Source organism: Lynx canadensis, chromosome B2 (assembly GCF_007474595.2).
Source record: "Lynx canadensis isolate LIC74 chromosome B2, mLynCan4.pri.v2, whole genome shotgun sequence".
In the NCBI taxonomy this organism is placed as follows: domain Eukaryota; kingdom Metazoa; phylum Chordata; class Mammalia; order Carnivora; family Felidae; genus Lynx; species Lynx canadensis.
In genome coordinates, this window is record NC_044307.1 from 92,907,160 (window position 1) to 93,195,517 (window position 288,358).

Genomic DNA, 288,358 nt, shown 5'->3' on the forward strand with positions numbered 1-288,358 from the left:
TTTTAAAACTATTTGTATTTCTTTTTTAACGTTTATTTATTTTCGAGACAGAGAGAGACAGAGCATGAACAGGGGGAGGTCCAGAGAGAGAGGGAGACACAGAATATGAAGCAGGCTCCAGGCTCTGAGCTCTCAGCACAGAGCCTGATGTGGGGCTCGAACTCACGGAGCGCGGGATCATGACCTGAGCTGAAGTCAGACGCTTAAGTGACTGAGCTACGCAGGCACCCCTCTACCAAACATTTAAAGAAGAGTTTATACCTATTCTTTTCAAACTGCTCTAAAAAATAGAAATGGAAAGAAAATTTCCAAACTCCTTCTATGAGGCCAGCATTACCTTGAGTACCAAACCAGACAAAAACCACACTCAAAAGGAGAATTATAGGATAATTCTGATAAATATGGATGCAAAGGTTCTCAGCAAGATACTAGCAAATCAAATCCAACAGTATATTAAAAGAATTATTCACCATGATCAAGTGGGATTTATTCCTGGCAGCAAGGATGGTTCGATATTCACAAATCAATCAACCTGACACACCACATTAATAAAAGAAAGGATAAGTACCATCTGATATTCTCAATAGATTCAGAAAAAGCATTTGACAAGGTACAACACCCATTCTTGATAAAAACCCTCAACAAAGTAGAGATAGAAGAAACATACCTCAAATCATAAAGTTCACATATGAAAGACACACAGGTGATATCATCCTCAATGGGGAAGAACTGAGAGCTTTTTCTCTATGGTCAGGAACAAGACAGGGATGTCCACTCTCACCATTGTTATTTAACATAGTACAGGAAGTCCTATCGTCAGCTATCAGACAACACAAAGAAATAAAAGGCATCCAAAATGGCAAAGAAGTCAAACTTTTACTATTTGTAGATGACATGATGCTCTATGTAGACACTCAAAATAGTCCCCCCAAAGTTTGATAGAACTGATACATCAATTCAGTAAAGTTGTGGGATATAGAATTATCATGCATAATCTGTTGCACTTCTAAACACCAATAATGAAGTAGCATAAAGAGAAATCAAGGAGTCTACCCCATTTACAACTGCACCGAAAACCATAAGATAGCTAGGAAATAAACCTAATCAAAAGCGGGGGGGGGGGGGGTAAAAGACCTGTACTCTGAAGCTAGCTAACTAACTAACCAACTAACTATAGAACACTTATGAAAGAAATTAAAGATGACAAAAAGAAATGGAAAAACATTCTATGCTGATGGATTGGAAGAACAAATATTATTAAAATGTTGATACTACCCAAAGCAATATACACATTTAATACAATCCCTTTAAAAGCACCACCAGCATTTTTCATAGAACTAGAGCAAACAATCCTAAAATTTGTATGGAACCACAAAAGACTTCAAATAGTCAAAGCAATCTTGAAAAAGAAAGCAAAGCTGAAGGCATAACAATTCTGGGCTTCAAGCTAGATTGCAAAGCTGTAATCATCAAGACAGTATGGTCTTAGCACAAAAACAGACACATAGATCAATGGAAAAGGATACAAAACCCAGAAATGAACCCACAACTCTATGGTCAACTAAACTTCGACAAAGAGGAAAGAATATCCAATGGGAAAAAAGTCTTTCAACAAATGGTGTTGGGAAAACTGGACAGCAACAGGTAGATGAATGAAACTGGACCATTTTTTACATCATACACAAAAATAAATTCAAAATTGATTAAAGACCTAAATGTAAGACAAGAAACCATCAATCCTAAAGAAGAACACAGGCAGCAATTTCTTTTACCTTAGTCATAGCAATGTCTTACTAGACATGTCTCTGGAGGCAAGGGAAATAAAAAAAAAAATGAACTATTGGGACTTCAAGATAAAAAGCTTCTGCATAGCAAAGTAATCAATCAACAAAACTAAAAGGGAGCTTATAGAATGGGAGAAGATATTCGCAAATGAGATATCTTATAGTTAGTACCAAAATCTGTAAATAATTTATCACACTGAACACGTAATAAACAAATAATCCAGTTAGGAAATGGGCAGAAGACATGAATTGACATTTTTCCAAAGAAGACATCAAGATGGCTAACAGACACATGGGAAGATGTTAAACATCATTCATAATTAGGGAAATATAAATGAAAACCACAATGAGATATCACGTCACATCTGTCTGTCAGAATGGCTAAAATTAACACCAGAAACAACAGTTATTGGTGAAGGTGCAGAGAAAGGGGTACCTTCTTATTCTGTTGGAAAGGGTAACTTCTTAGTCTGAAAAACGTATGGAGTTTCCTTAAATAGTTAAAAATAGAACCACCCTCCGGTCAAGCAATGACACTACTATTTACCCAAAGGATACAAAGATACTGATCCAAAGGGGCATTTGCTCTCCAGTGTTTATAGCAGCATTATCAACAATAGCCAAATTATGGAAAGAGCCCAAATGTCCGTTGACTGCTGAATGGATAAAAAAAGATGTGGTATATATAAATGGATAAAGAAGATGTGGTGTGTGTGTGTGTGTAATGGAATATTGCTCAGATATAAAAATAATGATATCTTGCTATTTGCAATGATGTGAATGGAGCTAGAGTGTATATATACGTGAAATAAGTCTGTTGAAGAAAGACAAATACCATATAATTCACTCATATGTGGAATTAAGAAACAAAACAGGTGGACATACAAGAAGGAAGGAAAAAAAAGAGATGAAGGCAAACCATAAGAGACTATTAACTATAGAAAACAAAGTGAGGATTGCTGGAGGGGAATTGGCTGGGGGATGGGCTAAATGGGCAAGGGGTATTAAGGAGGGCACTTGTAATGAGCACTGGGTGTTATATGTAAGAATGAATCCCTAAATTCTACTCCTGAAACCAATATTACACTATATGTTAACTAACCAGAACTAAAATAAAAACTTGAAAATAGATAATTTCATCAGGGATTTTATGTTAAAAATTTAATAATGTGTTCAATTACCTTGACAGACAGTAGAATATGTAGATTTTCAATTTTCTTTCTGTCAGTTTTGGAACATTATAGTTTGGAGAAACTTTCCATTTTAACGTCATTGACAAATTTGTTGCCAAAATCAAGTTCGTAATATTATTAACTTTTTAATGTCTATAGATTGTGTGGTGACTGTCTTTTATATTCTTGATTATAAAAATTGTTTTATTATTGCTTTCATTCTAGAGTAATATATTTAGGCAATTTTATTAATCTTTTTAAGGAAGTAACTATTTGATTTTATGTATAGAAATATTTTTGTTTCACTGATTCTGTTTATATTTTATATTTCCCTTATACTAACCATTATATTTTATTTATTATATTTCTTCCTATAGTGTTTTATTTTCAACCAAAATCACAGATCTAGCCTCTTTTTATTTTTACTTACACACACACACACATATATATATATGTGTGTGTGTGTGTATAAGTATACATGCATATATATATGGCTGTACTTTTAACTAATAAACAGGATATAAAAAGACTCAGAGAGGTGGTTAACTTTGCTACAAGCAAACATTTCTACTAGTAATTAAATAAACTGATAATATGTTCAAATTCATTAAAATCAAACACAATTGGAGAGGAGGCATTGCTATTTATTAAAAACAAAGGAGGATAAAGTTATCACATTTCTTGAAAAGACTTGTCTCTATTTTCCTTTATGATTTTATCTTGTCTTTATTTTTCAAGATTAATAATGCTTGACCTCCATGTTATGGACTCAGAGAATATGTTTAAGAAACTATATGGTAAATTTTATCATTTTAAGAAGCTCATATGTCTAAAGCATTCCACTGTACTATGATATATTAAAACTCTCTGGTGATATATAAAAAGAATTATGCCATCTGTGATTTAACTTTTCTCTATACTAATGCTAAAATCTAAAAGTAGTAACCTTTTAGACTTTTTTTAAAAGATAAGCTCCAGATGTTGCAGTAGGTTATGACCATCAGCGATTTGAGATTTTCACTATAATTAACACCTGTGATTCTTCTCTCTTGATGTACTTTATATACTCCAGAACACTCCCACAGGAAGCATCACTGATGGTCACTAGATTGATTTACAGAGGACAAAAGTACAATGAGCAGAGGAGGAAATAATACTTGTAAGAAAACAGTGACTATAAAAAAGGCACATGAAAAGACATTGTTGAGAAAAATATTTCTGTGAACAAACTTTAGATACAGAATTACGAAGAATGTATCTTTACAATAACAGTGTTTTAAATTCTAGATTGTCAACATGAATATCCTTCCAATATTCCATTATATTTTATGAGTTTCACAGTCCACTTTATTTGTGCCTTCTCATTCTACTAACTTTTAGTAATTGGTAGGAAGGATGTCAGACTTAGGGGTGCCTGGGTGGCTCAATAGGTTAAGTGTCTGACTCTTGGTTTTCTGCTCAGGTCATATCTCATGCTTTGTGGTTTCAAACCTCTAATCAGGCTCTGTGCTGACAGTGAAGAGCCTGCTTGGGATTCTCTCTCTCCCTCTCTCTCTACTCCTCTCCTGCTCACACTGTCTCTGTCTCTCTCAAAATAAACAAATAACTTTAAAACATTTTTAAAAAGAAAGAATGCCAGCCTTAGAGAAAAATTTTTGCTGAGCGAATATTCATTCATATATAGTCTATTTACATAGGCTCTGAGAATCAATATTTTTACTACAGCTTTATGCTATTTTAATAATTTTCTTACTAATTAGATTTATCTCATTAATAATTCCAAAAATGGTACCTATGGATCACAGTATGATATACCTATAGCCCCTTCTCCCTCCCAATTTTACATTTTGTAGCACTTTACCTGTCAGGACAGTAGTGATATCTATTCTTTCATCAGAAAAAGTGTGTGTTGGGGAGGGATGTGTGTATGCATATACAACATGTATAAAGATTTATGTACTTAATTCTCATTAAGGCCTACTTCTCCAGTGGGTGTCCTCTTCAAGTTGGACTCCTATTCTTTATATTCAACACACTTCAAACATACTTTTGTTTTCTGACACGACAAAATTGTGAGATTCGTGTTGCTTTTCTGTCCTTGTTTGTGGTGTTATGCCAATACTTCACCAAAGCTCAGATTTCTATCAGGATATAAAAGTGAGTTGGTCAGAGTCTGGATGCTGCGCATATATTGATAAAATAACTAGAGGAATTTCCAGCAACTGTTTCATTGTGTCACTGATGGAGTGGTCTCACAAATTCTTAGTCATTAGATCATGTTGATGGTCTCAATTGACTTTAATGTCTACACACACACACACACACACACACACACTATAAAATTTGGTATTTTGCATTATATACTATTGTAAAAATGTAATTAAGTTACAACATAAAGGACTCAAACTACTTGATTTAGAGATATATTACAAAGCTTATATAATCAAGACAGTTTGGTATTGGCAAAAGAGTAGACACATATATCAACGGATGAGAGTAAGGAATCCAAAAGTAGACCTCTGCACACAATTGATTTTATACACTGTGCCAAAGTTATTAAATGAAGAAAAGGCAATCTCAACAAATGGAAATGGGACTGGAACAATTGGGCATCAATATACAGAAAAATATCTTAACTAAAATTTAACTCAAAATGAAAAATAGATATGAATCTAAAACATAAAGCTGTAATAATCCTAAAGGAAAACATACACAAATGTTTTTAGTTAGGAAGTAACAACTATGGTTATCTTTTTAAAATTTTTTTAACATTTATTTATTTTTGAGAGACAGAGAGAGATAGAGCATGAGCAGGGGAGGGGCAGAGAGAGAGGGAAACACAGAACCTGACGCATGCTCCAGGCTCCAAGCTATCAGCACAGAGCCTGATGTGGGGCTCGAACTCACAAACCGCAAGATCATTACCTGAGCCGAAGTCGGATGCTTAACTGACTGAGCCGCCCAGGGGCCCCACAACTATGGTTATCTTAACTGATTCATAAACAATCTTGAAAATAGAAAACTTTATTTTTACCCTGATAAAAGATGTCTATAAACCCCCCACAGCAGAGTACTTAATAATAAAACATTGAAAGTATTACCATTGTGGTCAAGAATAAACAAGTGTTCCAACTATTATCATTTCTATTCAGCTTTGTACTGGTTAGGGAGCTATAAAGAATATATAAAAATTAGGAATATTAGCAATGTGGATAAAAAAGTAATGCTGGGGATTCCCTATTAGTCCCAAACAATTCTACAGAACAGCAATGCCATATAGAATCAGTCTTTATTCATGATTGAGTGAGACAAAAAAGTAATCAGTCTGTAGTAATATTTATGAAGATAAAATCAGAGGACTAGCTCTATCATATATATTGATACATTAGAAATGTATAGTATAAAAAAAGAAATGCCATTTATAATACAAAGAGAACAATTAAATAAAATATCAAGCCCAGAAGAAAATCACTTACATATGGACACGTGTTACATGACAGATGGAGTGGCAGATCAATCAGGAAACATGAACTTTCAAATAAGTGAGGGAACAATGGCTACCCATGTGGAAAAATAAAATATACAGCCCTACCTCTCATCATTCAAAATAAATACATTCCATAAATAACATGACTATTAAAAAATAAAAGCTTAGAATACAGGACAATATATTGGTGCGTGAAATAATTTTTTTTATATAAAATCCAAAAGTGTAAACAATAGGGGTGCTTGGGTGGCTCAGTCAGTTAAGCGTCCAACTCTTGGTTTCGGCTCAGGTCATGATCTTGTGGTTTGTGAGTTTGAGCCTCATGTTGGGCTCCACGCTGACAGTGTGGATCTTGCTTAGGATTATTTGTCTCCCTCTCTCTCTGCCCCTCCCCTGCTCTCTCTCTAACTCTTTCTCTCTCAAAATAAATAGACATTTTAAAAAAGTGTAAGCAATAATGGAAAGTACTGATGATTTTGACAATATTAATTATGAAATTCTGTTCATCAAAATACAAGTTGAAACAGTAAAAAAATTTTGTGATACAAATTACCAAAAAATGATGAATGTCTGTAGTCTACGGAAATATGAAAGACATGAGTCAAGAAAGATATGATGTAATAGAAAGTGAACCAATGAAACACACAGACTTTTTAAAAAAGATAAGCAAACTACCAATAAGTATTTGAGAAGGGAAATTCAAAATGAAGTCACAATATAACAAAATTTTACAAGCAAGTGACAGGCAAAAGCCAGATAATTCTAAATGATGATAAGAATGATCACAAGTGCTCTCTTGCCCTGCTGGCCTAAGTGTAAATTGATATATTCATTTTACAAAATAATTAGTCGTTCCCTAGTATAGTTAAATATTTGCATTCCCTAAAAGCTGTAGTGACACATGGACATAAGAAGAAATGTACAAAAGGATTTATATCACCATGGTGTCAAATGGCAAAAACTGGAAATGATAAACACCAATAATAGACTGGAAGGATAATTTGGAGTATCTATAGGAGAGAGTAGTCTACAGTAGTAAAAATAAATGTAGACTACTACAGTAGTCTACAGTAGTCAAAATAAATGTAAGTCAAAAATATGTGAATTAGATTTCATTTATATGAACTTCAGAAAGAGATAAAATAAACAATATACTTGGGGAAAATACATACAATGATGATAAATGCTATAAAGGAAAGCAGGGGAATAATTCATAGAAAATTCAAGATAGTCATTATTTGAGGGAGGAAAAAGGCTATTATGATGGGGAGGAGGCCTCAGGGTCTTCTGAGGTATGGTAAATTCTTGTTCGTAGGCCTGAGTATAAGCAGTAAGAGTCCAAGATATTATTATTCCTTAAATTGCATAAAGTTTTTATATTTCTTGTGTGTACGCTATGTTTTATTTCAGATTCTCAAGAGAGTATTAAGCAAAATACTGGTAGACGCAGAGATCTGGAACTAATTTTATATATTTGGTATAAATATCTTGGGCATAGGTTATAAGAAACTACATTTTGGAGATTGCTTCTTGGAGCTAGGGTAGTTATTAAAATAACTATGTAATATGACAATTCTTTCAATTATGCAGTTTTAGGACAACCAGATATTGACATGAATGTTACATTATAAGTCAGTGACATAAAAATCACTAATTTCTTCCCAGTTTTTTGCTGGAAAAATCAGCAGCAAGAATAGAAAAGCTGAAAAAAGACATGTTTTTAGGGGAAACTTAAAGACTCTAATAAAAGATGATTTGACAGATTATGGCAAATATGATAAAATATGTAGGAGGCTTTGAAAACATCATGTAATATTGCATCATCTCTCCATACTTTTTTCTTATTGCTCACATTCCTTTCTTATTGCTCACATTCCTTATTGCTCATATTCCTTTCCTTTCAATTGGGCCAAATATTAGCATGATAAATTCGTAATCTTTTTTCCTAGTAATTTAATGAGGAGACTTGGACCCTGCTATCAAGGGATTAAATATTACTGAATTACTCTCAATCATTGTAAGATACTATTAACAATTCTTGGTTTTCATTGAAAGACACTATGTGTGATAGAATATGTTTGATTATGTGATAATTCATAATATTCATTTTATATTTATACATTATTATTCTCAGACATTTATAATATATACCCAAAATGTTTTACATAGACAGAGAAAATTTGTCATATTTGTTTTCACAAGGTCTCCAAAATTTTTACATGCTATAATGTAGCATTCTTTAGTAATAGTAGTGTCACCCTGAGATAAAACAATATATTTACTTACACAACATTAACCCCCCCCCCCCACACACACACACACACACATATGGGAAGCTTGGGAGGCTTAGTGAAGCATCAGACTCTTGATTTTGGCTCAGGTCATGATTCCAGGGTCATAGGATCAAGCCCCACATTGAGCTCCATGCTGAGTGGGGAGCCTGCATAAAATTTTCTCTTTCTCAAAAGGAACGCTTTTGCACTGCTGGTGGGAATGCAAACTGATGCAGCCACTCTGGAAAATAGTATGGAGGTTCCTAAAAAAATTAAAAATAAAACTATGCTCTGTGATCCAGCAATTACCCTACTGGGTATTTATCCAAAGGATACAGGAATGTTGATTTGAAGGCGCACATGCATCCTAATGTTTATAGCACCACTACCGACAGTAGCCAAAGTATGGAAAGAGCCCCAATGTCCATTGACTGATGAATGGATAAAGAAGTGGTATATATATATATATATATGGTATATATATATATATATATATGGTATATATATATATGGTATATACATATATACATATATGGTGGTATACATATATGGGGTATACATATATACATATATGTATATGTATATGTGTGTATATGTGTATATACATATACACATAAACACACAATGGAATATTACTCAGTGATCAAAAAGAATGAAATCTTGCCATTTGCAACAACATGGATGGAACTAGAGTGTATTATGCTAAGGAAAATAAGTCAGTCAGAAAAGAGACAAATATCATATGATTTCACTCATATGTGGAATTTAAGAAACAGAACAGATGAACATAAGGGAAGGGAAGCAACAATAAGATAAAAACAGAGAGGGAGACAAACCAAAAAAGACTCTTAAATACAAAGAACAAACTGAGGGTTACTAGTGGGGTCTTGGGTCAGGGGATGGGCTAAATGGACAATGGGCTTTAAAGAGGGTACTTTGGGATGAGCACTGGGTGTTATATGTAAGTGATGAATCACTAAAATTCTACTTCTGAAATCATTATTGTGCTATATGTTAACTAACTTGGATTTAAAGTCAAATAAAATTAATTAATTAGAAAAATTCTCTCCCTCCTCTCTCAGTTTCTCTCTCTCTGTCCCTCTCCCCGACTCACACACTTTCTCTCTCTTTCAAAAAGAAGACTCCCCACATACAGACACAAACACAAGTCTATTTACCAAATGTAAAATTATGTAATTGAGATATTCAGATAAAGAAATTCCAGAGGTTAAAAAATAACAATTTTCTTGGTTAAAAATGTGTTGCATTATTTTCACCTTTTATATTTAACTTAAAAATAAAATTACTCATTGAGGTTATTATTTTTAAATAAGGGAGGAAGTTGTTTAGTCTCCTACCCTTTACTACTTGAGCTGCTATGCAAGATTCTAAAAAGGTATAAAAGTATTTACCTAACTACTAAGAGATAGCAGTTAGATGGCAGATAGAATGTGTTTAACATTTCCTGCTCGTTATCTGTGGTTGATTTCCTACTCTGCAGATCAATGAATTCTGCTTTTAAAATGAAAAAAAAAATCCTCACAGGCAAATCATTCTTGAAACACAAAACCAACCATAATAATGATAATACTTATAATAGCAGCAGCAACAAATCAGCTCAAAAATAAAAAACAAATATGTGTGAAATGCAAAAAGAAATTACCACCAAAGGGAAAAATTATGATAGAATGAGAAAATAAATTAATGATTAAGCATATTTAATTGATAAGAAAATTTTGGTATAATTAAAGTCCATTTTTACTCCAGTTAAATTAATCCTCTAATTATAATCATATTAGTGTGTATGAAGTTTTACTGAATAAGTCATAGTCCCATCTTATCCCAGAGAGGAAAGTGAGAAATTGTAAATGCACACAAACAGCTGAGAAGAACTTGCAGAAGATTCTGAGCAGGAAACCCATGAGCCAAACACATGCACAATTCATGGATTCATGGAGAGAAAACATAATTTTAACAATGATATTTTTCTTTTTCCAGTTAAGCAGTGTTCATCATTCATTTGTAGGTAACTTCCTTAAATTAACACTTATGTTTTTAAATTTGCCATCTCTGAATACTGGATTTTGTGAACAAATTTAGATTTTTTCAAAGTTAGGGTTTATCTAAGAGAAACATATTTTGCCTTTAAGGCAAAAAAAAATTAAATTCACAGTCTTAAGCAGATTCTTTCAGAATCAAGGAAAATATATTTCTGGCGACTAGTCCAAGTACCACATGAGAACATTTTTTAAAATACTCCTCTGTGTTCTTCTCTTTGTCAGTTAACTACATCAAAAAGGTCAGTGAAACATTCCCTTCTCTAATACACTTTCCACTTTTTTGCCCTTGATCTTTTGATCCAAGATTGGCAGATGTGAGACCCTGAGGCAAAGTCATTGACTTGGAGAATCCAACAGAGCTTAAGACTCGTATATTTTATTTTTGGAATGTTAAACTTCCCACCTGGGGCATTTGGTTTGGTGACTGACCTGTGACACAGAGTTCACCCTGGCATAACAGGAGGGGGATTTTCTCCTCAATATCCACCAGGGAATCCCAATTCTTCCTCTATCTTGTCCTCTCTCCTGGTTTGCTTTCTTTGCTTACTCTCAGCACTGGTTACCTTCTATAGCCCCTTTCTAGCAGTCATTAGTACCATCTTTTTTTTTTTCCCAGTGTCTTGGACAGCATCTATCTGTCATAGTATTTTCCTAGTTCATTTTCAGTAATAATTTCTCACATAGCTGTGATTGGGTCTCAATGGGATGTCTGGCCCCACCCCAGGAAGAGTTATGTTCTTTGCCTAAATAGAGTAAACCCTTGGTTTGCTGGTATAATTCATTCAGGAAACATGCTTGTAATCCAAAGCTTTTGTACATCAAAATGAATTTCAAGAACCATTGGCTTAGTTGTGATCATGTGTTGCTAGGCATCACGTCCTACTCGTAATGCAAGACATCACTTGTTTACCAAGTTAAAATGTATTAGAAATATTTTTTCATTCTTGCAGAACACTCACAGAACAAGTTACTTACAATCCAAAGTTTTACTGTATACACAAACTAGTTACCCTTTCAGAAAACTCCCACACAACTTCATTCCCAGTCTCCCTAATTGCCTATTACATATTTTTTTTTCAGTGGAGGAAGTAAATTCTTTATTTTTTCTAACCCTCTCCTGTTTATATTGTTTAGTGTCTTCTTGTCTTTCCCAGTATATTTTAATTCTTCAAATAAACAGGCCACAAACAAGGCTAATCCTCTTAAAACCCTAAGGTCATTAACCTTTGTTCTCTGGGTCCCAATTTCCTGACAGTTCCTCTTGGAAAAATTTCTGTCAGTCATGGCTAGGATTTCTTCTCAGTTATTCCTGACAAAGTATTAAATACAGAATGCATTTTCAAGAAATTCCAATATGTACTAATGATTTGCTTCAGGAATAATACTATCTGAAGTGATAAAGATAGTTGCTCACAGCTCCAGAAAAAAACAAACAAAAAGTATTAGCATATGCTTTTCAAGGTTCAAGGGTTTCTCTCATGTCCCTACTCAAACAAAACATTAGAGGCTTTGAAGAACATTCCTGGGTTAATTTCAGCAAGTGCCAACTACACACCATTCCTGCCCAGTGCAGCCAGTCATGGCAACATAAGCTTGGATCACAGCATGCACCTCTGAAGATCAGGCTAAGAAGCCTGAGAAATTTCAAATATTGCCAAGTTCCAAACTTTCTTTATTTCAACCTATGTTTGGCCAACTCACTCCAAAGCTTAAAGGACTTTAAGATTCTGTAGCTACCAAATATCAAATTCAGAAAGTCTTACTTAAATACACTTCTTGAATTCTACCTACATGACAGAGACCATCCCATGTAGGACATAACCCATCAGGGAGCTTAGCCAAAGTACTGAAAACTTGCTCTAAGAGCCATATTCCATTTCATCGCCTGTTCTTTCACTATGATGGGTGTCTAAATGACTATCACAAACCCATATCCCTGCTTGCAGTATTTTATTATTGGAGGACAATGGCAAGACTTGGGACAGTGACAGGACTGGCTGAGGTTTAGACCATGATGCAATTATGAAAAGTTAAGAGCTGTCTGCTTGGCCAGATTTTTCAAGCCTTGTGTAAAATGTTTTCAAACAATTATGAATAATTGTTAAAATTTGAGCATGTTCAGTTTCAGATGGGTAATGTTGGCATAGCAACTTTATGATTCATGCTTATGTTATTGTTTTGTTTTACCCCAAGCCAGAGATGATCCTTGCTTATTGCTTCTTAGACATTTATATAGAAAATATTTATTGAGCTCATTCTAAGTGTAAGGCACCATAGGTGACATTAATTTGCATTAGATGTGGACTCCCTATACAAGGAGCATGCAGTCTAAGAAAGATCAGATTGGCACATTCTTATAATAGAAGGTAAAATAATAAAGAGTTGCAAGCATAGTACTGTGGATTTCAAGTCAGAAAACAATTCCTTCTAGTGTCACTAATAATAAAATCTCACTTCTTAGTTTTCTTGATAGAAATCACTAATCTGTCCATAAGCTGTCTAAATTACAATACTCAGTATAATTTTGTGATTCAGAATTTCAAAAAAATGTTAGCAATTTTAATATAAATGGTATCAATTTCATATGAATTTTAACTTGACTATTTCTCCTGTCCTTTAAAATAATGACATCCATGGAGGTGCCTGGGTGGCTCAGTTGGTTAAGTATTCAACTTTAGCTCAGGTCATGATCTCATGGTTGTGAGTTAAAGCACTGCATCAGGGTCTGAGCTAATAGCCTGGAGCTTGCTTCAGATTCTGTGTCTCCCTTTTTCTCTGCCCCTTCCCTGCTCATACTATGTCTCTCTCTCTCTCAAAAATAAATAAATATTACAAAAATTAAAAAAAAAGTAATGACATCCAACTATTTCTAAATAAGAATCTACGAACCGAGCAACCTTAAGAGTTCATTATAAGAATGTATTTGTTTATGTGTATCTAGTATAGTTTTGTTCATTGCATTTGTTTGTTTATCTGTTTCTTTTTTGAGGAGAGTGTAAGAGAATCAATATAGTCCACTGGCAAAAATGTGAAACTGAATATAACAAAGGCAAAGATTAAAAAAAAAAAGATACTGCCATCATTGCATGATCTGTAAGTTAAACATCTCCCTAGAATTTATCCCAAGTTTTTCTCCTTTTAAAAACTTCAAAAAATCTTTGTGTGTTTCTTAAAAATCATTGTTTCCTTTGCAGCTACTAAATGAGATGGCTGCAGACAGGTGCTATTATCCTTACTGTAGGAAACACAGTGTGGAATATTATCCTAAACTCCTTTCCTTACTGGGTGAAAAATTACTCAGATAACGTGCATCTGTATACAGCATTTTTATCTTTTATCTAGAGTTCATAATGCTCCTTTACCTAGGTGAGGAAGGGGACAAATGCCAACCAAACATATATGAGTTTCAAAAGAGCTATCACACTTGTACTTCATAAAGAAAATCTAGACAATCGTCAAGGTCAAAGAAATGAATGCACTGAGAGAAATTTCTCCATGGCAGGAGATAATTTCTAGGCATGGCATGCTAAGGCTGTAGAAAAGAGATGATGTCTGGAAAGCATATAGATATTGTCCTTGGTGTCAAAGATATCCTCACCCTTTAAAGCATTAATAAAAAAGATGAGCCCAAGATCAAATCATGTGTACAAATACTTCTGTTGTCTAAGAGAACCCAAGTCAGCAGTTCAATAAGATAAAGGAGATTTGCTTGGTCAAAGAAAATAGAGAGTAATCAAAGTTGGTAAGATTAATTAAACACATGTTCATGGTTAGCCCATAGATATTAACAGTAAAGCCAGCAAATGGTTTTTAGAAATCGTTTAGAAACAAAAACTGCAGGTGTCTAATGTGCCTACTTTACTATAGTACAAGAGGGTGGATGGGAAGCTGATATAGAAAAAGTAGGATATAAAAGATGAAATTTATAATATATATATGGTAACAAGGATGAGACACCCCTGTCTCAAGGGATTAATCTGAGATTCAGACTTGTAGACAAAACAAGGAGTATATTTGACCCAATTTTCAAAATTTGATGTTTTTGATCTGCAGGGTTTTAGCCAGGCTATTAGCCTCCTGCAGTGAACTAGCCAGAAAGCATGGAACTTAGAGAAGTTAAAAGCCTTTAATGATTCATGGCACTGAATTGCAGACACGAAGAGGTAGTACTGAACTAAAAATTTATGCTGAAAGCTCAACCCCAGTTAGGTGGCACAGTAGCAAGTTACACACATTAAAAATATCCTTCCACATGGCTAAGTAATTTTCATCAATAAAGGTCTCCTAAACCAAACACTTGGAGAGGGGGGTGATTTCCTTTTGAGAGATAAACAAAATATGCATTGTTAGAAGACACAGGTCCCTAACCTAAGAGTTGATAGTACTCTAAGCAAAATTACTAACATATCTAAAATAGAGTGTCCATCAGAAGCAATGCTGGGACAGAAGATAAGGGAGGGTTAGAAAAGAAAAAATAAGATTAAATAAACAAGTAAATAATGAAAAAAAAGGTCGTGCTCCTTCAAGCCCTTACTAGGGTAGAAGGTACTCTAAATTTGAGGCCCTTTAAGCAGCTCTATATCCTCTCTAGGATCTGCAAATATAATACACTTTGTTTTCTTGTGCCTCTTCTGGGTCCCCTTTTGTGGCTGCACCTGCCTGACCATCACTTAAAAGAACACAGGAAACTATTCTTTTGCCTCCAAGTTCACTGAGAAATCTTCTGATTAGAACTAGATTTCCTTTGTAAATATGCCCAAAGGAGAAAATAAATAAATTGGTAACATGGCTATCCAGTCCACTCAATTATCATGTTTAACTATATAAAATTCACAGTCATTATTAAATTTTTATGAGTCTCTTCAAGTTTTGTTAATGTAGATGATCTTTTAATAATCTCTTCCCATAATGATAGTAGAAATCCTGAGATTACAGAGGTGACGCCCAGCTCCTGGACTCTAATAACATAATTCAGCACGCAAGTAATGTCACTGGGTTGAGCTAGACCAGTGGGCAGCCAGCTTCCTGGAGGCAATGCTCTCTTGTCTTAGTTAGACATCATCTTCAAATAAAACTATAATTCTAAAACTCAGCATAACAAAATTTGACTAGGCAAAATGTCATGCAATAAGCTTTTGTAAAAATACCTAAATCCAAGAAGGAAAATTTGAGCACTAAAGATCCTAGAAATTCACAGAAAGAATGAGTTCGTCGTGGAACTGTAGTCAAGAGCTCAACTTAGCTAGTCTACATTTGTCTAATTTTATTGGTCATTCTCTTTTTCTAAATTTCCAGTATGTGTTAAATTGACACTAATAGAATTATTTAATTGCCACTTATGGAATTATTTTAAATGATGTTTGGAGAAAAATAATAAAAATATTTATTTTAAAAAATAATATTAACAACCTTAAAGTATAAGCTGTATTTATAAATATGCTAGAAAGAGTCTACAAAAGGTGTGAAGAAGGAAGAACCAGAAGCCTCTTAAGAACTCCTTGAATGACTATAGGAAACATTTAAGCTCTCTGAGATTTACTAATATACCTATGAAATAACATGCTACCTTAATTTCTTAAAAGTGCTGGATTGAATGGTCATGTAAATTCCTTTCTAACCTCATGATGAAACTTTATAGAAGTATAGTGGAAATCCAAGTTGATAGCTGGGAAAGTTTAGGACAATAAAACATTTCCCGCATATATCAAGCTATCCCAAAGCAATGATTTAATAAAAATGTGTTTGGTTCCAAATTGTCTAATTGACTTAGTTTTCTATTTTAACCTATATTGGGTAAACCTAGTCAAATTGCAAAGCCCTTAAATCCTTCTACCCTCAGAAAAAAAATATGATTATTTTGGAAGAATATAGTCACATTTAGAGACATTATCACTTTCAAATATTAATCCACCCACATTTTGGAAACATTTTTGTTAATATTGTCATTAAGCACAAGAAATATGTAAACCTGAGATTTCTTCACAAGAATAATAATAAGTACAAAACCAAAAAAGGGAAAATAAAAATGAGGTAAATGAAAGTTGGCCAAGCACTGAATCAAGGTACATCATAGTTAAAAGGGGAAGTTAATGCCACAAACTACTACTAATAATTATTAATAATGATGATGATGATGATGTAATAAATACAATAAATTAAAATACGTACAATTAGATTGATAACAAAGAGTCAAAGTTTTTAGAGTTTGGAGTAATGACAAGGAATAAAATTACACTGGAAGGGAAAATATGAAAGAAACAGGTAGTAAAGAATAAGTAAATAATTAAGAGTATAATAGATCAGTAGCTAGAATAAGCACAGTATCCAAGGACTAAAACAGAAAACTGACTTGTAACTGAGACAAGGTGTTTGAGAAGAAGTTAAGTAAGAAATTAGCTGACCTTGGTAGTTTGTGTTTCATCTAAGAGAAGGTGCCTTTAATACCCTTTGTAATTCTAAGGACCCTGAAGATACAGAGTCTGGCCTCAATTTCATTTAACTGGTATCTGGACAGACACAAACACAGGTGTAAATATGAGGTGTGAAGTATCTTTAATTTTCACATATACTTGAAAAAAAGTATTTAAAAATTTATATAAGCTTAAAATGGTAGATGCTTTCTAATATTTTTTAATATACACATACTTGGTGTGGATCATTATTTCAATATTTGAGGATGGAAATCTATCCCATAATATTTAAACCTGGTTGTCATTCAGATCATCTGGCATGCATGTCCTTAGGCCCATCTGTTAGGTTGTCATGGTGCCATGCTGAGGAAGTGGCAAGCTAGTTTCAAGTACACATAAATGCCAACCAAAGATTAATTTAGCAGGAGAGCTTGTTGAGTGCAAAAAGTGACATCTCCTATAAGAGGAAACTCTTGACTAGCAGTGCCAAATTGGGGCCTTGTGCATGTGAGTGCATCTGCTGCCACTTGCAGGCCTAATGCCATAAAAGAGAATGATTTTCACTGTGAAAGCAACTTTGGAAAAAATAGAAGCATAGGTAATTGTATTGTTTATGAAAGATAGACCTAACTGTTGCACAGCTAATCAAGGTGCTGTGATGGACACTTCTGAAAAGCTGATAAAATAAATGAATTTACAATATTTCCTTACAGTTTAAGACATCTGATCGAGAATTTAAAGGCACTGGGGTGCTTGGATGGCTTAGTTGGTTAAGCATCTGACTTTTATTTTGCCCAGCCCCACATCAAGTTCTATACTATGTTTATACTATACTATGGCTATATTATGACAGTACGGAGCCCACTTGAGATTCTCTCTCTCTCTCTTCTCTCTGCCCCTCCCCTTCTTTCTGTTTCCTCAAAATAAATAAACATTAAAAAAAGAATAATTTAAAGGCACTATTAGAAAAAATTTACATAGGAAGGCATAGTTATTAATGCTATGTTAGAATTAGAAAAATGAGTAATATATGAGAGAAGGATAAAACCAACAGTATAACTTAGCACATGGCCATGTGTGAAATTTGTGTGATTTAGAAACTGATACAAATCATTTAAGATTCAAAGTGAGTGAAGAAAAAGGGTTAGTTGGAAAATTATACCCAAGAAATATATAAATGCAGTAGATGTCTATTTTATTTTGTAAAATGTAAAAATAGCAAAGTATTTAGAATGAAATTAAGTTAACAGAATAAATATTCAGAATGTCATAGACTTTATGAATATGGCAAAGTTCAGAAAAGTGTCTTCGATTCACTGATGACAATTTATTGACAGATTCCTTTAGAAATGTTTAATGAATACCTAGAATGTGTAAAATTCAGTGACTGAGTTACCTTAATGGCTGACCTAAAGTATATTTAAGTTAAAAGATTTCTCTTTACTTCTAGATGACAAGTGTCCATAAGCTTAGACTTTTGTAAATGCATCAAGATAAGCAGCTATTGTTAAACGACAAAATAAGTCATAACCAAATGGAAAATAGTTAACTTTTTTCTTCCTTTTGTTTCTATAAACTGATGCTTTAGAGATTTGCATTTTACATTATTATTCTCTTAAAATTACCTGAACTATGACCTTGAATTGAATTATCAAAATAGATAACTAGAGAGATCTATTGGTTCCATATCATTATACTGCTATATTAACAAACATGTAACATGTGACAACTTTCCAGATAAGAGCATGCATTCTAACCCTGGCATCAAATTTTCAAAACTGCTTTTTTTTCTGAAGAAAAGTGATCTTCAGGAAATATGAAATGCCATAGAAATTGAGGCTACATTGCATAAAAACATGGGCTACTTTAATTATTTTGAGAAAAAAAACCAAGAACTCTGATTCCAAACTTTCTAAAGTCATAAGCAACTTAATACTTATTTAACACTGGAAAGCTTCATCTCATCTCTTTGAAGTTAAAAATCATATTTCTTTGTATGATGTCTTTAAAGGTATTTGGGGACAGGGGCGCCTGGGTGGCTCAGTTGGTAAGCATCGGACTTCAGCTGGGGTCATGATCTCACAGTTCATGAGATCCAGCCCCCTGTCGGGCTCTGTGCTAAGAGCTCAGAGCATGGAGCCTGCTTCAGATTCTGGGTCTCCCTCTCTCTGCCCCTCCCCCACTCACACTTTGTGTCTCTCTCACAAATAAACAAACATTAAAAAAAAATTTAAGGTATTTGAGGGCAGAATTACTTCCTTTAGTAACATGGCAATTCTCCCCCATACTTGTTGATTAAAATGAACGTGTTTCTCTGAAATCAAGGCAACTCTACATAATGGACCAATTTGAAATCATTCTTATCCTGATCTCAGGAGAATTGTTTCTACTTCTTAAAAACCTCATGTTGGATTCAAATGGTTTATTTTCTAATTTTGATTCTTAAATCTGTTCATTTTATTACATTGAAAAAATAACTGAATCTTTCCATTTCTAGCAATATTAAATACCAAGTACACTAAAACCTTGGATTGCAAGTCACTTTGTTCTGTGAGTGTTCTGCAAGACTACCAAATATGTCTAATAAATTTTAACTTCACAAATGAGTGATGTCATGCAATATAAATAGTATGTGATGACAAATGTCACATGTTCACAATTGAGCCAATGGGGTTCTTCTCTCTCTCGCTCTCTCTCGCTCTCTCTCTCTCTCTCTCCCTCTCTCTCTCTCACTGTGGCATTGTGGGTGACCATCTCCATCTCAGATGTTCATTCTTTTTTTTTTTTTTTTAATTTTTTTTTTCAACGTTTATTTATTTTTGGGACAGAGAGAGACAGAGCATGAACGGGGAAGGGGCAGAGAGAGAGGGAGACACAGAATCGGAAACAGGCTCCAGGCTCTGAGCCATCAGGCCAGAGCCTGACGCAGGGCTCGAACTCACGGACCGCGAGATCGTGACCTGGCTGAAGTCGGACGCTTAACCGACTGCGCCACCCAGGCGCCCCTCAGATGTTCATTCTTAGGCCATCGTGTTTCTCAGAAATCAGTGACTTTTCAGAATGTTGGAAGGTGCCTTCAACTGGCACTAGTGTATTTTTGTCACTTCAAAGCACCTATGGACAGTCCTTTGCTTTCCCATACAAGAGTAAGCTTAGGAATGCTTTGCTTCTTTCTCGATCAGGCTGTCTGCAGATATAGACCCTTTCCTCTTCTGCCTTATTACCAGTTACATTAGTACAGTATATGACAAGAGTTTATTAATACTGTACTGTAGTCAACACCAATGAGAGTGTATAAAATGGCCCCCATGCAGAAAAAGATTTCATTGAGCCAATAAATAGTGATTCCATTAGTGATAGTGAAAGTCATTCTACACAATAACCCTCCTCTGTATTGTCTCCCTCACACCAGCCATGAAGGTTTTCAAAGGTAAGTGCAGGTTAATTTGTTTATTTTTCTTTGTATTTTGTATTTTCTTTATAATTTTGTATTCTATTACAGTATTGTAATCATTTTTATATGAATATTTTTGGGTTATGGAACAAATAGTCTGAGTTTCCATTATTTCTTAGGGGGAAATTCAATTTAATATGCAAGTGCTTTGGATTACAAGCATGTTTCTAGAACAAATTATGCTTGCAAACCAAGGTTTTACTGTATTCCAAAATATCAAAGATTAAGTATTTTAAATAAGATAGATTATGCATTTTTCAGAGTTAAACCATGATGTAATTATATTATTTTCCCCCAATATATACATATGAAGAAACTGAGAACCTTGGAAGTTTTATAGTTTGTTCAGGGTCTTATAGCTGATAATGGAAGAGATAGGATTCAAACCTAAGCAATCTGGATCCATACTATTCAGCTAAATTAAATCTTAAATTATGTGCTGAAAAACCTCTACAAACACATTGGATGAAGTACGGGAATCATGATTTTAAATGTATTACTGTGTTGGAAAGAATGCATAAGGAAATCAGAGCCCCAAAGCCACACTAAACCAGAAACATAGGGAAAGGAACTTGCAAAGATTCTGGCAGTTGCCCTGGGGGCAACTTCTGGTGACCATCCTAGACCATTGTTTTCACTGGGAGCAGAAGACAAAGCCTAGGGCCAAAACAAAGGCTGAACTTTATTCTAAGGTCACCAAATCATAATTCACCTTGGTGTGTAAATCCACCACCACCAACACACTCACACACACACACACACACACACACACACACACACTCACACACACACACACATCCCTACTTTGCAGAGAGAAATACCTGTCTCACACTGGGATCTAGGTAAAGATGAAAAATAAGTCTCTCTTTACAATTTCTAAGAAAAAGCCTACTCTTTCAAGGATTTCAGACCAGAAAATATAATACCTTATGGTTCTAATATAAATAACTGATGATTAAAAGTTGGTAATAGATTTTTAGTTCCCTTCTAGTACCTGGCAGAAGCAAAACCACATCCTCTCTGAAGTATTATAGCTTCTAAGTGGGGCTCAAAAAACACGCAATGCTAAAACTGCAAGTAATGTGAGTTCATGATAAAATATGAATCTCATGAGAAAACAAGCCACTATTTACAGTTGAAAAAAAACAATGACTCTATAATTATACTTGCCAAGACTCTAGTCACTAGCATTATCAGCTACAGAATATTAAATATATGTTATACATCACAACATTATTAAGCACCAGGATACCATGAAAATGAATTAAGGAGCTACAAATGCAGTTAATTTTATGCATATCATGTTAAAATATGATAAAAAAAATTATAGCCTAAATAAGCACCATAAGACATACATTAGAAATATCAGGTAAGAGAATTAGTGGACCAAAAGATAAATGCTAACAAAGTACAGATAATTCAGTATAGCGAGGAAAAAAGAGGAAATATATGTGAGAAGTTAAGGGATATAGAGGAGAGAATGAAATGGTCTAACACATACCTAAATACATTTTCATAAGGGAATAATAAAGAAAAGAAGAGAAGCAACAATTGAGATTATGATGAATGTGAATATTTTGGAAATTCTCAGGTTCAGAAATGTCAGTGAATACCCAGAAGCAGTAATTTAAGAAATCCACATTTAGATATATATGAAAACATCAAATTCCAAAAACAAGACAGAAAAAGAACAAAAAAAAATTGATTTCTCAGAGAAAAATAGAGTTCTTAAAGATAATAGACTTCTTAAAGATAAGTTATAATCACATTGATATTTAAGTTCTCATTATCAATATGGAAGCTGGAGGAAAGTAAAAATATATTCAAGTACTGAGAAAAAAGAAACACCAACCTAGAATTTCATATTTCGAAAAAATGTCTTTTTAAGAATGGAAGCAAAATAGACATTGCCAGATAAATAAAATCAAGTAAGTTTCTACCAACAGACCTTTATATATATATTTATAAACAAACAAATCAAAAGAGTCTACCCTAAGAAGGAAACTGATGTCATAAGATGATATAAAATGCAATATATGTTTTTCCAATGGGCTTTAATGGCTCACTACATTTAAAAGAAAAAGAAAAATTATTTGTAAACAATTGGCAAACTGGACTCTGGAAACTATTTTATCAATCTTTGCATTTTATTTTATATAATCAATCAATAATATGCAAGGATATCTGATTATGAAAATGGAAGGCTAGATAATCTTGCAGCCCACCCTTTAAGTAATAGAGTAGGCAGTTAGCCAGATATGAGTAGGAGATAGGACTTTGTGACTTGAAAAAAACAGAAACTGCCAACCACCTCCTAAACATGAACAGCCAGGGAAAATGCCAGGGAATGTTCATGTGCTCTTCCTTATAACTGCTGCCCTAAAGTAACCTATAGCTTCACACTGATATGGTGGTTTTGACCCTTGTTGTGAAGGATGGCTACCATAACAGTTCAGACAAGGACCATATAGGGCCAAAAACTCCCTCTCCTCACCAGTAGGAAGAGTCCTTTAGATGATTGGAGGCAACCTCAGTCAGAGACTGCCCTAACTTTGACTCATAACCCATTCAAGTATTCAAAGCAAGACAACCCTGACCCTCACAGAGTTGTCATCTCTGGGCCTGCCAGCTCTCCCACCTTGAGAAGGCACTTTCACATTGACCACTATTAAACGTTGGCTAGCTTAAGAGGTTTGCTCTGAATTCTTTCTTGGTGGAACTCAAGAACCCAGGCTGGGGAAAGGGACCTGCCACTAGCATAAAGACAAATGGAAAATATAAGAATTAAAAAAGAAATGTATGAAGGTATTAGATACCTAAGAGGTAGAAGAATTACAGAACCAAGAGCCAAGAGAAGATGAGAGTTAAGTTGGCTAACGTGGGCTATTTTTCCTCTAGAGCTATTTTTAAATCTGGGTGAATTAAAGAATCCAAATCACACTCTTAACAGCGTTTCAATGATAGATAGGCAAACACTGGAGCTTGAGGTCTTTTGAGATTAGGAGGTACACCCACAAAGCCTGTTTTTGAGTTGGAATCCCTTAAGGGGAAACATGCTGGAACTGAGAGTGAACAGAATCCCTAGCTTCCCTTGAGGCTTGCTGGATGCAAGTAGCAACCTCTGAAGAGAGAGAGAATATAATTCTAGGCCTCTAATTATATTTACAGTTTTTCATAAGCCATATCCAAGACACAATAAAATTAAAAGGCACAAAAGGTGGAAAGAACATACAAATGAAACAAAGGAAAATTAAGGACAATAGAAAGAAAACTAAGAGATTCCAGGTGATGGGATTATCAGATGCTATAGACTTTAAAGTGTTCTTCTTACTTAAGGAGGGCACTTGTTCTGATGAGCACTGGGTGTTGTATGCAAGTGATGAATCACTGAATTCTACTCCTGAAATCAATATCGCACTGTATGTTAACTAATGAGAATTTAAATAAAAATTTAAAGAAATATTCTTCTTACCTAGGTTACTTACCTAGATAATATTTTTAAATGTTCTCAACTGCATGGATATCCTACTTCTACCTAAATTATTCCTTAACATGTTAAACCGTGTACTGCAATACTAGTGTGAACTGAAAGCATGGATTATACAGGTCCTTGGTCCCTTATTTAAAAACTTTGGGGCATGCTGTGTTTTACTATTCAATAATTCAGAGTTGAAGAAAGATAATAGAGTATAGATTATGTAACACTGCCGGGGGCAGTACTCTATAAGCAAACACTTTAATATTTCTGGAACAAACTGATGAATATTCACAGTTGATGAGATTTTCAAAATGCTACAATAGTCTAAGTCAGTGTAAGTCATATTTTACCACCAAATAAATGTACTTCACACCTTTGGAACAAAACTTCTAGTTTGCAGACCACTATGAAAAGAACGAAGCAACTTGAAAAAGTTCTGTTTTGTGAATTTCTTTGTTCTTAAAATGTATACTCTAAGAGAAAAAAACAAACTTAATTACATATATGTTTATAAGTTCATAAAATTTACAATTTTGAATTAGAAAGACTTTGCACAATTTAAAATTTTATGTTATATATATATATATATATATATACATATACATATATATTTAAAAAATTAAATTTAAAAAGCTCAAATCCAATTCTGGTTTTAGGCCATAACAGTTTTACAACCTTAAGGGATATTTGGGATTCATTGTAAACATGTGGAGTTAGAGTAAGGAATTTATATTTGCATTATTTATATTTATATTTATATTATCCTACAGAGATAATGCTGAGTATTTATTTTGAATGCTGGAATATAACCTTAGGATATTACAATAGCATTTCAGCATGGAAACTTGATTTTCAAAATCTTTTTTGACTGGGGATTATAACAAAATGCATTTTATTGTTTTGTTGACAAGTGCATACATCCCAGTATATTTTATTTTGCTATTCGACATGAAGCATCAATGGAATATGTGTGTAGGCTTTGTTTCATTTATCCCCTTAATGAAATCTGACTGTCTCTTTTAATTTACATATTTAATATATTGAAAAAATTTCAAGTTTTTTGTATAAAACCTTTTTAGATATGAAGATTTTCCTTTCCCATTGAATGATTCTTGCATGAAGAATCTGTAATGTGCTCACAAGAAAAACAAAAAACATCAAAGAATCAAACACTTAGACCATAACTCTCTACTAATAAATGCTTTTCTTTGGACTCTTATTATCCTTTTACATTATTTGTAATAAAACAAAGTGTTTCCCCTGAGATATAATTTCTAATGGTACATATTATTAAAGACTTTGGAAAAGGGGTGAAACCTTGTTGGATGACAAAGAAGTTTTATCAGGGCCTTGAAGTAGGGCTGAAATAAGACAGGATCACATGGCCATAAAGAGAGCTTCTTAACAACTTTGACAAACTGTGAGGGAGATATGCTAGATACGATTTTTTTTTTGTATACATATTTAGCAACGACAAATGTTGGTGATAAAGTGATTTTCCCAATACTGCAAGGCATTTCAAAGTGTCAGAACCAAGACTAAACCCAAGCCTTCTTACTCCACGTTCTCTATTTTTAGCCAGACTGCCAGAAAGTTAACTTTGGACAGGACTTTTCAATCTTTTATTCTTATAATAAGACTCCTTCTAAAAAGGTGCTGGACAATTGTATAATGCAATGAAGATTTACCTGTTGCTTTTAAGTTTGAATATGTATAATTAATTGTTTGGTGTGAAGTAGAAGACTGAACCACCTGAGCACATGTGACTGTTAGAAAACAGAGCTGTTGCATGTTAATATCAATAATAATAAAGGAAGTGTTGATATTTAAGTTTCAGGTGCTGATATTTCAGTTATATTGATTATTGCCACTGCTAGGACCCATTGCTAAAAATACTGCTGATCCCCTGACCAGAGGATTAAACATTACAAAGTGTAAGCTGATATAATCACAATTTTAATACTTATGCATGGGGGTACCTAGGTGGCTCAGTCCGTTGAATATCCAACTCTTGATTTCGGCTCAGGTCATGATCCCAGGGTTGTGGGATTGAGCCCCATGTTGAGCTCCACACTGGGTGTGGAGCTTGCTTAAGATTCTCTCTCTCTTTCTGCCCCTCTCCTGTTCTTGTGCTCTCTGTCTCTAAAATAAAAAATAACAAAAAATAAAACAAATTAAAAAAATAAAAAAACTTACCCTGTTGGCCAGTGGAGCCATTTCAAACTGGTTCTCTGACCTTCTGACTTGCCCTTATTATTTTATTTAGCAGCTACTTAGTTTCTGTAATAGAAAGATGTTGCTGATTTATAAAATGTTTTCTAATGTCCCAGCTCTGGAGTCATCCAAATCTTTAATGAGTCAGATTCCTTATTCTAGAGAATACTATAAACCATAATTCTCATGCTAGAGTACTCATTGCTACTTCTATACCATTGCTTCTAGATCTTCTCAGCAGGCAGAGTAATTCACGAATATATGTATATCATGTCAACTGTTTATCTAATTCTAATCTTGCTCTCTCTCTCTCTCTCTCTCTATATATATATATATACATATATATATACACATATATATATATGGTATATAGTATATGTTTATATATGTATATATTTACATATTTACTTATAAGTTATCAAAATATTTAACTATCCACATTTAAAGCCATGAATTCACATAATTCCAATTCAACATCCAGAGTTTATTCTAATGTTTCTTGTGTTATTTGTAGCTCCTGTCCCCAACAATGAGAAACTTGCATCTCATTTTCTTCTATATACTTACTCATTTGCTCAAATTTATAATATAAAAAAGTTTCAAGATTGCTAACCCATACCACAGAGATTACCAAACTAAATAACTGGAGAGCAATATTTATTTACAATTATTTTGCATTTCAGTATTTGTTTATTACTTAGTACTTACTTATATATTGTGAATTACACTTTATTTATTATTAGGTATTTATATGCATTATGTATAATGTGCAAAACTTAAGTGTGCTATTAGGTGAAATTTAGAATATTCATTTGCCAGTGTAATCAATGCCCTTAGTAAGATTTAGAGCATTTATAAAATCACAGAAAGTTCCTTTGTGTCTTTCCCTGTCAACCCATGCTTTTGCTTATTCTTAAGAAGTATACAATATGGAATCTTCTGGTTTCTTTCATTCATCCTAATGTCTTTAATTTTTCCCTGTTTGTGGAGCATATCAAGAATTTATGTCTTTTTATTGAAGGAAAACAGTCCATTGTCTGAATAGACTACACATTTTTTATTTCTTCTTGTGTTGCAAAATGTGATACTTATTGGGATAAACTATACTCAAAAATGTATGTTGAGGGGCACCTGGGTGGCTCAGTCAGTTAAGCGTCCGACTTCAGCTTAGGTTACGATCTCACGGTGCGTGAGTTCGAACCCCGCATCGGGCTCTGGGCTGATGGCTCAGAGCCTGGAGCCTGCTTCCGATTCTGTGTCTCCCTCTCTCTCTGTCCCTCCTCCATTCATGCTCTGTCTCTCTCTGTCTCAAAAATAAATAAACGTTAAAAAAAATTAAAGAAACGTATCTTGAGATCACTACATTTTACTTTTAAGTAAGCTCCAAATAAACACTTTGAATGAACACAGCTAAGTTGTGTATAGGTTCTCTTAGGATAATAGTAATATGTAAAAATTCTGAAAGTAATAGATTATTTGATCCATGAAACATATAAGCTCCTCCACTTAATACTGTATTCTATAGTGTTATGTTTCATTCACAATGTGACTTAGGATCAAGAGTTTCTCTACTTAAATAGATAAGAAAATTAATTTATGTAAATCTTAAAATGTATCATATTTTTATTCTGTTGAGGGAAATTTACTGGAATTAAAGCTCAAAGCAGGTGAACTATCACATGATTGAAATAGTTTTCTGCTAATCAGGTTATCATTGGCTCACTCAGAACCTCTCATTTTCAAAGTGCCTATATACCTATATAAAGGCACCTGAGGGATCTCAGGTCATGATTATTTTAGGAGAGTTTTATAAGAATGAATTTAAAAAGCATGTGTACTCTTATTTGCTTTCTATTTTAACTCATTTGCTTATCAATTCTCTGCATATTGCTTGACACATTTTTATGCAATATGCAAGAGTGGTAGATTGTGCTCCCATGTCTTTAAAGTCAATTTAAATCCTTTTACAGGGATTAGGTTATTATCTTTGCTGAATTATTTCTGCTAAAATCATTCTTTCAGGTTGCCAGATAGAACTTTTTCTACTTGTATCTTTTTTAAGGCAAAAATATCACCACCAACTTGTATTTACTCTTTCTATTATATGCTTACTTATGTTTTCTTTTTTAACTCTTCCTATAAAAGACAAAAAACTCAAATGAGCTGTGTCCATTTAAGTACTAGAGGGTCCATTCTCTATCAAAGCCCTGTGATTTTATGTTTCACTTCTGCCTTCTCTTTAAATAGTCTACATGATTTTGAATTATAACCTTATTAATTATGGTTATAATTAACTATATTATCATCCATTTATCTAAACTCTTAAGAGGATTTGGCAGCTATAGAGATTATTTTCTAAATTTTTTTTCTAAATTCTAAATTTTTTTCTAAATTTTCTAAATTATTTTTCTAAATTTTAATTTAGAAATTTAAAATTTAATGGCTGCTTGTGATAGATTGGCTTCAAACTCCAATTCTCCACATTTCCATTAATCAAACCCTTTGTAATGTGATATTGCAGTTCCTCACATCAAGAGATCAAGTCTACTCTTAGAATCTGGGTTGGGCTTATAACTTGCTTTTACCAAAAGAATGTGGCAGACACAATAGTGTTCCCATTCACAGCCTAAATCTAACGAGGTCTTATAAACTTCTAAAAAAGTTATGGAGCACCTGGGTGGCTCAGTTGGTTAAGCTTCTAACTTTGGTTCAGGTCATGATCTTGCAGTTCATAAATTCAAGCCCTGCGTCTCAGAGCCTGGAGCTGCTTGGATTCTGTGTCTCCCTCTCTCTCTGCTCCACCCTTGCTTGCACTCTGTCTCTCTCTCTCTCAAAGATAAATAGATTTTTTTTGTAAATCTTCTGGATAATAAGAGATATATTGCCAAATTACTCAAATCTCCCAATTAGGAGACATATATACAAGGTCATCATAAACCATCTGTCCCCCAAGCCAACTGATAAGTTAGCAGTTGACATATGAGTAACCCTGGCCAAAATCAACTGAAAATGGCCCACATCCTCAAAACTTCCCGGATAAGTTGTAGCTTCATGAACATTAATAATGCTTATTCTTTTAAGCCACAGAATTTGGGGTGATAGGTTATGGCGGGGTAGCTAGCTAACCAATACACTGGTTCTTCCTAAAAACATGCTTTTAAAAATGTTGTTAATGTAAATATTTGAAATCTGATGGGTAATGTATGAAAATAAAATGTAATTCCATATATAGAAAATTTAACAAATAAAACACTTTCAATAAATTAATATATTTCATCATATTTTAAAGAATAATGATACTGCAAGGACTTTAGTATCCTTTACATTCAAGGATCAGATAATATATATCTACCATGGCACTATTAAATTTTATGGAGACATTGACTCTATTAAAGAGTAGGACAAGTGTATGTTGATAGTTGGGAGTCCTTCCTGGATTAGTTACTTGCAGTCATAAACTGTGATTTTTGTAATAATTAATATCAATGTTTTCTGGAATAAATGAGATACTTAGTTTTGAGCATTGTAAAGTGTACTAACTATGCCCTTTGATTGACACTTCTGTATTTTTACTCTAATCCACATAATCTTCTCCATTAATTGTCTCCTGTGGTGTTACAGTCACAATAAAGGTGTATAACTCTGATAAACATTTTACTTAAAAGGGAAGTCATTTATGTTAAGAGAAGAAAATGAAATTGAGACCTAAAATTGGAGACTGGGAAATTGTGTTACAATCATAAGCTCTGAGAGCAATGCTCAAGGATAATTTTCGAATGCATTGGTTTTACTGTAATTTTTTTTTTCTTAGTTGACAGTTTCCTTTAGAAAAAAGTTATATTTCTCTGGAAGCATATCCAGACTCCTTTTACTCAAATGATTGTTCCATGATTAGCAAAATTGTGCTAAATAATTAGTGTGAATTACCTTTCTGGGGGTTTTATAACAATGTATATTATTGTATCATAAAGATAGCAGTTTGTTCAAATATATGTAATATACTTTCTTATTTTAAATACAAACGAATAGGTAATACATCTATTCAAAGAAACTGAGTTCACCCTATTTACAGATTTTTACTGAATTTGTGCAAATGAAGTTATGATGAGTTGAAAATATCTTAAAGGTCAGAAAGTAGAGAGTGAAATAGAAATTATGTAAATATGCACAATATATTTACCTTAATACAATGGAATGAGAACACCAAAGTTATGTGGTGAGTTGAACTAATCCATTAAAATATTTAAAAATGAATCATGTGTATTTGATTCCAAGAGAATTTAGTATATAACAATGTAAATCATTTGCATGTTTGATTAAAAAAGATTGAGGTGAGCCATGACATGGTTTTATCTATCTTTATGATTGTTTTATCAGAGCGATATATACATAATACACTCCTATCAAATAACTGTGTGAAGCTTTCCGTCTTTTGTTTTTCCTTTTTCTTTTCTTTTTCTTTTTCTCTCCCTCCCTCTCTCTTTTTCTCTCTTCCTCCCTCTCCTCTTCCATCCTTTCATATGGGTAAAATACTAAAATGTTCTATTACTATTTAGAGTTCACTTAAGTATGCTGCTTATCTTGGCTGAATTCTCTTTCATGCAGAATTTGTGATATGACTCACCACTGACAGTGCTACTAAGTACCTGAAGCAATGACAATAAAACATACTTAACAATACTTAACAAAGATACTTAACAATGACAATAATTAGATACTTAATTATTCAAACTCCACAGAACCACTGAAATTTAAATAATCTAGGAATTAAAGGTGGCATAATTACATATATATGTATTCCCTAAGTGGAAGCGAAAAAGAATGTTTAATTATTTCTTCATGTTAATAATTTTACAGGTGTTTTGCTATAAAAAAAATCTCCAACTGTTCATTGGAGTAAATGTTAAATCTCTGAAGAGTATTTTGATGGTTTCTCCTTCTACCTTTCTCTTTCATTGCCTCTTTCTTTTCACTCTATATTCTTATATGGAAATATTGAAAATTTCTAAGGTGGCTAACATTTGTATTGGAATAGATAGTAATTGTAAATCAATATTACAAAAGCAATTATATGCTTCTTTATTAATTACTACAATTATTTATGCTTTACACTTTTGGGTCCAGAATAATCTGGTCACTTTTGAGAACAAAATTTGACTAGTATCAATGAGTTTTAATTGAAAGACTGATCATTAAATATCAGAAAAGAATAGTAATGAATTGATGATGATGGCCAACAGAGAAAAAATTAATTACATGTTACAACTGACTGTAAAAGAAGTGTTTAAAAAGGCTTTCAATGACTTCATCAAGAGCTTTTCTTTGTGAGGTGAGAGAAAATTTTGGGAGAAACAGTGCAGTTGCTTTTTTTTTTTTATTTTTTAAACATTTATTTATTTTTGAGAGAGAGAGAGAGACAGAGCGCGAGCAAGGCAGAGGCAGGAAAGAGGGAGACACAGAATCGGAAGCAGGCTCCAGGCTCCGAGCTGTCAGCACAGAGCCCGACACGGGGCTCGAACCCACGAACCATGAGATCATGACCTGAGCTGAAGTCGGACGCTCAACCGAGTGAGCCACTGAGGCGCCCCTAGTGCAGTTCTTAAACTATCTATTGGGGAAAATCTGTGTTTATTCTTTGATTGAAATCCATTGAAGATGGATACTTTTATAAACTGCAGTTAGATGAATTTTTAGAAAAGTGTAATAAAATTCCTATTTATGTTAATTTAATGCTATGCAGTTGAATTGCTCATTTCAATTTAATTCTTTGTTTTTTACTGACAAGTAACAAGAAGCCCGTGGACTGTCATCATTTGTTGTACGTATCTGTTTTTGTTTGTATATTGTCCCTTCTTCTTTTTATGATATCCAAAGTACTCCAGTTACTTAGGATATTGACTCTCTCCCAACTTGCACTACTCTTATCTCAATCTAGGGAGGAGTATCTGAATCAAATTGACCAATCCAAATACCCAAATCCTTTACAAAATGACTCATCCAAGGTAACGCCATCTGAGTCAAGTGGGACAAATAATATCATTCTTAAAGAGGTTTATGGATGTTGAGAGAGAGAGAGAGATGATATATATTTTCTCTGAAATCTTGGGTATTAATGGATCGTGTATGTTTGGGTTTTCCAGGGCCATCACTGCCATCAATACGCCTTCCGTATGACTATGATAGTCATTGAAGTGGTAGACGCCTAGAGGGTGGAGAAATAAACTATGGATAAGTTCTAGTATTAGTCTGTATATGGTAACTTTTGTAAAATCAATCCTTAAATTTCAGTGGTTTTACAAAATAGATATTTGTTATTTGTTATTTGAGTCTCAGTGCAATGTAGTTTGGAGACTCTCCACCACACAGTCATTTAGTGATCTGGACTCCTTTCTTCATATCATTGTGCCACTTAGAACCTCTTCCACCTTTGTATTTAGCTTGCAGATTGTGAGAAATTATGGAGAAGAACACTGGAGAGTTATTTGAGTCCCAGAAATGTCATATATCACTTCTGCCTGAATTTAACTGGTCAGAACTCAATCACATGGCACCTGCTAATTACAAAGAAGAGTTAAAAATGATGTCTACCTGTGTGGTTAGGAGGAAATGGAAATATGATTTCTGATCACTGAGGTTCTGCCTCAGTGCCTAAGAAGTATACAAATGAACAGCAAGCAACATTTAAATGCAAGTGAAAAAAACGAGATGTTGAGATATCCAGATAGTATGAAAATAAAAAGAATATATACTTTATAATCTACTCCTGAGATTCATGGTCTGCAAAAAAGCAATTTACTCTTCCTTGATTAAACAACCATGAAAACCGTGTCTTCAGAATGGAGACAGTTTTCAGTTAAGTTCTGGTAAAGTGAAGCCTTCAACAAAATGACTGAGGATCCCAGTTGTTGGTTTATAAAATAATTGGGGGTTGACCTAGCATAGTAGACAGGGATGGATGAGTCAGCAAGGGAAGGCTGGGTTCTTAGAAAAGTGGTAAAAAATATGGTGATGAATACCTGAGGGGATATATACCCAGGTGGCTTCTGTCTTGTGTATTGGCCGTAGATAACAGAGAGATGGTACACTTAGCTTAATGACATGAAATATCCGAATTGTTGAGTGAAAAAACAAATGATAAAATATTACATGATGGTTAAGTGATGTCTTCTAAGGTTATGTAGATACTTAGGTAATCAATAAGTGAGAGAAAACACACTTTCATGACTATATCAAAAGCATTAATTTTTTTTTCTAGAAATTTTATTTTATTTTTTTAAAATTTTTTTCAATATATGAAATTTATTGTCAAATTGGTTTCCATACAACACCCAGTGCTCATCCCAAAAGGTGCCCTCCTCAATACCCATCACCCACCCTCCCCGCCCTCCCACCCCCCATCAACCCTCAGTTTGTTCTCAGTTTTTAACAGTCTCTTAAAAAGCATTAATTTCAAGAGCACCTGGCTGGCTCAGTAGGTAGAGCATGCAGCTCTTGATCTTGGGGTCATGAGTTCGAGCCCCACATTGGGTGTAGAGGCTGCTTAAATAAACTTAAAAAAACATTAATTTCAAAAGTGATATCTATGTATGTATACATAGATATACATATATCTATATCTATCTATATATAGATATATAAACATACACACACACATATGTATATATAATAAATGAAAGTTTATCAAGGATAAAATTAAGCCAGATACATGAAGTAATAGCAAAACATATTTGAATGACACAAGCTAGAATATATCATGTGCAACTGTGCAAAGAATTAACGGAGTAAGTGAATGAAAGCAGAGAGTGATAGTATCAGTAAGAAGAGAACTTAGCAAAAGTTTAACAGATAAAGTGCACACTCCTCCAGATGGGTGTAAGTGGCAGCACCAGGCTTTGAAATTGAAAAGACTGAGAGAGTAATCCCCTCCCTTCAAATTCTGCTGAGTTCTGTTAAGTGTCCACTTAAATAGACCTTCAACATTTGTGTGCAGGTGTTTAGACTGTATAAGACAGAAAAAGAGTTAAAGAAAGCCATTGGGAAAAAAATGCGCCAGGGAACAAGGTGAAAACACTGCTGTGGATCTGTGTCAGTTCTCCTCAAATTGCCAGGCTAGAGGACATACTTAGAAAGCTTTGATTTCACAAAAGTTGAATGATTAAATATATTCAATTGATTGAATTTTTGTCCTAAAGAGACAGGGCTGCAGACGTTTAGTCTCGGAGAAGTGAAAGTGAGGAATAAATTGTACACAAGTCATTGGACTAGTCCTTGGCAAAACTGGCATGTGTACGTGGTCTCTTCTGTGTTGAAATATTTTGGTCTAAAAAAATCACTAAATCTTGTATCTCCCCACATCTCCAAATTTCCAGCTACCCACTGACAACTCCCTTCCTTATGCAACCTAGATTTGATGTTCCCATCCTGACCAAGATCAGTCAATTAGTTTCACTTCCTTTTCATTATAAAAATGTCTGGGAGAACACTGAACTTGGATTAATTTATCGATCCTATACGATGGTTGCTGGGAGCTGATGGGGGAAAATATTACAAGTTTTCAAACCAGTGCAAAGAAAATACATTCTCCTCTAACTAAAACTAGGCTTCAAATCTTTGTGGAAGTTTCACTTTATATCTTTGGGCAATTATTTCTCATATGTTGTAAATTGATTTGTTCACACCTTCTATAGTCAAACATCCCACATCTGCGTACACTTGGGAAATTTGCCTCTTGTTAAAAGCTAAACTCTCCATTGCTGCTTAACCCTTTCTTACCTTTCTAGATTCTTACTCTACAGCTATCAGCTCGCTCGCCCATTTCTTCAAATTCTTTCTCTACTGATTTCTTCTCATTTGAAATGCTCAAGTGTCTCCTACCATAGTAAAAACCACATCTTACCTGAAATATTTCTTCTTGGTTTCCTGAACTGGGATTGTCTACCAAGTTTCTAGCTACTCATATACAGTTTTTAGATAATCTCTAAGCTCCTAAATGCACGTTTGTAAAGTGGATGTACCAGAATTGCCTAATTTTAGTATAAGGAAATATAGATTCTGAGGCCCCATGTCATATTTACTGTGTCTGGAGGTATAGGGATTTGTTCATTAAAACTCCTCAGGGTTCTGCTGTACTGCCAGGCTTATGACCACTGTTAAAAGGCTTTTCCGCCTTTGCTTATCTCGTATGTTGGTATTCTTCAGGATTCTGTTCTGAGCCCCCAGTTTAATTTTCTCTATGGACCATTTCACACATTTCTATGCCATCAGTTATGATTCAAAGGTGAAATCCCACTTTTCTATAATTACAGCCAGGTTACATCAATTATTTCTTTTGTGACTTTGAGCATGTCTCTAATGTGTATGTTCAGTTTCCATTGCTCTAAATAAGAATAATAATAAAAATTGCTATGTAAGAGTTTTCAGGAAGAATTATAATCATTGTAAAGCTCTCAGAGTACTCAGCATATAGTAAAAATAGATAGATCATAGAAACATAGATGAACAAGCACTTAGCTGAAGTTAGCCTACACTGCTGACCATGAACACATAAGATGCTTAATGTTTTAAAACATTACATCTTGGAGTAGTTTGCTACACAAAAAAAGATAACATACAAAGGTGAATGATTAGTTTGATTTTTTCTTTTTAACTAATGTGTTATGTGATCAAAAGTTTTGTGATCTTTAACCCACCGAATAACACCATGCTCTTAGAATTGAATGCCCTCCACCATCTGGAGGTGATATTAACATATGTCACTCACTTGTTGATAGGTCCAAGATATCAAGCTACTTCTCTAACATATTTTGTTTCTCATATATTCCATCTTTTGCCACCCCCATGTTTTATACACTATCCTTTCTATAATATTTTAATATCTCATATTATTTTCCCATTTAGATCAGCCTTCCACATCCTTTTCTACCTAACTGAATTCTATAGTCCTTTAGGAATCCTGTTCACAGTTCATCTCCTTTGAGAACACTTCCCTTCAAGGCACAAAAATATTTTTTCTGTGATCTGTTATAACGAGGATAATTGTCAGTTGAATCTACCCTGAGGCTTACTTTTCCAGAATCTTCCAGAAAGTATTTGCCTTAAGAACTCTCTCTGCTGCCTTTGCCCCAGGCTCAGACCATGACCCAACACTTGCAAAACAGCAGAGGAGAGATTTCTGATCACTTCACAAGAGAAAAATAAATCATGTAGCTGGAAAAAAAATTATGACTACTGATTTATTTTGCCCCTAGTAGTTGGTGAGATTCTATGGTTTTAAAATCCTTACAGTAAGTAGAATATAACCCTAGCACCTGTAACTATAGGTAATAGTTGAAATTTACTTAAAAAAAACATTAAAACTCTTAAAATAAGAAAAAGTTACAAAAGTGTTCTGCTTCAAACACACCTAAAAATAAAAAATTTCAGAATCTTATTATTAAGAAAAGAGGCAACATGGATATCTTTAGATTTTTCTAGGGTTAACCTAAAACTACATAAAAGCTAGTCTATTAATATATCAGAAATGGATATTTATCAATGACTGTCTAGTAACATGAAAATTAAAGTTTATTTGTATCATTTTGCATGGCTGTATGTTTCAATTGATATTTGGCAGATAATTTTTTTTAAGTTAGATAATTAAGTTATTCATTAACATAGACCCCCCGCTATAAAGTGAGTTTTAGTGTTTAGACCAGTTTAGCACTTTTGAAGACGGTTTTCTCCTAATTGTGCCACTAAGCAGTATCTCACTTTTCTAAGTGCATACAATTCAAATAACATAAAAAAGGAAATTTTTCACTTTTTAAAATTGAGTTTTTTAATAAAAACAATATTTATTAAGTATAGGCAATATTCAGTGTTATTCTTCTTAACAGTTGAAAATCTTGTAATATTGTAAATCATAAAATATTGTTAATTTCAGTTGATTCCTGATTTGCTGATGTTGTTTTGGTGATTTTTTTTTTAATAGATAATTTAAAGTACTTTTTAGGGAAAGAATTAACCATGATCATGTAAAGAAGTAACTCACTAAATGACATAAACCAAACTATTTAATATTGTTTTTGATATTGCCTAGAGTTCAGAGTTCTATAAATTATGACCTTTAGAACTAGTACTAATGATACATTTTTTAGCTCTTTCTTGTAAGTTTTACAGAATTACAGGTTGGAATGAGCATTGGATGTGCCATTCATATAAATGTGTCTTGAGCCAAAAGCCCTGGAGACACTGGTTATCTACCTTGCATATATTTTTAATATGGAAAAATCTTTTTTGCAGAGGTTTTAATAACAACTTCCTCTCTTGCCATCTTTTCCACTCCTTAACTTCACAGATTTAAAATATTTTCACATCAACTTCTGCTAAGTATTATATAGTTATTTATTTAGATTTCATCTAGGATTTATTTCATTGGTGTTTTATAAATGATTAACTGCTTTATCAAAAATCTCTATGTTCTTTTATATTTTAAGAATCTCATTTCAGGTAAGATCTATGTTCTAAAGTGGACTAAAATAATTTTTTTCTTCTGGATAAAAAGATTTTTTTCTTTAATTTTAACCCTATGTATGTAAGTTTGACAAGCCACTATTGTCTTTGCAATTTCCAGGGTAAAAGCTATAATTTTATACTGCAGGTCACATTGAAGGGGACACCTTGACATGCATTTGACAGTAATAGAGTCATATTCCTCAGGAAATTTAATTAACAATTTGGGGTTATAAAGTACTTAATGGCATTTCTCATCAAAATATTTCAAATTGCTTTTTTTAAACATTAACTCATTAATTCTCATAGCACTCATGGGAAGCAATTATGTACTCAAGAATACTTTTTAATTTGAGATCTATTCATGGTCATTTGTAAAACTCCTTTCTTATATCCTAAAATAAATATTTGTGATTATGTGATTACACAATCAATTACTTTAAATCTTCTTATTATTTTTCCTGATATATTCAAGATGCCAAGTTAAATGGAAGAAAGGACCTTGGCATAAAAATAAATAAATTGTGGCATTTCGGCTCTCTAGGTTTAGACCTTGTACTGATTCAGTCTCTCCCTAGGTGATATCTTTGTTTTACTGTGCTTTGAAGGAATAGAAAAGATAATGAATTTGGCATTTAGAAAGATGATAAAATGTCTGGGTTCTGGAAGATAACTGGATAGGACTGAAAATGTGTCAATTTCAAAGCCCAAGATGATTTATGTTCAAATACATCTCGTGTATTTCACCAATAGAGATCCTATTAGATTAAAACAGTGAAAAGCAACTATACCATGTGTAACAGTTTGAACATTCATAATGTAATATAAATTATTTTAGTATAATTACTTTATTAAATTTTAAGATAACATGTCCATGGGCTGAGGTAGAATGGGTTAATAAATATTTATTTAATGATTGACTGATATCAGTAATAACTAATTGGTAAGTTCAAGTGAGACACAGGCCCATTTTGAAGTGGAGGAGGAGCAGTCTGTTGAGGAGTAAAAGAGTGGAAAAATACAGGGTAGGAGAGGGAAATCAAAAGAACTGAAGGTATCAAAAGTCTTTGCCTCATATCTTGGTTAAGGTTAGCAAGCTATTAAAATCTTGGTAAAGGTTAGCAAGCTATTAAAACCCATGAAATGTATAGTCAACTCAAATTAAATTAGTTTAGAATGCTACAAACCTTAAACTTCGATAGTTCTAATAAGCCTATAATCCACGCTGCTCACTTGAACACCTTTAGTACTATCTGTAGTCTTCCTGGCCAGTCCTCATTCTTTCCTCTCAGACATGAGGATATAGAGAGGTTAGTAATATAATAGCTAACATTTTAAGTGCCTAATTATTGCAAGGGATTGTGATGAACACTTTGATCCTCCTTGGTAGACAGTGCTATTTTTTCTACCCACTATACACATAAACAAAACAAATCTTAGGTTAAGTAATTTGCTCAAGATCATGTTACCAGAGAGTTCTAGATCCAGGATTTGAACATTTGTCCAATTCTAGATCCTACTTCTTCAGTGATTGTCCAGTTGGGTTCCGTGAATCCAGCAGGAACATCAGTAGACATATCTTTAGGGAATTTGTAAGTTCTTTATGAAGTTTTAAACATTTGTGGGACTTTCACATAATTATAGAAATGCATATGTAAATATTGGATTATCTGGATAATCACTCAAGAAGAGAAAGCTATCTTCCATGTCAGTACGAATTTCCATTTATATTTATAATCCTATTGGTGCCAGGTACTATTTTAATTGTCAGGGACTATAGTTGAAGTAGGAAAATAAAGTGAACTTAGTCCACAAGTGTACATTAAAATGTATGAATCACTGCACTTTGTGTAATAATGAAATTAAAGAACTGTTAATGCAGAATTGAAAATGGTATTATAACATGACAAACTAAGAAGAATATGTTTGCTGCAGTCAATATCATATTCAGTTTGAGAGGTGTAAAACATCATCTGTCACATTATACTAATACTGATAATTTTAATGTGATTGTTTTAATTTATATTGTATATATTATGTTTATATATTTATTATGTATTTGTGTACTATATTTATATACTATATATTACATATAATGTATATTATATGTATATACTATATATTATATATATTTATTTTATATTATATATAATAACGCTACTTATGTTAAATTATTGAATAAAAGATGAAAGAAAAGTGGCATTATATCTAATTTTATTTAATATAACAAAATAATCAACTTTTAAAAATATTTTATTGAATTTTATTGAAAAATAAATTATTGAATAAAAGATGAAAGAAAAGTGGCATTATATCTAATTTTATTTAATATAATCAAAATAATCAACTTTTTAAAATATTTTTTCTTAAAAAATTATCCAAACATTACATTATTATTAATTTTTAGAAGCACTCCTACCTGTAAACCACTCCTACTTTAGACACATCCTTCATCCTTCTACTTATGACTTATTCATATTATTTTTTTGTTCAGGAATAATTTAACTGCAAAGTAATTTATCTAAAATTTAACTCAATAGCTGATGTGAAATGAAAATATACAAATACAGCAAAAAGTTAAGTGTCCAGTAGATAATGAAGAGAACAATGACACTGAGTATCTTTTGGTCGACATACTCCTTTAGAATAAGACCTCTGGCAATGGTTTTAAAAAGATGACAGTTTCTGAGTGTGTATGGCTTATTACATTTGTCTTCAGGAAATTCAGCTTAACTATAGTTGTTTCCACTGACAATGTATACATTCAAATAAGTCAGTATAATGTGATGAATAAGCTCTCATAGTTCATATATATGATTCAGACAATGTTTTTGAGAGCATACTCTACAATCATTGTTCCGTATTCACACATGTACCTCTCTTCCTCATTCATTAGCCTATCTTTTCTATCAACATTCTAGTAAAATAGCGCTCATTAATATATTCAAAAGTTCATCCTTAATATGCTCTTTTCTGTACTTATTGACTTCTCTATTTCAGTGCTTTCGCTTGACCATACCTACTGCCAGTTTCTGTGACACTAAACCCTACATGTATTCTTAAAATGTCTGGTAGAGGGCTATCTATTCTTAGTTATGTTCATGGTCCCATCGTTCTTTACACAGCCCTTGAATATTGATATTTCTCCCAAGATCTTATTGTGCCTCTCTCCATAAATTTACAGTAAACTTCATCTATAATCAGCATTCCAACTACTACCTATATTCTAAAATTATTGTTCTTGTCCTGTGTGCCTACATTTGAATGCCCAGAGACACTTAACACTCAATAAATACAAAAAGGAATTTTATCTCCGTCTCACAGTGTTTGTTCTACTTTTTGTATTTCTTGTATTATAGGTGGATTGAGTCTCATTCATTTATCAACCCACAGTCATGACAAACATCTTAGGTTTCTTATTATCTTCTTATCTACTACTTATTATCTGGTCATTTTATATATTCTATAGATGTAATATCCTTAATATGTCTTAACTATATTTCACTGACTCCATCATATTTCACTATTCCTAATTATGTCTTTTGTGACTTCTCACCTAGCATCTGTCTGGCATCCCTTTACTTCATCCTCCATGTTCTATAAGAATAAGCTTTATACAATGCAAATAAGACCATGTAACATTGTTGTTAAGGATATTTTAATGCTTTGCTGTATTTTTAGTTTAAAATTAAAATTCCTTAACTTTTTCTAGAATACCTCTCATGGCATAATTCTTACTTACCATTCTAGCCTCAAGTTATACCACTCCAACACCTCCTCTTTGTTCACGTACATAGAATTAGTTATAACTTTATGCAGGACTCATGTTTTTTCCTAAAAAATGGTTTTCCCCCCTTGGAATGCTGTTCTCTCCCTCCATTCCCTGCATACACTTAGGCTACACCCTGCTTGTCACTAAAAATGAAACTCAAACAATACCTTCTATTGGATTTTTTTCCTTATGCAGTAGAGAATGAAGATGGCTCATACATGTCAATTCCCAATACCTTTCCTTTGTCTTCCTCTGTTATAAAGGATAAAAATCAAAGTGTTAACTAATCAAGCAATGCTGCTGTTAGAGTGAGCATGTGGTAATCCTGGACAATGAGCTATTATCAGAAGTCATATAGAGAGGGTTTTTCCTCAGAAATATCAAGATAAAGGTGTGGAAAGTGTTTTCTTTTTTTTAGAATGTGGAAGTACATGATGCCTGGAGCAGCAGCAACAATCAACCTATGACTACAGGCCAGAAGCAAGAAAAAATGGAAAAATACTCACAGGATCTAACATTGTTGAGTTCCAAAATCATTGCCAAAATCACTATTAGTCAACATTTAGTTTAAATCACTGTTTAGTTAAATTTCTCTTATTTTCAGGGTAATGCATTCCCAATATACCCTTAGGTTTGAAGTATTTATCTTACTTCATAAAACACTCTACTCATGCCTCCTTTCACACAGCAGCAAGCCATGGTATAACGTTTTATAGCAATTGATTTACTTGTCTATGTCCTCCACTTGATTTGTTAATGTACAGAACAATGTTTTGCCTCTCAAGTACTTGGTCTTACATATGGAAGATCACAGCTACCCTATAAAAATTTATTAAGAAAAAGAAATAATTATATTAATTAAATATGCAAGTGAGTAAATAACAGTGTTGTATGTCTTCATTGACCAAAGTAATAATTCCTCAGAGAGAATCACAAACTATACAGAGCAACTCTTAATTTTAAACGGACTATGTCTGGCTTTTATTCCTTTAGTGGTGTATCTTCTCCAGAATTAGCTAAACGTACTTAATGTTCTTTCTGCACAATAAATACCAGGACTCATCTTCATGGATTGGGTAGTACACCTACTAAATGTCCCCAGTAACATTGATAACTACAATACAAAAATTTCCACTATATAGGATATCAAATGCAAGGCAGACAGTACTAATTCTTAATTTGTGGCATGCTCTTATATTAGGTACTCCCTTCACTACCCATATTTTTAGTCCTATTTCTCACCAATAGCTATCCTTTCTGATTTTTTCAATACAGGCACTTAGATATCTATGTTGAAAAATATGAAACACATATTTTTTTACATAAAGTGAACTTTACATACATTGAAAAATATGTAATCATGTTTTATAAATGCATGTGCTTAAAATTTACACGAAGTTTATAAAACCTGTCCTGGGGCGCCTGGGTGGCGCAGTCGGTTAAGCGTCTGACTTCAGCCAGGTCACGATCTCGCGGTCCGGGAGTTCGAGCCCCGCGTCAGGCTCTGGGCTGATGGCTCAGAGCCTGGAGCCTGTTTCCCATTCTGTGTCTCCCTGTCTCTCTGCCCCTCCCCCGTTCATGCTCTGTCTCTCTCTGTCCCAAAAATAAATAAACGTTGAAAAAAAAATTAAAAAAACAAACAAACAAAAAACCTGTCTTATGATTATAAATGGCTCTTTTTCTAATTTTTTTCATTGAAAGCTTTTTTCTCTTAGAAACAATTAGAAAATATTTTTGTTGTGTTTATATCAAATGATTTCAATGTATGGTTTCTTTTGTTCAATATTACATTTGGAAATTCTTTCACGTAGTTGCACATATTAATAGTTCATTCTTTTTCATTGCAAATTGTTTTCCATAGTGAGCATTCCAGAAATTTTTATTGACTATTTTTCATAGACATTTTGCTTAATTCCAATTTTAGTTAACACGAATAAGGCTCTTATAAATTTTTTTGTGAATTTCTCTTGTAGATCGATGGATACATTTCTGATAAATATATTACAAAGAGTAGAATTGCCGGGTCACAGTTTCTATGTTTAGTTTTCATACAGGTTTCTGACTTTCTAAGCAGTCATGCCAAATGCCAGCAGTAATGAGTGGTCCTAGTTTTCTGTATCTCTAGCAAAACATTTTTTTTTGTTTGTTTTTGCATGATGGTTATCTGGTATCTTGTTTTGGTTAAAATTTCATTTTCTTAATGGCTAATTATGATCAGCAGCTTATATGATTTTTGGTGTTTTGAATACGTGATTTGTGAAGTCCCTGGTCAAGTAATTTTCCAATTTTTAAATATTAAATTTTCATTCTTTATTCCACTGCAAAACAAGCTTTTTGAAATTCATATCTGAGTATGTCACTTCTGACATGGTTCCTCATTTATCTTAGGATAAAGTCCAAACTTTCAAATGTGGTTTCTTAGGCAACATATAAACTGGCACTTGCTTTACTCTCCAAGTATATCTCTTACTCTGTCCCACTTGTACTTAACCTTACATCATATTGAACTTCCTCCAATTACTGGAATGCTCTGTGAATCACTGAATCCTATATGACACATCTTAATAACTGCTATGTATAAAGAATTGATTGAATTAGACACAAAGTTTATGAACCTACACAAGTTCAGCAACAATCTTTTCTTCCAGAGGCATAGCCCGAGTCTCACCTTGGCTAAGCTACTGCAGCTAGCTGAAGTTTCCCCAGCTAATATGCCCTGCATGACCCACAAATTGTGTGGAGTCAGTTCACTACTGCCAATGAACAAAAAGCATAACACAAGGTGGTATATGGTGGACAGTGCAATGAGTCACTCATATACCCCTCCAAAGACAAGGAACTTATTTCTTTAGTGGCTGGAATTATTGCCTGCTGACAACACAGATAAAGCTTTTCTAGGTGTTGCCCTTAGCAGAAAGACAATGGAGGTGCCTGGGTGAGACAGAGCCTTATCTTGTGCTCTGCCCCCCACCCCCCACCAGGTGTGGAGCCTGCTTAAGATTCTCTCTCTCCCTCTCCCTCTGCCCCTTCCCCACTTATGCTCCCTCTCTCACTCACACACACACACACACACACACACACACACACACGCACATATATATACATATACCTTTAAAAAGAAAGACAATGGCTCCTGTAAGATTGCACATTCAATCTGGACGCAGCCTGACTATAATGACCAGCTAATAGGGGAATAAAAGTCTAGTCTCCTCTCATGGTTTCTGGATGACTAAAGGGCTCTGTATTTGGGCTGAGCCTTTTGTTGTAATTGCATCAATGTTCTGCTTCCAAGGAGCACTACCCACTAAACTTTCTGCATTCAGATTACCATCTCTGAGGGGCACCTGGATGGCTCAGTTGGTTAAGCGTCTGACTTGGGCTCAGGTCATGAACTCACAGTTCATGAGTTTGAGCCCCACATCGGCCCCACACTGGTAGTGTGGATCCAGCTTGGGATTCTTATTCTCTCCTCTCTGCCCCTTCCCTGCTCCTGCTTTCTTTCTCAAAATAAAAAATAAATAAATAAATGTGAAAACAATTTCCATCTCTGAGTCTTACCTATATTCCTGAGCAGTGCCTGGGGGTCAGAATGAGGTGATAGGGAATGTCTGGGAGTTCACTCCCTTTTAGGGTTATAACTTTGAAATGGGAAATTTAGAACAGGAAAGAGCTGAGAAAGTGAAGTGCTCTTCAGTCATCCTTATATCTGTTGCCCCTTGAAATCTGCTTTATCAAACTTGACGTGAGGAAGAGGCAAACATCTCTTTCCATTGGGAGATGAGAGTACATTCCAAAATATCCAAAAATGTCTTCCATGTAAATTTCTCAGCTTCTTTCAACACGAGCCTTTCTAGAGTAGGGTGAACTAATGGCCACAAAATTTACTTTAGGGCATTTCCTTACAGATTCTGCATGAGCAATCTAGATTAATTTGTGGATAAAATTGCCATTGTAACCTCAGCTAACAATGAGGAGAGTCTCACACACAAACACCTTCACACACGCACACCCCTACACAAATAGCTAGGTAGGTAAGTAAATGGATCTCTCCCCGCTCAAGTCCTTAAATATGCTATTATGCTTGTCTCAAAAACTTGCCACATATAATTAGTATTCATTATCTTCCTTCAAAACTTCCTCAGGGAGGACATTCCTGACCTTACAGAATAGACAAATGCCTCTGTTCTGTGTCTCAGAACACCTTTTCTTTTCTAATATAACACTCATAACAATTTATTGCTGTATCTAGTGCCTAAGGTTTTCTTAGGGGATATGAAGAAGAAAGGAAGTGAAGAAAAGCATAGAAAACACTGTAGCAAGTCTCCAATACATTTAGAACACTACACACATATTCCCAGAAGTATTACTTCTCTGGAGATTTCTTGAAATTGAGGTTTGTTGTATGATTCTTCAGAATTCCAACTGAATTCCTACCAAATCTAGGGGTGTTCATTAGGATGAAAAAAGGAGTTTACAGGATCCTTGGGCTACATTTACTAATTTATTTCATAAATCAGATATAAAGAATCAATTTAGTTGCTTGTTGGTAGTGATTTACATATTAAGAATACATGTGGCTCAGAATATAACACTGTAAAACTGAAACTTTGTCATATATCCAAAGAAAAAGTGATGACCCACTGTGTGAATAATAAAATAATTTTGCTTGACTCTCCATTAATCTTAATATTGGAATTTACTATTTCTCTACTACTTAATGTTTTAAGACAAATGATAAAATAAATTGTAAATATTAAATATGATTCACATTTTTAAGTTACAAACAACATCAACTCTTTAACATACCTGGGTTTTAAATTCTTCAATAATATAAACAGATCCCATGGTTTAAACAGGACTCATTAATGCTATAACTGGCATAGAGTTTACTAATTTGACTTCTGGAGAGATTAAATTAAAGACAAAACTTTATAGTATAACAAAATAAGCACATACCCTTAAGGAAAGTGAACCTGAATACTAATACAGGATTTCTTCAGGAATTTTGAAACTCTTAAAAAGAAAGATAACTTATCTCAATTATTTTTATCTAGAGCACAAAGTGAATCTTCCGCTTGGAATTTATTATTTTTGTGCTAAACACTTTTGGTTCATTAACTTGGATCTTTGTAAATAAATATTTATGGAACTCCAAACATTTGGCATTAAACCAGCCTTTTGAAACATGAAAATGAATAAAATATTTATCTAAATTTCAATGAACTCATGATCTTTGATGGGAAGGTAGAAGGGTAAAGAAACTGAGTCATTATGTGATTTTGATATTTTTATGCATATATATATATATGCATATATATATATATATATATATATATATTTGTTTCAAATGTATATTTAAATTCTAGTAAGTTAGGGGCGCATGGGTGGCTCAGTCGGTTAAGCGTCCGAATTCAGCTCAGGTCACGATCTCGCGGTTCATGAGTTCGAGCCCCAAGTCGGGCTCTGGGCTGATGGCTCAGAGCCTGGAGCCTGCTTCCGATTCTGTGTCTCCCTCTGTCTCTGCCCCTCCCCTGTTCATGCTCTCTCTATGTCCCAAAAATAAATAAACGTTAAAAAAAATTAAATTCTAGTAAGTTAACATATAGCATAATATGAGATACCCAGCATCCATCACAAATGCCCCCCTTAATACCCATCACCCATTTAGCCCATCCCCCACCTACCTCCCTTCTAACAGCACTCAATTTGTCCTCTTATACTTAAAAGTTTCTTATGGTATTCCTCCCTTTTTTTTCCTTCCTCTATGTTCATCTGTTTGTTTCTTAATTCCATGAGTGAAAAATGAGTGAAATCCTATAGTATTTGTCTTTCTCTGACATTTCATTTAGCATAATACATTCTAGCTCCATTCACATCACTGTAAATAGCAAGACTTCATTCTTTTTGATGGCTGAGTAATATTCCTATGTATATATGTATGTATACATGTGTATATATATAATATATATAGTATATATATATAAATCCAAGATATATATACATATATGCATATATATATATATATACACACACATATATATATACACGTGTGTGTGTGTGTGTGTGTGTTTATACATTCATCAGTCAATGGACATGAAGGCTCTTTCCACAATTTGGCTATTGTTGATAATGCTGCTATAAACATTAGGGAGCATGTGCCCCTTTGAATTAGTATTTTTGTATCCTTTGGGTAAATACCTAGTAGTGCAATTGCTGGTTCATAGGGTAGTTCTATTCTTAACTGTCTGAGGAACATTCACACTGTTTTCCCAAGTGGCTACAACAATTTGCATTCCCGCCAAAAATGTAAGAGGGTTCCCCTTTGTCCACATCCTTGCCAACATCTGTTGTTTACTGTGTTGTTAACTGTAGCCATTCTGACAGGTGTGAGGTGGTATCTCACCATAGTTTTGATTTGTATTTCCCTGATGATGAGAGATGTTGAGCATCTCTTCATGTGTGTGTTAGCCATCTGGATGTCTTCTTTTGAAAAATGTCTATTTATGTCTTCTCATTTCTTAACTGGATTATTTGTATTTTGGATTTGAGTTTGATAAGTTATTTTTTAAGTTTATTTATTTTGAGAGAGAGAGACAGAGACAGAGAGAGAGAGAGAGAGCAGGGGAGGTCAGGGAGAGAGGGAGAGAGGGAATCCAAGTGAACTCCATGCTCTCAGTGGAGAGATGGATGCAAGGCTTGATCCCATGAAACCTGAGATCATGACCAAGCAGAAATCAAGAGTTGGACACTCAACAGACTGAGTCACCCAGGCACCCCAATAATTTCCTTATAGACTTTGGATACTATCCTTTTATCAGATATCACATTTGCAAATATCTTTTCCCATTCTGTAGGTTGCCTTTTAGTTTTATTGATTGTTTCCTTCACTGTGCAGAAGCTTTTTTATCTTGATGAAGCCTCAACAGTTCAGTTTTGTTTTTGTTTCCCTTGCCTCTAGTGATGAAATATTCTGAAATGTTCTGCTAAGTCCACTTGTTCCCATTTGTCAAAGACATTATTTCTTTGTTGATTTTCTGCTTAGATGATCTGTTCTTTGCTGTAAGTGGAGTGTTAAAGTCCCTTACTATTATTGTATTGTATCAATGAGTTTATTTATGTTTGTTATTGTTTTTTATATTTGGCTTCTTCAAGTTAGGGGCATAAATATTTATAATTGTTACATCTTATTGGATTGACCCCTTTATTATGATATAGTGCCCTTCATCTCTTGTTTAAAATCAGTCTTTGGTTTAAAATCTAGTTTGTCTGATAGAAGTATGGCTACTCTAGCTTTCTTTTGATGTCCATTAGCATAATAGATGGTTCTTCATTCCCTCACTTTTAGTCTGTAGTGTCTTTCAGTCTAAAGTGAGCCTCTTGTAAGCAGCATGAATATATGTTTATTTATGCATTCTGATACCCTTTGTCTTTAGATTGGAACATTTAGTCTATTTAAATTCAAAATGATTTTTGATAGATATGAATTTAAAAAATTTTTTTTTCAACGTTTTTATTTATTTTTGGGACAGAGAGAGACAGAGCATGAACGGGGGAGGGGCAGAGAGAGAGGGAGACACAGAATCGGAAACAGGCTCCAGGCTCTGAGCCATCAGCCCAGAGCCTGATGCGGGGCTCGAACTCACGGACCGCGAGATCGTGACCTGGCTGAAGTCGGACGCTTAACCGACTGCGCCACCCAGGCGCCCCGATAGATATGAATTTAGTGCCATTGTACTTCTTGTGAAGACATTGTTTTTGGAGATTTCTTCTGTTCCTTTCCATTATTTGTTGCTTTTGGTCTTACCTTTCCAAAGAGTCCCCTTTAATATTTCTTGTAGGGCTACTTAGTGGTCATGAACACCTTTAGTGTTTATTTGCCTGGGAAACTCTTTATCTCTCCTTCTATTCTAAATGACAACCTTGCTGAATAACATATTCTTGGCTGCATATATTTCCCATTCATCACATTGAATGTATCACGGCATTTCCTTCTGGCCTGCCTAGTTTCTGTAGATAAGTCTGCTGTTAACCTTATTTGTTTTCCCTTATAAGTTAGGGATTTGTTTTCCCTTCTTTTCCATTTTTTTCCCTCAGGATTTTTTTCTTATCTCTGTATTTAGCAAATTTTACTATGATATGTCTTGTGTTGCCTGCTTTTGTTGATATTGATGGTAGTTCTTGTGCCTCAAAAACTTGGATGTCTGTTTTCTTCTGAAGTTTAGGGAAGTTATCAGCTATAGTTTGCTCAAATAAATTTTTGCCCATTTTTACCCTTTCCTCTTCTTCTTCTTGGACTCCTGTGATATGAATGTTATTATGCTTTATGGAGTCAATAAGTGCCCTAAGTCTTCATTCATGATCCAATATTTTTCGTTCCTCCTCTTTACAACTTTGTTATTTTCCACAATTTTATCTTCTAAAATTCCAATTTGTTCTTCTGCTTCTTCCATCCTTGTGGTCATTAAATCCAATTAGATTCATATCTTGATTGTAGCATTTTTTATTTTGATCTGATAGTTTTTAGGTCTTTTATCGCTGCAGTAAGGAATTCCCTGATGTCTTGTATACTTTTCTTAAGCCTAGCTAGTATCCCTTTATGATTTTTGTTTTAACTTCTGGTTCAGGTATATTACTTATGTCTGTTTCAATTAGGTGCCCAGCAGTGATCTTTTCTTGTTCTTTCTTTTGGAATGAATTCCTCCTTCTTGGCATTTTTTTTTCAGTCTCTGTCTTCTCTGTGTTAGGGAGGCCTGTTATATTTCCCGTTCCTGAGACTAATTGATGTGTTAAGAAGACATTATACACTGCCCAGGGTCTGGCACTTCAGGAAATGATTCTTGTGTATGCTGTGTGAACTCTGCTGTTGTGCTTGGCTGCTCTTTCCCTCAGGTCAGTTCTCTGCAGTATTTATCCTTGCCTGTAGTGAGGAGTGTTTGGACCATGCTTAGTGTGTGGCAAGTTTTAACTGGGTGTGTTTTGGTCTGCTCATTAAAAGAGGCTAGATCCAGTCTCCACTAGAGCTGAAGGTTTGCAGGACTCTATTGTCAGTAAACTTGGTGCCTGTGGGGAGTTTCTGCTGGTCTTCTGGAGAAAAAGCCTGCTGCTTCTCTGGCTCTCAGACACACTTTCCCTAGTGAAAAAGCACTTGCATAGGGCAGATGGGTGGGCTTGGTGTAAGCAGCTCAAGCCTCCACTGTGGGCACTGTGCTGCTCACTGAAGTCTGCCTATGCTTCCACGATGTGGCATCTTTTCTTTCTGTAGTTGTGCAATGTGTTCTCTCAGTCTTCTGATAGATTTCTTGGGTGTTTAGAATGATTTGTTATTTATTTAGCCAGGCAAGCATTGGGACCCCCACACTCCACCATCTTAACCCCTAAGTGATTTTGATTAAAGAAAGTGTTTTGTCAGTATAGACAGAACTTTATTTAGACTGGGGAGGTGTAAGGAAAAGGCTTCTCAGAGATAGTGGTATCAGTGGAATCTTGAATTATGAGTAGAAATTAGATAGGAAGCCTAGGGGATGAGATGAAAGTCAAGAAGGCTAGCATAGAATATAGTAGTAGAGAGAACATAGCACATTTGGGAGTGATTCAAACTTAAATCCGTGAGGCTGAGAAGTTAGGAAAGATCAAAAGCCTAACAATCCATCTGCCATGCTACAGAATTTGGATCTTTCATTGACACAGGGTGATTCGTAAATGGGTAATACTTCTGAAAATGGTCATAATAAAAGTTACCAGTTTCCCTTAGATTTTATAAGCTATTTGACTACTAAACTGATAAAATAAATGAAACTTCCAGTATGTCTCCTCATTGAGAAAATCTATTTTAAACAACTTTGGAATTAACATGCTTACAAATTATGATTTCTATTTGATGTGATTTTAGAAAGTATCCCCTTTATTTTTTAAAATGGATTCCACATAAATATATACAATAATTTTAGATTATTAACTTATGTGAAAATGATGAATGCAAGTAATTTCAAAGTAGTCTAAAATTAGGGTGTTCTCTACATAGATAATTGAATTCTATAATGATCTCCGTTTCAGGATAAAGAATATTTAACTGTCACCAAAATGATGAATCTCCAAAACATAACAGTTCTTATTTAATTTTTATAAAATAATTTTTATAATAAAATTGTTAAATGTGCCTCATGAATGTGTAATTTGCCAATAATTAATACTTTTATTGATATTAAAAATATTAATGGTCTAACTACAGGGTTCGTTTGAGTGGGATATACCTGAAGGTACAAGATAAACAAGAACAATGTACGCATTTAAATCAAGAACAATAATCAGTAATAGTCCTTTAACAATGGTCTGCAGGTAGGTTTTGCTGGTAAAAAGATTCTTGGTTCTTTAGCTCACATTTTATGGACATTTATTTCTAAAAAGTAATAATAAAACGTAAACTGGATGATTCTGGCTATTGCTATAAGAAAAAGTATACGTATTTTCCCTAATTTAGTACATTTTTTTAAATTTTTTTTCAACGTTTTTTATTTATTTTTGGGACAGAGAGAGACAGAGCATGAACGGGGGAGGGGCAGAGAGAGAGGGAGACACAGAATCGGAAACAGGCTCCAGGCTCCGAGCCATCAGCCCAGAGCCTGACGCGGGGCTCGAACTCACGGACCGCGAGATCGTGACCTGAGCTGAAGTCGGATGCTTAACCGACTGCGCCACCCAGGCGCCCCCCTAATTTAGTACATTTTAAACAAAATTATGACCAAGACAATTTTCAAGGGTCACACTTAAAACTGATGTTAACATTCCAAAAGACCACTAGCATGTCTAGCAAATGAATGTGCTTCTTGGATTTGGCTAGTGGTAAGACAGGCACCATAGAGTAGTGGACTACATAGACTTAATGATATCCATTCTCAGTGTCAAAATCAGTGTTAGTCAAGGTTTTTAAGAGAAACTATATATATATATATATATATATATATGCTTACACATATGAATCAAAATATGAATCTAATTGGATATATATACATACACATACATATAGATGTATATGTGTATGTACATATGTGTTTGTGTGTGTGTATATGTGTGTATTGGATAGATGTATACATGCATACAATATATATAAAGAGATTATTATGAGGAATTGGGTCATGTGATTATGGTGTCTATAAGCCAGAGCCCAGGAAAGTTGGTAGTATAATACTAGTACAAGTCCAAAGGCCTGAGAACTCAAGAGAACCTAAGGTACAAATCCAAATTTCAGGGCAGGAGAAGATCCATGGAAAGCTAAATCAGCCAGGCAAAGGGATTAAATTCTGCCTTCCTCTGCCTTTTTGTTTCATTCAGGCCCACAACAGATTGGAGGATGCCCACTCACTTTGGAGGGAAGTCTGCCTTACTTTGTCTATCAATTCAAATGCTAATCTCATCTGCAAACATCCTTACAGACATACCCAGAAATAATCTTTAATCAAATACTTGGGCACCTCATGACCCAGTCAAGTTGACACACATATAATTAATAATCACAAACATGAAAGTGATATGTTAAGATCACTTTTGTTTAAAATAGATCTTTCATCAGGTAAGAAACTTACAAATATAAGCACAAGTGCACAAAGGATAATTTTGAATTTTTTCACCCTAAATGGTACTCCACCTTCCCAGAAGATTTTTCATAGCCTTCCTTTTAACAACATCAAAACAACAAAGAATATTTACTAATTCCTCTGATTATGGGAGTTTGCTTGAAATTACTCCTTCATTGCATGCTCCATGCAACATCACCTTCCATACCCGTGGCAATCACTGCTTCTGTTCTTATCCCTTCTTCCTTCAACTTACTGCAGGTTTATCCTCCCACTGACTTGGTGAGGAACAATAAATTGCATTGCTTTTTACTTAAATATTACACATTTTCTTTTCTAACAAATTTATGTATTTATGTATTTCTCTGTGTGATGATGCTTATGACACAGTGTGCAAACTGTGTGTGTTAAACTACAAGTTTAACAACCCGTTTTAATCAGTGATCAGGAAACAAAGTTTTAAGTATTGTATGTAATAAATTGCTACGTAGGTGCTTTGTTGTATTTAATTACATTTTAGGCAATTAGTTAGGGATTTTAGGTTAATGTGGAATTCATAATAAATGTCCCATTTAGAAGAATGGGAAATGGTTTGATAGCTTTTGTGGCATAATTATTGCTTTTCAGTAATGGATTACTGAAATTATGTGGGAGATGCTTCTATATTTATGCCAGGAAGCTTGTTATTTTTATTGACACACTAATAATTTTTTATTACATATAAGATTTTGAGCAAGAAAACAACATGATCCAATTTTCATTTTGAAAAGACATGTGTCCCTTTGAGACCTTTTAAGAAACCAGATTTTATACGTATATTTTACAGTGGTAGTGGAACACTATTAGTGCACTTTTAATCGATATTCTATATGTAAAGGATAAAACGGTTCATATTCAAACACTGTAATTCAGCAGCAATAATAATATAAATGTTTAAATTTAAAAGTTGATCATGACAAAAATATTTTTGTCACTTACCACTGACCATTGCATTGTCCTTTTTTATTACTGATAATAATTACCCTATAAATTTATTTCAGAAATACAATAGAAAATATCTGTCTCTGAAGTGTCTTGGAATTTTTCATTTACATATTTATTCCTCCTTTCCTTCTGTAACTTGAAAACTAATGCTCTTGCAATATGTAACTCATAAATTTTGTCAGATATTTGTGTTATATAATGAGACGTCTGAAATGTATTCTCCTCTGTCTTCAAATCATTCTACATGCAATTATCATTTCAATATCTGTTTATCATATATTTGCTTTGTTTTCTAAACCCAAATATATCCATATTGTAAACAAAAGTTTCATACTGAACCTTACTCCAGGTTTTCTATCCCCCAAAAAACTTTCTCTACTGTTGGCTGTACATCAAACATCATTCTCCAATGTTTGGTTTCTATTTACACTTACATTATCATTAATTCATGTATTCTATGCATGTTTATTAATTAATTTTTTTCAAGATTCAAATAGTCTAAGTGTAGAAGAATAATAATCAAATTACTTATTAGCAAAATGGAAGGAGTTTCTATCTACCTATCATGTATCTAATATATAGGTATATATATATATATATATATATATATAGGCATCAAAAACACCTCTAGAGAAAAAAGCAAAACAATACAAAACAATATAAGACAGAAAGTAAAAAGAAAAAGCCAAACTTGTTCAGGTAGGGTGAGTATGCAGACCCCAGGAAGGATGCCTAAAGAAGAATAGATGACTATTTGGCTAATATTTGGACTTTTGTTTTTCCAAGTCACATATGCAAGATGTTGATAACTGAATTAATGGAACAATAGAGGATACCATTTCAAATGCATTATAGGAATAGAAAATGTCTGAGCTGTCTGTAGGAGCATCATTAGGGAACAGACCGGGTATTATGTTTTGTATATCCTGCTTCATATATCCATGGCACATTTCTTAAAATATCCACTTGGTGGTTATTCTTTGGGCTCTGAATCTTTGCTTCTTTCATTTTTGTTTCGTACTTTTTAGATGTGGGTCAAAATTCTAAGTCCTGTTTCAAGGGAGTTGCAAAGCAAATACTGCCCCAAGTATCAATTCAAGTTTTTGTTTGTAGTTCTATTGATAGATATGAAATGCCAGAGGAGAGAATATAATAAGTGTTGAGGTATAATGGTGATGTTCACCAAGAGTGGGATGTAAGAAGTGTCCACTGAACATAATGGAAGGGATGTTTGCATTATCAGAAAGTTCTTTTGACCCTTTTGAAAATTTGATTTAAAAATATTATACCTCCTTGGTCTGTTTTACTGTTTTAATGTATTTTGGTGTGTCATAATTCCAAATGTACATATTGTACAACTATTTTACAGACTGTTTTATTATATTTTAATATGTAGTATATAATATAATGCATTGTATTATATAATATTATATAGATTGTTAAGGATCATCTTCTCATGTGTTTTTTGAAGAAATCTTTAGGAACAGGCATAAGTGTAGGTTCATACAGAGTGGTCTGGGGATTCCCAAAGATTTGACAGTTTTGGAACCTATCTTATGCTAAGACAACCTTAACATTCCCCTCAGATTCACTAAACTTTAGAAAGGTTTTTTCCTAACTATAGTCTCCTGACCTCCTTTAGACTATTTACTTCAGAAAACTCACAGGTGTAAGTTCTTTCTATGCTTCTTCAAGATGTAAATACTCTGCAAGACTTTTTCCAGTTTCATTACTCAGAAATATCTTTCTCCAGGAACTAAGAGCCACGTCTTAGAAATGTAATCACCAGGAAAGACAATAATCTTATTTCCCTGTCTCTGTTTGAAAGTTCGAGCCTAACTTCAATAAGCACCAATTAACAAGCTAGATGGCAATTCACATTGTCCAACCTTCCCACGAAGGTCCTCTAGTACTTTGACACTAGCTCATCCCAGTGCTTAAAATCTCTGTCATGGCTTTGAGTTCAATCTCCCTTATTTCCATTAGCCTTGCATAAAGCCTTCCTTGCCTGTTTAACTTGCCCAGTTTTCTTTGGCAATGTTGACTTTTTGAGTTACAAGAGTTATACAAGTTTGGGAACAAACCTGGTTAAGCTACAGTTAAGGATTTTTGGATACTGGGTGTAGGGGGAGGACTTGTTCTCCCAGTTAAAGACTATTGCCAATAGGTAGATTTTTCTTATTTACATGTTCAGTGAGTATCACTTCTTGAGGATGTTAGCTTTGTTAAGGAGTATCGTAACAGAAATATATAAGGATTTTCTATTTTCACTGTCACTGCATTTGTTACCTCTGATTGCTCTCAGCCAGATTTTCTTTTTCTCTCTCTCATTGGCTTTTGAATTAAAATATATTTCAAATCTACAACTAATCTGAAATAAAAATCTGCTAATAATATCTCTGTGTATGCCTGAGGTTAATTTACTTAGAGAAAATTGTTGCATGTATTTCCACTTCAGATAGAAAAATTATGAAAATGTATCTCTTCATAAATTCAAAAAATTCATAAATATATATGTTTTAAAGCCATATTTATTAAAGTATAGTTTAAACACAAAAAAATAACACTTTTTTTAGCTGCAAAGTTCTATAATTCATAACAAATGTACATAGTCACATACCCAACCAGAAAAATCAAGAATTAGAATATTGCCATCATGGGGGAGGGAGCCAAGATGGTGGAACAGCATGGAAGTTTTTTGTGTGTCTTGCATCCATGAAATACAGCCAGACCAACACTAAACCATCCTACACACCTAGAAAACTGATTGGAGGATTAACACAGCAATCTGCACAACCTGAACCACAGAATTCAGCAGGTACGCAGCAGGGAGCTGCTTTTCCCGCAGAGAGAGGAAGGAGACGGGAGGGGGAGAAAACGGGAAAAGCACCCCTCCCCAAAAGCAGCTGGAGAGAAAGTGGAAAATTGGAAACAGACACAGGGACTAAACTAAAAAGGGAGAAAGGAGAAAGGAGAGGCTTTAAATTCCATTAGGACAATAAACAAGGGGAGAGCAAAGGCTGCAACTCCACAGCTCCATACCTGGCAGTGCTCTGGTGGGAAGGGCAAATCCTCAGGAGCACAGTGGGGTTGGGGAGGTTCTCGGGCCACACGGGAAGAAGTGGTTCCACTGCTGGAAAGACATTTGGTAGAGGCCGTGAGACTACCTGGGCCCAGAAGCCCCCAGAGAATGGCCACATTCACTGGTGCTGGAACAAGGTCACTGGGGGTGAGGCCTGGTGCCGGATGTGTGTTGTGATTTTCCATAATCCCTGAGGTGCTGCTGCTACACTGTCTCAAGAACTTTTTTGGGGGACGGGCTGGCACCTGGCCGCAGTCTCGGGGCACCATCAGCAGCAGGGTCCACCAAACGTTCCTGGGTGCAGCCAACATTTGGCCATTGCTTGGTGAGTCCCTCCTGCAGAGGGGTGGAAGGGGTCAAAGTCACAGTCCTTCATAAGTAAGACGCCGGGGAAAACAGCCACATCTGAGACAAAAATCAGGGAGAGGTACTGCCTGGGGCTCGGTCACAGACAGTGAAGAAGTGGGGAGCGGACAAAAGCTGAAGACAGAGGACAGGTGCATGAATGCTGATCGGGGAGAACAGAGTTCCGATATTAGAGACTGGGTAGCTGGGTGGCGCCATTTTCACCGCTCCCGGGCATGCACATATGCACCTAGGAGCACCACAACAATCCACTACAGTAGGCTAGCAGCGCCATCTAGTGGAGAATGGAGCCATTACACTAAGACCGCCCCAACTGGGCCATCCTTGCTCTTCAAGAACACAAGTCTCACCTCCTGCTTACTTTATGGACTATAAAGCACTTCTGACTAAAGCATAGTCTGACTTCTAGGGGAAAAGGAAGTAATTTCAGTTGTATTTCAATCTGTTATCAGGTCCATCTATTCAGTTTACTGTTTTTCTCCCCGCTTTTTCACTTCTTTTCTTTTTCTTGAATACAAAAAAGAAAAAATTCATTTTACTTTCAATTTTTATTAAAAATATTTTTCCTTAATTTCTTTACCATATTTTTTATTTTGTGTAAACTTTTTTCAAATTCTATGTTACTTCTATCATTTTATGTTAGTATACTTCAGTGTATTCACTGTTTCAAAATTTCAAATGATTTTGTTTTTTTCTGTTTCTTTTTTCTCTTTTTCATTTCTTTTCTTTTTCTTGAATACATAAAGAGAAAAATTCATTTTTATTTTTTATTAAAAATATTTTTATTTAATTTTTTCTACTATATTACTTTGTGTAAATTTTTTCAAATTCTATTTTATTTCCATCATTTGATTATAGTCCACTTCAGTGTATTCATTTTTCCAAATTTTCAAACAATTTCCTTTTTTCCCCCCTTTTTTATCTAATCTGTCAAACCACTTTCAACACGGAGACCAAAACACACCTAGGATCTAGCATCATTTATTCAATTGTGTGTGTGTGTGCGCTTATAATTTCAATATTTTAATATTTTTTAATTTTATTTTTTTTAATTTTAATTTTTCTATATCATTAATTCCTTTTCTCCCTTCAAAATTATGAAATGAAGGAATTCACCCCAAAAGAAAAAGCAAGAAGAAATGACATCCAGGGATTTAACCAATTCAGACACAAGCAAGATGTCTGAACCAGAATTTAGAATCATGATAATTCTGAACCAGAATTTAGAATCACGACATATCATAGTCAAATTCACAAACTACTCAGGCAAGGAGAGAATCATGAAAGCAGCAAGGGAAAAAAAGTCCTTCACCTACAAGGGAAGACAAATCAGGTTTGCAGCAGACATATCCACAGAAACTTGGTGCCAAGGTCCAGCCCCAGCAGGTCCAGGGGTTCCTGAAGGATGAATGGTGTTGGCAGAAATAACAAATGGACACAGACAACAGCAGTGTGTTAGACTGGCCACTTTATTGTGGCAAACGTGGCATTATATATGTTAGCAATTTCCTTGTAGCATGTGTCATTTATGTTTCTCGGCATTACCTAATTCTAAAAATGTTCCTTTGTGTAATCACCCATTAAGGAATGATATAGTTATTTTCTTGTAACGTTCCCTCCTGCCCTTTTGCTTATTGATTAATTTCTTCATATTATTTTCATAATGTATCTGTGTTTGTTTATAAAGCATTTGCTATTTTCATGAAAAGTCATCTATCTCTCAACACATCAAGTGGAACGTTTACAGGGATATGACTTCTTAATTGTTCCTTTGAACCATTTGCAGTACAAGAAACAAAGGTATTCGCTTTGGTCTGGGGTGCCAGGAGGGAGCCAAGAGGGCCCTGGGAACCCACACTTTATGCGTTCCCAGAGAGACAATGTATACCTAGGAACTAATGAACCATTCTGTACCTTAACCTACCAGGTCCAATAATTATCTGGAATGCCTCCTGGGGCCAAGTGGGCTTAGGGGTTGGAGTAACTTGTATCCATAGATACATTTGGCAACACTTTGTTGCCAGAGTGGGGCTTTAGAACCCGTTTGTCCCCTCCTTGGCTGGGAAATATATGGGGCTATCCTTCCTTTACGTAGAGGAGTCTTTATAGGGGGTGGCAAGGGCTGGATGTAGGGCCGCATAATTTCCCTGTGGAATCTTATTTATTTCCCCAGTGGTTCTTTTCCCGGGGGGCCTGTTGTGGGCAATTCTCCAACCGACAAATCCCCAGGTACTTTCATTGGTAGGGGGGCTGCCCTGACCAATGCTAAGGCCAAATTACATAAAAGCAGGAATACAAGAAGCTTCACTTTCGGTGGGCTGCCATGCAGTGCCGATCCATCCACCGCCGGGCCCTGCCATCAGGCTGGTTGGAAAGCTTGGCTTCTGGCAACTTGGCAGGCTGGAAAGGAGTGGCAGGATATATTCAATGTGCTGAACCAGAAAAATATGCAGCCAAGAATTCTTTATCCAGCAAGTCTGTCTTTCAAAATAGAAGGAGAGATAAAGTTTCCCAAAGAAAAATTAAAGCAGTCTGTGACCACTAAACCAGCCCTGCAAGAAATTTTAAGGGGGACTATCTGAGGGGAGAAAAGATGAAAATATAAATAAATACATACATACATACCAAAAGCAGCAAAGATTAGAAAGGACCAGAGGACGTCACCAGAATCTTAACTCTACAAACAACATAATGGCAATAAATTCATATCTTTCAGTATTCACTCTAAATGTCAATGGACTCAATGCTTCAATCAAAAGACATAGGGTAACAGAATGGATAAGAAAACACGATCCATCTATATGCTGTTTACAACAGACCCACTTTAGACCTAAAAACACCTTCAGATTGAAAGTAAGGGGATGGAGAACCATCTATCATACTAATGGTCAACAAAAGAAAGCCAGAGTAGCCATACTTATATCAGACAATCTAGACTTTAAAATAAAGACAGTACCAAGAGATGCAGAAGGGCATTATATCATAATCAAGGGGTCTATCCACCAAGAAGACTTAACAATTATAAACATTTATGTGCCAAATGGAGAATCACCCAAATATATAAATCAATTAATCACAAATATAAAGAAAGTCATTGATAGCAATACCATAATAGTAGGAGACTTCAACACCCCACTCACAGCAATAGACAGATAATGTGATAAAAATATCAACAAGGAAACAATGGCTTTGAATGACACACTGGACCAGATGGACTTTAATAAATATATTCAGAGCATTTCATCCTAAAGCAGCAGAATATACATTCTTCTCCAGTGCACATGGGACGTTCTTCAGAATAGACCACATACTGGGACACAAATCAGCCCTCAGCAAGTACAAAGAGATCGAGATCATACCATGCATATTTTCAGATCACAGCGCTATGAAACTCGAAATCAACCACAAGAAAAACTTTGGAAAAGTAGCAAATCCTTGGAGACTGAAGAACATCCTACTAAAGAATGAATGGGCTAACCAAGAAGTTAAAGAGGAAATTAAACAGTATATGGAAGCCAATGAAAATGATAGCACCACAACCCAAAACCTCTGGGATGCAACAAAGGCAGTCATAAGAGGAAAGTATATAGCAATCCAGGCCTTCCTAAATAAGGAAGAAAGATCTCAGATACACAACCTAATCTTATGCCTTAAGGAGCTGGATAAATAACAGCAAATAAAACCCCAAACCAGCAGAAGACAGGTAATAATAAAGATTAGAAATTAATCTATCTAAATTAATCTATCTAAAAATCTAGAAATTAATGCTATCTAAACCAAAAAAAGAGTAGAACAGATCAATGAAACCAGAAGCTGTTTCTTTGGAAGAATTAACAAAATTGATAAACCAGTAGCCATTTTCATCAAAAAGAAAAAGGAAAGGACCAAATAAATAAAATCAAGAATGGAAGAGGAGAAATCACAACCAACACAACAGAAATAAAAACAATAAGAGAATATTATGAGCAATTATATGCCAATAAAATGGGAAATCTGGAAGAAATGGAAAAATTCCTAGAAACATATACACTGCCAAAACTGAAACAGGAAGAAGTAGAAAATTTGAACAGACCCATAACCAGTAAGGAAATTGAATTAGTAATCAAAAATCTGCCAAAAAAATAAGAGTCTAGGACAGATGGCTTTCCAGGGGAATTCTACCAGACATTTAAGGAAGAGTTAACACCTATTCTCTTGAAAGTGTTCCAAAAAATAGAAATGGAAAGAAAACTTCCAAACTCTTTCTATGAAGCCAGCATTACCTTGATTCCAAAACCTGACTAGACCCCATTAAAAAGGAGAACTATAGACCAATTTCCCTGATGAACATGGATGCAAAAATCCTCAACAAGATATTAGCCAACTGTATCCAACAATACATTAAAAAAATTATTCACCACAACCGAGTGGGATTTATACCTGGGATGCAGGGCTGGTTCAATATCTGCAAAACAATTAACGTGATTCATCACATCAATAAAAGAAAGGACAAGAACCATATAATCCTCTCCATAGATGCTGAAGAAGAATTTGACAAAATACAGCATCCTTTCTTGATAAAAACCCTGAAGAAAGTAGGGATAGAAGGAGCATCCTTGAGATAATAAAAGTCATATATGAATGACCTAATGCTAATATCATCCTTAATGGGGAAAAACTGAGAGCTTTCCCCCTAAGGTCAGGAGCAAGACAAGGATGTCCACTCTCGCCACTGTTATTAAACATATTATTGGAAGTCTTATCCTCTGCAACCAGACAACACAAAGAAATAAAAGGCATCCAAATCGGCCAGGAGGAGGTCAAACTTTCACTCTTTGAAATGACATGATACTCTATATGGAAAACCCAAAAGATTCCACCAAAAACCTGCTAGAACTGATTCATGAATTCAGCAAAGTCGCAGAATATAAAATCAATGCACAGAAATCGGTTGCATTCTTATCTATCAACAATGAAGCGACAGAGAAATCGTGGAATCCATCCCATTTACAACTGAACCAAAAACTATAAAATATCTAGGAATAAATCTAATCAAAGAGGTGAAAAATCTATACACTGAAAACTATAGAAAGCTTATGAAAGAAATTGAAGAAGACAGAAAAAAAATGGAAAAAGATTCCATGCTCCTGAATAGGATAAACAAATATTGTTAAAATGTCAATACTACCCAAAGCAATCTATATATTCAATGCAATCCCTATCAAAATAGCACCAGCATTCTTCACACAGCTACAACAAATAATCCTAAAATTTTTATGGAACCAGAAAAGACCCTGAAAGGCCAAAGCAATCCTGAAAGAGAAAACCAAAGCAGAATGCATCACAGTCCCAGACTTTAAGCTATACTACAAAGCTGTAATCATTAAGACAGTATGGTACTGGCACAAGAACAGACACTCAGATCAATGGAACAGAATAGAGAACCCAGAAATGGACCCACAAACATATGGCCAACTAATCTTTGACAAAGAAGGAAAGAATATCCAATGGAATCAAGACAGTCTCTTCAGCAAGTGGTGCTGGGAAAAGTGGACAGCGACATGCAGAAGAATGGACCTGGACCACTTTCTAACCCCATACACAAAATTGAACTCAAAATGGATGAAAGACCTCAACGTAAGACAGGAAGCCTCAAAATCCTCGAGGAGAAAGCAGGCAAAACCTGTTTGATTTTGCCTGCAGCAACTTCTTACTCAACACATCTCCAGAGGCAAAGGAAACAAAAGCAAAAATGAACTACTTGGACCTCATCAAAATAAAAAGCTTCTGCACAGTGTAGGAAACAATCAGCAAAACTAAAAGGCAACTGACAGAATAGGAGAAGATATTTGCAAATGACATATCAGATAAAGGGTTAGTATCCAAAATCTATAAACAACTAATCCAACTCAACACCCAAAACACAAATAATCCAGTAAAGAAATGGGAAAAAGACATGAATAGACACTTCTCCAAAGAAGACATCCAGATGGCCAACTGACACATGAAAAAATGCTCATCATCACTCATCATCAGGGAAATACAAATCAAAGCCACAATGAGATACTACCTTACATGGGTCAGAATGACTAACATTAATAACTCAGGCAATAACAGATGTTGGCGAGGATGCAGAGAAAGAGGATCTCTTTGCATTTTTGGTGGGAATGCAAGCTGGTGCAGCCACTCTGGAAAACAGTATGGATGTTCCTCAAAAAACTAAAAATAGAGCTACCCTATGATCCAGCAATTTTACTACTAGGTATTTATCCAAGGGATACAGGTGTGCAGTTTCAAAGGGACATGTGCACCCCAATGTTTATAGCAGCACTATCAACAATAGGCAAAGTATGAAAAGAGGCCAATTGTCCATCGATGGATGAATGGATAAAGAAGATGTGTATATGTATATATGTATATATATATATGTATATATGTATATATATACATATATATATATGTATATATATACATATATATATATAAATGGAGTATTACTTGGCAATCAAAAAGAATGAAATCTTGCCACTTGCAACTACATGGATGGAACTGGAAGGTATTATGCTAAGTGAAATTAGAGAAAGACAAATATCATATGACTTCACTCATATGAGGACTTTAAGAGACAAAACAGATGAACATAAGGGAAGGGAAACAAAAATAATGTAAAAACAGGGAGGGGGACAAAACAGGAGAGACTCGTAAATATGGAGAACAAGCTGAGGTTTACTGGAGGGGTTGCGGGAGGGGGGATGGGCTAAATGGGTAAGTTGCACTATATGGTAACTAATTTGAATGTAAATTTAACAAAAAAATTAAAAGAAGAGAAAAAAAGAAAAGAATATTGCCTTCATGGCAAAAACATCCCCTTCTGCCTCTTTATAGTTCATTTGTTTCTCCCACACCAACTTGTGAACTCTACTGATTTGTTTTCTGTCCCTGTAATTTTGCCTTTTTCTAAAATGTCATAAACTTAGAACATATACTATTTAGACTTTGCACTTGGCTTTTGAGTCTGATTTGAATTTGATTTATTTATCTTATTGAGTCTGTCAGTAGTTAGTTCTTTTTTTATTGCTGAGTAGCATTCCACTTGATGAATATACTATAATTTCTTAACCATTCACCAGTTGATAGCTCTTTGTTTTTTTGTTTTTGTTTTTGTTTTTGTTTTTAGTATTTGGTGATAACAAATAAAGCTATTATAAATATTCACATAGAGGTCTCTGTTGAGCAAATAATAATATAAATAATAATTTTAATTCAATGTACCTTATTTTCTGCTGTTAAAACATATAAACACAAATAAGATTCCAAAATAAAGTTAGTTAATGGTGTTTCAGTCTTACATCTAATGGCTTAATCTTAGATTTCTCACGTTTAAGTTAAACACATTTGGATAGTTCTTTAAATTTTATGAGCTTCAGTCTTCTAACTGTTTTTAAACTAGATTAAAACAAAATATTCCTAAGAGATATTGAGAAAACTGAGGTAATTTTTATAAATATGCTTTGTAATCTCTCTTGTTTAGGAAACAGATCTTTTCTGAATGTGGAGTAACTACCATGTTTAAGTCCATAAAATAATCATCTGGAAAGTTAACCCACAAGGATTATCTCAGATTTTAGGCAGATAAACACTTCAACCACTGTGTAGATTAGTGATAGCCCTTAAACATTTTGCCTAGACTATAAGACTAAACCCAACTACACTGTCACTATAATGTAGGATTTCAATAAAACTACCTCATCCTATGACTAGTAGAGTAGGTTAGAAATTATTTTGTTTATTAAATATTAAGCCAGGTTACCATATACTGTAGAAAACAGCTTTTAACATTTTCTAAACTTTAGATTGGAAGTAAGTCTGTGACCTCATCATGTTCAATGTTAGTCATCCACATAACAGATTTTTGGTTGTAACGTTATTTCAGCTTTGCTGAAATATCCTGCTAAACCAGATGGTAGGAGAAAGGAAATTACCTTCCCAAATAATAATTCTTGGAATATCAGTGCAAACTGTCTAGTTAATGACCAGGTATTAAGCCAAACCAGTCAGGCACAAGGTCATTTATATTCTCTCCAGCTCAACTTGTTTTGGTCGACTAGTTTAAACACAATTCTATAAAGCAAAAGTCCTATGAAAGTGAGCAGAAATTAAACTAGTAACTAAAGGGCAATCAATCTGAAAGTATAGCCACTATCCAGATTGAATCTCTTTCCTACAAATTTTCTGAAGATGATAAGATGCTGTTAACATACCAAAAAAGAACAAAGTCTACATGGTTAAAATAATGGATGGAACAGAATTTAATCAACTGCTGCCAAATGGGCTTTTTAAAAATGGCTTTTACTTTGCTCCCAGAAAATTGCAATCCAAATATAACATTTAGACTCTTTTAATGTTTATTTCTACTGTGATGAAGACTGTGAAAATAGCAGTAAGTGGACATTAAGTGAGAGAAAACTTGTTTTTTGTGAAGCAGTGCCATGGTCTTAATCATACTGGTAGTAGATTCTCAAGAATATACTGAGTATGTGATCTTTATCTTTTGACCACAGTAGGTCTTATCTGCCAAGTAGTAGTCTTCTACCAGTCATAACATACAAAAATCAGTAGACACTAATTGGAATCTAATTTTTAATCTATGAGAAACCTTTTTTGTCAGCCAATATGCTTAAATGGAATGTCAATCTTGAGTATTGCAGGAAGCCTACCAATAGATATTTTATCTAAACTTTTTATGTTTCTGGGAGTAGAATATGCATGCAAATTAACTTACTTATTTTAATTCCTACTGGTTTGATAGATTTAATTGATGTGAACAATTTTTTCTTGCTGTGTTATTGATAATTGCCCTTTTATTGCCATCTGGTATCTGCTGGGTTTTTTTGTTTTTTTTTTTAGGCCATTGTGCCTACATAATATAATTAGTTAGCTCTGCTCCAGATTGTTCGTGGGTAACAAAATAGTTTTTCAATAGTAATCCAACAAAATCTTTTATGTCTTTAGACTACAATGTAGGTTTCAGCAAATATTTGGGTTTTTTAGTAAAATTTTAAAAGTAAGCTTAGCAATCTATTGGAATAACTTTAGGGGGAGTATGACTAATCTACAAATTTTAGAGGTATAGTTTAATTCATTTATTTGTCATCCAAATTATAAACAGATTACATGTATGTTTATATTGCCTAAGTTGTTGGTTTATTTCTCCTCTACCTTTTAGGACCATTATTTGTAGCTCCCTTTTGCATAATCTGATATAAAAACAATGACTATAACCTTTGAATTTGGATAGATAGATACATAGATACATAGGTAAATAGAGATTATAGATAGATATAGATATAGATATTTATTTATTTGTCATAGAAACAATAAGAATAAAATAATTATTTAAGAAAAGGAAGTACTAGATCTAAACACATAATAATAAAAGAAAAAAGTATTTGGGGAATGATATTACAAATAACAGGATATATCTTCTTTCTTTAATAACAGAATTGAGACAAGTTAGGCTTTATGTACTTGAGATATTTTGACTACATGAGGTTCTTGTTAAATATGGAAAGGAAGGAACACAATGGGCAGAGCAGACTTAAATGAAAAGAAAGAAGGCAAACATACACACACAAGAAAATACACTTAATTTATAAGGGCTGTAAGGACTAGAGAAAGAATTATACTCTTTAAGGGGATAAAACCATGCAGTAGCAATGTGTAGTATTTGCATATCACAGAAGATTGAGACTTTTTTAAAAGATGTTCTGGTAAATAGTTACCTTAGTAATACAGATATCTGATGAACTGAAGAATATGACCAGAATTCCAAATGACTATGAGAAATTATGTAGTAGAAAATGACCAAGTTTAATATTACATGTATATGACTGGTGAAGATTTATAATGTTCCTATACTTTTCCTCTAAGACAAAGGAAAAATAAATACTAAAATCAATTTCTATTTATTAAGTTCTCTAGAAATCATTTCGAGCTCACATAAGAACTAAAAAATTGAAAAATATATTATTATATACTTAAAATTTCATTAAGAAATAATTTACTTTTATTTTCATCTAGGAAAAATGAAAATTTTCTTTGCTTGGAAGTAAGCTTCATTTCTTTAACTTTTGTAATTTTAAACTAGTTTCTTTCTTAAAATTTTTAAATTAGAAAGAAATCTAATGGGTGATGGGTATTAGGAGGGCACATGTTATGATGATCACTGGGTGTTATATGTAAGTGATTAATCACTGAATTTTATTCCTGAAACCAATATTACACTACATGTTAGCAAAATAGAATTTAAATTAGAATTTGAATAGAAAAGAAAAAGAAAAAAAGATAATAAATCCAGTCATTATAAATATAGTTTAAGCACTATGTAAACAGTTAAATAACAAAAACAAAAGTGCTCTCTCATTGAATCCCCAGTGTTTACTCCAACACCTTGTGTATAACACTGGCAAAATTTGATGTATAGCTTTCCAAATCTTTTTCAATATATATTGAACATGATGTTTAATACAGATATTTCTGTGTGCGCGAGCGCACACACACACACACACACACACACACATACATGCTGCAAAAATACATATTAAATGTTATGTTAAAAGTAATAATTTTGGGGCGCCTGGGTGGCGCAGTCGGTTAAGCGTCCGACTTCAGCCAGGTCACGATCTCGCGGTCCGGGAGTTCGAGCCCCGCGTCAGGCTCTGGGCTGATGGCTCAGAGCCTGGAGCCTGTTTCCGATTCTGTGTCTCCCTCTCTCTCTGCTCCTCCCCCGTTCATGCTCTGTCTCTCTCTGTCCCAAAAATAAATAAACGTTGAAAAAAAAATTAAAAAAAAAAAGTAATAATTTTTCTGTTCTTGAAATCAAACTCAGAAATAACATCTTTATATAAGTGTATGTATAATATATATATGCTCAGATTAAAGAACACAAATGCATTGAGCATCTATGTACCCAACACCAACTTAAGCAATAGAACATACCAATACTTGCCTGCCTAATCTTATCACTAGAAGAAACCTTTCCTATATTTTTAAATTTTTTTGCTTAAAAAATAGTTTAACATACATTGCTTTCAAACATAAATGAAATTGAACCATATGCATTGCTCTATTTATTATTTTTTTCATAATAGTGTATGTAGGTTTTATTCATGCTGATTTAAATAATGTTAATTAACTTTTCACTAGTATTAAATGAGCTGTAAAATTTCTCTTATTCTATGACACAGCACAATTTGGGGGCAACATGTTCTTTTGAAGCAAACATGGCCGATCAATCCTATAAAATTTTCTAAAAATGTAGGACTTTGTCAGAAGTGGGATAGGGGTGTATTTTTTATTACCATTATTTTTATTCGGTATTAGGCAAATTAAATCTTTCATTTCTTCTTTTACTTTGTATTTTACATTTTTTCAAGGCATTATTTTACAATTTGTTACACTGGAAATTTAAATACATGTAACTTCATAGTATTATTATTTAAAAACTCTTGTCCAAAATTATTCTAATATTTCATTTTAATTTGATTTGTACCTTATATTTATATTTTGCTTATTTTAATGGGTCTTAAAATAAGTTCTGCAATAATCAGTGCTTATGATATTGTGCATGTATCACACTATTTGCAAAATTTAATCACAAATCTAAAACTAAATAATAAGGTGCTATTGTATGGCATAAAACTGTACTTTGTGAACAAAAATAGAACTTTAAATATGGGGAAAAGTCAGGAATGTGAGTAAATATATCATAATTTTTAATGTGTACTTATTATACTATGCCTGCAGTTTGTACTGAAATCATTCAAATTCTTAATCATAGTATATTAATAGGGAATTAATATTTTTTCAAGTGGGAACATACATAGTTTTCTAACTCCTTATTCTTCTTTTAAATTAAGTCTGATACCCAGTTATTATTCTTTTTTAAAATTTTTTAAAATTTATTTACTTAGAGAGTGAGCATGAGCAGGGGAGGGGCAGAGAGAGAGGCAGAGAAAGAGAGTCTCAAGCAGGATCCACGCTGTCAGTGCAGAGCCTGAAGTGAGGCTGGAACTCACCAACCGTGAGATCAAGATCAGATCAGATACTTAACTGACTAAGCCACCCAGGCATCTACCCCACAGTTATTATTCTTGATTATCTTTTTGTATCTCTTTTTATGGCTCTCCTAAATCAATTCTTCTGTTTCTTGAATCTCAAGTCTTTTTATTTTTCGGATACTGTTTTTATTGTATGAAAGGATCGGAAGTATTTGTTCACGTAATCCCTTGACCATATAATCGACTGATATTTTGGCTGAGCACTCTATTTTGAGTATTATAATCTATGTTTAAATTTGACTCAAGCATTTATCGTAATTGGGATGAAAGGTTTGAAAGTTAAATTAGCATATGTGCTAGAACAGATTGTTGTCAGTTTTAAAATTTTGCATTTAAAACTCTGGAAGGAGTGAGATTTCCAATTACAGAAAGATAGAATAGACATACTTTCCTTATCCTCTCATCATGTGAAAAAAAAAAAAAAACAACCAAAAAAACACATATATATATATATATATATATATATATATATATATATATATATACATACACACACACACACACACACATACATATTTTCAAAAATGTAAGGAAAGAGCTGGCTAGGGACACGAGGACCTAAGGAACAGAACAGTGATGAGTCTCCCATGTTTTCTTTTTGCCTCATGTATATCAAACTTGGAGTTGAAGAAGCTGGCAAGCAGGAAACACCAACAGATACAGACAAAAAAAAAAAAAAAAAAAACACAACCCTAAGACTGTTTCTTTTAGCGAAAGGATCAGTAAAAGAGCAGCCTATCAAAGGTAGAGCAGCTTAGCTGTTGTGCTAGAAAAGGCCAAGTCAATTGCTGGGATTCCATCCCCACTGAGTGGAGAACACTACCAAACTCTTAAAGAGAATCAGCATTTATTCTACACAATCTTCTTGAGAAGAAGAGGGAAAGCTTCCTATTTCATTTAATGAAGCTAGCATTACCCTGACACCAAAACCAAAGACACTACAAACAAACCAACCAACCCTGCAGACCATTATCCTCCATGGATAGAATCACAAAAATTCTTCACAAAATATTAGCAGATAGAATTCAGTAAGGTACAAAAAGTATACACCATGAACAGGTGGGATTTATTCCTGGAATAAATCAATCCATGTAGTAGAATACTAATAAGCTAAAGAAGAAAAATTTTATGATCATATCAACCAATAAAGAAAAAAGGTAAGAAAAAATTCAGTATCAATTAATGATTGATACTGATAATGACTGATACTGATAATGATTGATACTGACTGTTTCCTACTTACTGTCAGGTAAATAGGAAGAGAAAGAGACCTTCTAAATTTGATAAACGACCCCCATCATCAACCTATAGCCAACATCTCACTTATTGATGATAGACTGAATGCTTTCTCCCTAAGTTTAGGAACACAAAAAGGATGCTCACTCTCACCCCTCTTACTCAACATATTACTAAAAGTTCCAGCTAGAGCGATAATGCAAAGCAAGGAATATAAGGCATACATATCAGAAATAAAAAAAAAAAAACATGCTCCTAGTTGTAGAATGACATTATTGTTGGTATGGTAAATTCCAAATTATTACAAAAAAAGAAAAACTGGAATTAATAAGTGAGTTAGGCAAGGTTGTGAAATAAAAATACACATTAAAAAATAAATGATATTTACATATAGTAGGAACAAAAACATAAACACCAAAATTAAAAATATAATATCATCTACAATCTTTCAAAAATTACTTTTTTGCAAATCTAACAAAGCATGTACAGAACTTTTATGCTAAAAAAATAAAAAATACTGATGATTAGAAGACTTAACAATAACGGAAATTGTTGATCAACATATATTTTGTTTGTTATATGTATTATATAAATACATTCTTACAATAAAGTGAGGGAAAAGAAATATCATTAATAAAATCATAAGGAAGAAAAAGTACATTTATAGTATCACACCATATTTATTGAAAAAATCTGCACATAAGTGGACCTACACAGTTGAAATTCATGTTGTTCAAGGATCAACTGTATTTACCAGAAGTTATGAAAATAAAATCTTCCTTTTCCATAGTTTATTCAACAATTCAAAGAATGGGCATTTGGTTTATCTCCAGCATTTTATAATTACAAGCAATGTTGTAATGATGATGTGGTACATAGGCATTTTTATATTGTTGCATATATACCTTCAGGATAAATTCCCAAAAGCAGGATGCCTGAATCAAAAATTAAATACATATTAGTTTTGTTAGATATTCCTAAATTTATTTCCAAAATAGTTGCACCTGTTTGCATGCCTATCAGCAATATAGGAGTCCCTGTTGCCCCAAACCCTCTCAAAATAATATGCTATAAAACATCTTAATTTTTGCCAATCTGTTAAGGAAGATGTGGTGTCTCACTGTGTTATACATTTGTATTTTTCTAACTGTCAGTGAGACTGAACATTTTTAATATGTTTAAGGGAGATTTTAATACATATTTGCATAATTATAAATGAGATTTTTGGTCATTGTCACCATATATGTACATATGTATAGTATATATATATTGCATGCACATGTATGTATCCATGTATACCATATATATTGCATGCATATCCGTATATTTTATATATATAAGTATTTAAATATAAATATTTTCTCCCATATATTTTGTTGTTTATGCACTGCACATTAACTTTTGAGTTGCATATTTTAAAAACCTTTATGTAATTAACTTTATCAACTTTCAATTTTTATCTATTTTATCAAAAAAAAGTTTAATTGCAGAGGAGGAATAGCATTTGGAGAAGACCAATTAAAAGATTGGGTAGAGGGGCGCCTGGGTGGCTCAGTAGGTTAAGCGTCCAACTTCGGCTCAGGTCATGATTTCACGGCAGTGAGTTCGAGCCCCACTTTGGGCTCTGTGCTGACAGCTCGGAGCCTGGAGCCTGCTTCGGATTCTGTGTCTCCCTCTCTCTCTGACCCTCCCCCGTTCATGCTCTGTCTCTCTCTGTCTCAAAAATAAATAAACATTAAAAAAATTAAAAAATAACTAAAAGATTGGGTAGAGAGCAAAGAAGATTTTCCTACACATAAGAATGTCTGGCACCTGCCACACTTCATAGAATTAGTCTAAAAGTTTTCAATCGAAAGGGCGAAAATATTGATACCTATCTCTTAGGGCAGTGGTATAAATTAAATTAGAATTAAATATGAATTAAATTAGAATATTGAGGCAAATATACTTATATGTAAAGGAATATTATAAGCACTAAATTAGGGTTAGCTGTTTTTATTCATAGTGCTCTCCAATAATTATAGCAGCCAAATGACTCCAAATATGTTTTAACCTTAGTGAAGGTCACCTAACCACACTCAAAAGCAGAACCTTCTAGCCAATGAGGCAAATCCTTTTTACCTAATGTTTATAGAAGAATTTCTATTGCCCCATCATTGAATATGTTTCAGTAATCCAGAATGATAGATACTTAAGGAGACCTTACATTGTGAAAGAAAAAGATCAAAATACAAAAATAGACAAGATGGTCACACAGAAAACCTAAAATAACAAGAACAATAACAACAACAAATAGGACAAAGGGGGAAAAAAAAAACAAGGGAATATCAGGTAATTATATTAGGGTAATACATGTTAATTAAAGATGTATATAGCAAATCTAGAAAACCACAAAAAATTAAAAAAAATTAAAGAGTTATATTGCTTGACTCAAAATAGGAGAACTGCATAATGAAAAATGAGCAGTTAATTAAAACAGCAATAAATAGGAAAAAATGAACATGAAAATAAAATAAATAGTGCAATTGTAGTCTTAAAATCAAACATATTGTTAATGACATTGAAAGAAAATGTACTAAATACTATAATTATAATTATAAAATCAAGGATTTTCAGAAAAGATAGAACCAAACTATTGCCTAAAAGAAACCATTATGAAATACAAATGTACAGAATGATATACTTTTTAAAAGTAAAAAGATGGGAACTAATCTACCATATAGACCTAATCATGAGAAGCTGAATTAATTCTATTAATATGAGATAAGAGCAAGAATAATATCAGAATTAACTCTCAAAAGAAATATTTAGAAATACATCATGTAGAACATGAGAGTTTGGAAAATGGTAAGGCAGATTTCTGTTCCTTTATTATGAGCTTTTGTTAATCTTTGATTCTTTCTGATTATGTATATGTATTACATATTAATAAAAATAAATTTATAAATAAAATGTATTAATAAAAATAAATAAACTAATGCATAGATTAGAGTTTATAAGAAGAGATTTCCAGAGTAAGTGTAATTTTTAGAGATCTCAAGTCAATGCATTCAGGAAATAGTTGAGTTAAACTTAGATTTAGTGATGAGAGAGAATTTTATTTTTGTTTGTATTAGCCTTTGTGTAATATCTATTTTTTTTTATTTTAGAGAGAAAGAGAATGTGTCAGAGGGGAAGAAGGGCAGAGGGAAAGAGAATCTCAAGCACACTCTACATATAGAGTAGAACCCAATGTGGGGTTCAGTCCCATGACCCTAGGATCATGACCTGAGCTGAAATCAAGAGTCAGACACTCAACTGACTGAGCCACTCAGGGGCTCCAATATTTTTAAAAACATATATATATTGTATTGATAATTAAAAATGGTTAAAACCATTTTCTTTCAGGGGTGCCAGGGTGGCTCATTTGGTTAAGCATTTGATTCTTGATTTTGTCTCAGGTCATGATCTCACAGTTCATGAGATCCAGCCCAGTCAGCCTCTCTGATGACAGCACAGAATCTGTTTGGGATTCTCTCTCTCTCTCTCTCTCTGCCCCTCCCCTCAAAATATATAAATAAACATTAACAAGTCCTATGTTCTTTCAGGTAGAGATAGGATAAAAAAAAACTCCTGGAAATTACCCCAAGAGGACTTCAGCAATATCCATCAATTTTTGTAGAGACATGTAGGTTAATCACGCAGTCATGAAAAACTTCCTAGATGTGAGTTTCTATTGTAAATAAAATTCTATGAATTTATAGTTTATTCAAAATATTGCTTAAATTGGTTTGTTTGCAATTGAATTAATAATTTACATATGTTTTTGAAATAGAAATGATCTTTAGACCATGGTCCAGAGCTTGGAGAGCATAATGTCTCAATAGCTTTCAATGAAAAATGTTTATTTGATTAGTAAGTGACTGCAAATGTAGCAAGTCAATCATGTTATTATATGCAAAGGTAAATTTTTTATACATCTTCAAATTTTGTCTATTTTATATAATTTATTACAACTATTGAGGAAAGGGAAAATAGATATTACAGGGATATTTCTGGATTTCTTCTTTCTGTTTTTAGATTTATAGGTAAATTGGATAGTTGCAGTCTATTCAATGTGAAAATACATCTGTGGGTCTTCTATTCACCCCTTCTGTCAGTGAGCCTTAGATGAATCAGGTAGAACCCATTTACTTATTCCAGTAACAATTTGGTTAGTAAATACTCAATACTCGGTTGGCTACTATATAGAAAACAAATGAGTCAGTAGTGTCCCAGTAGAAGACTTTAATCAAGTAAACAAATGTGATCATGGGAAATTTCTAGAAAATGTTTCATTATGTCATTGTTAATATATTAAATCAGAGAAATGAAAAAAAGTTGCATGAATCATCTGTTAACTGGCTTTATTTTCATATAAATTATGAGATAAACTATCAAAAATGTGTGATTGTATATTTTCTCCTGGAGAAATCTGGGGATAATTAACTTTAAATCCTCAGAGATATTTTCCAGAATTTTGTTTCAGCTTTGTAGACATTTTTCTTCTAAGTTATAATGTATTCCTTTCCTGTGTTAATGGAAACTGTTAATTTTTCTCATTTTTCTTCCATGAATTTGCGTAATGCCTTAGATATATTTCTTATATTAATTCCCCAAATAGTTGAAGGTCTTTCCTGGTTTTATTTTTTGTTTTCTGAATATTCTAACCTAAATTTCTGAAATTTTCTCCTTAACCATATTTTCTCCATCCTCTATATTTTTCTTATATGATAAACTTGGAAAACTGATAAATGTTATTTTTTTTCTCTCTAAAACCAACCTAAACAATATATGCTTTAATTAAATATAGTAAAACAGTATCTTGTCTTGAACTTGTTTCTATCTTCCACTTGGAAAAAAAAATCCCATCCTTTGGCATTTCACATTACACTAGGGCATAGTCAAAGGACTATAATGAAACCATCACATATGGTGAACAGACTGTAAAGGGAACAGGTATCCAATCTCTTCCAACCTATACGAGCTATTATTTAGATTGATCACATTCCCGAGGTTGTTACATATTTAACATCAACATAGAATAAAAATAGAGGATAAGTGTAGTGTTCCTAAGGCCAGGATCCAAAAGATCAGTTCACTTGAAGAGCTGGCACTTGAAGGGTTCATTCCCACATCTGGGTCTTTAACACTGTAATATGTTCAGAGAATTAGCGAAGTTAGCCCTTGCTTTGAACCTGTTATTGTGTTTTTATCATTTAAAGTGCTCCAGAAAAAGAGCACAGCAGTACCCTTGAGAAATAGCTAACATCTTCCACTGCCAAGAAAAAGCAGTGTGGAAGTATTTGGAATTAAAAGAAAAATCTATAATTATCAAATTGCAAAGGGGAAAAATCCCTCTTAAAAACTTAACAGCTTTCCTTTACACTTTGTCCTGGTTTGCAGCCAAATAATTCAAATAGTATTATAGAAAGATTTATCAAAGTAAGAATGGATTCCAATCCATTCTTGCATACATATTAACAGTAATCATTTGGTTCCAGGTGAGTTCATGGTTTCTTTCTTTAATTGACACAAGAGAAAAATCCATCTAAATATACATGGTGATGGACTTGTGGACTACCAGCCAAGTTAAAAGCCTTTAGGGTTGGCTGAAAAATTCTTATGTTAATATAAATGAAAAACAAATCTCATAATTTGAAGGGATTAGTCCTTGGCTAGTTCCATAAGAATTTGACAAAAACATTCACTAAAAATATCTGGAATTTGATGTGTCTGTCGAACAAAGCAGACTTTTCTTAACTCTCTTTTGCATTTTCTTTCTTTCCCTATACCCTGTTATGCAGAATATTGGGTAAAATAGAAAGGAGACAATCATCAAAAGCCTTGTAAACTGATGTCTACTCCTATTCCTTCTTATTTCATACATGAATTCATAATGTTCACAAATTTTCTTTTGTTTTCTTTTCTTCCTTGAAAGTGTGGTACCCAAGTGATAGTCTCCTCAAAATCTGCTCTTAAGCATGGTCAGCAGCTATCCATTCACAGTACTGGGAAGATCTCTCTAGACCCAAAGCAGTAAAATCTCTGTCTTCATCTCTAATAACGATTGATTTTCCCTTAATGAAGCAATGTTATTTAAAGATAAAAAAGTTCTCATTGCGAAAGAATGAAATATGGTCTTTTGTAGCAACGTGGATAGAACTGGAGAGTGTTGTGCTAAGTGAAATGAGTCATATAGAGAAAGACAGATACTATATGTGTTCACTCTTATATGGATCCTGAGAAACTTAACAGAAGACCTTGGGGGAGGGGAAGGAAAAGAAAAAGAAGTTAGAGAGGGAGGGAGCCAAACCATAAGAGACCCTTAAAAACTGAGAACAAACTGAGGGTTGATGGGGGGTGGGAGGGAGGGGAGGGTGGGTGATGGGCATTGAAGAGGGCACTTGTTGGGATGAGCACTGGGTGTTGTATGGAAACAAATTTGACAATAAATTTGATATTAAAAATAAAAAATATATAAAAAAGTTAAAAACTGGAAGATATATTTTCTCTCTTTCCTCACTACTCTTATCCTGGTTCATGCCTTTATCATCTTTTTTCCTTTGACCACTGCAGCCAGATTTGTTAAGTGGCCCCAGGTGCTGCATCATATCTGCCTCATCGATTCTTCCTGCCTACATGCTCAACATCTTTCTAAAACAAAAGGTAGTATCTGTTGCTTTTCTATTCAAAAGTTTTCTCATTTTCCAACTGCCTCTAGAGTAAAACCCAAACTTTTTGATCTAATATGGAAGACCTTTCAATGATTAATTCTCATTCATCTGTTCATATTCATAATACAGTCTTGTTTCAAAATGACATTTATAATATCCACACTCAGAAACTCAGTAGTTTCCAGGTCATTCAATCTAAATCACAGTTCTGTCCTCTGGACCAAATTGCTTATTTTGTTGAAATATCTTTTTCCTTTCATTTTGCTTAATTAATTATTGTACATTCTTTCAAATCTATTCATTTAGTAGTTGCTTTGTGAAGCAATGATGCTTTCTGTATATAACTGGTCTCTTTGTGTACTCACAAGCACACAAAGGTTATTTTTTTTTCTCTGTGAGACTTTCAAGTCCTTAAGAACAAGAACTGTGCCTTATTCTTCTTTGTATATTTAATTATAGTGCTTAATATATAGGCTGTGGTATATGGTAGAGTTTCTCCTCTACCTACATATTCATATTCATATTCATATCTCCTACATATTCAGATTGGCCAACCTTAAAGCATTTTGAAACTGTTGATACAGATCTTTTATAATGAGGGACACATGAAACCATTGAAAATCAATGGTAGTAGTATAGGTTTAGAAAGGGGAAGAATGGGAAAAGGTAGCATTTAGGGACACCCTAAATAGCCTGTGGGTTTTTTTTTTCCTTAGTTGAAAATTTGCTTAAGTATAGTGGCTTTCACAAGAGAATAGTTAATTTCTAGAGAACTATTTTGACAGAGAATGAGGTAAACAAAATGTGAAATCCTTTGTTCTTTAATTTTTTAAGTATTTATTTAGATTTTTAAGGAGACACAGAGAGCAAGACGGGGAAGGGCAGAGAGAGAGGGAGACACAGAGTCCAAAGCAGTTTCCAGGTTCTGAGCCACCAGCACAGAACCTGATGTGGGGCTTGAACTCATGGACTGCAAGATCATGACCTGAGCCAAAGTCAGACGTTTAACCCAGATGCCCCTGTGTGTGGCATTTTAAACCGAAGAGAATGAGGGATGACTGCGTGGCTCAGTCTGTTAAGCGTCTGACTTTGGCTCAGGTTATGATCTCATGGTTCATCGGAGAGCCTGCATCAGGCTCTGTGTTGACAGTTCAGAGCCTGGAGCCTGCTTCAGATTCTGTGTTTCCATCTCTCTCTGACCTTCCCCCATTCATACTCTGTCTCTCTCTGTCTCTTAAAAACAATTAAAACATTAAAAAAATTGAACCAAAGAGAATAGGAAAATATTATTTTCCTAAACAGGACTGGGATAAAAATAGAATTGATGTCAAGAAGAATTGATGTCAAACATTGAGAACACAATGTGTGTGTGTGTTTGTGTGTGTGTTTGCATGTGTTGGGGTATTTTTGGTGTTAAATAGTGTAAGTGAGAAAATAACACATAAAATAACTAGATGGTTAAGGGAACATTCCCATAAATATTTATCTCATATCTTCCAAGTTAATAATCAAATCATAGTAATTAATAACTGTAATTAAAATGTTATACAAAATTATAACATTTGAGATACTCTCAGAATTAAGAACATAAAGGCCTACCTAATATGTATTTAAATACTTTCGGAGGCTTATATACTTGATTCAGCATTTCTGCTGCTAAGCATTTATTCTGATGGACAATTAAAATTTTCACAAAGTTTTATATAGAATAATTTATTTGAATCATTATAAAACTGTTCAGATAGAATATCAAATCTAATAATAGAAGATTGATTAAATAAAATATGTACTATTTAGTACAGTTGGTTATTTTATAGCCAAATATTTTTTAAAATTGATATTCTATAAGAATATTTGATGACATGGAGAATGTATATATTTTTTATCGCTTATAAACTCTAAATCAGAGACTGAGAAAACAGTCATCTAAACACAGGTCTGCCAGCTCAAACATCATAAAATGAGAAAACATATTTTTTATAAATGTTAAGTCAACAAGTTTGGGAAACAGCATAATGTATACCAATTGTCCAGAGAATTGGGAAAATCCTTGAGAGATAGAAAAAAGAGAAAATCTATAAACAAGTGAAGGAAACCACACAGCAATATGCACACAGAACACTGTTATGGGATTGGAGGTAGATAAGACTAGTGTTGTGCCAGTGATAGACGCAAAATCAACTCAAGGGTTCAAAACTAAAAAGTGGGAGTAATCTCTTCGGGGAAAAATGTATATTTTACAGTAGCTTTAGCAGAACAAGTACCATTCCACCTCACACACAGAGAGAATGCCATGTGTAACGAACAGTTACAAGTAACAACAGTTGCTTTTGTTCATAGGTTACAGCACTGAGTAAGGACTCCAGAGATTGAATGTGTCTGAATGTCCATCATTGAGTTACTGACCTCAGGGACTAGAAAGTACCAGGAGAACCTAGCAAAAATTAAGGTAGAAAATCTTTAAATTGCAATAAACCTTTGAACTGGTACTCAATTCATTGATATAAACAAGGATATCTATAAAATTCTGGCAGATATAGTAGTGAGAAACCACCAAAAAAATGCCCATGGGAAAAAAGCAAAAAACAAATACAATTACAGAGTCATAGAGTTAGAAACGTAGGCGAGATTAAAAACTTAAAAATTACTGTGTTCACTTACTCAGATAATTTTACAATTATGTTGAAATGACTGTTCCTTGATGCTTCATATTTCATTTTCTTATTTCAAGTGCTTGTGTTATTGATCGAATGTTTGTGTTCCCCCCAAATTAATATTGAAATCCTAATTGACAATGTGATAGCATAAGGAGGTGTGGCCTTTAGGAGGTACTTTGGTCATGAAAGTGTAGCCCTCTCCCCTTCTACCATACATGAAAACACATTGAGAAGATGGCCATCTATGAGCCGGGAAACTGGCTCTCGCCACACACAGAATCTGCTATACCTCTTTTACTTTTATAGATATTCTATTTAATTCTGTGTTCACATTATAAAAAGTTGGTGTGTAAATAATAGAGTAAGTCATGTGTATGTGTTAACTTCTGGTAGAAAGGTAATAATAAAAATAAATCTGTCATTTCAGTGTACATAAAGCTGGATAACTGTAGTTTTTAAAAAATTCTATATCAATTTAATTAAATTCACCCATTAAATGTTGATTAAAGTACAGTCCTTGAGTATCCCTCACTGAAGAGTTGTAATTTTATTGGAAAGAGGAGAAAACTGTAGACAAATATGTAATAGCCATTCATAAGACAGATGTACATTATCTGATGAGTAGATATTAGAGAAAACCGATGTGTTTAGGTTTTTAAATTTTCTCATCAGGGATCTGGGTGGCTCAGTCGGTTAAGCTAATGACTCTAGATTTGGCTCAGGTCATGACATCACAGTTTGTGAGATCGAGCCCTGCATTGGACTTCTTGCTGACAGCACAGAAGCTGCTTGGGATTCTCTCTCTCCCTCTCTCCGTGCTCTTCCCCTTGCTCTCTCTCTCACACACACACACTCTCTCTCTGTCTCTGTCTCTGTCTCTCTCTCTCTCTCTATTTCTCCTCTTAAAATAAACTTAAAAAAATAGAAGTAACCTTTAAAAATTAAAAAAAAATTCTCATCACGAGGAGAATTCTTTTCTTTTTATTGTATCTATATGAGATAACGGATATTAACTAAACGTATTGTGGAAATAATTTCATAGTATATGTAAATCAAACCATCATGCTGTACACCTTAAACTTATATATTGATGTATGTTAGTTATTTTTCAATAAAATTTGGGAAAAAGATTCAAGAGGGCGTTAATAATTTTAATATACAGTATTGTTTTATAATTAACAGTACTGTTATTTATTTCAAAATTTACATAAATGATCTTTACACTGGTTACCCTTTGAAACTTCTCTTCTTTAGTCAGGATTTTTGTGATTCTCTGTATTCATGAACAAAAAATGGGCGCATTTATTTCTAATTGTTTTTATTAGTCTTTGTATTATATCATATTTTAAATATCCTTTAATTTTCTTTTCAGTTCTTTTGCTACAGCAAACAACTTTGCAATGGACATTCTTGTTCATGTCTTTTTGCATACATATGAAGCCTCCATGGCAGCGTTTTGATTGATTAACTGATTGTTTTTGTTGTCTTGACACAAACATAAAAATAGACTTGATATTTATATCATATTTGCCAATGTTTTCAGGAGTTCTTTAAGATTCACATACTCAGAAGTGGGAAATATGAGCCTTAAGATGCTAGTTACACCCTGCTTATAATAATCTACACCATATTCGTATATATTCACTGAATATTTTATATTTACCAAACTTTTATATTGTTGGATGTCAAAGAATAAATTATATTTTATTTTTTTCCATCCTGGCTTATTTAGCTAATATTATTTACTTTAGTGGGAGAGGTTATAGTTTTAATGTGGCTAAATGTGCTATTATTATGACATATTTTGTGTTTCTTATAGTTCAAGAAGGCTTCTCCTATTTGAATGTGATGACAAATATATTATCACATTTTACTTGGTATAGTGGACATAGATTTTTGATGACTGTATACTTAGGAGTGACTTACTTGATTATAGATTGTGGTAGATGGTATTTTCAAAACATGACATTGACCAATCCCACTTGAGAATATAGATTCCCTTCCCTTGAGTATGAGTAGACTTTCGAAAATTTCTCAACAAATAGAATGTCTTAGAAATTCTGCTGTGACTTCTGAGGTTAGATCATAAAAGGCAATATGATATCTACCTAGTTCTTTCTTTTGGAGTATGCATGTGAGAACTATGAACTGACATGTAAGAATTCTGTTTGCTCTAAATCTTCATGCTAGAGAGATTATAGAGAGAGGCTTAATTAAGATAAAGAGGAATGGGGGTGCCAGGGTGGCTCAGGCGGTCAAGGGTCCGACTTCATCTCAGGGCATGATCTCATGGTTGGTGAGTTCAGGTCCTGCACAGGTCTCTGTGCTGACAGTGTGGAAACAGCTTGGGATTTTCTCTCCTTCTTTCACTGCCCCTCCCTCCTTTCTCTCTCTCTCTCTCTCAAAATAAATAAAACTTTATATATATATATATATATATATATATATATATATATATATATTCACTTCACTTCTAGTTCCTATTCACTTCACTTTCTAGTTCCTAGCACTTTCAGTCCAGGCACGAAACATGAGTGAAAAAAACCTTGAGATTATCCAGACACTATGTCTGCAAAATCTTGCCAAATCACACTTGAATCCAAAAGATAATAAATGAGTATTTTTGTTTTAAGACAGAGTTTGGGGAGACTTACTATGTAGTAATAGGTAACTGATATGCAGAGTGTGTAAAGTCCAACTGTTTTCTAAAAATGCTTATAAATACATATTCTAACCAGAAATGTTAAAGGTTCTGTTTCTCTACATCATCACCAACACTTTTAATCTTCGTGTATGTACCCATGTATAACTGTCAATTTACTTCGGATATCTTTAATCACTATTGAGGCTATGCCTTTCACTGTGTGTGTGGTAGATACTATCACTGACTCTGCATCACTTTGTCTCCATAGATTTCTATTATTGTGCTACATAGTCTATACTTATTAAAATATTTTTCTGCATTTTATTTTTTCCATTTAAAAAATTATTTATTTATTTATCTATTTATGTATTTTAATTTGAGTATAGGTGACACATAATGTTACATTAGTTTCACAACTGCTGTAGAAGATAATTCTCTATAATAAATATCTCTTCATGTCCATCTCCCTGGTTCTTTCTGTCTCTTCTATTTTTCATATATATATATGTGTGTGTGTATAGATGTATACATATATAAGATATACGTGATATATATGAGGTGAAATATATATGACATATATGATATACCTACATATATGAGATGAGAGATATATGAAAGGATATATATATATATATATATATATATATATGAGAGAGAGAGATGAAAGCCATAATGTGAACTATGAGGTAGGCAGAATAATGGCCCTCCAAAGATCTTTGTCCAAATTCGAACTCTCAAAACTTATGAATATTATGAATATGTCATCTTATATGGAAAAGGAAGGTAGTAGTTATAGAAAAAATCCAGGTTATTAATTAGCTGGCCTCAGGATAAACAAGTTATCCTGAGTTATCTGGTATGTCCAATGCAATCACAGGGACTTTATAAAACTTTGAGATGTAAGCAAGGCTCAACCGTTCATTGTTGGCTATGAAGATAGAAGAGGGCCAGGAGCCAAGAAACGCAAGTAAGTTCTAAAAGCTGAAACACACACGCACGCGCGCACACACACACACACACACACATGGATTTTCACCTACAGCCTCCAATAGAGAAGAGTCCAAATACCACCTTCATTTTACTCAGGTGGGCCATTTTATTTTTCTTTTTATTTATTTATTTATTTTTTTATATATGAAATTTATTGACAAATTGGTTTCCATACAACACCCAGTGCTCATCCCAAAAGGTGCCCTCCTCAATACCCATCACCCACCCTCCCCTCCCTCCCACCCCCCATCAACCCTCAGTTTGTTCTCAGTTTTTAACAGTCTCTTATGCTTTGGCTCTCTCCCACTCTAACGTCCTTTTTTTTTTTTTTTTTTTTTTTCCTTCCCCTCCCCCATGGGTTCCTGTTAAGTTTCTCAGGATCCACATAAGAGTGAAACCATATGGTATCTGTCTTTCTCTGTATGGCTTATTTCACTTAGCATCACACTCTCCAGTTCCATCCACGTTGCTACAAAAGGCCATATTTCATTTTTTCTCATTGCCACGTAGTATTCCATTGTGTATATAAACCACAATTTCTTAAATTTTTTTTTTCAACGTTTATTTATTTTTTGGGACAGAGAGAGACAGAGCATGAACGGGGGAGGGGCAGAGAGAGAGGGAGACACAGAATCGGAAACAGGCTCCAGGCTCTGAGCCATCAGCCCAGAGCCTGACGCGGGGCTCGAACTCACGGACCGTGAGATCGTGACCTGGCTGAAGTCGGACGCTTAACCGACTGCGCTACCCAGGCGCCCCAAACCACAATTTCTTTATCCATTCATCAGTTGATGGACATTTAGGCTCTTTCCATAATTTGGCTATTGTTGAGAGTGCTGCTATGAACATTGGGGTACAAGTGCCCCTATGCATCAGTACTCCTGTATCCCTTGGGTAAATTCCTAGCAGTGCTATTGCTGGGTCATAGGGTAGGTCTATTTTTAATTTTCTGAGGAACCTCCACACTGCTTTCCAGAGCGGCTGCACCAATTTGCATTCCCACCAACAGTGCAAGAGGGTTCCCGTTTCTCCACATCCTCTCCAGCATCTATAGTCTCCTGATTTGTTCATTTTGGCCACTCTGACTGGCGTGAGGTGATACCTGAGTGTGGTTTTGATTTGTATTTCCCTGATAAGGAGCGACGCTGAACATCTTTTCATGTGCCTGTTGGCCATCTGGATGTCTTCTTTAGAGAAGTGTCTATTCATGTTTTCTGAGGTGGGCCATTTTAAAATTCTGACCTCCAGAACTGAACGATAATAAATTTGTTTTAAGCCACAAAGTTTGTGGTAAGTTGTTATAGCAGCAATAGGAAATTAATACAAACCATAATTTAAGAGATTATATACTGTCAGGAATGTTTATATGTCTAGATTAAATCTATATCTCTGAATAATTCATTGCATAAATGAACCAAATTATAGAAATTACTCAACTAAAGTTGAGTAATTCACAATATAGTTAATGGAACATCTTGGATGCAGTTTCTTTAAGATCAGGAGTAAAAAAGTGCCACATCACTATTGTGCAATGTTTACTAGATCAATCAAGAAAGCATAATCTGAGATGTAAACTCAATTAGATTATTGGGATTACTCCACACTAAATTATTTTTTGAGAAGGACAGTTTAAAATGTTATGATTTTAGTCTGTTTTAATATTTAGGCATATTTTATAGATTATGGTTATTTTCAGTATGAGAGATTCTTAATTTTTTTTAATGTTTATTTATTTTTGAGACAGAGACAGAGAGAGAGACAGAGCATAAGCAGGGGAGGGGCAGAGAGAGAGGGAGACACAGAACCCAAAGCAGACTCCAGGCTCCAAGCTGTCAGCACAGAGCCTGATGTGGGTCTCAAACTCATGAACCATGAGATGAGTGGGTCTCGAACTCATGACCTGAGACGAAGTCGGATGCTCAACCGACTGAGCCACACAGATGCCTCTCAATGTGATGGATTATTAATGGAATTATACTTTAAATAAACTTATGTTTTTTTAATGTATTTTAAGAGAATCATGTCATGAATGACATGAATTCAATGTCATGAATTATTTTTTTAATTTTTATTTTTATTTGTTATTTTGAGAGAGAGATACAGAGTGCAGCAGGGGAGGAACAGAAAGAGAGGGAGACACAGAACACTAAGCAGGCTCCAGGCTCTGAGCTTGTCAGCACAGATGCAGGGCTCAAAATCATGGAATGTGAGATCATGACCAGAACTGAAGTCAGATGTTTAACCAACTGAGCCACCTAGGCACCCTATATCATTAATAATTTTATAAATCAGAAGAGTCTTTTGTTAATCTTTAATTTGTATTTTCTATACATCTGTGTTTATTGGAGTTATTGAATTGTCTTACTTTTCCATGTGGCAGTGAAACTAATAAAAGTAACCTAATGAATGAGATCGTGCCACTGGAGACAACATAGATGGACCTAAATGGCATTATGCTAAGTCAGACTGAAAAAGAAAATACTATATGATTCTATTCATAAATGGAATCTACAAAAAAAGAATTAAAGCAGAAAAATAACCTAATAAAATGCATAATAAAACTATAAGTTTTCAATAATTAATAGTACAAAATTATATGATTTCAATCAGAAAATCAATACTTAAAATGGATATTTTTATGTGTTCTTATCAGTAAAAAACTGGAATTCAAGCAAGTAGCTCGGCTAAATTTGCACTGCGGAGAAGAAACACTGATAGGAGAAAGCACCAGTTCCTTTCTTCCACCTAAAACCTTTCCATCAAGGCAGCCTTCTATACTTGGAACACAAAATAAGTGAGTTTCAACATTTCAAGTATCATTTTGCCATTATAACCTTAAGATGTTTTTATTTAACCTATGACTGTACTTATCATGATGACACTTGACTACAGCTTTACTTGAGAAATTTATACTTCATATACATTGTCTTATCCCATTAACATCTTGTGTGGAATGGATTGTTTCCAACTAAGAAAATAAAAATTAGAATATAAAATGCTTTTGTATTTAAAGAATTTTCACATTTTATTTTCCACAATCTATTGCTTTTAAATGTTTTCTTTTTATGAATAAGAACGTGAATTGTTTTGATTAAGAAGTGGAGTCTATTTACAGAGCATTACATAATGTTGAGACTTCAAGGTCAATATTCTCAGTACAAGGATGATATAGAAATAAATGTGTTCACATAATAAATATGTACTCCTAACCCAGCCGAGAAATTACCACCTGAATTTTGTGCCGAGTGAGAGAAAAAATAATTGTGCAAGAATTTCATAGTCAGGGGTTGGATCTTGTTCAGGTTTGAGTTCCAAATCCACACTTGTTTGGATCGTCCCCAAATTATAAACTAAAGACTGAAAGTAGTGCCAAACTGTTAGTGGACCTGGGCAACTGGCAGAAGTAAATACAAATCTTCTCTTGAGGAACCCAAATTTGACATGGTCCTCAAATCTCACAGATGAAGTGCTAAGGAATATGAGTTGAGTCAACTATCAAATTAAAAAAAAAAGACAGTACATGGAAGATATAACAAAAAATATATACATTCAAACTAAGATGTTGAAAAAACATAAAAACTCTAAGAGAGTAAAAGAAAGGAAATAATAAAATGAATGTCATTAATGAAATAGAAAACAAATATAAAATAAAGTTGTTTTAGCAGATTCCTTATAAAGACTAATAAAGTTGATAAAGCTCTGAAAATTTGATTGATTAAAAATAAGACAAAGCACAAATAAACAATACTAGAAGTGAGTATGGGAGCAAAACTGAGTTGCTGCAAATTCAAATATATGATTAAGAGAATGCTAAAAGCATTTTGTGACCATTCTTTAGCTTATTATGTTATTTTGAAATATAGAAAAGTAGAGCTCTTGAGATGTTGCTTGAAAATAATGTGTTTGTGAAAACAAGAACAAATTCTATTTGAAAAAAATGACATTTTTACATGTAATAAAATTAATGATAGTTAATATAATCTAATCCTTTCCATATTCACATTTATTCTTTTTACTCCAAATTGTTATTTATAATAATCTGTCCTAATATTCGATCCTGACATTGATAGTTTGCCTGACAATTCTATTATTTTTACCTGAACAATCTATTTTTAAGTTTATTTATTTTGAGAGAGAGAGACATAGAGAGTAGTCTATTTGTTTTTTCATGAAACTTAGTAAAAATTCCCAACTTTCCTGTGATTTTATCTTGTTTCTCTGTCTCATATATTCTTTTGATTATAAATTGTATACAAAGGATTAATTAGATTAAAGATTATTAGTTCAAAACAATTTATGTGGCATGATATAATTCATACTGCATTATATCAGCAGACATATAATATGCCTTCTTATCATTACTAATACTAATATTAACCTTTGGATTAGGGTGACAACATCCTGATCTCCACTATAAACATATTTTCTTACTGTGACCAAAATGTTATTTCATGGGGGTCATAATTAGGTATAAGAATTTCTATTTCTCTTTTAACTATGAGACTTATGGTTTTATTGTCACTTGATAATATTATGGAACAAATATTTCATTAGGTATTGAGAAATGATGGTTTTTTGTATTCTCTAATTTATTTTAACATATATTTTAACCTTATGTTCTTTTCCATAGTAAAAATTTTATTCAAAAACTGGGGTTCTTTATTTTCCCTAATTATTGTTTCTATTTGAAATACAAGATAAATGCTGAATTTTTATTAAATTGTTTTACTTGTAATGATTTCATAGTTATGTGTTTTATAGCTGTAGATATCTAATCTCTTACCTATCTAAAATGATCTAGAAGCAATGAAGGTAGTTTGGTAAAAAATAAAAGTGAAACTACATTGAAATTTATCCATAGAAATTGTGTTTCTACTATTGATGAACAATATTTCCCTGACACTCAAGGTAAGCATTTTTTTCTTGTTTCACAATAATAGATACAAATATGCATTTACATGTGTTTCCCCTTTTTATTTAGAAAGTGTGCATTTTTTATTATGTATATAGTATATGTGTGTGTGTGTATATATACACACACACACACACATATAATACACATATATATATATTTGTATTGGAATTCTTTAATAGTGCAAAAAAACGCAGCCCACTTTTTAAAATTCTTTTATTTTTTTATTTTTTATTTTAGGGAAAAAAAGAGAGAGCGTGAGCAAGGGAGAGGGGCAGAAAGAGAGAGAGATAGAGAATACCAACCAAAGTGGTGCTCAATCCCACAATCCTGGGATAATGACCTAAGCCGAAATCAAGAGTAGGAGGCTCAACCAACGCCCCTTTGTTCAGTATAGAACTCTGTTAGCTGTGCACCACATTTTATTCAACATTTCCTCTTTAGGTGGACATTTGGGTTATTTCAGGCTTTGGTCATTATAAATAATGTCACATCAAACAAATTTGTACATGTCGTATTTTTCTTTTTTTACTGGCTTAAGTGTGTTCTTTTCTAGGATATGTTTTCCTATCTGTGACTTCAGAGGTAAAGTGCAAATTCATGCACCATTTGTTACCATGCCAAACCTCCCTTCTTTGGGATTGTACAATTTTACCTATATGAGTTAGTTTGTTACTTTTTCTTTCTGAGTGATTATATCACATTTTGCTTATCCATCCATTAATTGATGATCATTTTTTTTATTTGTTGGTTATTGCAAATAATTCTGCTATGAATATTTAAATGTAAATTTTGTGCAGATATGTTTTTATTTCTCTTGGATACTTTTGAATCGTAGGCATATTTTTAACATTACTTTTAAAATGACAAATGATTTTACTGTCCCACTCGCGATATATGAAAATTGAGTTTCTTCACATATTTGATAACACTTGGTCTTTTAAGCTTTTGGGGTATAGAGCAATTCCAGTTGACTAAAGGCATCTCCTTGTAATCTTGGTGGTTTATCTTCCTAATGACAACTGGTCATAAACTTTACATTTTATTATCCTATTCTATAGTTTGCATAATTTTTAAATCAGATTTTTTGAGGAATTTTTAAAATATATTGATTGCATTTGCTTTCATTAGGTACTATAACAAATATCATAAACTTGGTGGCTTAAAATAGTGTAAATATGTTATATTGCAGTTATGGAGGTCCAAAGTCCTAAAATCAAGATGTTGTCTGTGTTCCTCCTGGAAGATATAGGGAAGTATCTGTTTCCTTGTCTTTTCCACATTTGAAAGGCAGCTTACAACCCTTGAATTTTGGTTCCTCCTTCCATTTTCAAAGCCAGAAGCTCAGATGTTCAAATCTCTGTTTGTGTTACCTCTGCTTTTCTGTAACATTTCTTCCTTCCCTCCTGAGCTATCTGCCTTCCTCTTACAAGAAACTGTGAATTACACCAGACACACCCTCAAAATTCAGGATGATCTTCCTATCAAAAATTCTAACTTAATCACATTTGCAAAGTATCTTTTGCATTTAAATTTAACTACATTCATTTATTTTGTGTAAGTTTACGTGAAGGTGTTTGTGTGAAATGTTTTATATATGCTTTCAGGTTTTTTTCCCCATTATTAGCATCGGTTTTTTTTTTTTTTTTTTTTTTTTTTTTTTTTTTTTTTTTTTTTTTTGGCTACAGGTAACAACTGTTTTTCCCAATCTGACACTGAAAATAGCTGATTTTTATTCTATGTGATTTTTTTTTAATAGACTCCATGCACAGTGAGGAGCCTGACGCAGGACTTGAAGGAATGAATGACCCTGAGATCAAGATCTGAGCTGAGATTAAGACCTAAGCTGAGATCAAGATCAGATGCTTAAGCCACTCAGGAGCCCCCCCACCCCACATGTGATTTATTTTAATGTAGTGGAATTGGCCTTTTACTTTCTTTACAACTTTTAAATTTGAAGCCATAGTTAGACATTTTACAGTTAATTCTTACATACCACTTCACTTTAGATATATATATTTTTAAAGTTTATTTATTTTGTGTGTGTGTGTGTGTGTGTGTGTGTAAGAGAGAGAGAGAGAGAGAGAGAGAGAGAGAGAGAGAGAAATACCACAATCAGAGAGAGGAGGGGCAGAGAGAGAGGGGGGGAAAGAGAGAATCCCAAGCAGGCTTCTCACTGTCAGTGCAGAGCCCATGCGGGGCTCAAACTCACAAACTGTGAGATCATGACCTGAGCCAGCAGGGCAGGGGCAGAGAGAGAAGGAGACACAGAATCTAAAGCAGGCTCCAGGGTCCATACTGTCAGCACAGAGCCAGACTCGAGGCTCAAACTCAACAAACTGAGCTGTGAGATCATGACCTGAGCTGAAGTCGGAGACTAAACTGACTGAGCCACATAGGCACCCCTTTGTTATTGTATTTAAAGTGTGTGGTCAAAATTTTCATCTGCTTCATCAGCAGTTTTCTAGTACATATTCTCCCTCTGCCATATGGATTCAGGTTCTTTGATTCTTCTTTTTTTATTTCTTGTAGAATCTGATGTAGTCTTTATACTTGTGGGAACCACATTTGATATAGCGCATTTCCTGCTTGTTCCATGCCTTACTCTAGTGTGTATTTATTATTCCCACTTTTGCAAATAAAAAAAAATAGGTGAAGTGCCTCAGGTTGTGTTTGCCAACTTTGGCAAGTATAATTTATAGCTTTGCTGGCTATTTCCGAACATAAATCAAAATACCTTCTGTCCCTAGATACTTCTCTGTTTCCTTCCAAAGGAACACTGCTCAAAGTGACTTGCACTGCTTTTTTGAGCTATCAACCTATGTCACAGTGTTGGGTTTTAACTATTTCCTTGTTTCCCTGAACATGGAGTTGTGTTTCTTGTATTTTCCTGTAACTTCTGGATTTTCATTTGAACACTGTTTCATAATTTTAATTTAATTAATTAATTAATTAATTAATTAATTAATTTATTTATTTTTATTTTTTAAAATTTACATCCAAATTAGTTAGCATATAGTGCAACAATGATTTCAGGAGTAGATTCCTTAGTGCCCCTTACCCATTTAGCCCATCCCCCTTCCCACAACTCCTCCAGTAACCCCCAGTTTGTTCTCCATATTCATGAGTCTCTTCTGTTTTGTCCCCCTCCCTGTTTTTATATTATTTTTGTCTCCCTTCCCTTATGTTCATCTGTTTTGTCTCTTAATGTCCTCATATGAGTGAAGTCATATGATTTTTGTCTTTCTCTGACTAATTTCACTTAGGATAATACTTCCAGTTCCATCCACATAGTTGCAAATGACAAGATTTCATTCCTTTTGATTGCCGAGTAATACTCCATTGTGTATATATACTACATCTTCTTTATTCATCCATCGATGGATATATTTCATAATTTTTAAATTAAACTACAAACACATAGAAAATAATAATTTTGAAAAGCATTGAGTTTTGAGTCAAAATATATGACTATAGTTGTTCATTTTGAAGTTACTCTAAAGAATAATGAAATAGAAATTTTAGATTGCGTAAAGGATTTCATATTACCTTATCAAATGAGTGAAAGAGTGAAAATAGCATTGATACTTTAAATTAAAAATAAAACAAAAGCTATATTGTAGGGCTACTAGTCTTTCCATTTTAGAACACATACACAGAGTCAAGCTAAAATCATTTCCCAGATGGTGTAATATAAGCAAGCGATATTAGTTTGGGATGGCCAGGGGATATGCATATATTAGCATGTGAACACTAGTAAGTTATTGTCCCATTTATATTGTAAAAATCTCAACTGTGACTAGACCTAAATCATAAGCAATAGCAAGAAAATGTTGGAAGAAGAAAATCACGTATTGGTTGAAACAATACTCTTTGAGGAATAATCAGGCTTTGGTATAATCGCAAGCAAGAAGAGAGTAAATGTGTTATTCAGATTTAAATGAGATAATGAAAATAAAAAAATGTAATGTTCATCATGCATTCAGATAAGTAACTTTTATTAAAATAATGATGTATATAGCATTATTGTTAACTCTTTCTTTCACACTTTTTTTCCCCTCCATTTATGACTATTTCTCACTTAAGGCAGCTTAACAATAAATAACAACAAAAAAAGTGAGTTAACTTGAATCTGTTTAACATTTAAAATAGTAAGTCTTTACAGTATTTGGCATTTTAGTTAGTAATACAAACAAATTATTTGTGACATGGTTCTTAATTTATCACAGCACATAAATGTATTTGGATGTTTTGGGAAAATGTATCAGGATCTTTCAAATTCTGGGCATCAGCATATTAATTTTAATAGTTAAGAGTATTATTTATGAGTCCTTTCTGGCCAAATAGTTATCTCCACCAATAGTTATAATGATTATTAGGATGCATACATATTATATTATTGTAAATACTATTAAATATACACATACCATGAATAAATGACAAATATACTATAAGATTTCATTTATTTTCCATTCTATAACTGGTGAAAACCCTAAAGCCATATGACTAAAATAATATTTTCTATTTTGACACAGTCTTTTTATTTCACAAATCTCCCTTGTATATTTTGTTCCTATTCCATACCTTGTGACAGAGATCTTATTAATCTAGAAGGAGGGCCCTGGCTGGTCCTAAATTAACACTCCTTATCAACTTGCTAGGATCTATTTGCCTGACTTATTTGCATAAAATGAAGAAATGTTCTGGGAAAAAAAGTATATTGTGCATGTTCTGAGAGAGACAAAAAAGAAACAAATATTCAAAGATTATCCTGACATCACAGAGCTATGAGTTGCAAGTTTGACAGAAGAGAAACACATATTTGTGCGAAACACAGGGTGGCCCCAGGGTTCTCAGTACAGAAAGAAATAAATCATTATTTTTGGTTCTTTAAATCTTTTGTAGGTTGGTCCTGAGAGGTGGCATTCTAGGCAGCATTACTGCTTTAAGAGGAAGTAATGAAAGAGTAGCATTGGAAACTTTGTCCAGGATATAGAATAAATGCCCATCAGAAGAAAATTGGCAGCAAAACAGTAGTGGCCACCTGTTTCTGATTTAGCATATAAATACTAATATGAAAGCATTACTACCCACAGACTCATAATGACAGAGGAAATTTGAGTTACGTTATTTTTTAAATTCATTCTCTACTTTCAATTACTCTAAATTCACATTAAATAGCATTTTTACTGCCAATTTTTCATAAACAAGGTTTTTAAGTTTGTTTATTTTCTTCTATTACATTAATCAAAATATTTACCACTAATTACACATTTGTAGAAAGACCTCTTTCAGTTTGCATGAGGTTACATATGTGCTTTATCACTCCCTGATATATTATAAAACAACAATAAAGTGTCCTTTGGTAAAGAAGAGCTAAATATTAACTTCTTCTTTTTCTCTTCCCTGTGTATGCAGAAAGGTGACATCCTAGCTTTCTTTGCTGGATCATCTGTCTCTCTATCTCTATCTATCTCTATCTCTATCTCTATCTCTATCTCTATCTCTATCTCTATCTCTATCTCTATCTCTCTACATCCATACCTATATCTATCTAGCTAGCAACACCATCTAGATATTATATAATTAATTCCATTCAGTATAAGTTTGCAGAAGTGATTTGTACTAATTTCAGCATGGGCCTCTAAGATCATCTGTTAGATTTTGCTTTACCATTCCTATCCATGTAGCTGAAGGAAACAATCCTAGATGTCAGAACTGTAAATTTCTCAAACAGAACTTGGAATAAAAATCCTCAGGGAACACACCAGGCTTAGTTTGTTTGTTTCCTTTTGATGTTATATGAGTGAAAATAAACTTTTATTATGTTATAACACTGATATTTTATGGGTTTTGGTTACATTAGCTACCATTGCTTCTACTAACTAGTACATGTGCCTTTGTGCATTTTTCACTCTGTGACAATAAAAAGGGTCACATTTTTATTTATATATGAGATTTTTCTTCTGAGGTGGTTGTGTATCTAGAGTGATCAATATGGCAACATTTCTAATTGTAGTAAAGTTTTCATACAGCAAAACATATATTTAATTATATGATTAATTTTGATAGATATCTATACTCATGTAGCCAGTACCCACCCCCCAACACACCCTGATCCATATATAAAACATTTATTCAACCTAAGAAAATATCTTATTCATCCTCCCAATTGATTCCCACCCCCATAGTTTCAATTACCACTACCACCACAGGCAACTTCTCATCTTATTTCTATTACCATAGGTTAGTCTTAACTGTTCTTGAATTACATATAATGAAATCCTACAATCCATATAGTTCTGTATCTGGTTTGATTCAATCAACAAAATACTGTTACATTATATGTTTTTACATGTATTGAGAATCTACTCTGTTTTATTGCTGAACAGTAATCAATTGTGTGAATACACTGCAATTCATTTATACACACACATGTTTTTGTGTATAGCTTTCTTCCTCACCTTCTAAATATTATGAATAAAGGTATTATAAACATTCATTATAAATTTTTGTGTGCAATTTATTTTTGTAAGAATGAAATTGCTAAAGAACACAGTGGGTAAATGTTTAACTTTATAAAAAAAAACTTTCAAAACATTTTCTATAACTTATTATACCATTTTACACAACCAAGAGCCATGTATGTTATTTCCATTTGGTCAATATCCGTGACAACAATTGATATTATTAGTATTTGTGTCTTTCAAAATTAGTCATTCCAGTTGGTGTCTATGGTGATGTGGGTACAATCTGGATTTTCCTAATAACTAATGATGTTTCATGGGTATATTGGCCCTCTGTACATCTTCATTTGTGAAATGACTGGCCATGCCTTTCCTTATTTTAAAAATAGGGTTTTTGTCTGTTTTAAATGTTTATATATTTATTTTTAGAGACAGAGAGAGTACCAAAAGTGGAGGAGCAGAGAGAGAGAGAAGCAATCTCAAGCAGGCTCCTTACTGTCAGTGCAGAGCCCAACATGGGCCTCTATCTCATGAACCATCAGATCATGACCTGAGCTGAGATCAAGAGTTGGACACTCAACTGACTGAGCCACCCCTAAAATAAGTTTAAAGAAGGTTATCTGTATTTTTTAAATTTATTTTGAAATTATTTGTGTATTCTGAATAGAAATCCTTTGTTAGATATATGTTTGGATTAACACTACCATTCGCCTCTCTTTGTTAACGATTTATTGACATAATTTCTGTGATCTTTGTTGTCAACTTCCTAAGTAATTGTTTCAGCTGTAGAGACTCCTTGCAAGATCATGTTCATTTTTGATACAGGCCCCATTCAAAGACTGATCATGTGGGAGTACACAAATAGGACAACTCTGAAAGTCCAAAACTTCCTATAGAGTCAGCCAATACTGCTGTGTGCCTTAGTCTTTAATTTTAGCTCAACTTCTTACTCTTCACAACCTTGCTTTTTTTCCCCTTTCTTTACATAGGTATTGATGCCAAAGATGTTATTTGAGTATCCTGTACACTAAACTCTTCCTAGATTCTATTTCTTAAGTATATAAACTTGTGACATGTAGTGCCAAGAATGATCAGAGAAAGAAGGCACATGGATGGGATATTTGATCTGGATTATCCAACAGCTGGTTGACAATGAGGACTTCATCACTGGATATAGATGAAACATAGATATTCCTTGGCACAGGTTCACTGTTGGTGAACTGGAATGATAAACTGGTAAAAAGAATACATTATTAGATGTGATTGTCTGGGCTTTTGAGAAATATGAAAGAAATAGCAACTATGAGGGCAACAGAATGGTTGGATATTGCTGAGCTTGACTGATGCTTTGGAAAGTGATAATGAAAAGCTGAGGGTAATTAATTGCTAATTAAATGCTAAGTGTGAAAAGTGGTGACCCTTCTTGGTAGTTTGCAAATAGGCTTGCATCTATTGCAGCTGAGACATAAATATAATCCATGTTCCTTCATAATCTTCAGAATATCCAAACTTCAAAGAAGTTGAAATATTCCATCAAGGCAGCTCTGCTATGCCAAGTCCAAGGTTCTACCTTGAAAGGAATGAGGTACTAACATATATGGACACAATTTAATGACTCAGAAAACACTGAATTTCCAGGTTATTGTGAATGCTCTTAACATACATAAATGACACACTCTTCCATATTAAGACCTAATACTCACCACTTACTTGGAAACAATACTGAGGTTTTCCCCTTCAAGACATGTGCATGTCTCTCCCCTGCCCCTGAATCTGTTAAAACATAATCTCTGGGTTGTGTTAGGTTTGGTAAGGAAGGAAAGGGGATATGTTTCAAAGAAGTTACAAAACCTAAAGCCAAAAACACATACAAAAGAACTAAAACGGTGTGAGTGCAATTTGATTTTGAGGTTGACTGATGAAGAAAGGTCTTGAACAAAAGATTAGATGAACAAGAGTTTATTGATTTGGGAGTAATTTCTTGGGCCACAGAATTTAACATTACAATAAGGAGCTTTGGATATGGTGTGAACTCATTTCTAGGGTAGCTCCAAGATGCATAAAATAGTGATTGCCATACTATGTGGTGTTGAATTACTGTAGCAGTCATTGGAAGAAGAAATTAAAAGGCTCAGAGTGGTCATGATAGATTGATAGTCTATGTAAAACTAGGATACACACAAGATTATTTTGTTTCATAAAACTACCATGAATATATAATTTATGAAGGCCATCAGAAATACACTAATGAGAAGGGCACAAAGATTACTAAGAATTTCAGTGGTGCCTCACCTGTATATATTGTGAGCAAAGGTAGGAGACACCATTGCAAAACTAGGCTTATAGATAACAATAGGTCTAATAGGACACTGAAACCATGAATGTCAGATCGTGACACCTCCTGAATGAATAAATGAAAATATAATTATGATAGTCAATGGCAAGATCAGAGGAGAAGTAGGCAAAGTGTAGGAGGGGTGCTATATATGTAGAGAGGGCCCAGTAATGTTTATTAAAAACTGGCGTCCTTATAAGCAAATTAGATATACCCACAAGGAGACTATTTAATTTGTATCATCAAAACAAATCAAGGATGAGGCTTGGTAGTCTGAGAGCAGTGCTCCAATTAAAAAAAAAAAAAAAAGCATAATCCTTTGCCCTGTTAAATCTGAGCCAGTTTTAAAATCTGAAAAAAAATGATTAAAAATCTTCATCTCCAAGAGGAAAGAGTTTGTAATTCAACAAGTCTAGGTGACAAAGATCACCTAGTCCTTCAAAGGAATCTGTAGTCATATACTTAGATAACAAAACACTGGGGAAAGGGAGTAATCCAACTATTTTAAGGACTTCTGGATAAAGAGTCCATGTTAGCATAGATGCCCAAAACTCAAAGCATCATTATGGTTAATGTCAGAATTAGTTTGGGGGTGGGAGGGGAAAAAAGAGTTCTGGCCAATATCTGGCATCACAGTGTTTCCATTGGCTAGTACCTCAACTGTAAAATTAGAATAAACATATACTTGGTAAGTGGCAAAAACCTCATATTGAGTCCTTGGTTTTTAAAAGGACACATTGCATTTGGATGATTAGCCCATTTTTAAATTAGGTTATTAGCTTTGTTTGCTATTGCATTGTAGATCTTTATATATTTTGGAGATTAACCTCTCATCAAATATATGTTGTGCAAATTTTTCTTTGACTTTTCACTTTATTATTATCTTGATTTTTTTTGATGTCATGCCACTTTTTAAATGTTTTTAAAAAAATATTTATTTATTTTTGAGAGAGAGGAAAACAGAGCTCAAGTAGGGGAGGGGCAAAGAGAGAGGGAGACACAGAATCCAAAGCAGGCTCTAGGCTCTAGCTGTCAGCATAGAGCCTGACAGGTGACTTGAACACAGGAGCTGTGAGATCATGACCTGAGCTGAAATCAACCACTTAACCACCTGAGTCTCCCAGGCACCCCGATGTAGTACCACTTTTTAACTTGTGTTGCCTATGCTTTTGGTGTTATATCCATGAAATTATTGTCTAAAACAACAGTATGAAATTTTTACCTTATGTGTTATTGTAAAGTTTTACAGTTTCAGGTCTATCCTTAAGTCTTCAATCCACTTTGAGTTATTTTTATATATGGTGTAAAATAAGGGTCCAGTGTCATTCTTTTGCATGATAGTTTTCAAAAGAAGACTTATGAATGACCAACAGGTATATGAGAGATGCTCAAAATCACTAAGAATCAGAGAAATGCAATTTAAAACCACAATGAGTTATAACCACATGCCTATCAAGATTACTACTGTTAACAAAACAAAAGACAACAAATGTTGACCAGGATGCGGAGAAGTTGGAACCTTTCCTCACTGGTAGTAAGAATGCAAAATGATGTAATTGCTATGGAAAAGAGTATGGAGATTCCTCAAAAAATTAAAAATAGAATTACCATATGATTCAGCATCCTACTTCTGAATATATAATAATTGAAATCAGGATCTCAAAAAGATATATTAGCACTCTCATGTTCACTGAAGCAATATCCACAATAGCTAAGATGTAGAAACAATCTAAGTGTCCACTGACAGACAAATGCACACAAAAAAGAGTGGTATATATATGAATACTGTTCAATCTTACAAAAGAAAATCCTGTACTATATGACAACATAGCTGAACCTGAAGGACATTATGCCAAGTAAAATAAATTTTAAAAAGAGAAATACTTCATGATGTCACTTATATGAGGTATTTAAAATAGTCATTCTTGGGGTGCCTGGGTGACCCAGTTGGTTAAGCGTCCGATTTCAGCCAGGTCACGATCTCGTGGTCCGGGAGTTTGAGCCCCGCGTCAGGCTCTGGGCTGATGGCTCGGAGCCTGGAGCCTGTTTCCGCTTCTGTGTCTCCCTCTCTCTCTGCCCCTCCCCCGTTCATGCTCTGTCTCGCTCTGTCCCAAAAAGAAATAAAAACGTTGAAAAAAAATAAAATAAAAATAAAATAAAATAGTCATAGTTAAGCAGCCAAGTCTTGATTTTGGCTCAGTCATGATTTCATGGTTCATGAAATATCTTTCCACAATGGGGTTCTGCGCTGACAGTGTGAAGCCTGCTTGGGATTCTTTCGCTCTCTCTCCCTCTGCCCCTCCCCGCGCCCCTGCATGTTCTCCCCCCCGCCCCGCTTTCTCTGTCTCTCAAAATAAATAAAAAATTTTTTTAAAAATTTAAAAAGTCAATATCATAGAAGTAGAGAATAGAGTGGTCATTGCCAGAAGCTGGAGGGAGGAGGAAATGAGGAGTTACTAAATCATTAGGACAAAAGTTTCATTTGTGCACAATGAACAAGCTCTAGAAACCTGTTGTACATTATACCTGTATTCAACAATGAGTTGTACACTTACAGATTTAAGAGGGTAGATCTCATGTTAAGTGTTCTTACCACAACAACATAAAATTTCTCAAAGAGTCATTATATTTAGTGTTTCCAAGTGAAAGTCTATGACATTTATCAACCTTCCATAGCCAAAGAGTAAATAAAACCATATTATATCCCTAAAGTTTGGCCAATTTTAAAGATCTAAGGAATACATGGTGGTGACCACTGTCATGTATCAATTTTATTCACCAGTCTTACCTCTGCAAAAACAAAAACAAAAAAAGATTCTGGTGAATGAGAGTGGGTTACACTAAATTTGACCAAAAGTAACCCAGATAGTAGCCACCATGATATCTTTACTTGAGCAAATTAATAAAGCCTCATACATATTGTATTGTACTACTGATTTGAAGAATAGATTTTTTTTTTCTATCACTATCAGGACCAGTACAAATTACATGGAATGGACAATACATATTTGTAGTCTTGTTCTTATGTTTTGTTGACATTTTCACTTTCTTTCATAAATATCTAAAGAGATGTGGGTCATCTAGATATCCTAAAGAACATTATCTTGACCCATTACATTGATGATATCATGTTAGTTGGACCAGAGGAAGAAGACAATATTACATTAGGCCTTGGTATGCACATGTGCTCCAGAAGGTGGAATACAAAAATAAAAAGATTCAGGAGCCTGACATTTCTGTAAAATGTTTAGGGTTTGAATGATTATGGGCATGCCAGGACAAACTAATGAAAGAATAAGAGATGATACTGCATCTTGCACCTGTCACCATTATGGAGGAAATACGGTACCTAGTAGGCCTCTGGATTTTGGAGGTCCACATATAGGAATATTACTTGATTTAGTTACTGCCTGACACAAAAGCCTGCTTGAATCATATGGGGCACACAATAGGAAGATGTTCTAGAGAAGGTTGAGGCTTCAGTGTAAGCCTTCAAGTGTAGGTCTGAGTTTTAAGGTAGGACAGATCCTATGGTATCAGATGTATCAATAGTGTGAAAAATTGCCATGTCAAATGAACAGCAAACTTCTAGGGGAATATCACAACCCAGACCTCTTGATTTCCAGAGAAAGACTAAGTATCTAGGGAAGATAATTATACATCTTTTGAAAAACAACCCTTAGCTTTGTTACTCAAGTCTCAGTGAAAATGAGGTGACTGACCATGTGGCCACAATTGCTTATTGTGACCTAACTGTATCAGACTCACCAAGTCATAAAATCAGTCAGGTCTGGTGACAGTCTACTGTAAGTTAGAAATGACAATTATGAAATTTCAATGTAAATAGGAGTAGAGGGCTCAAGTGAGCTCCCAGAGTATGCAACCCATTTTCATATCATCCATCAATGTGTCAATGCCCTTTTGTTACATGTAAGGTTATATGGGTAATCTTTTCCAACTCATTGATGGAGGAAGGAAAGTTCAACCTTGGTTCATAGATGAGCCAACTTGATACACTGGAGCAGGCCAAATAGAAGGCAAGTGCACAACCACTCTATTTAGGGATGACACTGAAAGAGAGTGGCAAGCGAAAATGGGCAAAGAATGGTAGACCTGGCCATCTAGCTGATACGGAAAGAGAAGTAGTTGGAATTTAGAAAATACATGAACTCAAAATCACTTGTTATTCTCTTGGCTGGAAAGTCAGAGGCCATAAGGAGAAAAATTGGAAGACTAGAAAGATTGCAAACAGAATTCCTAATTTATATGCACATATATAACAAACTGTTAAAATCTTGGTACCGCATGTTAACATTTGACAGAGAATATTCTCCATGAAAGAGGCATGCAAGTAAGTAAACAAAATGACTCAGTCATTTAAAACATTTTTTTATCTTAAAGATTTAAATGGTATAACATGGGAAGTGTGGAAAATGATATGAACTTAAGAAAAAAAAAAGAGATGACTACTAAATACAAGCCTGAAAGTTTACAGGAGACTTTTGAGAGGTTCCTGGGGGCCAGCAATCAATTCTCAGGTTCCATGTAGCTTTAAAATCTGGCAAATATCTTGATGTGAGACAACCAGGGATTTGGGCTCCTCATTTCCAAATTTATTTCCTGCCGGGATTAAGCGACTGCTGAAGTTTTTGTTGGTTTTATTTCCTTCGGTGTATTTCTTCTTAGGGCCAGGTTCCAACTTCAGCTGGCATCCATAATTGGCAAATGAAATCAGGGAAGAGAATGGGGAAGGTCAGTTCACCTCAGAGGGTGCTCCCTTCTTTGAAATTTTAGTTCTTATCGCTTCACAACTCTGAAATACATTTAAAATATGATTTGTGTAATACATCCAATTGTTCCTAATTTTTGCAGTAAAGTATTGCCTTGTCATGATAGGCCATATTATAGATGGAAGTGGAAACTTCTCTTTCTGGTTATAATTTCAAAGTAGGAGCTTGATTAGCAGATATTTTTGATATACTAAAAAATCTTTATCTCAACATAGAACTAGATTGGCTTTTTTTCTGCATTGAAAAAGTCACAGGCTAAGGACAAAGTCAACAAAATAGCCTCTATCCACAGAAGTTATTAGGTATAAAGGGACTTCACTGCAAGTCTGCATCAGTACTAGCTATATAAGGCATTTCAGGAGTAGAAATGTTGTTAAAAGTTATACTTTGGAGTATTTTATTTAGAACTTCATACAGCTGAGATGGCCCACATTCTAGAAAATTGAATATAATTGAGTTCATTATTTATGTGCTCTGAAGTTGCTCAAGAACTATGAATTTAATTACCTGAAATTTGAGGCCAAATGAGTTCTAAAAATAAAATAAAATTATATATATATATATATATATATATGAAAAGGACCTATAAGATTGTGACATAGACAATATAACTGGTTGTTGATATCGTCTCTCTGTAAAGTCAGTCCTACACCTAGAGACCACCACTTGAAATACGAATGGAAGCTTAGAAGACAGACTAAAGGAAGAAAAAGAGGGGACAGAGGGAAAAGGAGTGGGAGTGGTGAGAAAATAAAGACACAAAGGAGGCAACAAAGTCGGTATTTATTGTAGTTTAAAACAAAAGGAAAACAAGATTAAATTTCCACAAATGTAAGACCTGATGCAAAGGAAAAAAGATGGATTACAACTAAGACTTTTAAAAAGTGATTTTGTCTTCATTATTCTAGAATAAAATGTTTTAATATTCTTTAGCTGTCTCATGTCCACAAAAACTCAAAAGCCTTGATTGAAAACTCAGAAGAAATGGTTGAAAAAAAGGGTTAAGTCCTCACAGAATAAAATGGGCTTGATAGATTCATGGGCAAAATTAACATTAATTTGTAATAGGCACGGGTTTCTTATGTTAAATATTTTCATATCATGTCAAAATTCAATGGAATTTTTCCTTTAAATGTATTACTTAAAGGTTACTGGTGGAAGAAGTACTGATTTTTTAAGGATATTGACTAAACGGTTATTTTAAAAAATGATCTCAATTGATGGAATAAATTATACTAACTTCTGGAATTATAGTAGAAGACAAATGCACTATATAGAATGTGTTATGTTAGAATCCATGGGAAATTAATAATTTTGATTCCAGTGAAATTTCCTAATGATGGATAGTTCATATGAAAATTTAATATAAGGCCAGTAGTTCATGTAGGATTGATTTATATAGTTGGAAGAAATGAAAATAAAAATAAAGTACAAATAAGATTTTTCAGTGAATTTACTTCTTAAGTATATTTCATAGTTCATTGAAAAAATAGAAAATAAAAAAATAACAGTAAGAAAAAATATAATGGCCACATAAAAAATATACTGTCCATATAGACATATGAAACTAAAGAGAATTCTTCTTGGATCCTGGATACAAAATATGTATATATAAATCAATTGCCTTCATTCCAACACACAAAACAGAAGTTTAAAACTTATGACAAATACCTATAAAACATAAACATCTGTAAGGGAAAAAGGAAAATATAATATCATGATTTAAAAATGAACTATGAAGAAAGAAAGCAAAACTCTAATGACTTAAGACTTCATGAGGTTTCTGTGTGGTAAAGTACACTTTTGTGGCTACTGAGGGACACCAGAAAAGAATTAAACAAATTGCAAGGCCTCTATGATTTTGGATAAAAATATTTTAATTAATACTGTTGTTACAGTTCCCTAGTTTAATATCTACATTCCAAAATATTATAAAAACATTATCTTCTATAAACAGATTAAAATGTTCATAGAGAAAAATTAAATATAACCAGAAAAATTCATTTAAAAAAAGATGCAATGGATAAGGGATAACTTTCCCAGATGTAAAAAATGTTATACATATAAAATATTTTTTCAAAGCATTAGAGCTCATGAATAGCCAACTATGTTGATTAACAACAACAACAACAGACCTAGAATTAGGCTAGGAAACATAAATGGTGTAACTCAAAACAGTGAGGAAAGATGGGTTTTTCAAATACTTTTTTGAGACAAGTAGGTAGCCATATGGGAAAAAAAATAAATTTGTGAAGTCAAAATATCCTAAAACCATTTTAAATGAATAGAAGATTTATTTCTTAAAATGAATCCAGGAATATACTGGAAGAGAACACAGAAAAAATAAATCTAAATGTGTAATATCTTTGAAAGTGTGACAAAAAACTACCTAGAAAAATTTAAAAAATGGACATTTTTATTACATCAGGTTTTTAAATTATGTTTATGTGAAACTAATAGAAAAAAATTCAAGGGAAAAATAAACTTCAGAAAAAATATTTGCAAGTAATAATTCAAAGACCAACTTATCATATAAATGATTTTTTTTACATCATCAAGTAAAAATTAAATAAAAATTTAAAATATCAGGAAAGACATAAATAAAAACAAATCATAAGTGCATAGAAACATACAGAAAATTACTCATAAATTCATATAAAACCACAATTAAATGCCATTTTCAAACTATCCAAGTTAAGAAAATAAAACATTGAAAACTGATTTTGTTGATGTGGATGTAGAGTAATATTATATGTTAGTAGTAGGAGGGTAAATTGGTATAATTTCTATGGATGACATGTTGGCAAATATTTATTAAAATGGAAATATGCCAGCAATTATACTTGAATAAATTTATGTTACAAATTTGCTTGCAGATGTGTAAACTTTGTGTAAGAATGTTTATTGTTGCATCTTTTGCAACAGTAAAATTACAAACAACCTAATTGATTTTATTTTATTTTATTTTATTTTTTTTTGGTTTGCTTGATGTTTTATTTTTTTTATTTTTTTTTTGTTAATTGTTTTTTTTTTGTTTTTTGTTTTTTTTTTATATATATGAAATTTATTGACAAATTGGTTTCCATACAACACCCAGTGCTCATCCCAAAAGGTGCCCTCCTCAATACCCATCACCCACGCTCCCCTCCCTCCCACCCCCCATCAACCCTCAGTTTGTTCTCAGTTTTTAACAGTCTCTTATGCTTTGGCTCTCTCCCACTCTAACCTCTTTTTTTTTTTTTTTTCCTTCCCCTCCCCCATGGGTTCCTGTTAAGTTTCTCAGGATCCACATAAGAGTGAAACCATATGGTATCTGTCTTTCTCTGTATGGCTTATTTCACTTAGCATTACACTCTCCAGTTCAATCCACGTTGCTACAAAAGGCCATATTTCATTTTTTCTCATTGCCACGTAGTATGTACCCCAATGTTCATAGCGGCACTCTCAACAATAGCCAAATTATGGAAAGAGCCTAAATGTCCATCAACTGATGAATGGATAAAGAAATTGTGGTATATATACAACCTAATTGATTTTAACAACCAATTTAATCATTGTGGTACAACTACAGTACATAATGGAATACTAGACAACTTTCAAGGAATGAGGCAACTCTACATGCTTAATTTGTGGTAAACTTCTAGACAGTGTTAGTTGCAGAAAAAGAGAAAAACAGGTATAGGGTACAACCATTTGGTTACATGTGTGCATGTGTTTGGGCCTGTATTTATTGTTTTATAACTTTTTGAGATTTGTACCATAAGTTGAGTTTTATAATATGTACAAGGTAACTTTGTATTGCTATAAATATATAATCTATTTTAAAATATTATAAGGATGTGTAAGCATTGAACCTCAATTTTTCCTTAAAATTGAACCTCTTTGTTTTATAACTGAATATTTTGTAGTTTTATAAATGACAATTGATATAATCTTTTATTTAAGTTTTCATAAGATATGTGAAAACTGTTGAAGACCTGATTTTATTTTATTGAATTATGTCAACCACATATTTCAGATTAGAGTGCTTTTATATTAACTGCATCTGCTCTTAAGGCAGCACATGATTGTTTACAAAGTACTTAACAAAAATATTATTTTCTCATATACCATGACTGCTTAACTAATGAATTCATGTATCAGTTTTTCATTTAATAGCTTTATGCATATATATTTTTATATGAAGGCATAAATGTGATGCTTAATGTTCTTAATTCTAACTCATGGTAATAATGGATATAAGCTGATATTTTGTGGTCTTCTATAATAAAATACAGCCTGTGCAAGTCATTAAAGCTATTTTTCTGTTTAAAATTTAGAAATTGTGCTGTTTCTGAGACCAAAGAAATTTTGGGTTCTGATGGCTCTCTGCTGACCAACAGATGGATCAGTAAATAGCAGATGGTTTTATGAGCAGTTCTGTCATCTTAGCATCTAAAATGTTTTACATGCCAAGCCGTAGAAGTTTGGATCAAAATATCTGCTCTCGTGCAGTAAGCCTGCTGTTAGCCTGCTTCTCTGAGTAGGTTTCTCAGCCAATTGTGGCCCTCTGACTGAGCATTATGACCATGCTTATACATATTCCCTCTATATTCACATAAATATGTGAACAAGAATGTCTTCTTGTTCAAAGAAAAAGTCTTCATGGGACTTCATCTTTGTCAATAATGCAAATTAAGTCTGTATGCTATTTTATAGAGTTACTTGTTTTTTTTTTTTTTAATCACTCTGGTCTTTATGATTGTGTCAGTTTTAAAACAGAATGTTAATATTTTTTCATTCTAAATTTAATAAACCTAAGTAATTATCTTGTAATTTTAAGGATATCACATGCTAATTCTAAACACACACACACACACACACACACACACACACACACCCCAGAAGGATTATACTGTACTACTGGGGATGTTATGTGCATTAATGTATGGATTTCTTTCACCAAATCTATTAAGTAGGTACTGTTATTATTTCTTGATTTTGGTAAGAAAATTGAGTCTTTACCAAGGTAAAGGTCAATTCAGTAAAATGGGATATAAATTTTACAAGTGGGAAAACTTGATAGTTGGTACTTCATTATTAGTAGTTCAAATTTTCATCAACCTCAGGGGCTTGACCAAGTTTTAGTATATTGATGCATTTCTGAGTATTTTCTCCTCAAAGAGTTTTCTATTTATCAAATTGGTCTGCCACAAACAATTACTTCATCTGCCAATTCTTTTTGTTTAAAATAGCCTCTATTCCTGGTGGATATTGTGGCATTTTTTCACATTAATGTAGTTTTTACTCACTGAGTTGTCCTAGTGACATTTGCCTTTTGGCAGAGATGCTCTTCTGGTTCCAGACTGCAACATTGTTTAGGGCAAACCAGCTGCATTGGAGAGAATTTGGGTTAAAGAAAAGTCCAATGTCATGAAGTTAGTTCTAAGTAAATGGGTCTCCTCTCTGTATCTCATACACACATTTTGATCTTAGAAAACTTTTAGCTATGAAACAAAAACTCATATTGTTACTATATTTTGTTCTTTCTAGCTCTGTCCCTATGCACCAATATGCTATTTTATTGTATTAAGTAACATGCTAGCAGATAGATATCAAAAATCTCCTATTATCCCATCCCTCCAACATTTTTTCTTTCATTTTTTGAGTACTGTCAAGAATGCTCTCCATCCATTTCCCACAATATTATAACCAGAAGAGGGATCATTTCTCCTCCATGTGGATGGGGAAAAATTTTTACATAAAAAACTAAAAAAAAAACCTGTTTTTGTATCTAATGGCATACTCCCAAGTTTCATATATGACTGGCAATGTTCCTGAATTTTTCTCTTGGTAAAATTTCTACATTTGATTCTACCTGTTTTGTTTCTCAGAATTTCTATGCATGTATTTATTAAACATTTCTTATGCCACTATCTTGCCAATTTGACTTCTGGATGTCAATCTCAACAGCATTAAATGCAATGTCTTGGTACCTAAAGTCTGTGTCTATTTCAGGTTAATTTCAAGAGAAAAAAGTAACAGAATACTATGCTAATATTTCAAAACCCATGAAGTGCCTAAAGGAGCCTCGTGAATAGTGACTGTAAACATCTTTGACAAAATTATGCCTGAAAAAAGAAAATGCATAAATCACGTTGCTACTACAGCTATTCTGTTCTTTTATATCCTCAATGAAATCTATAAATAATACAAAATTGGAAAATTTACTACCCATATTGTATTAAACTTCATAAATATGTTGTTACTTGTAATTTAAGTTGGATCAGACTAAAATAAAACTTCAAAGTCTTATTGTAACTTCCCCTGTATAAAGTTGGTAGCATCAGCTAGTATGTGGTTTGTCCAGAATCACCAACTAATAAGTGATTATTCCAGAATAAGTTCCAAAAACCCAGAAAACTTATAAGACATCATGTTGACCAATTACAGGGTGTCATTCATAATATGTTTATATGAATAGTGTTCTCTGGAGCACCAATAAGGCAGGAAAAGTCAGTACACATGAGAAGGGAGTTAGAAGAGATGCTAAGGTAGTCGATTGGGAAGAAAAGATCTGATGTCAGGAAAACAATTAATGAGATTGACTAAAAGTGAAATCAAACTGTTTCCACATAAAAAAAGGAAATTTCATGAAATTACTGTCATCATCAGAAATTGCAATTATTTATAAAGTTTATAGGAATTATTAGCAAAAGTTTGTCATTACATGTCGATGGTGAAATATATGTTACCATTACTGTTTTTATATTTATATTAAATTTAAGTAGCATTAAAGAGGCGTAAGGTGAATTAGAACAAAAAATCATCAATTTCTACATATTTAATTGATCTAGGGTTCCTAATACTATTAGGATATTTTTCCATTAGTTATTGTGAAAGATATATATGAACTGGGACTTCAGTTTACAAAAGAACAAATTGCTTAGGAAAGTCATGGATACCATGGAATATTAATAAACCAACACCCAGCTTATGTGAGAGCAGAGGAATGATCTCTTGCTTTTGAGTTAGTAAACGTAGGTTTGTATCTCAACCGGCTGATTTCTACCAATTTGGAACAATTACAATATTTAATTTTCTTCTACCTTTGTATTCTTTTAATATAAAATGGCAATCCCTGTACACCTTCATACTAGAAATTAAAAATAGTGTACGTTGCAGTGCCTTGAACATTATCATTTATCAATAAAAAATACAAACAAAATATGTCACCCATTAAAACTGTATACCTATAAGTCTGACATGCCTCTTCAGGAGAATCAGTAAACGCCACCACAATCACAGCCACAGCAACCACAATCAATTCTACCAGAAAGGGTAGGCTATGATTCTAGAAATAGCACAGTGCAACTGGGAGAGTTCATGCCTATTCCCACTACTTTCATTTTTATCAAATACAGGAAACATTTTGTACCATACCCATGTTGCCACATTGATTGTGGAGAAATTCGATTTTGATAGGTATCTTTTAATTTTCTTTGACTTTCTTAGGAACACGAACTGCCTTAACCTGATAACTACGATAAACTGTGACTATTTCCAATATGCAAAACCCCCCAATTATTTACAGATAAATTTTATACGTGTTAAAACTGGCATATTAAAAGAGAATATACTCATTGACTAGACTTTTAAAGGTTTTAACCATAAACTCTAAGTATCACTAATGGTTGTGGTCATCATGAATTTAACAAGTTCTTTTAGATCTCTGCTTATTCTCTAAAATGTACTTCAGTCTGGGGTCTCCAAAAGTTGATTCTAAGACACAGGCTTGCATAGAAATAGTTTACTTGAAAAATCAGTCCAGGATTCAGTAGAAAGTGACAGAGAAGGTAAAACAAGAAAGGATGCTGAACCAGTTCAAGAGTACTTTATGATGATTGCCAGCTGCTCTAGGACCAGCATTCCCCTCCATGAAGACTTCTGAATAACCCAGTAAGCATTTCAGAATGAGACACCAACTGGTCTCCATTCATTAATTGGTCAAGGGGGCCTCAGAGGTGGCTATAAACACCCAACTTGTTCACATTTTAGCCCTGAATGGGTGATCCTAGGTATCCTACTTCTCTATCTCAAAGAAGTACAAGAGCAAGAAGTAGGAGTTACATTGCTCTGGTCCAAATGCAAAGAACTGTCGGGTTGCTTTGAAACTGGCTGAAGCTGCAGGAATGGTTGGCAGGAATATGAAGAGGGAATGAAAGAATCTGAAAAGGATTACAAAAGCTATCCAATGCAATCAATTAGTTTCTCATGCTAATCAAGGATATTAGCCATAATATAGATTATATTATTTAAGCTAGTTAAGAAAACTGTTTTAATATGAAGGTTAAAACGTTCTGTATAATTGGATTCATATGGAAAATTATCATCTAAATGCCTATTTATATTCTTCCTGAAGCATTATAATTCTTCATATTTTTCTGCCCATGGGGTAATTTCTAATGTCTCTTATCAGTCATTTTCCATCATTGCTTTCTAGTTGAAATTCCATAAATGTTCTATTTGGGGTGCAGTACATTCATTTTAACACTTTTAACTATGAGACAGCTTCCTTTGTAACTCTGTCCTAGATTTGACTTACAATCGAATTCAATATTCTAATTAAAATTAAATGTTTCAGTTTTGCTTAATATACTACACAGGGGTTGCAAAGAAATGTCTACCCTTGTAGCCAATTTAAAGCTTACATCTGAGTATTTTTCAGTCTCACCAGCAGTGCAAGTTTATAGTGGGTGATCTTTCATCCTGAAAAATGAATCCAGCTGTGTTGCCACTAAGAACTGGTGGTGTGCAGTCTGTTAAATAGCATGCAATTCAACTAAATCCTGATTACTATGTGCAAATAATGAGATTACTATAACTATGTTAAGCATGGTAAATTTATGGGATACATTTATTAAAAACATATTTTGTGCACTTTTAAAACAAAGTTTTCTCCATTATGAGATTGTTCGTCAAGATGGAAATTTGTTTGAAGAAAACCATAATAGGCCTTTGGCTCTTTTAGGAGTGCTATCTCTCATTTTGGAAAAAAATACAGTGGGTTTTGGAGAAGCACAGTCTGTGATTATTGAGCTTATTTTTAAAATTAAATGATAATATGAAAATAGATGTATGACTTGGATTAAAAAATAGCAGGTATGTGATCTTAAATTTAGTTCAGATAAAATGCACACAGAACTCTATATATCACAGAATTAATATTCTAAGTTTCCCACATCTTGCATAAATACCAAGGCTCTGAGTCAGCCTCTACCTTTAAACATAGCACTGTACAGGTCTATAAAAGTTACAGTTAACGTCCAATCGTGTCCACACTGTGAGTCTAATGTGATGCACTAATATGCATCGAGAATAGCATCCGGCAGAAGAAGCCACACTCATACTCTTTATGCCAGCTGCACTTACAACGCATGTACATATTTCACGGATGTGAATGCCATCAACAAAATACTGGTAACAATATGGAAGTGACTGGGCAACCTAGTCATTTAATCATTTCTATCTTTAAGTCATGATTATGGGAATAAAATCCATATGTTCAATATGAGTCTAAAGAAATAAATGAACTTGGTTTTATGACATTTGATTAATTGAATCTCCATGAACAAATTCTCCATGTCTCTGATTCAATTAGAATTATATTACCCTATATCCATAATGATAGCCCTGAAGTAATCTAAAATGTGAAGTCTGGTAGGTTTAAATCCCATAATACTTTATCAGATATCAACTGTAAGTTTTATTTATTTATTCACTGTTTATTCTAAACAATACTCTATAGGGGCACTATTATTTTCATTTTGTTAATGGGGGATATGAGGGTCACAAATAAAAACTTGTCCAAATGTACATAGTGTTGGAACAAGTTCTTGAAATCAAATCCTCTTGTATTCACACTCTGCCCTTTGTCACAATATTATAACCCTTGGCAAATTATAAAAGTAGTAAACTATTTGATGGAAACTTTAGGATAAAATGAAGTAAAGAATTGATGAATAGAACAAGAAAATTGGGAGTATAATATGAGTAGACATCTGGAAAAGATAAAGAACATTGAGACAAAGCATTCAGGCAATGGCAACATATATCTGAATGTATAAGAGCAAGCTACTTAGATACAAAGCCAAAAAAAGTGGAACAAAAACTTAGTATGCTAAAAAAGAAGACCATAGGTTCCAGAATTCTGGCTCTTAATGGCCAGAATAAGACATTGGATGAAATTACCATGTAGTTTTATTTCATTGTATATTTTCATTTGTTTCCTAGCAGTTTTCCGTAGAAATGGAGTTGACACTATATTATTATTATGTAGTTCTATGTTTGACAAGCTTTTACTGAGGAATGAGTGTATCAAAGGGATATGGGATAAAACACAAGGAAACATTAAGAACTGCATATCTTAATTCTGTGGCATGGGGGTCCAGATGGAAACAGGTATGAAGAGAGAATCCACTAAAAATTAAAAACGAAACACAAAGATACAAAATTTAATTTGATTTCAAGAAACACAACAGGAATTGTAAGTGAAACTGTAAGATCAACTTCTGTACAGAGTTGAGGAAATACTGCATTTAGTATATATCATGCAAAGATGAAGACTTTCTTCAGCCTTGAAAAATGATGAATTATGATAGAAACTTTGTCTTGGATACTTTTAAATAAGAAGAATTTGTAATAATTAGGCTAAAGATATTGCAAAGAGCAGAATGACATATTAATTTTGTGCTTAAAAAAACAGCTTTATCTTTGAGCGGGATGGTGATGAGAAATAACTTAGAACAAGCCCTTAAAAATCTAGAGACAGGAGAGGGTCCTAAGTCTGCTTTCCTTCTCTTTCTACCAATATATAACCACTAATTAACTATTTGTATTAATTTTTTTCATTTTCAGATGTGTAAATTCAAAAAGTAAGAAAACAAAAAGAACCTCTAAATATCCTTGAGGATACTCTGAGCTTTCCCCCAAAACTGACAGGATTCTGTAAAATATCATTAGAAAATAAATAGCAATCTGGACCTAGCAGGAAAGCTTCTGGTGCTCATGTAAAAGTTATAAGATGCTGTTCATTTGCCTGTAACCATTCACTAAAATGATGCCTCAGGGAAAGCTAAACAAAATAATATATTCAAAATTGTTTATTTGTTTTATTGAGATGATTCCTTTATGCATCATCCAATACACAGAGTCTAACCCTCTGAAAGAGACCTTTACCATCAACTTGTACCAATTCTTTGAGAATTCTAATGCAAATAGAATTTGTGAAAATGGGTAATTCTGTAAGGTGAGTTCGATTAGATAATGATTTCTGGTAAATATTCCAATTTGGAAGACTTTCTAGTTCCTTTTAAGTTCCAGTCTCTTTTAGGGAACTTTTCTTAGAAAAAAAAAAAAAACTGAAGCAAATGAAGGGCCACAGGTGATTGTTTTATTGTTTTTGTTGTGTAATTCATCTATTCTGGTAGCATTAGCTTGTTTTTAAGTGACATAAATATAGTATTCTGAATTGTATCTGATTTTTATGTCCAAAGAACATGGCTCCATCTAGATATAAATACAAAATCTTCATTCAGAGGGACCAGAGGTTTGCTTATTAAGGTTATTTCTATCTTATAAGTAATGCTTTCAAAAAGATAATCATGTCTATGTCACTAAGTCTAATGGGTAAACTTCATTTTCTAACTTGCTTCCTGCAAAGCAGCACTTAGCACAGCAGACTACTCATTTTTAATTACACTCCTCCTCTAGCCTATAGGGGCAACATAGGCTCCAGGTTTTCCTCTTTCTTCTTCTTCTTTTATTTATTTATTTATTTATTTATTTATTTATTTATTTATTTAAAGAAAGAAAGAGAGAGAGGAGAGAGAGAGAGCCGAGAGACAGAGAGAGAGAGAGAGAGAGAGAGAGAGAGAGAGCGAGAGAGCACAAACAGAAGAGGGGCAGAGAGAAAGAGGGAGAGTTAGAATCTCAAGCCGGCTCCTTGCTGTCAATGATGAGCCTGACACAGGGCTTAACCGACTGAACCACCCAGGTGCCCCTCCTCTTACTTCTTTTGATAATCTTTTCGGGTCTCTTGCCAACTCTTCTTTCTCAAGTCAATCCTCCTGTAATAGAACAGCTCAATTATTCTTCCTTGGTATCCTTTTCTTATCATCACAGAACTTTTCTCAAGGTAGTTGATTCCTCCCTTGGTCCTCATTAGAATTCACATGTGTGAATACACAATCCTATACTTCCAGTCTACACTGCTCTTCTGAATTTTGGATTTATATATCTAAATGCATACTCAAAGATTCCATTAGGATTAATCAGAGGATCTCAACATACTATATTCAAAACAAATGTCAAATCATTGTACAATGTATCTCTCCAAAATTACCCTTCTCAGTATTCCCCATTTCAGCAAATTCTGTTAGTATTCACTTACTTGCTTAATCCACAAAACTCAAGAATTTCATCAAGAATTGCCTTTAGCTCTGTCTCACCTTAGGTCCTACTATATTGCTTCCCCATTAATGTATCTATCTGTCCATGTCTTTCCATTGGAATTGGCAAGATACAATTTTTTAAAAGCTATTCCTTATTTGATGTACCAGTTAGTCATTTAATTGGTCTCTACACATCCACCGTATCTCCCATTACTTCTCCATATAGGAGTTTAAGTTATATTTAAAAATTAATATTCAGGGACACCTGGGTGGCTCAACTGGTTAAGGGTCGAACTCTTGATTTCAGCTCAGGTCATCATCTCATGGTTTGTGGGATTGAACCCCATATCGGGCTCTGTATTGACAGTGTGGAACCTGCTTGGGATTTTCTCTCCCCCTCTCTCTGCCTCTCTCTTTCTCTCTCTCTTTCAAAATAAATAAAAATAAACATTAAAAAAATAACATTCAATCATGTCATGCTTAAAGTTTAGGTTGATAAAATCACTAGTTTCTCCTTAACTGAAGAAAAAGTCTAAAATTTTTAGTAAGGCCTGCAATGACTCACATGATTTCATCTTTAGATCTTCTGCAAAAACTTGTTTCCAATGTTTATATACCAGCCTTTCTGGCCACCATTCAACATTTCAGACACACCTCTACTCATGGTTTGTATACACTATACTTACTGGCTGAAAACTTGTTAACTTATATTTTGCATCACTAATATTTTCTTAAGTGTCTGCTAAAAACTCAGTATATCATTTGGTAAAGTTAAAATTGTTTACTTGCTAATACCAAGAAATTTCACATTTTATACATGTGTGTACCAGTAGGTCATCAAGGCAACATTTCTAATGGCAATTTGTTAACTGAAATTCCTTTAAGTGGCCATAAACAATATCATAAATTTATATTAAAATATCATAAAACTATTAATGTGAATGAACTAAGGCAACATGCCTCAGTCAGAATAAGTTCAAAAAGCATAATATTAAGTTTAAAATAAAATTACAGATACATACTTAATTGCATGATTTTTATATAAATGCTAAGTTAAGCAAATTAAATAAAATATATCTTAATGGTTCATCTATATGTGGTCATACTGCAAATAAAAGCAAGTTGTATTAAAATAAGAATTCAGAAAAAATTTACTTGTTTGAAGCCAAGAGGGGAATATGAGTGTGAGGAAAAAGCACTCATATTAAAATAAGATTTTTCTTAAGCTACATGATTTCTTTAAACTACTAAAAATAAAAGTTATTAATTTAAAAAATGAAAGGGGGTCTATTTGAAGTCAAATCAGAAATACAGGACAAATAAAAACCAAAAGCAAAAAAACTCCAGAGAACTAATGTATCAAATTTAAAAAAGGTATGTCAAATTGTAGCCATGTGTCAAAAGTGATTCTTGACTAAACACTTGGAATTCATCTCAGAAAAACTCAGGTTGTCAGTCTTATTTTAAATGTCCTCTCCTCTTCATCTTATATTTAAAAACATGAAGTGGAAATTTAAATATTTTCTGGAAATTTAAATATTTTCTAATCTTGCTCTACTGCCAATAAACAGTTGATATTAGCACATTTTACTGCAAATGTTTTGGCAAGATATTTATGTGACATGAATGTGTGTGTGTGCGTGTGTGTGTGTACGTGTGTGTGTGTGTCAAACACTATGGTGGCTTTATAAATAGCCATTTAATATACTTTAATTTCTGCCACAGTTACTATTTTGGTATATTGGTTACTAAACTTGTCAGAAGAAAAACCTTGGATTTTCAAATTTCTGTAATCACTATCTTTGTTGTGTTGTTTCAAAGTCATGGGTAGATGATCTATTAACAATATTACTGCCTTAAAGAGATAAATATTTGAATCTACACTTGAAGGTAAGTAGAATATATAATATTTTAGCTGATGTAAACACAGGCAGACATTAGTTAAGGAATATAGCACATTCTTCATGATTACCATGACACTTAAGACCTATCTTCACTGTAGGTTTTCTCACACATTAATGAGATTTTTTAAGGCGCCTCATCATTATAAAAATGTAAGATCTCCTGAGTCATGATGGCAGCTTTCATAATTTTCTTCCGAGGACACCTGATGTCTGAGACATTGGAATTATAATAGTTTGGTCTCCCATAAAATCACATGATTGCAAGGAGTTTGTTTGGGAAGTGAAGCCAGAGACCATGAACGGAGGAGTGAAGAAGTATTTCAGGAATCAGAAGAAATAAAAGTCGAATTATCAAAAAAGTTACACTCTGGACAAGTGCAACTTGATGTAGCTGATAAACTGTAAACTTTTGTGAAATCCATGCTTCAGAGTTCTCTCACATGGAAAATAAGAGAACTGGGTTATTTATCTGCTGATCCCTTTCAGTCTTTCATGAAGGGTTTTTCCCTGGCACTTGATCCTGTCCCACAGGATCATAGTGGACCCAAAGACCCTACAGGTGCTAGTTACTGGAATTCCAATCTGAATATAACATAATGGTAAGGTCCATGTATATGGATAGGGATACCCACCACATCACACTATTAATACATGAGTTCTATACCTTGCATTGTGCTTATACAAATATCGGTTGCTATTTAAAATAAAACACATAAATGGCCAAGATATTTTTTTAATAATAAATGCCACTTGTTCTTACCAGTGTATTTTTTAAGGGTGAAAAAGTAAGTCTATAAATAAAACAAATGCAAATGAATGCACATGATCATACTCTGAATATTTTTGGTTGCTAAACACTATATAATACTGTGTGTATTTCATTTTGTAACCCGAATTTGCACAAAGTTATTCATAAGGTACGTAATCTCAAAATGTTGTATCCAAAATTTTTCCTGTCATTATTCCATAGAAGTGGTCATATCCATTTAATAAATTTATTCTGCTACCATTGTAATTTAATCCAATGTAGGCTATTTTGCTAAAACTCAACTAAGTACACCTGCAAATGTACAGTTGTCTATTTAGTGCATTAAGAATTTTGGATTTTGACGAAGATGACAAAGTAGGAGGATCCTAAGTTCATCGCATCCTATGGATAAACACAGATGTCACATCAGTGTAACTAACCCATAAAACAAACTAAAGTTTGGCAAAACAGATTCTCCACAGTTAACTGTAGAGAGGAGGCCACGAATAATCCAGTAGTAAGGGACAAGGCATGATCAGGAACCAAACTCCCAGTGAGACTAACCACAAATTGGAGGGACACCCCAAAAATGAAGAACAGAGAGGAAAAGACCCTATACTCAAGCACGCCAGACATGAGAAATCTGCACTAGGAAGACAAATCCCCATATCATTTGACTTTGAAAACCAGAAGAGTTTAACTTCATAAGTTTTTATAATTAGTTGCTCTTAACATCCAGAACTTTAAAAATCACTGGACTTGGCTCTGGGAGAGCCTGAGGGTCATAGAAAACGGTCTTCCCATTAAAGATGCAGGATAACAAACAACCTAACTGAGATACAAAATAGAAGCAGTAGTTTGGAAAGTGCCTGGCGTATACAGGGAGAAGATTTTATTTACTAATCCCAGAATGAACACAGGAGGGGCAGGGATATTTAGGGGACTTCTTCAAGAACAAAAGAACTGGTGGGTGCCATTTCCTCCCCGCTGTTCCCCAATGTAGATACCCGGACACCTGCAGGAACCAGCTTGAACACTCACCACCTAGCTTGCTAACACCACATATCCAGCCTTTGCATTCTCCTGTGGACTGTCCCAAGCAGCTCGCCCCACTCAGTGGGAGTCTCCAAAGTGACGCCAGAAGCATTGCATTCTGCAAGCAGCCCCAACAATGATCAGCAGTACTGCAAAGTGACTCTTACCCTGGGGAGAGGGGAAGAAAACTACACACACCAGTTTGCAGCCCCAGCAGTGGGCTGAGGGCAGACATCTGATCTGACTACTGGCCCTGCTAACCAACAAAAATCTCACAGTAGAAAGCACAAAAAGAGAGTCTTGTAGTTTAAGGTCACATGTGACTGTTAAGGGCAGACATCTGATCTGACTGCAGGCCCCACCCACCAACAAAAGCCTCTCAGGGAACAATGTAGGAACAGATTCCTGACCTTCCATGTGACCCCAGTTCTGGCAAAAGGGCTGAAGGTAGGCATCTGCTCTGACCTAAGTCAAGCCCAAGGCAGCCCCAGACTGGCCCCTAAACAGCACAAGAAACAAAAACCTTCTGACAATAAGCAAAGAGGGCCATTGTAGCTGACTGGACTGAAGCAAATGTGGCTCAACTAGGACAGTAGGAAACATGCAACACACATAAGAGACACCCCTGAAATGCCAAGTTCTGGTGATTAAGGGACATTGTGCTACAGAGCACGACAGGGCCTCTTCTTCATTAGGCCACTACTTTCAAGATCAGGAGACATTAGCTGCCTTTCCTAATCAGACATAGAGACTTAGACAAAATGAGGAAACAGAGGAATATGTCCTGAATAAAAGGACTGAATAAAATCATAGCAAAAAAAGCAGGGGGGAGAGAAGGAGATAAGACTCAAATAAACAAAATCAGAAATGAAATATAAATAATGCACACCACAGAAATACAAAGAATTATAAGAGAATATTATGAAAAATTATATGCCAACAAATTGGGCAACCAGAAGAAATGGATAAATTCTTAGAAACATATATCCTCCCAAAACTGAAACTGGAAGTAATAGAAAATTTGAACAGACTAATTACTAGCAATGAAAGTGAATCAATAGTAAAAACAACTCCCAACAATGGTTCAGGGCCAGATGGCTTCCCAGGTGAATTCTACCAAACATTGAAAGAAGACTGAATACCTATTCTTATCAAACTATTAAAAAATAAATGAGGAAGAAAAGCTTCAAAATTCTCTACTGTTCTCACTTCCAACTTCATTTAGAGTTGTTTTCTATTAGTGATTTTCTTTTCCTATTACTATTAATCTCATCCTATTAACATGTTTATTATTTCTCTGTGTAGTTCAAAGGTCTAAAATATCCTGAAGAGATAGAAAAGCACTAATTACTCTTTAACGTGCGCCATGTCCTCATGTAAACTTCTCCTTTAGGGTTAGCTTTCAATTTCACAGCTCCAAAATGTGGAGGAGTCAATATATAGGACCATATGAGGAATCTCCATAAGGCATTATAAAAGATCAGATTGTCAAAACTAATTTTAAAACCTCAAAGATATTATTCAAATTTAAACTTCACTAATGTTTCAAGGATACAAGGAATTACAAGACACAGGCAGTAGAACGATTTCATGACCACAACCTTATTTCCCATTTTTTTTTTTTGTAGCATCATATGTGCTCTGGGACCAAACAGTATATGAAATCTCTAAGCATTACTGAATCAAGGGGCTTTCTGTTAGCAAATATCATTGTCTTATTTGTCAGGAGACTTGATGTTGGTATATTTATAAGGAAATTCGATGGATTCATCAGCCATCTTCCTTATGTGCATCCTTCCAAAAGAAGAGTATGCTGCTTCCAAAAGTAGGTTGAGACCTACTACTTAACCTCTTCCTTCCCAGTACACCCTTTGCCTTTTATCAATATTGCCTTTCCATAAATGTCTTAGGCATCTTTATTATTTTTCTTAAACTATTTTCTGCAAAATATTATACAAAAGAACAAGCCTGTAAAGACTCCAACAAGCATTAGGCATGAACAATACAATGTGGAACAGAAATTCCCTCTACAAAGCATGCTAATCATGATTGTATCTCTTTACTTGTCTTTTGCTATTAATCTACTGGCATTTACCCCTTTTTAAAATAGTCAATAATTTGGGGCGCCTGGGTGGCTCAGTCAGTTGAGCATCCGACTTCAGCTCAGGTTGTAGTCTCTCAGTTCATGAGTTCGCCCCCGCTTCAGGCTCTGTGCTGACAGCTCAGAGCCTGGAACCTGCTTCAGATTCTGTGTCTCCCTTCTCTCTCTGCCCCTCTCCTTCTCATGCTCTGTCTCTTTCAAAAATGAATAAACTTAAAAATAAATAAATAAAATAAAATAAAATAAAATAAAATAAAATCATCAATGATTTGAATTGTTTTTCATGTTTTTATTTATTTTTGAGACAGAGACAGAGCATGAGCAGGGGAGGGGGCAGAGAGAGGGAGACACAGACTCTGAAGCAGGATCCAGCCTCTGAGCTGTCAGCACAGAGCCCGACGTGGGGCTCGAAACCACGGGCTGTGAGATCATGACCTGAGCTGAAGTTGGACACTCAACCGACTGAGCCATCCAGGCGCCCCAATGATTTGAATATTTTAATGTATTTAGTACAAATGTTTATAACAGCATTATCAATGAGAGCCAAATTATGGAAAGAGCCCAAATGTCCATCAACTGATGAATGGATAAAGTATGAGATTATATATATATTATGTATCTAATTAATGGAACATATATATTTAATGGAATATTACCTAGTCATGAAAAAGAATAAAATCTTGCCATTTGCAACGATGTGGATGGATCTAGAGTGTATTATGCTAAGCGAATTAAGTTAGTCAGAAAAAGACAAATATATAATTTCATTCATATGTGGAATTTAAGAAACAAAACAGATAAACATAGGGGAAGGAAAAAGAAAAAGAGGTAAACCAAAAGAGACTGTTAACTATAAAGAACAAACTGAGAATTTCCGGAGGGAAGGTGGTGGGGGATGGGCTAAATTGGTGATGGGTATTAAGGTAGGTACTTGTGATGAGCACTAGGTGTTATATATGAGTGATGAATCACACTACACCTGAAACCGATATTACACTATATGTTAACTAACTAGAATTTAAATAAAAACTTGAAAGAGTACATGTCTCTTTTATAAACAATGGTTTTCCACAAGTGTTTCAAAAATCATGAACTTCAAATAAATTTACCCATATATTATCTTATTTGGAGACCATGTCTGCATGACTTTACTTTTCACTTATTTTTATCAGAGAAAACATAAAATTTTATTTCAACAATATATATCTCTGCCAGAGAAGTTAAAGTTTCACTAACCATATATCAATTAACTATATCACATCTTAGCAATATCCTTGCTATTTCTTTTTTTTTTTTTTTTAATTTTTTTTTTTTCAACGTTTATTTATTTTGGGACAGAGAGAGACAGAGCATGAACAGGGGAGGGGCAGAGAGAGAGGGAGACACAGAATCGGAAACAGGCTCCAGGCTCTGAGCCATCAGCCCAGAGCCCGACGCGGGGCTCGAACTCACAGACCGCGAGATCGTGACCTGGCTGAAGTCGGACGCTTAACCGACTGCGCCACCCAGGCGCCCCTATCCTTGCTATTTCTAATAGCAAATTGTGGCTAGAGGTCAATGTTCAATAAAGTCTGGATTCTTTTTGTTAGTGAAAACAGCTATATCTTGGATATCATGGCATAGGTTTTTAAAGATACTGGCTTCCAGCTGTAATTATATAGTTCCACTTATTTATTTCCCATAAGACAATATGGTTTTGATCTTTATCTGTTCAATACCAACTAATCATAGCACAGAGAAGATAAAAGTTTTTACCAGGTATCTGGGCTGTTAAAAAACAACAATGAAAACCATAATAACCGGTGATGATCTCCTAAAACTTAGACTTACCATAATGTATTATAACAAATTTGCTTTTTAGGTTACCTCTTGAGTATTCATAACCACTGATCTTCAAAGACATCATTTTCATGATTAGAATATCTAATAGTCCTTCGTTTGTGAGTCTATAAAACTACCCCATCATTGTTGATGGGCATGGTCATCCATTAGAACAGAAGTTCTCAGTCAAGGGTAATTTTGTCCTCTAGAAGACATTTGGCATCTGGAGACATTTTTAGTAGCTACAACTGGGGTCTTGCTATTGGCATCTAGTGAGTTGGAGTTAGGAATATTACCAAAAAATCTTAAAATGCATAATAAAGTCATTCACAACTAAGAATTATTTAATTCAAAATGAAAGGTGATAAATCCTGCATTTGATTAATTATTCAGAGTCATTATTAATCCTTTCACCTATGGCCTTATTACCTATCCAGAGTGATTTTCAGCTGTAACCCATCTTCCTTGTCTTCTAGAATACATATCCCTCTGATATTCTGAAGAATGGACGTTTCCTTAACATGGTTTCTTGCCTCTCAGAACATTTTTATAGCCTGATGCAATACCCCATGAGCAGTTCCTAAAATTCTCCCAAAGTTTTTGGAACTACTGGTCAAACCTCTACATATACTGTTGCCTTTGAACATTAATGAGAGTCATGCAGTTTGAGAACATAATCTGTATTCCAAAATGTTGTGTGCTCATTGAGACTGCCTGTGTGCACCACAATTTTAAAAGTATCTTTGCATACCTCTGAATGGTTGTTGTAGGTAATATTAAGCCACAATTCACATCCAAATACACAATTTAAAGGCTGCTCAAGTTCTATTTCTACTGTCCTTAAGTAAATTTCACCCAAGTTCACAACAGATGTATTTAAATGAGCATACTAAATTGTGAAATATAAGGACAACAGCTGCAGTCTGCTTCTCACCATATTCAGGCAGCTGCCTTCAAAATATATAATTTTGATCTATGATTTTATATAATGCATAAACTTTGCTTTTCATTATTGTCTATCCTATATGATTCATTGGTAGTACTTCACAGGATATCTGATAAATAGAATAGTAAATATAGGACATTAACAGTGAACTAAGCAGTAGCTGGGGCCCATAAGTAAAGTCATCAAGATATATTTTGTCCCTTCTTTACTCCAAATTATATAGGTGGAAAACATAGGTAGAGTTTATAAATCAATATTTTAATTTCCCTTCTCTATAGGAACCAGGTCTGAAAGCTTCTCATTGCCACCACATTGGTAAGAGAGAGCTATGGGTATTATTCTCAGGCTCTGAGTTTCTCTCCTGGAAATAGTATGATTGTATCCTTAACTGGAACTGTGATCCACTTTTAAGCATCATTCTTATTTGCTATAATCTTTGCTTATTTCTAATTATTACCTGTTTTGACCACTTTTTCATCCCCACCCCACTTATCCTCATGATCTTGGTTTCTAGCACAGAGGAATAGTTTACTCACAGAGCCACCCATACAATATCCTTACTAATGTTTCTCCTTAGCTCCACATGCCTGGAAGACACAGTAGGATTTGACAGAAAAAAAATCAAATGACTACCCCTGCTTCTTGGTAATCGCACTGAATTTACATTTGATCCTCATTTGTCTATATGGAAGAAACTATGACCACACTAAGATTTAGGAAAATGCACTATCACTTTTATGATATTGATAACATATCAACTACACTGGGTATATATAAATTTAAACCCATACCAGGCACCACCAGATAAAACAAAAGAGAAGATTATTTTTTGTTAGATGGGAAATATACATAGTTGTATAAACTGCATCTTTCTTTACTCCCACATTCTGACCTCTCACACTCAGAAATATTTCCAGTTGACTCCTGGCCTTACTTCCTTTCATACTTATTTCTGTAGATTTAAATGGAATACTAATCCTTAAAAATTATCTATCTCATTATTAATTGGCCAATATTTTAATTAAAATGTAGTATTTTCAAGTAACATGGAACTACCATAGATTATTGTTTCCTTGTCCATTTCCTTACCTGAATGATAGATTATTCACCATTTTAAACATTTAATTTTATTTTCCAAGGTTGCTTCTGTTATGGGATAAATAAAGTCTAGGGTAGAATAAGTCCATCCCAGAGAGCATCAGTTAATAATCCACTGGGTTTACCAAGAGAAGTCCAGTGTAATTCACTTAGCTGATGTGCACTGACCTTTGTCCTTGAGAAATTATTCCACATCCAGCTTCAAACAATTTATTTCCTTTTGATATTAGTGCAGTTCACTTTCACTCACCTGTTCATGAATGGTCTGTGTCTCCCCCTGCTTTCTCATGTCCTGAATAATTAACTCAGGAATGAGAAAACAGCATCTTAACCTCCATTCCAGTTTCCTAAGGGCCAGCACATCTTGTTTATTTTGTTTTGCTTTGTTTTGGGTAATTATCTACATAACTCATGCCAATACTTCCTCTAAATTTACATAGAGATTTTCGCAGCTGGCTTCTGTAACCTAGTAGTATGTATTTAAGATGAATCTAAGTGTGACTTGATTGTAATTTCTTTTAATTTATATTTATCTGGTTTTGGTATAAGGGCAATGTTGGCTTTATAAAATGAATTAAGTTTATTTATTTGTTTTGAGAGAGAGAGAGAGAGAGAGAGAGAGAGAGAGAGAGAGAGAGAGAGAGATCTCACAAGCAAGCAGGGGAGGGGCAGAGAGAGAGGAAGAAAGAAATTCCAAACAGGCTTTAAGCTATCAGCAAAGAGCCTGATGTGGGTCTTGATCTCACAAACTGTGAGGCCATGACCTGAAATGAAATCAAGAGTCTGGTGCTTAAACTGAGTGGGCCACCCAGGTGTCCCTCACCTCACTCTCTCATTGCTTGCATGGTTTCTGAGTTGTCTCCTGCATGTTTTATTCCCATTCTTCTATGGGTAAGATGTCCCCTCCCTCAAGCTTCTTTCAAGATTTTATTTCTGTCTTGGTTTTCTGAACTTTGAATATGATATACTTGAGTGTAGAGTGTATCTTGCTTGGTGTTGTCTAAGATTCTTAGATTTTTGCCTTTGTGTCTGTAATTAATTTTGAAAAAGTTTCAGCCACTATTACTTAAAATATTTCTTCTGCCCAGTTTTCTCTTTTCTCCTGCTGGTATCCCAATTACATGGATATTACACCTTTTGAAATTTCCCCACAGTTCTTAAATATTATATTCTATTTATTATTATTACCTATCATTATTATTATTATTTATTTTGCTTTTCAGTTTGGAAAATTGCTTTTGACTTGTATTCAGACTCAGTGCTTCTTTCCTTAGCAATGTCAGTGCTCACTGATGGGTCTATCAAACATATTCACCACTCTCAATACGACAGTCCATAAAAGCATTCACCATTTGTTAGTTTTTTTTTCTTTGCCTAAAAAACTTAATAAATTTTTTAAATTAATTAGTTAATTGTTTTTTTAATTTACATCCAACTTAGTTAGCATATAGTGCAACGATTTCAGGAGTAGATTCTTTAATACCCCTTACCCATTTAGCCCATTCCCCCCTCCCACAACTACTCCAGCAACCCTCTGTTTGTCCTCTGTATTTAAGAGTCTGTTATGTTTTGTTCCCCTCCCTGTTTTTATATTATTTTTGCTTTCCTTCCCTTATGTTCATTTGTTTTGTATCTTAAATTCCTCATATGAGTGAAGTTATGTGATATTTGTCTTTCTCTGACTAATTTCGCTTAGCATAATACCCTCTAGTTCCATCCATGTAGTTGCAAATGACAAGATTTTATTCTTTTTGATTGCCGAGTAATACTCCATTGTATGTATATATGTGTGTGTATGTGTGTGTGTATGTGTGTGTGTATGTGTGTGTGTGTGTATATGTGTATATATATGCTTTGTCTTTTGTTTTTTTAAATTTCAGCAAGACTTGTAAATTTTTTTTTTTTTGCTGAAAGTCACATACGATATCCTGGTCATAGTAATTGTGATAAATAGTCTTTTAATGTGAGTTTATATTAATCTGGCTGTGATTTGTTAAATGTGCCATAGTAGTATATGCCAGATGCTTTACATCTGTATCTGTACATTGCCCATATTTTCATTCTTCCTTAGAATTTCTTTCTCTCAGCTTTAATTACTCATTTGTTTTTGCTATCTTTGGGTTTCCGTAGAAACACCTCCTCAGATACAGTGTAGATTGCAGACCTTTCAGCTACGATCCACAATTATGACACTGGACCCTTGTTGGTATGGTAGTAACATAGGGGAGAGGAAATGTCCTACAATATTATCATAAATTATCAATCTTTTACTGAACCTGTGTCTCTGAGATGTGAACTGCACATGTATTTCATAGTTTCCTTTTTCTCCTCAGATGTAATAGGAAGCCTAGAGTGGGATGGATTTGGAGAAATGTCTTTCCATTAGGTGGAGTAATGCTCTGATAAAATCTTTGACACTGTTTATTCTTCCCTTCTCTTTTCCAGAGACATGAGAGGATCTCTCTTGGCTCATCATCATAGAGAATCTGGTGGTATTCCTGGAGGTAAAATCTATAAAAGTGTGGGACTTTCCTAATATTCTTGCCCCCAGGAGGTCCCTAATCTCAGTGTAGTCCACTTAGAATCAATCCACAACTTCATCAAAGTTAGCATTTAATTATTACAACAAGTTTATTGCTCTAGCTGATCTCTATTATGACTGATTTGCCAATATCTCCAGGTTTATGGGTGGTGGTTTGCCATGTCACTTCAGGTCTCTAATGGGTCCAAGAAAGACATTGATTTTCAATTTGTTCAGCTTTTTCTAGTTGTTAAGATAGGAATGGCAACTTCCAAGCTTTTTACATGTCAGAGCTGAAATCAAAAGTAGTTTTCAAGCATTTTTCATCATGAATCATGATCCTAATAATTTCATTTGAAAATCTCCAAACTGGGATAGATAGAACAAATTTTCTATGACACCTTAATAGTCAGAGCACTGATGGAACACCTCCATTTCCCTCATATTTTTTCATGTACTATCAACTTCATAATAAGAATCCTATGCACATCCATCTTTTTTATCTCATTCTTCAAAAGCCATCTTCTACATAATAGCACTAGTTATTATTCCTTTTCTTGTCTTCTCATTTCTCCCATTTGTCCCCCTTTCATTTTGATAACATGCATCTTAGTTTCCCATCATGCAGCCCCTTAATGCTGCAAGCTGAGATACCCTCAGTGTTCTCCTGGCTTCCCAAGAGTAAGTTTACATAAAAAGCACATGATTGGAGAGTTCTTCTGATCACAACATCCATTATCATCTGCATAGATAGCATTAAATTTTTTGTCCCTGGTTATTAAAAATCCAGTTTAAAATCACTTGGTATTCATAGCATTCTAACAGTGTAGGGAGAAATAGTTAATTTATACTTCGGGGAGAAGTGGGGAATTATTCATGCCAGATAATTGTTTTAAACCACAGCAAAAGGTTAATTTTCTTACCATTAGAAATATGACCAGTTAAAAATATTCTTCAGAATTAATAATTTTAATCAAAATTTGGAAATATAAACTTTTGAATTTAGTAACTATTCAGCCTTGCTATTTTCAAAGCTAAAGATGATTTAGGAAAGGAAATAGAGTTGTATCATATCCTTAGAATAAAGTGTTCTCACTTTTAAGTATATCAAATGGTGTTGAATTTCCAGATGCATGTCAACGTTGACATAATATCCACAAGATCCCAATTACCATTAGTCTTACTTCTTTTTGCCTCTGGCAATGTGAAGTCCTGGGTCTTCATGAGCAAAACTGTCCACTAATCAGCCAAAAATACTGCAGTGAAGAAAAACAGTGACATGATTTTTAGCAGAATAAAAAAATGTAGTGGAAATAATTTAAAAAGTAACTTCATGCTTGAATTGTACATTGATTGCTTTTGTTTTATTAGAGTAATGTCATTATTTTATGAATCTTGTAATGTTTTCAGTATAATAGAAAATGGCATGAGAATGTTGAATAATAAAAAGCATTTGAAAAAAAGTGGAAAAACTTTCTAAAAATACCTTGCATAGAAACAACATAATGGCTCAAATGTGTTTGTGTGTATATATGTAAATTTTGAAATTGGTTAATATATTCCATGGCTTAAAATCTATATGTAATACATGCTTATAATTTTACTCTGCTATATTTCCCATCATTCAGTATTAGCCATGAAAGATTATTTCTGTGTTGGTATGAAGGTTTGTAATGTGTGTGTTTATGTATGTGTGATTACGTGTATACAGTTAGTTGTTTCAGGTCAGATTGAGATCAAGTGTTTGATAAAGTAAACATTTTATTTGAATGAATTTACACTCACAATATGGCATAGTGTTTGGGTGTACTGTCTTAGCTTTTGGTTATAGCTTTTTACTTATAACATAGAGTTTTCATTTTTTATAAACCATAAGAAAATATCATTTTTAATGAGCTGATTATTTCCTCAACCAAAGCTAAAGGCATCAGGTAATAGGTAGCATCTGTACCAGCAATGTTGAATCTTTTAAAATCACCTTTACTTATTTGACTGCAATATTTTCTGAATGATTCAATATACTTTATTATTTCCCATGTCACCTTTGCCTTGGTTATGTCCAGTTTCAGGAAAAAGCAATATATATTTGAGAAATGGTAAATGCTAGGAAAAAAAAGAATGGTAAGAAGTTGTCTTAAGTTTTTATTAAAACATTTTCTCATAGATTTTCACCAGTGTTGATTTAAAGCATGAATCTTGAGAAGATAATATTTTCCTAAGATACAGCTTACATCAACATGATGCTGCCAAGACATTGTATAAGTAATGGAAACTACATGCTTTTTATTATATTTATAGATGGTGATACTACATTAAAGGCTTCCTGTAGCATATTAATTAATTAGAAGTGATATTGAATGTGGGATATTTTATGTGAAAAGTGAGATATTAATGAACTCCACATCATATGTATATTTATTTTGCTGCAGTTTTTGTTGTTTATTTGTGAGACTTAGATTTCCCATCAAGTTCCATTTCTAAGAACATACTGAGATGTTAATATCATATGCAATTTAATGTAATATTAAATTTTAAAAATTATACTAATGATTTTTTGTGAGTACAAATATTTTAGCAGTACATATTATGAGATGAAGCACTTAGAAATTAGCTTCATGGTGTAAGAAACAGTTCAGAATGAAACTGTTTAAATAAAACTGTTCCTTCAGCCCTGCTTTCCTTTTATTCCTCTTGCTTCTTTCCAACCATACTCCTATATAAAAGTTGGTGTAAGACTAATCATTCACTCATGCATAAATTTGTTTATATTTGGCCTAGAAATCAATTTAAAGCATATCTGTGTCAGAGTAAGCATATCAAATAGTTTGACATCACGAATAATTTAGGGAGAACACCAAATTGCTGATTTTTTTCAGTAAAATGAAATGTGTTCATTAAATACTAAATTAGCTACAAAGTTTAAACTGTTGTAGGCCAGGTCATGTTTTATTACCCAAAGTCATTTACATGATATTTCTCTCACAGTGGGCATTTAATAGATATTTATTTTATTTCGAAATAAGCGTGAGCTACTTCAGAATTAAACTGATATATAACATATTTCTGATTACATCTTAATTTTTGTGAAGTTTTTCTCAATATTCTAGAGCTAAAGTTGAAGGACATGATCATGCCCTCAAAAATGCGCAAATAAATGCACTAAAGGCAATACCATGTAAGACATAAGGCAAAGTACAAATAGCAGTATGTGAAGAAAAAATATAACATGAATATCTAACTTAAGAAATTAGTATCTACATTAATAGCTTAAGGTTAAGCAGTTTTAGCAGGTCTGACTCAAGTCAATGGAAGAATAGACTGATGTCAGCATCTGATTTAGTCCAAACAGGGCCATTTCCTCTATCAGGTGGCTCCCATTTTACATGCTCAGCTAGAAGTTCTCCTTTAACCATAAATATATTGAGGGTTATGAAAGTTAGATACTTCTGTCAGAACCCTCTTCAACAAAGATATAGCTCTACCTGACATGAGTACATTTCTGTGTAGGTTTTCCCCAAGAAAATGTGTTTTATATTTAGCAGTGTGTGACATAACTGGTTTGTCTGTCTCTGCTTTAGTTTTGAGTATTCTATATGATCATATAAATTGAGTTATACAGTATGCAGCACTTTTAGCCTAGCTCCTTTCACTTATCATAATGCTGTTGTTGTTGTTGTTTAAATTGTTTTGTTTCAATCAAAACCACACTGAGATATCACCTCACGCTAGTCAGAGTGGCTAAAATGAACAAATCAGGAGACTATAGATGCTGGAGAGGATGTAGAGAAATGGGGACCCTCTCACACTGTTGGTGGGAATACAAACTGGTGCAGCAACTCTGGAAAACAGTGTGGAGGTTCCTCAAAAAATTAAAAATAGACCTACCCTATGACCCAGCAATAGCACTGCTAGGAATTTACCCAAGGGATACAGGAGTGCTGATGCATAGGGGCACTTGTACCCCAATGTTTATAGTAGCACTCTCAACAATAGCCAAATTATGGAAAGAGCCTAAATGTCCATCAACTGATGAATGGACAAAGAAATTGTGGTTTATATACACAATGGAATACTACATGGCAATGAGAAAGAATGAAATATGGCCTTTTGTAGCAATGTGGATGGAACTGGAGAGTGTTATGGTAAGTGAAAAAGGTCATACAGAGAAAGACAGATACCATATGTTTTCACTGTTATGTGGATCCTGAGAAACTTAACAGAAGAGCATGAGGGAAGGGAAGGAAAAAAAAAGAGAAGTAAGAGAGGGAGGGAGCCAAACCATAAGAGATTCTTAAAAACTGAGAATAAACTGAGGGTTGATGGGGGGTGGGAGGCAGGGGAGGGTGGGTGATGGGCATTGAGGAGGGCACCTGTTGAGATGAGCACTGGGTGTTGTATGGAAACCAATGTGACAATAAGTGTCATATTAAAAAAATAAATCTATGTAGTAATGATAAAATAAATAAATAAATAAATAAATAAATAATTAAATAAATAAATGCATAAATAAATTGTTTTGTTTCACTGTTGCGACCGGCGCAACAAACACCAAGATCAGGGTCCTGAGGGTAGGGGAATGTAAGAAAAAAAGAGAAGAGAAGACAGTTTGGGAACAGGAGGGTCCCCTGGGCTGATGGCCCAAGTGACGGCTTTATTGTTGCTGTACACAATCTTTTATATCCAGACTCTTATGGGTTAGGCCATTCTAAGAATAAACAGGTTTCACATAATCACTGCCAACCAAAACATTTAGTTCTGTGTTTCTTGTGAATTTTCTAGACAGGTCACAAGACCTTGTTGATAGATTGCTAGCAAAACACAATTCCCATGTTTGTTTCTATCTGACTCGGGGTAGAAAAAGGGAGGTAGCATTACTGCCAACACCTGCAGACCACAGGCTTCAGGAATTAACTTTCTCAGCCTTGACAAGGCTTTCGTATGCCCTTGAAAGTGGGGGAATGGGAGGGGGAACCACCAGGTTGGCTGAGTCAACAGGGAACCATTGCTCAACCCGGTCTCAGTCTGGCACTGGGGCCCGGCCTCCCACATGAATGGGAGGGGGAACCACCAGGTTGGCTGAGTCGACAGGGAGCCGTTGCTCGACCTGGTCTCAGCCTGGCACGGGGCCGGCCTCCCATATTTCACTACTTGCTTGCTATTTTTCTGATTTGTTTTCTCTGGGCTTCTTGAATGCTTAGATTTGTATTTTGCTGTCTCTTCTTATTTTTGAAAAATTATCTGCTGTATTGATTTAGGTATTTCTTTTAAAACTTTATCTTACTCTTTGCATTCTGGAAATCCAATTACATATAGATGGTTAGTTTGATATTGTACTACAGTTCTTGGAAACTGTTAGTGTTTTGTTATCTTTTGTTTTGTTTTGTTTCTTACTCATTTCTATGTGTTTCAGTTGGGGAAATTACTATTAGTCTATCTTTAAGTTCACTGTTTCTTTCCTCAGCTATGTCTAGTTCACTGATGAGCACCCTAAAGGTATTCTCAATCTGTTTTACCATACTTTAAATTTACTACTACTATTAGGCTCATTCTTATAATTTTTATAAGGATTTTTATAAGGATTTCTATTGAAATCCTCCTTCTGTCCATGAACACTGTCTATCTTTCAATATAATTTCTTACATATCACTTACACTTACTTAATTTCCCTCTCTGGATAGTTCCACATCTGTGTCTTATCTGTGTCTTATCTAAACCTTGTTCTGTTAAGTGATTTGTCTCTTGACATTATTTTTGTCTTGCATTTTCATATGTCTCTTTATTTTGGATTAAAGCCAACATTGTGTGTAAGATAACAGAGATTGAGGTAAATAACACTCAATGCTTCACTTGTTGGGCCTCAGGTAGTAAATATATCCATCCTATCTCATCCATATTCCCCTATATTTCAGCTTAGTTCATTGTCTTGCAACTTCAGCTTTCTGTTTGGTTCACAAATATGATTGCTTTTAACATTACCTAGGTTTTCTCATTGTTACTATAGGAATACGTATATTTATATCATATAGCTCTAGATCTATCATCTATATATTTTCCTAATCATGTTGATCTTTATTTATCTCTTTTTTATTTAACTGAATATGTTACTAATCTGTTTTTCCTATATTGCATCTGTTAGAACATATCAATGCAGAATGTGTCACTCTATATCAGAGTACCTTATGTAACTGATTGTTGGTAGAAAGAAATATTTTTATCAATGCATCTAATACTTTATCATTTATTCTGCTCTCACAGACATTTCAGCCCTTTCTATTCTAATAATTTTACTGGAATAAAACAGTAAAAGAGCAGAATTCAATAAAATGGAATATCAAGAAGACAATAACCAAGGCCTGTTTACACTAAAATTTTATAAGAATTGTAATTTGGTTTTTTTATATTTGTTAAGTAGACTGCTGAATGCTGGAAATTTAAATGGTTAGAGAGAATGAAAACTGTTTAAACCTACTAAATATTTACTCTTGTTCTTCCACATTTGTATTTTTATATAAAAATGGAAAAAAGGAAATTCATGTCAATTTTATCATGTTGATGACATTCTTTGTCTACTTAGTATTTGTTATAGTTCTTATAAATTGCATATTTTAAACTGTGGTAATGTTAAATTAATCTATCAATTCAGTCACCACCAAGAAATAGACTCCTCTGTTTGGTGTAAAAGACTACTAAGTACAAAAAACTTCAGAGTAAAAACTTTTTAGTATAAAAAAACCATTTAGATTACAAAACTTTCAGTTATTTCATTAAATTCTGTTTGATCAGAAACTTGTCTACATTTCTTATTTACTTAATACATTTTCGTGATGCCAAAAAACAATATAAGGAGCTAATGTTCACAGAATAATAAAGATGAACAATCAATTCAATACCTAATAATTAAATACGTATTACTCTGAAAATCCCAGATCTTCTAAAAGTCTGAGCCATTTTTTCCTGATAAAATAAGAAAACGTGCTGTTAATATAAACGAATGCTGAATTTTATAAATGCCTGTTAGAAGATTTCCTTGAAGAGTCTGAAAGGTATTCCCTGAAAATGTAATAAAGATTATGAGTTCACATTTATATAATATTGTTAAAATTACAAAAATATATTAATCGCTGGAAGTTAGCAAAACCTTTTCAGTCTCATTAAAGACATTTGTTTGCATATGCTTTTCCTCTGTATTCTTATTTATTTATTTTTTTTTATGAGATTGTAAAGTTTTTTTTTTTTGCTTTTTATTTATTTATTTTTTTTATTTTTTTTTTTATGAAATTTATTGACAAATTGGTTTCCATACAACACCCAGTGCTCATCCCAAAAGGTGCCCTCCTCAATACCCATCACCCACCCTCCCCTCCCTCCCACCCCCCCTCAACCCTCAGTTTGTTCTCAGTTTTTAACAGTCTCTTATGCTTTGGCTCTCTCCCACTCTAACCTCTTTTTTTTTTTTTTTTCCCTTCCCCTCCCCCATGGGTTCCTGTTAAGTTTCCTCTGTATTCTTTAATTAAGATCTGTGGGTTCTAGAGAAAATGACAATTCATTCTCCATAATTTTGTGGCAATGATTTAAGTTAATTACAATTAAACATATTTCAGTAATCTTTTCAGATTTAATTAGAAAATGATATCCACTCAACAGGAGCATTTATTCCCAACTGAAATAACTTTTTGATAATATTAAGTCATCTCTACATTTAATTCAGAGAAATATTTATTGCATATGAGATAATAAATGAAAGTAAGAATACAATATGCTATAAAAGTTTAACTTTTTGACAACATGTTGACATACTCCCAAATGCTGTGCCATCATAAATCATTTGTGCTTTTAATTGCTAACATCTTTAATTGAAAGAGATTTCATTAACTCCCTTGAATTATCAAATCCATTAGGCTCCTTGAATTATTAAATAAACTCTTGCTACATCCTTAAGTACCTAAGAATTAGGCAGGAAAAACTCACTTTTTTAATAGATTAGGTTTTTTTTTTTCAAATCTCTGAAAAAAAACCCACAGTCATGTGCATCGTTAAGCTACATGTAAAGTTGGAGTAACTCTTTTATCCCTTTAAGCCTAAAACCTAAGTAATGGCTAAAATGGAAAAAAAAAATCACAAAGACATATACAAAATTGTGGCCAAGTACCCAAATATAGATCAATAAACCAATATCTTTCCCCACAATTTAGAAATCTTACCTCAAAATCCTAAAGGACTGAAGATGAACTAAGAAAATGTCAAAGTTAGGCAAGAATTAGATCATGTAAATTTAGATAAGATATTTAGGTTTTCTTGTAAGTATAACTACATCCTCTGAAGAATTAAAAAAAAAAATTAGCTTATTTGTTTTTTGAGAGATAGAAGGAGAGAGAGCCGGAGAGGAGGAGAGAGAGAGGGAGAGCAAGAATCCCAAGCAGGCTCTGCCCTGTCTAGGTAGGGGCCCACATGGGGCTCAAACTCAAAAAACATGAGATCATGACCTAAGCAGAAATCAAGAGTTGGACACTTAACTGACTGAGCCATCCAAGTGCCCCACTAAAGAAATATTTTTGTATTTTATTCATGCTGAGAAATATCACTGTGACTTCTGTATAGATTATGGAATATGGGATAGAAGATACTAATAAAGAAAGAAGAAATATTAGGAAGAGTTTGACATAGTGTAGTGAAAAACAATGGTGTTTAGACTCAAGCTGTACCAATGGAGATAGATATGTGGCCTTATTTGGATATTATAGAATTGGCTAATTTAGAATTATAGCCAATAAGACAAAAAATATGTACTCCTGTGTTTGCTGGGAAACTTGACGTTTTCTCCAATAATTGGATGTGATCCCTGTGGAAGATAAAGGAACTATAAAGTCTTCTTGCGTTTTATCAAACTACTAACTCTTAAATTGGTGGAGAAAGTGATAAAGTGAAAAGCTGAGGTGAACTTAGATTACTAGAATGCCACAGAATGAGACACCCCAAATCGTATATATCTATATTATTTAAATGTATGTATATCTCTATAGATAGAGATAGAAGATATAGAGAAGATACATCTTATAAGGTCTTATAAAGTCTTATATGGTATATCTTATCTGTATTTTATCTTATATCTATATATATAGAGGATTTCAACGTTTATTTATTTTTGGGACAGAGAAAGACAGAGCATGAACGGGGGAGGGGCAGAGAGAGAGGGAGACACAGAATCGGAAACAGGCTCCGAGCCATCAGCCCAGAGCCTGACGCGGGGCTCGAACTCACGGACCGCGAGATCGTGACCTGGCTGAAGTCAGACGCTTAACCGACTGCGCCACCCAGGCGCCCCAGATATATAGAGGACTTCAAAGGAAAGTTTCTCATAGGGAAACTCTAAAGAAGCAAATGAAGTGTCCAAAGACAAAGTCAGCTTTAAAATTTTCATTATGATAGAAGCTTATCAATATTACTATAAGTAGTAATTTTCCTATCACTGACACTCATTACTCTCCCTCCTCAGATTTGGGTCCTCACTCTCTAGAGGTTTTTAACTTGCAAGGAAGCCCAATACTATGACAGTGAAAGGTTTCAAACAAAATTAAATCTTATATTAACAAAACTTTGTGACTTAAAGTTATCATAAAAGATTCTATTTCCCAAGGGTGAGCAGAGAAATTGTGAACTATTTCATAGTCTTTTTACAAGAACAGAGGAAGATTACTTTATATCCTTTGAATAAATGTTAAATGAATGGAAGAAGACCAAAAATGGGTGAATTATGGCATGAACTATGTTTATTCAACCTACCAACCATAGCTGAAACCAAAGTGAGTCAAAAAATCATCGAAAGCTAACATTCAGTACAATGTTCCATAAAATTTTAAAAAGATAGCTACTTTTAAATGTTAAGATAGCTACTTTTAAAAGTGTTAAAATATTATAATCTCAATATTAAAAAAGAACATAGAGGATATTATATGTACAATGATAACAGTTAAAAGAACTACATTAATAATGGTAAAATTAGTAGCGAATTTTACTTTTTTATTTCTTTGCAAAAGCGATAAGGTTTTCTAAATAAGTGCATAAAAGAATTAAGAGAAGAAAACACTTAAAACACTGAATAAAAAAAACCGTTTAAAAATAAACAAGCTGGTAAGGGCAATTTAAAAAATATAACCTAAAATTCTCATGTAAAATATTTGATGAAATAGCTCAGGCCATTTAAGTAGGTTTTGTTAAATGAACGTCTGAATATGAGTATCACAATGTCAGCAGTGATGGCAACACTATTCTACATGACTTTGAAAACCTGCTATATTTTTAAGTCAACATATAGGGCAGAAGGAACATGATAAAAGGAACATGGTAAAATTTTTCATGTCAATCTAAATTAGAGAAAACCAGTAATATTTTGCAACTTAGAATTTAAAACTACTAAAAATAATCAACACAATATGGAATTTTGTTCACTCTGAATGAAATGATGAATGATTAAATGGGTATGGCTATTAATATTTTAATTCAAACTTCTTTTATGTTATTGACATGTGAATCACATTTAATGTATTAAATAATAAAATAAAGACTTCATAATTGAGACTTTCTTTAAAGTATTACTGGAAAAATCTACATTGATATGAGGGCAAATAAGTGTGATTGATATATAGAAGAATATAAAGCATTAGCTGTTTGCTTTATTAAATGTGATGCAAATAAAAAGGGAAAACTACAGTTTAAAATAAGTAAGATTGGAATAAATAAGGAGGCTCTTGAGAATATCATTGCGGCTTGTAAAGATTATTCATAATGGAAATTATGAACAACATTTTACCCAGTAATAATACTTTTAGAAATCTATTTCATGCAAATTATCTCACTTGTGCAAAGCTATATGTAGTCAAATGTTCATTGCAATATTGTTTTTAATAGGGAAAAAACATAATATTATAAATGTTCTTGAAAATGGGAGTAGTCAAATGCTAAATTTATAATCCACAATGCTGTGAAGACACAAATATAATGAATAACGGAAAGCTGTATATATTTATAGGAAATATTTTTAGGTGGTTAAGTTGGATAAAGACAGAAAACAATCGTTTTGTGATAAAAGGGAAGAATATTTGTATGTGATCAAAATGGAGTTGTATATTAGCTTAAATCAGACTATTATAACTATAAATGTTTTATGTAAGCCTCATGATAACCACAAAGCAAAAAATAAAATAGAATTAAAACAGATAAAGAGAAAGAAATAAAAATATACCACTTTATGGGCACCTAGGTGGCTCAGTTAGTTAAGCGTGCAACTCTTGATTTCGTCTCAGGTCATGAGTTCCAGCTCTTCATCAGGCTTTGTACTACCAGTACAAGGCCTGCTTGGGATTCTCACTCTCTCCCTCTCTCTTTCTCTGCCCCTCCTCTACTTGCACTCACTGTGTCTCTCAAAATAAACAAAAACAAACAAACAAAAAACGTAAACCACTTTATTTTTTTATTTTTATTAGAAATCTTTTTAATGTTTATTTATTCATTTTTTTGAAAGAAAGAGGTAGAGAGAAAGCAGGCGAGGGGCAGGGAGATCCCAAGCAGGTTCCACCATCAGCACAGAGCCTGATGCAGGGCCTGAACTCACAAAACGTGAGTTCATGACATGAGCCGAAGCCAAGAGTTAGATGCTTAACCAACTGAGCTATTCAGGTGTCCCAGGGCATACCACTTTATAAAATAGTCAAATCACAAAGGAAGACAGTGTGAGGTGAAAAAAAACAAAGGAACTATAATGGCCATAAAAAAATGAACAAGATGGTAAAATAAATTTTACCTATCAATAATTACTTTTATTCTAAATGGATTAAATTATGCAATAAAAAAATGGAAGATGGAGAAAAAAAGATTGAAAAAACAAGAATGGATAAGGAACAAATAATTGATAAAAATAGAAAAATAAAATAAGAATGGATTTTTTTAAAAAAAGACCCAATTATACTGCCTACAAGAGAAGCAACTCAGCTTTAAAGACATACATCGTTTGAAAGTAAAGAGATAGAAAAAAATATTCTAAGTAAATTGAAACCAAAAGTGACCATAGCTAGCTATATTCATATCAAATAAAGTAGACTTTAAAAAACTGTAACGAGGGACATAGAAGGTCATTATATAGTGATAAAGGAGTCAGTTCATCAAAAGGACGTAACAATTGTAAATATATATATATATATATATATATACACTATATATATATATAATATATATATATATATATTATATATATATATATATACACACACACACACACAACATAGAGCACCTAAATATATTAAGCAAATATCAACAAAATCAGGGGCGCTTGGGTGGCTCAGTCAGTTAAGCATCTGACTCTTGATTTCGGCTCAGGTCATGATCTCACAGTTTCATGAGTTTGAGCCCTGCATGGGATCTGCACTGTCAGCTTCAGATTCCCCCTTTCTCTGCCCCTCCTCCACTCACAGTCTCCCTGTCTCTCTCAAAATAAATAAATAATCTTTTAAAAGGCTTAAAAGAAAATATTAACAGATTCAAAGGGAGAAAAAGACAACAATAGCAACTGTGATATTAAAGTCCACACTTTTCAACAATGAATAGATCACCTAGGAAGATAAGTAAGGAAATGTTGGAATTAAACTATACTTTAGATCAAATGCACCTAACAGACATATGCAGAACAGTCCATCCAACAGTAACAGCGTATACATTCTTAAGTGCACATGGAACATCATCCAGTACAGATTATATATTAGGTAACAAAACAAATCTTAAAAAAATAAGAAAATGGAAATCATATCAATTTATTTTCAACTACAATAGCATGAAACTGGAAGTCAATTAAAAAAGGAAAACTGGAAAATTCACAAATGTGTGCATTCAACAATATGACCCTAAACAACCAATAGGCCAAAGAGGAAATCAAGAAAGAAATTAAAATATACCTTGAAAAAAAAAATGGAAACACAGTGCACCAAAACTTATGGGATGCAGGAGAAAGCATTTTTAAGGGGGAAATGTACAGCAATAAAATGCCTACATTAAAAAAAAAGGAAGATCTCAAAAAAAAAAAAAAAAAAAAACAAAATAGAACTAGAACTAGAAAGAGAACTAAGCCCAAAGTTGTTAGAAAGAAATATCAAAGACCAGGGCAAAAATAAATATACACCAGAAAAAAAGTAGAAAAGTTCAGAGAAATTAAAAGCTGTTTTTTAAAGTTTATCTGTTTATTTCGAGACAGTGGGAGAGAAAGAGAGAAACAGAGAGAGAGCATACACACATGCATGCGTGAGCAGGGGAGGGGCAGAGAGAGAGGGAGACAGAGATACCAAGTAGGCTCTGCACTATCAGTTCAGAGCCCGATGCGGGGCTCGGTCCCATGCACTGCAAATCATGACCTGAGCAGAAACCAAGGATAAGATGCTTAACCAATCGAGCCACCCAGGTGCCCTAAGAGCTGGTATTTAAAAAGATAAACAAAATTGACAAACTTTAGCCAGATTAATTAAGAAAAAAAGGGAGGGCTCAAATAAATAAAGTCAGAAGTGAAAGAGGAGACATTATAAATGATGACATAGAAACAGAAAGAATCATAAATGCTATTATGAACTATTAGGACCAACAAATTGGATAATCTAGAAAAAATGAATGTGTTCCTAGAAGCTGACAACCTGTCAAGACTGTATATGAATAAATAGAAAATCTGAATAGATTTTTAATTATTAAGGAATTGAATCATTAATCAACCACCACCTCCAACAACAACAAAAGTCCAGGAAAAGTGGCTTCAATGGTGAATGTTATCATACATTTAAAGAAGAGTTAACACCAATCTTTCTCAAACCACTCCAAAAAATTAAAAAGAAAGGAACCCATGTAAACTCATTTTATAAGCCAGTATTATTTTCATACCTAAACCAAACAGAAACATTGCAAGAAAAAAAATCTAGAAGCTAATATCTGTGATAAACAGGCAGGTAAAAGTCCTCAACAAAATACTGGAAACAAATTTAACAGCATATTTTAAAAAATCATACATTGGGATCAAGTGGGATTTATTCCAGAGATGCAAGGATAGTTCAACATACATAAATCACTAAACATGATTCACCATATTAATATAATGAGAGGTAAAAATCATATTAGCTTCTCAATATGAGGCAGAAACAACATTAAACAAAATTCAAAATCTTTTCATGATAAAAAACTCTCAACAAATTAGGCACAGAGGGAACATACCTCAGCACAATGAAGGGCATACATGACAAGCCTACATCTAACATCATACTTAGTGGTGAAAAAATACAAGTTTTTCCTGTAAGATCAGGAATAAGACAAGAGTGTCCACTGTCACTGCTTCTAATCAACATAGTGGTGAAGTCCTACTCAGAGTAATTAGGTAAGGAAACAAAATAAATGACATCCAAATATGAAAGGCAGAAGTTAAATTACCTCCATTTGCAGATGACATGATTTTATATCTAGAAAACCTTAAAGATTACACGAAAAACAGAACTAATAAATAAATTCAGTAAAGTGATAGGATAAAAAATCAACATGCAAAAGTCAGTCACATTTCTGTACACTAATGGAAAACTACCTGAAAGAGAAATTAAGAAAGCAGTTCCACGTACAGTAGCAACAAAAACATAAAACATAAAAATACTTAGAAATAAATTTAACCAAGGGAGTGAAAGATCTATACACTGCAAACTGAGACACTGATGAAAGAAATTAAAGAAGGCGAAAACACATGCAAAGACACCTTGTGTTCATGGATTTGGAGAATTACTATTGTTAAAATAGCCATAATACCAAAAGTGCTGCACAGAGTCAATGAAATATCCATCAAAATTCAAACAGTATTTTTCACAAAAATAATAAAAGCATTTCTAAAATACATGTGTAAACACAAAAGTCCCCAAATAGTCAAAGCAATCTTGAGAAAGAACAATGCTGGAGGCATTACACTTCCTGGTTTCAAACTTTATTACAAAACTATAGCTCAAAACAGTAAGATACTGGCTTAAAAACAGACATAGACCAAAGGAACAGAATAGAAAGTCCAGCAATAAACCCTGACATATAAGGTCATCCTTTGATAAGGATGCCAAAAACACAAGTGGGGAAAAGATAGTCTCTTCAATAAATGGATTCTCAAACTGGATTAAAGACCTAAATATAAGATCTGACACTATAAAACTTCTAGAAGAAAATATGTGAAAAGGCTACTGGAAATTGGTCTTTGCAATATATATTTTTTTGATATGAGAAACTTTAAAGAGCAATGCAAAAATAAGCAAGTAGACTATATGAAACTAAAAAGGTTCTGTTACAACAAAAGAAAGAAAGAAAGAAAGAAAGAAAGAAAGAAAGAAAGAAAGAAAGAAAGAAAGAAAGAAAACCTGATCAACAAAAAGAAAAGGTAACCAACCTATGGAATCAGAGAAAATATATGCAAATCAGATACCTATTAAGGGACCAATATCTAAAATATATGAAGAACACTTATAATTCAATGGCAAAAATATAATTTAATTGGAATGGGCAAAGAACCTGAATAGACATTTTTTTCCAAAGAAGATATACAAACTGGCAATAGGTACATGAAAAACTGTTCAATATTATTAGTCACCAGGGAAATGCAAATAAAATCACAGGTTACATCCATTAGAGTAGCTACTATCAAAAAGAGAGGAGATGAAAAGTGTTGGCAAGGATGCAGAGAAAAGGTAGTCCTTGCGCACTGTTGGTAGAAATATAAAATTATGCTACCACAATGGAAAACAGTATTTTAGAAACAGAACTACCTCAAAAACTTGAATCAAAACTTAAAAAAATTAAAAATAAAAACATAGAACTACCATATGATCCAACATTCCCATTTGCACACACACACACACACACACACACACACACACTTACACACACACACATACATAAATATATTCAGCCATAAAAAAAGGAAATCCTACCATTTGTGGCAATAGGGATGAACATGGAGGGTGTTATGCTAAAGTGAAATAAGGCAGAAAAGACAAACACTGTATGATATCACTTATATGTGGAATCTTAAAAAAAATAAAATAAACTCATAGAAATAGAATAGCATGCTGGTTGTCGGGATTAGAGTGGAGGAAATAGGGACACAGTGGCAAAAGATAAAATTTTCAGTTATAAGAAGAGTAAGTTCTGAGGACCTAATGTATACAATGGTGAGGATAGCTGAATACTGTATTGTATACTTCAAAATCACTTATAGGATATCTTATGTGTTCACACACACACACACACACACACACACACACACAAAGGGAACTATGTGATAATGAATATGCTAATTAACTTGATTGTGGTAATCATTTCACAATAAGTATGTAAACCAAATCATCACATTGTACATCTTAAATATATACAATTTATGTTAGTCATACCTCAATAAAGTTGGGAAAAAAAGAAACTTGACAATTTGTAAATGATTGAGTGTGGTTCTGTTCCAATACAACTTAAAAAAATTTTTTTAATGCTTATTTATTTTTGAGAGAGAGAGAGAGACAGAGCATGAGCAGGGGACAGGCAGAGATAGAGGGAGACACAGAATCCAAAACAGGCTCCAGACTCTGAGCTGTCAACACAGAGCCTGACACTGGGCTGGAACTCATGAACCAGGATATCATGAACCTAAGCTGAAGTTGGATAATTAACCAACTGAACCACCCACGCACCCCCACCCAGTACAATTTATTTATGGACTCTGAATTTCTAATTAAAAAAATAAACTAAAAATTAAAAAATGTATTGTTTTAGATGCAGATATAGATGACAATATCATATATAATATATATGTATACATATATGTGTATATATATATGATATAAGCAAATTAACACGTGAAGTATACTTCTATATTTTTGTTTCATTCAGTCATCTTGTTTCCTTTTACTATTCTTATTTAACTTATTCTCCTAGACTTAAAGATGATACTTGTGGTTTCATTCATCAAATAGCTCACAAATTTGCCAGGGATAGAGAGGATATAAGTTCCACAATAAAAAAATATATAGGTGATATCACTGAAAGGGAACCAACTGATTCTGAGTAACAATTAAACTTCAGGGTTTTTGTTTTGTTTTGTTTTGTTGGTGGTGGTTTTGTGTGTGTGTGTGTGTGTGTGTGTGTGTGTGTGTGTGTGTGTGTTTGAGACAGAGGGAGTGAGAGAGAGAGAGTGCCCAGGTGAGGGGTAGGGGCAGAGGGAGAGAGAGGGAGAGAGAGAATCTTAAGCAGCCTCCATTACCATCAAAGAGCTCAAGGAAGGGCTTGATCTCACTACTGTGAGATCATTACCTGAACCAAAATCAAGAGTTGGATGTTTAACTGACTGGGCCACTCAGGCACCCCAAACTTCAGTTTTTTTTTGGAAGAGAAATGGACTATTTTAAGAAGGTCATCCAGACAATAGCTATTCTTGGATATTCATAGAAACTGTATGTACAGTGGAATATGCAACATCAAGATAATAATTGTGCAGTATTTCTAATAATAAGGTGGGTTATGCAGAGTATTATGATGAGATTAAAATCAGTGGAGGAGCCAGGCTCAATGGTTATAGACTCTGTGTAGACTAATGCCATTTATCATTTGAGAGGCATGTAATTAGCAATTATTTACAACAGTAATTAAATTATACGTGAATAATTTACCTTTAGCTTTGTTTTATCAATGAAAAGTGATTGCATTAATGCAATTTGAATATTGTTATAAAACAAAAAGGCCTTAACTTATGTTACATAACCTAATAAATGATTTCATATACTTTTGATATTTTAATCAAATTTTCTTCTTGTTCATCAGAATATGAGGTGACAGGAGCAAGCACTTCTCCCAGTGTCTCCTTTACCTGAAGCTAACTGTTTAAAAAAAAGACAAGGAAGGAAAGGGAAAGAGGGACAGAGAGAGACAGAAAGGTAGGAAGGTGGGAAGGTAGGAATAAAGGAAGGAAGGAAAGAAGGGAGAAAGGGAGGAAAGAAGAAATAAATTCCATTGTATATAGATACCACATTTCATTTATCCACTCATCCACCCATAGACAACTTGGGTTGTCACAAGAGGAGTTAAAAAAATATGGAAACCTAAAGTATTTATAAAAAACACTTCTCCCCATTATGAAGCATTACACATCTTCTACCACCAGCACTGTGCCTTTGAAGTATGTGGCATTTATTTAAAAACACATTGAACAAAACCAAAACATTCTTTTTGATGTCAAGAAGCATATTCAGTCCCTTTAGATATCATTAAATTGTACCTGTTTACTAATGAGTATATTACCAAGTAGCTCATATAATTCATACTTGTCAATTGTTTCCTCTCACTTTACATAACTTTAAAAATTGTCAAACCTGTGACTTTTGGCTTTTACCCCCTGGTTTTCTATGGATATCTCAAATGATTAATAGGAATTCCACAAAAATTGCTAATAATCTTCCTCTTTGTTTTATCATATCTCTTAATTTTTATAACCTACCTAATATCTTAAAGATTGCTTTTCAATCTCTTTCCTAGCAGATTATTCAGCAAATGACATGACACAAACAATCTGATGGACACTTCACAATCACAACAGAGACTGCAAATACCATGACTTAATAAGGATTCTGAATTGTATAATTAGCGAAGAATTTACCTTTGAACAAGTGAAGGAATGGAAAGGGTATGAATCTTTCTTCAATAGAAATGAAACAACAGTTTTAAATCCCAAACAAAAAGTAAACATTTTTTCTTGTTAAACTCAAAACCACAGGATTTATAATCTCAGACATATGCAATCTTAGCCCATCCACTTGTGATATTTAATAACATGTTAACTAATCTTAGTGAATCACCTATTGCCTTGCCTTCCCACTCCCTACCTCATATTCCTGTTTCACCCGTTTTGGTGAACAACTTAGGCACTTGATAAACTAATTGACAGATGGCAAATCAGTTACCCTTTTAGATTGTACTTTTGTTGCAACAGAAAATAAAGATTTTTCTTACCTCACTTATTTTCTTATGAACTTGTTTGAGGATACATCATGTTAAGGAACATTTCCAAGGAAACCACTTTAGAAGGAAGTAATTAAATATGGAACCATGGACTGCTTTTCTTTGGAATGTTTTCATCAACATCTGGCACAGTCCCTATCACAGAATGTATTCCAAAAATGAGGTATAGAGAAAGGGCTATTGGTCATTATATATGGTAAACTGAACTTCAAAATGTTTTTCTAAAATGCTATATCTGGGCACTTAGTGGCTCAGTCCATTAAGTGTCCAACTATTGATTTCAGCTCAGGTCATGATCTCACGGTCATGTGATCAAGCCCCATGTAGGGCTCCACACTGGGTGTGGAGCCTGCTTAAGATTCTCTCCCTCAATTAAAACAATAAATAACTAGAATATAAAATAAAATTCTCTATCTTAAAACTTATCTGAAGTACACAGGAAAAAAAAACTATGCAACCTTTAAAAAAAGCATAAATCATGTTTAAATGGTAAATTTTTTTCTTGAAACATAGTACATCATTACAGATACTTTAAAAATCTTCCTGTAAAAAGCATGATGGTGTAAACATCTTGTCTAATAACAAAAAGTGTTATGAGAAGAGTTTCAATAATTTAAAAGGCAATATTGAAAATTTTTATGATATGGCTAGATTTGGGGGATTGATATACATTAATTCATTTCTTATGCAATGAATATATGGTCTTGAAAATATTGCATGATTTTTGTCTATAAGTTGCTGTGACACAAATATGATTCTGGTTTATTAGAGATATGTATTATTTATTAATATATTAATTTTTCTCTCAAGTTTCTATTTAAATTACAGTCAGTTATTATTCAATGTAATATTAGTTTCAGATATAGAATTTAGTGATTCAACACTTACATACAATACCCAGTGCTCATCACAAGTGCCCTCCTTAATACCCATCACTTATTTAACCCATCACCCTAACCACCTTACCTCCTGTAACCCTCTGTATATGCTCTATAGTGAAGAGTCTGTTTCCTGGTTTGCTTCTTTTTTTCCTCTATGGTCATCTGTTTTGTTTCTTAAATTCCACATATGAGTGAAATAATATTGTATTGTCTCTCTGACTGACTGATTTTAGCGTAAGTCATGTTTAAATGGTAAATTTAGCATACTACTCTCTAGCTCCATCCATGTCATTGCAAATGGCAAGATATCATTATTTTCTTATAGTTGAGTAATATTCCCTTGTACATACATATACCACTTCTTTATCTATTCATCAGTTTGATGGTTATCTGGGCTCTTTCCATAATTTAGTTATTGTTGACCAACGCTGCTATAAACATCGGGATGCATGTATCCCTTCAACTCAGTATTTTTATAACCTTTGGTTAAAAACCTAGCAGTTCAATCGCTGGATCATAGGATTGTTCTATTTTTTAACATTTTGAGGAACCTCCGTATTGTTTTCCAGAGTGGCTGCACCAATTTGCATTCCCACTAACAGTGTAAGAAGGTTCCCCTTTCTCCACATCCTTGCCAACATCTGTTGTTTCCTGTGTTGTTAATTTTAGCCATTCTGACAGGTGCACGGTGATATCTTATTGTAGTTTTGATTATATTTCCCTGATGATGAGTGATGTTGAGCATCTTTTCATGTGTCTGTTAGCCATCTGGATGTCTTCTTTGGAAAAATGTCTATTCATGTCTTCTGCTCATTTCTTAACTGGATTTTTTTGGGTGTTGAGTTGGATAAATTCTTAATAGATTGTGGACACTAACCCTTTTTTGGATATGCCATTTGCAAATATCTTCTCCCAGTGTGTATGTTGACTTTTAGGTTTGTTGTTTGTTTACTTCACTGTGCAGAAGGTTTTTATCATGATGAAGTCTCATAGTTTATTTTTGCTTTTTTCCTCTTGCCTCAGGAGACATAGCTAGTAAGAAGTCGCTACAACTCCTGTCAAAGAGGTTACTGCCTGTGTTCTCCTCTAGGATTTTAATGTCTTCCTTTCTTACATTTAGGTCTTTCATCCACTTTGAATTTGTTTTTGTATATGATATAAAAAAGTGGTCCAGTTTCATTCTTTTGCATGTTGCTGTCCATTTTCCAATAACTATTTGTTGAAGAATGTGTCTTTTTCCCATTGGATATTCTTTCCCGCTTTGTCAAAGATTAGTTGACCATATAGTTGACCATATAGAAATGTGGGTACATTTCTGGGTTTTCTATTCTGTTGCCTTGATCTATGTGTCTGTATTTGTGCCAGTACCATACTGTCTTGCTCACTACAGCTTTGCAATATAACTTCAAATCTGTAATTATGATACCTCCAGCATGCGTTTCTTTTTTAAAGAATGTTTTGGCCATTCTGGGTCTTTTGTGGTTTCTATACAAATTTTAGGAATTTTTGTTTTAGCTCTGTGAAAAATGTTGGTGGTATTTTGAAAGGGATTATATTGAATGTGTAGATTACTTTGGGTAGTATTGACATTTTAACGGTATCTATTCTTCCAATCCATAAGCATTAAATTTTTTTCCATTTATTTGTGTCATCTTTAATTTCTGTCATAAGTGTCTATAGTTTTCAGAGTACAGACCTTTTACCTCTTTGGTTAGGTTTATTCCTAGTTATCTTATGGATTTTGGTGCAATTGTAAATGGAATAGATTCCTTGATTTCTCTTTCTGCGGTTTCATTATCAGTGTATTAAAATGCAACATATTTCTGTATGTTGATTTTGAGTCCTGCAACTTTACTAAATTTGTCTATCAGTTCTAACAATATTTTGGCGGAGACTTTTGGGTTTTCTACATAGAGTATCATGTCATCTGCAAATAGTGAAAGTTTGACTCTTCCTTGCCAATTTGGAAGACTTGTATTTCTTTATGTTGTCTGATTGATGAGGCTAGGACTTCTAGTACTATTTTAGATAACAATGGTGAGAGGAGAAATCCCTGTCTTGTTCCTGACTATAGAGGAGAAGGTCTCAGATTTTCCCCTTTGAGGATGATATTATATGTGGGTTTTTCAGACATGGATTTTATTATGTTGAGGTATGTCCCCTCTATCCCTACCTTGTTGGGAATTTTTATCATGAATGGGTGCTATACTTTGTCAAATGATTTTTTTCTGCATCTATTGAGAGGATCATATGGTTGTTATCCTTTTTCTTTTATTAATGCGGTGTATCATGCTGATTGATTTGTGGGTATTGAGCCAACCTTGCATCCCAGGAATAAATTGCACTTTATTATAGTGAATGATTCTTTTAATGGACGGTTAGATTGGATTTGCTAGTATTTTTGTTGGGAATTCTTGATCCACGTTCATCAAGGATATTGGCCTATAGTTCTCATTTTTAGTGGAGTCTTTGGTTTTGAATCATGATAATGATGGGCTCATAGAATGAGTTTGGAAATTTTCCTTCCATTTCTATTTTTTGGAATAGTTTGGGAATAATACATATTAGCTCATCTTTAAATGTTTGGTAGAATTCCCCTGGGAAGCCCTCTGGCCCTGGACTTTTTTTTGTTGGGAGATTACTGGTTCAATTTCTTTGCTGGTTATCAGTCTCCTCAAGTTTTCCATTTCTTACTGTTTTGGTTTTCTAATTTTGATTTCTAAATTAATTTCCAAAATTTTTAAACTAATATCTAAAAATTGGTTTATATGTTTCTTAAATTTATCCATTTCTTCTAGATCGTCTGATTTGTTGGTGTATAATTTTTCATAATATTCTTTAATAATTTTTTGTTTTCTGTGGTATTGGTTGTGATCTGTCCCTCTCATTTGTGGTTTTATTTATTTGGGTCCTTTCTATTTTCTTTTTGATAAGTGTGGTTAGGGATTTACCAATTTTATTAATTTTTTCAAAGAGCTAGCTCCTTGTTTCATCGAACTGTTCTACTAGTTTTTTTCAGTTTCTATATCATTTATTTCTGCCTCAATATTTATCATATTACTTTTTCTTCTGACTCTTGGCTTCAACTGTTCTTTTTCTAGCTCCTTTATGTGTAAGATTAGGTTGTTCATTTGAAATTTTTCTTTCTTCTTGGGTAGGCCTATATTGCTATATACTTCCCTCTTATGACTGCTTTTTCTGTATCCACAAAGTTTTGGGCTGTCATGTTTTCATTTTCATTTGTTTTTATGTATTTTTAAAATTTCTTCTTTAATTTCCTGGTTGACCCATTAATTCTTTAGTAGCATGTTCATTAACTTCAATGTGTTTATGGTCTTTCCAGGTTTTTTTCTTGTGGTTGACTTAAATTTTCATATCATTGTGGTCAGAAAAGATGTGTCATATTATAAAGATTGAGATCTTTTTATGCTGTTTGAGGCCTGTTTTGTGACCTAGTTTGTGATCTATTCTGGAGAATGTCCCTGTGACCTAGTTTGTGATCTATTCTGGAGAATGTCTCCTGCTGTGTTTTGTCTCCTCTACCCCTCAGGTCAGTCATCTGCAGAGGTTATCCTTGCCTACAGGGGGCAGTGTTTAGACTTTGGCCAGAATGTGGTGATTTTAACTATTTGTGCTCTGGTCTTCTTGTTAAATAAGACTTGATGCTATTTCCTTTAGAACTGAAGCTTTGTAGAACTCTATGGTCAATAGATGTGGTGTGTTTATGTGTTTGTGTAGAGAGGTTTGTGTTTCTTCTGGGGAAGGGGACTTCTGGGATGGTACTTATGCACATTTGCCTATGAAAAGCAGTACCAGCAGAGTACAGGAGGGCAGTACTTATAAACAGGTTAGGCAGCCAGTGTTGGTGCTGTGCTGTTTACTGAAGCTGATTTATGCTGAGGGGCAGGGGATGGAAATGGTGTCAGCCAGCTCCTTTATCCCTGGAGAAGGGAGTCCATGCTTGTTGCTCTCAGGGAAGTCCTCCCAGCAAAGTGAAAAATTACCTCTCATGTATCCTAGGCATTTTTCAGATCACTGTTTTCCCACTGTCTGTCTCCAGGTTGCTTGTCTGCCTGCAGCAGCACAGTGCACTTTGTGTTCTATCCCAGACAAGTTTGTTGATTTTTAAAACTCCAAATTTTAAGGACCTGGTATGGCGTGGCCCTACACTGGTCTTTGGGAGGGTCTTGCTGCGCTGAGACTGATGCAGGTTTGATCCAGAGGACAGTCATGCCAAAGCACAGAGGCATGGGATTTGGAGCAAAGCAGGCTAAACAGCGAGTTTTGGGGCTAGCTTTCTGTCTAGGGGTAGGGGAGTGAAATGGCACCCACTGGTTCTTTTGTCCCCAGAAAAGCAATGCCACCTCTCACAGATGCTAAGAAGAGGGAGCAGTCTTTCCTGTGTGCCTTACATCATCCTCAGAATATGCTATGTACCTTGGGGTTGCTTGCCTGCCTTTTCTCCAGGGCCCTGAGGTCTCCATCCCATCCAAGCCCACGGACCTCTAAAACCAGTCTTTGGTTTTGCACTGGTTTTGCACTGGTTGCAAAAATTCACAAAAATCAACCCCTCTCATTTTCTCAGCCAATGGTTTTGGGAATGTTCTCCTTGGGTGTATCCTTATGTGCTCCCCTCTCTCTTACCTTTCTCTGCTACTCACTCTCTCCCCTCAGCAGCGCCCAACATCCATTTCTCCCCCACACCAAGCCTCTGCACTCCCTACCTTCTCTGATGTGGCCTTTTCTCTCCATCTAGTTGTGCAGTTCATTCTATCAGTTGTCAGGGCAATTTTGTGGGTATTCAGAATGATGTGATCTAGTAATATAGCTGTGGTCAAGGGATGGGGCAAGCCTAGTTTCCTCTTAGTATGCCACCAGTTTAGTTCTCCTATATTTTGTTTTTTTATAACATTGTCTCAGAGTACAAACCAGCCATTTAATTAAGCTTCACTCTAAAGGGTATATTGCCCTTTGTCAGATATATTGTCATTGTCAGATGCATAGTCATCTCCCAAATGGCACATTACTAAGGGATATAAAGACCAAATTGTGATGCTAAGTGACATAAGTCAGAGAAAGACAAATACCATAAGATTTTACTTGTATGTGGAATCTAAAAAAAATCAAAACAAATGACTAATAAACAAAAATCATAATCAGACATATAAATACAGAGAACAAACTGATGGTTGTCAGAAGGGAGAAGGATGGGGTGATAAGCAAAATGGATGAAGGGGAGTAGGAGATACAGACTTCCAGTTATGGAATGAGTAAGTCATGAGAATAAAAGGAACAGCATAGAGAATATAGTCAATGGCATTGTAGTACGGTTGCATGGTGATAGATGGTAGTCACACATGCGGTAAATATAGAATAGTGTATAGAGTTCCTGAATTACTATGTTGTGTACCTGAAAATAATGTGACATCATATGTCAACTATACTCAAATTATGAAGAAGAGGAAGAAGGGAGAGGAGGAGGAGCAGTGGAAAGACTAAATTGTTTTGAAAAAAAAATTTTTTTTTTCCTATAGGACATAATCCCCATGTCATACGAAATTACACAAGACATGTTTAGATTTTTTCTTTGCTTTGTTTGCAGTTGCTCTTGACTCAGAAATTAACAGTTACACATTAATAATACCCTCAAATTTTATTTGTTTGGAAAGGTTCAAAGAATATATTTAGAGCTGCAACTTTGCCCCATCACCCCCTTTCCCCTACCTCACTAATTATTCTCAAAATTTCAAGATACTGGAATTTGTAATGGTATGGTTCATTCAAATAGAGCAAAAATATATGGGAAGTGAAATCAACAGCAATCATATACATAAGAAGATATTTGTGTATTTTGTTCTAAGAGTCTGCTATACCTAATTATTAGTAAATTGTTAGATACTTTTGTAGAGAATGTACTGACATGTTTTCAGCATATTGAAAAAGTGACCCTGTTGATAAAATAGGTTTTCTGGCTACCATTGAAGAGTATGAAAATATGATTTTAATTTTGGAGGGCTTTGTTATCTAAAACTGTCTGATCATATTTAATCTGTCAGAAAAAGGGCAATGTTGTTTTTGTACTTAAACTGCCGACTCCTATTTGGAATATCTTTCATGCATACATGCATCTTGCACTGTGAAATCATGGTGATGGTACATGATTAGAACTGTCAAAGTTTTATGTGTTCTTTTGAATTTATAATTTACCCCTTTTTAACTTGACAGGCGATGATTCTTTTTTCATATCTTTAAGACACTGATGAAAATATTTATATATTAACAAAATCCCACATTTCCCCACACTTTTTACAAATGATGAATACACAAAAGTGACACTGTGTTTGAAGTCACACATCACAGCATTTGATTCATCTTTTTTCAGTCCTTAGCCTTGACAGGTGCTGATGGTTTGCTTCCTATCTTAGTAACTGCTGCAAGCTGTCACATCTACTTCCAATTAATGCATATCTGTTACAGTCCAGCAGCTCTAACAAATGCAAAGCTACAAAATATTTCTTCAACTTTCACTAACCAGGTGTTGCCATGGTATCTGGTCTAGCGGGCAAAGTGATGTGGCCTGTTTCTAACAAGCATATTGTCAGTCATTAGACCTACATATTTTACTCATAGACAAAAGCCATAAATGTAATAATAGAACTTTGACTTATAATGTAACTCATTGAAATATACAGAAGAAAATAAGTAAACATTTTATATGCCTCTATATTGACTGACAATAATTTAAATCAAATTTTTGGTGATTCCTTCTTCAATTTGAAAACTTGGTCAAGAATATCATTCAAGCTTTCATAAATTCCAAACGTTAAACTACTTCATCATTATTTCAAGAATATTAAAGCACTAAAGTTACTGGGCTTTTACAAGCATGTATTAAATTAGGACTAGAAAATGAGAAAAAATAGCCCAAAGAAGACTCTTTTATTGCTTTGTCAGGAAATTTCAAGGTGATATTTCAGGAAAAACAATGGAGATAGAGTGAGAAGGAAGAACAGAGAGAGGAAGAGGGAGAGAGGGAAAGAGGGATGATAGATTGACCCTGGATATTTTTAAATGAGCAGATTTTTAAAAATAAAAGCTCTTAAATTATTTTGACTTATAGTATATGCTACTCATACTCAAGGAAATATTGAGCTCTTTAAAATTAAAATATATAAGTTTCAGAAAAAGTTAAATTAACTAATGATAACACTCTTCGTGTTGATGTGAAAATAATTATTTTTCTTGTAAATTATATTGAGATGGCACTAGGACCAAGTGGCCTTTTTGTTGTTGTTGTTGTTATTTGTTTTGCTTTGTTTTTTAGCACTTTAGTGTGCACAAGTAAAAAAGAGATATATAACTGTTTAGTTCTTCTCTGAGCAAGAGAACTTCACTTTGATGGACACAGCATATTAATTACACTTTTATTTCCATTGTGTCAGAATCAGAAGATAAGCTTAAGTGGTTCTGTAAGAGACTAGAATCTGAACAAGAAGCTGATTGCTACTGTGTTTGGAAATGTGAGGTTTGGCAAGAAAATGTTTGTATCATTTCATAGTTGATAATATTTGATTAATATTAATAATTGATAGTATTGCTTAAACGAAATGGAGTGGAAGAGAAAACTAAACACCAATAGAAAGTAAACAGAAAAAGGCCATATGACTTAGAATATGAATACATATAGTTCTAATAAGAGGAAAAAAAAGATTCTAAATTCTTTCATGCTAAAAATGTATTTCATAAGTGGTTTCTGTAGCTAAGTGCATTTTACTCAGGTGGAGTGCAGTTCAGAATGGTCACACAGTTCATTGTGTTCATTCACACATATTTCCATAAATACTTCAAGTCACTTATATTCTAAACCTGTGTTCAACACTGGCTGAATGGTGACAACATAATATAAATATCTCTATTGATTCACTCAATAGATGATATTCCTTGACTTCTATTTTAGACATTTGTATATGTCAGTAAATAAATCTAACAAAGATCCCTGTTCTGTCACAGCTTATATTTTATCATGGAGATGTAAACATTAAATACCATCAACAAAGAAGTAAATAATTCAGGATATTAGCAGGTAATGAATGCTATGGGAAACAAAGGGATAAAAAGAGATTTGAAGGTAGTATATATAGGATTCTGCTTGGTTTATTTTAAGGAAAGAGACAGGTAGAGATAGAGAGAGATAGACATGATAGAGATAGAGATAGAGATAGAGACAGAAATAGAGATAGAGACAGAGAGGAAGAGAAGAGGAGGGTAGAGGGGAAGAGAGAGAGAATGAATGAGTGAATGAATGAATGAATGAGTGAATGACTCACAGATGAGTCTAAGGTTTTTGCACCAAATACCTGGGAAGATGATGCTTCCACCAACCAAGATGGAAATGTCTGCAAGTGGAGATGGTTTTAGAGAATCATCAGAAGTTCAATTTTAGGTATATTGAATTTGGTATAGATATTATACATACACAAGTGGAGATACCCTGTAGGCAATTAGATATATAAAGCTGGAATTTGTAGAGAAATATTTTAAGATTTAAATTTGAAGATTATCAGCATAAAATTATATTTAAAGTCATGACTGGATGAGTTCACCATGAGTGTGTGTGTATACATATACATATACATATACATATACAGGCCAAAGATTAAACCTACACAATGGATACAAATTCCAAAAAACATAAAGCACATACCATGTATACATAATTGAGTAGGGGCTATATTAACAATCAAGTACCATGTTAGTTGGTTCCTCTTGAACCAAACATAAGCTTGTTGTTTTTAATAGCCTTTTCATCAGTCATCATGAATGACTGTTGAAATGCCTTTTCATCAGGCAACAGAATCATGAACACTTGTGACATTTATCATTTGTTTCAAGAAACCCTAATTGAATAACTAGTCCAATTTTGTTTAGATATTTATTTATTTTTTAAAATTTCTTAATATTTATTTGTTGTCAGAGAGAGAGAGGGAGAGAGAGAGAGAGAGCACGCTGGGGAGGGGCAGACAGACAGAGGCACAGAATCAAAAGCAGGCTCCAGGGTCTGAGCTGTCAGCATAGAGCCCAACACAGGGCTCGAACTTACGAACCATGAGATCATGACCTGAGACAAAGTCGGATGCTAAATCAACTGAGTCACCCAGGCAGCTCAAGTCCAATTGTTTTTAAAAGCAGAATATTATAACTGTCATCATTCTCACATGTCCATGTGTGACATGTGAGTGCCTGCTGGAAGGATTGTTCTCTACTGTCTTTATTTCTTTATGTTGGGATTACTAATGATGCCACAATATAAGAAAATATTTCATTTATAAAATTACAAAATTTTTAAAAAGAGACCAATTGAATGTATAAATTTTGGGGATATAAATGGTACTTAACACATATTTAAAGTATTTAATATATTAATGCTTTTACATATAACATTTAAAATCATGTACTATATAACATATTCACTTAGAAATAACATTACTTTTCCCTTTTCATAAGCATATTTTCAGACTTTTCACAGTCATTTTTGACATTGTCTTTATCAACATTACAGCTATTTTCTGAGTGATCTAACAGTATTCTCAAGAATCATGTTTTAGGAATTAAAAATATGTTTGGAGAATCCCCTATTCTCAGTTTACTGTCAAAAAGATTTTCAAGAAGAAATCTTTTCAAGTGTGCTTGCCATGAGAGGAAACATGGTCCTGTGGGATAACATTCTGCACTTGAGAAGTGTGTGTAACACTAACAAATATATGTATGGTTATTATTGATACAATATTGGCAGAAATAATAACACATAACTGTATCATATTTTTTATATTATTGTTATTATAGACAGGGTGAGAATCAGCAAACATTTCCTAAATTTGTGTAATGTCAATTCTTGGTTTTGATTTAGGATGCGTGGAACAATAAATTCCATTTTTTTCTGTCTAAGCCATTGAGTTGGGTGGATTTCTAATTCATGTTAAAAGCACACAGGGAACTAAATGTAAGGCAAATATATTTGTTTTCTTAAGGACCAGCTACTTTAGAGGTAACAGTTTACACTTGTAGAGCTGGAGCTAAAGTTTTAAAAAATAAACTTAAAATACTTAATGATCTAAACATATTTTTGCAAATTGTAGCTTTCCCTCATGTAAAACTTATCTATAAATGGCTAGGTAAAACCAAAAACTTTCAAAAGAGTCATAAATTTCTTAGAAGTAGAAAGAATATGAAAAAAAAATATTGGCGGGTCGGTAAAGAATGCCAAGAATCTTTTATTTTGTTTCAGTTTTTTAAAATAAATCTATAATAATATTTTTTTTCAATAAAATATTAGATCTCAGTTTTTTTGTCAAGAAAATGGATGCTGCCTCCCTACAATGGTATGTGGCATATAAATAATAATCGCCACCTGTGTAGCATTTTATAGCACAGATGGTACTTTCTTATATATGATATAATTTGAAATGTACTGTGTGGAATAAAATAAAGAAACAAACTAGGATTCAACTTTAATTTCTCATCTGTGAAGAAACTGACAACATAAATTAATAAAAATATAAGAAATAGTCCCTGTATACGTAAGCACAAAGTTCAATTTTTTATTAGTATAAGCTTTTGTTTAAATGCTCCAAGGATTTCTATACATGTTTTCATACATTTTGTAAATTAATTTAACTTTTACAAGAATTACACCTTATTTTACATAGCATATGTTACTTTCTCACACAATTTGTAATTTTTACCAATTATAAATACATTTGTGGACCTACAGAACTATCTGTGAAAGAAGCAGAAATGATTAACATGAAGTATTCTAACAATTATTATATCACTTACTCATTTACTTATATCACTCATTTTCCTTACAGCCATACAAACCTTCATTTATTGGGCATGTAATTACGCATTTCTAAGACATTGAATTCCTTAAACTTTCTTTTGGGTTATCAGGTTTATGTTATTACATATATCTTATGACAATTTTTGCATGTCCTAATTTGCTTGAAAAGTATTTTGATATAATGGAGGAACCTAGAGTATAAAATCATGAGACCCTTTCTTTATATTTTTTCAAATTTATTTATTTATTTATTTATTTATTTATTTATTTATTTATTTATAGGATGTGTGGAAGAAGGGCAGAGAGAGGGAGAGAGAGAATCTCAGGCAGGCTCTGTGCTATTGTCATAGAACTGGACATGGGGTTTGATCTCACAAACTGAGATCATGACCTGAGCCAAAATCAAGAGTCAGATGCTCAACTGACTGAGCCACTCAGGCACCCCAAGACTCATTTCTTTCTGTTCTATATATCCATAAAAGTTTTTCACACTTAGTGGTCAGTTTCAGAACCTTTACCACAGGAATAATATAACTCATCTCATTCAGTTGTTGTTAGAATAGAATGCCTTTTAAACTATTTCTTAAGTGAGTAAATAATATACAAATGTTAGACATTGCTATTATTCATAGATTAAATTAATTCTATGCTTTCACACGGTAAGAAAAATAGCGGTGAGTTGCTATTCCACATACTAGCTTTGTGTATATTGTTGTTTATTTTCAACATGCTATACCTTAAGAATCATGAGTTACAATGGCCAGGTAATTTGGTAAAACAGAAATTACACAGACTTTGTGTAAAATCAATCTGTATTTTAGTCTCCACTTAACCACATATGAGGATGAACTTTGGAATATTTCTTAATCTTTTTGGATCTCATTCTATGTTGTAAAATGAAGAAAATAATGTCTATTTTAGAAAGTTACTGAAAAAATCTTGTCCTTTCTTAGAAATTATTAAGGTTCAAGTAACCTGTGTAAAAGTTGTGAAACACAGTAGTGCTAACATGAGAATCAAAACTGGTATATAAATGCGGCTGTGTTTATAAGGAGTCAGGTTGATTTATAAAATAGAGATTATTTTCTTTATATATAATAAAGTTGATCTATTCTACCATGTTTCCACTTTCTCACATACCCCTATACTATTTCTTCCTTCCTATTTTGCCCAGCTTGGGCAAACAAACTGTACCATCAAACATTTGTGTACATCTATTTTGCTCTTGTGGTCCTTTTTTATTTCTGCAAACCAGCTTGTCAAAATTATAATTCTAAAGAAAATAAATTTTGTCTCTATTCTACATCTATGTAGCTAATTAAAGTTAGAGAAATAAATAAGTCATTGAGGCTGTTTTCGTTTTAAATTCATGACCATAAACTTCAAAAAGTAGAAGGAAAATGGCTTTAAAAAACCACAATTTTACTAGTCTACATTTCCACTTCTCTATATGGGTATTTTATATAATCTTTAACCTTCAACCCCAGACACCTCATTTTCTAACCTTTCTCTCCATCACCTCTTATCTCTATCCCCATCTATTCTCAGCAGATGATACTGCTTTGAATTACTATGAGACAACTGAAGCAATGAGAGATATCGCACAAAAAAAATCCTCTCTATAATATGTTTGTTAATTCACTACTACCTGTTCTGTTATCAAGGATGAATTGTTTTTGCACCCAACTGTAATAGCTATTGTGCATTAAATCCCACCCTCTCTCACTGAAGAGAGCCTGGCTAGAACTTTGTCCTTATGTAATCCTTATCAAAACACCACCAGCATTTTTCACAGCTAAAACAAATAATCCTACAATTTGTATGGAACCAAGGAAGATCTCAAGTATACAAAGCAATATGAAAAAGAAAAGAAAAGCTGGAAAGATCACAATTTCAGGCTTCAAGATATATTATAGAACTGTAGTCATCAATACTGTATGGTACCGAAACAAAAACAGACACATAGATCAATGGAACAGAATAGAAAACCCAGAAATATACCTCCAACTATATGGCCAACTAATCTTTGACAAAGCAGGAAAGAATATCCAATGGAAAAAAGACTCTCTTCAACAAATGGTGTAGGGAAAATGGACAGCAACATGCAGAAGAATGAAACTGGACCACTTTCTTATGTCATACACAAGAACAAAATCAAAATGGACAAAAGAACTGAACGTGAGACAGGAAACCATCAAAATTCTAGAGGACAACATAGGTAGTAACCTCCTTGACCTCAGCCATAGCAACTTCTTACTAGACACCTCTCTGTAGGCAAAGGAAACAAAAACAAAAATGACCAATTGGGACTTGAGCAAAATAAAAAGTCTCTGCACAGCAAAGGAAACAAGCAACAAAGCTAAAAGGCAGCCTACAGACTGGGAGAAGATATTTGCAAATGACATATCTGATAAAGGGTTAGTATCCACAATCTATTAAGAATTTATCCAACTCAACACCCAAAAACAATCCAGTTAAGAAATAGGCAGAAGACATGAATAGACATTTTTCCAAGGAAGACATCCAGATGGCTAACAGACACATGAAAAAAAGCTCAACGTCACTCATCATCAGGGAAATACAATCAAAACCACAATAAGATATCACCATACACCTGGGAGAATGGCTAAAATTAACAACACAGGAAACAACAGTTGTTAGTGAGTTTGTGGAGAAAGAGGAACCCTCCTTACACTGTTGGTGAGAATGCAAATTGGTGTAGCCACTCTGGAAAACAATATGGAGGTTTCTCAAAAAATGAAAAATAGAACTATCCTATGATCCAGGATTGCACTGCTAGGTATTGACCTAAAGGATACAAAAATACTGATTTGAGGGGATACATGCATCCCAATGTTTATAGCAACATTATCAACTATAACTAAACTATGGAAAAAACCCAAATGTCCATCGACTGATGAATGTATAAAGATGTCATATATGTATATGTATATGTATATGTATATGTATATGTATACACACACACATACACACACATGCATGCATGTGTGTGCACAATGGAATACTACTCAGCCATAAAAAAGAATGAAATCTTGAAATTTGAAACAACATGTATGAAGCTTGAGTGTATTATGCTAAGCAAAATCAGTAAGAGAAAGACAGATACCATGTGATTTCAGTGATGTGATGGATTTAAAAAACAAAACAGATGAACATAGGGGAAGGAAAAAAAGAGAGAGAGAAGGAAGCAAGCCATTAGAGACTCTTAACTATAGAGCAAACTAAGGGTTGATGGAGGGGAGGTGAGTGGCAGATGGGCTAAATGGGTAATGAGTATTAAGGAGGTCACTTGTTTTAAGCACTGCATGTTATATGTAAGTGAGGAATCACTAAATTCTACTCCTGAAACCAATATTATGCTATGTTTAACTAACTAGAGTTTAAATCAAAATTTGAAAAAAAAATAGGAAAGTTAGATTACAGTTACATTACTAGATATCATGCCTTTAACCACTTAATTACATTTATAACCAAATGTTATATCAAAATTACATGTTTCTGCTCTGCTGCAGTGTCATCTCACAATGTTACATTAATTATTTTATTTTCTTCATCTCTTTCAAATAGTACACTTTGCAAGGGGATATTTGGAGATTAAGGATATTTGTGAATTGGATATAAGTTGGTGATATATTCTTTAAACAAATATTGAGAACACTATTCACATTTCAACCAGGCAGCTTGTATCTGGAAGCAAGGTTAGCTTTGGGAATCAAGAATTACATGTGTTCCTGAGTCCTTGAATTCTCATGAAACTAGTAAAATATGCCTAAAGCAAGAAATTCTAATACCTTTGAATAACCATCTTAAATATCAATTGTTTAAGGTCTTTTTTGTTTGTCTTAAATGGAAACATTCACTGCCATTGCTAAAGCCCATAATACTTTTACTCTTCTGTATTGAAAGGATAGTATTTTATTTACATTACATTTACTTGAAAAAATCATTATATATTCCTAAATAGATTATCAGCTATTTGAGAAAAGATGTTTGTTTTTGTGCCCCAAAGCACAAAACTACTTGTATTGTATCCAAAGTAGGGCATTAGTAAATATGTGTTGAATTGAGCTCTTAAAAAAAAAGTATACTTCAATTTTATGGTAAAGTAAGTGAAATGAAAGTGGTTATTTTTAAAATGATGATCATGATCATCTGTTTTCTGCACCATCCTCCTCAACTAAGTGAGAAGATGAGTCTCTGCAACTGAGAAATTCTGCAAAGTACAAGTACTGAATCTAATCAAATACTTGAAGGAAGGTTTCTGTGTTGCTTGTTACGAGAAAAGAATTATAAATGAGCCATATGACGCCCTGGGTTTATTTCAGAATTTCACTGTTTGTTTGGTTGTTTCAGAAAAGCTTAAGAAATTTCTCCCTGCACCAGAAATCTTTAAAATCCCATGTTCTTTGGGAGTTTTCACACTGTGGATAAGGTAGGATTTTCAAAGAAGTAACAAATAACATTTTAAATTCATTAAGCTTGAAAGTAGTTGAACTCTTCTTTGTAAGATTGCTAAAGTGCAAGTTATAAAAAAAAAATAGAGAGCTTCTTATAAACGTTGGCAGTTAGTCAAAGAAAATCCTGAAGTTTTTGAAGTCTGAACTGCTTCATTTGCTAGATTATTATAAATTTTTTGTGAAAGATTCTATTTTTCAACCTCTCATTAGGAAATTCAGCTTAGAATATTACTTTCAAAATGCTCAACTACATTCCTAACACTTTTAATTGAAGGATTAATATGAATTCAGATGCATATTTTCAATTGCAAAAGTGGTACATTATCATTTTAACCAAAATTTTTCCATAATCATTCAAATGTCAAGGAACATTTGCTTTTTGTTTAATATTCTCTACTGTGAATGACATGAGTGTATGAGTATATATGTTTTCTGTAAATTTCTTTGTCTTGGTCATAGCTACCAGAATTCTGAAACATGCCTAATGTGAACAAAGAACAATTGTAAAATAGAGAATTAAATGCAAGAGAAATGTAAACTATTGGTCTCAATGAGAATGTTCCACTACTTCTAAAGGTATGTTGGGTTCTAAGCGTTTATAGAATATTTGTTACCTATTTTCTATTCCAAATTTTAAATGTCATTTTACCTCTGCATGCACCTTCTCAGCAGCTTTTCACTTTACTATTTCTTTGAGTTAGAATCATACATTTCAAAACATAAAAACCTTTTAGAACTGAAAATGCTATGTCAATTTTAAGATTTTATCAGAACTGAAATAAAAAAGGGGGGTTTTAGACTCTGAATGACATATTTGCCAATTTTGAAAGTGTTATATAACCTAGTGACAAGTATGAAGCTGCAATAGAATATCGTGTCTAAAGTATACGAGCTTTACATTTTTTTAATGTATGTATCCTAAAAATGACATATTTTCATTCTCTAGAAAAACCAATCCTTTCCATATAGTCATTGGTTAAATTGACTTTCAAGTGAGTCATTATTGGTGATTGTATCTATATTTAACATGTTAAAAATGGAAGAAAAGTTATAGAAGAAGGTAGCCTAAAAATGTAACAAAATCCATGTGTTCATTTTCTTCTACTATAACCAGTAGATGATCGCCTTGTTGTTTCTCCTCTTGCCCACCTTCCTCATGTAGTAAAGAAATAGAATCTCTTCATTGTAATGTCAACGCAAACTGCACATATTCCATTTGAGTACTGTAAGTATCAGAGTTTATGCCTGTATAAGTAAATTACTTAGATCTTTTCAGTTGTGGAGATCCAGTTAACATTGCTTCATGATGTGAATTTCATAAACCAAGGTGTTTCTATGTCTCATCAATTTTATTAACATTTCTTATGTTTTCTGGTCCCCTCTACTCTCAACTCTGGGGCACAGGGTTATGTCATTTTATGTCATTATTACTGATATTAAAAAGCTCAATTTAGCTCCCACAATAATAATCCCTCTCAGTATGCATTTGTATTTTCAAATTTTAGACAATTTCCGCAGGCACATGGAGAGGGGGTTTACATCACAGTCATAAAATCAATAGTAATGGGCACTGCATTTCTTACAATGTCTTTAACTTCTGCAATCTTTGAGAAATTTTACTTGAATGTAATCTCTGCATCTTGTCTATCATTTGCCTCTTTTCCCCCCATTCCTTCTCCATTATCTGGTGTCTCCCTACTTTATTTCATGACTGAGGAGGAAAACAAAAATATGTCTTCCCCTAAATCATGCTGAAACTATTCTTACCTCAAGGTCAGCAGGGAAGGGTGGAGTTTTTTGGCATCAATTTTCAGTATTTATTACTCTTTCCATCTAAATCATTCAGTATGCTTATGAAATAAAATTGTACTATTTTTTCATTAAAAGTGGGTTTGAATTTCCTTGAAAATAGCAAATACATATGAATGTTTAAAATTTCTTTAAACCAATATTAATTAACTCATAGAAATCAATTTTACAGAACTTTGAGCCAGTTGTATATACAAGGGAGGTTCTGCACTGTCTCGGGAAGCACTTAAGTTTGCCAGAGTACTTTGCACTAAAGTAGGTAATAAAATAGCTTCTGTGTTAAAAAAAAAAAATATGTCCCAAGGTTGTTTACATTTACCAAAGAACTTCAGGAGATAATATCATGGACTATTATATATTATATATAAATATTTCTGTTCAAAAATATAACTTCACACAATAAAAGATGACATATAAAAACAATTGTTTTCAAGACAGTGGACATCAAGTAATGGACAATAATGTTTGAGAGATGAGAAATATCCAATGTGAGCACTTTAACAACACAGTTTATATCCTTGAGACAGTTTCCAGGCCATAGTGTACAGAGGGAAAATACTTCATTCCACTTTCTTCTTGCTTACATGATTTCCGAAGAGAAACTGGATGTAATTCTTATCTTTGTTCTTCTATACATAAGGTGTTTTTTGTTCCCCCTCAGGCTTCCTTTATCTTTGATTTTCTATAACTTCAAAATTACATGCTGAGGTGTGTGTTTTTGTTTGAATTTAATCCTGCTTGGTGTTCTCTGAGCTTCCTGGATTTATGGTTTGGTGTCTGACATTAATTTGGGAAAATATTTATTCATTGTTGTTTCAAATATTTCTTCTGCTTTTTTCTGTTCCTTCTTCATCTGATATCCCCATTACGCATGTTTTATAGTCTTTGTAGATGTCCCATAACCCTTGGATATTGTTCTTTTTATTTACAATCTTTTTTTGCTCTATGTTTTTTAGCTTTTGAGGATTCTATCTCTTTCTGTATACTTTTCCTCAGAGATTTTCTCCTCTACTGTGTCCAGTCAACTGGTAAGCCCATCAAAGGTATTCTTTGTTTTTCCTACATTGTTTTCAATCCCTAGCACTTCTTTTTGCTTCTTTTTATGATTTCCATCTTTCTGCTTACATTGCCCTTATGTTCTTGCATGCTATTTAATTCATTAGAACCTTTGAAATATTCAATTAATCATAGTTGTTTTAAAGTCCTGGATTGATAATTTCAACAATTCTACCATGTTTGGGGGCTACTGTTTGTTCTGTCTCTTCAAATTGTGTTTTGTGCCATTGGTACACCTTCTGACTTTTTCTTGATAGCTAGAGATGATACACTGGGTAAAAGGAACTGGTATAAATGGGCCTTAGTAATGTGCTAGTAAGGTGTGTGTAGTGGAGAAGGTGTTCACAGTTCTATGATTAGGTTTCAGTATTTCATTGAGTCTATGCCTCTCTACTATGAACATCATAAGAGTTTCTCAGTTCTCCCCACTTAGATGGAAAATGATGCTTAGATGGGCTGCATTTGGGTATATCCCTTCCCTTAGGTCAGGGATAATACCCCAACAGGTTGGGATATGGTTAGCTAATTTCCTTTATGGGCAAGACTTGTTAAGAAAAGAGTACTCTGGTGTATTTCAAAATGGTTCTTTCTTCATTTCCCTGCCAAAAGCCAGAGGAAATTTTTCTCTGATACTTACTGTGGGAAGCTGGTCAAACCTCTGGAGGTAAATCTCACTATATAGTGGTGATCTCCCCAAGACTGAGTCCACCTGGAGATTTTAACTTTCAAACTATCCACACTGAGCCTCCACAATTCACCAATTACTGTTCAGGTTTTTCAGCTCCAACTCTGATTCCTGATTTCTTTTTTTTTTTTTTTTTAATTTTTTTTCAACGTTTTTTATTTATTTTTGGGACAGAGAGAGACAGAGCATGAACGCGGGAGGGGCAGAGAGAGAGGGAGACACAGAATCGGAAACAGGCTCCAGGCTCCGAGCCATCAGCCCAGAGCCTGACGCGGGGCTCGAACTCACGGACCGCGAGATCGTGACCTGGCTGAAGTCGGACGCTTAACCGACTGCGCCACCCAGGCGCCCCTCTGATTCCTGATTTCTAGTTTAGACTTGAAAGCCTCTGTTCTGATAAGCTGTGACTCCCTGTATTTGCCCATTTGACTCTCTAATTTGGGCGGTAGGGTTTTGCAGTCTTGCTCTTTCTTAGGAATCCAAGAACAGTCTGTGAAACTGAATAAAGGAAACTTCATATAAAATGGGGTTGGAAAGTCAGATGAAGTCGCTCTTGCCCATTACCACTCACCATTAATTGCAGACTCTAATAAGAGTTACATTCCCTTACATTCCCAACAGAAGGCTACTTTACTACCACAGCAGGAGAAAGGAAGAGTTTCTCCTTGCCCAGCCATTGAAAGACTGTCACAACTCAGCCAATAAAAAGGCACTACAATTTGAATTCCTAGTTTACTCTAATGGACTTTTGACTTGTAACAGCCCCTCCCAACACCTTTCCTCTATAAAGGTGTTCCTCTCCTTTGTTCTCCAGACTTACCTATGGCTTTTGCTATAGCTTGCTTGTCCCAGATATCACTCCCTCTGCTATTCCTGAATAAGCCTTGTTGGCAAAATAACTGACAATTTTACTTTTAAGGTTAAAATTACTTGATGTCAGAAGTGGGATCCAGAGACAACCCCTCTAACAACTCTGAGGTTGGTAAGCCAGAGGTGCCAGTACCCACTGAGCCCACTGAGCTCACTGCTTTCTCTCCAACCCTGGGGTTTGAGGGTAAATTTTCTCTTGGGTTTCAGGCTTCACTCTCTGTGTCTTGAGCTCTCCAGGCTTTATTTGGGATATTTTTTATTTGTTTGTTTGTTTTTTAAGTTTTATCCTTTTTTTGTGAGTACTCATTTGGCATTTGACCCAACCTCCTTTGGACTCCAGCTGTTTCTACTGAAACTGTGATGATATTTGGCCCCACTCCTTTCAAATCAGGCTGTTTAGGAATATTTCTTTTGCTCTGGAGAAAAAAAAAAAACTGTGGAAAAGGGATTCCAGTTATTACATGCCCAAAGGCACCCCTTCCATGTAACAAGGTTAGTTTTATATCTAAAACCTATAGTCCCTCCTCATACACATTTTTAACCAACTGGACCAGCTTAGCTAAAGATAATTTAGAACTTTAATGACGATTATGCAAACTTTCAATTTCTCGACTTGTTTTTCTCAAAACTAAATTCAATAGTTGTGGCTACAAAATGAAACAACAACAACAACAACAGCAACAACAACAACACAAACATGAATGGAATGCCTATTTTAATTGGTACCTTGAGGTTTCAAAACATTTCAGGATTCTAAATTGCCTCTCTGCAAAATACTATTTCTAAATTAACTGAAGCAAACAAACAATTGAAAAAACCCAAAATGGTTCTCAGTACTTCTTTTCCACTCCCATCTTCCTTGTCTCTCGACACACAGCAGCCATCTTGTGCTCAGGCTCTGCTTCTGACACTGTTTTCCTCTATTCACTCTGTACCATCCTACTTCTCAGAACACTCTCCACACACTCCCTCCTTTTAATCCTTTCCTCCAACTTCCTTTTCTTCTGAATCTTTCCCAGCTTTCTCTTCTCCTGGACCTATTAAAAGGTTCAACTCTTTAAAATAAAGTGTTCTGAGCATCCAAATTACCCCCAAATTTCTTATGTTCCCTGGACTAAAGGTGAACTTCAAACCATAGTTCCTGAAAGTAACCAAGGACACCCACAGGTTCGCTGAAGAATTCAACACAGTCATTCAAACTTATCAACCTGTTTTCACAGATTTATATCAATTAGTTCACATGCTTGTTAATGATGGCCAGGCCAAACATTGGATGAAAACTACGCTAATGGAAACACCTTGAAAGGTACTTAGGAAAACAGACCCCTAACTTTGGGCAAGATGCTAGCAAATTCACTAGAAATCTCCACTAATCAACTTCAACAGATTTTCCTAAGCCTTTGGCCTGAAACAAAATTCAGGCTTGCACACAAAAGCTTCATTAACCTGTTCATGGCTATTATAATCAAGTTAAAATTGTCTTTAAGGAAACTCTGGTGTTCTTTTAGATGCTGAATCCACTTAGAATTTAACTATGTGTTTATTAATGGGCTGAAACAGGATCTTTTTCTTTTAGTTGAAAGAACCAGGATGAAATAGGAAATTATGTCCACAGCAAATTTAATTAATGTGTCAAATCAGCTTGCCTGTACCCTAGATATTCAAATAAAAGGAAGGCCACTAAAATTCTTAATTTTCAACTCTAGCAATGGAGGTTTTCAAACAAAACCAAAAATCTCATTGTCTCTGCCAGTATTGCAAAGAGCCAAGATATTAGGGAAAAAATGTTACAAACTTAAGCACTCCATGTACCCAGAATCTTCTTGCCAGCCTTTCCAGTGTTCTCCTAATTCCTAAATGGTGCTCCAAGGAACTACATGGGCTTTCCCCAATCCTCTATCTCAATCAGCACAGACAAAAAACAATCCAGATTGGGAATAATTTCTCTCTGTCGTTACTGACACTTGAGCTATACTTTTGGTGCTCAAACCCATTGCTATAAAGCAGCCCTTGCCTTAGAGTACAAAAATGATTCAAATAGTGGGGGGTCTCTAATACACATCAACAGGTTCCTGCTCTGAACCTATTCCTTCTTGTTTAGGTCCTTTGAGATATACTCACCCTTTTCCCCATAGTTCCTTCACTCTTATTCATTTACTGGGCTGAGACTTAGAAAAATATCATGCCGGAATTCTCTCTCCCAAAAGAGGGAAATAATTCTAGAATTTGACAGTAATAATCAAAATAGCCAACCAAGTGAATTAAATTACTTATAACATCTTTTATTTGCTCTGACAGCACTATGGCTGAGTCTGGGGAAACTGATCATTTGTCCTTATTATTTCAGGTACCATTCTCTTTATGAACAAAATCTTCAACTGATATTTGCAAAACCAATAGTGTACCTCCACTGAGATTCAAATACATCTCTCAAGACCTCTCCTCAGAATTAATTAATACCCTATAAATAAAGAAGCCCTTCAAGACATCAAGCTCAAGCATTTACACCAATAGCATGTCTTTGGGGTAGCTCATAACTTTGGAATGATATGAAAATAGCAAGGTTTCCTTATCTCCAATGTGAATAAATTTTAAAATGGCTCCTGTGTCCACATTTATTAAATGCCATATGTTTGACAGCTGCTTTGGCTATTATTTAGGTTCCTGAGCATTCTAGACTCAATTCTCAGGAGGCCAAAGGAAACCACTTCACTGATATTTCCACCAAAAATGCTACTCTCAAGGAAACAAATTGCCAAATCTTTGTCATAGTCCAAAAGGATGTTCTCCCAAATGATAATTTGGACAAATTGACCTCAATGAAGAAAAAACAATGAGATATAATAATTAATTCAATAAAAAATAGCTTTTGTTTTGACCAAATAACAATCTGGCTCTACCAGAAATTCTAAATTTCTCACTAGTTATCACTGTACACATATTAAATCATTGGCTTACTGACAAAATTATAGCATACGTAAATTATGCTTTGGATAATTGCATTGGTTTGGAAACTTTAAGAAGGCTACAAAAGTGCCCACCTCATTTATATCACATGTCCAAAGTACAATCCAAGGAAACCTGTTTTCACTGTTCCCAGATACTATAAACTGCCCAATTTCAAGGACCATTCAGGGTTTAGCAAATGGACTTCATACAGCTTTCCTTGTCTCATGGATATAAATATGTTTGTCATGGTTTTTATGTTTTCCTACTTCACCAAAGCTTCCCCTTATAGAGAGGCCATTGATTTTCTATGGTTAAAATTCTGTTAGAAAAGATTATCTTTAACTGAAGAACCCCTCTCAAACTGCATAGTGATCAGTTAGATGTTTTTTGTTTGTTTGTTTGTTTTTATTTTTTACATCTGTGCTGTTTGGACAGTTTTACAAGACATTCACTGTGCTTATCATCCTCAATCCTCAGAGCACATAGAATGCACTAACAGCATCATTAATACCCAATTGGCAAAATTTGTAGAGACCCTCCAAATACCCTGGCTAAAGCACAGCTGTTGACCCTTCTAAATCTCCTTTGGAATTCATCATACATCCCCTTTGGAACTCATAAACTCTCACCACTTGAGATAGTCATAGGATATCTAATGCATCTGGCCCCTGCCTCTATGATCCCCAGTTGATAAAGGAAGATATACTTTAATATTGTAAAGACCTACTTGCTTCTATTAGATATATCCATGCTTTACTGACAAATCTTTTCATAGCACACTACTGGGAAATTAAGACTTTAAGCATCACACCTTGCAACCTAGAGATTTCATCTAGTGGAAAAGAAACCCCTAGAAAGATTCTCTTCAACCTCTCTGTAAAGGCTTCTGTCAGGTTTGGTTAACCCACTCTTGTACCTCCGAACTCCAGGGAATAGATTCTTGGATTCATGTGATAAATCTAAAGAAAGCACCAAACTCTAACTAGACCTGCTCACCTTCTGGTGACCTGAAATAAAGATTTCCCATAATTGAAGCAGACACCACCTAATGAGATAGCTTTTACAAGATGTATGGACCAAGCCTTTACACCTTTTCCTCACTGTTGCTTCTTTTCTCTCTCTTTCATGGAAAGACATTGCCGTTGTCTATATTTCCCAATTCCTTTAGAAAGGGGATAACCTGATTGTTGGATTTGCCATCAGAAACCTCAGTCTTCCCAAGACAGCAATGAGCCCTTAGTTCATCTTATACATAACTTTGCTGAAATTCCAAATGCCCCTGTATGCTTGAATTGTTTCCCAGGCCCTTTTTATAAGCTTAGAGTATTAAGCCCACCTAACCCCATTCCTTCAGTTTTTTTAATGTTTATTTGTTTTTGAGAAAGAGAGAGCAAATGAGGGAAGGGCAGAGAGAAAGGGGACAGAGGATCCAAATCAGGTGATTTTTCAGTCTGCTCAGCTTTTTATTTGTTAGGGTGGAATGATGACTTTCAACAGCTTCTTATATGCCAGACTGGAAACTGAAGTCCCTATCTTAGTTTTTGTAGTTAGTACTTTTATGGTCTCTAAGTATTTTAGGATCTCTCACAGACTATAGTCAAGATGTCATTACAAGGCTAGACTGTGGAAGGTTTTACTTCCAAACTCCCTCATGAGGCTGTAAGCAGGATTTTTAGTTCTTGCGGTATGGAAAATTCACATGGAAATGGAAAATATCTAGGACAGATGAAGTAAGTTAAAAACAAAAGCAAACTAGGTTATCCCGAGTTAATGACTTATTATAAAGCTATGGTAATAAAATCAGTGTCGTACTGGAAATAAGTTAAATACATCCAGAATCCACAATCCAGAATCCAGAATCCAGAAACAGACCCATACTTATATGGAGAATGGATTTTTGATAAAGGTGCAAAGGCAATTTAGTGGACAAATGGTATCTTTTCAGCAAAATGATACTGGAGCAACTGGAAACTCATATTAAAAAATATAAAATATTACATTATACTCAGGATCATGCTAAGAACCTGAGGACATATATTTGCAAGCTTGTTCATGCTTTACTTTATGAACTATCTTTAGTTTGATACCTGTATAAAATTAACAGCTTTTCCTTTGGGTTTGTGTTCAGGTTTTAGTCAAAGGCTTAATTTTTAAGCCTTCTAGGCTTTTACTCTACTTCTGCCTTGAGATTTTCTTACTGATTCTAAAAGTCTAACTGTAGCAATTGTTATATTAATACTTTATCTACAACTAAATCCATATCCATAGCAATTGTTATATTAATACTTTATCTATAACTAAATCTATATCCATAGCAAAAACTTGTTTTCACTGTCATATTGAATCTCAATATATTTATAGCATAGTGACAAAAATTGGGAAAAATTTCTATAACTCAGGATCATTTCCTTGTGAGAATCATGATTTATTTTTAAAAATAACAAGAAATACAAATCTTAGGACATCATAGGATACTAGGTAATTTCATGTGATCTACTCTCTTAATCTGAAGCATTTAATTGGAAATTTCCCTAATTAAAATAAAAATATAATTTTAACCAATTTCTAACATTAGACATATATTTTTTGGCAATTTTCATGAGTCCTTGAGTTTGCTACCTTTCATAATATTGTAAGGAAACATCTTTTTGTTAAAAATACATTGAATTTGTAAACTACCTATGGTTTAGATATAATAGTTGTCATCTTTTACTCTGGAAAAAAGTTCCAAATAAAAATTTGGCCTATGGAGCTCTATACCCTTTATTCCAAAATGTTTTAAGTTTAAATGTCAAGTACATCATCATAACAACAAATGTTCTGGTCCTATTACTTGAATGTAAACATCTGTTTTGGCTTTAATGTCAGAAACATCTGAGCTTAGAACAAATATATTCCTTAAAGATTGAAAAATAGTTTGCTATTGAGAATAAAGAATGGAAATGGAAAGAGAATTTAGTCATTTCAAATGCAAATTTACATGCATGTAATTCTCATTTGCATGCATGCAATTCCAAAATGACTTTATGTGTTTGATGAGAACAGACTAGAATCATTTGGTATACAAAAGCATCTGCTACACATACATAGGATTATTATTCAACTTGAAGAAAAATTTACTACATGCATCACGTTGACATTATAGTGGCTGTAAAACAACAAATAATAAAATATTATTGAATGAATTGCATTTGTTTAAGGACATTTACAATGACAAATGTAGCCATGTGAGAAACATTTCACTCATCTGTTTCTATTTAAATTTGCATGCATACCATATATTTTGCTTTTATTTTGGTATTCCATGATTTAAAAATTAGAGATGACAAGAAAGTCAGACTTTTATAATGTTTTCTACAAAACTGTGTTTTGTACATTTGATAAGGGTCTTATGCTTCTTAACTCCTCCGTCTCTAATTCTAAATACCTTACTGTCTATAGCCACATGCTCTGAAAAATGTTTTATTTTTTAACTAGAAAAACATTGTGAATTTGTTCAAATCCAAAATATAGTGTGACACAAAATTAAAAAATCAAAGAAGTAAACAAACGGAAAAGCCAATGATACCCAGGAAACAAATTATTTCTAAAGAGTGGATGTATTATTTAAGAAATATTTATTTTTAGTTGTTTCCCAAAATTTTCAAATTGAACATATCTTATTTTTATGACATTGAGGAAAACAATAAGTCTGCCTTTAAATGAATGCCTGGGTTTCTTTATAATATAGCATGGATGATTTGTGTGGACACCATAATATACATTCTGTATGTAAACAGCTAAATATTAGGACTATGGAAGACACACAGTCAGAAGAGAAAAACATGCATAAAGCCATTATAAACTGAGTGTAAGTAAATCTATTTACCATAGACATTTATAAAGGTATCACTGAGAACAGTACTGGTTTAAGAAAAAAGTATCAGAAAGAATAAAACCCATCTTTTAACTAGTTTTCAGCGGTAGACAAACATTGTTCTATTTCTTTACCAGGAACAAGACGGTGAAGCAGAATACCAGACTGAGAATAAGAAATGAGTATTGTATTTTTAATTCTACCCCATGTTAGATATATGGTTACAGGTAAGGTATACCACCCAGAGTCCTCTTTAAAGGATTTATCACTCAGGGCGCCTAGGTGGCTCAGTCCAATAACTGTGTGACTCTTCATTTTGTCTCAGGTCATGATCTCAGGTTTGTGAGTTCAAGCCCTGCATAGGGCTCTGCACTGATAGCATGGAACCTGCTTGGGATTCTTTCTCTCTTCCTCTCTCTCTCTCTGCCCCTCCTGTGTGCATGTTCTGTCTCTCAAAATAAATAAATAAACTTAAAAAAGATAAAGGACTTATCACTCCTACTGGCATCTGCATTAGGGTTTGATTCAGGTGTACAGATAATCTCACTCAAGGCCATGCTTTATCTGTGTGGCCTATATCCAGTGATGGATCAACACAGTCAATCTCAGTGTAGGACAGTGTTGACAGGACATATTCATTCCAGATCTCATGAGGTGGGTCAAAATTTTCAGGTATATATCAGTTTGGCCTCTCCCTCTGCCCAGTGCCGCTTCCTCCCTCTTCTTTCCAAAGGTGTTTATTCTTCATTAAAACTCAGCATGATAAAGTCTGTCTCAGCTTTTGCTTTCCCAGAAACAAAATAGTGATGGTAATTCCCAAGAGTGTACAAAAAAGAGAATGACAATATTTACACAAGATCTCTTTTCAGCCTGCCTGCTCCCTGTCAGGGAGCCCCTGACAAAAGGCAGTGGTCCACTTGTTAAAAGTATCACAAGTAGTGAATTGGCATAGTGTAACAGTGAAAAACAATGTGATAGCTTACACTATTTATCAGACATTTGAGAAGTGCAAGATAAATAGTAATTATAAACATTTTATGCCAAAATCAGGGGTGGTTGGAAAAATATAGGAACCATACATGGTACATGCTCCTGCAAATGTTGAATAGTTGTATTTGCAAGCCCTGAGCCTGAAGAAGTTGCCCAATCTTCCCTATTGAGAACTAACACTCCTTTCTTATTTAAAGTCAATGTAGAAGCTCCTTCCCTAGAAGACAACTGCCCCCTGTTTGGCAGCTTCTCCAAATATTAAATGTAAACTTATCATATGACTTAGCCATTCTAGCTCTAGGTATAATTCCAAGAGAACTGTAAATATATGTCCACACAAAAGCTTGTATATTAATGCCATAGTATCATTATTCATAATAATGAATAATGTTGGAAATTCAGTTGGAAACCCAAATTTCCAACTGATAAAGGAATTGTTTAAAGGTCATTTTATTACCCATTTATACAACAGAATAGCCATATGATGGAATAAAAACTAATGAAGTACTGATACCCACCCAAATATGGATGAAGCTCATAAACATTAGGCTAAGTAGAAGAAGCCAATAACAAAAGACAGATTAAAAGATTCTATTTATATGTATGAAAAGTTTACAATAGGCACACTTAGAGACAGAAAGTAGATTAGCGGTTGCCTAAATTGGGAAGGAATGATGGTGGGAAGGAATGAGAAATGACTGCTAACTTACAGGTTTTCTTTTTGGGGTGACACAATGTTCTAAAATTAGATTTTTATGATTTTTGCATAATTCTGTAAATATACTAAAAATAATTGAATTATACATGGTGGATATTTAAAGTATACAAATTATATCTCAAAGCTGTTTAAAAAATAGTCATACATTCACATGTAATTTTCACCTATCTCCTAATGTTAATTTCCTAACAATAATCAATACGAATAAAATCACAGATTCATTTCCTGAAATACGTTTTTGGTTCTAAGATCCAATTCTGGATCCCTCATTGCATTTTGTTATCATGTCTGCTCAGTCTCCTTCAATCAACTAGCTTTTTCTTTTTCATAGTCTATTGTTAAAAGGTATTTACTAAGCCCAGCCCACAGTGAAAAGGAGGTAACTGAATTTGTCCTCCTTGACAGAGAGGCAACAGAATTTATGATAAGCTTTTTTTTAAACTACTAAAGTAGGAAATTTGGGGGATAGATATAATGAAGTATGCAATAGCTAGTTTCTCTTTTAAGTTTGTCTACTACTTTTGTCATTCATCAGTGGATCTTGCCTGCATCAAGTTATTACTATGGTGTTCTCATGATGATTTTTCTGTTTCCCTCATTTCTTCTACTTGTAGGGGAGGGGGAAATCTTTTCCTTTTATCCTTCTTGGTTCTTGGCTGGGGAAGATTAATAACAAAATACCAGTTTTAATAATTTTTTTAATGTTTGTTTATTTTTGAGAGAGACAGAGACAGAATGAGAGTGGGTTAGGGGCAGAGAGAGAGGGAGACACAGAATCTGAAGCAGGCTCCAGGCTCCGAGCTGTCAGCACCAGAGCCTGACATGGGGCTTGAACTTGCGAGCTGTGAGATCATGACTTGAGCTGAAATCGGACGCTTAACCCACCAAGCCACCCAGGTGCCCCACAAAATACCAATTAATAACAGAAAAGCACACAACTTTATTTAATATCAATTTTACATGACACAAGAGCTTTCAAGGAGATAAAGACCCAAAGAGACAGTTAATACTGAGCATTTTTATATTATGTTTGATTAAAAGTAGACAGTTCTGAGAAAACGTGATAGGAAAAAAGGGTATGAACTAATGTAGTAAACTGGCAGAAACTTATCAAGGCCTATGAGTGCAAATTCTATTTGATATCCCTCCATCTTTAGAGATAAGAATACATCTTTCCTCCTTGTAGAGAGAGGGTACCTCTCACATGAGCTTTTCATGACCTAGTTCAGGGGGGAAGGTCAGAGAGTCTTTCCAGCACCTGCCATTTTTCAAATTCTTTCAGCTTAAAATATTCAACATGCCAAGGTGCTATATTTTCCATTCTTTTGGGATTACACCTAGGGCCTGAACCCTATCAACATTTATTAATCAAAATTATTCTGTAAGAAAAATCTGGCCTTCTTTTCTCCTCCACTTATTTATTCAGTCATAAATTCATATCATTGTAGACTCATGGAGTTTTTTTTTTCCTTTGAGTTATAATGCAACACTATTATTATTTATTATTTTATTGGAATTCTTTCAGTTTTGGCCATTGGGTGCTTTATAGGCCACTAAGAGCTTCTATGTCTACTGGCATATACCTTTTTTTTTTTTAAGTACTCCTTACTTTCTAATACTACAAAAACTCCAGACTTATTTTGCATTTTTCTTACCCTAGATCTAGAATTAACTATTTCTCTAAGGAGATCTGGTTTCTTTTATTGGAAAATGATGTTTAGAAACCAAGAATGTGGGGTTAAGTGTGCTTTGCTACTGTATTGTCACTGATTCAAGCTCTCTGAATGGACAACTCTGGGAAATACATGTCTGTATAACAAGACATATGAAATATATTTTCTGTAACTATGTACATATATTAAAAGTAAGTTTATACTGACATTTCTGATTCTAATTCAAAACAGGTGTCATTTTAATCTCTTTCTTTTGGGTATTTGTAACTTTTTCTCTAGCCATGAGGAATGGGCTCACATTATCTACAAGTAACTTATTTATTTGTTCAACCCAGTATATATGTAAAATAGTTTCAGAATTATATAGTGTTACACAACTGTCTGTAGCTTTATGATATTTAGTCAAAACAATCTTTACCAAAGTTACATAGATCAAGTCCTTTTCCTCCTATCATTCAATGATGTTATATCATATATATATATATAATATAGTTTGATTAAGTTTTTACAGTTTGTATTCGATGCTGGGATCCCTGATGTTCTAGATGATTTTTTTTTAAAAATCATCTGCAAGCAAGGAAAATATTTTCTTGTACCATTTTAGGTTCCCTGGCTAGGTCTGAAATTTAAAATGACAAAGATTCACAGTACAAAATCATAAAATATATTTAATATAAATTTTATGTGACATGGGAGTCTTTGTAGGAGTCAAAGAAACAGACTTGTGTACTTTTATTCTAGGTTGATGAGGGATGGACAATTATGGAGAAATACAATAGGTTAAGGATTATTAGGCAATTGCAGTAAACTGAGGGAAATTTAGCAAGGCTTATTTATTAAGATTTATCTTGATGACCCTTTGTCTTCAGAGATAAAGGTACTCCTTACCTCTGAGTATAAGTAGTGTGTCTCTCACAAGAAGTTTTTATGAACTGTTTCAGGAAAGAAGAGTGAAGTGGGGGTAAGAAATTCGAGTGACCTTCCTGCTTCTGCTATTTTCTCAAAGTCTTTTAGCTTAAAATATTCACTGTGCAAAGGCATCGTATTTTAGGGTAGTGTTTGCTGCACCCCATCAGTATCTGATCAAGTTGTCCCTTATGATGTTACCATTCTATGGGTTCTGACAAATGCATAAAGTCATGTATCCACCCACCTAATACCATACAGTATGATTCCAACACCCTAAATTTCCCACATGAAGCTCCTTTCCAGTAGCCCCTCTCATCTTCCTCCTCCAACTACTGACAACTACTTACCTGTTTTAGGTCTCTATGGTTTTACTGATTGGATCTGAGTATACTTTGGCATTCCTTTTTCCTGCCTCTCCAGCCCCCATCTTGTTCTCTTCTTCAACAGTGTTGCATACATATGGCCCCAGCCCTTCTCCTTATCTCCACCAGATTATGGCTTTTATCCACTGAAGAGATAGCAAGAGAAGAATCCAGTTGAGTTTCCTGCCTCTATTGCAAGATTGATGTTGATTTGCAGCACAAGATACCTCTCAGACCTGTTTCTGTAAAGATTCAAGAAAAACAACTCATATATTTTCATCACCCTTTCCAGGGATTTCATGCTATCCTGCCAGGCTGCCCTTAGCCTTTAATAATTTGCCAGCAATTCAAGTTAAACTCTAATGTGTTCAGTTGCATCTATCTCAGTAAGTGTGAATATCTGCTCTCTCTCTTCAAGCACTATTGTTTCTTAGATTTGGGGCCAGTCATTTGTTCTGCTAATTTTGAAGTTAGGTCATCTCTTTTTCTGTTGTTAGAGAGGAAGCGCCCCACTATTTAGCTCTCTACATCTTGGGGCAGAAGCCAGAAGTTCTCAGTTCTATGTTCTTCGTTTGCTACTATGAATTTACACTTAGTATGTAACCAGGATTCTATCCCCTTAAACCTTATGCTTAGAGTAAAAACTAATATGCCTAATCCAGTCCCAGTGATATAAATCACACAAACTCTGTCCTTACTTCTGAGCAAAATTGTCCTCACTTCTGCCTATGTGCTTACATCCAGAAAGTAAAATCACCAAACTAAGTATTACTTTAATTCTTTAAGTCTTTTAAAATGCATTTAACTTATCACTCTCTTCCTCCTCTTGCTGCTATTGACCAGTTTTCCATTGCTTTTCAATATGATGAGAAAAATGTCCATTGTAATTTTTGTAGGTTAGATTAACTTCAGGAAAGTAGTCAATTTTTCTATGGGAACTTTTACTTGATAAGATAACATCAAGGATTGTGACTATTGAGTAGCAAAAAAATTTGCAATTTAATGGTAACAAATCCTTGCATTTGCAACCCACTGTAGAATCCAAGAAAACAACCCTCAGTGATATGCAGGCCATATGTAACAAGGAAGTTAAGTAATTTCTTGAGTTGATAGCAAGTATGCAGACTGAAGTCTAAATTATAAATAAAAGATTTTGGTGCATAATTTAACTAGTTGATTTTTTTTTCTTTTAAAAGCCATAAAATGCAAGTAGTTACCTTCATTAAGTATTCAAACAAATAAATTTGAGTAGGAAAAGGAGCCAAGTATACCTCCCTCTTTTTTGCTAATCAAGTTCAGAATACACCCTTTTCATTAGCAAAAACTGTTATATATTTCTAAGAGAATTTCTTTTTCAAAACAATTTTAAATTGGAGAATTTGAATGAAAATCCATTATTGAATATCTTCAGATGAATCCAAACATGATAATAAAGTCTCATTTTCATACGTAACTCAGTAAAATCTCTAAAAATGTAATAGAGTCACTTAATGGTTAAAGTATTAGTTTCCTTTTACTGCTGTAACAAATTATATGAAATTTAGTGGCAAAACAACACAGATTTATTATCTTACAGTTCTGGAGGTGTAAAGTCCAAACTCCCTCTCAAGGTTTCACAGGGCTAAAGTCAAGTCAGAGGGCTGGTTCATTCTGAAGTCTCTAAGGCTGAATCATTTTCCTTTTTTGTGGTAGCTTCCAGAGACTGTTCAATTCTTTGACTGGTGATCCATTCTTCAGTTTCCAAATCCTGCAGGGTAACCTCCAATCCTCTCACTGATACCATTGTCACATTTCCTTCTCTGTCTTTGACTTCCCTGCCTCTTTCTTTCAAGAAGTTTTGTAATTGGGTCCGCTGGATAATCCAAATAATCTGCCTATCTCAAGACCTCTAATTTAATTACATCTTCAAAATCTATTTTACCATGAGGAGTAAAATATTCTAAAGGTTGGTTCGAGGGATTAGAAACTGGGCATCTTTGCAAAAGAATTGTTTAGGCTGCCACACATAATTTAATACTTGAATTCAAAGTCCTCAGTAAGGGATTAGAATACATTAGAAAAAATATAAGTAAGTTTCTATTTTCTTTATTAGAAAATTTTATCAGTGACTTTTTTTATTTTTTTATTTTATTTATTTATTTTTTTTAAAAAGAGAGAGTATGTGAGTGGAGGAGAAGGGCATAGAATATTCAGCAGGTTCCATGCTCAGCACAGAGCCTGACACAGGCTCTATTGTAAAGTAGTCATTCTGTGTTTGAATTTTGGAAGGCAAGAAGCTAAGACGGAGAGAAGACTACTGAATAAGGTTAACAATTGCATGTATAATATTTAGTCACATAGAATATACTGAGAGTCATTTGGAATCTGTGCTATTTGATCCTAAGCATTCAGAGACTTGTCTAAATTGTGGAATTGTGAACATTTTTAAACTTAGAAAGTATAGAGGAGCTCATTTTCTCCTAATTTGAAATGTACATAATTTCAGTTCCTTGGAAAATAGAAAGTAGACTTGCCTTTTCATGTGGTTTTCATTAGGAGTGGCATATCTTACAGACACTATAGATTTGAACACCAAATACCTAAATCTACATTATATAGAAAGAAGAGTAAAGTCAAATATATCATCACTCTATATCTTATTTAGCCCAGATTATTCATTTGGTTTTAAGTGCTTTTAAGAATAAGATACATGGGCTCCTGAGTGGCTCAGTTGGTTCTGCATCCAACTCTTGATTTTAGTTCAGGTCATGATCTCATGGTTCCTGGGATTGAACCCTGTGTCAGGATCTGCACTGACAGTGCAGAGCCTCCTTGGAATTTTCTTTGTCTCTCTCTCTGTCCCTCCCCTGCTCACACATGTGTGCTCTCTCTCTCTAAAAATAAACACTAAAAAAATCATTAAGATAGACACTTCTTGGGGGGAGAGGAAATTAGTCAATATTAAGGTAACCTTTTATTTTTATTTTTTTCAAATTTCGATTTAAATTCTAATGTACTGACTTATAGTGTAATATTGGTTTCAGGAGTAGAATTCAGTGATTTGTCACTTACAAGTAATACTCAGTGCTCATCATAACAAGTGCCCTTCTTAACAAGTGCCCATCACCCACTTAGCCCATCCTCCACCCCCTCCCTCCATCAACTCCATTCTCTATAGAGAGAGGTTTTTATGCTTAAAGTAAACCATTCTTTTAAAATTCATTTAAAATCATTCAAGTTTGATTAAGAAGTTTTCTTTTGGTTCCATATTCTTAGATATGTTAATTTGAAATGTGTTATATTTGTATATTTAAAGCCTAAAGCATTGTAATTGTCTTCACAACAAAAAGAGATTTTTGTATTGTGTTGTTTTGACATACTACAATTTCAGACTCTCGCTGACTGAGCAATAGACTCCACATAAACCACATATCTAGCTATGTCTTACATTTTTTCAGTACTGATTTAATATATTTTCCTCTGGGATTTTACATATTGTATATGACCAGTGAAAACTGCCAATCATCTAAGTGATTATTTATTTCTTTAATTATATTATTATTTTATGATTTTGTTTGTTATTTAATTTTTTGCTATTTGGCATTTCTCTGCTAAAATACAAAAGTATAGCTACAAAAAATACCCACTTATTCTTAGAATAAGACTGAGTGAATTAAAATAAAATTAATGTTGTTATTATTAAGTTAATATTTCATAACCACAAATAATCATACCACAGTAAAACGTTAAGAGTGAATAATGTCTGGAGATCTTTAGAATATTTGATATTAATAGAAAGTAAGTGAAAGTAAAGACCCAGTTTGATCTGCAAAGTGTGCCTAAGAGACCAATCCCTAATTATAGTATTTATAAAATAAGGCTATATGACGTCAATTTTGCCATTTTGAGTTTATATATTTCATCATGCCTCTTTAAGACTTAACCTCTCATAACCTATAGTACTATTGATGGCACTTTGACATTAGTTGGCTATATTCACCAACAGGTAAAAATGTTAAGAATTAAATTAGAAGATAATTTAGTTAATAAAAAGTATGGTGTAGATAGGATCTGTGCTTTAGTTGGACACATTTTGTAAAGTCATTTTGTAAACACATTGTGGGACTTCCACAAGAATTAAATTTGGACCCACACCTATTCTTATTGTGTACTCTTCCTCAGTTTTTCTATGTACATTTGGGCTTCACAAACCAATTGCAAAAAGATTTTATACACACTATGTCTTTGATCCACATCCTTTCACTCAAACACTCCCAGAAAAATACATGATTGAAATCAAACAAGATGTTGTGTGAGTTCAAAATGCATTTTAAAATCTTTCATTTTAAACAATCAACTAGAAATAACATTTAGATAAATATGCCATAGTGGTCTATTTGTATAATTTTTCCTAGAGACTCAAGTTCCTCATAATTAGGGATGAATAATTTGTCAAAGGTAATACTTTCTGAACATTATTAAAGGGACTTAGAATATTGTTTACTTGAGATTTATAGCAAGTAAAGATTAGCCTTAATAATTCCAAAAAAGGAATTATGTTTTCAGGACCTACAAAAATATTTCAGGTACAATGAATAAATCATTTTCTATAATTATTTTCATTTTTAATGCTTATTTATTTATTTATTTTAGGAGAGAGAGCATGAGGTGGGGTGGGGCAGAGAGAGAGGGGAGAGAATCCCAAGTAGGCTTCATGCTATCATCACAGAGCCAGACCTCATCTGGCTCATCTGAACCATGAGATCATGACCTGAGCCAAAATTAAGAGTCCAACACTTAACCAACTGAGCCACCCAGGAACACTTGTAATATCATTTTCTGATCAAGTAATAAACAGTAATAAAAGATAACTGAAGAGTTAAAATATACACATAAAAATTTTAAAATATTTTGCTCTACTTATTATTAAATGAGAAAATATAATTCTAGGTAATAAAATTCTAGGTGTTAGAGCTTCAAAAAATAATACAAGTACTTGTATATGTGTGCAAAGACAGCAGAATATTAACTGAAATAATTCTTCCATTTTATTTGCTATTTCTATTTATGATTTTTTAAAAGATTTCAGAAGAAATGATTTTAATGATCTAGTTCAGCTACCAGTGTTTGGATATGTCAAGAATGTTAAGCTGATGTGAAAGACATGGATTTTTCTACTAAAAAACTTAGAGAGTTATAAAAAAGAGCTTTCATTTTATAAATTATATTGCCTTTTTAAACACATTATGCATATTAATGTTTATAAGGAAAATAAACATATTAGTTCCAACATAAAATATATTGACATTCTTGGTTCAATCTATTTTACTTTATTTCTATTTCCAGATTTCTTTTAATCTTTGAGAATGTATTTTCTTTTTGATTTTTACTATTTTAAAAGACTGCATTAATTATTTATCATTATAAATACTTTAGTGTAAATTAGTGAGCTATGCAATATTGTCTATTTTATATTATTATTATTTAAAAATAATCTGATTTTTAAGTCAGTGTTTTGGAATTTAATTATGAAAAGAAGAGGGAAGACAAGGAAAAATTTCCCATATTTTCACAACTCATATAACCCATGTTGACATGCAAATAAATATATGAAACATGCATATTGTAAGAAAGTTCAAATAAAACAGAATAATGCAAAATATTTTAAAAGTATATCCCCTCTCTTCCTTTTTCAAAAATATACCCTCAGTAAACAAAAATTCTTAGGTATATTTCTATAAAAAATGAATATACTAGATTATTTATACTAGTTTATTTATGTTAGTTTATACCATTTATTTTCATAAAAAGAAATATGCCTTGGAGATTAATTAGCACATTGTGTTTATGTGTTTTATAATATATCTTAGAGACAATTTTATATCAGAACTTAATTAAAACATTTTTTTAAATGTTTTATTTATTTTTGACAGAGAGAAAGACAGAACATGAGTGGGAGGAGGTGCAGAGAGAGAGGGAGGCATAGAATCAGAAGCAGGCTCCAGTCTCTCAGCTGTCAGCACAGAGCCCGAGGTGGGGCTCGAACTCACAGACTGTGAGATCATGACCTGAGCCGAAGTTGGACGCTCAAACAACTGAGGCACCCAGGCGCCCCTATCAGAACTTAATTGTTAAATTTATTATTTTAAATAAAGATTGGTATTTAGTGTTTTTAGGCAGTGGTGAAACAAACATCTTCGTATATGTATTTATTAATTTTATAAGTGAATCTATAGGTTTATTTTCTAAAACAAAATAATTAACATTTTTATTTTGATGTACATTGTCAAGTATAATCTATTATAGTATTGTTCTAAATATTCATGGCTGTCCCTATAAATCTTGTCCTAATCCCTGACTAAGAATGACAGGTGAATATGAGAGAGATGGATCTCATGTTTTGGAAAAATTTCAAGGAGAGTGAATTACAAGTGGGGAGGTAGGGAATGCTGTGGCAGCTTAAAAGGTGCTGAAGAGGCTGATCTAGTTTTAAGGTTAGATAATATATCCCTTATGATGTTATACTTATGGTTAAAGAATGAGTAGGAGTAAAATAAAAAACAGACAAATTCATGTTACTCTTAAGAGGTATGTAGAATCAAGCTTTATATTTATATGCAATCACAAATAAATAATAATAAATATGACTAATAACCTATATAATTTTTTCCAAGCAAATAATATTTCCACTCTCTGTGGTCTTTTATTTCAGCTCCTGCTTAATATCTCTTAAAACAAGGTCCATAATCGTTAAATAATACCTTACAAAGCTTAAAAACATGTAAGCCATTTCAAATTTCTCAACTAGTGAATAAAATCATAAAAAAGGGAAGGTTTGATAGGCTGTAAGAATAAGACACAAAGCAATGGCGAAGGCCTGTCTAGTTTTTGCTATATTTAAAGTTCATCTTGTAAACCAGGATGAAAAACATGTTCAACTTGTGTTTAAAACGAGAAAGAATAAAAAAACGTAATCCCTGAGTTTGGGGAATTATAAAACAAAGTTTTTAGAGAAAATTTGTCATATAACTAAGATTCATACAGCTATGTTGACTTGACGGTTTGTGTAATAAAATGAAAATACTTTACCAAAAATTATGTTTACATTATGCAAGCAGGTTAACACTTTGAAATGACTGAGTTCATTTTCTGCCAACCTAAAATACAGCTGTTATAATGTTTATCCAGAGCTCATGCTCATTTGGAAGCTTTTAGTGAAGGAGCTAGAATGCATGTGTGTGTGTGTGTGTGTGTGTGTGTGTGTGTGTGTGTGCGCGCGCACGCGTGCGCGTATGACTTACCAGAGGTAGGCAGAGTCTCATTCTTTTAGTTCATATAGTGACTCTCTAGTAAATGTTCCATATGCCAGATATTCAGCTACCTAGTGAAATTCCTGAAATTTGACTCGTCTTTTCTTCCTGAAAAATGTTTTTTTAAAGCTCAAATTCTCATGAAAGGAAAATCTGGAAGTAGAGTTCCATTAATAAACAACTCAGTCTTTTGGTAATTTTTTTTTTTAAAAGGAAGAGAACTCATTTACTTGAACAGAATTACAAGCACTATTTTCTCAATTTTAATACATGAAGTGGAATTTAAGATACAAAACAGATGAACATAAGAGGAGGGAAGCAAAAATAATATAAAAACAGGGAGGGGGAAAAACATAAGAGACTCTTAAATACAGAGAACAAAATAAGGGTTGCTAGAGGGGTTGTGGGTGGGGGATGGGCTAAATGGGCAAGGGGCATTAAGCAAGACACTTGTTGGAATGAGTACTGTCTGTAATATGCAGGGGGTGAATCACTGGATTCTACTCCTGAAATCATTATTGCACTATATGCTAACTAACTTGGATGTATATTAAAAAATAAATAAATACATTATATATAAAATATTAATACATGAAGTAGGTGTTAGCTTTGGTAATATTTTAGCTCACATAGCTCAAAATTTAATTCCAATTAGAATATAACAAATTCATGTGGTATTGGCAAATTACAGTTTACTTAAGTCTAGCTGCACATTGGGCAAGGAAATAATTTAGAAAAATTTTTTCAGATTACTACATAGAAAATAGTTTTATATCCCTTCTACAGGGATATATTCTATTCCAAAATTCTATACAGTTGCCAACCATCCATAAATAATTATAGGTTATATGTGTATGAACACACACATACACACATCCATATCTCCACACAAAACAGAAATATTAAGATGAAATATACTGATACATCCCTATCACACATAATGTGTTCTGAAACCATCTCTTTAATATTAAAGCCTGTTAGTGTGCTTGTGGTGGTGAGAATTAATCTTTAATACAGTAGACCTAGAAATGACCTTTACATAAATTTTCTATTTTATCTATCAGCAATGTCATAAATACTTCCCTTTTACAAATCTTGAACATTTTAATTTATGGTACATTAGTATAAATATTGTTTAGATATTTCAACATAATTTAGAAAAATAAAATTCAAACTTTTCCTCTGGTGCAGTTTAACTTATTACCTAAATTTCAAAAAGTAATGTGACACTGCCTGGAAATTTTGTTTGAGAGTTTTATTTAAGCTTTTATTCAAACTTAATAAAGCTTAACTTTCTTTAACTATCTTCTTTAACTATGATTCTTCCTTTAACAATGATTATGTAAAACACTTCTAGCAGGAAAGAATGAGTCTCAAGATGATTTGTAGAAACAGAGTAGAACTATGCTATTAAGACAGGAAACTTGGATGGGGAATCTGGGTGGCTTAGTAGCTTAAGCGTCTAACTCTTAATTTCAGCCCAGGTCATGATCTCACAGTCATGATCTCTCAGTTGTGACACTGAGCCCCGTGTGGAACTCTGCAATGGGCCTGGAGTCTTCCTAAGATTCTCTCTTTTTCTCCTTCTGCCCCTCTCCCCTGCTCATGCTCTCTCTCTAAAACCAAAACCAAAACCAAAACAAAACAAAACAAAAACTTGGAAAAGTACTGGTTTATTATTTTATCCACAGAAAACACCCTTTCACAAAATCTAAAATAGATCTATTTCAATATCTACAGTCATTTATGAGATTTTGAAACTTTGTTAACTATTCTCTGATCTTAGGAACATTTGAAGTATAGGATATCTTCATTTTAAGAATGTGTGCTTATTAAGTATAAATAAATACTGTGAGTTGTTTTTACTTAAATGAAATGTCATTAAGAAAAAACAATGCCTGATACCTTATGGATCCCATATATATGAAAAGGCTATGAAATATTGAAGTATATTAGAAAAATTAGTAGGTATAAGAATGTATATAAAAATTGCAGAACTAAAGAACTGAAGATACATCTTTTCTTCTGATTTTTCCTTGAGAAGCCTATTACAAATAACAAAAATAAAAATAGGATGAATGTCTTTATGAAAAAGTAACATTAAGTTCAATAATGCAATATATGAGTGTATTATGACAAAATAGTGTAATAGGTGAGAAAGCAAAACATCAGGGAAAACAAAACCACAGTATTAGAGTGTAAAAATAAGGACATTTATATGAGTATAAGTCTAGGGATCAAGAAAGAAGCACCTTTATAAAGATCATAAAAGCAAAAAAGTTAATAAGGCTTTGAGAGAAAGATTAAAAAGGTATTTGAGTTAATTCTCAACCTTCCTGCTGGTCAAATTGAGAAAGTAATGGAGTTAGGAAGAGTGGAAGGGTGCCTAGCAGAAAATTTCAGAAGTCTGACCTAGTCACATTGAGTTTTAGATGGCAACAGAACACATGGGAAGATGTCACGGGTAAATGTACAGATAGTGAATTGAATAAAGCAGAACATGTCATGGGTTGAGAGACCCATGGAACTAGAATTGATTGGATAGTAATTGAAGACATGGAAAAGACACAAACCAATGGAAAGAGAATGAAAGAGAAAATGAAAGGATAACAAATGGTAAATAGATTATGCAGAGTGAGTAAGACATAGAAATCACTGGGAAAGTTGCTGATATTATAACTAGAAAGAGAACGGGAATTCTTTTATGGTGAACAGACATCTGACATTTTTGAAATGGAATAAGAAGATTTATTAAGATTTCAAGTAAGAAAAATAAAAAGATATGATGAAGATAACAAAGTACTGACAATTAGTCATATCTTGAGTAAGTATATGGAAGGAGGTTGAGAGCTTGGGAATGTATAAAAACCACAGACCAGTTAATTTCATAAGGGCAGTAGCTACCTTATGAAAGGAGTCTTAAATGAGGACACAGGGCTGAAAGCAGGTTATAAGAGATCAAGATGAGAATTGGATGACTGAAAGCCTAGGTACTTTCGTAAATTGCCTCTTCAGGGACTATAGATATAAAGAAGATAATAGTAGTTGGAAAGAAAAGACCTGCTTTGCAGCTGCAAAATCAAAGCAAGACTGACAAGAGGGGGAAAATGATGACAGCGATAGAAAAAGAAGAGGCTGCGTGTTTAAGGAGAGATGCCACGTAAAGGTAAGTGAGTTTACTTCTGAAGTTTAAAAATATTGAAAACTTTTCTTAAGAAATCTCTTCTCTGACCGTGCTATTACTACATCTAAGTTTATTCACAGCTTGACATCTGTTTATATTTTCAAGATAATGAAAAAGAAAACCCCCTGCCTATGTCAAACCACACTATCTTTTCTTTTTCTCTCTCTTCAAAAGACAAAGCTGAGAGAAGTAAAGCCAATGATTCTTAGAGAAAAAAGTCAGCCAAAAGTTACCTTTATTAAATAGCAGTACCAAAAAATCAGTGCAGGGCATTGTTGAATCCAAAAGAAATTTGTACAAACTAAAGCTTTAGGCTTTCCTTCCTTTCTTTTTCTGTCTTTCTTTCTTTCTTTCTTTCTTTCTTTCTTTCTTTCTTTTTCTTTCTTCTCTTTCTTTCTCTTTCTTCTTTTTTGGTGGAGGGGTATCTTCTGAATAATGAACAATGTGTTTGGTAATTAAGAGTTTAATTAAACTGAGTTTTTACTAAGAATATTTATAAACTGAAATATTTCCAGAGAATAATGCATCATGTCCCTCAGTCAGTTAGCATCCTCCACTTCTTTCACAACCACTAACCAAACAAATAATCCTAATTTATCTGATTGGTCCAATTGGTTTATGACCCCACACACCTTCTTCCCCATTTCTCACCTCATTGTACTCTCTGAAACTGCTCTCCCAAACCAGCAGACTACCCTATGTCAAAGGATCTCTCTTATTTCCTGCTGTAAATGAAACCTAAATCTTCTCTTAGGAAATTCTTTCCCTGTAATCTCCTTAGGTGGTGAGTACTTAGATTCATCTGACCCCTAGAGATGATACTTGTACTTGTTCCTTCTTGATCCCCATTACTTCACCACACTTATAAAATATCAAAATCATTTCTGTTGAGTGCTGAGTCTTTCAGCTACATGACCACTTTTCATTCTACCTGCTGCTTTCTCCCTTTGTCCTGACATATACTCCTGCCCACCACGTTCACTAAAACCTGCCTCAGTTTTCTTCTTCACCTCAAACACTGCAATCATTTTTATGGGACTCCAATAACCAATTGCAAATCCCAAAGCCTTCTCTGTCAACCTCTTCAAAACCTTATTTCAACTGACCCATTTTTGCCACTTTAGTAACCCATGCCTATAGTCAAAATTTAAGTCACAATCACAAAAGTATTGACGATTTTACTTTCTTCCAATAAGTAACTCCTTATTATCACTTCCTTCCTATCTAATAAGATAGCCATAGTCTATCATCTCAGTAATACATCCTCACCAGTATCCCAAACTTCCTTGCATCTCTAAATTGTGGTTGCAATTGTCTAATAAAACTTCAACTTTTGATGAATCTAAACATTGTTTTCTCTATGATTTACTTAAGGTAGTCAAAATATCAAGTAAGTTTCTTTTTTTAACTTTTTTAAAAAAATATTTATTTATTTTCAAGAGAAACAGAGTGTGAGTGGGGAAGGGACAAGAGAGAGAGGAAGACACAGTATCTAAAGCAGGCTTCAGGCTCTGAGCTGCAGCACAGAGCCCAACATGGATCTCAAACCCACAAACTGTGAGATCATGACCTGAGTCAAAGTCAGATGCTTAACTGACTGAGCCACCCAGGTGCCTCCCAAGTAGGTTTCTTAATGTTTAATCTTTTAAGATTCTACATTAACAAACTGAAGTTCTGGGTTCCATTCTTGTCTCTAATATAATCTTAAGTCATTCTACTCTTAGTCTCAGATTTCTAATATATAAACCTGGAATCCTATTACCTCCATAATTTTTTGGTATTTATTTTTTTGAGATTTGAAAATCAAATGTGATAATGCATATGGAAACTCTTAAGAAAAAATATAAATATTTTTTGACATTTCAAGTTGTAGACTGTGGGAGGGACAATGATTTGGCCTTCTAATACCTGGTGCCAGGTAGCCACTCAGCAGAATCACTTTTATTCAGTGGAGATATGACACCATACATCTCAATCAGTTGATTCCAGGGATAGCCTCATGTACCTGTCGTAATTCCTATCAAAATGTCTTAAGTATAATGAGAAAACTATCAAAGGGAAAACAGCATAGGTCTAAATACAGGGGAATACTGTCTACTTCAATACTGTACCGAGCTGGTCTACACAATTTGATTAGCTTGCAGTAGGTGATCTTAAATATTTTTTCTTCATTTAGAGACAAACTTGAGAAGAACTGATTAAAATAAACAAACTGAGAAGGACTAGCTGCACAGGATAAACAAAGACAGGACAAGGTAGTTGACTTCAGATGTGATCTAGTACAGGTTGCACATCAATTTTTCTAATTGCCCCAAAATCAATGTACCTCTTGGGAATCCAGGAAAAATATTCACTACTTTTTATATGGATGATGCCAGACAGTAGTATTTATTTTAAGACTATCACCTATTAAAAATAAAATAAAAATCATTTATAGTATGAACAGAGAATTCTCAGTATTGGGTATTCAGTCACAGTATCACTTCATTATAAGGGATAAAAGATTTTACTTCATATTCTTAAAATTATGCCTCTATTTAATAAAGAACACAACCTGAGAGAACTATATGCCTAGGAACCAAAAACAATAAAATACTTTACTACAGGTATTTCCTACTTTAAGTAAAACAAATCTGAGAACTCTGTATTTAAAAGAGAGGCAGTCAAGCTCAGAGGATAGAGTGACCTAAGAAAGATGAGCTAGGTTTACTCCTAGATTTGCCAGTGAGAAGTCATGTGACCTTAGGTATCTTCAAGTTCTCTGAACTTCAGTTTCCTCATCTATGATATGGAGACAGAAAAGTCCTACAACATAGAGTTGCTGTGAAGATTAAATCAGTCAGCAAAGGTGTAGTGTTGAGCAAATAGTAAGCACTCAATAATTGTAAGGTATTAATATGAAGCAAAATTGGAAAGCATTTTATAAAAATGGATAGAATTGATTTTTCAAAAAAATAAATTCTTTTAGTGTATTTATTTATAAAATTGCATCTTTAATTTTGTTTACACTGAGAATTTATCAGCCTCACCATTAATTTATCTACTTATTTCTTCCTCACCTATTTTGCAGCACATAAAATGTGATAATTACATGCTCAATGTTGAACTTATCATAGTAAGAAGTTCATAGTCCTGGGGTGCCTGCATGGCTCATTTGTTTAAGCATCCAACTTTGGCTCAGGGCATGATCTCACGGTTCATGGGTTCTAGCCCCACATTGGTATCTGTGCAGGTGAGGAGCCAGCTTGGGATTCTCTCTCTCTCTCTCTCTCTCTCTCCCCCTCTCCCTCTCTCTGCCTCTCCCCCAACTTGTTCTTGTGTGCTCCCTTTCTCTGTCTCTCTCACTCTCTCTCAAAAATAAATAACTTAAAACAAACAAACAAACAAAAAAAGAAGTTCACAGTCCCTACCCTAAGGGAGCTCAGAGTGCTCACAGTATAGTAGGGAAAATAAACAGATTAGCACACTCATCCAATACAGACTGATGAAGGATTTGACAGCCCTATTCCTAGGATGCTTTGAGACCTATACTAGCACCTCAGCTTTATATAGACTTTAAAGACCTATTAGAGGAACTAATTTTAGTAATACTAATCCTAAAAAAAAATATGGGGGGATGGACTGGATTTCAGAAATAAATAGCATGTGAAGAGAAGTAAATTAAAAAATGAAATGAAAAGTTCCAGAAAACTAGAAGCTGAAATAAACAGGAAAAGAATAGTGAAAGGTGATGCTAAAATGCAGGTAAAGGTGGGTTACAAAGTGTTTTTTCTACATCATTTAAAGTTTTTTCAACTTTATCTTGTGGACAGGGAGACACTGACATGTATTAAGCATAGCTGGTACATATTTTTGAAGGTAATTCCAGGTCTAAGATGGTTTCAAGTGGGGAACAATCCAGAACTTATTCTACATAAATAAGGCTGAGATGGCTAAACTAACGGGCTTGTAAGGCATCTCTCTCTCCACTTAAGTCTCTCCATATGCTATTTTAGATTCCTTACCCCATGGTGGTCATGCTTCTTACATGAGTGCTCTAATAGCTATGAAGTGGAGATTGCTTTTAAGTCCAAGGCCTGGAAGCTGACACATTATCACTTCTTCCATATTCTGTTGGTCAAAGCAGATACCAAACCTTACTCAGATCCAAGGTGAAGGATCACTGACCTTGACTTATTATGGGAACTACACAAAGGATTTTTTTTTGGTCATCTTTAATTCACCACATGCATTATTGTTACTAATTTATTTCTTGAGAATTGACAGAGGGGAAAAAGGGGTGATAGAACACCAGGATAATTGCTAGGTTTCTAGCTATTAAAACTATGAAAAGGAAAATGGTTTGAAAAAGAAAATGAATCCTATCTGGATAACTGTCAGACTATTTAGTAGAGATAGACAACAGTTGCATTTGGATCTGGAAACCAGAAGCATGGATCTCCTTTGGAGTTAGGCTTTAGATTTCTTCATCCACACATTATGCAACTGGCAACTGAAGATCAGCGGTGAAGGTAAACCTTCAGGGAAATCAGAGAGAACAGAGTAGGAGTCCAAGAAAATGGTAGAAGAAACAGTCACTTTTGTATGGGCATAGAAAGAGAGGCCGGTGATAATTCCTGGAAAAGAGTGGTTAGATATGTAGGTAGAAAGGGCTCAGTTCATGATCCTAGAATCATGAGATCGAGCCCCAAGTTGGGCTCCATGCTGAGCATGGAGCCTACTTAAGATTATTTCTCTGCCTCTGCCCCTCTCCTCCACTCACGCTTTCTCTCTTAAAAAAATAAATAAATAAATAAAATAAAGAGAGGCATTCAACCATGGTTTGTGCTGCTGAAAAAGTAACTGACAGTTTACATGTGTAGTTTCCATTGTGTGTTGTTAAAGCAAAATTATTCATGAATTTAGCAAGAGCATGGTGGTAGTTCCCCCAAGAAACGAAATCAAATCATAAAGAGTTTAGGCAAAATTGAAAGCTGAAAAAAAAAAACAACAACCTCGAAATAGGAGAAATTCTCGAGAATGTGAGTGCTATTATCAAGAATAACAAAGAATGTTTTTATATAAATTGTTCATTTATCACATAAAAAAAATAAAAATATACAGCTCAATACATTCTTACAAATGTAACTATACCCAGATAAGAAAGCTAGCAGAAGCTAGAAGCCTCCCACCTATCTTTTGCTTTATTCCATTCATATCTACCCTTGAGAGTAACCACAATCCTACCTTCTAACATCACAGACTAGTTTTCCTGGTTTTGAATTTTATGTTAATGGAATCATAAAGCATATACTTACATGCATCTGGATTCTTTTAGAAAATACTACATTTGAGAGACCCATCCATTTTGTTGTATGTAGTTAACTGAATATATTCTCATTGCTATTGCCATGTAGTATAGGTAAGTGTATATTGAAGAAAAAATCAGAAGTTCCTTATGTTCTGAAGTTACAATAAATAATTCAGTATAACTTTACAAGGTGCAAAATACCTGTGATACAGAATAGCAAACCTGGTAATAGTTTCACATACGTATGAAAACCTCATGTATTGCAGAGATGGCATTACAAACCAGTGGAAATAAAATTAAATGTTTAATAAGTGATGGTAAAAGACTTGGTTTTCCATATGGTAACAAAATAAAATTAGACTCCTATATATACACAAAAAATATTTAGGTAGATCAAAACCCTAATAGAAAAGCTAACCTTTTAAAATATCATATTTTATAATAAACAATAATTTCCTAAATAAGATAAACAGACAAGAATAAAATATTAATACATTTAATTACATTAAACTTTAAAAATAGGTACAATAGAACTTAACAAGGATAACACAGACTCAAATAATACATTTGCAATGCATATATCCAACACAAGTTAATATCCTGCAATTATATAGACAGCCCAAAAGAAATAAAATGAGGAAAAAAAGCCCAAAGGAAATGTACTGAACATATATAATAGTTTACAAAATTTCCTCAAGTGGCTGGTAAACATTTAAATACATGTCTATCCACATGGAGAGGACTAAAAACTACCAAATTCACATTTAGATTGTCTCTGATGGTTGAAGGATGGGAAAATCATTGGGGAGAGGGGGTTACAGGTCTTGATTACTAAATAAACCATGTTATATATTTAACTGTAACTATTTTAAATATGGAAAATGATAGCATTTGATAGAGCTGGGTAGTAGGCACACTTAGTTCTTTGTGTAATTTTTCATTTTTCTTTTTGATATATTTCTATGTGACTTAAGAATTTTATATTACAATTTATTAAATATTATTTCTGGCTTCTTTGATTTTAAATGAAATATAACCTTATATGTATAAATACTGATGGAATAAGTCAGAAGAAAGAAGATACAATTGAGAGATATATTCATTAAAATGCAATTTCCCTGAAAAATATAGGAAATTTCAAAGCAATTGTTTATGAGAGTTGTAGGGAATCTTCCTTTACTGTGGATTTGGGTTAAGAAAATTCATTTATGACTGAGATTAAGATTTATTTTAAATTGAAATTAAGTTTTAGAACCTGAGAATGTTTTCATGGTTGGGAAATGTTCATTTGAAAGGTCAGCTTCGTGTTTGAACCCATTTGTCTTTTCAATTTTATTATGGCTTCAGTTTCATTTTAAATATTATATTATATTATATTAATACAAAAATTATATATGTATATGTATATACATGAATATATATGTATATACATATATATATATATATATTCATACACACACACAAACATATATAGCCCATTAATCCTTTCTTATAATTTTGTGAGTATAGAAAAGTAAAAAAGTTGTAGGGTGTCTGACAAATTTTTGTGGTAAACATTTTAAGTGTTAGACCATCAAAATGCTTGAAGTTTCTTTAAAGTGCCCTCTTAGAGATTTCTCTTTTAACATTTTAGACACATTTGTCTTTTCTAAAGCTAGGTATCAAGACAAAAAGATTCTGCAGAACATGCGATATCCAATCTGTCATGGGAGGCTTTGCTGCCATTTCTAAGATATCTCCCTTTTCGGGTATGATCTTTGCTAGAATAGAAAAAGATTTCAACCAGAATACAACCTGCAATAAAATGTCACTGTAACATTCCAGAATTACTTAAAAGTCTCATTAGAAGTCATCTCTGTTTCTGCATGAATAGTAAATATGATAAATTTTCATGAAAGTAAGAAAGTATAAGTAATAAAATAAATTCATTATGGTGAATATTTTAAAGGTAAAATCATGAAAAAATGTGCTTTATTTACTTAAGATGAACATACTTGTAGCTCTGGAAGGAGATAATTAATCTTTAAAATTTTTTTTTAACTTTTATAAACATTTTTGAGAGACAGAGAGAGACAGAGAATGAGCAGGGAAGGGGCAGAGAGAGAGGGAGACACAGAATCTGAAGCAGGCTCCAGGCTCTGAGCTGTCAGCACAGAGCTCGACTCAGGGCTCAAACTCATGAACTCCAAGATCATGACCTGAGCCAAAGTCGTATGCTCAACCGACTGAGCACCCAGATGCCCCTTAATCTTTTTTTTTTATACTGGTTGTCATTGACTTAAGTCACTGACTTGAGTTGTCACTATATGAAATACATATATGTGTGTGTGAATGTGTGTATGAATACATACAAAGTGCCATATCCAACTTTAATAATGTATGGATATTTACCTGTGCTGAAAACTTCAAAATAAAATGCTTAAAGCTTAATAGTTTAAAATATGTGGCAATATCTTTCTAAAAGAAATAATGTTTGTCTTCTCAATAAGAGTAACTGTGAAATAAAATGGTAACAGAACCTTGTATATTTTTCGATGTTTAAAGTAATGCCATAAAGTATAATTATTTTTTAAATGTCTAAAAAGTAAAACATCTAAATACTCATTGCCAGAAGCTGAAATATTACACGTAGCTTTCAATTTCAGTACTGGTCTAATGAGTAAGCAACAGTAGGTAGGAAAATCTTCACAAACAAAAGCCTTTATGACCAAATTGTGAAAGGGCATATAAAATAAATTATGACAATACTAACAGCACAATTTACATTTCACAAAATGGTAATCAGGAAAAAATAAAAATAGAAAACAAATATTAGACATAGGATATATTTGATGACGCTTTTATTATATCAAGAAATTTCTCATATTATCCACTCATTAACAGAGAAAGGTATTATTGTTCAGAGGTACTGCTTTCAATGCATATTAATTAAGATGAAACATATTATTAAATTATTTTATTCATAACCAGTATAAATAATTAGTAAAATATTTCTAGCTCTATTGCTCCATCAGCTTTATATGATGTCTTGATAGCTGTCCACAAAGCCTAAGAGAACGCAGCATGAATATGTTTACAATTAGATTTATGAACAGGGAGTAAGTGGACCTCTTCATTCTCCTTAAAAACATGAAACACCCAAATTCTATAGGAGAAACCAGCAGCCCTGATATGGACACCACCACCACCACCGACAAATAGCATGGGATGAAACTCATTATGTGGATAGGATTCCTCAAATAGTTGCTGCATTCTGGCTGGCACATATTTGTTCTAAATGATCAGGTAAAGAGAGAAGATGAACAATCATGAACCATCTGTGAGGGTATTCTTCAATGAGAGAAATTAGAATGATCTTTTAGAAAGGGGGTATGATTTAAATTTGAAGACTGTAACAATGGTACTATATAATAGGAATGATGGCCAAAGAGATAGAAGAATTTTGGAACAAGCTTTTAAAATAGACATGTGTAAACATACGGCCTATAATTATTGCTACTTCTTTATAATTTTAATCTCAATTGTGAGAATAAAAGAAAATCACATAAAACAACTGAAATGAAAGTTGTGCCCAGCATGAAAGATGGCATGGGATAATACAATATAAAAGGAAGTTTCTCACCCATGGTAAGATCAATTGATGGAGATTGATCCCTTAATTATTGCATTAGAGCTATTTCCATATAAAACCACTCATACACCAGGTTGACAAGAACCCAAATTCTTTGGAAATGTAGATTAATGATCGTATTTTAGTTTAGAACCCACAGTAAAATATGAATACATGTGGTACTGGTTTTTGTCTGCTTTTTGAATAACATTGCATTGTTTCATAGGTTAGTAGGATGTAGCCACATACTAGGCTAGTTTTTCATAAATGAAAGAGATTTAAAACAATTCATATATATTTAATAATCCAAAAATTAAAATTTATTCTAAATACCAATAATTTAAAAATGAAATGTGATCATTTAAAAATAGAAGATGCAGTTGCATCCAACTGTGTATGAAATTCAATTGATGGGATCCAATTGATGTTTTCCTAATTTCTGCTATATTTTTCAGTACTCATAACCTTTAATGACATAAATGATGGCTCCAACTTTGAGCTTACTGATAACTTCTAAAGATTTTAAATTTTGATAGACTTAAAAATTGTCTTATTTAAATGATCATGGATATATTCAGAATTATCTTAATGCTTTATGAACTACCCATTTTTTCCTATATAATTATAATTTTCTATGAAACACCTTGGAAACGTTTGGAAAAAAAAAACACTGCTAAGTTTCATATACACAAAGGTAAGATTAAATGGTATCTTATCATGTATCAATTAGACTACAATGAACAATGACTATGTAGTTTGCAGTTTTCAGAAGTTAGTAGATACATTACATCATGAGCACTGTTGGCACTGTAAACAGAACCAGGATTTGATTTCATATGTAAAAAGTCTATCTGTAGGAACACTTGAATTATAGAGAAGACTTTTCTGTGATTTCCTTTAAAAGCAATTTTCCCCATGCTTGTTTTCCATGTCTTTTTAAATATCTCCAGATCATTTCACTACTAAGGCTATTAATTAACTGTCAATATAACAAACACTCTTTTCTCTCCTTATAGGGAGATCACAGTGTGACAACTGAATCCTCAAAGATAATAACCTAATATGTGTTGAACTGAAATTGAAAAGCTAGTGATCAAGAGAGTTTTAAAAATGTGATATTTTTATTTTTTAATAAAATGTTTAATATCAGGTAAAGTATCAGAATACTGCCAGCTAAGAATATTTGAACCAAGAGTAGAATCATAGTAAAGGTTATAGCTATGAAGAATAATTAAAACAATAGTATGGAATAGTAATTTTATTTTTAAAAATCTGAATCAATCCTGTTGAAAGGTATTATAAGTGACCAAATATGTACAGGATTATGTGAATTAATTATTTGTTGTCTGTCAACTATTTCCAGTCTTCATTGCAATACTGTATTAATATTTTAGGCCCTTATTTTTTCCTACATAAGGGATACTTTCATGGTTGATTTATAATAACTTCAAAAATTGATATGTGTACAAAAACAGGCAAACAAATATATAAAAATTAAAAATTTCCATATCAGTGTGTTAATAATCTTCCTTCACCCTGATTGAATACTAATGTTAAATGCTGAAAAAACAATATTGAAGGAATACTAGACTTGGAGGGTTAGTAAACAAAACATTTTAGTGTTGAACTGGAATTCCCTTAAAAATATCTAAGTACAGAGAGGGGAAGAGGGTGGTGTAGGAGGACTCTGGGCTCACCTCGTCCTGCTGATTGCTTAGATTCCACCCACATCTGCCTAAAAAACCCAGAAAACTGCCAGAAGACTAGCAGAACAGACTCTCTGGAGCCAAGTGTAGACAAGAGACCCATGGAAGAGGGCAGGAAGGGCAGAGAGGTGGTGTGTGCTACACGGACTGGCGGGAAGGAGCGGGGAAGTGGAGGCACAACCCACTCAGCAAGGCAGAGCCCCCGAAGTCTGGCTTGCAAAAGTGGAGGGACCAGACCCTGTGGGATCTGACAGCCAGCAGGACTTAACATCTGGAATGTAAAAAGTCAACAGCTCTGCTCTCACGAAGAGGGCGAGAGGACACTGGGAGGGAGAGTCGTTGAGCCCTGGAAGACAGAGCTCAGCCCAGCTGGGGAACAAAGGCACTGGCAAGCACCATCTCCCTCTCCCATCTCCCAGCAGAAATCCCAAAGGGAACCAGTTCCCATCACTGAACTTGCTTGCACCATGGAAATGCCCAACACTGTTCTTCGATGGATCCATCTCTCCAAGAGGTCTGCCTCTCTTCCAGTGCTGCGGGGCCCCTCCCACAGGGGACCACTGATGGCAAAGTGAGCTAAGCCTGCCCCTCCTGCCCCTGTGCACTTGTGGATCCACCCGGGCTAATACTCCTTGGCCAGATCCCATCGAAGAAACACCACAAGCCTGGCAATGTGCAAGTAGCCCAGACAGGGGCCACACCACTCCACAGTGAGTCCTGCCCCTGGAAAGAGGAAGATAAGGTACTCACCAGTGTGACTGTGGCCCCAGCGGGTGGGCTGGGGGTTGATATCGGGTCTGACTGCAGCCCCACCCACCAACACAAGTTACTCCAGACAGCACAGGGAAAGTGCCCTGCAGTTGGGAGCCACCACAGGGACTACCCAAAATGACAATACAGAACAATTCTCCTCACAAGAAACTCCAGAAAGTAGCAACAGCTGATGAATTGCTCAAAAACAATTTAAGTAATATAACAGAACAAGAATTTAGAATAATAGTCATAAAATTAATTGCTGAGTTTCAAAAAAGCATAGAAGACAGAAGATAATCTATTGATATAGAGATCAAGGGACTAAGAAATAGTCATGAGGAGCTATAAAATGCTATAAATGAGGTGCAAAATAAAATGGAGGCAGTCATAGCACAGATTGAAGAAGCAGATGAGAGAATAGGTGAATTAGAAGATAAAATTATGGAAGAAGTGGAAGTTGAGAAAAAGAGAGATAAAAAAATCCAGGAGTATGAGGGGAGAATTAGAGAACTAAGTGATGCAATCAAACAGAACAATATCTGCATCATAGGAATTACAGAAGAAGAGAGAGAGAAAGTGGCTGAAGGTGTACTTGAACAAATCATAGCTGAGAACTTCCCTGATCTGGGGAGGAAAAAGGAATTGAAATCCAAGAGGCACAGAGAATTCCCTTCAGACGTAACTTGAATCAATTTTCTGCATGACATATCATAGTGAAACCGGCAAAATACAAGGATTAAGAGAAAATTCTGAAAGCAGCTAGGGATAAACAGGCTCTAACTTACAAAGGTAGACCCATATGAGCAGTGGCAGACCTATCTACTGAAACTTGGCAGGCCAGAAAGGAATGGCAGGAAACCTTCAATATGATGAACAGAAAAAATATGCAGCTGAGAATCCTTTATCCAGCAAGTCTGGCATTCAGAATAGAAGGAAAGATAAAGGTTTCCCCAAACAAACAAAAACTGAAGGAATTCATCACACTAAACTAGCCCTCCTAGAGATCCTAAGGGGGATTCTGTGAGTGAAATGTTCAAGGACCACAAAGTACCAGAGACATCACAGGCATGAAACCTACAGACATGACAATGACTCTAAACCCACATCTTTCTATAATAACAGTGAATGTAAATGGACTAAATGCTCCAACCAAAAGACATAGGGTATCAGAATGGATAAAAACAACAAGACCCATCTATTTGCTGTCTACAAGAGACTCATTTTAGACATGAGGACACCTTCAGATTGAAAGTGAGGGGAGGGAGAACTATCTATCATGCTACTGGAAGTCAAAAGAAAGCTGAAGTAGCCATACTTATATCACACAAACTAGACTTTAAATTAAGGGCTGTAACAAGAGATGAAAAAGGGCATTATATAATAATTACAGGGTCTATCCATCAGGAAAAGATAACAATTATAAATGCCTATGCACTGAATATGGGAGCCCCCAAACATATAAAACAATTAATCACAAACATAAGCAACCTTATTGATAAGAATGTGGTATTTTCAGGGGACTTTAATACACCATTTACAACAATGGATAGATCATCTAGACACAGGATCAATAAAGAAACAAGAGCCCTGAATGATACATTGGATCAGATGGACTTTATAGGTGTATTTAGAACTCTGCATCCCAAAGCAACAGAATATACTTTCTTCTCGAGTGCACATGGAACATTTTCCAAGATATATCATATACTGGGTCACAAAACAGCCCTTAATACATATAAAAGAATTGAGATCAGACCTTGAACACTTTCGGACCACAATGTTATGAAACTTGAAATCAACCACAGGAAAAAGTCTGGAAAACCTCCAAAAGCATGGAAGTTAAAGAACACCCCACTAAAGAATGGGTCAACCAGGCAATTAGAGAAGAAATTAAAGAAAATATGGAAACAAATGAAAATGAAAATACAACAATCCAAAAGCTTTAGGATGCAGCAAAGGCAGTCCTGAGAGGAAAATACATTGCAATCCAGGCCTATCTCAAGAACCAAAAAATCCCCAATACAAAATCTAACAGCAGACCTAAAGGATATAGAAGCAGAACAGCAAAGACACCCCAAACCCAGCAGAAGAAGAGAAATAATAAAGATTAGAGCAGAAATAAACAACATAGAATCTAAAAAAACCTGTAGAGCAGATCAATGAAACCAAGAGTTGGTTCTTTGAAAAAAATAAACAAAATTGATAAACCTCTAGCCAGGCTTCTCAAAAAAAAAAGGGGGGGGGGAATGACCAAAATAGAAAAAATCATGACTTAAAATGGAATTATTACAACAAATCCCTCAGAAATACAAGCAATTATCAGGGAATACTATGAAAAATTATATGCCAACAAACTGGACAACCTGGAAGAAATGGACAAATTCCTAAGCACCCACACACTTCCAAAACTCAAAGAGGACAAAATGGAAAACTTGAACAGACCCATAACCAGTGAATAAATTGAATCAGTTATCAAAAATCTCCCAACAAATAAGAGTCCACGACCAGATGGCTTCCCTGGGGAATTCTACCAGACATTTAAAGCAGAGATAATACCTATCCTTCTCAAGCTGTTCCAGAAAATAGAAAGGGAAGGAAAACTTCCAGACTCATTCTATGAAGCCAGCATTACTTTGATTCCTAAACCAGACAGGGACCCAGCAAAAAAAGAGAACTACAGGCCAATATCCCTGATGAATTTGGATGTAAAAATTCTCAACAAGATATTAGCAAATCGAATTCAACAGCATATAACAAGAATTATTCACCATGATCAAGTGGGATTCATTCCTGGGCTGTAGGACTGGTTCAACATTCATAAATCAATCAATGTGATACATCACATTAATAAAAGAAAATGTAAGAACCATATGATACCGTCAATTGATGCAGAAAAAGCATTTGACAAAATTCAGCATCCTTTCTTAATAAAAACCCTTGAGAAAGTCAGGATAGAAGGAACACACTTGAACATCATAAAAGCCATTTATGAAAAGCCCACAGCTAATATCATCCTCAACGGGGAAAAACTGAGAGAGAGCTTTCCCCCTGAGTTCAGGGATGTCCATTCTCACTGCTGTTGTTTCAGAGAGTGTTGGAAGTTCTAGCATCAGCAATCAGACAACAAAAGGAAATCAAAGGCATTGAAATAGGCAAAGATGAAGTCAAGCTTTCACTTTTTGCAGATGACATGATATTATACATGGAAAACCCAATAGACTCCACCAAAACGTATGCTAGAACTGATACATGAATTCAGCAAAGTTGCAGGATACAAAATTGATGTACAGAAATCAGGTGCATTCTTATACACTAATAATGAAGCAACAGAAAGACAAATAAAGAAACCGATCCCATTCACAATTTCACCAAGAATCATAAAATACCTAGGAATAAACCTGACCAAAGATGTAAAAGATCTGTATGCTTAAAACTATAGAAAGCTTATGAAGGAAATTGAAGAAGATACAAAGAAATGGAAAAACATTCCATGCTCATGGATTGGAAGAATAAATATTGCTAAAATGTCAATACTACCCAAAGCTATCTACACATTCAGTGCAATCCCAATCAAAATTGCACCAGCATTCTTTTCAAAGCTAGAACAAGCAATCCTAAAATTTGTGTGGAACCACAAAAGACCACGAATAGCCAAAGTAATATTGAAGAAGAAGACCAAAGCAGGAGGCATCACAATCCCAGACTTTAGACTCTACAACAAAGCTATAATCATCAAGACAGCATGGTATTGGCACAAAAGAGACACATAGACCAATGCAATACAATAGAGACTCCAGAATTGGACCCACAGAAGTATGGCCAACTAATCTTTGACAAAGCAGGAAAGAATATCCAATGGAAAAAAGACAGTCTCTTTAACAAATGGTGCTGGGAGAACTGGACAGCAACATGTAGAAGATGGAAACTAGACCACTTTCTCCCACCATTCACAAAAATAAACTCAAAATGGATAAAGGACCTGAATGTGAGACAGGAAATCATCAAAACCCTAGAGGAGAAAGCAGGAAAAAAAACCTCCCTGACCTCAGCTGCAGCAATTTCTTACTTGACACATCCCCAAAGGCAAGGGAATTAAAAGCAAAAATGAACTACTGGGACCTCATGAAGATAAAAAGCTTCAGCACTGCAAAGGAAACAATCAACAAAGCTAAAATGAAACCAATGGAATGGAAAGAGATCTTGCAAATGACATATCAGAAAAAGGGCTAGTATCCAAAATCTATAAAGGACTCACCAAAATCTACACCTGAGAAATAATCCAGTGAAGAAATGGGCAGAAGACATGACTATACATGTCTCTAAATAAGAAATCCAGATGGCCAACAGGCACATGAAAAGATGCTCAACCTCACTCCTCATCAGGGAAATACAAATCAAAACCACACTGAGATACCACCTCACGCCAGTCAGAGTGGCTAAAATGAACAAATCAGGAGACCATAGATGCTGGAGAGGATGTGAAGAACACAAACCCTCTTGCACTGTTGGTGGGAATGCAAACTGGTGCAGCCACTCTGGAAAACAGTGTGGAGGTTCCTCAAAAAATTAAAACTAGATCTACCCTATGACCCAGCAATAGCACTGCTAAGAATTTACCAAAGGGATACAGGAGTGCTGATGAAGAGGGACTCTTGTACCCCAATGTTCATAGCAGCACTTTTAACAATAGACAAATTATGGAAAGAGCCTAAATATCCTTTAACTGATGAATGGATGAAGAAATTTTGGTTTATATACACAATGGAATTCTACGTGGCAATGAAAGAATGAAATATGGCCTTTTGTAGCAACGTGGATGGAACTGAAGAGTGTTATGCTAAGTTAAAGAAGTCATACAGAGAAAGACAGATACCATATGTTTTCACTCTTATGTGGATCCTGAGAAACTTAACAGAAGACCATGGTGGAGGGGAAGGGGAAAAAAAAGTTAGAGAGGGAGGGAGGCAAACCATAAGACCCTTAAAAACCGAGAATAAACTGAAGGTTGATGGGGGGGTTGTAGGGAGAGGGGGGTGGGAGATAGGCATTGAGGAGGGCACCTGTTGGGATGAGTACCGGGTGTTGTATGGAAACCAATTTGATAATAAATTTCATATTAAAAATATCTAAGTACAGAAGATCGCTAGTTAGGTTAAATTTATTAGCACTCAATATGCTATCTGGGCTGGAAATACAAACACAGAAGTATGAGCACATAGATGGTAGAAAAACAAAAGGGCGTATAGAATTGCCTGTTGATGGCACATTGAGAAAGAAGAAAAATAGATCAGAAATAGACTCTTGAGAGACACCAATCCAATCTTTAGGGATAGACTAAGGAAAGAAAGCCAATAACAGGAATCAATAAAGAAACAAAGGCTCCTGAGTGGCTCAGCTGGTTGAGCTTCTGACTTAATTTCCACTCAGCTTGTGATCCCAGGGTCATGGGATTGAGCCCCACACTGGGCTACGGGTTCAGCCTGTTTGAGACTCTCTCTCTCTTTCTCTTTCTCTCTTTCTCTCTCTCCTCCTGTCCCTCTCCTCTACTCCCATTCTCTCTCTCTAAAATAGAAAACCAAACAAAAACCAAAGAGTAACTACCCTTTCCATTTCTTTAGCTGCACACAAACCATCCATCAGATGTTGTGGTTTCTTCTGACCAATGTCACAAGTATATTGCTTCTTTCAGGAACTACTAATATCTGTAGCTATATGTACATCAGCTAACCACAAGGTCTTGTTACAAGTAGTGATTAGCTCCTTTTCATTTCTTCAATCCCAAACTCTACCTCATGTTCACTTCCTGCCTTCTCTGGAAAAACTCATGCTGTTGTTTTATCCTACACACTCTACTATTTATAATTTCCACTATATATGGCAGAATTTATTGTCACTACCTAAAAGAGAAATTGGCAACAATTACAAAACAGAATACTTGCTAGTCTTAGTAAACGTGATATTGAACTCACCTTGTTTTACTAAATGGGAATGGTCGAGACAGTCTTCATAAGAAGAAAGCATACATCTTTGGGAATTAAGATAGGCAGGAGGAATGTAACAGAATAGCACACATATATTTCAGGTGTCAGACAAAAATCAATGAGGTCACCAGCTCAGAGACATAAGGACATGGCCCCTTTCAGTTGTATAATTTCAGAGCAAAATGTTCAAATCAATAACTGATGTCACTGGAGTTAGTGTGATCTTTTCTAATGTATGATATAAACATTGTTTTAAATAGGTGGAAAAACATTATTGATCAAATATTAGTTCAAATATTCTATACGTTAGAATCCCCAAAATATTGTATCTATATCATTTAATAGCAAAATCTATTGAATATATTTATCTAAGAGAAATTATCAAAGTCATTCCTGTCCACCAGTCACTAAAGACAAAAAAACTCAATTCCTAATTCCTTTCATTATATAACTGTATGTCTAGATGTACAGACAAGCAAATGCAATACCATGCATGCTATGTTTCATGTATAGGACAGAATGCTGATATAGCACATAGAAAAATGTGAATACTATTTCTTAATTAAAAAAAGGAGATATTCTATTTGAAGCTTAAAACTAGAAGTACCTAATCATAGGGTAGGGTCCATGTTGTCTGCATCAATACACCTTGCTCACTTACTGTTCCTTTCAATGTCTCTATCATTCATACTATAACTTAGACCCTCACGTGTATATCTTGATTTTGCATGTAGGGTTGATGGATTTCTAGCAGTAAGATTATATTTAAGTTTTTTTTTTAATTTTCTATCAACAGTTAATTGAGACTTAGTCTGTACAGGAAGTCACTGAATACATATTACATTTATTGGGAAAGTTCAGTAGGATCTCGAGGAGGCAGAATTATATTCATTTTGCCCACTTCATTTGGGAGACTCCAGGGAAGAAACTGAGAGTTTCCATATAACGAAAATTGAACCTCAGATACAGAATATATTCAAAGACCATAAAATTCAAATAAAAAAACAAAACAAAATAAAATAAAATAATAAAAAAGGCAGAAGAAGGCACAACGCAACCTGAGGAAATCCCTAATTTGCACTGGGTCATTTTCTCAGTCTCTTTCAGCCAAATATTTGCTCTCATTTTTCTTTTCTCACATAAGAGGAAATAAATTTAAAAAGTGAGTTCCTCAAAGATTCTCATATTTGCTTTTCCTTTATTTCAACTTAATTATTTCCTCCTTGTTATTTTTTTTTAAGTTTATTTATTTTGAGAGAGAGAGAGAAAGAGAGAGAGAGGAGGGGCAGAGAGAGAGAAGGAGAAAGAGAGAAACCCAAGCAGGATGCAGAGCTCAAACTCAAGAACCATGAGATCATGCCCTGAGCCAAAGTCGGAGGCTTAACACATTGAGCCACCCAGGTGCTCTTTCTCTTTGTTTTCTTGATTTTTTTTAAATATCAAGAGAGCTTGTATAATATACTTTATATCAGGACAACCATTGCCTACAAGTAATGCTATCCTGATCTTCATTTTCTCTACTTTTCACAGACTGGTCTCACAATAGAGGTAGAAGTATGGAAATAAATCCTTTTAGAAATGTCTTTGACCCAGGCAGAAGTTCATCATACCAGATTAGCTGTATGAGTACTGTTTTATATGTTAATAATGAGTTCTTACTAAAGTCAAAGAATGATTGGTACATCAAAACCAATAGCAGAAATGAAAATTAATTGATGATTTATATTTATTTTTAGTTATAAAACCACATCATATTTAAAAAACTTAGTTGTTTCATGAATATACATATATACTTATTTCACCAAGGGAATGTAGGATCTATGTTAGATTTTATGAAAATTGTTGCATATTGGAATCACCTGGAGAGCCTTAAGTAATGATGATCCCTGGGCCTCACCTTTACTCTGATTAAATTGATCTTAACTAATTTATATTAATTTTCAAATCTCTTAAAGCTATTTAGCAAAGATTGAGAAACACTGATCAAAATCATGTAAAACACATCTGACTAAGCTATGTATATAAAGATACATAAATTAAAGAAGTATGGGAAAGTTCACTATAATTCTATTTTATGGTGATGTTTTGCCAGAAACTTATACATCTCCAAGTCCTGTCTTCAACAATTCAACCTATTTCTCAAGATACTAAAGAAACTCATATGCACTGGAGAAGACAACAAAAATTTACCCTTTATTATTATCCGGGGTTTTAGAAAACTAAGCCAAATTAAGTGAGAAAAACTAAAAAATGACAAGAAGAAAACAATAAAATTCCAAACTGAAAAATACAGAAAAACATAAAGGACATTAAAATCAGGTTATTTAAAAAGATCAACGAATTTGACAACAAGAAAGAATGAAAGAAAGAATATAACTAATTATATAGACAAAAGATAGTAAGTACAGATTATGAAAAACTCCATGCTTATAAATTCAACAAATTTGCTTAAATCAACTTACTTTCCTCCAAATCACAGCTAAGATAAAATATTAACACACACACACACACACACACACACACACACACACACACCTATATATCATGAAGAAATTTAGTTGAGTTAAAAATATTTTGTAAAACAAATATCTGGCCAATAATGCTTTCAATGGCAAATTCTGATGAACTTAATTTTTTTGTTTCCATCAGTTAAGCATCCAACTCATGATTTTGGCTCAGGTCATGATCTCATGGTTCCTGGTTCAACCCTCCATTGTTAGCACAGAGCCTGCTTGGGATTCTCTTTCCCTCTTTCTTTGGTCCTCCCCAGCTCATGGGCGCACTCTCTCTCTCAAAATAAATAAAAAAAAAAGATTGAATATTTGTATACATTACAAAATAATCACCACAATAAGTCCTGTTAACATCTGTAAACATACATGCAAAAAAAAAATGTTTTTCTTGTGTGAGAACTTGTAGGATATACTCTCTTACTGACTTTCAAATGTGCAACATGGTATATTATTAACTTAGTTAGCATGCTGTATATTACATCTCCATTACTTATTTTATAACTAAAAATTTGTACCTTTTGGCCACCTTCAACATTTCAGCCTCTCTTTTATATCCCTCACCTCACTCACCCCTCATCCCCTACCTCTGGCAACCACCAATCTACTCTCCTATTTATGAGCTTGTTTTTTGTTTTTAGATTCCACAAATACATGAGATCATGTGATGTTTGCCTTTCTCTTATTCACTTATTTCTCGTAGTATAATGACCTCAAGGTCCATCTATGCTGTTGCAAATAGAAAAATTTTATTCTTTTTGTGGCTGAATAATATTCCATTATACATGTATATATACCACAGTTTCTTTATCCATTTATCTATCCATGGACACTTGGGCTGTTTCCATATCTTAGCTACTATAAATAATGAAAAGATCATGAAAGTACATACATATTTTCAACTTATTGTTTTCATTTTCTTTAGATAAATAACCAGAGGTGCAATGCCATGTTGTGTGCAACAGAGAGTTATTCTTAAATTTAAAATCAGTTTGTGGATACATCATAGACTCTAAGACCATAGCATGAGCCTTAAGACATTAGATGACTAGGGCGCTTGGAGATTCTCATGATAAATGCTTATTTTCCAAATATCAGATAATACATTTGAGTGACTCAACACCAATTTATTGTACAACAGAAATGGTGTCTTTTGGTATAGCTCAGGCAATTATAAAGGGCAAAATTATATTATACAAATAGGTGTCCTAGACCCACCTGTTACCTCTCGCTATTGCATTGGTGTTGATCCCTCTCACTTTACAGATAGCTGCCTAAGACCAGATAGATATCAAAGAAAGAAAAATACTAGTTTCCATTTAATGGCTAGGTTAGCTCACTATATTGGTGTGAGCTAAGTACAGAGTGTTTCAACATTACCAGCCTAGACCAAGGAATGGGAGTATTGATAGCTCCTCCCAGAAACACTCTGGGGAATTTAGCACCCACATTTATAACTCTATTAAAAATTTCTTTTTTATTTGATTTCTTGGTTTTGACTTCCTGGGGGAGAGCTTTTTTACCTGGAAATATAGTAAGGGTTCAAGTAAAGCTGTATCTGTTGTCTGGTCACTTTGGGTTGTTTGTGGTGGGCAAAAAAAGTTGTTCTTACATTAGTAGGGATAGTTGACTTTAATGATCATGATGAAATACAGCTGCTGCCATAAAATCAAGACAAGGAAGAATATGGCTACAACTCAGGAGATTTACTGATGTGCTTGTCTATGCTTTCATATACGGAGATAACATAAAGAGAGAATCATAGGAAAAATGAACTGACAATAGCACAGTTATCTTGGAGATAAAGTCAAGAATTGAATATTCTACTTCATTCCCACTAAGAATTTCAACTTAATCTTTACACATTAAAAACTAAAATGGAATGCCTTGAGGGTAAATAAAAATTACTGAGGCAGAGATATAAGGTATTTGAAGATTATTTCAGGATTGGGGATTATTGCGTACACACAGAAGAAAAATCTGAAGCAAAATCAATAGTCCATTTGAACGTAGCATAAATAATTTAAACAAATTTAAAATGAATCGGCAAATTAAACAGATTCAGTTTTCCAGATGGTCAACAAACTAAAGCAGCACTCTCCACGTTGTACAGCTTTTTTTAGGTACAAATGTGATTAATATATATATAAAGCCAAGTCAGTTAGGCTTCATTCAATTATTAGCTTTTGTCAGATACAGTGAAAAAGATTTTCCTTAGAACAACATTTAAAAATGTTAAGTCTCTTAGATTACTTTGTTTCTAAAAGATACAAGTATAAATTTATGCTCTAACATGTAAATTGTGTGGAAGTTAGCACTCTATCCTTACAACAAGATCAAGCTAAACAAAAAACCCTTTTATAGATCCAACAGAGAAATGAGGTCACAGGGCAAGCTGCTGCAACCAAAACTGGAGAGAAGGGCAGGTGTAGAGAATCACAGAGAATAACAACTTACCAGGAGCAAAAGCCCGTAAGGAGTATCTTGAGAGTTAAAATCTTTTGGAATCCCAGTGTTAGGAGGGCCCCCACACCTTCACCTGGAGCTTCACCTCCAGGATTCGCACTAGCTTCTCACTGTGAAGAATGAAGAAAAAATCCCTTAGTGCTTCCTAAATACTGTCTTGATTACTGTAGCTTTATTTGAAAAATAAATTTTGAATCTGAGATTCAAAATTTATTCTTCTTTTTGAAAAATGGTTATGACTATGGAAAAATGTAAATGGAAATTCAACATTTAATTTTCCATATACATATTAGAATCAACTTATAAATACATCCAAAACATATGGTGAGATTTTGATTGGAATTCCATTGGATCTACAGATCAAAATGAGGGAGATTAACACACTAGCAATATTGAATCTTTGAATCTGCCAACAAAGTTTTTTCCTCTTTACCTAGGTGTTCTATGATTTCATTCATAATACTTGAAATTTTAATTTTTTCCAATTTTATTGAGATATAACATTGTATAAAGTTTAAAGTGTACAACAAGATGATTTGATATATTGCAAAATGGTTACCACAATAAGTTTAGTTAACATTAATTACTTCAAACACTTATAATTTTTTTCTTGTGATGAAGATTTTTAAGATACACTCTTTAGCAATTTTTCAATATACAATATTGTTACCTGTGTGGAATATGCTTAGGAATCCTCTGGGCTTACACCAATGGGTTAACAAGGCATAAAGAAGTACAAAGCCATAGAATGCTCACACCTGAGTTTGAGTAAACAAGACCAGGACCCCAGAATAGGGAGGGGGTGCAAAGGCACCTAGAATAGAGAGGGGGCTTAGGCTTCCAATACAAAGGTATATGAGGTAAGCAAGATTAGGCATTCAGGGCGAAAACGCCCCCCAATTTAGTACTATAGCAGAAAGCTGCTTTAACAGGAAGGAAGGACCAAGTTAAGTAAGCAGGTAAATAGGGCTATAGACCGCTACACTGAGCTGCAGGTGAAGCTGCCCAGAGTGGAGATGATTAACAAAAGAAAAAGGTGCCTTGTTAACCCTGAGGTCACTTGTCCTACCTATCTCATCCCTAGGTTAGCTAAGATAAAGAGAGGTGCTGTCTCATGTCCGCTGTAAACAACCTTCTGCTGACTGCCCGGCACCAGGATTTTGTTTTGTATTAATCTAAACCCCTAACCCCAAATATCTTCAAGACCCCCTTTCCCTCATGTCCCCAAGTTAATGTTCACAGAGCCATTGTCTCTTTGTGCAGTCCATCGCCATGTTTGTAAGCCTTCTGATTCTAATAAAAACGGGGCAAGGACTCTTATTTGGGGCTCTTGTCTTTTCCCAGACATTAGCTATCTCTCACTTTTCATCCTGCGTCCTGCTCTCTTGCTGGCCAAGAGATATCTTTAGACTTAAAATCTATGACAGTTACCTATAATTTTCATATTGTACATTATATTCCCAAAATGTATTAATCTTACTGAAAGTTGTAACTTTTGACCACTTCACTCAATTCCCCTACCCTCCATGTTCCACTTTTGGCAACCACCATCCTGACCTTTGTTTCTGATTTTTTTTTACATTCCACATACAAGTGAGATCATTTGTCTTTCTCTGTCTGACTTATTTCATTTAGCTTGATGTTTTCAAGGTCCATCCATATTGTCAAAATGGTAGAATTTCCTTTTTTTAAATGGTTGAATAGTATACACATATAAATATATATCATATATGATACACAATATTTTGTAACACATTCTTTATCCATTCATCTGTTGATTAATTTAATGTTTGTTCTATGCTTTGCCTTTTTTTTTTTTTTTTTTTTTTACCAAAAGAGTGCTGGCAATACTTCTACAGATCTCTACAATCATGGTGGCAGATAAAGGTCTATATATACATCTTAATTAGTTTTTGTATTAAGACTGAAACATTGATGTAGCTCATCAGTTATATGTAACTGGACTCAATGAACAATGCTTATTACAGCAATTTTTTCCTTTTGTATGTCATTTCTTTCATGGGCTTTACTTACATTGTTGTAAAATCTTGTGGTTTGTGAAACAGGAAAAGAAATCTTAAAATATTCCTATACAGTAGGAGTAGTGTCATTTTTAGATGAAGAAATCAATGCTCAAGGAGGAAAAACTTTTGACAGCTTATAAAAAATGTGTATTGAAATTTATGAATAAACTGCTTCAAAATCTGTTTTTATCCATACTTATTCTATACCTTATGTAATAGTGCCCTATAAACATTATAATAAAAATGAAAATTGAATTACAACAGTAAATTTAAAAAATTTATTAATATACAATTAACAATAAGACTATGTCCATATTATGAGTCATTTGGGGATATGCAGTTCTTAATGGATGAGAAATGGTTTAATCTATATATTAGAACACCATTCTGTATACCATGAATATTGATCTCCAACATAATACATTTATATCAATTTCTATCAATGTGAACTATTTTATCACTGACAAATGACAGTCTATCTAGGGAATTAGTATTTAGGAGATAAAGATATAACTTTTTTAACCTTGCCTTCTTACTAGGAAAAGTAAAAATTAAAGTAAACTGTAATATTAAATGCTTTAGTGTTGAATAAATTTACTACTACAAAAAAGTAAAAACATTTTCCTAGAATTTTATTCTAAATATCCTTCTAAATTAAAAATATATTACTGTGCTAGATATCAAGCCCAGTCCCCAAGAAAAGCACTTAACAGTTTCACATTTCACTGACTAGTGTTTTATATAGTTGCTTTAAATCATACATAGCAGGGTATTTGGCATTACACAATTTTACCTTGGCTTGAGAATTAACCAACAGCTGAGAACTTTACCTGTAATCTCACTCAATATGATTTTAATGGACTAGCTCATGGTGGGAAAATGCCATCACAATTAAAATTAATCTTTTAGGTTTATGAATCCTTATAGAAACTGACTCAAGGAGGATATCAACTGAGGTTACAAAGAATACTTCAAACTTGAAATTGTCCAAAATACTCTGAATATGTGGCATCTTTTATGAACTAGTGTATCATATTTTCTCTCAGTACATAATAATCTTCCACTAAATATTATGTCTGTTTTAACAAGTGCTGTGGGCCAAAGGTTAATGCTCTTCCCTTGAAGAGAGTTATTTGTACTTTAAGGCTTTACTTCTAATCCTTTGACTTTGCAAGATATTGCCACCATAGCATCAAACCAAACACAATGCCCTCTTTATGGAAGGTTTCTAGTATTAAAATCATTGAAGCAGATTCCAAACAATTTTTTCCTCACTGACATTTTGTTTTATTTTTATTAAAAAAAGTTTTTTTAATGTTTTATCTATTTTTAGAGAGATAGAGCATGACTGGGGTAGGGGCAGAGAGAGAGGGAGACACAGAATCTGAAGCAGGTTCCAGGCTATGAGCTGTCAGCACAGAGCCGACATGGGGCTCAAACCCACAAAACACGAGATCATGACCTGAGCTCAAGTCGGACGCTCAACCTGGCCCAAGCCTTGTATTAGGGATAAATTAAAGCAATAATAGCTGAACTTAGGAATTTGAATTCTGTGGATGTTTACCAAATTTTGTCTTTCATCACTTATGGTCCTTCCTCTGTATAGATACCTCTTATAAGTTCTGAGGAATTCAGAATTTAAAAAGCCACATTACATATAGCCTTTTGCATTATTTTTAGGTAACGTTTGACATTCGGTAGTCTGATTCATAGAACAGGTTTCTTTGGAATATGTTTCCCAAATCATATATTTTCTTTAAATTCTTGTATTTATTTTCTTTTCATAAGTAAAATCGAAAGAAAATAAAGAAATTAATCATTCTCAGTTATAAGTGGTTAGTAATCAAATAAGGTGAAGTATTTAGGTGAAATGGCAGTGTTTGTGAGATAATATCCTATCTGGGGAGTAATGTAATGCCATTAGAATTTCCCGACTGTTTATCTCTGATTTCCAAGAGTACATGTAAAAATACTCTGAAAAATGTCTATATCATTACATTAGTGAAGCTTTGCTGAATAATATACCATAGTCTAATTTTGAAAGTAAAATATTATGATTCAAAATATTCTGAATTCATATTTTATTCATAGACATGACGGCACTATGAATTATTTATACATATCTGTTCAGATACATTTTTACTTTTTATTAACATACTCATAAAGTAGAAAGATTTCTCTCTTAAAAGAAGTTTTATCATATAAATGTGTAATGTCAAGGTATACACTTACTATTATAATTATAGTGAGGTTACTAAAGTAAAAATGTAGCCTTGAAAAAAATATTTTGAAATTATATACTTATGTAAAATTATTTGAGTGGTTGAAGAAGTTCTTCAATATTTAAATGATAATCAGTTTTGTTCATTAAATGAAATATTGCATACATATAAGTATATATATCATGAAAAATTCCATTGATATTATAGAATCAGAGTATAATGAGTAAAACTAAAGAAATACTCATAAATATGGGGTGCTTGGGTGGCTCAATCGGTTGAGCATCTGACTTTGGCTCAGGTCACGATCTCATGGTTCTTGAGTTTGAGCCCCACATTGGGTTCTATGCAGACAGCTCAGAGCCTGGACCCTGCTTCAGATTCTGTGTGTGTGTGTCTCTATCTCTCTGTCCCTTCCCCTGCTCACTCTCTGTCTCCCTGTCTCTGTCTCTCTCTCAAAAATAAATAAACATTAAAAAAAAAAAAAAAAGAAGCATTATCTTTGGAGTCAGCGGACCTGGTTTGAGTACTACTTCCCCTGGAGTCTTTGCTGTGTTTACCTTGGGAAATTACTTAACCTCTAAGTCTTAGTTTCCCTATGCATGAAACGACAGAGATAATAGTATCTGTATCATAATTGTGATGGTTCAGTGGGAGTGCTCATTAAACCTTTAGCATGTGGGGCACCTGGATGGCTCAGTGGGTTAAGTGTACGACTTTGGCCCAGGTCATGATCTCATGGTTCCTGAGTTCCAGCTCTGCTTTGGGCTCTGTGCCAACAGCTCAGAGCCTGGACCCGGCTTTGGATCCTCTGTCTCCCTCCCTCTATGCTCTTCTTCGCCTCATGCTCTCTCTTTCTCTCTCAAAAATAAAAACATTAAAAAAAAAGAAATACTCATGAATAGTAAATGATATTGTAAATTCTTGGCAAACAATGTCAATAAAGTCACAAAAATGTTTTGGAATGAGCAGGATTTGAAATGATTCACAAATATGTATAATGATGTGCTTGTCTTGGACATTATTAAATGCCATCTTGTGTTGCATACATATGTACTACTTATTTATTAAAAATGTAAATTTATTTAAGCATTGTCAATATTGGGTAATATTTTATTATTTAGAGATGAATACATCTTTAACTTATACTGTTTATTAAAATTTTGAGTCTAAATTACATAACAGAGGAGAACCATCAGATATATGCTGTATTTAAATTTTTTCATTAGAGAAAATTATTTGTTAATAAAATATGTATTTAAATAATACATTAAATAAATTTAAAAAGTAAATATATAATTAAATATGTATGTATTTAATTTAATTAATAAATAGTACCTCATCCTTTCTCAATTTTCTAAACTTGGTTGTTGGGGGAGTTCAGTGGAAGAAGAAACTACATTTTATCCTGTTAAACAAAATAAAATGTATAAAATAATACCATTTCTGTAAATGAATTTAAGACATTTGGTAGTTCAGTTCTAATGACAAATATTAATTTACCAACTGTTTTATATAAGAAAGCCTCTTAACTATTCTATACATATTTCTTAACATTAAAACAAAAAGAAATTTGAATTTTCTACCATGATAAACATTGATATCTAAGAATAACTTTTTAAATTGTTACCCAAAATCTTTTTGTGTTCCTAAGTGCGTTAGTTTTATTATACCCAAAAATAAATTAAATCTGCATACCTAAAATAAGATTAAAGACAAAACGATACAGAGTTCTTAAAATGTGGAGTTTTTAATTTTATAAACTACCAAACATGCAAATTGCTGTCAACTGTCTTTTTATATAAGATCTGTAAAAATAGTTTTTATAATTAAAGCCAAAAGTCCTCCTCTCCAGAACACGGATAAAACACTAAATTAAGACATGATCATTGCATTTAAAATCTGATGAATCAAATTTACACTTAATCTCACTTAATCTTCACGCGGGGCTGCACGGAGCAAGCCAAGGGCAAGAAGGGCAAGAGGCCTGGAATTGTGTGGCCACTTAAATGAGTGAAAAGCATAAAGATAAGAAAGCCTGGGAGAAGGTGACAGAAAGGAACGGGTCCACACCCTGTGGTGCTGTCCTTGCCTGAGCATGTGGGCTGGCCTCGGTGCTGAGCGACTACACGGAGGAGGTGAAGTCCTTAGGCCTCGGTTAACACAACAGGGTACTGGAACGCCTCCAAGGGGAATGAGATCTTGCACTTCACAGGCCGCGCAGGCGCACCGGTTCCCCGACGCTTGCGCAGGAGCACCGTGCTGCTAGCAACCTGTCCGCCTACCGCGCGAAGCTGGCCTGGAGGGATCAGAAGGACACCATCTCACCGTCCCTGCGCTTAACACTGCCGCCTTCTCCCATTTCCGGAATGAAGCCTTGCATCCGGTGTTCCTGAAGATGGCACAGGGCTGTTTCCCCACAGCCAGAGTCTGTGAGCGCCACGTCCCAGGGGCCTCAGCTCAGGCTCCCTGTCCCAAAGCAGTGTGGGGCCTGTGGAGGCCAACCGCCCTGGCCAGCCTCGCTGCAGACACCTGTGTCGCTCTAGTAGAAGACCAGTGTTCGCTGGTCAGCCAGGTCTTCGGGGTTGTTTACACGGAGTCCACCATAACTTTCTGGGCAGAGTACTGTTTTATTGGGCCTCGACACCCACCCACCGTCGGCCCCTTCCCAAACGACACTCTCCCACCAAAGTGGATGTCAAAGGTCCCTGTGAGGCTGGAACCAGCTCTTTCTCCTTCCCCGAGTGTACCCACGCAGGTTGCCTTTGGGCCTGGCCCTTGTGCAAGCAGGGGTCGCCTCCCGCCGTGACCATCCGTGAGCGCTCTGAGCACCGTGGCTGCTAAAGGGCTGCGCCGCTGGCATGCGAACTGGGTGCCGAGGCCCACGCCGCGGGAATTCCAGTTTGGCGCTGCGCTGCTTCACAAGGAGCGCGAAGGGCCTCAGTCCCCGAGCTCAACATGAGGCAGCTCTCCAGGAACAGCTGCAAGTTCGGGCTGCTTCCCCTGCAGCCCTTCATCCTTGGGGCCGACTACCTGCAGTCTGGGCATTTCCTGGAGACCATCTGGGCTAAGGACGGCTGCGGAATCGTCACGGTAAGAGCAAGGCTTGGGCGGCTCACATCCCCCACCTGCACACCCTTACTTGTCTTGCCTTCTTGGGTAGAGGCTCCCTGGACCTCTGTGCTTCTGCTCTTTTCCTCTCCCTGGGTTCCGGCTGGGCGGGGGAATTGCGGGCATAGGTGGCCCTCTATTGTGAAGAAGCACGAATGTATTAAAAAACCGTATTATTAAGCAACATAAAATAGCTCACTTTATCATCATATTAGGCTGCACTATACAAATATTTTCATTTTCTGCCGCATTGACTGAAATGTTCTTTCTCCTGACACCTCTTTATAGAAATTCTTTCTTATTACATCCTACATAAAATATTTTGCAAACAGCAAGGCTACATTTTTAATCCATTAATTTGTTCAACAGGAATTAATTGAATGTAAGGATGGGTTCATTTAAAATAATTTTCTGATAGTCCCATAGATAATATCGCATAGATAATGTTGACTTTTTCATTGCCTAACAATTTAGATAGTGATTGTCAAAACTCTTTTTTTCCAAGCTAACTGACAGGAAGTCAGTAAGATTCATAAACTGTAGAATTTTTGATGAGATTAGGAAGGTGATGTTATAGTAAAAGCTTCTTGGGTACATAAAAAATATACTAGTTTAGACATTACATAAATTAATACATGAATAAGAGAAAGGTCCAAATCAGTTTTTTAAGTTTATTTATATATTTTGAGAGAGACAGACCTTGAGCAAGGGAGGGGCAGAGAGAGAGAGAGAGAGAGAGAAAGAGAGAGAATGAGAATCCCAAGCAGGCTCTGCAAGGTCAGTGCAGTCTGTCACATGGGGCTCAAACTCACAAAACCACGAGACCATGACCCGAGCCAAAACTAAGAGCTGGATGCTTAACCATCTGAACCACATAGGTACCCTCAAACCAGTCTTTTAATCATGAAATAGTCCACCGTACTATGTAACTAAAAATTTTATAATTGACTTCAGTCTATGATTGAGGCCAAAAGAAACTCACAGAATGGCGAAGGTATAAAGTTGATTTATTTTATTCACTGAGATTCCTTTCTAAATTAGAAAAATCGTGGTTATCATTAGCTAGGAGGAAAGGCTTTTTATGGACACTTTTATTAAAATCTACTAAGGATCTTTTTCCCGTCTAAAATCAAGCCAAATCTTTTTTTTTTTTTTTTTTTTTTTTTAAAGAAGCAAAGCTGTTATTCCCTGTAGGTTCCCGTCCACAAAGGGCCTTCTGCACAGTGTTCTAAACCTTTCTGGAGGTGTGGAAGGTCATGGTTTGGGAGAAATGACAAATAAATGAAATTCCTACCAAAGCTGCATACTCTTATACCTTGACTGAAGTCCCCTAGAAAATTATATAAGTCATTATCCCCTCTATCTAGCACAGCATGTTCTTATTTTTATCTGTACCATTCACTTAGACCAGCAGTTCTCCAGATTGGCAAATTCTGAAGAGAGGGAAAGCTGAGAAAAAAGTCTTACTTCTTTCAATTTATCTATAATTGCCATTTCTTCTTCTGTTATTAGTTTCTATAGATATCTTCTGCTCTTGATACATTTCTGTGTTTGTAATAGAAATTTCTACTTCTATATGGTTTTGAATTAGGGAACTTGTTTCTCTAATACTGAAGTATTTCCTCTATAACTTCTGCTTTTATGTTGGCATTTCTAGCCATCTAAAGTATTGATTTTCAAACAATTTTCTGTTCCTGTTAAGACATTCTACAATCCTTTCATTGACTGGAATGAGTCATGCAGAAAATAAATTTGAACAAAAGTATAATAGCTACCTGTGCTTCAATGCCATGACAAATAAAGCCATGGCCATAGATTACATAACTCCAGTTAATCCTAAAATGAGAGCTATGCATAGTAAGAGAGCTTGGATATGACCTTGTGTTTAGGTCAATACAAATTCATCATTAACTATTAGGAAAAATACTCAAAGGTCATAGTGAATGAATGATGACTGAATAACATCATCGGTCATTTAAAGAGGATAGCACACACCATAAGTTTATGTCAGTATGTCAAATTGAGTTGTTATTTAAAATTTTACTGTTACAAACTAATTTCTCAATCTTCTTCGTAGGAGATTTTTTTAATAATTAAAAAAATTTTTAGTGTTTATTTATTTTTGAGAGAGAGAGACAGTGAGAGCAGAGGAGGGGCAGAGAGAGAGGGAGACACAGAATCTGAAGCAGGCTCCAGGCTCTGAGCTGTCAGCACAGAGCCCAAGGTGGGACTCGAATTCACAAACTGTGAGATCATGACCTGAGCTGAAGTCAGATGCTTAACCGACTGAGCCATCCAGGTGCCTCCAAATAATTTTTTATTTAGTAGTATTATTTTGGAATAACCACTAAGGTTTATTTAAGCCATTTTACTGTTAACATAAAAAATCAATACATCAAAAAATTTGAAGTACAATAAAAACAATTTCAAAAAATAAGAAAATTCATATGCAGTACATAATAGTAAATTAAAAGTTGAACAAACATGTAAGTAAAAATTAAAAAGTCAAATCATAAAAAAGCATGGTAAATAGCACATAGATAATATGCACAATGTACAAACCTACTCTTAATGACTATATGCCTAAAGTTTTAAATACTTTTTTTTCAAGACTTCTTATTTTATTCCATGCTTACATTTCAGCACTAATACAACAAAATCAAATGTTAGAATGACAACAGGATTTTTGACCATAAAGATTCACTATTTCACCATGATATTTTCTAATCAGAAGTCTTTGGAAATATTCAAACTATTCTAGATGGTAGTAGGAAGTTATCAAATTAGAGAACCAAAAATTGTAGGCTGTCTTGTAAGTGATTTTAGATGTTGCTCTGTTTTTTGCCAGAAATAAATTACCTCTTCAGGGATCACATAGAATTAGTCAAAATTCAAATGCTGGAATGGTTCCCAATTAAGCTAACTTGCATGGCATTATAATACCCATATAGCTAATGGTATAAATATAAAAAATGATCTGTTTCTATGTGATTCCACGACCCTGGGATCATGATGCAAGCTGAAATCAAGAGCTGGATGTTTAACTGAGCCATCCAGACGCCCCTGAAATAAAGTTTTGTAATTGTATACACTTCAGGTGTATACTGTTTAAGAAAGCAGTGACTGAATAAAACTGAATAGAAAGGATGCAAATAAAAATACAATAACATATGAGGGAAAAGTTATCTAATAAAAAAAATTCAAAGCAAAAATATCAATGGATACTAAAGTAGAACACCTATCATGATCTGTGTCACATAAGAGTATTAATTCACTAAGTAATATAGCTTTCATTTTATATACTTCATTTCATTAATTACATTAATATAGCTCCAAATTAGTGAAATAAGGACAAATATGAAAAATGCACAATCATAGAGGGAGATAACTTTAAGTGGATGACCAAACAACAAAACAAAAAACCTTCCCATTCAGGTATTTAATGCAAGAAACAGGCAAAAAGCCAAGTATGTATTTAATACAAAATGAAATCAAAACATACTTTGAAATGTTTAGAAACAAAGCAAATCATATTACAAAGCTTGTGTGGAAATTTACAGCTTCCAACTGATTATTGAATAATATGAAAAAATTGAAATAATTTATCAAAGACATCAACTTAAGAAGTTAGAAAAAAAACCAAAATAAGCCTTAATATTGAAGAAATGTATAAATCAATATATGAACATATATTGACATGAAGGAAAATCTCAGAATATAATTAATCAACAAAACCAAAATATTTTATCAGAAAATATATATAAATGAAATGGCTACATTGAAATTTGAATGAACTAATTAATAAAGAAGAGGGGAAAATTAATTTAGAAAAAAAGTAGATAACCTTAAGACCAAGATGTTTTAATATAAAACAATTATAAAAATTTCACATTAAAAATCTTAACTAGAGAGGCACCTGGGTGGCTCAGTCAGTTGGGTGTCTGATTGGACTTTTGATTTCTGCTTAGGTCCTGGGTTTGTAAATTCAAGCCCTGAGCCATCTGGCTCCATGCTGACAGTGCTGAGCCTGCTTGAGATTCTCTTTCTCCATCTCTCTTTGCCTCTTCCCCACTCACATGTACACATTTTCTCAATCTCTCAAAATAAATAAATAAACTTAAAAAAATCTTAAGTAGATACAAAATGACTTAATTTGTGAAAAATATAAATTAAAAAATACCTCAAGAAGAAATAGCATATATGCATATATTAATAATTAATAACTTTACAAGAGCATTGAAAATAAAGACTATCCAATACATAGATTTATGGTTTAGATTAAAGGAGCAAACCCAGGGGTGCCTGGGTGGCTCAGTCGGTTAAGCGGCGGACTTCAGCTCAGGTCATGATCTCCCGGTCTGTGAGTTCAAGCCTCGCATCGGGCTGTGTGCTGATGGCTCTGAGCCTGGAGCCTGTTTCAGATTCTGTGTCTCCCTCTCTCTGACCCTCCCCCATTCATGCTCTGTCTCTCTCTGTCTCAAAAATAAATGTTAAAAAAATTAAAAAAAAAAAGGAGCAAACCCAGATCTGTGACACCCCCAGGAACTGGAAGCAAAGGAACCCCATTACCACCCATAGAGGGAAGGCAAAAGGAATGTTGTTATTGAAACCTGGCAAAAACTCAGGTCTGAGAAATAGATCCTTTGCTACAAGTTGTGGCCATTGAAAGAGGAATGGAGTCTGCTAAATTTGCAGCCCTAAAGGAAAGAATCAGGGAAATAAATATATTTGGTTCTCCTGTCAGTTTATTCCAATAGCAGATGAACAGAAGCCATGGTGCAAGGAGACAGAGTCAAGCAATCAATAGAAGTCTGCCTTTCTAGCCCTAGGACAGGGAATGGAAAGGTAGAACAGTTTCTGAAGTGGCAAATGAAGAATAAGTTGTCCAATTATATCAAAGTGGTCCAGTTAACCTTCACATATTGATAGGATCAACCTTGGATGTGACATGTTCTTTCAAAGCCCTGTTTGTATTCATTGGATCATATGTTGTTTTTTATTTTTACAGTTGTATTTATGAGAAGGATTATCCAATAGTTGAGTCAATTTATGTTAGTTTCTTTTTTATTTTATTTTTTTATTTGAGAGAGAGAGAGGGAGAGAGAGAGAGAGAGAATGAGTGGAAAAAAAGGACAGAGAGAGAGAATGAGTGGGAAAAAAAGGACAGAGAGAGAGAATGAGTGGAAAAAAAGGACAGAGAGAGAGAGAGAGAGAGAGAGAGAGAGAGAGAGAATGAATCTTAAGCAGGCTCCACACTCAGCGTGGAGCTCAATGCAGAGCTGGATCCCATGACCCTGGGATCATGACTTCAGCCCAAATCAAGTCAGATGCTCAACCAACTGAGCCACCCAGACACCCATGTTAGTTTCTTCTTTTTATAGCTTTTGATATTCATTTTTTCTTATATATACTGGTTTTCTTATGCATATAATTTTGAATTGTTGCCAGGTAGCTCAGTCTTAAACTATAATAGTGATAATTACTACCCTTGTTTATAACTATGAATATGTTTAGCTTGTCAACATTGAATATTATGTGCCCTATCAATTTCAAGTAGATAGCTTTCAATAGCTATCAATAGAGTTTCAATAGGGTAAGCCATTTTTTTCTACTGATAATTTGATGAAATTGTTTTATATTTGAATTAAATAATGCTTTTAAATGTTAGAATTATATATAAAATGAAATCCATCAATATAGGTACATTGGAATATTATTATGATAACCTGATCCTAAATAGGAACTGTACACTCAATGGATTCAATGAAAAATGTTAGTAATTGTCAGCTATTAAATGTAAGTCAGCAAGATGACATAATAGGAGATTCCCTGCTGGTTCCCTCCACAGCAATAATAATTTGGCTGCTATCCATGGACAAAAGTGCTTTTGTAGGAGTGTTGGGATCTAGGTAGGAGGTTGTGAAACCCCAATGAAACCCAAGACTGAGGTGAGCCATTTTGAGAAGGCAGACCCAGGTGGCAGATTCACTGATGGTAGTTCTGGCTGTAGACCCAGAAGACCCATCCCTGTTTGGCTTTGGTTTTGTCACTAGCACCACCCACAAAGGGACCTGGGAGGAGTCATGCATGTATGTGCCACAGGAAACAGACCCAGACTCATTTCACAAGGCCAGAATTACCCTATACCAGATCCTGATAAGCACACTACACGAAAACTATAGTCCAATATCCTTGATGGACATAGATGCAAAAAGCCTCAACAAAATATGAGCAAACCAAAGTCAACAGCACATATAAAGATCTACAGAACAATCTAGTGAGATTTTCCAGAGATGTAGGAATGCAAATAAATAAGTTGATAAACTGCATCAACGGAATGAAAGACAAAATCATATGATCGTCTCAATTGATACAGAAAACTATTTTGACAAAATTCGACATCCTTCCATGATAAAAACTGTCAACAAATTAGGTGTAGAAGGAATGTTCTTTCTCATAATGAAGGGCATATGTGAGAAGCCTACAGCTAAACTCTAAGATAAAAATATGTGAGATTTTCCTCTCAGATCAGGAACAATAAAAAAGCACCCAGTCTCACCTCTTCTATTCAACTTCTTAGTTCACAACTTCTATTCAACAACTTAGAGTAGTTAGGCATGAAAAAGAAAAGACATCCAAACTGGAAAAGAAGTTAAATTGTCTGTTTGCAGATGAAATGATCTTATATATAGAAAACCCAAAAGACTCACCAAAAAGGTATTAAAATTAATATATTTAGTAAAATTTCAGGATTCAAAATTAACATACAAAAATCAGTTGCATCTGTATATACTAACAACTATCAAAAAGATCATAAGGAAACAACCCTATTACAACACCATCAAACAAACAAGCACTTAGGAATAAATTTAATCAAGGAAGTGAAAGACCTATATACCGAAAACTATATGACATTGATGAAGGTAATTCAAATAGAAATAAATATAAAATATCCTCAGTTCATAGATAGGAAGAAATAATATTGTAAAAATATCCATACTACTAAAATGATGTAGAGAGTCAATTCAGTCCCTTTCAGAATTCTGATGGTGTTTGACTCCAAGTAGTCATGATATCTTGAGCAAGAACAAAGCTGGAGGCATGACACTTCCTGATTTCAACTTGTGTTACAAAAGTATAGTAATTAAAAGAACATGGTACTGGCATAAAAACAAATACAGAGACCAATAGAAAAGAATAGAGAGCCAGAAATAAAGCCACATGTATAGGGTCAGTTGTACCAAAAATATGCAGTGGAGAAAGGAGAGTCTAGCCTCTTCAATAATGGTGTTGGGAAAACTGGATAATTAGCATGCAAAAGAATGACATGTAACTTTTGCACAATACATGAAAATAAACTCAAAATTAAACCTTAAATGCAAGACTTAAAACTGTAAAACTTTTAGAAGAAAAGATAGGGAAAACGCTCCTTGACATTGGTCTTGGCAAGGATATGACAAGGATATGACACCTGAAGCACAGGCACCAAAGCATAAATAACAAGGAGGACTACATCAAGGTTAGAAAGCCTATGCACAGCAAAGAAACAATTATCATAGTGAAAAGGCAGCTTACAAAACTATAGAAAATGTTTGTAAAGCTTCTATCTGGTAAGGGGTTAATATCCAAAATACATAAGGTATTGCTAAACTTAATAGCAAAAACAAAAAAACAATAACAACAACAACAAAAAAAAACCCACCTGATTTTCATTCCACGTTTTTATTTATTTTTGGGACAGAGAGAGACAGAGCATGAACGGGAGAGGGTCAGAGAGAGAGGGAGACACAGAATTGGAAACAGGCTCCAGGCTCTGAGCCATCAGCCCAGAACCTGACGCGGGGCTCGAACTCACGGACCGCGAGATCGTGACCTGGCTGAAGTCGGACGCTTAACCGACTGCGCCACCCAGGCGCCCCAACCCACCTGATTTTCAAAAGACCAAAGCACCTGAATAAATGATAATTTTCCAAAGAAGACATACATGTGGCCAACAGGTATGTGAAAAGTTGCTCAACAACACAAATCATCATGGAAATGCAAATCAAAACCATAATGAGATGTCACCTCACACCTGTAACAGTGGCTGTTATCAAAAACATAAAATAAGTGTTTTCAAGGATGTTGAAAAAGCGAACCCTTTTGCACTATCAGTGAGAATGTAAATTGGTACAGCCATTCTGGAAAACAGTGTGGAAGTGTCTCAAAAAATTAAAAATAGAACTACTGTATGATCCGGAAATTCAACTTTTAGGAATTTTTTCCAAAGGAAACAAAAACAGTAACTTGAAAAGTTATCTGCACTCCCATGTTCACTGCGGCATTATTCACAATAGCCAGGTAATATACATAATTTTAAATAAAGGTAAGGGAATTTAAGAAAATGTTAGTAAACATTTTATGAAAATTCAAAAAATAATCACTCTAGGTTAAAATTATATTGTCCTCAGAAAAATATTAGTCAGCATTAAAGACAGATAGGCTAAACAACTGATTAAGTATGTATTTACTAGAATGATTATCCTGTTATGCTATATAGCAACTTTCTGATGATCCATATTTTTTAAAGATAATCAGTATTAATGGGGAGCTTTGCATTATACCATACTATGTTTTATTTATTCTAGAATTGTTTCTCTCAAAGGTAGTATGGCTCTTCAAAATGTCTCCTCCCACCACCTCCTTCCCATCTGCTACAATTTTATTATTTACCACAAACACCAAATATTGTGTAAGGACAAGGAAGTTTCTTTCTTTTTGTCTCATGATATTGAGTAATTATTTCTTTTATTGGCCAGAACCAGGTCATACACTTCCTGAAACAATCACTGTGAACAAGATAATAGAATATAATGGTGAGTTTAAGATAGTCATGGCCTATCCTTAGAAGTCATGGTGGAGTAAACCCCTCCAAACTTTATGGATGAGAATGGGGAGGGGTGAATTTGCAAATGGAAAATTAAGATATTTTTGGACAAAAAAATACAGAAGTGAAAGCTATGAAGGACACTAAGTCACTTCCATCATACTTTTTCTAAACTCATCATATCCAAGTCTCCCCAACTATAGTTCCTCAGTTTCTTTAAAATACTAATGCTCATTCTCCATTTCTCTTTATGATTGGCCTTCCTTTTTAGTTGTCATAATCTCAGAGAGGACTTCCATATTCATTCTGTACTAACACCATAAATTATTAACAGAAGCTTGTATTGTTTCCTATAAACCATATGTCATAGTTTGCACAATTGTAAATTAACTCCACATCAGACTTAAGTAAAAAGGTGTACACATACTTCTTTCTTGTTTTTTTTTTCCTACTAGAATAGGAATATTTCCTGTTAGAATATTTCCTACTAGAAAATATTTCATGAGAGTAGGAACTTTGTCAATTTTTTTCACTACTAGAATTCCAGGACCAGATACAGTGTCAGACACATAGGAGGGAACCAGTTGATGATACTTTATGTCTTTTGTGTGACTACAACAATAATAGAATATTGATATCTATAATTAACTATGGTGGAGAGAAGTGTAGAACTCATGTAAATCCATATTCTGGGAAAAGAAGAGTGACCAGAAGATATAGTTCATGAATACTAAAAACCTAAAAGTCAAGCAAGGAGACCAGATTCACAAATATAAAACAATTGGGAAATAATGCAAGGTGATACACAATCAGGTAGATTTGTGTACGTGAATATATTGATACTGGAATGGGTCTTACTGAATATTATCTAGTACAACCTCCACATTAAATAATTAAGAAAATGCACAAAAGCAGTAAATGACTTTATCCAGAATTTACTTTGCAATTAGGAGTTCCTGTTGCAGAAAAGTCTTAATAATATAGTACACAGATTAATTACAGGAATAGGCTGTTCATGTAGTAATCCATTTCAACTATAGGTATAGATACATATTGATAGATACATATTGAGTCAATTCAGTTTATATCTGGTGATACCAATTATTTAGAGAAAATCATATAAAACTATTTTTATTACACAATTTACAGATACGTTAGTCCTTTTAGTAATACATCCCATATATGTAAGTACTTTAGTGTATACATATATGCTTCTGTGTATTTCTGGGTGGATTAAATCAATTTGATATCTTTATTTGAGCACAACCTCTATTACTCCATTTTAGCCACAGAATATTTTCTTACCCTGTCAATTAAAATTAGACCAAAATATGATTCATCTAACTCAAATCAAATTCACCTGAATCTCTGAAGATACTAAACTAAGAAATCTGATATTCAAAATCTATTTATTTTAATATGAGATTGACCCCAAGAGTCGCTACCTTAAATGTGTTACCTATCCATTCTCCTGATAATAAGAGGGGCCAGAGGAGTTGCTGATAATCATGGTCCTGTTCTAATATACTCCATGCTATTGCTCTGTTTGACATTTCAGCTTTGTTTCCCACTTCCCCCCAAAATTATCCTTACATCAAAACCAGGTCAGTTTGATCGTTTTCCACAAACTCAGTATGGTCATTTCTGTCCCAGTTTCTCTTTGCCAAGGGTCACTTTCACCATGATTTTTTTTTTCTTTCTGTTTTTCTTTCCTTATTGGCTGCTGCTCTCACTAGCAATTTTCAGTATTCTTTTCTCTAGGTACAATCTATGCAGTTGTATTCAATTTTCATATACAGAACAAATGTCTCCGTTGAAACTGAAGTGTTACAGCCATAGTGATCAATTGTGTATTTCAGAGTCATTCAAAGTTACAGAAAATAATTTATACCATAAACTCTTGCCTTCTTAAAGAATGGCTCACCAATGCTTTTTTGTAGCCCAAGGGTACCTTTGTATTAAACACAAACTTCCAATACCTACAGCATCAAGTTCTCTAACTGATCATTCCTCTAAAACAGGGCTACATTTCAAATTGCCGTTTAAACAGATGATTAAGATAAAAGGAGAATGAGAATAAAAGTTCCATACACAACAATTCTTTTTTCAACTACTTTGCTTGCTAAGCTTACCTTCCTAAGATTGTAGGCCTCCAGGGCAAGGGCTTGTCTTCTTTATGTCTTTTGTGTGACTACAACAAATGATAAATAATAACCAGTCTCACACATTGTAGCAGCATAGTGCATTTCAACAGTATAGGTTAAGTTTTTTTTTTTTTTTCAATATGTACACTTGACTTCATCCAGAATATACTCCCCTATCAATTTTTTTTTCTGCTGTCTATCTTGTAACAAGCTATGTGGTAAAGTCAGGTAAATTTCTTTTTACACGGACCTGATGTGATAACCTAAGAATTTGCAACAAAAACATGGCAGGGGTGGGGGGGGGGGGTTCCTCTTTTTAATTCCATTAGAATTCATTTATAGAGAAAAAAATACTTCCTTCTCATTTTCTTGGTTTAAAAAAATCCAGATTTTCTTCAACATGTAAGTAAATTTGTAATTTGCATGGAATACACATACAGACTTTCAACATTTTACTCTACGTTAATTTAGAAAGTGCTGGTAAGGAATATGACCAGCACAAATTAGGGAACTGGTTATGGTAGAGTTTTATATTTATAGGTATTCTTAACTTTCTTTATGCCTCATCTACCATTAGTGTTACTAATTGGCTGAAGAAAAAGAGAAACTTCATAAACAAAGTCATGTGGCTATCAGGTACACAAGGAAAAACTACTTATAATATATATTGATAATAAATAGCTTAGAAAGATAGACGGAAGGAGTAAATAGTAATCCATCCGAATTGTGTGCTTCTCCTATAACCCCTTAGTTATAATGGATATAAATTAATAAATAGATACTAATTTCAACACAAAAAGTAGATGAAAATCATTTTAATACTGTCACCATTGCATTATCATTTGGTTTCCCTTTTATGATTTGTTCTCTTACAAATACTTTCTAACTATTTACCTATCCATTTATCATCTAATCATCTCTCTGAGTCATACATTAAACTGGGGAAAACAGTCTGCACTTGAATGAAATAGGCAGATCAGGAATGTCCGTCGTAGATTTTGTCATTGTATATATTTATATTGTCATGAAATTCTTAGTTTTTATAACATAGTTGAAATATTTTACATGAAATATTTGAAACATACTGTTCAAGATTTTGTGAGATATATATCTCAAGAAGTTTAACATCTGAGACATGTCCTTCTGTCTAGGCCAATAATAATTTAGAAAAAAATAATTTCATAAGTGTGGCTTTAAAATTAGATATTTCCCATCACCCAGTTTTATCTGAATTCAGAAAGTTATATTTTTCTGTTCATTAGTGGGACACAATGAATGACAAAATGTACTGAAATTTATTTATAGTATTCTCATTTTTTAAAAATGTTTATTTTTGAGAGAGAGAGAAGAGCATGAGTGGGGAGGGGCAGAGGGAGAGGGGGAAAAAGGATATGAGAGCCCAATGAGGGGCTCAAACTCACAAACCATGAGACCATGACCTGAGCTGACGTCAGATTCTTAGCAGACTGAGCCACCCAGGTGCCGTGTATTCTCATTTCTTGAATAATCTCTTCACTCTATTGTTCAATGCATTTATAATATATTCTATTTAGTATTGTTTCCCCCCCCCCCCATTTTGGTTCATTATCACTTAGCTTGTTTTTAAAATGCTTTGCTTCAAAAACAAAGCAATACTGGTATACTGAAAAACAGTAAACTGCTAAGGGTGTTGTGTGTTTATTTTTGATTCTCAGAAGGCCATTGAAAGGTCTCCTTGTAGGAAAGCTACAGCTGTGGATTGTACTGTGCAGTTGTGAATCAAAGAGCACCAGAAAACCACACTGCAAACAAACCAATCAACAGTCATATTCTACTGTGCTGTTCTGATTTGATGACATTCTGCAACATGTGTTGTTTATTCCTTTCTGGCTTCTCTTTTTATTTTTTATTTATTTTATGTTTTAGTGAAGCATTTTTACCCACAATGGCAAACAAATTTTGTGCACAAAGAAAATAAAGTGAAAATCTGATGCTAGAAACTACAACACAGGCTTCCCAAGGCTTAAGTTGCCTTCAAGGAAACGCTTGAAGAAATGGACCATATGTATTAACACACAATTAGGAATGATGGAATCATTTGGTATTATTGATGGCAATATGAATTGTATTGCAGCTGGAGAGACATGTCCCTCATTTGTAGGAATGGTTACTTGAACAAACTATGGGCAGGAATATGTTGTGATGAAAGAATTTGAAGAAAATAGAATGACTTCCAGGATAAAAGCTTGGGATGAAAATGCTGAATAAAACTGACTCCATTAGCAGTACAATTTCCAGGAATGGATGCTGATACTACGACAGATTTTTTTTTTTGATGTTCAAACAGACTAATAAGTGTAGGCTTCACAAATGTTAATTTCACATTCATTATTGAAAGAGTTGGTGAAAGCTAGAGATGTATGTAGATACCCTAGAGATGTGCTATATTAAATATGTATGTATGTATATATTTGGGGTCATTTAAGTCAAATCTTCAGTAGTTTAAATTAAAGTTCTAGGTGTAGTCACTCAGAGTGTAAATGGTAATTCAATGCTTTTCTGATTAAATTCTCATTCTACGAATTGGTATAAAATTATGTTCTGATCATAAACTGAAATTTAAGAAAATGACTTTAGCTTGTCTTTATGGTAGGGTTTGTTGACCCAAACTATTTGATTCCTACCACTTTTTTTTTAAATTGATAACCCAAGTTTGGGATGAGGCAAAGACTGGCTGAAGGCTTATTTCTGTTTCGTGAGATTCTATTTTGATGCAAGGGCAAAATTTTTCTCAGGAGGGAGAGAAAGAAAGACAGAGATTACAATATTTCAGGTGAAGTTACTGATTTCTCAACAGCAGAACTAGATTGCTGTAAAAGGCATTTTTAAGTATATGGTTAAAACTATTATGCTAATTTACAGTTAAAAGATGAGAGGAAAAGCACTAAAAAATTTTTTTTACATTTATTTATTTTTGATAGAGAGACAGAGCACAAGTGGGGGAGGGGTAGAGAGCAAAGGTGATACAGAATCCGAAGCAGGCTCAAGGTTCCGAGCTGTCAGCACAGCTCACAAACTGTGAGATCATGACCTGAGCCGAAGTCGGACACTTAACCAACTGAGCCACCCAGCAGCCCCAAAAATTTTTCAATAGATCAGCTTGATTAACCTCATTAAGAGAAACCTTTTAATGGAAATTACTATCATATCTTGTTTGCAGCTATAAAATTTCTAGGTAAGTCAGGCTCTTTCACATTTCTGCTCAGAAGTATGGCCTTTGAATAGCAAATATTACCAAATCCAATTAATGACTAAAATCCTATAAAATTTGCCTTCAAAACAGATGTTGAATGCTATGCACCTCACTACCTTGATGACAAACCACCAGGAAAAGTATGTGCCTATTCTTAGTATGACTATAAAAATAACTTCCTTACTGGCCACAAATCCTCTCTTCTTGACTATCTGTTAATCACTTAACAAGCTGTTCATGTTCAAAGAGTCTAACTTTCATTGACAATTCTTGTACTATAAATTTTAGTGTAATAGCATTACTCTTAGGGGAAATTCCAAGGCTCTTCCTTTTATCTCAGCATCTATTTCTCTATTTTTTTCCCTTCTTAACGTATACTCACAGTTGTAGGGATTTGAATGAGATCTTTTCACACACCATTCCCCTTACTGGAATAATTGCTTCTCTCCCAACTATCCACTCTTTCCTTAGTTAACTCATGATCATACTTTATGTCTGAGTTGAAATGGAATTTCTCAATGACCTTGTTTCCCAAAACTCACAGTACCATACATTCCATTTTATCACTCATCACAATATTAAAGAATGAATTACAGTTAACCCTTGAACAAGGCAGGTGTTGGGGTGCTGACCCCCCACACAGTCAAAAGTTTACATATAACTTTTGACTCACCCCCCAAACTTAATTACTAATAGCCTACTATTGACTGGAAGCCTTATCAATAACATAAATATTTGATTAAAATGTGTTTCATATGTTATATGTATTATATGCTGTATTCCTACAAAAAAGAAGCTAGACAAAAGAAAATGTTATTAAGAAAATCATAAGGAAGAGAAATACGTTTATATTACTGGAAAATTTGCATATAATTGGACCAACACAGTTCAAACCCATGTTGTTCAAGTGTCAAGTGTACTTGTGTAACTATTGTTAATTAAAATATATTTTCCTTTTGGACTACATTCTCCTTTTCTCTTCTTTCCACCCCTGTATGTGTGTGTATATTTTCTTATGTGCTGAGAAGATTATATATATAGTATACTATGTATACTGCGAGGTACATGGTCACGTTATTGGCACTTAAGTGTTTGTTGAGTAAATAAATTAGTAATATTGAGCACTCACTGTAGACAGAAAGTACAAGAATCTTAATACTTTATGTTTTATATTGGTAGAGAATAACACAGATGAAATTTTGGAGTTTTGAGAAAATTCATTGTAATAGAAATTTCCTGAGATAATTTCACAGTATAGAGGCATAATAGGGAAAGCTGTGTTAATTTCCTATCTTTTTTTTATTGAAAAGGAACTATAAAATTAATGATAATAGTCATAATGTATTCAGTGTTAAACTGAACCATACAATGCACGTGTTCCTGTGTATATCATCTTTGATTTGGTTTGTTCAGATATTCTTGAAAAATAAAAGTTCCTACACTTCTAGAAAAAGATGGATTGCCTTATGATACAAGTAGCAATACAAACCAGTTTTAAGGTTGTTTATTCAATAAGCAAAACCTTTCCTTACTGAAGATACTTTTCCATACTGACCAATCAGTTCCAGCTCCTCATTTATCAGACTTACTCCAGTAGATATACTTCTGAGCGCCGACCAATTAGGAGTTAGCAACCAGCAACCAATTAGTCTTACCTGAGTAATCATGCTTCTACAGATTATATCATCCTTCTGTTGCTTTTGAAAGTCTACCAATCCCCAAGTCTTACACTTCCTAAAAAAATTGTATAAGATGAGCAATCTGGTCTACCTAGATTCAGAGAGACTATACTTAAATGGCATTACTCTTGCTTAATATAATAAGCAATAAATTTAGCTTCATCTTTTTATTTCAGATGTTGAGTAGTACTCTCATTATCCTTTGACTCTCCTATGCCACCTATTATTATATTCATTTTACAGAAAAGAAAAATGAGGATCAGAAGAGATAAGTGACTTAATTGAAGTTGCAGAGATAATAATGTATCACTATTGGAACATTGACCATACTAACTCTAAATATAATTCTTTAATCATAGTATGTTCATATGGGCATGCCTTTGATAAATGCACTTTATCTAGGATTTAAAAAAAAATAATATCGTCATCAAGTCATTTAAAATCTTGAATAGCAACAAAACAGAGGAAGATACAGAATAGAGGGAAATAACAAGAAAACATAAAAATATGAGGGGTGCCTCAGTAGCTCAGTTGGTTAAGCATCTGACTCCTGGTTTCAGTTCAGGTCATGATCTGATGGTTTGGGCCCTGCGTCAGCCTCTGCAGTGACAAAGCAGAGCCTGCTTGGGAGTCGTTCCCTCTCTCTCTCTGCCCCTTCCCTCTGCCCCTCCTCACACGTTCTTTCTCTCAACATAGATAAATGAACTCTAAAATAAATAAATAAGTAAATGAAAACCATAAGATATTGAAATTAGAAATAAGTATACCCACCATAAAAATGAATATAAAGAATTAAGCTTATAAACTAAAAGTGAAATACTTTCAGTTTTTCCTAAGTAACATATGCGACCAAAAAATACTTATAAAAGACAAACTTGGGGCACCTGGGTGGCTTCAGTTGGTTAAGCATCCAATTTTGGCTCAGGTCATTATCTCACAGTTCGTGAATTCAAGCCCTGCTTTGAGCTCTGTGCTGACAGCTCAGAGCATGGAGCCTATTTCAGATTCTGTGTCTGTGTCTCTCTGCCCCTCCCTGCCCCTCTCTCTCTCTCAAAAATAAATAAATATTAAAAAGAAAAAAAAAAGACAAACTTGATGGGTTAAATAGATGATGAGGATTAAGGTGGGCACTTGTGATGAGCACCAGATGTTGTATGGAAGTGTTGGATCACTATATTGTACACCTGAAACTAATACGATATAGTATGTTAACTAATTGGAATTTAAATAGAAAAAATGGCAAAATAGGTATAGTTGTTGGACAGAATGAAAGAAAAAAAATTAAAATATATAAAATTGAACAAACAAAATTCAAATGAATATTAATTGGAAATCATTAGACAATTTGTGTTGATATAAGTTACAAATCTCAATAAATAGTTATGAATATGAAAATTCAAAACATCACTAAAATATTTTTAAATCTTAGAAAACTGAAGAAACATATTTAAGAAATTTTTATATGCTAATATGTGTGAAAATTGTACATTATTAATTAACTGATACTTTAATATGATATGCTTTCTGTAAATTATAAAGGAAAGAAAAAGGCGTCTAGACAATATTTTTTACATAAGATAATGTGAGGGGCACCTGGGTGCCTCAGTCAGTTAAGAGTCTGACTGACTCTTGATTCAGCACAGGTCATGATCTCACGGTTTCTGAGACCCAGCCCCACATCAGGCTTTGTGCTGACAGTGCAGAGCTTGCTTAGGATTCTCTCTCTTACTCTCTCTTCTTCTTAAAGTAAATAAACATTTAAATTTTTTTAATTGGGATTTTAATAAACTTTTATTGGATAAATAGGGTTTTTTTCTACTCCATACACAATTCCAATAAAAGAAAACTGAATATATATAAGAAAAGAATAAATCTGCAAGGATAGATGTATGAAGCAAACCAAGATGACTACAGATAAGAAATGTTAACCATGTTTGCAACAAAAAAAATAGATGAACAAATAGCAAATGATACAGGGTTTATGTATATCTTCCACCTGACAAGGGCCTGAGTGGCTAGAGGATAGTCCAAGAATCTTACAGATTCCTTCCTCAGAATCCCTAAAAATGCATTGGATTTAGGGCCAATGCACCATTCTGAAAATCTAAGTGCAAGAGAGAGATGCTGGAAAAGGAATGTTTCAAAGTGTACGATGAGAATTGATAAACCCTGTCACTAGCTAACCAACGGAATGCCTTCCTCCACTCCTGTTGAAAAGAAATTTACTTCTTAGGAAGGGATAATCAGAGAAATTCTGTCGTGGGGCCTACTAAATCCTGATGAAGATGAGAAGAGGTGCCTCATTTCATGAAACTCCTTTTTTTACACCTCAAACTCACTAACCACATTAGGCCAAACTCAGAGTTTGTCCAGTCCAAAAGGAAAAACCTACAGATAGAGATTTTGGTATAGATGGAGATGAGAATGGCTCCTCCCTTTCAAGAGGCCTGATCTTATTGTGTACAGTAGATTTAAAGACCTGTCAGTTGACAAACTCTATTCATACATCTGAGCTTTCTATCAGCTTTTTATGCTAATTTATAAGAATGAAAAAAATAATTTCAAAGAATCATCTGCTGTTGAAGGAACACCTCAAAAAAAGATTAAAACAGCAATAAATAGGATGCAGAACTCCTTTGAATAACGTATGATAAGTATGGTCCTGCATATATCTGGATAATAAGAGTAATTATATTATTAGAGACCTTACAGCACTGATTAAAACATACCTTTTATACCACACCAAAAGAGAAAGTTCATCAGTGTATCTTATATTTTCATACTGCATGAAAAATTCATTGCATAGATTACAGTCATTAAGGCCTATTGGACTGAAGTCTCAAGAAAACATTTTCCCATTTTGACAAGTTCATGTTATTCATTATTGAATGATGTATCAGGATGTTTCTGTCAGGTTTGCTAGCAATATGTATTATTCTCATTTGCAGTCAATAACTTGACTGGCGGGCAACTCCCAGAGAGAGAGAGAGTAGGGATATTTAACTGCTTGTTTTGCCATGATACGTCATTTAACTTCATCTTTCAAGCTTTTAAAATATGTCACAGCACATAAAATGCCACAGAACAGTGGTTCATAATTAGCTTCCTATTTCCTTTTATTATTTTTGTTTTTATGAGAGGTAGTATTTCTTGTTACAGTATGTCATCCCAATACCTTGTAACTTGTTTAAGATTTTAAAAAGTGTTTTCTTTTCTACTTTAAGAGAGGGAGAGTGGGTGAGGTATATTTTCAACATAAGTAATAATCTCCAGACCCCAGAAATATCTTCCTGTAATTGACAAATGTTAAGTCATAACATTTATTTCCAACATTCATTAAAGTCATGGTATTGTTAGGAAAAAACCTTTTTACAGATTTCACATATTGTTATAATGCAATGGGTGAATTGTGGTATTATTTCATTTTGCTTCCTCCATCTCTAACTTTGAACTCCACCCTGAAAAGTTCATATTTTGAAAAGCAGATTAAAGTATTTTTCTTTAGGAATTTAATATAAAAAATGCAGTGTGCAAAATTTATTGCTTATAGGTCTGGGTTGATCACAGTTAATGGAGGCTTGGATTTCCATTAGAGGATATATTATAAATTAAACTGCTTTGAATCATTTATATCTTAGTTCATTGAGAAAATCTTACTACAAAGTTTGAAGACACTCAGATGCAGATAGAAGGTATGCATAAACCAGTAAATATAAGGGTATAAATGAAACTGCATTGAGTTAGTAATACCTTAGTATTTCCATCAGTGCAACCTTAATATAAATCATCATCCTTGTTCATCTACATGACTGTCTCACCTGTGTCCTATCTTGGCCCCCTGTAGACCACCTTTCATTAGCAGTCATTTTTCTAACAGTTATAAGATCATATTACTTCTTTCTTCGGACTTACCAATGGATTTCTGTTACAAATTAAGTAATAACTTTCCTTAATAATTTCCCATGGACTTCAAGGTCATACATGAAATGGATCTGGTTTACATCTTTCATCCTCTCCCGTAGGCATGAAGCACATCTAGTTTGACCTTCATTTTGCTCTTATTTCACAATTTTTGTATTTGTTCTTCTTTCTGCATGGCTTTTTTCTTCGATCTTAGTATGTTTCCTTCAGCTTCATATTTCAAGTCACAATATACATGCCCCTGCTGTGAAGCTATACAATAGCTAATGAACTCTGTTGAAGCAAATCTACAACCTTGTGTACTGCCATTATCAGCCAGTAGCTCATGGAGAGTCACTGTTGCCTTTCTTCTGTTCATGAAATCTCATGTGAGTAAAATTAACAGACAGAACCTAAATGATATCCTGAATCCTAACACCAAAGAGGTAAGTATAGTGTTATAGCTTTACAACTTCTCCTGCTGGAAAGAGAGAAATGAAAGCTGAATGAGTCAATCCAAATCATATTGATATAGATAGGTATTTTTCATAGTTAGGTAGATTGACATATATTGTGGAATACTATAAAAAAATAATGATGCTTGGCTATACACAAGGCTCTTATTTTTTTTTAATTTTTTTTCAATATATGAAATTTATTGTCAAATTGGTTTCCATACGACACCCAGTGCTCATCCCAAAAGTGCCCTCCTCAATACCCATCACCCACCCTCCCCTCCCTCCCACCCCCCATCAACCCTCAGTTGTTCTCAGTTTTTTTTTTTCCAAGTCTCCACTGATTTTATTTATTTATTTTTTTATATATATGAAATTTATTGACAAATTGGTTTCCATACAACACCCAGTGCTCATCCCAAAAGGTGCCCTCCTCAATACCCATCACCCACCCTCCCCTCCCTCCCACCCCCCATCAACCCTCAGTTTGTTCTCAGTTTTTAACAGTCTCTTATGCTTTGGCTCTCTCCCACTCTAACCTCTTTTTTTTTTTTCTTCCCCTCCCCCATGGGTTCCTGTTAAGTTTCTCAGGATCCACATAAGAGTGAAACCATATGGTATCTGTCTTTCTCTGTACTGTATGGCTTATTTCACTTAGCATCACACTCTCCAGTTCCATCCACGTTGCTACAAAAGGCCATATTTCATTTTTTCTCATTGCCACGTAGTATTCCATTGTGTATATATACCACAATTTCTTTATCCATTCATCAGTTGATGGACATTTAGGCTCTTTCCATAATTTGGCTATTGTTGAGAGTGCTGCTATGAACACCAAACTCCACACCCGAAAAACAAATAACCCAGTGAAGAAATGGGCAGAAAACATGAATAGACACTTCTCTAAAGAAGACATCCAGATGGCCAACAGGCACATGAAAAGATGTTCAGCGTCGCTCCTTATCAGGGAAATACAAATCAAAACCACACTCAGGTATCACCTCACGCCAGTCAGAGTGGCCAAAATGAACAAATCAGGAGACTATAGATGCTGGAGAGGATGTGGAGAAACGGGAACCCTCTTGCACTGTTGGTGGGAATGCAAATTGGTGCAGCCGCTCTGGAAAGCAGTGTGGAGGTTCCTCAGAAAATTAAAAATAGACCTACCCTATGACCCAGCAATAGCACTGCTAGGAATTTATCCAAGGGATACAGGAGTACTGTTCTCAGTTTTTAAGAGTCTCTTATGCTTTGGCTCTCTGCCACTCTAACCTCTTTTATTTTTCCTTCCCCTCCCCCATGGGGTTCTGTTAAGTTTCTCAGGATCTACATAAGAGTGAAACCATATGGTATCTGTCTTTCTCTGTATGGCTTATTTCACTTAGCATCACACTCTCCAGTTCCATCCACATTGCTACAAAGGGCCATATTTCATTCTTTCTCATTGCCACGTAGTACTCCATTGTGTATATAAACCACAATTTCTTTATCCATTCATCAGTTGATGGACATTTAGGCTCTTTCCATAATTTGGCTATTGTTGAGAGTGCTGCTATAAACATTGGGGTACAAGTGCCCCTATGCATCAGTACTCCTGTATCCCTTGGGTAAATTCCTAGCAGTGCTATTGCTGGGTCATAGGGTAGGTCTATTTTTAATTTTTTTAGGAACCTCCACACTGTTTTCCAGAGTGGCTGCACCAATTTGTATTCCCACCAACAGTGCAAGAGGGTTCCCGTTTCTCCACATCCTCTCCAGCATTTATAGTCTCCTGATTTGTTCATTTTGGCCACTCTGACTGGTGTGAGGTGATATCTGAGTGTGGTTTTGATTTGTATTTCCCTGATAAGGAGCGACGTTGAGCATCTTTTCATGTGCCTGTTGGCCATCAGGATGTCTTCTATAGAGAAGTGTCTATCCATGTTTTCTGCCTATTTTTTCACTGGGTTATTTGTTTTTCGGGTGTGGAGTTTGGTGAGCTCTTTATAGATTTTGGATACTAGTCCTTTGTCTGATATGTCATTTGCAAATATCTTTTCCCATTCCATTGGTTGCCTTTTAGTTTTGTTGGTTGTTTCCTTTGCTGTGCAGAAGCTTTTAATCTTCATAAGGTCCCAGTAGTTCATTTTTGCTTTAATTCCCTTGCCATTGGGGATGTGTCGAGTAAGAGATTGCTATGGCTGAGGTCAGAGAGGTCTTTTCCTGCTTTCTCCTCTAGGGTTTTGATGGTTTCCTGTCTCACATTCAGGTCCTTTATCCATTTTGAGTTTGTTTTTGTGAATGGTGGGAGAAAGTGGTCTACTTTCCATCTTCTGCATGTTGCTGTCCAGTTCTCCCAGCACCATTTGTTAAAGAGACTGTCTTTTTTCCATTGGATGTTCTTTCCTGCTTTGTCAAAGATGAGTTGGCCATACGTTTGTGGGTCTAGTTCTGGGGTTTCTATTCTATTCCATTGGTCTATGTGTCTGTTTTTGTGCCAATACCATGTTGTCTTGATGATGACAGCTTTGTAGTAGAGGCTAAAGTCTGGGATTGTGATGCCTCCTGCTTTGGTCTTCTTCTTCAAAATTACTTTGGCTATTCAGGGCCTTTTGTGGTTCCATATGAATTTTAGAATTGCTTGTTCTAGTTTCGAGAAGAATGCTGGTGCAATTTTGATTGGGATTGCATTGAATGTGTAGATAGCTTTGGGTAGTATTGACATTTTGACAATATTTATTCTTCCAATCCATGAGCAGGGAATGTCTTTCCATTTATTTATATCTTCTTCAATTACCTTCATAAGCTTTCTATAGTTTTCAGCATACAGATCTTTTACATCTTTGGTTAGATTTATTCCTGGGTATTTTATGCTTCTTGGTACAATTGTGAATGGGATCAGTTTCTTTATTTGTCTTTCTGTTGCTTCATTGTTAGTGTATAAGAATGCAACTGATTTCTGTACATTGATTTTGTATCCTGCAACTTTGCTGAATTCATGTATCAGTTCTAGCAGACTTTTGGTGGAGTCTATCGGATTTTCAATGTATAATATCATGTCATCTGCAAAAAGTGAAAGCTTAACTTCATCTTTGCCAAATTTGATGCCTTTGATTTCCTTTTGTTGTCTGATTGCTGATGCTAGAACTTCCAACTTAAACAACAGCAGTGAGAGTGGGCATCCCTGTCGTGTTCCTGATCTCAGGGAAAAAGCTCTCAGTTTTTCCCCATTGAGGATGATGTTAGCTGTGGGCTTTTCATAAATGGCTTTTATGATCTTTAAGTATGTTCCTTCTATCCCGACTTTCTCAAGCGTTTTTATTAAGAAAGGTTGCTGAATTTTGTCAAAGGCCTTTTCTGCATCGATTGACAGGATCATATGGTTCTTCTCTTTTCTTTTATTAATGTGATGTATCACACTGATTGATTTGTGAATGTTGAACCAGCCCTGCATCCCAGGAATGAATCCCACTTGATCATGGTGAATAATTCTTTTTATATGCTGTTGAATTCGATTTGCTAGTATCTTATTGAGAATTTTTGCATCCATATTCATAAAGGATATTGGCCTGTAATTCTCTGTTTTTACTGGATCTCTTTCTGGTTTAGGAATCAAAGTAATACTGGCTTCATAGAATGAGTCTGGAAGTTTTCCTTCCCTTTCTATTTCTTGGAATAGCTTGAGATGGATAGGTATTATCTCTGCTTTAAACGTCTGGTAGAACTCCCCTGGGAAGCCATCTGCTCCTGGACTCTTATTTGTTGGGAGATTTTTGATAACCGATTCAATTTCTTCGCTGGTTATGGGTCTGTTCAAGCTTTCTATTTCCTCCTGATTGAGTTTTGGAAGCGTGTGGGTGTTTAGGAATTTGTCCATTTCTTCCAGGTTGTCCAATTTGTTGGCATATAATTTTTCATAGTATTCCCTGATAATTGTTTGTATCTCTGTGGGATTGGTTGTAATAATTCCTTTTTCATTCATGATTTTATCTATTTGGGTCATCTCCCTTTTCTTTTTGAGAAGCCTGGCTAGAGGTTTGTCGATTTTGTTTATTTTTTTAAAAAAACAACTCTTGGTTTCGTTATCTGCTCCACAGTTTTTTTAGATTCTATATTGTTTATTTCTGCTCTGATCTTTATTATTTCTCTTCTTCTGCTGGGTTTAGGCTGCCTTTGCTGTTCTGCTTCTAGTTCCTTTAGGTGTGCTGTTAGATTTTGTATTTGGGATTTTTCTTGTTTCTTGAGATAGGCCTGGATTGCGATGTATTTTCCTCTCAGGACTGCCTTCGCTGCATCCCAAAGCGTTTGGATTGTTGTATTTTCATTTTTGTTTGTTTCCATATATTTTTTAATTTCTTCTCTAATTGCCTGGTTGACCCACTCATTCGTTAGTAGGGTGTTCTTTAACCTCCATGCTTTTGGAGGCTTTCCAGACTTTTTCCTGTGGTTGATTTCAAGCTTCATAGCATTGTGGACAGAAAGTATGCATGGTATAATTTCAATTCTTGTATACTTATGAAGGGCTGTTTTGTGACCCAGTATATGATCTATCTTGGAGAATGTTCCATGTGCACTCGAGAAGAAAGTATATTCTGTTGCTTTGGGATGCAGAGTTCTAAATATATCTGTCAAGTCCATCTAATCCAATGTGTCATTCAGGGCCCTTGTTTCTTTATTGACCGTGTGTCTAGATGATCTATCCATTTCTGTAAGTGGAGTGTTAAAGTCCCCTGCAATTACCACATTCTTATCAATAAGGTTGCTTATGTTTGTGATTAATTGTTTTATATATTTGGGGGCTCCTGTATTTGGTGCATAGACATTTATAATTGCTAACTCTTCCTGATGGATAGACCCTGTAATTATGATATAATGTCCTTCTTCATCTCTTGTTACAGCCTTTAATTTAAAGTCTATTTTGTCGGGGCGCCTGGGTGGCGCAGTCGGTTAGGCGTCCGACTTCAACCAGGTCACGATCTTGCGGTCCGTGAGTTCGAGCCCCGCGTCAGGCTCTGGGCTGATGGCTCAGAGCCTGGAGCCTGTTTCCGATTCTGTGTCTCCCTCTCTCTCTCTGCCCCTCCCCCGTTCATGCTCTGTCTCTCTCTGTCCCAAAAATAAATAAACGTTGGAAAAAAAAAATTTTAAAAAAAATAAAGTCTATTTTGTCTGATATAAATATGGCTACTCTAGCTTTCTTTTGGCTTCCAGTAGCATGATAAATAGTTCTCCTACCCCTCACTCTCAATCTGAAGGTGTTCTCAGATCTAAAATGAGTCTCTTGTAGACAGCAAATAGATGGGTCTTGTTTTTTTATCCATTCTGATACCCTATGTCTTTTGGTTGGAGCATTTAGTCCATTTACATTCAGTGTTATTATAGAAAGATATGGGTTTAGAGTCATTGTGATGTCTGTATGTTTTATGCTTGTAGCGATGTCTCTGGTAGTTTGTCTCACAGGATCCCCCTTAGGATCTCTTGTAGGGCTGGTTTAGTGGTGACAAATTCCTTCAGTTTTTGTTTGTTTGGGAAGACCTTTATCTCTCCTTCTGTTCTAAATGACAGACTTGCTGGATAAAGGATTCTCGGCTGCATATTTTTTCTGTTTAGCACATTAAAGATCTCGTGCCAATCCTTTCTGGTGCCAAGTTTCAAAAGAGAGATCAGTTACGAGTCTTATAGGTCTCCCTTTATAAGTTAGGGCACGTTTATCCCTTGCTGCTTTCTGAATTTTCTCTTTATCCTTGTATTTTGCCAATTTGACTATGATATGTTGTGCAGAAGATCGATTCAAGTTACGTCTGAAGGGAGTTTTCTGTGCCTCTTGGATTTCAGTGCCTTTTTCCTTCCCCAGTTCAGGGAAGTTCTCAGCTATTATTTCTTCAAGTACCCCTTGAGCACCTTTCCCTCTCTCTTCCTCCTCTGGGATACCAATTACGCATATATTATTTCTTCTTAGTGTATCACTTAGTTCTCTAATTTTCCCCTCATACTCCTGGATTTTTTTACTCTCTCTTTCTCTCAGCTTCCTCTTTTTCCATAACTTTATCTTCTAGTTCACCTATTCTCTTCTCTGCCTCTTCCATCCGAGCTGTCGTGGTTTCCATTTTGTTTTGCATTTCATTTAAAGCATTTTTCAGCTCCTCGTGACTGTTCCTTAGTCCCTTGATCTCTGTAGCAAGAGATTCTCTGCTGTCCTCTATACTGTTTTCAAGCCCAGCGATTAATTTTATGACTATTATTCTAAATTCACTTTCTGTTATATTATTTAAATCCTTTTTGATCAGTTCATTGGCTGTTGTTACTTCCTGGAGATTCTTTAAGGGGAATTCTTCCGTTTGGTCATTTTGGATAGTGCCTGGAGTGGTGCGGACCTGCAGGACTCTTCCCCTGTGCTGTGGTGTATAACTTGCGTTGGTGGGCGGGGCCACAGTCCGACCTGATGTCTGCCCCCAGCCCACCTCTGGGGCCACAGTCAGACAGGTGTGTGCCTTCTCTTCCCCTCTCCTAGGGGCGGGATTCACTGTGAGTTGGCGTGGCCCGTCTGGGCTACTTGCACACTGCCAGGCTTGTGGTGCTGGGGATCTGGTGTATTAGCTGGGGTGGGTAGGCAAGGTGCACGGGGGCAGGAGGGGCAGGCTTAGCTCGTTTCTCCTTAGGTGATCCACTTCAGGAGGGGCCCTGTGGCAGCAGGAAGGAGTCAGACCGGCTGCTGGAGGGGTGGCTCTGCAGAAGCACAGCGTTGGGTGTTTGTGCAGAGCAAGTAAGTTCCCTGGCAGGAACTGGTTCCCTTTGGGATTTTGGGTGGGGGATGGGCGAGGGAGATGGCACTGGTGAGCGTCTTTGTTCCCCGCCAAACTGAGCTCTGTCATCCCGGGTTCAGCAACTCTCCCTCCCTTTGTCCTCCAGCCTTCCTGCTTGCCGAGCAGAGCTGTTAGCTTATAACCTTCCAGATGTCAGGTCCTGCTTGCTGTGGGAACACACTCAGTCTGGCCCGTCCGCTTTTGCAGCCCGACACCGGGGCTCTGCTTGGCTGGCAGGCTGCCCCTCTGCCCCGGCTCCCTCCCGCCAGTCCGTGGAGCACGCACCACCTTGCCGCCCTTCCTACCCTCTTCCATGGGCCTCTCGTCTGCGCTTGGCTCCGGAGACTCTGTTCTGCTAGGCTTCTGGTGGTTTTCTGGGTTAGTTAGGCAGGTGTAGGTGGAATCTAAGGGATCAGCAGGATGTGAGGTGAGCCCAGCGTCCTCCTAAGCTGCCATCTTCCCTACCTTCTACCAACACAAGGCTCTTAAAGACCAGGCCTATGGGAATCCTAGGAATATATTCAGGACAGTTGCTCCTTATTGGGTTCAGAAAGAGGTGAGTGATTGCTTTTCTGCATGACAAATTGCATTTTGTTTGCATTTTCAGAAGTACCCAAGGAGGATAAAACTCATCATCTGAATACTAGACAAAAATCTATTTTACTGGGATACCTTTGCCACTATTTCATATATAAAAGTTCCTAAACATACTTTAAGATATTCTTGAGCTTCTCTTTTTTTTGAGGCATGCAGATGCCTAAGTAAACCCCTACAAAGATGTCTGTATGTATCTCAGAAGTGCTCTCAAGGATTTAGAACATTTTAGTCATTCATTTAATCATTTCCTTTAACAGATTTTTATTGAGTGCTCAACTTGACCGAGACACTGTGCTGGGCACTGGGCACAGTCCATCAGTAAAACAGAAGAGTGAACTAACAAATTATATTCTCTAAGGTTAATGTCATTCCCTATATTTGCAGAAACAAGTAAATGAGCTATCACATTTAAGGGGGATCAGGGAGATATGGGCAGGGAAAGAAATAGTCAACTTAGCTCAAGGACTTAAAGTTTACCTAGGAAGAATTAATATGAGATGTAATATTTATGTCTTTAATTTTACTTCAGTCCTTAATGCATAGATTTCGTTATGTGCTTAGATGAATGCACTTGTGTTTGGATGGTGGGCAGTGATGTGTTATATGGGTTCAGGGAAGGAAAAAAGCTGTTAAATTTCCCTAAGTTAATGTTAGTAAGTGATCTTTGGAAGGATATGATCCACAATATTTTTTCTCAACTTTAAACTGGTCTATGTAAACTTATACCTTGTTATCTCCTCTCCAGATACCTATTCCTGATCAGTTTCTTTGTCTCTCTCGTCACCTGTGTAATCTTCTGCATTAAAATCCTTCTTTTCTAAACACTCAGACTGGTTTATGTTTTAATAGTTGGGTCCTGACTGATATGGGCTCCAAAGTATTTGTACAGCCTTTCCATTTATGTATGCTGTCAGGGTTCAGCAGTTTGTCTCTGAGGAAATATAGCTGAACACAGTGCATAATAACATAGCTGTACTTACTATCAGCTGCAAACTGTGAAAGCTTTGACATAGAACCCCACTCTGTACTTCAAAACATCTGGGTGTTTATTGATTCCAGCTGTGAAGAATACATTGCGACTCTGGCTCTTCATATGACCAGATGTGGACAATCAGTGTACAGACCGGGTATTGACTGATATATCAAATCTTCAATTGTTTCAGCATGACAGATAAGAACATGCCACGTTAGATTATATCAAGACTTGAATTACAGCTTAGTAATTATGAAATCTACTTGGATAGCCTGTGGAAGCTCCGTTGTAGGTCTGGCAGAGCTGGAACACAACAGAATGAAGGTCTTGGTCCTGCTGTAGTTTTATCAGGAGGGTGAGCAATAGTGATGATCTTGATGTTAATTGTGTGTGGATAGCCTAGGGAAACCCTAGTGAAACTATGGCAGCTATTTATAAATACAGATATATTTTGTGGAGATGCTGTGCCTGCATTTCTGCTATAATGTCTTTAAGGATTGGGTTCCATATTTAACAACATACAGGTTGTCAAATGTCTATCTCTGGCCAAATTGCTTGCCCAGTCCTTGAACCCTGGACTACTAAAGGGTACCTGAAACCCATGCAGACATTGACTTGTATTCAAATTACTGTACCCTTTCAGTCTTGCTTTTCTCAAACCAAGTACTTGCTAATGCATATTCCTCATGAACCTGTTTCACAATAGGTTATCTCTCTGTATTTTGGACCCTAACTCTGAATACTTTTTGACTTCCTGCTATTGTTCGTAGTGTCCAGCTATAAACATGATTATGGAATAATGAACCCTGCCATATAATGTTATAATAAATGAACACATCTCTTTACTTTGAATAAGAGGAAATTTCTTAAAAAGTTTATTATTTGTCATAAATAATAGACTTTATTTATATTACCTCTACCATGAAACCTCTCTATCGGAGAACTATAACCCTGTTTGGTTAGCAAGATTTTAAATACAATATACTTTCAACACACATGATGGCAGTTTTCAGCATATCATTTAAAGAAACAAAGCATTTGATTCTCAAGTGTTTTGTTTTATGAAATTTTTATTAATTAGTGTTTGTCTTCTTAAGGAAGAATTGGCACTTTTTATCTTATATATTGTTTTTATTCTCAAAGTGGAGTCATATTATTTGTTTGGGAAATTTATTCTGCTCAACTTCAGTTGGACACCCTAGCTAGCATAGCTCTGACTATGGCAGTGTCCTGTATTACATTAGGATCTATCTTCCTCCAATTATGGAAATCATGCGGTGGCCCATCTCTCTTCCATTCCTAGCTTCTTATTGTTGGTCATGAGCAATTTTATAAATGGCTGTTGCATTCTATGGAGAAAAATAAGCTTTAGTTCAGAACAAACCAGTGTTCCAGGTGTTACATAGTCACTGAGATTTCCTATATTCTACCTTCCCTTAGCTAGTTTCCTGAAGCATTCCTGTTTTTATTTTCTCTTTCAAACATATTAAGATTTGATAAATAAATCAATAGAAATATATCTGCTAAGCATAGTAAGGGCTACATAAGTTAAGAATAATGATAATAAACACAAAATAAAAACATGGTAATACATATCACCTAGCAAATTAATAAGTATTAAGTAATAATCATAATTGCCAGTCATAATGATGATATAGGACTAAACTGATTGTTGATATACCTATAAATTTAAAAAAGATCCTTTCTGAAAACCTTCCAAAAATCTGCATAAAATATTTTAGGGGCACCTGGGTGGCTCAGTTGATTAAGTGTCCAACTTTGGCTCAGGTCATGATCTCACGGTTCATGGGTTTGAGCCCTACATTGGGCTCTCTGCTGTCAGCATAGAACCAGCTTCAGATTCTCTGCCTCCCGCCCCTCCCCCACTCTCATCCCCCCCCCCTCAATCTCTCTCAAAAATAAATAAACATTTAAAAAAATAAATTATTTAAAATGTCCAAATCCTTATTTTCACTAAAACCATATTAAAACATTTTAAGAAACACATAGTGGCACATAGTCAAATATATTGACAATAGCAAACCTATGAACTTCTGTAATGTTTGGATTAAAGTAATGTCCAAGTAAGCTAAAGCTGAACAACTCAAAGTGTGGTGCTCAGACAGGCAGCATGGATGTTATCTGGGATCACTCTACTCGAGACCCACTGAGTCAGAATCTAGAGATGGGGCCCAGAATTCTGTGCTTTAATAAGATTTCTTGGAGACTCTTACACATGTTAAATTTGAGAAGCATTAAACTACAGTACATCTTAAAAATAACCACCTACCAAAATTAAGTAGTAAATTAATGTGTTTTACAAAGTCTATGCTGTACGTGCTACCAAGTAGTATGGTCCTGAGTTTGTAAAGAGACAAATGTATGCATAGAAAATCTTGGAAAAAATGGTGTTTCAGATGTATGTGGAAAAGATGGGTACTCAATCCAAGAGAAAAAAAAAAATTCTTATTTTGTAACAAAACAGCTTACAAAGTATTCTAACAAGTAGAGTTAATATAAAATTTACAAAAAAAAAGGTAATAAAAACTAGGAGGAAATACACTTGTCATGAATTTGCCTTTACACACCCACACACATACATACATGCACAGAAAGGAAGAAGCCAATATAGTAGACCCTGATAAGATATGATTGAGCCAAAATACAGGTTTATATCATTCCATTCTGAAAACTCACTTTAAAATCATAGCAGTATAAATGAAAAGGAAAAGGAAAGAAGCTGATTATGAAGGAGAGAGATAAAAGAAAGGAGCCATAAAACTGATTAAGCCCCTGCTAAACATAGCTTAACGCAGATAATGACTATAAAATCTGGACCCCTTCAAAAATGGGTCCATATGAAGGATACGACACAGGTGAGTTTCTCATTTTTATGTTTTTTTGTTCTTGAGGCTTGTCTTTCTTCCTGCAGTGTGGTGAAGAGTACATTGTAAAAAGCAGTTTTTCTAGTTTGAAGAGCTAGACATTAGAGTTTGGAGAAGCACAGCACTAAAATGTGAAGAGGTAAAACTCAGAAAGGAAGGAGTCATAGAAGGTGAACCCTAAGCCTTGTGCAAAATTATCTTTAGTCACTGGGTAAGTATAGAATTCTGTATGAAGCAAACATATCTTTCACAAATGAAGGCAAAATAAAGATCCCTGAAGAGTAAAAATAAATAAATAAAAACTAAGAATTTGTCATTAGCAGATATAAAGTATAAGAAATGTCAAAGAAGTTCTTCAGGTGAAGGTAAGTGATACCATACAGAAAATCTAATCTTCCAAAAATAAAACAAATGATTAGGAATGGTAAATACTATTAATGCACTGCATCAATAATATAAGGAATAAACATCAGTTTTACACTAGTGTTTTATGAACATGCAGGAGGAAGAAGGAACACTTCTCAATTCACTTTGGCCAAATCTGACATAATACTTCCAAAAAATGGAAATTAAAAAAATAAATAAGCAAATAAAGTACGAATGAATATTCCTTATGGCCATGCAATACATTCAGTAACTTTTTTTAATATTTATTTTTGAGAGAGAGAGAGAGAGAGAGAGAGAGAGAGAGAGAGAGAGATCACAGGTAGGAGAAGGGCAGAGAGAGAGAGAAAGAGATACACCCATGCACACACAATTGGAAGCAGGCTCCAGGCTCTGAGCTGTTAGCACAGAGCCTGATGGCTCAAACTCATGAACTGTGAGATCATGACCTGAGCCAAAGTCAGATGCCTAACCAACTGAGCCACCCAGGCGCCCCTACATTCAGTAACTTCTTAGCAAATCAAATCCTTATGTGGTAGGAATATAACATTTTTCTCAGAGATGCAAAGTTAATTTAACATCCAAAGAACAAAATTTATAATTTACTAAATTTACACAGTAAAGGAGAAAGCTTATACAATCATTTCCATACATGGAGAGAAAACATTTGACAGAATTTCATATCCATTCACAATAAAACACTCAATTTGATAAAGGGCATATACCAAAACTCTGCAGATGACATCAGAATTAATGACAAAAATACCAAAAGCTTTCCCCCTAAGATCAGTAGTAGTATCGCAAGGGTGCCGCTTGTACTCAACTTTTTATTAGAGCTTCAAAAAAACTGCAGTAAGGCAATAAAAAGAAATGGAAGGCATAAAGATTGAAAAGGAAGAATTAAAATTATCTTAACTTAGAGATGACATCATAATACAAACAAAAAAATCTTAAGTAACCTATAAAATTACAAGCATACCTTGGAGATATTACAGGTTTGGTTCCAGATCATTGCAACTAAGTGAATATTTGCGATAAGGCAAGTGAAATGAAATTGTTGATTTCCTAGTGCATACAAAAGTTAATGTTTACACTTCACTATAATCTGTTAAGTGTGCAATAGTATTTTGTCAAAAAACACAATGTATTTACCTCAATTTAAAATTACTCTGGAGTCTCCAGGGGGCTCAGTCTGTTGAGCATCCCACTCTGACTTGATTTCAGCTCAGGACATGATCTTGAGATTTGTGAGTTCTAGCCCTGTGTTGGGCTGTGCACTAACAGTGTGGTGCCTGCTTGGGATTCCCTTGGGATTCTCTCTCTCTCTTTCTCTCTCTGCCCTTATCACCCCTCAAAAATAAATAAATATCTAAAAAATAAAATTATTTATTGCTAAAAAATGCTAATCAACATCTGAGCCTTCAATAAGTCATAATCTTTTTGCTGGTGAAGTGTCTTGCCATAAGGTTGATAATTTCTGACTGGTCAGGGTATTGGTTGCTAAAAGTTGGGGTGGTTATGGCAATTTCTTAAAAGAAGACACAATGAAGTTCGCCACATCAATTGATTTTTCCTTTCATGAACGAATTTTCTGTAGCAAGTGATAGTGTTTGATGGTATTTTATCTACAGTATAACTCCTTTCAAAATTGGAGTCAGTCCTCTGAAAACTGCCACTGCTTTGTCAATTATGTATATATCATATTTTAAATCTTATTTCAGCTGCCTTCACAACATCATTATCAGCAGTAAATTCTACCTCAAAAACCAGTTTATTTAGTCGTCTGTAAGAGGCATAACTCCATCCCTTAAAATTTGATCATGACATTGCAGCAATCAGTCCTATTTTCAGGCTCCACTTCTAATTCTAGTTCTCTTGTTATTTTCACCCCATCTGCAGTCACTTCCTCCAGTGGCAGCTTGAAGCCCTTTGAGTCATCCATGAGGGTCTTCTTCAAACTCCTGTAAATGTGGGTATTTTGACCTCTTTCCATGAATTGCGAATGATCATAATGGCTTTTAGAATGGTAAATTCTTACAAGAAGGCTTTCAATTTACCTTGCTCAGATCCACAGAGGAATCACTGTCTACGGCAGCAATAGTCATATGAGGTATATTACTTAAATAATAAGACCTAAAAGTTAAAATTACTCTTTGATCCATGGGCTGCAGGATGGATGTTGTATTAACAGACATGAAAACAACATTGATCACATTGTATATCTCCATCAGAGGTCTTGACTGACCAGATGCGTTGTCATTAAACAGTAATATTTGGAAAGAAATCTTTTTTTTTTAAGTGCTAGGTCTCAACAGTCGGCTTCAAATATTCAGAAAACCATATTGTAAACAGATGTGCTGTCATTCAGGCTTTGTTTTTCCATTTATAGAGCACAGACAGAATAGATTTAGCATAATTCCTAAGAACCCTAGGAGTTTTAGAATGATAAATGAGCACTGACTTCAACTTAAAGTCACCAGCAGCATTAGCCCCAAACAAGAGAATTGGCTTGCCCTTTGAAGCTTTGGAGCCAGGCATTGACTTCTCCTAGCTATAAAAGTCCTAGATGGCATCATCTTCCTATAGAAGGCTGTTTTGTCCATATTGAAAATCTGTTGTTTAGCGTAGCTGCCTTTATTAATTATCTTAGATCATCTGGATAATTTGTTGTAGTTTCTGCATCTGCACTTGCTGCTTCACCTTGCACTCTGATGTTATGGAGACAGTCAGTGTCTTTCCTTAAACCTTATGAACCAACCTCTCCTAGCTTTCAAACTTCTTCTGTAGCTTCATCACCTGTCGCAGCCTTTGCAGAATTGAAGAGAGTTAAGGCTTTTCTCTGGATTAGGCATTGGGTTAAAGAAATGTTGTGACTGATTTGATCTTCTATCAAAACCGCTAAAAATTTCTCCATGTCAGCAATAAGTCTGTTTGGCTTTGTTATCATTTGTGTGTTCATTGGACTAGCACTTTTTCCTTCAAGAACTTTACCTCTGCATTCACAACTTGGCTGTTTGATTTAAGAGGCCTAGATTTTGGCTCATCTCAGTTTTCCACATACCTTCCTCGCTAAGCTTCATCATTTCTATCTTTTGACTTATAGTGAGAGATGTGTAACTTCACTTGAACACTTAAAGGCCACTGCAGAGTTATTCATTGGCCTAATTTTAATATTGTTGTACATCATGGAATAGAGAGTAGACCAAGAAGGAGAGAGGGGAACAGCCAGTTGGCGAAGCAGTCAGAAGATTAAGTTTGCTGTCTGCCCAGAACAATTACAATTGTAACATCAAAGATCACTGATTATAGATAATCATAACAAAGTTAATAATAATTAAAAATTTTGAAATATTTTGAGAATTAGTAAAATGTGACACAGACATGAAGTGAGTAAATGCTGTTGGAAAAATGATGCCAATAGACTTGCATGATGCAAGATTGTCACAAACCTTCAATTTGTTAAAAACACAATATCTGAGAAGTTCAATAAATCAAAGTATGTCTACATTAGAACTAATATGTGAATTTAGCAAGATTGCAGAATGGAGGTATACATTAAAAATATAAATTTATATATACTATCAGTAAGTGATTGTAAAGTAAAATATATTATAGTACCATCAAATCCCAAAATAGAAATAAATTTAACAAGAGATGTTCACAACTTATACACTGAAAGTTATAAAACATTGCTGATAGAAACTGGGTAAAACCTAAATAAATAAATGGAAAGATATATCATGATCACAGATCAGAAGGCTCAATATTGTTAAGATGTCAGTTTGCTGAAATTGATTTACAGATTCAATGTATTCCCCAGAGGCTTTTTAAAGAAACTGACATACTGAGCCTAAATTTTATGTGATATGCAAAGGAAGTAGAAAAGACAAACAATATTAAGAAAGAAAAAAAGTTGGATGAATTTACCACCTGATTTCAAGACTTACCATAAATCTTCAGTGAAAAAGACAACATGATATTGGCATAAGGAATGACAAATATATGAGTGGAACAAGATAGGCCATAAATAGACCAGCATTTATACAGTTATTTGATTTTTATCAGAGACGTCAAAGCAATCCACATAATATGATTGGGATCATGTTTTGATTTGCATTTTTTATATTTGGAAACATTTAAAGCTCGAAAATATCAAATGTTGCAAGAACATGGTAAAATAGTTGCTATATCACTCTAATGGTAGAGTGAATTAGTATAGTCAATTTGGAAAACAATTGGTGTTATACAGAGAAAATAATAGAAATATCTACATGATATACGGTAAACATATGACAGTGATTTCTTCTGAAGATGAAGAAAGTGAAAAGACACTTGTCAGTGGTAGAGGAAATGTTCCAAGGGGACTTACTTTATCTGTTCTATGCAACTGTTTGTAAAGGAGAAAGTATGCATATATTAGAATATTTAAAATATATGTATATTAAAGATAGATTGGAAATACATATTGAACTGATTATTCTATTAAAATAAATATGTATGTTTGTTGACTATTGGTACTTTTCTGTATTTCTGTATTTTAAGTAGTACACCACACAAGACCTGCAATTGCTGCAGTCAGTTCTCACGAAGAATACATCCCGTCTTGTTCCTAACTTCCTCTGGTTTTACTCCATTTCTCAGATGCAGGAGCTTTGCCCAATCCCTAAGTGTCAATACTTGATTCTCGGGTCTCTCGCTGCATGTAAACATTCTAATCCTATTTCAAAAATGGATTTACCCTAATCCTTTTATTATCAAGCATTTAATAACCTGGAATATCCCTCCATAGGAGTTTGTCTTTGCAAGGGACTTGCTCTATAGCCAGCAATTATTCCAGCTCATGTGTCTTCTCCTTTTCCTTTAATTTGCACAGCATCTCAAGAGTGGGGTCGTTTTATCCCTTCATGATGGTTAATGATTTATCATTTCTCCGTATCAGTCCAGTCCTGTGATAACTAAGCTCCAGTGTGTTTTATCCAAACTACATATGATGCACAGATAGGACCAATCTGCCTTTGGAAACTGTAGTATTTGGTCACCCCCTGACTAAATCCTGAGCTTTAGGTATTTAGTTGAATCTTGGTGGCACTGCTGCCCCTGATTGGTTGTTGTGAACATTCAGGATAGGGTTTTCTTGTGGATAGGACCTGGTCTTGGGTTTAAGTGACTGAAGTCTTCCTTCAGCTTTATCATCTCATGTATGGACCTATTTCCTTTTTTCAGATTCAATCATTTTCACTGCCCTAAGAATTGTTGAGACTTTCCTAACCTACACAATGGAATAAACTGCAATTTATTGTTCCTTTTAAAAGAATCTAATTATATATTATACCATCCTCATAATTAGACACATTACAGACATGCTTAAGAAAAATGGATCTCTCCCCTTAGTCACCATGCTGCATTACCACTGGTCATTGTGCCTAATGCTCTCTATATTGCACCCTGCTGTATAGCAGAATTGTCACTTTCTGTGTATCAAAGATTCTCTAATGACTGCAGATTTCTCAGCTCCTATGGTTGCATATTCTCACTATTGACACATTCACTGTCTTTTCTTCTAATGCATTTTTATACATAAAAATACTCTTTTTGCTAACAGGCATTGAAACCCAATGCAGTCACTATCTGTCTAATGATTTTCAAAAATGCCTGCCCCCTATTATTTTATAAATAAAATAATATTCTCTGTTCTCTCTGTGTGCTGCTCTGATGATTTTCCTTTTCCTCTGAGCTCTGCTCTGGATTGGAAAGGTTATCCAAGAACTGGTTATATTTTAGGAAAAGAAAAACTTCCTCATTTAGAAATTTCAGAGTCACCATTGTTGAATGAAATGTGATTGATTAGATGGTAATAATATTTGTTACAGAATTAAGCATACTTTGCCTAGCTTAAGCAGCCTATGGTTTTATAGTTTAACATGATTTGTTGAGTTTAACATGTTCTGTTAAACAAATCCTACCAGTGCCCTTCAACTTATTAAAATTCTAACCATTCTTTCATTTACAAGTTTAAATTATACTCCATGGAAATCTTCCTGATCCTCCTTTGGCATTAACTGATCTTTCCCATGTACTTCCATAAAATGTTATTTTTCTGTGTTAGTAAAAGTACTTACTTCTGTACATATGGAATTAATGGTTAGTTGTTTGTGTGTGTGTGTGTGTATGTGTATGTGTGTATATATATATATATATATATATATATATGTATGTATATATATTTAAGTCTCCAATCGAGAGCTCTGTTTATGACAGGAATACTCATGTCATCTCTCTGAGAATGTAACACATTGAAAATAGTTGATATTAAAAATATATTTGTAAGCTGGGGCGCCTGGGTGGCTCATTTGTTTGAGCGTCTGACTTCGGTTCATGTCATGATCTCATGATCTCACAGGTCATGAGTTCGAGCCCCACATCAGGCCCTGTGCTGACAGCTCAGAGCCTGGAGCCTGCTTTGGATTCTGTGTCTCCCTCTCTCTCTGCCCCTCCCCGACTTGTACTCTGTCTCTCTCTCTCTCTTTCTCTCAAAAATAAACAAACATTAAAAAAATTAATATATATATGTGTGTGTGTATATATATATATATATATATATATATATATTTAGAAGCTCATCTTTTAAATATTTAAAATATAAGTATAAAATAAAGTCAGACATTTTAAGTGTAGAGCTAGGTTAATTTTCAAAATTAAAACTGAGATGAGAAATAATAAATACCAGAACCACAGAAACCTCTTTCTTATTCTTCTTAATCAATAACATCATTATATATTAGTTTTGTCTTTTTTTAAAACTCATATCATGAAACCACAAAGTATTTATTTCTTTGTATCTGGTTTTTTCATTCAACATATTTCTGTGAAATTCCTAATTCTTGTTGCTTATAGTAAGAGTTCATTTTATTCTATTGAAGTATACAATTTCACTGTTTGAATATTCCATGTTATATTTATTAATTTTACTCTTGATTAACCTTCGATTTGTCTTGAGGGCTTGGTTGTTTTGTACACATACACTCTCAAGTCAGTTGAATGAATGTCTATGACTTGCTGATATAAAATATTCATGTGTATATGTTAAGCTTTGGAAATTTACTGATCTAAAGTTTGTCCAACTCAGTGTATACACTGATCTGATCTGTATATGGTTCAAGATATTTCTGAATGTCTTGCATACTTTTGTCCCAGTATAATTTGTGGAAATAAAATATATATTGCTAAACTTTTTAGCTTCATAAATACAGAAAAATGCTATTACGTACTTTATAATACTAACTAAATTTGATACATTTTACTTAAATCTGGTCTATTTTGTCTCATTTATTATTTTACTGAAACTAATATAACATCTAGCATCACAAAAAGAAATATCATTATGACCCTCTCCTATGATTCGCCTCCACAAAAGCAGGCACTTACCACATTAATATTCAGGTCTGGTATAAGTCTTAGTGAATCTCTCAATCCATATCATTATTTTGTTCATACCGACACTCTTGAAATGGACTTGACAGATAAGACTAAGAAAGACAAAAGAATAGATTTGTTTATGTAGAGATTATTTTAAGCTTGCTGGAAGCAGCAGAAAAATCTCAGGGGAGGAAATAAGAAGCAGTCAGGCAATCTGTGTGCCTCTCATCTTCCAGCAGTTCCTAGAGGTTACATATAAGAAGATTAGGAAGCAAAACAGAATTATCATAGAACAGCTTTCTAATGAAAACAAGTTTACCATGTTTGATTGCTTATATTTGTCATCACTTTTTGACAACAGCATAATATGGAGAGATGATTGAATACAATAGAATTATTTACTATATAAATAATTTGCTTGAACAGTTTGGTTACTGAGACACAGATAATATTTCCATCACAGTTTTAAATTACTATTTTAGTGCTTAAACCTAATTTAAAAATGAAAGGAAAATAAATAAGACATTGCTTCTAATAAATAAAGAATATTGTTAGTTTTGTATAAATATCTGACATATGAAATATGCAGTGCCTAACCTTATATATGCTTAGCATCAGTAACACTTTTTCTGTATACCTATATTACAGTCTGTACAATGTTTTTCAAAATATTCCTTATTTCCATTGACAGCACAAATAAATATGTGAGCAATAAATAATTGTATAATGAGTGACTGCAAAGAAAGAATCAGTGATGTCTATCAATTTTTAGGTGCAGTGGGGACTCAGAAGTATTGCTATTTAATCTGTTGTGCGGGATTCCATTGTCAAGTTAGTAAATCTGAGAATCCCTTTTCCTGTATGACACTGGGATAAAGAGAGCCAGAAAATAATGTGCATGGGATTTGGGCAGTGAAGAAAAACTTTCTGCTGTGGTCAGATTGTGATGAGAGATAGACAGATGGGTGCCCTCCTGTCTTCTTGCTCTTCAACTTTTTGTCCACCTCTTCCCTGTGTGTCATCTCTGATGTACAACAGCATCCCACACACGCACAAGCAGGCACTAGGCAGTGGTAATTATACAGAGAAAGCAGATTCCAATGAACCACTGGAAAAACTCCCCCTTTGCAATCTGACTTAGACAACCACACGTAGTTAGTTGATTTCCAGCATGTTCCTGGCTTTTCACCCTGGCTAGTGCTGCTGGACAGTTGATGATGTTGATTCCCCAACTCCATCCCGCAATCCTTCCAGGTCTTCTCTTCCTGAGATCTTCCTACATTTACATATGGCCACTTCCTATAATGAATACTTTTCCCCATACTACTCAGAAAGTTTATGTTTCCCTGATGAAGGACATAACTAATGGGTCAGTATTCAGTGGTTTATATTCTGTTGCTGTGTCAAGACTGGCGTGATTAGTAACATTAAGACATGTAATTGAGAGCAGAATTCAATGATGTTTTATACAAAAAAATTAGGAGAAGTCAGTGAGGTTTTGAATAGTCACAGAAAGCTGAAAGGAGAAAGTGACACTTTATTTGGGTATTTAATGATAAAGGGTGGAGGGATAAGGAGTCCAAAAAGGACAATACAGGAGTAGGAAAAAATGACAAAAAGCATACATGGAGTAATGAATAGAGAATATACATAAGAAGGGAAATACCACGGGGCACCTGGGTGGCTCAGTCGGTTAGGCGTCCAACTTCAGTTCAGGTCATGATCTCACGGTTTGTGGATTTGAGCCGCATGTTGGGCTCTGTGCTGACAGCTCAGAGCCTGGAGCCTACTTCGGATTATCTGACTCCTCTCTCTCTCTGCCCCTTATCTACTCAATGCTGTGTCTCTCTCTCTCTCTCAAACATAAACATTAAAAAAATTTTAATTAAAAAAAAAGAAGGCACATACCATACGATTCTGCTTATATGTAGATCTAAACAATGACAACAAAAAGAATAAAAACAAACAAAAGTAGAATCAGGCCTATAAAAACAGAGGACAAACTGATAGTTGCTAGAGGAGAGAGAGATGGGTCGAATGGGCTAAATGAGTGAAGAGGAGTGGGAGATACAGGCTTCCAGTTATGGAATAAATTAGTCATGGGAATAAAAGGCACAGCATTGGAATATAGTCAGTGATACTGTAGTAGGGTTGTATGGTGACAGATGGTAGCTATACTTGTGGTGAGCACAGCATAATGCATGAAATTGTTGAAGCACTATGTTATATATATGAAAGGAATGTAACATTGTGTGTCAACTGTACTCAAATAAAAAAATTAAAAGAAGGCAAAAAGATAAAATTAAACTTTGTTTTATGTTTTGGACAAACAAGCTTAAGAGGAGCTCAGCAATCAGGAAACTTGTTGAATTTTTTGATAGGTTCTTATATAGAGAGAAAGGCCAGTGTGTTGTTCAGTATACATGGGCTTTTCAGTACAGTCTATTTCCAGCTGCCACAGAGACAGACTACTTCCTAAAAACTATCTCTGTGAGCCCCTTCTTCTGTCTCTGTTAGATAAATCTACTCCATCAGGTCCTTACTCAAGCTCCTTTTGTGGCATATAAGGGATATAATATTTGTACCTCAGACTCTACTTCTCTTCTTAAAATTGTTTTTCTGGGGTGCCTGGGTGGCTCAGTCGGTTAAGCATCTGACTCTTGATTTTGGCTCAGGTCATGATCCCAGGGTCATGAGATCGAGCCTTCTGTCAGGCTCCATGCTGGGTGTGGAACCTGCTTGAGAGTCTCTCTCTCCCTCTCCCTCTACCCGTCCTACCCTCCCTTGGCCTCAAATAAAGAAAAAAGAAAATGTTTCTCTGTTGGTTTTTCTATGAGCTCTGCTCTTCCTGTTTCCTTTTTACTCTCAGGTCTCTTCATCCTTCTTTCCACCTCAATATGCATTGACTTCTGCCTGATCTCAGTCATTTATGATATTCTATAAAAATTTGGGGATATACAGATTGTACTCACCTCATAGTTTGACTAGATATAAAGTGTGCAAGGAGATAGATAAAATATATGTAATTAGTTATTTAAAGCCTCTTATTTTCTTTAGAACAGACAATTATTGGTATATTTAGCCACATTCAACTGGAAGTGACAGCATAATTTTTTAATCCTAGTTCTTTCTCACAGATATTAGGTTCTGAAACCTACATAATGTGTTATTCAATTATCAGTGCCCAGTGTGCAGCTGTTACTAAGTATTGACTTCATTTGGATACATTAAAAGAACCTTCAGTGTACCTTTTGAATTATCCTCTATAGTAAGCTATGAAAGAAGGGTTTTTTTTTCGTTTTAGAATTAAACAGATTAAACCTATGCCTTCAGCATTTTTTCTTGATTTAGCTAGTCTCTTATCTTACAATACATTATTAGAACAGCTATGTACCTGATCTATGGTGTAACCACTATTAATTTCTATTCCTAATATTTTCAGAACTATTGGAGATATTTACAGTTTCCACTTTTCATTCCCCATTCCCTACTAACAGCAGAGTAAATTAGAAATCCATATTGTACAATACGATATTTACTTAAGGGAATATTCATCAAATACACATATATGTTGATATCTTCTTACCAAAATTTAATTTAAAAGTCAACCACCTGGAAAATCCACTCTTTTTCTCTATTACTGGTATCTTTTTATACCTCATTCTATAATTTACCATTAATCTTTCTATTTACAAATACGACTAAAGACATATTATCAGACTTAATTTATGACAGTTATAATAATTCTCATTACGGTGCTCACATTTTACCCATCTGGCCAATTACATATATTTAAAACGGTTCAACTATCATTTAAGCACTCTTGGGCAGAAAATTAAGTAAAATAGATTATGTAACCATTTATACTTGATAAAGCCAATAGAGAGTCAATATGAGCTTACCCTAAGATACAAGAACATATTTAAGTACGTTGTCTTAATTTCCAGCAATATAACAAAGATATCATCTGCTAATCATCAATAATAGATTAACCAAGATAATTAAAAAAAATTTTTTTTCAACGTTTATTTATTTTTGGGACAGAGAGAGACAGAGCATGAACGGGGGAGGGTCAGAGAGAGAGGGAGACACAGAATCGGAAGCAGGCTCCAGGCTCTGAGCCATCAGCCCAGAGCCCGATGCGGGGCTCGAACTCACGGACCGCGAGATCGTGACCTGGCTGAAGTCGGACGCTTAACCGACTGCGCCACCCAGGCGCCCCATAACCAAGATAATTTAATCATTCTTTCACCAAACCATTATGAGAATTCACAATATGTAGGGAGGATACAAGTACTGGGGACACCAGATGAAAAGGTCTTATCTCTGTGCATCCATGATCTTACTGTCTATGAGCTGACTGGTAATAAGTGAATGTGAGCCAATGTGACATGTAATAGGAGAGTAATGGGGGTGAGGAGGCATCACCATTTTCCCCAAGAAATATCATTTAATTTAGTTGATTGTGTTTTGTTTTCTGAAAATATAGGAGAAGAGCCTCTCAGGATGAAAGAGTGAGTCTTAACATAGTAAGTACAAATGTATGGCAAGAAAGAGGAAACATTCATCAAAGTATGTGTATGTGAAAATAATGAGAGAATCGGTGAATTGGAAAGTCTTGGTGTGTTGCGTACAGTCATCTGGGGATGAGAAGGAGCAGGGGATTGGTTAAATAGGTATTTTACTTGAAGTAATATTGTAGAGTACTTAAAATTGTTTTTACTAGAGTTATATCTACGGCAAGTCTGAACACCTTTTTTTTTTTTTTTTTTTTTTTTTTTTTTTTTTTGTAATCTCAGGAAAGTTGCACCCTCAGAAAGTAGTTTCTTCTCTGTAAAATGAGACAATCATAATGTTTTCTTCATATTATTTTTGGAAGATTAAATGAGATAATAATTTATTAGCACAGGGTCCACACTGTGACTAATGGTTGTTATTAATATTGTTACTTCCATACACTATGCATTCTGTTTATCTTAGGCCTCGAGATAATAAATGGTCGTGAAGTTTTGTATTTAATATTTTGGACTGTCTTCACCCATTCGTACTAATTTTAAAAGTTCCAAATTTAGTGAACAAGTCATTAAACACTAAACTCTATCTGAAATAATAAAATGATTGCCTTAATGGAATTTCCTTTTAATAGGGTACATGAACACAACTACACTTTCACAAAAATCACTGGTTGAAAGTGAAGGAAGGTTCACAAATTTTAAAATCTACATATGTTTTATTTTTTTTTAATATTTAACAAACATTTGTGATGCATAGAAATAGAGCCAATAGGCGTTTATTTAGCCAGTCTCCTATATTTTACACTCTTTTTTCCCCCGCTTTTGGACATTAACTTCTCAGCAATATGGTTGCAATAACTATGGAGCCTGTATAAACTCAGAACAATGCAACAGTCTCAATATACAGATTCATATCCATAGGCAGAAACTTGAAGGTAACTACTGTGTCACAGCATGTGAAACATTTTTTACAACATAGTGATACACATCAATCTCTTTTTAAATAGCCAACAGTAACCACTAAAACCAGCATGCAATCATTCTTTGAAATCCTCTTTGGAAGCAAAAGTGCCTTGGTTTCCACTAACCTATACCTCCTCATTACATTTTAGTACTGTAGGTTATGCATCAACACACTTAATTTCTTTTTTGATTTTTAATCAGGTAACCAAGGACTAATTTACTAATGATTCCAGAATGCCTTTTTTTTATTTATGGTTTGGGGCTATTTGCATGGCAGTCATTTAGCAAATTAATGTAGATGAAAAGCAAAAATTTTACAGATGTTTGTTACAATCACGCTGTCATCTCATACTTAAAATGCTAATCTATTGACATCTACTCATTAGAGATGAGCTCCACTTACTTTGTAACATTAGTGTTTTATAACCTGGGGTGTTTTGAAGTAGGCTAAACATCATAGTTTTAACCATCCCACTAAGAATCTATTTTTAAAGGGTAAATGCATTTTATTCTTGAATACTTTAGAATTATTCTTATTTAATTATTTAAAGGGTATTTTTAAAGGGTAAATGCATTTTATTCTTTAATACTTTAGAATTATTCCTCCTCAAACCAACATTACATACTCTTCTATTAACTCTTTGCACACTGCTCAGTACTATGTGTTTACGTTAATTTTGTTTCAAGTGGTAGAAATTTGACTAGCATCAGAAAAATGGGTCCTACATTGGCAGACAAAATTCTAGGGGCCTCAATAGGTAAATTGGTAAACAAGGTGAAAGATATGTAGCAGGTGCAGAAATGTCCAGGATTAAGACCAAATGTCACCAGAATCTCTCTGTCTCTGGAATTTGTCTATGTAAGCAAGTTTTATTCTCCCTGGGGTTTTGATTTTGTTGTTGTTATCAATATTCTTAGGAGATGACTCATGACCCCAAACGAGAGCAAATGCAGACCCCTGGACCAATCAATTGGGATGAGGGGGGAAGATGATAAAAAATACCATGGCTCATCCTGGAGCACTGAGAATGAAGTGGGAGTGTGGGAAAGAAAGCAGAGAGGCTGTGCTACCAGAAAATCCACAGAACTCGATAAATGTGAAGCACTAAGTTCCTCATTTTTATATATGATGTTGAGATGCAAATGTCTCAGAATGATGCAGTGTTTTTATTTTCAAAATTGTCTTATTTTAAAAGTAATACATGATAAATGTTATTAAAATTCATTGCTTGTGTATTTTCTGTCAGGCATTATATCATATATATTCCAAATTGTATGTATATGTATATGTATATGTGTATGTATATGTATATGTATATACACACACACATATACACAAATGTATACACACACATATATATATACACACACACATATGTATACACACACACACACACATATATATATATATATATATATATATATACACACACACACACACACACATATGTAGCTACATAATTTCAACTGTATATAGTAAGGGGATAAATATGTTCAAACTGCCACTCTTTCACTGCTTTTATAAGGTAATTAAAATTTTGAATTTACATAAATATGTAATATGTTTATATATCTTTTATTTCTTAGACTTGCCTTTATATTCTTTAGCCTGCCTGACTTGAGTCTAGCCAAAGAGAGATTGTATAGATCAACATGGGGGAAGATGGTAAAGATGATGAATTTAGCAGTCAGGTAAATTGATGTGAAAAAAATTTTAATTTTATTTTTTTAAGTTTATTTATTTATTTTGAGAAAGAGACTGGGGGAGGGGCAGAGAGAGAAGGAGACAGAGAATCCCAAGCAGGCTCTATCCTATCATCACAGAGCCCAATGCAGGGCTTGATCCCACAACTGTGAGACCATGACCTGAGCCAAAATCAAGAGTCGGATGCTTAACTGACTTAGCCACCCAGGCACCCCTAAAATTTTAAATTTAAAATTAGGCAAAAAAAGAAAAAAAATCTACATTGATTCTTTTGAACATTTGAATATCATTGTATGTTTAGCATTTGTTTGTTTATCTCCTTTTGGACAGCCATTATGGACAAATTCCTACAGTAACACAGAAGTACCATATTGGTCTCTCTACTTTCTTTATTTCTGACTAAACTTCCTGAATCTATTGTTTGCATATGTTACCCTGTCTTCACCCTGAAGACTTTAGCAATTCTAAATGGAGTTTAAGTTAAAACCCAGAACTCGTTAGCTTGACATTGTATAACCTATACAAACTTGTTTCTTTTCCATACTATATTCCATACTTTTCTTTCAACTATATCACCCATTCCTCCTTAAACTAATCAACATTTCAGGCCAAGAAACTGTTTTTCTCCAAATGCATAATGCACATTATTGCTTTTATAGAATACAATAATGCCTAGAAGTTAAACTGGCTCTTGCATTAGACAGTGCAAGGTTCAAGTCAGATTTGGGCACTTACTGTGAAAATTTTGCCAATTTACTTGACCTCTCTATGCCCTTTTCTCCCTTATCTGTTATGAAAATGAAAATAATAAAAGCATCTACTTGATAAAATCGGAAAAATTAAATGGATCAGGCAAAATGCTGACGTGTTGGTTTCTCCTCCTCCTCGTCTTCATCCTCTTGCCACTTCTTTCCTATGTTGTTCATTGTTACATGTCTGCTGACCTCTTCTGGGAAAACCATAAAGTAAAATAAATTAGTACCTCTCCAAATACATCATAAGAAAGCTCAGTTTGGTACTCAACACATGCACTACACCTTGCCTGTAATAGCAATTATACGCTTTGTCCTCTATTCTTAAAAATATCTGCACCCCTTCCAACTCTTTCACTTTTAGTGATTGGCTTTTAACACTGAAGAAACAGAGGTCTCTAAATGTTGTCTCCAAATATAAACAAACAAGCACACAAACAAAAGCCATACCAGCATATGTACTCATTACCAGTTTAAATGGAGAAAACATTTCTCTTCCTGTCAATCCCTCCCCTCTTCTCTGGATCTCACTGCACTATCCCAACATTCAAAGGGAATATAAGATGAATGGTCCTCCTTTTCTCTTGTATCTACAAATTCTCCTAATGTCATCTCAGCAGCACAGGACGTTGCTCTAGTTTTTCTCTTTAAAAAAAGTGAAAAACATAAATTCCCTAAACAAGTCTTACAGTATTCTAAGTTCCTTAGTAATATCACCTTAATTTTTTCTTTCAGAAATATACTGTATATATTTTTCTACACTTTGTACACATAGATTTTTTTTTCAGTTTCCTCTCAAACCATTTTGATCTAGATTCTGCCTAAACTACTCTACTGAGATGGCTCTCACAAGGTAGGTTAATAGTGACTATGTTTCCATAGTGTGTTGACAGTTTTGTCCTTCTCCTAATGTCAAAAGCAATCAATAGATGAACACTTCCTCCCTGAGCTGATATCTGTGACATCACACCTTCCCAGGTTTCTCCTCCCTCTCTGTCATCCCAACACAGTCTTCATTTTGTACTTTTCTAAAATATTTCAAAGGTCTTGTCCTTTTGAGATATGGTATTTCATTAATTAGCAACCATTCATATGGCTTTAAGTGTTATAATATGCTGATAGCTTCATGCCAGACCTATTTCCATAATCCCATACCTGTACACACAACTGAGAATTGACATCTTCTTTTGGAGGTGCTGGGGAGCAAGAATTCCTCTAAAAGGTCCTTCTAGCTGGATCAGAATCACATTGACATAAGACAGATGAACAGGAGAAAACCAAATTTAATAGCATATGTACAGGGAATCCACACAGACATAGAAATTCCAAAGACAGCGAGGCAAAATGAAGTTTATATGCCATTCTGAACTAAGGAGAAGAGAGTAGGAGTCAGAGATTTCAAAGGGAAGGAATGCAATTCACAGAAAGTTGAAAAAGAGTAAATGTTTGGTAAACAAATGTTTGCCTTGCCATATAGATGGATTACTCAGATAATATTTATATTTGGTAATAACGCTTATTCTGAAAAGACCCCCCAATTTAGATTCTTCTGTGTAGTTAAGGGAAGGACAGAAGTTTCTCTGGAGTCCATAGGATCTTTATTGTGTTTGGCTCAAAATAATCCCTATGCCAAAATGGCCCATATTGGGACCCTTGGCCCCTACAGTTACCACAAGGAAGTCTCAGTTATGCATCGTGTGAAAAATAGAGTCCTCTGTGACCAGCTCCCCCATGAAGAAAAAGATAAGAAGGATAAAGGACAGAAGGATGGAAGGGAAGGAAGGAGGAAGGGAAGGCGGGCCTATGTGTCTTTCTCTAGTTTTTTTTTTTTTTTTCTATTTTTGGAAACAGCACCCAGCTCCTCATGCCAGAAAACTATTAATTAAGTTGACATATCCCTCTCTCTTACATTCATATCCTCATAGTCACTGAGAATTCTTATTCCAAGATTCCTTCACTCCTTCATTTTTTGCCATAACGACTAAAAGTAACCTGACTTACTCTCATTTACTTTTGCCTCACTCTCTAATTCTGTATCTTAGTATCAAAAAACAAAAACAAAAACACAAAATAACAAACTCAAATGTGTCACTTAAAATGATTTAGACAGCAACACCACAGCCACCACCCAGTAGCTCTTAGGATAAAATACAAAATCTTTATAACGGTTGGTACTGCCCAGTATAACCTGCCCTTATATGTCTCCCTAGCGACACTAACTATATCCATTGATTTTTTTTTCTTAAATCTAAATTTTTTCTACCTCTAGATGTTTTTATATGTTGTGTTTGCTTCCTGTAATATTCATATAGCTTTGCAATTACATGTACATAATCATATGCACATACACACACACACACACAGTTCCTTTCCTCAATTACTCATCATCATGTATCAGTTATCCTTGGATTCCAGAGAGGGGATTATATTTATTAGTGTTGAATTATTAAAGGAAGAGAAAGAGAAAACATGGATTAGAGATTCTTTCACTTAGAAGAGAACAAATACCCAAATAGTGTTTTAAAATGAATGAATGTGGGGGATCCTGGGAAGATGGCAACGTAGAAGGATGCTGCGCTCACTGCGCATCCTGCTGATCACTTAGATTCCACCTACACCTGCCTAAATAACCCAGAAAACCGCCAGAAGACTAGCAGAACGGAGCCAAGTGCAGATGAGAGGCCCACGGAAGAGGGTAGGAAAGGCGGAGAGGCGGTGCGAGCTCCATGGACTGGCGGGAGGGAACCGGGGCGGAGGGGTGGCCCACCGGAAAAGCAGAGCCCCCAAGTCTGGCTTGCAAAAGCGGAGGGGCCGGACGGAGTGTGTTCCAACAGCAAGGGGGACTTGACATCTGGAAGGTTATAAGCTAACAACTCTGCTCAGAGAACAGGAGGGCTGGAGGACAACGGGAGGGAGAGTTGTTGAGCCCCGGACGACAGAGCTTAGCTTGGCGGGGAACAAAGGCGCTCGCCAGCTCCATCTCCCTCGCCCATCCTCCAGCCAAAATCCCAAAGGGAACCAGTTCCTGCCAGGGAACTTGCTTGCACCCCGCAAACACCCAACGCTGTGCTTCTGCTGATCCATCCCTCCGACGGGTCTGACTCCCTCCTGGTGCCACAGGGCCCCTCCCGAAGCGGATCTCCCAAGGAAAAGCGAGCTGAGCCTGCCCCTCGCGCCACTGTGCACCTTGCTGATCCGCCCCAGCTAATACGCCAAATCCCCAGCACCACAAGCCTGGCAGTGTGCAAGTAGCCCAGAGAGGCCACACCACCCCACAGTGAATCCCGCCCCTAGGAGAGGGGAAGAGAAGGCACACACCAGTCTGACTGTGGCCCCAGCGGTGGGCTGGGGGCAGACATCAGGTCTGACTGCGGCCCTGCCCACCAACGCAAGTTATTCAAGACAGCACAGGAGAAGTGCCCCGCAGTCTCACACCACTTCACGGACTATCCAAAATGACGAAATGGAAGAATTCCCCTCAGAAAAATGTCCAGGAAATAACAACAGCTAATGAACTGATCAAAAAGGATTTAAACAATATAACAGAAAGTGAATTTAGAATAATAGTCATAAAATCAATCGCTGGGCTTGAAAACAGTGTACAGGACAGCAGAGAATCTATTGCTACAGAGATCAAGGGACTAAGGAACAGTCAGGAGGAGCTAAAAAATGCTATAAATGAGCTGCAAAATAAAATGGAGATAACTATGGCTTGGATTGAAGAGGCAGAGGAGAGAATAGGTGAACTAGAAGATAAAATTATGGAAAAAGAAGAAGCTGAGAAAAAGAGAGATAAAAAAAAATCCAGAGGGATGAGGGGAAAATTAGAGAACTAAGTGATGCATTAAAGACAAATAATCTACGTTTAATTGGTATTCCAGAGGAGGAAGAGAGAGGGAAAGGTGCTGAAGGTGTACTTGAAGAAATAATAGCTGAGAACTTCCCTGATCGGGGGAAGGAAAAAGGCATTGACATCCAAGAGGCATGGAGAACTCCCTTCAGACGTAACTTGAATCGATCTTCTGCACAACATATCATAGTGAAACTGGCAAAATGCAAGGATAAAGAGAAAATTCTGAAAGCAGCTAGAGATAAACGTGCTCTAACATATAAAGGGAGACCTATAAGACTCGTGACGGATCTCTCTACTGAAACTTGGCAGGCCGGAAAGGAATGGCAGGAGATCTTCAATGTGATCAACAGAAAAAAATATGCAGCTGAGAATCCTTTATCCAGCAAGTCTGTCATTTAGAATAGAAGGAGAGATAAAGGTCTTCCCAAACAAACAAAAGCTGAAGGAATTTGTCACCACTAAACCAGCCCTCCAAGAGATCCTAAGGGGGATCCTGTGAGACAAAGTACCAGAGACATCGCTACAAGCATGGGACCTATGGACATACAATGACTCTAAACCCATATCTTTCTATAATAACACTGAATATAAATGGACTAAATGTGCCAGCCAAAAGACATAGGGTATCAGAATGGATAAAAAAAAACAAGACCCATCTATTTGCTGTCTACAAGAGACTCATTTTAGACCTGAGGACACCTTCAGATTGAGAGTGAGGTGTAGGAGAACTATTTATCATGCCACTGGAAGTCAAAAGAAAGCTGGAGTAGCCATACTTATATCAGACAAACTAGACTTTAAATTAAAGGCTGTAACAAGAGATGAAGAAGGGCATTATATAATAATCACAGGGTCTATCCATCAGGAAGAGCTAACAATTATAAATGTCTATGCACCAAATACAGGAGCCCCCAAATATATAAAACAATTACTCACAAACATAAGCAACCTTATTGATAAGAATGTGGTAATTGCAGGGGACTTTAACACTCCACTTACAGAAATAGATCATCTAGACACACGGTCAATAAAGAAACAAGGGCCCTGAATGATACATTCAATCAGATGGACTTGACAGATCTATTTAGAACTCTGCATCCCAAAGCAACAGAATATACTTTCTTCTCGAGTGCACATGGAACATTCTCTAAGATAGATCACATACTGGGTCACAAAACAGCCCTTCATAAGTATACAAGAATTGAAATCATACCATGCATACTTTCAGACCACAATGCTATGAAGCTTGAAATCAACCACAGGAAAAAGTCTGGAAAACCTCCAAAAGCATGGAGGTTAAAGAACCCTACTAAAGAATGAATGGGTCAACCAGGCAATTAGAGAAGAAATTAAAAAAATATATGGAAACAAACGAAAATGAAAATACAACAATCCAAACGCTTTGGGATGCAGCGAAGGCAGTCCTGAGAGGAAAATACATTGCAATCCAGGCCTATCTCAAGAAACAAGAAAAATCCCAAATACAAAATCTAACAGCACACCTAAAGGACATAGAAGCAGAACAGCAAAGACAGCCTAAATCCAGCAGAAGAAGAGAAATAATAAAGATCAGAGCAGAAATAAACAATATAGAATCTAAAAAAACGGTAGAGCAGATCAACGAAACCAAGAGATGGTTTTTTGAAAACATAAAATTGATAAACCTCTAGCCAGGCTTCTCAAAAAGAAAAGGGAGATGACCCAAATAGATAAAATCATGAATGAAAATGGAATTATTACAACCAATCCCTCAGAGATACAAGCAATTATCAGGGAATCCTATGAAATATTATATGCCAACAAACTGAACAACCTGGAAGAAATGGACAAATTCCTAAACACCCACACGCTTCCAAAACTCAATCAGGAGGAAAGAGAAAGCTTGAACAGACCCATAACCAGCGAAGAAATTGAATCAATTATTAGAAATTTCCCAACAAATAAGAGTCCATGACCAGATGGCTTCCCAGGGGAGTTCTACCAGACGTTTAAAGCAGAGATATTACCTATCCTTCTCAAGCTATTCCAAAAAATAGAAAGGGAAGGAAAACTTCCAGACTCATTCTATGAAGCCAGCATTACTTTGATTGCTAAACCACATAGAGACCCAGTTAAAAAAGAGAACTACAGGCCAATATCCCTGATGAATATGGATGCAAAAATTCTCAATAGGATACCAGCAAATCGAATTCAACAGCATATAAAAAGAATTATTCACCATGATCAAGTGGGATTCATTCCTCGGATGCAGGGCTGGTTCAACATTGACAAATCAATCAAGGTGACACATCACATTAATAAAAGAAAAGAGAAGAACCATATGATCCTGTCAATCGATGCAGAAAAGACCTTTGACAAAATTCAGCAACCTTTCTTAATAAAAACCCTCGAGAAAGTCGGGATAGAAGGAACATACTTACACATCATAAAAGCCATTTATGAAAAGCCCACAGCTAACATCATCCTCAATGGGGAAAACCTGAGAGCTTTCTCCCTGAGATCAGGAACACGACAGGGATGTCTACTGTCACCGCTGTTGTTTAAGTTGGAGGTTCTAGCATCAGCAATCAGACAACAAAAGGAAATCAAAGGCATCAAATTTGGCAAAGATGAAGTTAAGCTTTCACTTTTTGCAGATGACATGATATTATACATGGAAAATCCGATAGACTTCACCAGATGTCTGCTAGAACTGATACATGAATTTAGCAAAGTTGCAGGATACAAAATCAATGTACAGAAATCAGTTGCATTCTTATACAATAATAATGAAGCAACAGAAAGACAAATAAAGAAACTGATCCCATTCACAATTGCACCAAGAAGCAAAAAATACCCAGGAATAAATCTAACCAAAGATGTAAAAGATCTGTATGCTGAAAACTCTAGAAAGCTTATGAAGGTAATTGAAGAAGACTCAAAGAAATGGAAAGACATTCCCTGCTCATGGATTGGAAGAATAAATGTTGTCAAAATGTCAATACTACCCAAAGCTATCTACACATTCAGTGCAATTCCAATCAAAATTGCACCAGCATTCTTCTGGAAACTACAACAAACAATCCTAAAATTCATATGGAACCACAAAAGGCCCTGAATAGCCAAAGTAATTTTGAAGAAGAAGACCAAAGCAGGAGGCATCACAATCCCAGACTTTAACCTCTACTACAAAGCTGTCATCATCAAGACAGCATGGTATTGGCACAAAAACAGACACATAGACCAATGGAATAGAATAGAAACCCCAGAACTAGACCCACAAACGTATGGCCAACTCATCTTTGACAAAGCAGGAAAGAACATCCAATGGAAAAAAGAGAGTCTCTTTAACAAATGGTGCTGGGAGAACTGGACAGCAACATGCAGAAGATGGAAAGTAGACCACTTTCTCCCACCATTCACAAAAACAAACTCAAAATGGATAAAGGACCTGAATGTGAGACAGGAAACCATCAAAACCCTAGAGGAGAAAGCAGGAAAAGACCTCTCTGACCTCAGCCGTAGCAATTTTTTACTTGACACATCCCCAAAGGCAAGGCAATTAAAAGCAAAAATGAACTACTGGGACCTTATGACGATAATGTTTCTGCACAGCAAAGGAAACAACCAACAAAACTAAAAGGCAACCAATGGAATGGGAAAAGATATTTGCAAATGACATATCGGACAAAGGGCTAGTATCCAAAATCTATAAAGAGCTCACCAAACTCCACACCCGAAAAACAAATAACCCAGTGAAGAAATGGGCAGAAAAGATGAATAGACACTTCTCTAAAGAAGACATCCGGATGGCCAACAGGCACATGAAAAGATGCTCAACGTCGCTCCTCATCAGGGAAATACAAATCAAAACCACACTCAGATATCACCTCACGCCAGTCAGAGTGGCCAAAATGAAATAATCAGGAGACTATAGATGCTGGCCAGGATGTGAAGAAAGGGAACCCTCTTGCACTGTTGGTGGGAATGCAAATTGGTGCAGCCACTCTGGAAAACAGTGTGGAGGTTCCTAAAAAAATTAAAAATAGACCTACCCTATGACCCAGCAATAGCACTGCTAGGAATTTACCCAAGGGATACAGGAGTGCTGTTGCATAGGGGCACTTGTACCCCAATGTTTATAGCAGCACTCTCAACAATAGCCAAATTATGGAAAGAGCCTAAATGTCCATCAACTGATGAATGGATAAGGAAATTGTGGTTTATATACACAATGGAGTACTATGTGGCAATGAGAAAGAATGAAATATGGCCCTTTGTAGCAACATGGATGGAACTAGAGAATGTTATGGTAAGTGAAATAAGCCATACAGAGAAAGACAGATACCATATGGTTTCACTCTTATGTGGATCCTGAGAAACTTAACAGAAACCCATGGGGGAGGGGAAGGGAAAAAAAAAGAGGTTAAAGTGGAAGAGAGCCAAAGCATAAGAGACTCTTAAAAACTGAGAACAATCTAAGGTTTGATGGGGGGTGGGAGGGAGGGGAGGGTGGGTGATGGGTATTGAGGAGGGCATCTTTTGGGATGAGCACTGGGTGTTGTATGGAAACCAATTTGACAATAAGCTTCATATATTGAAAAAAATAAAAAATAAATAAATAAAATGAATGAATGTGTATTACTTATTTAACAAGCACTCTGGTAATAGGTAGTCCCAAGGTTGCTTTGGTGGCTCAAGTGAGGAAATTGCCACCTTCTTGTCTGTGTATCTTCCATTCTTTGTGTATCTGTGATGTCTTTTCTGTGGTTACAAGGTAGAATTATCTGAGGCAGAATCACTCACGAATGTTTATACGTAATATTCCCCTTTCCCCTTAATTAATAACGAAAATCATTAATTAATCTTGTTTATGACTTTACAGTTTTATGTTTTGTTATATGCCTTGCTGATAAAATTGGATACTAGAGAGGAAAGCAGAATACAAGTCAAATTTTGGACTATCCCACAGGCTTAAATGACAAAATCCCATTAAGTTACTAATACAAATTAGAAAACTATGAAATATAAAATGCAATGTGTTTACATTTAATTGCATTTTAAATTGATACATTTTCTGTCACCATAGCTAAAGGCATTTATGAATAATAAAGAGCTCATCACTGCAATTTCCTTCAATCTTTAATGAATAGGAATCAGTTAATTTATTTTTAACTGTGCCCTTTTTACATCAATCATTAAAATACATAAGAAGTAATGCCCCTTCATTATGTCTAAATTCTTTCCTTCTTTTTATAATTTTAAAATAATTAGAATATAACAATGAGATATGTGAGTGGTGAATGACTGGGTGCTAATCCTAAAACCAATACTACACGTTCTGGTAACTAACTTGCATTTAAATAAATTAATTTTTTAAAAAAGAATATAACAATGAGTGCAATAAACAGGTAAATCTGAGCTATCAGTTTAACTAACAGACGTTCAATTGGAAAATCAAATATATTTTTTATTTAAAAAGTAAAGTATTAAATTCCACTTAATTTTTTAAAAGTTCTAATTATTATTATAATTCTCTAGGAGTAGAGGCAACCAGAATTGATAGCCCAACCAAAACAAAATAGAACAACTTGGTATCATTTAATAAATGGGTAAAAACTCACATGTATACTAATTTCTAGCTTATAAAACACCTTCTCTAGCTATCACTTCAGTTAGTTCTCATAGTTGTTCCAAAAAGAAAACAGTTGTTGTTATATACTTCATCTTACATGGAGGGAAACAGACCTAGTTTAAAATAATTAAGCGAAGACCTAAGTCTAGATATTCTAGAATCTTTTTTGCTTTTTATTCACAGGAATTAAAGAAAGTATTTAAAAGTGTGTAATTTGTAGTCAGAAGGCTTTTTTAAGTCTTGGTTCCAACTTCTATTCCCATTATTTGAGGCAAGCTTCTTCACCTACCCAATGAGGATTATATAGAGTTCTGAGGTGAGGGAGTTTTGTGGGAGTGGACTTAAAAATATGAAGCAAATCAATTCCTACTGAGCACATTATAAGAAGTTAATACATGTTAATTATTACCATGTCCCCCTTCATACAGACATTTTTATCACTATTGCATCTCTGATATGTAATAATAAAGGATAAATGTGGAAAGAGGAAAGTGCTAAAGGCTAAAATTGTTAAAACATAATAATAAATTCAATATATCTTAAGGATGCAAAAGAGAAAGGTTGAAAGGTTATCATATTTTTGGATAAGGTAAATATTTATTTATTTGAACGAAAAGTAGTTATTTCTTTAGACTATAATGGGACTTTTGAAATGGGATTATATGTTCCATCCATTCTTTTGGAGTTGTTAGAAGTTTTTATCATTTTTTTTCAATATGGTGTTTTAATGGTCAAGTAAAAGAAATATTCTATGCCATCAAATTATGTATAAAAACACATGCATAAAATCAATCCCTTTTGGTAGTTTTAAATTTTTATTTATTTATTTATTTATTTATTTATTTATTTATTTATTTATTGAGAGTGTGATCAGGGGAGGGGCAGAAAGAAAGGAGAGAGAGAATTTCACGACTGAGAGATCATAACCTGAGTTGGAATCAATGGATGCTTAATGGACTAAACCACCCAGATGACCCTCAATTACTTACTGTTTATTAAAATTATGTTGCACCTAATCATTTAGAGAAGTATATTTTAATATATATCCAATTATTTACATTTTATATATACTAAATAAGAATGTATTGTGATTTTCATGGTGACCATTAGGTTTCTTGGTATTTAATGTCATTTTATGTGTGTCTGTAAACAAAAATAACCTATTTGTATTAGGACTCTTTCACTAGTTTCAAATTCTTTAATAATAATACCTTGTGTGGAGACAAATTGACCAGAGGATTTTTCTCAATTTCTACTTCACTCTTCAATAAAGATCTCCCCTTATACACACTTTGTAATGCTCCATTGCAGTGTTTCACTTTTACTTATTGCGTTCTGCTTGTTAGCTTGGTTGAGAGCGAGGCTGCAAAGTTCTGCGTTGTTCTGGTTAAGCCTCAGTCGTAGGTGAGTACTGTGTCCTTGTGTCTTGGAAGGGTCCTCTGCATTCTGCTCTTACCATAGCTATAGTTCTGGGTCTAGCATATATTCATAGCCTTTTTTTCCCTGTTCCTCTTCTACAATTGCATTTCTTGTTTACTGTTGTCTTAGGGTGATCATGTATGTAACTCTACCCCACTCCCCCATATTTTAAGCCTTTTACTCAATAGAAAGCATAGCAGGGGACGATCTTATCAGAACTTTCTGCTTTTCTCATAGTAGCTAATGTTCCCCTCCCCTAGGACTGCGCCAAAGTTATGCTTCTTCAGGATTCTGAAAATTTCTTTTTGTGAGTTTAGGAGGTTGCTGGAGAAGAGCCTCCAGATGAGTTTACGCCACCACCACCAATGTTTGAAGCCACCAAAGAACTTCATAGTCTTTCACCTGCCCACATGCAGACTCCACCAATTCATTAACAACTGTAGCTCAGTTATTCTTACCAGTGTGTGGGACATCTAGAAAGCAAATGTTTTCTTCTTGTCTTTCTCTGAAGGCCCCTTTTGAAACAGTATCATTAGAGGTGACATTATTATTGTTACTGGCTGTGTTAATGATGGCACAAGATTAACATGGAAGTATTAGCAGCTGCAGCAATTTAAATTCTGATAGTAACTTTGGAAATGGTGACATGCTTGTAAAGATTTTATGTGGTTTTCTCTTCTCTTTTTCTTAGAAGAAAAAACTGGTTAATCTTTTCCTAAAGTGAGCTGAAGGAAGAGGTACTGAGAGGGCCAGTGGCAGACGTTGAAGATGCTTTCAAAAAGGGCTGATTGGCATTCGATTCTCCCATTCTCAGGTTGCTTGTCTATTTGGTAGCTCTCCAGTGTCTCTACCTCCTATATAAGAAAACAGAATTGGAAATAAATTTTAGAGAGCAGGGGGCGGGCAAAGAAATGAAGCAAGTGACATTTATTTTTGGGGGGCAAGGCAAAAATATGTGAGTTTCCTGCGGGTCAAGTAAATAACCTAGAGGGCTGAGCACATGGCAGAATAACCTGAGGGGAAGTGTTTGTGAGGGACCCTCTCTCACCAATGTCTCAGTTCCACATATTAGCAGTAGAGGGTGTTTAATTCTCTCATTTTTCCCAAGAATGAGGGCATTTCCACGTTGCAAGACTTTCTGTGCTGAAACCAAGAAAGGCCCCCAACAGAGCAGAGAGAATTGGCTGCAATAGCAACCAGCCAGTTATTAGCCAGAAAAGTTGTGATCTGCAGAGAGAACTGAAAGAGTGACTAGTCAGTAAAAAGAAATCTGTGTGGAGGAAAGAGCAGGCCATACCTCATTTCCCACTTCAAGTTTATTGAACAAAACTAAAGAATGAACAACCTTTGAATCAAATATAAGAATAGTTATTTAGACTAGTCTGACATGTTGAACATACTCAAGTAACAACAAGAACAACAACAACAACAACAAAAAACTATAGGATATGCCCAAATAGAACATTTTTAGCTCATTGCTTCCACATGTATATTCAAGACTTCCATCTTCCTTCAATGACCATGAACAACATTTCTGAGATTGTCTCATGAGTCTTACCTGTGTTTATAAATAAGGCTAGTCCCAACTTCCTCTGCTATATTGGCCTGGGCATGTTCCTGACACAAAATTTTATTGAAAACATATAGTTTTCTCTCCAGTTGCGTGAACTCTTCAGTTCTTGGTTACCGCTTCTCTGGTGCTCTTAGAGAAAAAAGCTCTTGTCCTGCTGAAAAAAAGATGGTTTTCTGAGAGTTATCACAGATGAAAAATCTTAGATGTGCCAAACACCATTCATTTCTATTTAGTTTCCACTTCAACTGATCCATGGTATATTCTAAAACACATCTGGAAGAAAATCTCTCAAATATATATCACACATTGTCATATGGACCATAATGCATCATTATTTGTACCCAAGATGTCATATATTCCTGACTGATTTTCTGAATAAAACATAATTTTCTGAATAAAACATAGTTATTTCTTTAGAATTCTCTTTTTTTGCTCTCATTTCTTAACTAAGGGGCCAGTATGGAGATCACATTTCATAGTATTCTTTCAATTTTTCATTTTTCTCATAGTGTTGCTCCCATGCATTTCTGCAGAAAATTTACTTCCTTCTAAAAAGTCTGAAAACTTCCTGGTACTGAACCTTCTGGATCTCAGGAGAGATTTAGCTAGGATCTTACAATATGTGGAAAAACTAGCTCCAGTTATTAATTTCATTATTATAAGAGAGAGGAGAAAGATTGAAGTAAATCGTATTTTCTTAAATAACTTGCTTAAAATGCATAATTTGTTCAACATTGTAATATTTTTGAGAAGGAGTTACTAAGGAATTTTGCTACTATACTCTTCAAATATTTTTTCTCTAAGTAGACTATATTTTTTTAGAGCAGTTTCATGTTCACAGCAAAGTTAAGTAGAAAGTGGAGAGGGTCCTCATATACCTCCTTCTCTCACAAATGCACTTATCCATTAATATCCCAACCAGAGTGGTACATTTGTTATGATAAATGAACTTATATTATTACATCCTTATCACCCAAAATCCATAGTTTACTTAGAGTTTATTCTTTGTGTTGTACATTCTTTGATTTTTGGCCAAGCATATTGACATGTATCTACTATTTTAGTATCATATAGAATAGTTTCACTGTCCTAAAAACCTTCTATGCTCTGCCTATTTATATCTCCCTCCCCGCAACTGCTGGCAGGCACTGATCTTTTTATTGTTGCTATAGATTGCATCCTCAGAATGCCATGTAGTTGGAATCCTACAGTATGTAGCCTTAGATTGCCATCTTTCACTTAGTAATAGACACTTCAAGTTCTGTTTCTTTTCATGGTTTGATAGCTCATTTCTTTTTAGCACTGAATCATTTAATTGTGTAGATGTACAACAGTTTATTTATCTATTCACTTACTATTTTTTTGCTATTTTTACTATTTCCAACTTTTTATTTTTTTCCATAAATTTCCATTAATTTCCATAAATTATTCCATATTTTTCCAATATTTTTACTATTTCCAACTTTTAGAAATTATGAACAAAGATGATATAAAACATCTGCATGCAGGTTTTTATGTTAACATAAATATCAGCTCATTTGGGTAAAGTCCAATAAATGTGATTGCTGGATCATATGGTGAGAGTACGTTTAGTTTTAATAGAACCTGCCAAGTGGTTTTCAAAGTGGCTATGTCATTTTGCGTTCCCATCAACAGTGAATGAGGTTCCTGTTGCTCCACATCATCACCAGATTTTAATGTTGTCAGTGTTGTGGATATTTGCCCTTCTAATAGGTACATACTAGTATCTCACTGTTTTTATTTGCATTTCCCTCATGACATAGGAGTTTGGACATCTTTTAACATGTTTATTTCCTATCTGTATATCTTCTTTGGTAAGGTGTCTTTTGCCAGTTTTTAATTAAGTCATAAAATGTTTTCTAGAATTAGTGATATAGTTTTCATTTTATGTAAATTACCTTTATGTAATTTATTATTACATAATATTATTACATAATATGTAATATTATTACATAGATCATTGCAAATATTAGATAAACAGTATAGTATAATTTTCTCTGTAATTATAAAAATATTATAATGCACATTAAATATTTTTTGAATATCTACTATGTGCAGCCTTCATTTGTGTCAGCAGTAAAAGATAGTGAAAGATTTATATATAATTTTAATTAGTGAATTGTACTACAAAGAAAAATAAAGCAGGGTACAAGGATGGATAATGATAATAGTAATGTGCCATTTTAGACAGTATGATTAAGAAATGTTGAACGATTGGTTGTAATAATTCCATTTTCATTCATGATTTTATCTATTTGGGTCATCTCCCTTTTCTTTTTGAGAAGCCTGGCTAGAGGTTTGTCAATTTTGTTTATTTTTTCAAAAAACCAACTCTTGGTTTCGTTGATCTGCTCTACAGTTTTTTTAGATTCTATATTGTTTATTTCTGCTCTGATCTTTATTATTTCTCTTCTTCTGCTGGGTTTAGGCTGCCTTTGCTGTTCTGCTTCTATTTCCTTTAGGTGTGCTGTTAGATTTTGTATTTGGGATTTTTCTTGTTTCTTGAGATAGGCCTGGATTGCAATGTATTTTCCTCTCAGGACTGCCTTCGCTGCGTCCCAAAGCGTTTGGATTGTTGTATTTTCATTTTCGTTTGTTTCCATATATTTTTTGATTTCTTCTCTAATTGCCTGGTTGACCCACTCATTCGTTAGTAGGGTGTTCTTTAACCTCCACGCTTTTGGAGGTTTTCCAGACTTTTTCCTGTGGTTGATTTCAAGCTTCATAGCATTGTGGTCTGAAAGTATGCATGGTATAATTTCAATTCTTGTAAACTTATGAAGGGCTGTTTTGTGACCCAGTATATGATCTATCTTGGAGAATGTTCCATGTGCACTCGAGAAGAAAGTATATTCTGTTGCTTTGGGATGCAGAGTTCTAAATAGATCTGTCAAGTCCATCTGATCCAATGTCTCATTCAGGGCCCTTGTTTCTTTATTGACTGTGTGTCTAGATGATCTATCCATTTCTGTAAGTGGGGTGTTAAAGTCCCCTGCAATTACCACATTCTTATCAATAAGGTTGCTTCTGTTTATGAGTAATTGTTTTATATACTTGTGGGCTCCGGTATTCGGCGCATAGACATTTATAATTGTTAGCTCTTCCTGATGGATAGACCCTGTAACTGTTATATAATGTCCTTCTTCATCTCTTGTTACAGCCTTTAATTTAAAGTCTAGTTTGTCTGATACAAGTATGGCTACTCCAGCTTTCTTTTGGCTTCCAGTAGCATGATAAATAGTTCTCCATCCCCTCACTCTGAATCTAAAGGTGTCCTCAGGTTTAAATGAGTCTCTTGTAGACAGCAAATAGATGGGTCTTGGTTTTTTATCCATTCTGATACCCTATGTCTTTTGGTTGGCGCATGTAATCCGTTTACATTCAGTGTTATTATAGAAAGATACGGGTTTAGAGTCATTGTGATGTCTGTATGTTTTATGCTTGTAGTGATGTCTCTGGTACTTTGTCTCACAGGGTCCCCCTTAGGATCTCTTGTAGGGCTGGTTTAGTGGTGACAAATTCCTTCAGTTTTTGTTTGTTTGGGAAGACCTTTATCTCTCCTTCTATTCTAAATGACAGACTTGCTGGATAAAGGATTCTCGGCTGCATATTTTTGCTGTCTAGCACCCTGAAAATCTCGTGCCAATTCTTTCTGGCCTGCCAAGTTTCAAAAGAGAGATCAGTCACGAGTCTTATAGGTCTCCCTTTATATGTGAGGGCACGTTTACCCCTTGCTGCTTTCAGAATTTTCTCTTTATCCTTGTATTTTGCCAGTTTCACTATGATATGTCGTGCAGAAGATCGATTCAAGTTACGTCTGAAGGGAGTTCTCTGTGCCTCTTGGATTTCAATGCCTTTTTCCTTCCCCAGTTCAGGGAAGTTCTCAGCTATTATTTCTTCAAGTACCCCTTCAGCACCTTTCCCTCTCTCTTCCTCCTCTGGAATACCAATTATGCATATATTATTTCTTCTTAGTGTATCACTTAGTTCTCTAATTTTCCCCTCATACTCCTGGATTTTTTTATCTCTCTTTTTCTCAGCTTCCTCTTTTTCCATAACTTTATCTTCTAGTTCACCTATTCTCTCCTCTGCCTCTTCCATCCGAGCTGTGGTGGTTTGCATTTTGTTTTGCATTTCCTTTAAAGCGTTTTTCAGCTCCTCGTGACTGTTCCTTAGTCCCTTGATCTCTGTAGCAAGAGATTCTCTGCTGTCCTGTATACTGTTTTCCAGCCCAGCGATTAATTTTATGACTAGTATTCTAAATTCACTTTCTGTTATATTATTTAAATCCTTTTTGATCAGCTCATTAGCTGTTGTTATTTCCTGGAGATTCTTCTGAGGGGAATTCTTCCGCTTGGTCATTTTGGATAGTCCCTGGTGTGGTGAGGACCTGCAGGGCACTTCCCCTGTGCTGTGGTGTATAACTGGAGTTGGTGGGCGGGGCCGCAGTCAGTCCTGATGTCTGCCCCCAGCCCACCGCTGGGGCCACAGTCAGACTGGTGTGTGCCTTCTCTTCCCCTCTCCTAGGGGCGGGATTCACTGTGGGGTGGTGTGGCCCGTCTGGGCTACTTGCACACTGCCAGGCTTGTGATGCTGGGGATCTGGCGTATTAGCTGGGGTGGGAAGGCAAGGTGCACGGCGGGAGGGGGGGCAGGCTTAGCTCGCTTCTCCTTAGGTGATCCACTTCAGGAGGGGCCCTGTGGCAGCCGGAGGGAGTCAGATCCGCTGCCGGAGGTTTGGCTCCGCAGAAGCACAGAGTTGGGTGTTTGCGAGGAGCGAGCAATTTCCCTGGCCGGAACCGGTTCCCTTTGGGATTTTGGCTGGGGGATGGGCGGGGGAGATGGCGCTGGCGAGCGCCTTTGTTCCCCGCCAAACTGAGCTCTGTCGTCCGGGGGCTCCGCAGCTCTCCCTCCCTTTGTCCTGCAGCCTTCCCGCTTTCCGAGCAGAGCTGTTAACTTATGACCTCCCAGACGCTAAGTCGCGCTTGCTGTGGGAACACAGTCCGTCAGGCCCCTCCGCTTTTGCAAGCCAGACTCAGGGGCTCTGCTTGGCAGGCGAGCCGCCCCTCCGCCCCGGCTCCCTCCCGCCAGTCCGTGGAGCGCGCACCGCCTCGCCGCCCTTCCTACCCTCTTCCGTGGGCCTCTCGTCTGCACTTGGGTCCGGTGACTCCATTCTGCTAATCCTCTGGCGGTTTTCTGGGTTATTTAGGCAGGTGTAGGTGGAATCTAAGTGATCAGCAGGACGCGCGGTGAGCCCAGCGTCCTCCTACGCCGCCATCTTCCTGCGCCTCTCTCTAATTTGTTTTAATGAGTCAAACAAATATTTTAATTAAACAACCTTAAGTAACATGATGAAACTGAACTCAATAAAAGTTAATTATGAAAATAATGTGATAAAATTAAAGTGCCTGTATTAAATTAGAAAATGTCCAAAGGAGATATATGGCTTTGTAGTTAGGAAATAAAATTGATGTTGTAATGGCATTATGGCCCTTTTAGAAACCATGGGGCTTTAAACAAACAAAGTATTATAAGAGCCAAATGAACAATATATATCTAAGATGCTCTTTAAATTATAGTAAGTATAATTTAACACAAATCTCTTATGTAACACACAAATCTCTTATGTAAGTGTAAGAGATTTATACAAATTTGAGATCAAACTCCCAAAAAGGGTTGGCTTCTGTCCTTTTTTTTTTTTCACTGATACATCCCAAGTGTCTAGATCAGTTCTTGGCATATGCTGGTAGTGCTTAATAAATATATGTAGAATACAGGGCGCCTTGGTGGCTCAGTCATTAAGCGTCTGACTTCGGCTCAGGTCATGATCTCACGGTTGGTGAGTTCGAGCCCTATGTGGGCTTGGTGCTGATGGCTCAGAGCCTGGAGCCTGCTTTGGATTCTGTGTCTCCCTCTCTCTCTGCCCATCCCCCACTCGTGGTTTGTCTCTTTCTGCCTCTCAAAAATAAAGAAATGTAATAAGAAAAAAATAAAAAATATATAAATAAATATATGTAGAATAAAAAAATAAATGGTTCTATAAATATAAAATGAAATAAACTTTTACCCTTCCTAATACAGCTTAACGATTTATCTGAGCATCTTTTAGTTTGCTGGTCTATGTGTTTAGAACTTTAGAGTAACTGATACAAAATACAGGTTTTAAGGAATATTGTTCAAAAAATTTAAATGTATTTAGTTTATTGCCTCAGAGACTTTTGGAAGTTAATAACTCAATGAAAAAGGTTTAGCAACCAAATAAACTGCCCCTAGAAGGATGATTTTGGAAAAAACTAGTCTTCAGTGAAATATTTAAAATTAGTCATGGATATGTATTTTAGTGACATATTACTGTAAATATATGATATATATTTTGCTTTGAGCTTATGTTGAAGAGTTAATATTATGTGATACTGCAGTAAACCAGCTAATCTATGAGAGGAAGAAATCTGGCAAAACATTTTTGTATTTCTTGTTTCTGTTTTAACTATAGTTTAAAACATCTCCTCTGTAAAAATCATATAGTTTGAATCTCCCCTATAACATTAGTGTATGAGAATCTTCTCCAGGAACACTCAGAGATTAACATTACATCCCAAAGAAAACGTTACTTACATTTAAACAAAGAAGTTTTTGATTTTTTAGAATATAAGTTTAAAATATTTAAATATATTTAAATATAAGTTTGCAAAGTACTAAAATCTGGAGCTTCTTTGTTACTGTGAGTTCTATGTCACACAAAATACATTCAAGATTGATTTCATTTTTAAAATGTATAAAAGTATTTAAGTATATTTAATATATGTTATATGAACAAGTATATTCATATTATAATACATTGCATATATTTCTTACATATTATTTTTATATATTTATTTGTTTATATTCTTAATGATGTTTTGTGCTCCTACATCAACTCATTTTTAAATATACAACATTACATAGTAAACTGTATATTAAACACAAAGATAGTGTGATAGGTATTTGTAAAGGTCTCCTCCTAGAATCCAGAACCCAACAAATATGAGACCTCAGAAGAGTTAAGACATCAGGGAAGGTGATTTTAATTATTGTCAAATCATATTTATTTTCCATATGTTCTACAATGTATTTGTAGTACTTTCTTCACCCGAAAAGAATTTATTTATAATTGAAATCTTAAGTTGAATACTGAAGTTTATGGCTGTACTAGCAAGTTCTACTTTATGGTGAAGTGGTTTTACAAGCAATATTTCTTTATTCACATAATCTACACATTTAAATTCCTTTGAAATATAATACAAAACTTTCTTTTACAACTCAGGAGGTTAAATAAAATTTAGGCACACTGGTGATCTACTTCACACATGAGTATACTCAGGAGAAAAAGAGAACTATTTTAAGGCTATTGATTAGGTTACATCAATAATTGTTACTGATATTAATTCATACACTGTACCACAATATGCAAAATGCATTTTCACCAGAAACTAAAACAGTAACTGTACAAGTTTTCACTTTGATGTTACAATCCAAACATTTCGGATGTTAAATCTCTTCTCTTTATACATCCATCTGGCTCCAATACTGATGCCCTTCCTTCTTCTTTATCTTATTCAACCTCCACATTATTGTCAGAAAGATTTGTAGATTTAGGAGATGTGCAGATTTCTCTTCTAGAAATACTTCAAAGTCATTGTTTGCATCCCTTTCAAATGCATTAGCCTGAGACTTATGACCTATTATTTATTCTGGTTTCTCCCCCTTATTGTTCCCTGCTTTAAGGTTCACCAGCACTTATACTTTCCCATAACCTACCACATTAAATCTCCATCATTTTAACAATGCTATCACTGTAATAAATACATTGTTTGCTTACATAGAAGCTAATGCCCTTTTAATAATATTACAAAAGCCTTATTTTGTATTTGTTTCCCTATATCTAATATTCTGATCTACCAGTATAGTTCTCAAAATATTTCCTGTTATTGAACAGAAGAGCAGAAGTCAGATTCTTCTTAAGAAAAATCTCTGTAAGGCAAAGAAGAGCTGTAACAAAGAAATAAAAGGGGCTTGGATGAAAACAGAGCCAGTAATACATGAAAGCATTCTGAATTTAAAAAATATTCAAAAATAGGGGCGCCTGGGTGGCGCAGTCGGTTAAGCGTCCGACTTCAGCCAGGTCACGATCTCGCGGTCCGTGAGTTCGAGCCCCGCGTCGGGCTCTGGGCTGATGGCTCAGAGCCTGGAGCCTGTTTCCGATTCTGTGTCTCCCTCTCTCTCTGCCCCTCCCCCGTTCATGCTCTGTCTCTCTCTGTCCCAAAAATAAATAAACGTTGAAAAAAAAAATTTAAAAAAAAAAAAAAAAAAAAAAAACAAAAATAATAAAAACATTGACAATTTTCTAATCATTAACCAATGCAGAATCCAGAGAACTGGCACCGTTTTTCAACTGAATCTTGCAATGCAGCTGGGTATACTGGGTACAATAAGAAAGTAGTGTGTGCATTTTTTTATCATTAATTTCCCTCTTTCCATACACCGTCTAATGTACCTCCTACTGAAGCAAATAAAACACTTTGTTTTTAATATGCCCCATAAAGGAAAACATCTCTTCTGATTAAGCTTACAGAATGAGGTAATCTCATTTAGCTAGGAGGTAGAGCAGCTATAAGTAGTTTGACTAGAGTGACACGCCCAGCACTTTCATTCTATCAGGTGACATTAAACTTGAAACATGAGTGTGCATGTTATTGGGAACATAGATGAAGGTACAATTCTGTTATTAACATGATAGTAAGAAATTCCTATTTCTATTGCTAATGTCTTTTCAAAAGTTAAGTGTTTGCAATTGTGATAATTTAATTATGGGTGTTTTGGCTTCCTTATACAAATCACGAATACTCTTTCAGAAAACAGGCCAACTCTATGGATGTGTGAATTCCCACACGTCCTAGAGTGCAATTAACTTTACTTCTAACCATGCTGTGGCACCTGCAGACAATGAAGAAATCTGTTACAAGAACTATTTCCATAGCATGAATATGCAAGCACCAGAATTAGTGTAATTCATTCAGCTGCAGATTATCTAGACTCCAGCCACAATACATTTTATTGCCATGTGTCAGTTCACTGACAGCTTCATAAATCCTGCTCAATAAACATTAAATGTTTACTTCCATTGTCTAAAAATAGAGAAGCCTATGGAAGGTTTTCTAGGATAGAGCTGTGTAGTTTTGCGTTCATACAACAACCAGAACAATTCTTATCTAAAGTTGGAGTTAGTATGTAGGGGCATATATTTTCAGTGTTTCACAGGTATTGTTATCTGGGACAATAAACTGAGCTGGATATAAACGGCTCCCTCAGAAAGAAAAGTAGTAATATTTATTTTTTCACTAAAATTTGAGTTTGAAGTCTGTATCGGAATACAATGGACATATTATTCTAGGTAAAGGAGATAAAAATAGATAAGTATTAACATATTTAATGTAAAGATTTGCTATTTATGGTTCAGTTTCAGGTCAGGATGTTAAAACTGTTTCCCTGAGAATTGCTATTTCATTTTCCTCCAGTAGATTGATTGAGTGAATATTTTAAAATAATATACTGTAAATAGATGTGAATGGATTTTCTGTTCATGAATATCTCAAAATCACATATAATCTAGTAGTCTTTTACATTAATTCCTCCTAACATGAGGAATGAATCTAAATAGTACTAACTACAGCTCTGAGGCGACCACACAAATACCCAAATCTCTCTTACAGATTTATTGTTCTTATTTATTAATTTATTTTCTTTTTTTGCATGGCTTAGTGTGCATGTAAGGGAACGTTTATTGAGGCCCTTTCTCTTTGTCTTCCTTCAGGTCTTGGTTGTGCTTTGCACAATGTCTCTGGGATTTCCTTTACCCAGCGCATAACCCTCTTTGTGAGAATATGCAGGATAATTTAAGTCTTACTTGTCAATTTGTATCTTAGGTAAAACCTTTAAATTACAAAACTGAGTAGAACAGGAACGTACAGTCTTCCACTGGTTCCCCTGGTGCTTCCTCATCAACAAGACTATTTCTCTGTCCTTTTTCCTAAACAAAGCAGCTCTCTCCAGAGCCACTTATTATCCTGCTTTTAGACAAGGGCATTCACCAGTCCCTAACTTGGAAGATACTATCGTGAAATGTGGGGCATAGACTAGGGGAGATGAATGTGTCTCCTCTGTTTTATACTCAGGGATTAATCTCTTTTTTACCCTTTTTTGTACCACCTGGAACTATGAGGATTAGAAAGAAAACGTTTTGAGGTGTCGACTGAGATTATTAATGCTAGTGCTGCTGAAATGGCTCCTGTCTACAAGCCCCATGTGAAAATG

At 34.5% G+C, this 288,358-nt stretch overlaps 1 pseudogene; it reads left to right on the forward strand.

Annotated features, from left to right (window-relative positions):
- Positions 1-59,858: 59,858 nt before the first annotated feature.
- On the forward strand, positions 59,859-218,018 carry LOC115514971 (annotated as a pseudogene).
- Positions 218,019-288,358: the final 70,340 nt, after the last annotated feature.